The sequence below is a fragment of the Aptenodytes patagonicus genome, chromosome 26, assembly GCF_965638725.1.
Source record: "Aptenodytes patagonicus chromosome 26, bAptPat1.pri.cur, whole genome shotgun sequence".
NCBI classification, from domain to species: Eukaryota; Metazoa; Chordata; class Aves; order Sphenisciformes; family Spheniscidae; genus Aptenodytes; species Aptenodytes patagonicus.
In genome coordinates, this window is record NC_134974.1 from 2,643,984 (window position 1) to 2,893,318 (window position 249,335).

At 53.1% G+C, this 249,335-nt stretch overlaps 13 protein-coding genes across 40 annotated transcripts in view; 5 read left to right on the forward strand and 8 right to left on the reverse strand.

Annotated features, from left to right (window-relative positions):
• ZNF687 (zinc finger protein 687) overlaps positions 1-25,095 on the forward strand; it is a 30,719-nt gene extending 5,624 nt beyond the window's left edge. The window contains exons 1-11 of one of the 4 annotated variants that reach the window (XM_076359788.1): positions 2,158-2,329; positions 4,292-4,496; positions 5,921-6,021; positions 14,310-16,576; positions 18,742-18,920; positions 19,499-19,675; positions 20,220-20,382; positions 20,672-20,968; positions 21,359-21,471; positions 21,822-21,963; positions 22,538-25,095. In XM_076359788.1, the coding sequence (XP_076215903.1) occupies positions 4,369-4,496; positions 5,921-6,021; positions 14,310-16,576; positions 18,742-18,920; positions 19,499-19,675; positions 20,220-20,382; positions 20,672-20,968; positions 21,359-21,471; positions 21,822-21,963; positions 22,538-23,011 (4,041 nt within the window). In that variant the 5' untranslated portion in view covers positions 2,158-2,329; positions 4,292-4,368 and the 3' untranslated portion in view covers positions 23,012-25,095. Of the gene's footprint in view, positions 1-2,157; positions 2,330-3,364; positions 3,594-4,291; positions 4,497-5,920; positions 6,022-14,309; positions 16,577-18,741; positions 18,921-19,498; positions 19,676-20,219; positions 20,383-20,671; positions 20,969-21,358; positions 21,472-21,821; positions 21,964-22,537 lie in introns of those variants that run through there. The other 3 variants (XM_076359787.1, XM_076359790.1, XM_076359789.1) reach the window with 3 other exon arrangements.
• Positions 25,096-26,611: 1,516 nt separating this feature from the next.
• Positions 26,612-54,880, reverse strand: PI4KB (phosphatidylinositol 4-kinase beta). Of its 7 annotated transcripts, XM_076360214.1 has the most exons (13): positions 54,831-54,880; positions 54,289-54,404; positions 47,030-47,999; positions 36,715-36,759; positions 32,130-32,357; positions 31,433-31,660; positions 31,122-31,231; positions 30,621-30,725; positions 29,198-29,321; positions 28,844-29,109; positions 28,555-28,687; positions 28,111-28,231; positions 26,612-27,402 (listed from the first exon to the last, which is right to left on the reverse strand). In XM_076360214.1, exons 3-13 carry the CDS (start codon positions 47,969-47,971, stop codon positions 27,221-27,223), a joined length of 2,484 nt encoding a protein of 827 aa, XP_076216329.1. In that variant the 5' UTR covers positions 47,972-47,999; positions 54,289-54,404; positions 54,831-54,880; the 3' UTR covers positions 26,612-27,220. The 7 variants fall into 7 exon arrangements, with proteins under 7 accessions (XP_076216329.1, XP_076216331.1, XP_076216332.1 ...); XM_076360216.1 differs by lacking the exons at positions 54,289-54,404; positions 54,831-54,880 and adding an exon at positions 53,884-54,254; XM_076360217.1 differs by lacking the exons at positions 54,289-54,404; positions 54,831-54,880 and adding an exon at positions 52,168-52,248.
• A 550-nt stretch (positions 54,881-55,430) lies between these two features.
• Positions 55,431-61,071, reverse strand: RFX5 (regulatory factor X5). 2 transcript variants are annotated; one of them, XM_076360062.1, is made up of 10 exons: positions 60,902-61,071; positions 59,747-59,877; positions 59,048-59,081; positions 58,527-58,609; positions 58,225-58,350; positions 57,884-58,000; positions 57,393-57,474; positions 56,913-57,117; positions 56,627-56,724; positions 55,431-56,502 (listed from the first exon to the last, which is right to left on the reverse strand). In XM_076360062.1, exons 2-10 carry the CDS (start codon positions 59,863-59,865, stop codon positions 55,504-55,506), a joined length of 1,863 nt encoding a protein of 620 aa, XP_076216177.1. In that variant the 5' UTR covers positions 59,866-59,877; positions 60,902-61,071; the 3' UTR covers positions 55,431-55,503. The 2 variants fall into 2 exon arrangements, with proteins under 2 accessions (XP_076216177.1, XP_076216176.1); XM_076360061.1 differs by having other exon boundaries at positions 56,913-57,120.
• A 668-nt stretch (positions 61,072-61,739) lies between these two features.
• On the reverse strand, positions 61,740-69,960 carry LOC143171209 (methanethiol oxidase-like). The gene is made up of 12 exons (XM_076360021.1): positions 69,738-69,960; positions 68,265-68,318; positions 66,141-66,253; positions 65,614-65,799; positions 64,871-64,991; positions 64,467-64,649; positions 63,713-63,891; positions 63,065-63,143; positions 62,842-62,963; positions 62,632-62,724; positions 62,231-62,349; positions 61,740-62,054 (listed from the first exon to the last, which is right to left on the reverse strand). Exons 1-12 carry the CDS (start codon positions 69,802-69,804, stop codon positions 61,892-61,894), a joined length of 1,479 nt encoding a protein of 492 aa, XP_076216136.1. The 5' UTR covers positions 69,805-69,960; the 3' UTR covers positions 61,740-61,891.
• A 1,194-nt stretch (positions 69,961-71,154) lies between these two features.
• On the reverse strand, positions 71,155-79,964 carry LOC143171207 (methanethiol oxidase-like). 3 transcript variants are annotated; one of them, XM_076360018.1, is made up of 12 exons: positions 79,791-79,854; positions 79,067-79,120; positions 78,406-78,518; positions 77,369-77,554; positions 76,734-76,854; positions 76,278-76,460; positions 75,785-75,963; positions 75,273-75,351; positions 74,837-74,958; positions 74,644-74,736; positions 74,273-74,391; positions 71,155-71,413 (listed from the first exon to the last, which is right to left on the reverse strand). In XM_076360018.1, exons 1-12 carry the CDS (start codon positions 79,792-79,794, stop codon positions 71,374-71,376), a joined length of 1,293 nt encoding a protein of 430 aa, XP_076216133.1. In that variant the 5' UTR covers positions 79,795-79,854; the 3' UTR covers positions 71,155-71,373. The 3 variants fall into 3 exon arrangements, with proteins under 3 accessions (XP_076216133.1, XP_076216134.1, XP_076216132.1); XM_076360019.1 differs by lacking the exon at positions 71,155-71,413 and adding an exon at positions 72,779-73,627 and having other exon boundaries at positions 79,067-79,116; positions 79,791-79,964; XM_076360017.1 differs by lacking the exon at positions 71,155-71,413 and adding an exon at positions 72,779-73,627.
• Positions 79,965-87,595: 7,631 nt separating this feature from the next.
• LOC143171177 (methanethiol oxidase-like) lies at positions 87,596-96,517 on the reverse strand. Of its 4 annotated transcripts, none has more exons than XM_076359965.1 (12): positions 96,344-96,407; positions 95,620-95,673; positions 94,924-95,036; positions 93,598-93,783; positions 92,979-93,099; positions 92,706-92,888; positions 92,213-92,391; positions 91,701-91,779; positions 91,265-91,386; positions 91,072-91,164; positions 90,701-90,819; positions 87,596-87,841 (listed from the first exon to the last, which is right to left on the reverse strand). In XM_076359965.1, exons 1-12 carry the CDS (start codon positions 96,345-96,347, stop codon positions 87,802-87,804), a joined length of 1,293 nt encoding a protein of 430 aa, XP_076216080.1. In that variant the 5' UTR covers positions 96,348-96,407; the 3' UTR covers positions 87,596-87,801. The 4 variants fall into 4 exon arrangements, with proteins under 4 accessions (XP_076216080.1, XP_076216083.1, XP_076216079.1 ...); XM_076359968.1 differs by lacking the exon at positions 87,596-87,841 and adding an exon at positions 89,207-90,055 and having other exon boundaries at positions 95,620-95,669; positions 96,344-96,517; XM_076359964.1 differs by lacking the exon at positions 87,596-87,841 and adding an exon at positions 89,207-90,055.
• Positions 96,518-102,192: 5,675 nt separating this feature from the next.
• Positions 102,193-126,118, reverse strand: LOC143171179 (methanethiol oxidase-like). 2 transcript variants are annotated; one of them, XM_076359974.1, is made up of 14 exons: positions 126,071-126,118; positions 125,249-125,288; positions 123,264-123,309; positions 113,055-113,108; positions 111,863-111,975; positions 109,995-110,180; positions 108,293-108,413; positions 107,028-107,210; positions 106,754-106,932; positions 105,640-105,718; positions 105,022-105,143; positions 104,762-104,854; positions 103,603-103,721; positions 102,193-102,956 (listed from the first exon to the last, which is right to left on the reverse strand). In XM_076359974.1, the coding sequence occupies exons 4-14, from the start codon at positions 113,059-113,061 to the stop codon at positions 102,794-102,796; spliced, it is 1,365 nt and encodes a 454-aa protein (XP_076216089.1). In that variant the 5' UTR covers positions 113,062-113,108; positions 123,264-123,309; positions 125,249-125,288; positions 126,071-126,118; the 3' UTR covers positions 102,193-102,793. The 2 variants fall into 2 exon arrangements, with proteins under 2 accessions (XP_076216089.1, XP_076216088.1); XM_076359973.1 differs by lacking the exons at positions 123,264-123,309; positions 125,249-125,288; positions 126,071-126,118 and adding an exon at positions 118,375-118,473.
• Positions 126,119-129,585: 3,467 nt separating this feature from the next.
• POGZ (pogo transposable element derived with ZNF domain) lies at positions 129,586-169,992 on the forward strand. 4 transcript variants are annotated; one of them, XM_076359970.1, is made up of 18 exons: positions 129,586-129,641; positions 141,011-141,135; positions 154,445-154,620; positions 155,368-155,476; positions 157,026-157,319; positions 158,112-158,318; positions 159,108-159,217; positions 159,640-159,974; positions 160,669-160,823; positions 161,364-161,464; positions 162,391-162,537; positions 163,507-163,641; positions 164,173-164,345; positions 164,894-165,034; positions 165,673-165,732; positions 166,077-166,189; positions 166,984-167,008; positions 167,148-169,992. In XM_076359970.1, the coding sequence occupies exons 2-18, from the start codon at positions 141,012-141,014 to the stop codon at positions 168,718-168,720; spliced, it is 3,978 nt and encodes a 1,325-aa protein (XP_076216085.1). In that variant the 5' UTR covers positions 129,586-129,641; position 141,011; the 3' UTR covers positions 168,721-169,992. The 4 variants fall into 4 exon arrangements, with proteins under 4 accessions (XP_076216085.1, XP_076216084.1, XP_076216086.1 ...); XM_076359969.1 differs by lacking the exon at positions 129,586-129,641 and adding an exon at positions 129,793-130,031; XM_076359971.1 differs by lacking the exon at positions 129,586-129,641 and adding an exon at positions 129,793-130,031 and having other exon boundaries at positions 163,510-163,641.
• A 1,972-nt stretch (positions 169,993-171,964) lies between these two features.
• Positions 171,965-174,938, reverse strand: PSMB4 (proteasome 20S subunit beta 4). Its single transcript, XM_076360210.1, has 7 exons — positions 174,794-174,938; positions 174,262-174,468; positions 173,676-173,822; positions 173,414-173,495; positions 173,199-173,315; positions 172,580-172,668; positions 171,965-172,103 (listed from the first exon to the last, which is right to left on the reverse strand). The coding sequence occupies exons 1-7, from the start codon at positions 174,916-174,918 to the stop codon at positions 172,091-172,093; spliced, it is 780 nt and encodes a 259-aa protein (XP_076216325.1). The 5' UTR covers positions 174,919-174,938; the 3' UTR covers positions 171,965-172,090.
• A 551-nt stretch (positions 174,939-175,489) lies between these two features.
• CGN (cingulin) lies at positions 175,490-191,806 on the forward strand. 4 transcript variants are annotated; one of them, XM_076360207.1, is made up of 21 exons: positions 175,490-175,525; positions 181,419-182,467; positions 182,639-182,739; positions 182,987-183,056; positions 183,276-183,371; positions 183,682-183,833; positions 184,155-184,296; positions 184,380-184,592; positions 184,966-185,114; positions 185,394-185,535; positions 185,614-185,814; positions 186,062-186,268; positions 186,352-186,609; positions 187,110-187,280; positions 187,391-187,552; positions 188,090-188,179; positions 189,446-189,529; positions 190,495-190,613; positions 190,707-190,815; positions 190,939-191,102; positions 191,178-191,806. In XM_076360207.1, exons 2-21 carry the CDS (start codon positions 181,442-181,444, stop codon positions 191,317-191,319), a joined length of 3,798 nt encoding a protein of 1,265 aa, XP_076216322.1. In that variant the 5' UTR covers positions 175,490-175,525; positions 181,419-181,441; the 3' UTR covers positions 191,320-191,806. The 4 variants fall into 4 exon arrangements, with proteins under 4 accessions (XP_076216322.1, XP_076216320.1, XP_076216318.1 ...); XM_076360205.1 differs by lacking the exon at positions 175,490-175,525 and adding an exon at positions 175,546-175,574; XM_076360203.1 differs by lacking the exon at positions 175,490-175,525 and adding an exon at positions 178,115-178,147.
• Positions 191,807-193,491: 1,685 nt separating this feature from the next.
• On the forward strand, positions 193,492-208,028 carry TUFT1 (tuftelin 1). 4 transcript variants are annotated; one of them, XM_076359949.1, is made up of 13 exons: positions 193,492-193,551; positions 197,957-198,031; positions 198,313-198,417; positions 198,854-198,940; positions 200,807-200,887; positions 201,246-201,317; positions 201,937-202,050; positions 203,581-203,709; positions 204,481-204,575; positions 205,209-205,314; positions 205,874-205,957; positions 206,769-206,869; positions 207,224-208,028. In XM_076359949.1, the coding sequence occupies exons 1-13, from the start codon at positions 193,492-193,494 to the stop codon at positions 207,276-207,278; spliced, it is 1,164 nt and encodes a 387-aa protein (XP_076216064.1). In that variant the 3' UTR covers positions 207,279-208,028. The 4 variants fall into 4 exon arrangements, with proteins under 4 accessions (XP_076216064.1, XP_076216065.1, XP_076216066.1 ...); XM_076359950.1 differs by lacking the exon at positions 193,492-193,551 and adding an exon at positions 197,059-197,117; XM_076359951.1 differs by lacking the exons at positions 193,492-193,551; positions 200,807-200,887 and adding an exon at positions 197,059-197,117.
• Positions 208,029-209,314: 1,286 nt separating this feature from the next.
• Positions 209,315-243,209, forward strand: SNX27 (sorting nexin 27). 3 transcript variants are annotated; one of them, XM_076359893.1, is made up of 13 exons: positions 209,315-209,598; positions 222,178-222,409; positions 225,544-225,736; positions 227,042-227,106; positions 227,967-228,071; positions 229,129-229,207; positions 231,292-231,455; positions 232,690-232,779; positions 235,177-235,326; positions 235,689-235,817; positions 236,075-236,134; positions 238,054-238,116; positions 242,735-243,209. In XM_076359893.1, the coding sequence occupies exons 1-13, from the start codon at positions 209,315-209,317 to the stop codon at positions 242,780-242,782; spliced, it is 1,662 nt and encodes a 553-aa protein (XP_076216008.1). In that variant the 3' UTR covers positions 242,783-243,209. The 3 variants fall into 3 exon arrangements, with proteins under 3 accessions (XP_076216008.1, XP_076216010.1, XP_076216009.1); XM_076359895.1 differs by lacking the exon at positions 242,735-243,209 and adding an exon at positions 239,856-241,471; XM_076359894.1 differs by lacking the exon at positions 238,054-238,116.
• A 3,149-nt stretch (positions 243,210-246,358) lies between these two features.
• On the reverse strand, positions 246,359-249,039 carry CELF3 (CUGBP Elav-like family member 3). The gene is given in 8 exon segments (XM_076359716.1): positions 246,359-246,615; positions 246,744-246,876; positions 247,117-247,260; positions 247,625-247,679; positions 247,682-247,722; positions 248,579-248,644; positions 248,730-248,879; positions 248,991-249,039. Coding segments are annotated over 7 exon segments (633 nt in total). The 3' UTR covers positions 246,359-246,615; positions 246,744-246,748.
• Between the last annotated feature and the right edge of the window lie 296 nt (positions 249,040-249,335).

Genomic DNA, 249,335 nt, shown 5'->3' on the forward strand with positions numbered 1-249,335 from the left:
GGAGTGCGACCTGTTTAGATGTTAATGCGGAGGGACGGCTGAGCGGAGCACAATGGAACACAAAACATGCGCATAATGGCTGAAGTTTTAATCCCCTGCTGCCGCCTGGAGCAGGGAAAACAATGCCGAGGGTTTCAAATGGCCCATCGAGTGCCCTGGCAGAGTATTATTTTCTACCTGGTACCCCCAGGGAGCCTTTTCATGTGCTAGAAGCAAAGAAAAAAGGAAAGGGGGAAGGAAGGACAGACAGACAGACAGAGCCCTTTCCAAGGCACGTCAGCAGCAGGGCACAGGCTGCGCTTGGGGCAAGGCGGCTTGCCTCCCCGAGAGGCAGTAGATTTCATTGGGAAAAATTAATAATTAAACTCTTGGAGCGCCTTAAAGTGACCGTTCTGTCCCCACCTGTCAGTGAGCTGATAGCCAGGCTTGGCGAGAGCCGCCGAGCATCCCACCGTGCCACCTTCTCCTTGTGTGTTATCCGTGCCGTGTGCCGCAAAAGCCTCTGGATGCGGGATGAACCGGGTCTGTTCGGGTTTCTGGCCGCGCTGCTCTCTGAGAACACGCCGGTTATCCGCCGGCTGCTGCGGCAGAGCAGGTCCAGTGGCTGAGATCTTGGCAGGAGAGAGGGGACCTGCCGCAGCGGACCCTGCGGAAACGATCTAAGCAGGACATCTTTGGCCTCAGAAGGGCGTGATCAGAGAGGGACAGAGGAGCTAAGCGTGGAGAGGTACCCTGCCCAGAGCTCAGTGAAGACGGAGGAACAGGCTATGAGGAGGAGAATATCTCAGAGCAGCCCCCATGCCAAGGGGGTGTTTTATTCCAGCAGAAGGTGATTTTGTGCGGCTGGAGGTGTTGGAGAGAATGGACTGGAAGTGAATAGCCAGCGGGTCGGCTGTGAGCGTCGGCTGTCCAAGCAGAGCCCATGCTCATGTTTGGAGGCCGCAATACCTGCCTGGCTTCTTCCCTCAAAACCAGTACTGCCGGGCCATTCTTTCCCACCTTGATAACAGCTGCTGGGAATATATATCCAGGCGTGCTGGGATCGATTGAAATCAAATCCAGATTGAATCACGCCACCCCTTTTGTCCTCTTGGCCTTGAGATGGGACATGCCAGGAAGCATGGCTGCGGGCCGTTCCGTACAGACCAGCCCTCGTGGGACAGGTTATCGGATCGTCGCCCGCAGGAGCCATTTTGGCAGCAGTGTTTGCCGTTATTTTGGGTATCCAAGCATGTTCATGTTCAATAAATGACCAAAAAAAAAAAAGCGTGAAGTGCTGGAGCAAACTCTGCCGGGATCATGTCGTCGTCGTCTCTTTTCTTTCCTTTAAATCCTGCAGCCACGGCTGCTTTTGGTTCCAGCCTTTGCAGCTGGAACTGCACAGGGGTGCTGCGAAAGCTGCTCTGGGCGTCCCAAAACACCCCCTGACCCCAAAGCCTGGGCGGGGGCCACGTCTGCCAGGGGCACGTCCGTTGCTCGAGCACGTGGCGCCTGTGCCTTGAGAGCAGACAAACCCTGCCCTCCCGACATGGCCAGTGTCATTTGCTGCTTAACATGGGGAGAGACGAAACCCCAGGGAGGGGGCGGCCGTCACGCACCGAGCACAAGGGTGTTTCTCGGTGCAGACTTTGTTCCCGGAGATGCCAAGCGTCTGGATTTTGTACCGGTAGCATTTTGCTGTGCCGAGGCCTTACTTTGCTCAAGCCCCCGCCAGCCGCTCCTCCAGCATCGTTTCCCCTTCTGAGCGTGTGCTAAAAATGTTTCTTTTGGGGGTGTTCCTTTCCTTGTTTGGTCTGAACCAGGAGGTGCGAGCTCTTTTTTGGAAAGCCTGAAGCAAACGTCTCTTCCCCTGCGCTCTCGGTAAATCAAGCGGAGCTGGGCATTCGGGAGAAAGCGATACTGTTGGCTAGCAATAACCCTGGAAAACAGCTGAACAAAGAGTTGGACGTGGCAGGTGGAGGCCCTGCTGGGCAGGAGGATGGCCCAGACTGTGCGAGAAATGAGATGGAAGTTTGCTCCCGAGCGAGGAATGGGCCTTGCACCTCTCTGCAATCCGGCAGGATCTGCTGATGCCTCTGTGCCGCCGGCCGGGTGAAGGGAAGGGCTGACATGGAAGGACCCGGAGCGCCCGTTCCTGCTCTGTTGGGTGGCTTCGGTTAGCTCTGGGTTTCTAAACGGGGGACAACTGGTCTTTAGACCTCCCTTACGTGCTCTTTTCCCGCGTGCTTTGAGCCTAGCACCCGTCAGAGGGTTTCTCCTTAGGTCCGAGTGGACGTCGGGCTGCAGACAGCAGCTTCCCTGCTGGAAAAAGGGAAGTTGAACTCCCAAGGTCGGGAACCTCAGGTCTGTGTGTGTGTTTCCCTCTGAGCAGGAGGAGCGTGTGGGATTTGGCATGGAGATGACGGCTTATGAAACAACCCAGACACTGCCTGGCTTTGTCGTGAGCTTACCTCCTCAATGCCTGCTTCTAACCGAGCTGTTGAAGCTTCAACAGCCCTGTTAAGGTGAAGAAAGGGGGGACCGGTCAGCTTGGGCCTCTGGATGCTTCTGGGGTTTGACTCAGACCTTTCCCCCTTTGCGAGATCTTGAAGAATCCTAAAACCGGAGACCCGCACCTTTTGCCTTACTCCATCCTTCGGAGGAGCTGGAGGGATGGTCTGCGCTCCCCCATCAGATGATATTTTCTCTCTCTAACATCTCTCCCGTGTGGTTCTTGATGGGTTTCAAAGCTCCGCAGCGTCCCTGGGGTGCCCTGATCTTACAAATGGTGAAGCGCAGGGATTCTCGCTCCCTCTTCCCCTGCATGGCGGATCCAAGTCTGGCCAAGCTCAGGGGACCGCAGAGGCTGCTGCTTCAGCAAATGCAGACCCCTCTCTGTCCCAGAGCTCCCTGGAAAGGGCCAGGACACATGCCTGGAGATGGGGAAGAGCCTCTCCAGGAATATCAAGGATTTTGCTTTGGGTTTCAAGTGGAGAGGAGGATGCAAACGCTGCCGGGGAGGCTGAGAAACCTGGTTTGATGTCGGCAGGGGCTGGGCACCAGGTAGTCGCTGCTGCTTCTTGGCAGCCCCCGTCTCTCCCGCACCCTGCCCTGCCCATGCGGATGGCAGCAGCGGGGAGGCCGAGCTGTGGAGTTTCTGGATCCCGGCGCTGGCAGATGGCAGGGGAAGGGGGGGCCGCTCCGGCCATCAGCCGCTGCGCTGGGGGGCAAGGCGGCGGGGAGGGACCCCTCCGGCTCGCGTTGCCGCCGCCTGCAGAGCCGCCAGCGGTTGCTGTTAGACCACCACCGTACCCAGAGCCGCCCTCCCGAAGTGCCAGGGGGGAGAGGAGTTTGGTGCTGGGTTATTTTATTTATTTCTCTCTTTTTTTTTCCCTCCGAACCTCCCCTCCCACTGCAGCCGTCCCCGCTGAGCCCTGACCTTATGATGTCATGCTGGGAGTAGGACGTGTTGCTGCTTCTTGTTTAACCAGCCTGCCTTTCTATCTTTTTCCCCCTGTCCTACCCGTGAAACCTGAGACCACTCTCTGTCTCTCCCCCCCTTTTTTCCCTCTTTTCCTCCCTCTCCGCTCCATCCAGAAGCTCCTTCCCATCAGGTCAGTACCGGGCTCGGGTCCCTGGCACAGCGGCTGCCTCTCTGGAAACGCAATGGGGACGGCATTTGCAAATTGTGCCGCTAAAGGCTTGCTAGATAAGCAAATTCTTAGGAGATCAGGAGGCAGAGAGAGAAATCTCGTGTGCTGGCAAGGGGTTGGGTGCTGTGATTTGGAAATAGGCTGTGCGGGTTTGGACTACGATTACGGAGCAAGTGGATGCGAGTGGGAGCAGGGGCTTGTCACTGAGGTGATGGCCGGGGGCACTTTGTGGATCGCTTGAGGTGTAGATGCCGCATGGGAAGCGGCAGAAAAGCGTTTGGGGTCGCGGAGGAGCGCGGGACAAGTGCGAGGGACGGGCACGAGCAGGGGCTGCCGGATGCAGAAATCCCGTTAAGGCTCCGTGAGGGCTGGGGACGTGGGGGTGCCGGTTCCCTGCACGGTCTGTTCCCCAAATTGCTTTGCTGCCCTTGGTGCTTCTCCTCTGCCTGCTTCCTTCATCCCGAAAAGGGGGAGGTATTATTTCCTCCCTGATAAGGAGGAGAAAAGGGGGCGTGGGAGATTTAATTCCATGTCCATGGATCCAAAGATTTTAATTTTGGATCCACGGACATGGAATTAAATAAAGTCTTTTAATGTGCAAGAGCCGTTCTTAATGTTAACCTTTGTTTCTCTTCTGACTTGTGTTATCTCTTCCGAAGCTTGGCTGAATCCCTTCTGCCTTTTATATTAGCAAAACTAATTATGGTTCTGGAAAGTAGCGAGGGGAGGCTAATGAATGTTGAAGTTGGAGAATCTGTCTGGCAGCGTGCTAGATACCAGAAGGTGGTTCCCAGAGCAGCCGGCCCAGAAGGGGCCTACGCAGAAGCGAAGAAAGCGGAGAGGGGAAGGATGTAGCTCCAACAGGTACGGGGTTTCAGCGGGGTGGGATCCACTGGTGGCAGAATGAGTCCTGATGTGATGGGAGATGGTCCTGGGACGGGTGCTGGTCCGGCTCCGTTGGAGTGGCGTTCACATCCACCCCGTGCCTCAGTTTCCTCACATGTAGCAGGGAGCAGGGGCTAAACCCCAACTTCGTCAGGAGTGTGAGCTCGTTAGGATGTTACCCGTACGCCAGATCTCGCTTAAGAGGGAAAAGCTGTTCGGAGATGGAGAGAAAAACAAAGTCCTCTTGCAGGTTCAGTGTACAGTTTTCTGCTGGGTTGACAGCAGCGCAGCCCGTGTTTTCCAAGCAAGCAATCCTGCTGGGTGATTCCTAAGTAGCTTGCTGTCAGACTAATAATATCTCTTAAAATCCTTTCATCTCTGAAATTTTGTTTACTTTTTGGCCTCAATTTGGACAGTAAAATGACACTGTTCTGTGTCACTTGAAAAATATCAAGTTGGTTTCAGCATCTTACTGGGGGAAAGAGCTCTGTCTGGCTGCTTTCAGGAAATTTTCCTTTTTGGAAATACCCTGTTTGGAGCAGGGCACTGTGTGTTGCAGGGAGAAACTTAAATTACACCATTTAAACAAACCCCACTCATTTTAAAGTGGCTTTCTCCTACAAAGCCATGGCTGCTGTACCAACTCCTGCAAAACTTGTCAAAACCACACGTCTAGTCCCAAAACAAAGGAAAGCTGCGCGTTTATCTCGCACGATATCTGGGCAGCGGCTCTGCTCCCGGCTGGCTGCGCTTTCTTTGACGAGTTGCAGGGCTGCCGGGAAGGCAAGGCAAGGCAAGGCTGCTGCGCTGCCGCTTTATCCGCGCCGGGGCAGATGCCACCGATCCCGTCCCTCCCTGGCACCAGCTGCGAGCTGCATCAACCATTAATGTGGCTGTTTCGTGGGAGCGTGGCGGCGGGAGGAGCTGCCCCTGGAGAGAAGGGAAGGGAAACAGATGAACACTGGCCGCTGTGTAAATAACCGAGAGCGGGGCTACCGTGGGCTTTTCTTTCCTCCTCTCCACCAGTTGCCAGTAACAGGGGGCTGGGGAGGATTTGGAGAGTGAAGGGAGGCACTGAAATGGAGAAAAGCTGCACCAGGTGCTACGAGTTTGTTGCTCGGGGAATTTGCCCCTGTCCTCCCCCCCGCCCCCCCGAGGTCCTCTGAAGATTGTCTGCGAGGTCTCCACCAGGGAGTGAGATTGTATAACTCCCAGTGCTCGTTTGGCTCATTAAAAACAGTTGTTCTCACCGGTGACGTCTCCTCTGTACAAAGGCTGGGGCTTTTTAGCAAGGGATCGGTTTTAAAATAGCTCCAAGAGCCCCGGGAGGACAAGAGAGGCAGCGATCCGCTTGTCTCCCTGCCGGCCAGGTGAACCTGTCCTTATTATTTTGTGTTTTGCAGATACCCACGGCGGAGATTTGTTTTTCTCCAGGGTTCCCTGGGTGCTGGCGGCCCAAGGGAGGCCACCGGCTCGAGGCCTGGGAGCAGCGGCACGGGGACAGGTTTGTCAAAGGTTTCCTCTGTGCCTCGGAAGCTAATCCCGCCTGTCACGTGGTGCCGGGAGCACAGCCGTTCCCGCTGGCCTCGGACGCGGCGGCAGCAGGCAGGGCAGCAGGCAGGGCCGCAGGCCCCCCGTGCGCGTGTATGCGGGAGGGTGGCGTGGGGCGGGGGGGGTTAAACCTGGCTTAACTTTGTTCCAAAGTCTGGTTTTGGAGGGTGATTTTTCTTGTTTTGGTGCAAACTCGCTGGTGGGCAGCAAGTCCCCGCAAGGGTCAGGAAGGGAAACAGGAAAAGCAGCTTTTAAAAATAGCAAGCCCTTGAAATAGTCCCAGCGTTTGGCCTCTTTTGTCTGAACCGCTCCGGCTGCTCCGGAGTGGCCCCCGCTCATCCCGCCGGCCAGTGGGCCAGGCTCAGCGGCAGGCAGCCGGGGGCCCGGTACTTCCACAGGCAGTGCCCGCCACTCCCGGGCCAAAAACATGTGGTGGGAAGCCCTTCGGGTGCTCTTGGCGTCGAGGGTGAGCGTGCAGTCCTCCGTGCCCCTGCCAAACCCAGGGCTGAGAGGCGTTTCGGAGCCCCTTGCTTGCGAGGGCTGGCTGGCGCAGGCTTCGATCGGGAAATGGATCTCAGAAACCGTGTGAGCATTTTAAGGGCTGCGTGGTGGGCACAGCCGGATGGTTTGCAAGGGCAGGATCCTTTGGATATGTTTTAACATGACCCGGTACGGGACCAGTGTAGGAATGTGGTGTGGAGGCGGAGAATTGCTTCTGATTTGGTGTACAGAGGAGGAGGTGGAGTGGCGATGGGTGAGCGGTCATTTGAGCTCAGGCGTGAGCGGAGCGGGGACGTTTGGGGGGTTTTAAGCAGGAGGAGTCTGGGGAAAGGAAAGCAGCATCGACTCCACGTGCCCTGTGGCCAGCTTTGGTGTCGGCGTCCTTCTGAAACAGGGCACCCCCCCTCCTAATGAGCAAATAAGCTTGATTGCTGGAGAGGAGATTTTTAACAACATTTTATTTTTTTGTGATAGACTAAATAAGCAAACGAGCCATGAAAATAACAGTTGTGTTTCAGCAGTTACTCATCGTCTTATTTTAGCAGTGAGCCTCACTAACTTCTGGGGGGCTTGCAGTGGTTCCCCTCAACCAGACCGATTCAGGGTCTGCGTCTCGGCGGTGCTGTGGTGGAGCTGGGGCCGGCGTAAGCTCCGGGCCAGCTTTTCTGCATGGGTTTGTCTGGGCCTCACCTGTGACAATCTCTCTCTGGTGGGGGATAATCTGCTGGTGGGAAACAGCCGGGCTCTTGCGCTGCTGGATTTGGGTTGCTCCAGACCTGGAGCTGCACATCTGTGGACTCGGACCTGGAAAGTGGAATCTCCTCTTCCTCGTGGTTGTTCTTCCAAAGCTTGTGGATTTTTATTGTCTTTGCTCTGCTGTGGAGGGCAGCAACCCAAGACCTGCCTCTTGCCCAGCCTCCTGCTCTTCTGAAAGGCAGAAACCTGAACCTGGCAGCAGAGCATTAGCAGAACTGCTTCCTCTTCCTGCCAGGGACCAGCTAAAACACGTCCCCGCCGCGTCTCAGCCAGACACCGTTACATCCCAGGTATCTGCGCTTGTTTAATAAGCGTGCTGGGCTGCTGACTGCAGTCCCCGCACCCAGTTTATGTCCCGCGTAGGATCGGACAGCGGTGACACAACTGACCCCGGAGCAAAGCTGTGCTGTGAGAGCTGTATCCTCCCTGTGCATCCCGAGCCTGGGCGGCCACGCTGGATGCTGGGGATGGTTTTGTGAACAGCAGAGTATCGCGAAACTACCTCCTTCTGCCTGAAACTGAAAGCCTGGTGATTGTTGGTGTGATTTGCTTTTGCTAGGGGTTTTTTGTGTGTATATTCATTATGCAAATAACGGGCTGTGGCTGCCCTGCTTTTCAGCTCTAGGCCCGTCTCTCCAGCCTTGTGCTTTGCTGGAAGAAGGGCTGGTTTTAGCATAGTGTTGATGATTTCAGTTCAAAACCCCGTGTAACCTTGGGGTGACTTATAGAGAGGTAACGTCTGGTATTCCTGACCTTAGGAGTCACCTACCGAAAGGCTACGGCTCGCAGGCACGAGCCGGTTGGGTCGGCAGCGTGGTTGGGGTGGGAAGGGGATGGTTGGGGTGGAAAGGGGACGCCAGTAACTCCGTGGTTTTGGACTCGGCAGCCTGCGCCGACTTCCTTCTCTGGCCAGGGATTTGGGTTACCCAGCTCAGCCTCCGTGCTGATCCCCGTGGCGTGTCCTGCTCCTGAGGCCAGCTACGAGGCATGGCCCTCGTCTGTACACTGCACAGAGGTGCACGGCCCTGCCTTGTGTTTTCCATCAGGGTAACCATCTCTGTGGGGTGTTTCTCGGGGTGATCCTGTGCCCCATGTGCTTTGATGTGGTTTTGGTAGTAGGCAGGATCACAGAGTGGGGACTTTCAGATGTGGAGTCTGCTGGCCTCTAATTTAGAGCCGGGGCTGTGATGTTCAGGGCAGGCTGGCAAACAAGTTTGGCAACCTTCTGCTCCGCAGCTCTACCTCATCAAATCCAGAGGGGATTTGGGGATCTTTTCCACAGGTGGGTTTGGATCTCTGACTCTTTCTCTCCCCCGTGCCGTGGTTTCCCAAGCTGTGAAGCCAGGGGACCGGTGACCACCATGCTGACGGACGACCAGACTGGCTCTGAGCCGCGCGACCACGGACGGGTCCTGCCAGTGCTTCGGAAGGCAGCCTTTGTGCGGAGGGCTTGTACACGGTGGGATGCCGTTGTCCCCATCAGAGAGCTGTTTCCTTGTGAAGCTGGTGATTGTTGTAAACTCTTCTTTTTCTGTGAGGCAAGATAGTTAACACCACTTAGCCAGTAAGGTTAAAAATACCCTTCCCTTCCCTCCCTCGTTGGCTTTGTTTCGCCTAAGAAAAATAGTTCTTTTGCCTAAGAAAATAGTTGTGTTTTGAGCTACCAAAATAACTCTCCATGTCAGCCTGGTAGAGTTCAAGGTGGAGCTGGGCTCTTCCCATCTCTGCTGTCTCCTTTTTGACAGGAGTTACTGACTCAAGACCATGACTCTCCTCTTCCATCAGAAGGGGCTGAATGAGAGATCTTAGACTTGGGATTTCTAAGAAGAACAAAAAAAACCCCTTCTGGGGCAGAGACCTTCCCGTTAACACCAAACAAGGAGAAATACTCATGTAATCAATCCTGTGCAGGGACTCCTGCAAGGAGGAGCCTCCCTTTCCATGGGAAGCCGTCACTTGAAGAGCATCTCTGAGAGCATGGAAGCAATGAACGGTTCGTAAATGACTTCATTCCTGCCTTAAAGCTGTGACCTTTTAAAAAAGAGACAGAGGATCCAGAATCGGTTTTGCTTTTAAAAGGAGAGATGCTAAAGGGAGGGCGTGGTTGGCCAAGACAAAGGTAGGGTGTTTAAAGGCAAGAAAGGCCAGAACCTTTTTAGTGAAGGGCTGGGAGGGAAGTAATCGAAGGAAACAATTAAAAAGATCAGTGGGGTATATTTAAAACCCATCTGTGAGCCCAGAGAAATCAGGTGCTGTGGATTCATTCTTTCCTCTCCCCATCGGAGACCCTGATAAAAATGAATTAAGGGTTTACGGCAGAGCAGGTCTTGAGCACAAAATAAAAGTAATAAGCCAGGCTGAGCACTGGGCTGGTCCTTTGTGGCATTAGCACACGAGAGCGCTCCGTTTCCCTTAATCAATGGTGAGAGGAGCCAGTGGTGGTGCAAGCCAGCACTTCGGAGATGGGAGCGACCTCTTTGTGCCCGGAGCCGGGCCGCCGCGTGCAGTCCTGCCTCTGCCAGTGTCTCCGGGCTCTGCTCAACCCAGCGGAGGTTCACCGTCTTACTGGTGTTCACTCGTGTGTCCTCCTGTCCAGGAGAGAAGCTCTTGTTGGCAGCGCTGTGTTTGTAGCCCTAGTCTCTGTTTGCTCAGGGAGGTATGGTGGGGGATATATGCCTTGCAGGAGGTGCTGGGGGTGCAGCAAGGCTGGCTCCTCCAGGTCGCTTGTGAGCCATCCCCCGGCATGGGGAAAAGCAGTATCGAGCCTGGAGATGGATCTGTCGTCATCCCCAACCTTCAGGCTCTGCTCAGCTCGCTGACCCAAAGCCACTTTGAGGACGGAGCTGGCACTCCTTCCCTCCGCGCTGGATAGAGGAGGATTTCCCTTGTGTCGCCTCTTTTCTTCTTGGGAATCTTTTCCGATGTAGCAACCTGCTTCTCTCTGCTTTACTGTAAATATTTGTATCCTGCTAAACGGTGATTAGAAGAGTCATTTGAAAAACAAATGTCCTTGTGTCACGCTGTTCTCGGCAGAGATCCTGTGCTGAAGAACCAGATGGCAGCGCTGGAAGAGGAGCGTAGCGTTTGGTATCTGCCCCCACCACAGTATTTTAAAGCCTGGTGCTTTTCCTTCTGGTCCTCTCACCGACGGCTGAAGTCCTGCATCGCCTGGAGGAGCACATGATGAAAACCGGTTTTAGAAAGCGGGGTGAACTTGTTGAAATCTCCCAGAAATGAGTCTGCTTCCCCAAAGCCGGTGCTGGAAGGAGATGTGTAGTGGCACAGACCAGTGGCCTGCTGGGCAGAGCAAGGTCTGGGGGGGCACATGCAGGCAGTCATGGCAACCGGCAGCAAAGGCTAATTTTTCTTTTTGGGATCTAGATTATCAGCCCTTCTGTAGGGACAGTCTCTTCCCCCCTAAACACAGGCACCTTTTGACTTCATCCCGAAGTGGAATAGGACATTCAGTTAAAAAACCCCACATGTTTATGGGGAGATAAAGCAGCGCAATCCCACTTGTGCTCTTTGAGACCTTATTCCTGTGTATTTCAACCTCACAAAGATGATCTTCCCGTTGCTAACGGAATCGCCTCCGCTGCCTGGCTGGTGGGGCCTGTGCCGTAGCATCCTCCGCGTCCCTGGGGCCGACTGCTCTGCTCTCACGGGAACATCCCTGGCTAGAAGGTGGCTCTGCTGTTTGCCTCGGTGGTTTTCCATTTCGAGGCATGGATGCCTTCCTCCGAGGCCGCCCTTTTCTTGTCTCCCAGTGGCTTGTTCCAACGTCAAGTCCTTTGTGCTTTTGCAAGCAAGAAATACTACTCTTGCCACGCAGAGCTGCCTTTTCCGTGCCGTCTTCCCCTTCGGCTTTAGTGGAGATTTCAGTGCCAGCAAGCACTTGCCCTGTTAACTTCTTCCCCCGCAATGCTGCGACGGGATCTGTGGGTCAGCAGACGGGGCTGCTTGGGCATCACAGAAACGATGCCAGTAGAAAGTCGCCCACTTGCATTTTAAATGTCAGCGTCGTTCTGGAGCAGCAGATTCCTTGGTGGCCCACAGACCCCACGCTGCACCCGGCAGAGATCCCCTTGGGGTGACCTACGGTGAGAGTTAAAAATAAAGCTAGACTAAGCCTCCTTACTAAGCTGTCTGTCGGGAAAACCACCAGAGTCTTTATAGACCCGCTAAGCCTGAGAATAGCTGAATTGGGTGTATGAGGGGGTTTGCCAGGTACAAAAAAAAGACCAAGCCACGTGTGAGAGCAGTCCCGAGACTGTTTCTGAACTCCGTTTGGCCTCCGCACTGCTTTGTCACCAGGTACTCGTGTTGGAGAGGGTGAAGGCTGGTCGGGAGACTTCCAACTGCACAAGGTAGTAGGTAGCTTTTGCGTCGGACACAAGTGGAGCGGAGCTGTGATCGCTGCTGCTCGCCTCCAGGAAGACCCAGGCCGGGTGGGAGCTGCTGCTTCCCTGAGGCCAGATGCTGACATGGAGGTGGTGGGCACCAGCTCTGCTCGTTTCCTCCATCCACCTCCGGTTTGGGAAAGGAAGCGCTGCGGGATGGAGCTCTTTGCCATGGGAGTGTGTCTGGCCCTCCGTGTACACCGTGGGGTCTCCAAAATGGAGATCGCCATGGAGGCTCAGAGGAGCTCTTCCAAGAATACAGCCCTTCCCCTGAGCAGCACCAGTGTGCAAGGAATGCTTTCCTGGCCTGCGACACGGTGCCCTCTCCCAGGGACACTGCGCGCTGCCAGGCTGTGACCAGCGGGAAGCTGGAGCATCACGTCGAGGTGAGATGAAGGGCCTAAACGCTGAACCGGCTGCACGAGGTTGTGCAGGGGCGAGGGTGAACGTGTTGTGGCCTCCCAAGGCATGAGGCTCATACAGGGACGTGTCTGAGGAGAGACACTGCTCCGGCAAGGGGAAAGCTGGTCTGCGTTCATCCCCGATTAGATAGGAGAGATCGCCAGGAAACCAGCTTCGTTAGTGCTGCTGCCTGTTTGGCCAACGCCAAGATGCCAAGAATCCATCCATCCATCCCCCCATCCATCCCACTCCTCACAAATAAGTGGACAGGACTGAGGAGATTATTAAATCTTTACTAAAGGAATATATATCGCAGCAGTGTGTTTGCGGGGACTCTGAACAACTCCCCTCCCCAGCAACGGGTAGGACAAGGGGACGGATGCTGCAACCCAAAGATGTGACAGCTGAAGGTGCCTCTAATGTGCTGCCGGTCGGGGGGATGCTCTGGCTAATCTGTTGAGACAAACGCTGCAGGTTTTCCGCCTGTCGGTGGTTTGGCAGGTTTCAGAGCAGTGACTTGTTTCTGGCATAAATCGTGGCAAGGTCGAGGGCTTCCAGCACTGGGTTGTGGGGGCTGTCGGTCCCCCGGCTGCCGGCCACGCAGGCTAAACTTCTCCATTGGTGTCGATGGGTTTTAATTGAACCAAGCTCCCCGGGAGGGAATCCCTCCCTTTTGCAAAAAGCAGATTTACGCACGGTACGTGTTGTCCTCGTCCAGTCTGCTGCAGCACGGGGCTGCCGGTGGATTTTGCCGTGGCCGTTGGAGCAGCCCTGCTGCCTGTCCTTCCCGCTGCCGGCGGCTGCTACCCCACCGCAGGGACAGCCAGACAGGCTGTGAATCTCCTCGGAGCGGTTGGACCAGGCTGTGAGCTGCGGCCATTTCCCTGACGCGTAAGCTGTGCTGTCTGAGGATCGGATTCGTGTCCTGCCGTGCCGCCCCTGCAGCGGGGAGGCAGGGCGAGGGCAGGGTGGTGGCAGGCGGGCAGTGAGTGCTCCAGCGGCCTTGGCTTAATCTGCGGCAGCTGAGAAGCAGCGCTGAGAGCTGGGGGAAGAGGCGACTGCCAGGGCTGGCTCTCCGCGGGGCTGCAGGGTCTTTGCATTTACCCCTCACAGCCTCCGAGATAAACGTTTCTCCTCTTTTTTTTTTTTTTTTTTTTTGCTTTTGCTGGTTGATGTTAGGAGTAACCATCCACCCTCCATGCTAAGAGCAGAAAGCCCGAGGGCAGCGTACCCCAATACCATTCCCAAGATGCCCTGTCCCCTCCCGGCGGATCTGCTCCCCCCGGACAGACAGGCGTCCAGCTGCTCTCCAGCACATGGGGCGTCCCCCGTCTTACTGCCTAGCGGGATCCTTTGCCTGGTTATCCTTATAAATTAGAGTCTTTCCTGCTGTCTAAGCCACATCCCCTGGCTGCAGCTTAATCCTGGGATTTCTTACCCAGCCTGCAGCGACAGGAGGAACATTATTCCCTTTGTCTCTGCTGCAGCCATGTTTTGAAACCTGTTGCCATGTCTCCCCTCAGCCTCCCCTATTTCTTTATCCTTTGCTCCACAGCCCGTGTGTTTGAGGTCTGTTATCTGAGTCTTCTTGTTACCGTCTGGACACCTTCCTCGTGAGCCGTGTCCTCGTGGGGCTGGCCTTGGGACAGTCTTGGTGCCGCAGGGGGAAGGACGGTTCCTGCGTTGTATCGGGTGCCCCTGATGGCGTGTTCCCCTTGCGAGGCGTTTGCTCTTTCTGCAGCTCTCTGGTCCTGACTCACGTCTGCCTGGTGATTCATTGGAACCCGCCGATCCTCTGCGGCGGAGCTGTTGCCCTTCCTCAGTTTGTATGTACATGGGGAATCACTCTGACCTTGGGGCAGTGCTCTCCTTGCCAGGCTGCATCCCACGGTCTCAGACGTCTCTCCCAGGACGCTGGGATCCTTCTGAACTTTCTTCTGTCCTGGCTGGGGATCAAAAAATGATATGCAAACAAACAAAGCGAAAAAGGCTGAGAAGTGTTGTGATTTGCCCAAGGGGTGCGAGGCTGGGGTTCAAAGAGAAGGCGGCACAGGGATTTTGTGCTTAGCGTGGGGCTCAGGAGAAGCAAGTTCCCATCTGTTTCTCTGCTACGTGTCTCTGATGGCTTCGTCTGCGTGCCCGGGTCACGGTGCTAATGCTCCTTCTCCTTGCTCTGTTGCAGACTCTGCCATATTCCCCACCATGGGTGACATGAAAACTCCAGATTTCGATGACCTTCTGGCAGCTTTCGATATTCCTGACATTGACACGAACGAGGCCATCCATTCTGGCCATGAGGAAGCTGACGCTCACATCAAGCAAGTCCCCGGGGAGCCGGGACCCCCTGACCACGTCCTCCCCCACACGGACATCACCGCTGTCAGCGTGATCGTGAAGAACACTGTCTGCCCCGAGCAGCTCGATGCCCTGGACGGGCGCAGTAAAGATGGGCACGTCATTGGGCCCCGCTTGCTGCAGAATGGCTTTGGGGCCACCGAGATGCCCAGGTCCCCCACCTCCAGGTCTGTGGAAGCTGTGGCATCCTCCAACGGGGAGTGTTGGGTGAAAGAAAAAGGCCCCAAACCCCTGGATATCTTCTCCCATTTTAGCCCCGATCCCAATGAAGATAATGCTGCCAACCTGATTGACAGACCCCGGGAGTGTAAGCCGAAAGAGAAATCCCTCGCCGTGCCCTCCCTCTCCCCGTCTCCCACCCCGTCGCTGGACTGCAAAGAGCCCATGGGAGAGAGCACGGAGAACCTGCCCCCAGCTTTCCCACAGTCCTTCGAAACAAGCCAGGCAGGGGGTGCAAATGGGTCCCCTCCTACCATCCCCTGCATCAAAAAAGAGGAGTCTGACTCGGAGGAGGTGGGCCGCGAAGCCAGCCCAAAGGGTTTGGCTGCAGCCTTGGGTGACAGTCCCTTGGATCACCTGAAATCGGTCACCGTTCGCTACTCCACGGATGATTCTCCCATCACGTCCTGGCCCGGTTCTGACCCAAACCTTGACAGCAGCACCAGCAACCTTCCTGAAGTGAAACGCTCTCCTGCCAGCCCCCGGGAGCCGTTCTTCAAGCCTTCCTCGCCGGTGGTACAAAGCCCCAGACTCCCCACTTCTCCAAAGCAGCTGGACAGCATCACCCTCAAGGAAGAGCATGAAGTTCTGGAGAAGTCGATGGGAAGTCCGCAGAGTGTGTCCAGCGCTGAGGAAGAGGAGGAGGAAGAAGACAACAACAATGATTCCCCTTCTTCGAATTCCTCGCGGCCCCTGAAGGTGCGGATTAAAACCATCAAAACATCTTGTGGCAGCATCACCCGGACAGTGACCAGGGTCTCATCAGATTCAGAGCCGGGCTCCACCAAGGGGCCGGCTGAGCACAGCTCTCAGGAGACCTCTCTTGAGGGTGCTGGCTTCTCAGCATCAGCAGAGAAAGAGGAAGGGATCGCGCTGGAGGTGCCCAAGGAGAAAATGGAGCTCTCCAGCCCCTTGAAAACCATCGAGGGGCCAAAAATCGTCAGTGTTCAGCTTGGCAATGGCACCAAGCTCAAAGGGACTGTCCTGCCCGTCTCCACCATCCAGAACGCCAGCAGCGCCATGCTGATCGCTGCCAGCGTGGCTCAGCAAAAATCCGTGGTGCTGCCGGCAAAGACAAGTAAAGCCGTGGCCAAGAACATCATCAATCTGGTGCCACAGACCCTGCCCAAAGCCGACACCAGGACCAACATCAGCACCGTGACACAGACCACCACCATCACCACCACGGCCAACCAGAAAGTCAACGGCACCACAGTTGTGATGGTGCAGCCGCAGAAGCCTTCCCCTACCATCGCGGGCACAGTCATTTCCAGGAGCCAGTCCAGCCTCGTGGAAGCCTTTAATAAGATCCTCAACAGTAAAAACCTCTTGCCAACGTACAAACCCAACCTGAATCCTCCAGCCGACGCGAGCCTCACCCTGCCTCCCTTCGGTTACCGCTGCCTGGAGTGCGGGGACTCCTTCGCCCTGGAGAAGAGCTTGGCTCGCCACTACGACCGGCGAAGCATGCGCATTGAGGTAACCTGCAACCACTGCACCAAACGCCTCGTCTTCTTCAACAAGTGCAGTTTGCTCCTGCACGCCCGGGAGCACAAGGACAAAGGCCTGGTGATGCAGTGCTCCCATTTGGTCATGAGGCCGATCGCTTTGGATCAAATGATCGGACAGCCGGACATCACCCCCCTGGTCTCAGTGACCTCCTTCCCCGCTAGCAAAGTGACTGGCGTGGCTCAGGATGCCTTGGCCACGGCCAACGGGGCTCAGGACCTCCCCATCCTGCCTCTGAGCAACAGCTCGGAGCAGACCAACTACAGCTGCTTCAGGTGCCTGGAGTGCAAAGAGCAATGCAAAGACAAAGCCGGGCTGGCCGCGCATTTCCAGCAGGCAGTGACCACGGGGACGACCAGCAGCACGGTACGTAGGTGGGAGGGCAGTGGGAGTTGGACGTTAGAGCCACAGCAAACCATCCCTGGGGACGCGGGACAGAAGTGGAGGACTCTCTAAATGCGATCTGGGCAGCGCCTGTCTGTGCATGCCCGATTCCTCCCGATGTAAAACTCATGCAGGAAGGAAAACGTGAGCCAGGGTTTGGTTCATGCCCACAAGGCACTGGGTGGAGGGAAGGGAGGCTGTTGTCGGTTGTCGGCTGGTGATAAAGCTGCCCCATGGGTGCAGGAGCCAGGGTGCGGCAGGGAGGGAAGAGCGGGTCCCCGAGTGTCGGTGCCCTGCGTGCTGGCATCCACTGCGGGACGTAGCCGCCCCTGCGGAGCCATGTTAGAGCCGTGGGCACTGCTTCCTCTTTCGCCGGCTTGAAGCACAAATGGAGTCTGGAGAAAGCAGGGTGTGTGTTGGTTTGGGGTTTTTTTCCCCCTCTTCGAGAGCCAACCTGGAGATCCTGGGTGCTTCCTGCTGCTGCCAACACATCCTGGTTTGTTAGGGCAGGCAGCACCCAGCAAACACACAGGATGAACGCTGCCAAGGGATGACCTTTAAAAGGCCAGGAGGGAAAACGGGTCCATAAAGGAGCCCTGTCCTCCCTGTGGCATGTCTTCACCTTTCCCTTTGTCCAGAGACATTCAGGCTCCCCCCCCCCGGCCCCGGCTTCCTTTGCAGAGAAGGAATTTGCTGCTTCCTGGTAACTCTGTTTACTTTGAAGCTGCTGCTGTAGCCAGGACGCTGTTCAGATGCAGATATTACGGCCCTGCCGCTACAGAGGAGGGCTGCTTTCTGTTTGAAGGTCATCAGGAGCGCAGAGATTCACGTGCTTATATGGATTGTCCCGAGGAGCTTTCTTTTGACAGGAGAGGATTTCTTACTCCCATCCCCTCTCCTAGCCTTGGTGTCGATGGAGGGTTTGGGACGCGGTGAAGGTGGGATATCCACACTGGTGCTGCGGCAGGAGCAGTGGGAGGGCACAAAGAAGAGGAGATCAGGGACAGGCGAGCTGGGGGAAATCGTCCTTATCTCCCCGCAGGCACCTGCTGCCTGTGAATGCGGCAGCGTATTTCTGGCTCAGAGAGAGCCCATCTGCGGGGAGCGCTTGAGCTTGGAAATTCAACGTGAAGTTGCTGGCAGGGCAAAACCTGTTAACAGCCTTCACCTAGCCAGAGTAGCTTTGTCCCCGTACCCAGCAGACGGACTCCTCCCTAAACCAACACTGCCTACAAACGGCTTTTTTCTCCTTTAAAAATGAGAGACCCAGAGGCTTTCCTCAGCACAGCAAGGGATGGGGATGGCTGAAGCCATAAGCCTCCATAATCCTCTTCCTCACCTGCCACCTTTCATCCTCTCTCCCTTCCCGACGTGCCCCTTGTCCCTGCTCCATCTCCCGGGCTGTCTTTAGCTGCTGTTCCCTGTCCGATCCCTCACTCCCTCCTGTTGCCCCACTGCCAAAATCACCCTTGGGTCTCTCTTGGCAGCGCTTTGGACCCCACTCTGGGTACTGGCAGTGAGGGGAGCCCGAGGACAGCTTGCTGCGCGTGGCATCTGCCTGGGGGCTGCTCCTTTCCTTCCTCGCCCACCTTTGCTCTGGTAATCACGTCTTTCAGGGCAGTTCCTACTGGAAGCCCTGTCCTGTTTCCTCGAGTCCTTGTCAGCTTCTCCCCTCGACATAGAATCATAGAATCATTGAGGTTGGAAAAGACCTCTAAGATCATCGAGACATCCCCATGTCTGTGTCCTGGCGTGGAGTTGGAAGTAGTTTCGAAACAGTTTTGGCAGCTGGTTTGAATACACCCCTACTCCCTCCAGTAAAACTCCCTCGCCGAGCGGCTGGTCCCCAGCTAACCCTTGGCACGCGCTGCATCTGGGACCCATCTGTGATGAAAAGCCTGGAAAAGGCATCTTGTCTGCATGCGAAACACCCTCAACAATTACCCAGCAAGCTGGCGCAAGCAGATTATCTCCTGAAACATGCCCTGCAGAGTCCCGGCACTTCTCTTCCCCCGGCGGCACGTGGATCGGGGCTGCTTTGGCTGTTGCAGGTTGTTAGCCCGTCCATCTGCGGAAAAGGCTTAAAAGCCCTTTTGTACACGTGGGTATGTGCCAGGCTGAACCTCTCGATGCTCTTCTCCCCCCAGGTTTGTACAACGTGTCCCATGATCATGTCCAATCGCTGCAGCTTTAACGCCCATCAGCGGATGCACAAAAACCGACCGCCCCATGTCTGCCCCGAGTGTGGAGGGAATTTCCTCCTGGCGAACTTCGAGACCCACCTGAAGGAGGCCTGCCTGCACTTCTCCCGCAGAGTGGGGTACAGGTAGGGCACCGCGGCCAGAGCTCGGGCCAGAGGGACCTGGGGGGGACGCCCAGGACCAAAGGGGAGAGTCCCAAGTCCGCGGTGGGTTTCCATTTTGCAGATGGGGCAGGAATCCACATTCCTTCTCCCCACCGGTGTTGGGTGCAGGGCTGAGGGTGAACCCCTCACTCTACCCCTTCTCTGGTTCTCACCCCTTTAACCCCGGGGGAATTGTCCTCTTCCTGGGACCTCCTGGCCACTGTTTTGACCTCAGTCATGGCTGGCAGCATCAGACCCCCCCAGTCTCTCCCTGCTCCTTCTGATGAGCTGCCTGAGCCCTGGATCCACCAGCGCTGGGCGGGACTGATTACTCCAAACTGGAGTCCTCCCAGAGCCCAGAACTGGTTTGGATCCTGGTGTCTGTTGGGGCAGGGGCTCTTCCCGAGTCCCGTGGTCAGACAGGGAGCAGGCGTGGGCCCTCGTGCTCCGGTTTCTCTTTGCTGTTAGTGCTTGGTCTGCACCAGTCTCTGTGGCACGGCTGAGCTCCCCTGTGCCGTTTGTCCCCTACCCCTTGCCTCCCGCTCTCCTCCGCTCTCCAGGTGTCCCAGCTGCGCTGTGGTCTTCGGCGGGGTCAACTCCATCAAGTCCCACATCCAGACCTCCCACTGCGAGGTGTTCCACAAGTGCCCCATCTGCCCCATGGCGTTCAAGTCAGCCCCCAGCGCCCACGCGCACGTCTACACGCAGCACCCCGGCTTCAGTAACCAGCAGTCCAAGTAAGTGTTCCCTGTGAGCTGACGTCCCGGCAGATCTCGCCAGAAGAGATCACTCCTAACAAACGATAGGACGAGAGGAAACGGCCTCAAGTTGCGCCAGGGGAGGTTTAGATTGGATATTAGGAAAAATTTCTTCACCGAAAGGCTTGTCAAGCATTGGAACAGGCTGCCCAGGGAAGCGGTGGAGTCACCATCCCTGGGGGTATTGAAAAGACGTGTGGACGTGGCGGTTAGGGACATGGTTTAGTGGTGGATTTGGCAGTGTTAGGTTTACAGTTGGACTCGATGACCTTAAAGGTCTTTTCCACACTAAATTATTCTGTGATTCTAAGAACTGGGAGCATCCTCGGTGGGTGGGACGTTGGGGGAAGAGCTCAGCACCAGCATGGGGAGCTGCATCCATCTCCTTTTTACTTTCCCATCCCTTGGCGTGGGTCAGACTGCGCCCAGGGCTGCTCTCAACCCTCTTGCCAAAGGGTTTTTTCCAAGATTCTCTTGATCCAAAGCCAGGCTGTGCCAACAGTGCTGTTTTTTCCTCCGACAGAATGATTTACAAGTGTGCAATGTGCGACACGGTCTTCACCCACAAGCCCCTGCTCTCCTCCCATTTCGACCAGCATCTGCTCAACCAGCGGGTCAGTGTCTTCAAGTGTCCGGACTGCCCACTGCTCTTCGCCCAGAAGCGCACCATGCTGGAGCACCTCAAGGTAGTGCTGTGGCCGGGCTCGGCGCTCTTTGCACAACCCGTTGCTATTAGTATTTGAGAACTGTCCTTCACTAGGGGCTGGATTAGGGCTGTCAGTTCATCACTGACGCAGCAGGGCCCTGAGATCTGGTTCCCTTGTCCCCCACACCCCTGTCCCAAAGGCTGAGGAGCTGCAGGTCTGTGCAGGCTGGGGCCTGGGGGTGGGCAGGCTTGCTTTCTAGCCTGCTGCAGTGCTGGGGGGAAAACTCCAGCCCCAGACAGCTGCCAACACCCTTGTCTTTGCTTTCCAGAACACCCATCAGCCCCAGAAGCCCAAGGAAGACCTGGCAAAGAAGGCGGCCGTCCTGCTCACGCCGAAGCAGGAGCCTGTCGAAACCCCCGTGTCCAAGATCTCGGAGGAGTCGTCGTCCTCCACGGAGGAGGATGAGCCCCCCAGCTCCCCGGAGCTGCGCAAGACCAAGCGAAGCCGCTTCCAGCGCAAGACGGTCAACAAGTCGAAGGGCAGCGGGTGGACGTGCGGTGTTTGCCACTCCTGGTTCCCGGAACGTGACGAATACGTCTCCCACATGAAGAAGGACCACGGCAAGGTGAGGAGAAAGTTGGGGGCTCCAGCTCCGGCTCTGCTGAGCACTTGGGAATGTGGGCAGGGAATGTTTATGGTACAGAGCAGCGGGGCAGGACACCCGGGTTCCTTGCTGGGCCGGGAGCATGTTCTGCTGCAGTCTGGACATTACTTCTCCCCCCAGTACAAACTCGGTCAGGGTTGAGGTTTCGGGGAGCAGGGACGTCACCTATTCTGGTGAACAGCAAAGACCAGATACTCGTTATCCAAATGTGCAGCCGTGGGATGGGCAAGGAGAGGAAATCTGAGGCAGCGCCGAGTTCCCACGTCCCGCTTCTCCACGCAAGTGGGGAGCCCCGCTCTCCGGCCTCTTGGCTGCCCGTGCGGTACCCACCTGCCTCTTTGTTTCTTGCAGTCGGTGAAGAAGTTCCCGTGCCACCTGTGCGAGCGTTCATTCTGCTCCGCTCCCAGCCTCCGGAGACACGTGCGAGTGAATCACGAAGGGATCAAGCGCGTCTATCCCTGCCGGTACCCACAGCACCTTCTTCTGGCTTTGGCTGAGAAAAGGGGTCTGGTTTAATAGGGGTGACTCTGGTTTCCTTCAGTCAAGCTGTTGTGGGGAGCATAAAGCTACAGATGGTTGAAGCATGATGGGGATTGAACAAGTGTCTTGGAAGTAGGAGGGAGAGGAGGTACCGGGAAGGACTCCGGGGTTTTATACCCTCTGGAGGAATGTGGATAAGCACGTTTGTGGTTAGAGTCGGGGGTCAGGATGCCAGAGCTAAGCTTTCCCAGGGGAGCCAGGGCTGGAGCAGGCCTGGGGCTCAGCTCCTCGCTGCGGAGCATCGCTTCATCGCCTCCCTGCTCTGGCCCTGCAGGTACTGCACAGAGGGCAAACGGACCTTCAGCAGCCGGCTCATCCTGGAGAAACACATCCAGGTGCGACACGGGATCAAGGTGACCGACCAGGCGAAGAGCCAGGAGGTCGTTATCGCCCGGATAGGGACCGGCACCACGCAGGTACGAGGTCTCTGTGGTCTCTCGGGGTGCTCGCAAAGGGCTGGGGCCTTGCGGAGGTTTTGGGCGGGGTTGAAGGCATCGCCGTGAGCCCTGATCCTGGTTTGCTCTTGCCTCCACACGTCCTGCAGTGCTTGGGACCGGCAGCTCCCTCCCACTGTGAGGCCCAGCGCCTGCTGGGTGGGTGCGGGCCCCATCTGGGCACAGCTTGCTCGGCTCCCGCCTCTCCCTGCCAGCATGGCAGGGGTTGAACTTGGCTGGCTCAGCCTCTCGCTGTGTGCTGGGAGAAAATGCAAAACATCCCCTCTTGCTTAGAGCTTGCTTAGGAGCTGCCCCAGGCTGCGAGGGGCGAAGGCGCCTGACGCGAGGGGTACAGGCAAGTCAAAGGCCGTTGTGGGAGCCCCTTGGCCAGGGTCACCGGCAGGGGCACAGCTCTTGGGGCCGGCCAAGGCCCGTTGGGCCTTTATCTGAGCAAATACCTGTAGGAGCCTGTTGGGAAATCCCCGAGGAGGCTGGGTTATGCCAGGAGCTGCTCAAATCGGGCACCCATTAAAGCTTATCTGAACCGTTCCCGTAGGTGTCCAGTCGGAAGCGGAAGCTGTCCTCGGACGAGGGCGACTCGTGCAGCGAGGAGCCTGACAGCACCACCCCTCCCTCCAAAAACCCCAAGGGCGACCGCAAGGCCCCATTCCGGTGCCGAAAATGTGGTTACCTCGCCAGCAGCTCAGCCGACTTCCAGGAACACATCCCCCAGCACCGGACTGATGAGAGCTCCCACCAGTGCCGGGAGTGCGGGCTCTGCTTCACCTCCCAGGTCTCCCTCAACCGCCACCGCTTCATCACCCACAAGAAGAAGAAGGGAGCGAGCGAGATGGAGGAGCCGGGGCCCCGGAGCCCCCTGGAAGGAGGCGCCCAGCACGTGGCCGACGGCAAGCTCTCCTGCAAGGTGTGCGGCCGGTGCTTTGACAGTCAGCTCAACCTCAAGACGCACTTCCGCACCCACGGCATGGCCTTCATCCGTGCCAGGCAGAACGCGAGCCCCGAAAACTAGGGCCCCGGCAGAGGGGGAACGAGACATGTATATAATCAGCACAGAGCTCTCTGCGACGGAGGCTGCTGGCGCCCACCTGGGCTCCCCCTTCCTCCCTCCCTCCTCCTGGGGCAGCGTTTCGACATGGGCTCGGATAAAGGAGCCGTGAAGAGAGACGAGAGCCTGGCTTGCACGATCCGGCCTGACTTCATGTGCCCGGCTCGCTGATCAGCTCGGCCGGCATCCCCCCTGGGCCGGGGGGCTCAGCCCACCCTGGTTTGTGGGCAAGAGCTGGGGGAAGGCAGGATTTTGGCTGCCTTACCGCACAGGAGATGAAGGGCAGAGTCCAGACTTGCTGCCCTGCTCTCGGCGAGACCAAACGGTTTGTTCACTGTTCGCTGTTGTGTCCTCATGCGGGGACATGACCCGCCCCACAGCCACTCGTGACTGCGGGGAGGGACAGTGGCCTTCCTCCCGTGGGGATGAGGATGGGAGAATGGCATCTCCCACCCCGGGGCCAGTGTTGGCAATCCTGAGTCACAGGCTCTTCTTTTACACCGCGGGTCTCCTCCCGGCCGCTCTGTCCGGGGCGCGCCGTGCTGGAAGGGAAGCCCGGCCAAGGCAGCGACAGCCCTCGGGGAGCGCTGGAGCTGGGCAGGACCTGGGGACCAGGGGAGACTTCTCCATCGCAGGACAGAGACGTCTGTGCTGACAATAATGTCACAGCAAAATCCACCTTTTTTTTTTTTTTTCTTCTTTCCTTTTTGAATGTTGCTTATTTTGTATTTCGCCGGGAGCCGTGTGGAGAAGCCGATTCCAGACTCACGGCTGGTCTCCATCGTTGCAGAGAGACGCCCCAGCCCCTCCTTGGCTCCGCTCACCTGCCAGATGCGCGAGGTCCCTCTTCGCCATCACTTGCACTAACTCGAGGCGGCGCTGGCCTTCAGACGCTCGTTGCTTCGTGCCCTGGGACGGCCGCGCTCGGGGCCCCGGCTGGCAGCCTTCCCCGGGAGGAGGAGGAGGAGATTTTCGTTCGGCAGCAGAAAAACAGAATCCAAAAAAAGGCCTCTGGGCGAGATCAGCGTGAGCCCGGTGGCACCGTCACCCCCCCCCCCCGGCACCATGAAGCTGCACCGAGTGTTTGCCGGCGCTGCAGCAAGGGGGGGGTCTCCCCACACCCTGACCAGGATCCGTGCCAGCCGCTCTCCGGCTGAAGGGGCCGGGAGGAGGGAAGGCCGCTGCCGAATCCTGTTACAGACTGAAACACTGACGGTGAGTCTTGGGGGGCTTTTCCCAGGGGCGCTGCCGTCACCCACTGCCGCCCCCCCCTTTCCTGCCCGGCCCCAGGGGCCGAGGGCTCTGCTACTGCCTGGCCTGCAGACGGGCTCGGCTTTACCGGCTGCTCCTCTTCCTCGGCAAGCCCCTTCGCGGGTGCAGAGCGGCTCCCGGCGTGGCTCAGGACCGCGGGGCCGGAGCGGGCTCCCCCTCGGCCACTGTGAACCACTTCCCTGCGCACACGCGTGTGCGAGAGCTCGGCCCCGGCACAGCGGGGTCTCGCCTGCGCGGGGCTGTCACCGCGTCCCCCCCATTACCTTTGGGGAAGGAGAAAAAAACAGCCGGAAAAGAAACTTTCTACTTGTTCTGTTCGTTTAGCGCCTGTGCTTGGGGTAGGGTGTTTGTGTGAGTAATTATTTCAGTAACTTAACTTTGGGCTCCTTCTTATTTCCTTGTGAATAACCTCTAACACGCTGTGTAAAGTTGTATCATACACTAAAAGTGACAAAAAAAAAAAACCAACCTACTGTTGTGATTTTGGGTTTTTGTTTTGTTTTTGTTTTGTTTTTCTTCTTATTTTCTGGGGTGGGGAAAGCTGGTTTGCTGGGGTTGGGGTTTGGTTTCTTTTTTTCCCTTTTTTTTTCTCCTTTTTTTTAAGTGCAGGGGGGCAATCCTCCCCCTCGCTGCAGGTGGATTCAGCTGAACGGCACACGTGGAGGCGGGGGGGAGCTTTTAAAATAAAAGGAGAAAAAATAAAAGCGACCAGCGGTTCCCACAGCCCCTGGGCCAGGTCACCCCGCGGCGCTGAGCCTCCCCGCCGCCTCCCCCAACCTTCGCCTCCCCGACCCCCCCCCCCCCCCCAGCTGTATCGCGTGGGGCTGTGAACGTGTAAATGATGTTTAATAATAGAGAAGAACCTAAAGTTTCTACGAGTTTTAGAGGAAGGAAACAAAACTGCTTTGTAATCTTGGTTTTCAAGCACTTCAGTGCCTTTAGATCGACTTCTGTTCAAGCGGGCGGGGGGCGTCTGTACACTTGTTTTTAGGGGTTGTGATTATGCTACATTAAAACTACGGGCACTGCAAGAGGCTCTCAGGTATCCTTTATTCTTGTAGTAATAATGCAATTAAACTTTTAGTGGTTTAACCCCTGCTGTGCCCTGTCTTGCTTACCTGGCCCCACGTGTGTCCCGGGAGGGGTCCTGTGTCCCCCCCCCATCACAGCGGTGTTGATCCTGCCCCAAAAGGGGGGTGGGAAGGGGCTGACTGCCCCCCCCCCCCCGCTTCCCCAGAGAGGCCTTAGGGCTGCTCTGAGCCCTCCCCTGCTGCAAAGCTGGGGGGGCACCCCCAAACAAGGTCTGTGATTGCCTGTGACCACGGTTTTAGGGTGCCCTTGGCATGGGGACACACCCACTCCGTCCCTGATTAAGCCCCCCCCCCCCCCCAGCTGGTTCCTGGCCATGGGCAGCCAGCATTTTAAAATAGAATTTTTGTTTTTTAATGCTAAATAATCAACATGACAAATAATTAGTGCTAAACAAAGAGACCGAGGACACCCGGGGTTACAGGCTGGCGCGCTGGGCGCGGGGAGGCACCAGGAGCTACAGCCACGGAGGGGACAATGGAGGGGACAACGCTGGTGGGGCGTCACCATCTGACCAGCAGGACGGGCTGAGATTTGGGGGGGGGGGGGGGAACGACACACGGACGGGACATGGGGGTGCAGAGGGAGGGGTGTCGCTGCTCTTAAAGCAAAGAAAAGGGCTGGGGTGTGGGGGGTGGGGGTGTGGGTGTGCCGGGGCTCCCCTGGAGCCCACGTGCCTGGGGGGAGAGGGGGATTAAAAACTTTTGGGCTGCCATTTTTCCCTTCCTCCGGGGCTGGCAGCGCTGGCTCTGCGCCCTCCCACAGCTGCATCTGCCGCAGGAGAGGAAGGGGGGACCAAGCTCCTTCCTGCCCTCCGGTCCCATCCCCGGAGCTTCTCCTGGTCAAACCCACCCCAGGGCTCCACGGGAGGGGAAACCGCCCCCGCCAGCCCAGCCGCAGCCGCCCGGCCTGTGCCCGACGTTCAAGGCAAGGAAAAGCAGCCAGAAATTATTGCAAAAGGCGGGGGCGGGAGGGGGGAGCGTCACAGTCCCAAATTCCTGGAACAGAGTCAGGAAAGAAAAAAAAAAAAGAAAAAAAGGGTGCTCGACGTCCCCGGTGGGCACCAGCCTCGAGGAAACCCAACCTTGACACCGGCCGTGGGTGCTGCGGGATGGTGCTGGAGCCGTGACCTACGCTGGGTGGGACAAGGGGAATTTCAGGTTTCATTAAAAGGGGGCAGCGGGGGGGGGTGTGTGTGTGCACGAAACAAAGAAAGGGGCCGAGGGTGGGAGGTGAGTAACACTGAGGCTGCGGTGGGGGAACATGCAGGGAAGGGGCCGTCAGGGGTCACCTCCGCTGCGTTCAAGTGGTACCAGCAGAAGGCTCAAGTCACAGCAGACGCCGAAGGGTGGGGGGCCAGGCCCGTTCCCCCCCAGGGTCCTAAACATTTCATGAGATTGTGGGAGAGTTCACAGGACACCAACGGGGCGTAATACTGATGGGTGGAAGAGGCGGCAGCGCGGGGGGCGAGCGCTACCCCCCCCCGGTCCCGAGGCCCTTTGCTGGCTTTTGCCTGGCCACCACCGGACCCCGCGCTCACACGGCAGCAAGCTCAGTTACCGCATGATCCGTTTCGCTTTGATTTTTCACGACTGGGGTTTTGTTTTTCTTTTTCCTGCTTCGACTGCTTGGTTTTTCCTTGTTTCATTTTGTCGAGGAGTCTTGGCAAAAAGCAGCCCTGGGAAGATGCTGAGACTCGGCCTCCTTTTTACCATCAAGGACCAAGACTTCTTCCCCGGGGGCAAAGCTCGGGCCTGGGCCGGGCGCAGCGGCGGGCACGGAGCCGTTCTGGGAGAGGGAGGCCCGTGGCCATCACATGATGCCGTTGGTGAGGTACTGGAAGCCATCATAGAGCTTGGTGGTGATGGAGCGCATGCTGCCGTCCACCATCTGCTCGATGAGCAGCTGCAGCTGCTCCTCCGTCATGTTCATGTGGAACCGCTCCTTCAGGTTGCGGATGGTGGACGAGCCGTGGAAACAGGGGAGCTGCGACCCTGCAGGATGGGAGAAACAGGGTTTGGTACAGGGGGACTGGGGCGAGCGCAGCCCCCCAAGGGCTCAGTGGTCTCCACCCAGCTTGTCGCTGGCTCCGAGGCTGGTTTGTGGCACGGGGATTCCCCCGGCGCTGCCAGGCGGTGTCAGGGTTAGTCAGGACCGGCCGCCACAGAGGACGCCGCCGCATTTACGGCCTGTTCACACACTGAGGGAACGGCCACCCCCTTCCCTTGGGTGTGTTTTAGGCTTCCCCGGGGCACAACGATGCTCAGCCATCGCCACAGGCACGTTTCTGCTCTCTTCCTGCTCCGCGGTGCAGCCCAAGTACCCCCACACCCTGCGAGATCCGAGGCAAAGGAGGGCCAGACCCCAGGGCCGGGGGACGCTCCCTCTCCCCCCCAGGAGACACTCACCCTGCTCAGACCCACGCAGTGCTCAAACCTCCGACACAGCCGGGCAGACGCAGGGCACCCCTCGGCCTCACAGGATCCAGCGTCCAACCCCTTTCCCTGGGCCAGGAGCTCCCCGTGCAGACCCCAGTTCCTAGCAGGGCGGCCCTGAGCCTCTCCTGATACGAGGCTTCTCCAGCCGCTCTCCAAACCCCACAAGCTTTCCTCCACGCACCGAGGCTCAGCGAGCCATTTCTGGGCGATGCTCTGCAGCCCGGACCCACACGCGGCGCCTCTGGGGCCTCTGGCTCCCCTCACCTTGCTGCATGATCTCCACGATCTGCACAACTTTATCCATGTGCTTCCGGGCAGCGATGAGCCCCTGCAGCATTAGCATCTTGTAGTAGTTGAACATGTCCCCGTCCAGCCCGCCCATCACCTGGAAGGGAGAGGCTGTGTGGGTGGAGGGCAGCGGATCAAGAAACTTTAGGCCAACAGCGTGCCCTGAGCAGAGGGACTGTCAACACGAGGGGCACGATGGCATTTTTAGGGAATTTCACTTCTCTGAGTGAACCCACACTGCAAACAGAGCACCTCCAGCTTTCAGCTCATCAGCTGGATCCCAAGAGCAGCTCGGCTGAGGCTGCAGAGCTGGCCAAGAACCGCCACGGGGGTCAACCCAGCTGCCAAGGGTTCGACTGTGCCACCCGACGCTGTGGGATCTCCCCTCACCCCTCGCCGTCACGTCCCCCCCTCACTCACATCCACAAATTCCGTGGTGAGTTTGAAGGCAGATGTCTCAAAGCCAAGATTCCTGGGGGAGCTAGAGAGGATGAACCCAAAATCGATGTGGATTATGTGTCCATCCGCATCCAGCAAGATGTTGCCGTTGTGCCTGTGCGGGAGAGGGGAAACTTGCCGTTAAACTTTGCAAGCGCGTGCACGGCCCCGGGAGCAGCAGCACTCTCTGCTCCCAGGATTTCCCTGCTGTATCCGGGGACAAAATGACGAATCCCGGTAGAAGACACAGCAATACAGCGCGGGGACTTGCCTGTCCTTGACCTGCAGTAGGTAGCACACCAGGCAGTAACCGGCACAGCTCTGCACGAAATTCCTCTGGGCCGTCAGGAAGGATTCGGTATTGTAATTGCCATGTTCTTGCAGGAAATAATCCAGCAGCGAAAGCAGGGATTGCTTCTTGATTTGGTGGATGGACACAGCATTCACGACTGGCTCAATCATGCCGCTGTCGGCGGAGATGACGAGGATTTTGTATGGCTTGATCCAGAGCGGGACACGCTCCTGTTCCCAGATGGACTGTGGGAGAGAGCGAGAAAAATCCCTCAGGATCCAGGGCGGCCCCACACGGCCGCAGCCCCCATGGGCAGCCCCTCTCCCGTCTCACCTGCAGCTGCTTGAGGACCTGGAAGGCGAGCAGCTCCTGCCGGAGGTCGTCCCCGCACTTGACGATGACAGAAAGGAGGCGCCAGGAGGGCAGGTGGCCGTAGGGGGACCCTTCCCGGATCCTCCTGCAGGGAATGGGCAAGGTTGAGAGCGTAAGGCAAGGGAGGGTGGGCAGCGAGTCAGCCCGGAGGGCTGCGATCAAGGGTTGGGGGTTGTGCTGGTTTTGGCTGGGGTAGAGTTAAATTTTCCTCGCAGTAGCTGGTATGGGGCTGTGTTTGGGGTTTGTGCTGGGAACAGTGTTGGTAACACAGGGATGTTTTCGTTACTGCTGAGCAGGGCTTACACACAGTCAAGGCCTTTTCTGCTTCTCACCCCACCCCACCAGCGAGCAGGCTGGGGGGGGGCACAAGAATTTGGGAGGGGGCACAGCTGACCCCAACTGACCCAAGGGATATCCCACACCATATGGCATCATGCTCAGCACATAAAGCTGGGGGAAGGAGGAGGAAAGGGGGGGACGTTGGGAGTGATGGCGTTTGTCTTCCCAAGTCACCGTTAGGCGTGACGGAGCCCTGCTGTCCTGGGGATGGCTGAACACCTGCCTGCCCATGGGAAGGAGCGAATGAATTCCTTGTTTTGCTTTGCTTGTGTGCGCGGCTTTTGCTTCACCTGTTAAACTGTCTTTATCTCAACCCACGAGTTTTCTCACTTTTACCCTTCCGATTCTCTCCCCCATCCCAGCGGGGGGGAGTGAGCGAGCGGCTGGGTGGGGCCTAGTTGCCAGCCGGGGTTAAACCACGACAGGGGGCAAGGAAAGCCTCTGGAAATGCTCAATTGGGACTGCAGCAGAATGAGCTCCAGGGCCCAGGACTGCAAGAACCGCACACCAAGCCCCCACCAAACTACGGTGCAGATCTTACCTGAGCCACAAGCCATCTCCAAGAACAGCAGAGGGGAATTAACTGTCCCTGAATCCTCCAGCCCCTCCATCAGAACAACGTGGACAAGACTACCCCCAAATTTATAGAGCCCAGAGGGCTCTCCCTCTTGCTCAAGGAGAAATTTGGGGGTTGGACATACAACTCTCAGAGCAGGAACACGAATGAGTTTATTTTGGGACAGGCCAAACTCTTCTGACGTAAAAGATGCCTATAAATACCTGGTAAAGCCCCTCAAAGCCTAACCCAAGAGCAGCAAATCTGCCGTGGATTTTCTCCCTCCTCTGGCACACCCACTGCTCGCTGCCCTCCGCCTCCCCGTGTCCCGAGTGAACACACCCACCCTGGGGATGAGCAGGGCCTAAAGTCGAGGCCACGGTTATTTACCGGGCAAATCACGGAGCGACTTCCTTGGATTTCCGAGACATACAAAGTCCCTGCAGTGCTGAGACCAACCCAGCACACGCGTGCCCCTTCCAGCCTTACCTGACTTTCTCCTGCCAGGGCTCCTTCAGGGCGACAGCGGACGGGTCCTCGGGGTCCCTCTTGAAGGAGGTGGGGGTGTGCGCCAGCTGCTCCGAGAGCCGCCGCCTGCAAGACAGAGCCGTTAAGCAGCGAAACCCCTTGTTGAGGGGGAAAGTAGCATCAGCACGCACGCCCAGAGCCTCTTCGATCCAAAGCACTTTACAAAGCTCGTGGATTCACCCCAAACCAGGGCCACATCCACTGCTTCGCCAGCAGGAAAGATGCCAGCGGCTGAGCAGGGGGAGGCTGTACCAGCCCAGAGAGTCTCTTACAGGCCTCTGTTTAGGGCTCTCATAAACCTCCACTGCCCACAGTTTGCACAGCCCCTCCTTAACCCGTGCAGATGGTTTTTCTCTGGGAATCTAGCACAGAAATTTCGCACCCTGCCCTTTTTACATCTGAACTCATAACCCCCCCCCAACAAAGCCGCTGCCTGGGCTGCTCTCGCCAGGCCAGTCTCACCTGATATCTCCAGCAGCGATGAACACAGGCTCCCTGCTCTCCTGGCTGGTGATGCTGTCCACAGAGAACTGGGAGATGTTGTCACAGCTGTTGGTGTGAATCTCCGGCAGCTGGGAAGGGAAAGGTGCGAGAGGTGGGATGTAGCAGCTGCTGAAACGCAATTCCCACTCATCTTTTATCCCAGGCAGGAGCTGGGATGGCACTGACGCCTGGAAGGGCCTTCCCGTCCTGCGATGCCGCTGCGCCGGATCCCGGCAGCATCTCGCAGCACCAGCAAGGGACAAACCCTGCCTGGCACCCCCCGGCCTCACCTCCACCTGCAGCTCCACAATATCGTCCACAGACCAAGCCTCGTCGTCGTTGTCGTAGTTGGGGACGGTGGTGAAGCTGCTGGTCCTCTGCTCGTGCGTGATCCCGCACTCGGGAAGGTTCTCGGCCGAGCGCGTGCTCCGGATGCGGTTCTCGGGGATCCGAGCGGGCACATTCGCTGTGTCGAAATTGTCACATTCAAGTACTTCAACGTAGATTAAATAGGGAGCCTGGGGGAAGCAAAACCAAACGTTAGCGGGGCACGGTAGCTGCACGTGCCAGGCAGATACAGGAGGCAGCCTGATGCTCTTTGCTCTTGCAGGGCGTATGCTTTTTCTTTTTGGCATATGGCTTTTGGGGGGCAAAGCCGTGCTTTTCAGTAGATGTGGAACAGCCCCCCAGGGCAGGGCTGGACCTCCCAGAGACCCCTACAGCACACGTTTCAGGGGATGGTTACTCTCGGGGGTATGTCTTCCCCTCCCAGCTGCCCACACAGACCTCTCTCCCCATTGCTCCCAGCCCTGGAAGCAGTAACACAACCCTCTGCGCCGCATGGCAGCAGCCAGGCTGCAAGGAGGGACCCCGCTCCGATGCCCCGAGCACATTTATTTCACTCAACACCCAAACGGGGGCCGTGCCAAGGACAAAAACCTGCCTTTCAAGGCAGGTTTCAAGGCAAAACTGCTCGGCTGCTCGTACCTTGTCCTTGGAGTTGAGGACGACTGCCTGGGTGTGGGGCACCCGCACCACGTGATGGTCGAAGCCAGCCGTCGGGAGCCAGGCGCGTGCCGGCAGCTTGTGGTTCAGCAGCGACAGCTCCGAAATGAGCCGTTGGGTCTTCTGCTCTTTGGTCGGCAAGGTGGCCAGGCGCTTCCCGATGGCGATCAGGGATTTGATGAATTCTCTCTCGGGAGCAAGTCTGACAGGCTAAAAAAGGTTTAGGGAAGAAGGGTGGAGGGAGAGCGTTATAAAGGCAGCAGGTTGATAACACATCGGCAGTTTTGCAACCAGGCTCCGCAGTCTAAAAGGATAAACTCCAGATGGAGAAAGCAGCTCTTCCCATCCCACCCTCTTCCCCACTCTCGGATGATGCTCCCGTGACCGGAGAGCCGGGCTCATCATCCGGAAGCAGAGCAGGGCACGATCAAAGCACTTTTTCCCCTCCCGCTGTGCTGTCCAGAAATCCTCCTCCCCAAAACTCCGGAGCCGACATCCCCACCAGAAGCTCGCGGATCCCCAGGGCCGCGGCGGCCAGGAGCCCGCAGCCAGCAGAGGGAGCGTGAATCAGCCTCGTCCCCGGCTCGGCGCTCATTTTTCTGTCGTATCCTCACCCCGAAGCCTCGATTGTGGCTCAACAACCCGACCATTTTGCAAAGATCAAACTGCGATTCAGGAAGCCCCTTGGACCCAGGAGCTCCCCCCCGCACCCTGTGGCTTAAGCCGATCTCTCTGTTTGACTTTTTCAAGCTTTTAGATCAGAACAACAAACGATTGCGGCTGATTTTGCCATTTAAGATGCAGAATTAAACTTGCAAAGTGTTCACTGTACAATCATGCTGGAAATGCACATGCAAAAAGCTACGGAGCGTGAGAAAAGGAAGCAAAGAAAAACATCGGAGAGCCGGGAACGGCTGCACAGCAAAATAAAGGGATGATAAAAGGAGAAGGATCAGTCTGGTGGTTCCCTTTTGGGAAAGGGCAGGGGGGAATCGTTTGTATCTGTAGTCCACGTCAAAAATCCTTCCAAAAATCCTTCCTGTCCTTTCCTCCACTCTGCTCTCCTGCCCACCTTGCTAGCAAGCGCAGCAGAGGCGTCCTCAGGACAGGAGGAAGCATTTGCACGCATCTAACCCAGCGATATCGCTTTCACCTACCAGGCAAAGGATAAATATTTAAAACCCTGCACCAGCTGATGCTCCATTCCCCGATGGGTTGGAAAGGACCTGGTCCTGGCCGGACCCTGCTCTGCCTCGGCTCCTGCCACCCAGCCCACCCTGTGCCCCAACGCTTCCTTGACCTCCGGGACTGTTTTGCTCGATTGCATTTAATCCAATTTCTGCAAAAAGCCGAACGATATTCAAAGGATGCTCTGCTTCTTCCGATGCCTCTTCCGTCGAACCCCGATGGCTGCGATGTCCCTGCTCCTCCAAGGACCTTCTGCTCTCTGGTCGAGGCAGGTTTCCAGGTTTGGCACGTAGTTGATATTGTCACCAAAATAGCCTTGTTCCCTCTCGCCCACTCTGAGGTCTCTGTGCAAAAAATGCCTGGGAATTTGGGATGGTGCCCAGGCGAGAAGGTGCCCACGTGCAGGAGCAGACCACGAGCAAAGTCCTCCTGGTTCAGACATGTATCGATCTGTGTATCACAAGCATAGGCAGTTTTTAAACCCCTTCTTCTCCAGGGATCCCAAAGCATCTCCTGAAGCATCTTCTCCCTGTTTCGCAGCGAGTGGAGCGAAGCCATGCCGACCTCGGGAGCGCCCTGCCACCTCCATGACTCGTTCTGCACCTCCGATGTTCATGCTCTGGTTGAACACCTTCAGGTCTCGGCTCCTCCAGCCAGAAACACGAGGCTGGGAAATGTCCTCCCCATCCCGTCCTGCTCCAAAGGCATCCCACCGAGTGCTGCTCCGGTCTTCGGCGTTATCAGGGGACTCAGCACGGGAAGTTTTGCATCCTGTTATGGAGAAGCAGCTTCAGAAAATGGCATCAGCTGAACCGGGGCCGTCCCTGGCCTGAGCCATCGCAGGAAACGCTGTCTCCAGCCTGCCCGAAGAGCTGCAGAAAGCCTGTCACGCCGAAGCTGGGCTGCGGAGAGCTGCTTTTGCCCTGGCTCATTAATATCACGGTCCTGAAGCCAAGCGAAGAGAGGGAGGATGGGAGATGCTCTTCCCTCATCCGACCACCCGAAGGATCCTTCTGTTGCTCTGAGCCAACATAAATATTTACTTTCTACCATTTACTTTCTACTACAGCAAAACATTTCACTGGCGGCGCTTTGAAAAAAAAATATTCCTGCTCTTAAATTAGGCAGGGCTTTGTGTTTGTTTTTTGCCAGGACACACTCCAGGAGCATCTCTCTCCCCACGTGAGTTCAAACTGCTTCGCAGGACCGGGCAGGGACGACGACACAGATCCATTCCTGGCTACAGGACCGGCAGAGGAGGGAGACCCAGCTTCGGAGCAGTGCCGGAGGCATCACGACGCAGGGAAGGGGCAAGGCTGGTCCAGCTCTGCACAGCCATCACGCCTGGGTGGTTTTGCCTGGGTGAGGTCTAAGCATCTCAAAAAACAGGGGGGGTTAATTTGGAATGCTTTCCAGCCTCAGCTGCCAAAGTGTTTTCCGCTGTTCTACCTACCTTTACCCTGACGTCCCACCTCTCCTCCGCTCAAACCACCACAATTTGTCATTTCAGAGCTTTATACAGCAAAATCGTGGCCACCCCCCATTTCTGCTGCCCACGGTCACTCACTCCACGGGAGCGAGAACCACCTGATCTACTCAGAGTTGGAAACTACTCAGCAGTGCGGAGCAGAGCTGCTACCCGGTCCCTTTAGCTTAGCTGCCTGCCATGAGGATTTCAGCATCAGCGCTGATAAATGATACCTGCCATGATTTATAAATGCTGTGACCGTTCAGCTCGGTGCAGGTGCCTGCAAGCAGGTTTATAAATTTGGCATAAATGCTTGCAAAGAGCCCCAGCTGCTGCAATAACCATCTGCCCTGGATAAACAACCTGGGTCTGCAAAGCCTGGAGGAAAGGTCTCCTGCCCCAGGGGAGAGGAACGGGCGCTCGCTACCACCCAGCCCCGGGTGACGGCGAGATGGGTGGCACGGTCGAGGTGAATGAGGTGATGGCAACAACCACCGCCGCAGCCGGAGGACTGCGAGGGCGCTCCTGTGATGCCCTGGGACGGAGGAGCCTGCAAGCGCTCTACCGAGGCCAAGCCTCAAAAAGCCACTGAAGGAAGAGACGTCGCTGCCTTTGCTTGGCCGGGAGGAGCAGGAGGGGGAAAAAATAAAGCAACTTACCTAAATTTGGGTGGGTAAACTGGGACTCAGAGCCCGGTGCCCTACCTCCCACTCAACCGCCAGCACCCACGGCTGCCTGAGCATCCTACCGTCCCTCGCAGCCCTTAAAAACAGTGGAGTTGGAGGAGATTTCTAAAAAATAAAAGGAGGAGTCTGCATCGGGGTGTGCTCAGGGGTACAAGCCTTGTGCCCTGTGTCTGTACATGACCACAGAGTCAACGCTCCTGCCTGCACCGTGCCACGTGTAAAAGGTGTGAAAATTGTCCCTCTGAAGGCACAGAAGGACGGGAGCTGGGTACGCGTCAAATAACGCTTTATAAAGGCTAAAAAGGCTGGAGTTCCCCATATAAACCCCGTCCTGGAGGATGGGGGCTACGCAAGGCACCGCTGCCCGGGTAGGCGGTTTTGATCATGGACTACATATTCAACGTGTGGAAGCCCACTGGGAATCCCAGACGGAGAACACACACCCACTGGCAGGAAAATGACACAGATGAGGAAGATGCTATTGATTAAAAATAAAAAATAATGAAAAAGGCCCATTTTGAAAGAAAAACGCTCTATTAGGGAAACGCTGGGTTTTGATTGAAAGTTGAACACACAGAAGGGGGAAAAATAATGATTCGTGGAAAAAGCAAATTAAATCCCATCTGGCAGAGAACTTTTAAGTAAAATTCAAGGAAACAGCATTTCCTCTTTCATCTGCGGACACCGCCACGCAAAGGTCAGCGACTGCTCAGACCGATATCTGCAGCATCAGCCAAGTCCCTCCCCTGCCTCCGCCGTTCGTTGGCGGTACGAGGGTTTCTCTCTCCCTCGCTCCCTTTTTTTTTGGGGGGGGGTGGTGAAATGAGCACCCAGGGCACCCCCCAGCCCCCCGGGGCTTTCTGCTTTTTTTTTTTAGCCAAACCGGTGCAAGCGAATTTGCCCAAAGCTCCGTTTCCGCCGGCGTTTCGCTGAACAAGCAGGAAACGTTCAGACGAAGCTGGCACCGCCGCAACCCCGGCTGCTGCGGCACGAGGGGCGACCGACGCGGTGCTGGCGGCGGGGGTGGGGGGGGGTGGGGGGAATGCTGGCTTTGCCCCCACCCGGGGCTCAAGCGGTGCAGACATTGTGGGGGACGGCTGGGGACCAGAGCTGCTTGCGGTGCATCGCCGGGTGCCGGGGTTTAGTGTTTTCGTGGCAGAGAGGAAATGCTGCTGTCGCGGGGAAGGCAGGCAGCCCGGGCGCAGGAACGAAACGGGCCACTTACGGGAGACAATGACTTATCGAGACTTTCCGTACTTGAGGAGAGCTCCTGGGAAATGGAGGAAAGGGGGTTTGTTGGCGGTTTTAGGTGGTGGTGTTTGTTTAAAAGGAGAGAGAGGAAGGAGGGAGAAGGGGAGAAAAAGCAATAGTTTAGCTCCAGGTTCATAACGATCACTTTTCATTTAATTTTTTTTTTTTCCCCCACCCCATCACAATTTTGCTGCCTTTTACTCTCGGATAGGAAGCAGCACCTAAACTGGCACGTGATGCTTCCAGAGTAACGCGACAACAATTTCACGGATCTAAACCGGAGCCTCCGCCGGCCAAGGCCACTTGTGGTGGTACCAAACAGGGAGCAGGGCTCACGGCTCATCGGCAGGTCCTATCGCTACATGCCCATAAAACCCCCATAGATTTTCCCCATTTACATCCTTTAAAATAGTCTTCTACCCCAGAAGTGTAACTAAGGTTTCAGCTCTGACTTTCTTGGCTCAAATCAGCTGCAGAGACGGGAGCTGCTATGGCAGGCAGGGATGCTCATGATGATCCCTGCCACGGTTACCCCAACTCTGCCCTGACACCAGCCTCTCTCCATCAACAAAAACACTTTATTTTTCTCCCCGGGCTCTTAATTTAGCCTGTAATTTCAGCAGATAAAATTAACCCCATAGAAACTCTCCTAAAGATTAAAAAATCTGACAATTAAACTATTTTCATGATCAAGTTGATGAGTCAGTATTAATCGGCGGAGGAGCACAAGCCATCGACCACGTTTCCCTGCAGCCACCGAAAGCCACCCTGTGCATCCACCCTAACAGCGATTTCCATCTCTAGCCCGACCGTTCCACAATTTCTGCAGCACCGCACTTACAGCCCATAAATCCATTATTTTCATGCACAAAGAGATAATAATGGAGCTTCGCACCCTTGAGACTGGTGTGTGATACGTTTTAAAATTCACTTCCCAAAAAGAAACAAACAGGTCTGGATTTAGTATGTTAATTACAGGGATACGCTAACTCCACCAGGCTTAGTCTCACCATAAAAAATAACAGTGTTTAAATTAATCGCTTCCGCGTGACCACATAAAAACCCTAACAGTGCCGAGACCCTGCAAGGCTCACCAAGAAAAAAATATCTGGAGCCCGGAGGCTGCTACGGGCTCACGTCGCTGCCTTCTTCCCAGGCACCAGACTCATTCCTGGATCTTAAATCAAGATATTTTAGGATCAGAGTTTCCCCTGTTTTGTTGTAAATAAAAAATCTCTAACCAGGAGATCAGCAACGGGAGCAGGCTGTAGGACGGTACCATCGGGAGGTAAGCTGAAAAGCTTTTAAAAACACCATCTTGCCACATTTGCTCGCAGGCAGAACAAGAGTTGTCACCTCTAAAACACGTCTACCGGAGATGCTTTGCCCAGTTCAACTCCCATTATAATAAACACGATTTTAGAAGTTCCTCTTCTCGTAGCATCCATACGTCCTCTGCCGTAAAGCAAATCTCACGGATGATTTGGGCTGCTCCTCCTCCAGCTCCTGCAACCACAACCCCAGTGTGTGCCGAGCCAAGTCACGGCTGGACCCTGTCCCCAGTACATTTTCAAGCAGAGCCTATTCCGCTAAAGCCGTGCCAGTTTGCAATGATTGAGGATAGAGTTTTCAAATTCCTCTCGGATTTAGGAATAGCGCAACCCACACTCCCAATTTTCATTTGAAAGTCTTAATTCCCCCAACTTTCGAGGTCACACAACCTGTCCAGCACAGGAGCACACCCTCTCCTTCGCCGTGCACAGCCTCTGCTCCCCGACGTCTTCACACGTGGCGCCTGCGATGCAATTAGGACTTCGATCCCGCTAGACACGTTTAAAAATTGGTTTACCAACTTTATCAAAAAATGCCAGCATCACGACCGTTGACTACAGGAGCCTCGCGCTGACGCAACACTGGTTTGCACCATCACACAGAAAATGAGTCAGAGCTGGCTCCGGGGGGGGGGGGGGGGGGGGGGGGGGGGGGCAAGGCAAGTTCCGCCAAGGTTCAGCTCCGGCTCTGTCATTAAGCCGCTCCCTGGAGTGAGCATGGATGAGAATTTAGCTTTTTAACCTCCTCTGTGGGAAGGCTCTGGTGTCTGCTGCAGCTCAGATCACCTGCTCGCCACGCCGGGTGCGAGCAACAAAACCTGCTTGCAGCACGAGGCCCGGATCCAGAGAACAGGAATAACGAACTTTGAGGGGGAATTTTTGTTTTGCTTAGCGTCTAACCCTCTGGCATAATCTCAGCAGCTCCGGACATGTTCAGAGCCAGTTCCTCCCCACCTGCCTGTGCTTCCAGCAATGTCATTTCACGGGCAGCTTCACTCCCCAACTTCGAAGGACAGCGAGCTGCAGGGGCAGGTAAAGCTGGGGCAGAGCTTGGCCTAAACCCACCTGCTTCACCCAAAGAACACGGCTGCAGAAGGACCCACTGCAGCCCCCCAGGGACTCAGTCATTCCCTACTCCCCTCGTTCATCGCAGCACGGCTCTGTCCCGGGACACAGCAGGGCAGCTGGACCCACTGGCCACCCAAGGAAAGACATTTTGGGGGTCTCTATTCAATATCTGATGATTTCCCCAGCGAGGTCAGGTAGTTTTACGGCAGACAGCCAGCAAACTGTAATAAAAAAGTGCAATAGGGAACACAGCTTGTTGTGTGAACAGACCTAGCAAAGTTTGGGTTCCTCCAGATGCATCCTACATCCCTCAAACCTTCCTCCCCCTGCAACAGCTCCAGCCATCCCAAAGCTTCCTGCGACACCTTGACACCTCGCATGTCCCCTCGCCGGGGACCTGCTTCAGTGTGTGGCACACTGGCTGGCATCAGCAAGGACCAAAAACCTCTGCAAAGCAGGCGATTCGGCAAAATGTAAAGAAACTCGGTACGTTTCTGGCTTCTCCTTGCTGGGGCATTTGGTTGACGCTTCAAAAAGTTCCTGCCGGAGGAGACAAGGATCGCACAAGACTCATTTCCCCGGGAAACCGGGCTGGAGGAAGGAGCGGGAAAATGAACCGCATTCAAAGGGTGCCAGCAGCACGACTCCTCTCCCTTGCAAACTCGACATATGGATGAGCCATTTGTCAAGCGCAGGCGAGTTTCCAGATCTGTCACTCGGGAAACAAGAAGCCTTGAAAGTTTAATACCCTGGTCTCAGCTGAAATGTCGGTGCAAAGCGGTGTTTACGGTCAGCTGTGGCCGTCGCCAGCTCTCTCCCCTTTACCCATCACTTCACCCTGCGCTCGGCACAAGGCTCATCCACAGCCACCATCTCTGCAGGGTTGGCTTTGGGGTTTTAAGGCTAAAATCCTTGGTCTTTCTTAAGATGTAGGAACATTCAGCACAAGTTTCTACCCAGTAAACACATACCGTCATACCGATAAAAATAACTTCATCTCTCTTTGTAAAGCGCTTGACAGTGAGCTCGGCACGCCTTGGCCCCAACATCGCTTTCGCTTCCACAAATCCTTCGCAGAAGGACTTTCCTACCTGTTATAAAACTAAAACAGATATTGATGGCAGTGTTTTATATCTTAAAAAACAATTTAAAATCAAGACAGCTCTTGAGAAGCAAACGCCTCACCAACACTGCTTGTATTATGAGGAAATGTAGAGGTTTTAGCTAAAAGACATCAAACCAGGATGCCCGGAGGAGTCGGACTTTGCAGCTTGAGTGACTGCTGTCACCGTGGTCAAGCAGAATCCTGGCAGGCAGAGGGATGCCCTACCAAATCCAAAGGGACGATGCAGAAGAGATGCAAAGCCTCCCAACTCGGACCTGTCCGTGGGACCGCGGCGCACCCGGCAGCGCCGCCCTCGCAGCAATGTGCCATGACAGCATCAAAAGTGATTCTCCGGTAGCCACGCTGCTCTTATCACAGCGGGGAAACAAGCTCTACCAGAAAAAGCACCTTTGCCAGCGTTGCTGAAGGTGCTATTCCAGAGGTAAAAGGCCAACGCTCCTCCACACCCCACATGGCAAAGGCAGGGCAGGAACGTGGGCTAAAAAGTTAAAAGGCCAGGGTCGGCCGTGTTGGGCAACCTGGAATAAAAAGCAGCTTTCAAATCCAGAAGTCGCCTGCGCGCGCACATGCTCTGCTAAGTGAATCCGTGCAGAAACACAGATGTAAACAGATTTGCATATAAACCCCCGCTGCCGTTTCTCAAGATAATGCTGATGCTGCTGTTAAAAAAAAAAAAAAATAAAACCCCACACCGTGGGCAGCGCTCACGTCGCGTGAAAGCTTTGCTCTTCCTCCACCATCCACCCACACGCAATGGCCCCGAGTTAACAGCGAGGAGCTGGCATTTAAGAAGCTGCAGTTTCCAGCACTCCCTTCCCGGCAGCCAGCCTAGATTCTTAACTGATTATTCAATTAGCAGTTTTCTAATTAAAATTTTTTTACTTGACTAGTGGAACCAGTTCAGCCAAACATTTCTGTTCACACGGAGATGCAAGTCTGCCTGGCTCTCCTCACTATCAGCCTGGCTCCGAGCAGGTGCTGGGTTCAAGCTCGCAGCTAAAGCAAGCCATTCACATTTAAAAATAGCTGGTTTCAATCCAGTTGGTCAAAAAAATAAAAAAAAGCAGCTGTTTTTCCCTCCCTGCTCTGCGTATTTTGAACCTTGATCTTAGCTCGTGAAGGGATCTGAGAGATGAACCACCCCTCTCCAAGCAGTCAGCACGATTTATTCTTCCCACCTCCGAGGCTTCGGGAGTTAAAATGCTGGTGGGAGGCAAAGGGGGGCACAAGGAGCATCCTCCCTGTTTCATCCAGGTACAGGCTCTCAGCTATAAACTTTGGTGCATCTGCCCTAATATTAAAATTACTTAAGCTTCAGGACTCGTCATCATGGTTCTGGATTTCTCAGCACCACCAGCACTGCACCCTGCCACGCTGGCAGGGACGCCGGGGTCAAATCGTGGAGCACGGCTCGCAGGGAGATAAAGGGCCGAGTATCGGTGACTGGTGCAAACCCCAGCTTGCCAGACGGGAAAACTGGGGAGTGAAAAGAGCTCACATCCAGCCTCGGCTTTAACTCGGAGTCGTGGGGTTTCATCTTTGAAAAGCGTTTTCCAAAAGCAACAGCCCTATGAGAAACGCGAAGGGGTGCAGCAGAGCAGCAGTGCATCCCGGGCACGTTCATCCCCCAAAATGCCAATTCAGCCAAGCCCCGGCTCGGCTCGCGGGGCGCAGACCCCAGGGGGGTCCTCATCCATCCCTAGAGAGGTGGGGGAGACAAGAGCAGGGAACCGGGGAGTGGTTAAGGTGCTGCCGCCGCCGCCGCCGCTCAGCGCCTGCCAAGGAGGAACCGAGGCAAAGGCATTTGCATGCTGCAAAGGCAGCACAACCTGTTTGTGCAACAAATCCCCCGGTGCGGGTGCTGGCGAGAACTCACTGCACCTTTACAGCAAATCCTGTTGGGTTTACGGAGGAGGCGTCATTAAAAACAACCGCCCCAAAGCCAGCAAGGCTTGAGTTGAGTAGAGCTAGGTAAAGTGAAGGCGATCAGGCAGCAAGATGACTTTTTCTGCTCCAAGTTCAGCTCTCCCTCACCCCAACAGGTATCTCTAGGTCAGCTTGAGATGTTTCTGGTAGCTTGGCCCAGCCACGAATGGTTTTACTGAAGTTTAAGCAGCTGCTCTGCCCTGGGTGAGGTTTTGCTTCCAGGTTGCTGCCTGCAGCCCTGCCAAAACCCTGGGGAGCCGGACACGATGTCCCACCCACCCATGGCCAGCTTCCACCAGCCACCCAGCCCAACTCCTCCATGTTTCTGCCCAGCGCAACCGACTTAACAGCGCTATGGCGCGACCGAAGGCACCGGCAGGACTGGCTCATGCCGCAGACAGCGAGGGACCCATCTTGCAGGTTTAACATTTAAACAGGCAAGAAAGAAGTAAAGCATCCCATTGCGCAGCGCTGGGACGGCAACCTGCCCCCACGTCTGCAGCATGGGGATCCCGGCCATGGTCTGTCCATCTTCTCGCATCCCAGCGGACGGCGCAGCCAAAGACACCCAACTACGACATCTCAGACCATCTCCTGCAATGAAACACTTATCAGTGCTCCCCCGGTTTCCAGCACCAGCATCAGGTTACAGCAAGTTCCTCCCCTCCGGGTCTCAAGTTGCTCAGGTGGAAAATTCAATACGGAGCAGCCCCAGCACATTTAATCTGCCCTTTGTCTGTAAACGGATCGGAGAACGGGACACACCTGGACTCCAGCAAAATACAACCACCACCCTGGAAACCAGGGCTGGAAGAAAGGCTGAGTCCATCCACCTCGAACCGGAGGGAGGCAAGACGACATGAGTTTCGAGCTTGTGGCTTTTCCTTTGCATGCCTTTGTATTAATTGAAAAGTAACAAATGCAAAATAAATTTATACCATTAGAACCGTATCATGGAATTATGTTACAGATGCATAACCCACAGCACGAACGGCACTTGAAATAAAACCTCTCCTGCCCGTTATTATGGTGGTTATGCAGCATGAAGCCACAACTGGAACATAAAGACCTTAGCGGGAAGAATTATTCTCTAGAAACGAAGTGCCACGGCTGCAGGTGATCACGGGGGAAAGGACAGATTCGTCCCAGGGGTGACTACTGACTTTGCTAAGAGCTGTCCGTCCCCCCCCGGCTCTAAAACCAACACAGACTTTTTTTCTTAAGTAGCGTTAATACCTGCTTTGGGTCTGACCCAGCTAATCCGGGACCTGCAGGTAACGGAGGCCCTCGCAGAGGACCAGCAGCAAAGGAGAGGCACCTTTAAGAGCCTAGAAACAGGGAGGACCTGGCGCCGCGCTTCAAGGAAGATGTGAAACAACAGGCAAAGGTCCAGAGGAGAAATAAAAACCTAGAGGTCTAGAATAGGCGACCTACGGGAAATGTAGAAGAGGCCAGAATTGTTCAGTGGAGAGAAGACTGATGGGAAAATAACCCAGCCAGACACAGACGGATGCTGCAGAGAAGGGAATATGGTGCCACCACCTCCTTGGTAGAGCTAAAAAGCAGCTTCAGGCTCCAGTAATGAAGGGGAGACGAAGCCTGGATGTGGGAAACCCTCACTGGGAAAAAGCCTGGATGTAAGCCCTGCAGCAGGCTGCAAAGCCTCCGGCATGGGCAGAGTTTGCAGGACACTTCCACAAGTCTTTCAGGGACGGGTGCGACATACCTGCCTTCTCTGTACCTCTCCTTTCCCCGCACCTCTTGTCTCCAGCCCTGGCCTCTACGGCTTGTATTTCAGATCTACGCCCACCTGCAAAGGCACTAGCCCAACGCTTCAGCTTTTCCTCCCTACAGCTCTTCCAGGCAGAGTTTTTTCCATTTCTCCTGCTCTTCAACAGCCTCCCATCACAGATCAGAAACAGCCAACTTCTCCACAAAGCCTCTTCTCCATCCTCTGCTCCTCTCCTCCTCCGGGCCCGTCCCCCCGGGCCCGGCTGATTTGACTCCATCTGCAGCAGACAACGAATCATCCATGTTCATACACCAGCTCTACGTTTGCAGCACACAGAAACGCTGCGTTAGCAATACAGGACAGCTGAAGAAATGTCATGTTTTACCCTTGGCTGGGTTGGATCTGGCTTTTTTTTTTTTTTTTTTTTTTTTTTTAAGATTGGAAGGAGAGACACACAGCTGAACACTGGATGAGTTTGCAGGCTGAGGCCCACACAAGACCAGACGTTGCAGGCAGCGCTCGGTAAGGAGATTCAGGCCTTGCAGCCTTCCTTAATCTGGACAAACGACTTCTTGGTTTTACATTCGAGTTTTGCAATTTTTTGCAAAGAAACAGAAGTTTCTCGGGAGGCGCAGCAGAAGCAGATTCCCGACACACGGCTCGATGGTGTGGACACTGGCAGCAGAGACACAGCAGCATAAAGGGAATAAAGTAACTCCCAGATGAGCACACATGAGATTTTTATTGCTGTAAAATCTCTAGTTTAAGAAAGTTTGGGGAACAAGCTAAGGGCTGGTCCCAGCACAAGACAATTCAGACATCTGCTGGTTTCCTGGACCAAGGGAAAATTAACTTGTATAAAGTAGCTTAAAGCAGCTTAAAGTAGTGAATTCCAGAATTTGCTGGAATTTACGCTGGACCTGCCCGGCCCCACCACCACCTGGCCAACTCCAGGGATTGCTGCTTTCAAATACGAGGCAATAACATCGAGTGCTTCAAATAATACAGGTCCAGGAAGCTGCTGGGGATATTCGGAGGCCGGGAAAGTTCTTACAGCACCTCGAGTATCCCTATTGCTGTGCACTGTTTAAACAGCTTGCCCCGCCTCCGGAACAAAATACGTTTAAAACATTGCCAAGAGAAACTCTTCGCTGCGCTGCTTTCATCTACCATTTATGTAAAGCTTCGGTTTCCATTATTCAAGCAGCTGCAGCCAACGTGAGCAGAGAGACCTCGTTGCGTCCTGCTCTCCATCAGCCGGTTGTTTTCCACCGAGCAGCTGATGGGCAGAGACATGAAAGATTCATCTACCCATCGGCAAATGCCACGACCCCGGCTCGCAGCTGGGGTTTCACCCAAGAACGGTGAGAGGCAGGACAGGGTGGTTTTACCTTGAAACCAGACCGGACGACTGCCGCTTCACGCCTCCGAAACCTCCTTCAACTCCTTATCCAAAGGAGCCTTCCCCAAGTCTGGCAGACAGGCAGGAGACCACGCAGACCCTTCCAACGATTTACAACCCAGCGTGGAGCCAAGGGAAAGGGGGAATCTCAGGCAGGAAAGCCAAGAAATACTCCACCGTTACGAAAACAGTCACGAGATCTCGAATGTCTAGACGGAGCTGCGGGGAAGTTGGCTTTCAAGGTCTCATCCACACGAGGCACAGGGATGACCCAGAAAAGGAGCTGCGTGGAGGCTGGCTGATCTGCCCGGGTGCCGGGTGAACGGCTGCCGAAGCCCCACCGGGACCGAACCTTTGGTACTGTGGTTTTACAAGCCATCCCCGCTGGAGAGGTGAACCACCTCCCCGGGGGAGTATTTCAACTTCTTGAGTTCTGGAAGAGGCATTGCTTTTCTCCAATTTGGTTAGCACTGCTCATAAAATTTGCATTTAGCATCAGCTCACCTCCTCCGTTCTCCTCTCCCGCCCGGCATCCCCATCTCAGGCTGCATTTCTCACCATCTCAGGCTGATGCTCGTGCTAAAAACCATCAGCCCTTCAAAACAAAGCAGCAAAATAAAAAATTTCCATTTCCAGCTCTTTTCCCTCCAGCCTTGTGTCCTCACTACCAAGGATGCTGCTCATCCCTTTTGCTCTGTGTCAGCAGATGTGTGAAATGAATAATCTGCATTTTCTTTGGGAGAAATCCCACTCAAGCAAAAACACTCACTCTCCAGCGAGCGCGCACAGAGTCTTGCAGCGTGCACCGATACAGCAGCTCAGCACCAAAGCAACTTTGCGCCGATAACTTTTTGACACTTAAAAATAAACGCCGCAAAGCTCACGGGAGCTATTTGGGTTTGGAAGATGGGTAACACGCATATGCCCGAGCTCACCTATTTAATTGCCATTTGCTTTGGCATTAGACCGCATTAGCGCCCAACCCTGGAAACCGGAATCGTCCCCTCCGCGCAGCCCAGTCCCCCCAGCAGGGAAAGCCTGGCTTTCCACTGTCTTGGAGCTGCAGAAAGAAGGCAAAAATCCAAAGGAGAGCTCGGCACAGGGCAGCAGCCACGGACAAACCCCACAGCTGCAGCTCTCGGCCCTACAGCCAGAAGGGTGTGTGCACCAGAGGCTCATTTTGGCCAGGGCACCGGGACGGCGGAGCTGATGGGTTTACCTGCTCTCCTCCTGCTCCCAGCTCTCGGCTGCCCAAGGCCTTTTCTACCTGCAAATAAACCTCATCGTTGCTAAATCTGAACAAGTCGGGACAAGGAGGAAATCAGATTTCCAACAGCGATCAGACGGCTGCAGATTGCAAAACAGAGACACCGGCCGAGTTGCCCAAATCGTGTGGGAATTCAGCAGTGTAGGAAGTGACCCAGTCCTCCTGACCCAGCTTTCTGCCTTACCTTGAATCCATCTAATGTCTTCCCCTCACACCAAGAAAACTCCCCCTCTGGAGCCCCAGCACCCTTGAGTGTGACCCACCAGTGTGTGTCAGTTTGCTTAGAGACACAGGAATCAAAACTCATTTGCAGCAACTAGGATAAAAAAAACCTCTGCAGTAAAGGAGGAGCTATGAGATGAGAACCAACCGCACGAGCATGGCCCTGGGGGCATCCCTTCCCAGGCAGGCTGAGCCTTGGAGAGCCCCAACGTTACCTCTTCCTCGCTCTCGACTTTGGGATTGCTGGCTGTGCGCTTCAGATTGCTGCTCAGGCTGATGGTAACGGTGGCGTCCGACTTGGACCTCTGGTGAGTCCTTTTGGAAGGAGACAGCCCCGTATCGGGCGCTGGGCTCAGAGACGGCAGCTCCCTCTTCTTGTAAGCTGGCTTCAACTCGTCCGAGAGGATGAGTTTCCGCAGCTTGGTCCCGCGGGAGTGTCGCTGAGTGGAGATGTGCATGTCCGAGGAGTAGGCACCCAGCAGCAGGGCACACTGCAGGGAGAAGTTGATGCTCTGCCGGCAGCGGTGCACGATGTAGGGCTTGATCGCATCTCCCACGTCCTCGTCCATGTGAATGTACATATTCAGCAGCTGTGGCAGGTAGAAGTCCACTTCTTCGTTCCTAAAGCAGAACAACCTATTCCCAATGTAAGCCTGCACACCAGGTTCCTTTGAATTGTACAAGTATGAAATGGCCATGGAGATATCAAAGAGTTTGGATTCAAAGAGCCGGAGGAGCCAGGACTGCTTAGCAGAGTTATTCTTCTGCCGCTTCCGGGCGGTTTTCACCGTGTTGGCCATGGTCTCGTCCTCCTCCTGGATCTTAGAGGCCATGCTGGGTGGATCGTCCAAGCACTTGATTTCACAGCCCTCCCCGATGTCTCCATTGGCCAAATCCACCGCGGTCCGTGGGGTGCACTCTGCCTCGCTGCCATCAGCCGGTTTTGTTAAGTTGTCGGAAGAGACGCCATGCATCAGCTTGACCTTCTCCAGGACCTCTTCGCAGGCTTTCTTCGCCACCTCGGGGTCGATGACCGCCAGCTCCCCGACACCTTCCGTGATGACGCTGAGAGACGTCCCGCCATTCCCTTGGGGCGCTGAGCCGGGCGCCTGGTCCAAGCCTGTCCCTCGGGCTGGGTCTACAACAGAGTCTCCCATAGCAGTGGCGGGTCTGCACACTTCAAAGCTGAAAAGAAAAGAAGACAAAAAAAAGAGTCAGGGACACAATCTGCAGAGGAGACCTGCTTCCAGCCTGAAGGTGGGAAAATAGGAATCCATGGTGGGATACACCTCAAGGGAAACCGAGAGCTGAGCTGAGGTTTGGTGCAAACCTTTTCAAAAAGCCTTTGTCTAGAGAGGGAAGGTGCCCCAAGCCAACGCACGCAATGCAAGTCGGCCCAGAGCAACGCCGAGCTGCTCACGTTGGGTTTTAAAGGTCTTCTTGGTGTCCCTTCCACTCAGACTTGAAAGAGAGCTGTGAGCATCTATCAGCCATTACACAAAATTTCCCTGTTACCATGACGATAAAAAAAATTGAGCAAGCCAAAAAGAGAAGGAGAGGGGAAGAAAAAAAAATAACCAGGTTGCTTTATGCTCTCCACCCTAAAGGCATTCTGCAACGCTTGGGATTAGAGGGCCACAGGCTGGGTGGACCCAGTGGCTCTGCTTCTTGCTAGAGAAGATGAAGTTTATCCCCCGTGCTCAGCTTTTGCTCATTTAACCTCCCTCCAGGACGGAGGGCGACAGCGGTACGCGGCGCTTTGATGGTGAAATCCCCTGCTGGTGCCGGGCGATGGGCGAGCAGAGAGCCGGCGCAAGAACCGTGTTTGTTGCAACAAGGTCCCTGTTTTCAAAGTCCAGACACCAATGCCCAGATTATGCATCCTCGCCAATGATTAGCACTTAATTACGTTTTAAAAATAAGATAAATGAGGGATTGAACACACTTCCCGGTTTCCCATCTCGATAAAAAGAGCAGCAGTGCATCTCTACGGATAACCAGCAAGAATAAAGAAGGCCAGCGCCAAGTGAAATCGTCCTCTAAAAATAAAATAAGGCACTCTATTCAATCTAACATCATTACTGCGGCTCTGACTGCTTCCCTTTATTGCTTATATGCTACAACAAGACAGCTCGTGATCAGCAGAAGGGCACAATGCCTTTTACAAATGTTAAGCACTGCAAGCAGATTGCCAATTCCCTCCTGCTTTTCACGTCCAGCACGGTGGAAAAAATTACTGTCTTTGGAAAAGAAGTTCACTGAACCATTTTCTGCCTGTCTGTTCCCCCAACGACCCCCAGCCCCTGTTTTGACCACAGAAGCTGCACCGGCGGGTTCTTGCAACGAGATATTTCCCAGCTAATTTAATGACCTTGTTTTAGCTGTTTATTTTTACAAGCGATTACAGCTCCCGACGCCGGAGAAAAGGGCGAGGAAACCCACGGCGTTTCTTTCTAAATATTCCAAGCGAGTAAAAACGAGGTCAGTGTATCCAGATGCGAGTGCCGCTTCCCAGAGACCGGTTTCCTCCTCTTGTTTTCAAAGCACTTAAGCTCTAACTACGAGGTGAAAAAAGCTTGACCAAAGTTCAGCAGTCTGAAGCGATATGAATAGCATCTTTCACCCCGTCCGCACGGCAGCAACACACAACGTTTTCCTCTGTGCTTGCCATTCCCTTTGGTACAAATCCCGCATGCTTCAAATATTTGTGGTCATTAGATCCTAAAGACCCTGCAAGCTGAAGGAAGTTGTTTTTCCTTCTTAGTGAGCCCAGCCTTGCCCCACGAAAGCCCAGACAATCTAATTTTTAAATTAACACCATGCCGGCAAAAAGGACATCCTTCGGCGTAACTCGGCAAGGCGGGATTTGAAGAGGCACGGAGCGGAGCCGGGTCCAAGGAAGAGTCGCCCAGAGCTTTGCTCGTGCCAGCACTTCTGGGGTCCTTCAAACGTTCGCATCAAGACAACTGGGATGACAAGCTGATTAAAATATAAAAAAAATTCAGCGGTGGCATCTTCCGGAGTCCCAAACACGGCTCCATGGCCACACGCCGGGTGCAGAAGTACCTGCGATCCCGGGCGGCTCGGTCGCCCGCAGAGGGCTTTCCCAGCCCCGACTGGTTTATCCGATGCAGGGAAATGCTTTTGACATCCTCCTTGCCAGGCTGCAGAGGGAGAAAAAGTGTGTAGGATCTCGTTAAACCTCCCTCCCCGTAAACACGGGGCACGCAGGAGAAGCCTGGTGCAGCATGACGGCACATGCTGAAATTCTGGACATTAAACCGCCTTCACGTCCGCGGGAGAGGCTGGATCCGACCTGACCTCCTCACGCAAGGTATCCCGATGACTCCGAGGCGCCCGCGTCGCACGGCGCACTCATCGTGAGCAGAGCCACTCCCGCGGCCAGCCCGAACTCCCTGATCCTTTTGCCACCTTCAGCCGGCCGGCCAGGCCCGTAAGGGCCCTGCGTGCCAGCTCTGCACCGGAGAGGAGATAGCCAGTCAGAGCTCGCAACTGCTGAGTGGGTTAAACTTGGATTAAGGAACTGCGCAAGATAAATCCACCCACGGGCCTGCAGGGTTACCTCTGCACCGCAGGCACAGCTTTGAAATCCGTGCATTGCTTTTTTTTTTTTTTTTTAATTCTCATTGCTCTCTTTTATGCTTTTCAGCCTCCCCCCCGGACACTTACACAGCCGCCGCCTTCAGTGACATCCCGGCGATGGGGCCGTTCAGAGCCCGCCAAGGACACGTCTCCGCTCCTAGCGCTCCCTAAAATCCCAGCGAGGGAATTCACTCCCCGCCTCCTGCACCTCTCCGCATTTTTCCGTGATTCACATCACCATTTGTTAAACATATCACAACGTACTATTTACCTCTCGAGGCTCAGCATAACTCCCCTATTCCAAATCGCTGGTCTCAACAGGGATAAAAACCCCATCAGCTGCACACAATGAAGCAATCCAGTCTGGAAAACAGGCTGAGCTGAATTCATGTGGTTCATCCTCCACCCACAGCCATAACGGGCCAAGTTTCTCTCTGGTGGAATGGCCCTGAAGTCGGTGATTAAATACGAAATACAGGGAAGCCCCTATTAGCACAGAAACTACCGATGAAGCAGCCGCGTGTCGGTGCAGCGATTCGAGAGCACAGTTCCTTCAGGGAGGGACAAAAGCAGAGGGAGATCTACGGGAACAGAGCTGTGGCTTCACAGGAAAAAAAAAGAAAAGTCTCGCTCCTGCCTGACTTGAATAAGAAATATTAGCCCTGGCAAACAACCAGGGGGGACAGGATGAAGCCTCACCAAGACATCTGGTCTCTATTACGCTGCATTACTTTTTGTTTTGCTCAGCACTGACGGCCTTCGACATCTTGCTGCGCCTTCGGGAAGGCCACAGGAGTTGGGATGGGGGCAGAAAACATCACAGCAGCACTGGAGGCCGGAGGAGGACGCACTGTCAGTGCCCCTCACTACGCTAAGGGGAGAGCCCTCGGACCCGCTGCAAACAGAGTGACTCAGTGCAACTTATTAGGTGATAGCTTAGAGGTTGGGGAAACTGAGGCACAAAGGGACTGTGACTGACTCAGCTCACGTGGGGGAGACGGGCAGCGTGCACCATTGAAGCGAGGACAAATAATTCTTCCTGGGGGACGCTGCGCCCTCTTTCAATTCCGAAATCCCCTTCCAGGAGAGACTCGGCACCGACAGAGACGGGCTCCCACCCGTTTTTCACACTTGCCTGAAGCAGATTCAACCTCTGCACAGCACACGGGTCTCACTCCGCTTCAAAAAAACCAAAATGCCAGGTTCCAGACATCCCCCAAGGACAAACTCTGCCCGTAAACCTACCCTACTGCACAAGGGCACTGCTGTGGGACTTTTCTCTCACGGAGCAGCACCGCTTCCCTCCCAAAGGATGCACACCACGGAGCAAATAGCAGAGGAAAAGCAAAAAAAGGTGACTTTTCAGTGAAAAGGGCAACAGGAGGTCCTGAGCCAGAGACTGAGCGATCGCTGGCACCACAGACAGGACAGGCTCCTCCATCCAATGCAACTTCCCTGCGTCAGGCCTTGGGATGGAGCAGCCTTTGAGAGCCTTTCCTTGGGACACAGAACAAGTGCAGGACAAGTGCAGCTCCTCTCAGCTGAATTGGTGCCTCAAACCAGTACGTCAAAGCCCCGACACACCAGACCAGCAGTTTTCTTAACAAAGCAGCAGGTTATGAGCGACACTCTGCTGGAAGAAACAGCTGGAAGCAACCACCATGGGCGGCCCGAGCTCGCTCACAGCTTAGCTCCGCACCACGCAGCTCCTAAAACCCATCCCGGTCCCCAGCACAGCGGCGGGGCTCACCGGCTCGGTGACAGCACGGCACCGCTTGGCTCCTCTGGTGGGATGGGACGCTGGAGGCTCTGCTCCGGTTCGGCCTCGTCGGGATGCTCGCACTGGAAGGACTCCGCGTCCCGGTGCCAAGTTGTGTTCAGCCAAGCCTGTGTGTCTGAAACAGCAACAACCCTGGGGCTCGCACAAGCAGAGCAATGACTCGCCCTTAAATTTGGAATAAAATAAAAGCCACACTGCAAGAAACGCAGCAGGAGAATGACAAAATACACCGCACATTCAAGAACGGCTCCCAGCGCTCCTCAGCCTCTTGGCTCTGTAAGGGCGAGACGCCTTTAACTCCCTACTCTGAACATTCATGCACAGCAAACTATTTATAATTTGTCTTTGTGGCATCTTTCCTAGGAAGTCGTTCTGCCTCCCCCGCTGCGGAGCAACGGTCCCCGGGCTGCAGAGGGGACCAAGGCGCAGGGAGGAGGGAAAGCCGCAGTCTGCCAGCCCCAGAACCGCACCACCAGCGCTTCCTTCGTTCCTTCCTCCTCCACAAATGATACAGCCCCACGGGAAGGAGTTAAATCCAGAGATTTACTTATAAATTAACTTCCCCATTAAAAAAAAAAAAAAAAACAACAAACTGTGGGAGTGCTCTCTCTCACCTCTGAGAAGTGCCCCAGCCCTTTGGAAAAGGCGGCTTTTGCTGCAACAGGCGTCGCTTCGGCGACAAAGCCCTTCGCAAACCCACTCCACGCATACCACAGCGGTGGCTCATCCGACACGTTACTCACACAAACACGTCCAACCTTTTGTCCTCTTCCGTCGCACCTCTCTGCCCCTGACGAGCATTAATTACGGTCCCTGAGCAAGCAAGGACAAACCCTTCCATCCCAGCAACCTGTTTCCGAGCACACCAAAGCCTTAAGCAAGCCGTGCTGGCACAGACACCATGGGAAGTTTCCTCCTCCCAGTGATCACAAGGTACTTTGAGCCTGAACGTTCCCACACTCATTTATATATGTAAATTCACTATTTCAAGTTGCTGTTGTTACCCACGGTCATGTCTGAGCCTTCATCTAAAGCGTGACTTGAAATAAGCTGTCTAGATGAGACTTAAAATGGAAGGAGAAAAGGCAGGAGCCCACATCCCCGGCTCGGACTCCAAGAGCAGCTCTTCCACTGCCGATCCAAGCACGGACCCCGAACCGCGCGATGACACATCAGCTGTGATTTAAGGAGCACACGACCGTGGCACAGACTGAAATCCCCTTCGGATTGCCAAGCAAGAAGTCAGAGACTATCATCTCTACCGAGCAGAGACTGCAGGTTGAGCCCCAGGCCTGGGGCTGACTCTGCAGGAGCAGATCCCTCGGCATTCACGCGAGCCGAGGGCAGCCTCCGACACGGCCGCCGGTTTGCACAGAGCGCGATGAAGTCCCCAAGGGGAGCTCAAAACCTCAGAGGCGCTGACAAGCCTCTGCTCTTCCAGCCAGCGCCGAGAGCAGGATGGCAGCAGGAGCGGGCGAAAGAGCTGGAAACCAGCGTTTCCACCCAGATCTGTACCCAGTTACTTCCCCAGGCTGCTTCTCAAAGTTTCACCACAGGTTACAGAGAAGTAGGGGACAGCAAAGGGACTGATTAAATATTATTATTATTATTATTCACCATGCCTAAAGTTACTATCAACTTGAAGCAGAAGTTTCAGGGGGAAAAAAGCATCGACAGATTACTAACCCACGGCAAACACGCGTATCTTGACGAACCGCTGCTCAGCAGCCCACCAGCCGAGCGCGTTGCATAACATCTCCGGTCTTTAAGTAGATATTTTAGGCAATTACAAAGCGCGAGGGGCAGCAGATGGCTCCCGGGGGGGTTGGCAAAGCCTAGTCAGAAATGGCAGTCTAACGGCACGGAGAAAATCAGCTGAAAAAGTCTCTTAACAGGTCCTTGCGACACGTATCCAGCCGGCCTACGCCACGAGCCCAGCTGCACCCCTGCGGGGGGGGGGGACGGGGACGTGCTTTCGGGCCAGCACCGAAGCCAGAGAGGTCGGTGTCCTCCCCGCCGGCGCGGCGGGATTTAGGGCAGGCGGCTGGCGGAGGTCCCTGGAAGGGTAAGGATAAGGATAAGCAGCGGTACCTGGTGCAATCCCATCCCGCACGGCCGCGCCTCCGGTCCGGGATGCCGACGCACGGGGCAGCGCAGGCGGCTCATCCTGGGCAGCGGCTCCGCGGGGCTCCGGGGACGATCGGCTGCTGCCGGGGGAGGGAGGGGGGAAGAAAAAAAAAAAAAGGGGAAACAGATTATTTTCCTGGGCGACGAAGCGCTCCCGGCCCGCAAAGCCCCGGCCGCCGGGCCGCCGCCGGTGCTGGCGAGCCCGGGGAAGGCGGCGGAGGCCCCGGACAGCCCCGCTCTGACCCTGCTCAGCCCCAGGGGCCCGGCCCGGGAGGAGGAGGCGGAGGCGGCGGCGGCTGCCCGGGAAGGGGCGTGGGCCGGGACGGGCGACCGGCCTCCCGGAGAGGCCGCAAAACCGACCCGAGAGACCCCCGGCCCCCTCCCCGCGGTGACGGTGCCGCCGCGGCCCGGGCCGGGGGGACAGGGCGGGGGCCCGGGGGAGGCCGCGGGGGTCCAGGGGAGGCCGCGGGGGACCCAGTGCCTCCCGGCGCGGGGGCGGCGCTCACCTGCGCGGGGCCGGAGCGGAGCGGAGCGGGTCGGAGCGGCGGGGGCAGGCGCAGGCCCCGGCGGCCCGGGCTGCCCGCGGCGCCGCCTGACGGGGCTGAGGGGGCGGGCGGGCCTGGCCGCCGGCGAGCGCCCCCTGCCGGCCCGGCGGCACCGGCGCGGCGGAGGGGGCGGGGCCGCGGGGCGGGGCGGGGCCGCGGGGCGGGGCGGGAGCCGGCGGGTTCCGCGGCCGCGGGGTTGGCGAGAACCGGCGTTTTTTCGTTGAAAATCGCCTCTGCCGCCACAGCCACCCCCGGGGGCGGCGCGGGCCGGGAGCGGAGATCCCCGCGCCGGGCCCGCCGCCGCCTACGCCCCCGGCGGGGAAACTGAGGCACGGCTCCGCCCACGCCCCCCACGGGCCCGTGTCCCCTCCCCACGCCCCCCCCCGGCTGGAGGCCGCGCCACCCGCGGCTGCCCCCACCCCAAGCCGGAGCTGGACCGACCCAGGGCGCCCGTGCCCCCCCCCCCCCCCCCATGGCGGGGCCCCACGCCCACGCGGGGCAGCCGGAGCCCCAGCGCTGCCCCCGACCCGCTGCGGGCCACAGACAGGACAGACGGACGGACAGAGTGCTTGGTTTTTAATGACGGGGCGCAGGGCAGGGGGCAGGCCGGGTGGGGGGGGCCGGGGCGCAGCCCCTAAGTGCCAGGGTGGGCGCAGAGCCCTGCCCGCCCCGGCGAGCCCCCCCGGGACGCGGGGACACGGGGGGACGCGTCCAAGTGCTGGGAGGCGGCAGCAGCAGGGCCGGTCCCTGCCTGCGTCTGTCCATGGCACTGCGTGGGGGGGTCCCCCCCGTCCTGGGGGGAGCAGGAGCCCCTCACAGCCCCGGTGTCACCCAGGGGGGACCCGGCCTCGCCCGGGCTCCACTGTGCCGCTTCCTCCTCCGGTGCCAGCTCGCGGCCGTCGGCGACCTTGGCGCCGGTCCTGCCGTCATGGATGACGCTGACCTGGGTGGGCAGGGAGCCCCCGGCCGGGCTGTCCCCGAGGGGGCTGGTGGCACTGCCACTGCCAGGCGAGCCACCGCCATCGGCACCCGGAGCCGCCCCGCGGCGAAGCTCCGCCGCCTCCCCTGGGGACCCTGCGCCCCCTTCCTCCGGCCTCTTCCGCGGCCGCCCGCGTCTCCGCTTCTGTGGGGTGGCATCGCCGGCCGGCTCCGGGGGACGCTTGGTGGCTTTGGGGCGCTGCGAGTCCAGGGGGCCAGGACCCTCGCCGCCCCCCGTGCTCCGGGGGTTGGCGGGGCTCTCGGCCGCGGGGACGCCCACGCCGGGCAGCAGCACGTTGAGGACGGGGACGGCGGCTTGCTGGCTCAGCAGCCCCGCCGCCCCGTTGGCCCCCGGGGCCAGCCCCAGGGGCAGGGAGGGGGAGGCTGTGCCCACCGGCAGTGGCAGGGCCACCTTGACCGTGCCCCCCAGGGGGGCGGACGTGATTTTGGGTGCCAGGACAGGAGGGGAGGAGCGAATGGCCGTGGCACCGGGCGCCATCGGTCGCTCCCCTGGTGGGATACGGGGCAGGAGCAGGGGCAGGCGGGCGACCAGGGCGTTCACCTGGGGGCTGCTGGCCGCCTTGGGGGGCTCCGGGGGCTTCTTCTTCTCAGGCCGTGTCAGGACGGGGGGCTTGGGGCCACTCTCCTTCTTGATCTGCAGGCAGAGAGAGGTGTTGGGACGTCATGGTGGAGCTGGGCTGCTTCCCCGAGCGTGCCCCCCCATGCTGAGTGGGGAACCTGGCGTCCTGGCTCTCCACCCAGCTCCAGCACGGCCTCACCTGCCCCTGGCTCCCGTCGCTGCTCTCGGAGGTGTCCAGGCCATTCTTCTTTGCCATCGATGGGGTCCGACTCTCACGGTGGATCTTCTCCGTGCTCTCTGTGGGTGCACAGAAGGCGATGGAGCAGGGACAAGCCTCTGGCCCCTCTGCGCTCCCCCATGCCATGGGCAGCTGGAAGGGGACACTGCATCCCGGGGGGACCCCACCTCCCAAACCGCCTGTGCCCTTTGGGGGTCCGAGTGAGCCCGACGGGGGGTGAGTGGGGCCGGGGCTCCACACCACCCACCTGAGACCACCATGGCCATGACCAGGTCGGCGCGGGCCGAGCGGGAGCTGATGATGTGCTGCTGGATGAGGAACTGGGCCACCTCCACGATGTTGTTGAAGGAGCGTTTGAGGATCTTCTCAGCCCAGTCGCAGGTCAGGGCACAGGCCGCCTCCATCACCTCGCTGTTGTAGGACTGCACCAGGTCCGTCAGCTCCGACTGCTGCTGCTGGGACAAGCCGTGACCCCCCACGGCACGGGACAGGACACCCCGGATGTGAACGGGGCCTGATCCAGACACCCTGGCAGGTCACAAGCCTGCACGGGCAGGCAGGTCCTCATCCACCCTTGGGGAGGCTCACGGGACAGAGCAGAACCTGCTCGCAGAGAGGGCATCCCTCCACCCCCTGCCTTTTGTTAGATCTATCGAGCGAGGAGGTTCGTTACCCTGCCAAAACAGGGCCAGCGAAACCCAACCCACGGAGGCAGCAGGGGACTTACGGTCTCCATCACTTTGAGGTCCAGGCTGGGCAGGGGCGGCAGGCTGACCACCGTCTTCCTCCGGATCCCGCTGTAGCAGTACGTTTGGCAGGGTTAAGGTTTTTCGCTGTCACACGAACGCGGCCGTGACAGGTTACAACTCAAAGGGATGCAGCTGCGGGGCTCGTGATGGGCTTGTCCTGGAGGTGTGACGGCAGCCGGCCCCACGCCGAGACGGGCTGCCCCCTTCTCGGCGTGCCCCCTGCCCGCCATGAGCAACCCCAGGCTGCCCCGCGTGTACGGCAAGGACAGGACAACTCCAAGCCCCTCTCAGACAACCGAGCTGAACCTTCAGGAGCCGAAAAACCAGGAACCAGACCCTCTCAGAAACTACAAAATACCACCTCGTGCACAGACTTATAGACGGGAAAACCTGGACAAGCAGCAGCTGTCGCCACCAGTCCAGCCAGCTCCCCGGGCTTCCCTGGCCAGCCAGGCACGCTGAAGGATATTTTGACTGTCCTCGGCCTCCCAGCCTTCGGGCTTTGATGTTTGGGAAGATCTCCCGGATGATCTTGCCGAAATTGGCGGTGCTCAGAGGGCGATAGCAGAGGTTATCACAGTATCGCCTGTCGGGGAGAGCTGCAGGTTAAAGCCGTCGAGCCCTTCTCGCTGCCCTCCGGACGCACCCCGCTGACGTGGCTTGTTTCAAGAGCCCAAGGTTAGGCAGGGCCATTCCCCAAAAAACTCAGGCGCTTGCTGCCCTCTGAACCGACCTCCCCACCGGGCTTTTCTGGACAAGCCCGGCGCCGGGGAGAGACACTCCTTGCACCAGGCCGGCCCCTGCGCTCACTTGTAGGCGTCGTAGACGTCCTGCTTGGGCAGGCAGGTGTCCGTGTGCTCTTCCAGGTGGTTCCGGATCCAGTTGCACGCGTGCATGTACTCGGCCGTGCTCAGCGAGCTCAGGTCCAGGCTACCGCTACTCCCGTGGGAGCCCGAGACAAACATTTAATTAGTGGAGAAGTGGCACAAGCAGGACAGGAGAAGGCAGAGCGTGGCAATCTCCCTCCTGGCCTCTTGCGATCTGCGTCCCCCACCACCATCCTGACAGCCCCTGCTCTCCCGGACACGGCGCTGGCTCGCTCCGGCACCCACCTCTTCTCCCCCAGGCTCGGCCCCGACGGCAGCTGGAGGTAGAGGTAGAGCTTGTCGTTGTCTGAAAACTTCTGGACATCTTGCTACGGTCAAAGGGTCCACAGGGAGGGGGAGAACGGACCAGAGACAAAGAAAGGTTAAGGATCCAAAATAAGGAAGAGCTGGTGCAGGCAGCGCTCTCGTTACCCTCTTAATGGCAGTAATTGATGGGGCGTTGAAACCGGAGCAGCTTTGTCAGCATGAACACAGCCTGCGCGCGAGGGAACTGGGCAAACGAAGTCACAGGAACTGCCCCTCGAGGGGACTGGAAAGGGTTGTCCCACACAGGGCTGGGGGAGTGGGTGCCACCCCCTGGGCAGAGTGATCAGGGGTTTCTCGGGGCTAATCCCCGCAGCCAGATCCTGACCCTGAATGGGAAATGGGATCAGGCAAAACCCAGGGTTCAGTTTAGCTAGGAGAGGAGAGAGGCGGAGACGCGTCGCTCCCTCACCCTCAGCACAACCTGCCGCAGAGGCACTCACCAGGATGGAGTCGACTTTGCTCTGCACGGATTTGCTGTGTGGGACAGAGACAAAAGGCGTTAGCGCAGAGCAGGACGACACCGCAGCACCCAGGGCACTCCTCAACCTGCCCAGCTCTCTGCCACAGCCGCTGCCCGGGGCCTCCGAAGACAGCACTGTCCCTGGGCCCTCCCAGGCCCTACACGTGCACCCCGGGGTGAGCAGCAATGCCAAGATGGGGACACCGGAGCACCAAGAGCCGAAGGCTGGCTGCACCCATGGGTCAGCGCAGCCCATTCTCCCCGTGCTCCGGGTTTCCCTGCGCACCCACAACCCAGCTCTAGAGCTGCGTGCTCTACCCTAACCCCAGGGAGAGCAGAGCAGGCGTAAAACTACATCCCACGGGGTCACAGCAGACAAAACTGCGCCACCGTGAATCCCCGAGTTGATTTTGCACCCAAAACGGGCAGCAAGCTGCTGGCAGCGCAGCGCGGGGCTGCGCTCTGTGTGCAGCACCTCGCACGGGACCAAGCAGGGCACGCCTGAGGCCATGCCACTCTGCAGCGCCAGCGCCAACGCAAGAAGCTGCAAGGCACCGCAACGCTTGTCCCTTCGGTCCCTGGGGCTGCAAATTAATCAACCTTATTAAATTAGCCCACATTTGGTAACGCTCAGATTAACTGGAAGAGCTGCCCGGGGAAAAGCGAGCGCTGCCCTTACGAGATGGTGCTCTTCAGCTCCTGCAGCAGCGTGCTCGACTCGGTTGTGCCGCCCCGGGAGCTGCTGGGTGACAAACTTCCCTTTTTGGTGGCTCGGGCGCTCAGCTCTTCGTCAGCCATGACATTTGGTTCCTGTTGGGAGGCGAAAACCGAAAATTCAACCGAAAAAAAGGGAAGAAAACCCCTTCAGAGTCATAAAGTCCCCACTGGGCACCTGCAGGGCTGACCTCTGGCCACCTGCCCCCAGGCTGGGCTCGGGGAGGGAGGCAGGGCACAGTGGGGTGGCCGTGGGGCCCAGTGCAGCCCGAAACTCGCCCGCCCTCAGCCCCTGTCCGTCCTGGTCTGAAGACGAGCCCCGGCTCTGCGGGCCGAGCTCCATCAGCGCAGCGGGTGAGGGGAGGGCTGGGTCGTCAGTGGGACACGAGCCACCAGTGGACGTGGAAATGGCCCCAGCGGTCCCAGGAGGGGCGTCTCCAGCAGCAGAGACCACGACCGGCTCCGGGTACCCCATTCCTGGCAGGGGACAGGGATGCTGGGGGGCACCGCAGAGCGGCCCTGGCCCAGCATGCCCAGGAGGGGACCAGAAGGGCAGGTCCCCGCAGGCCTGGTGTGCCCCAGGCTGGGGATGCTGATGGGGACCATGACAGTCCCATGGGGCCTGGGGCACGGATGCAAGTCCCCAGGGGCGTGGGGACAGGAAAACAGGGATGATGGGGGGCACCAGGAGGGCAGGTCCCCAGGGTGATGGGGACATGGGGCACCAGGAGGGCAGGTCCTCAGGGTCATGGGGACATGGGGCAGCTGGAGGGCAGGTCCTCAGGGTCATGGGGACATGGGGCAGCTGGAGGGCAGGTCCTCAGGGTGATGGGGACATGAGGCACCAGGAGGGCCGAAGTCCCGAGGGACACGGACACCAGGAGGGCAGGTCCCCCGGGACAGGGACACCAGCAGGGCAGGTCGACGTGGGACGGGCCGTGACAGCGCAGCCCCACCGGTGCCAGCTGCCGGGGAGGGGACGGGGGACAGCGACAGCCACGTCCCGGGCCGGGGAGCACCGGGCCAGGCCCGGCGGGGCTGGGGTCGCACCGGACCGGACCGCCCCCCTCCCCCCAGCCCTGCAGCCCGGCGGGCCCGAGGCGCCCCGACCCGCACCCACCTGCGGGCGGCTACAGCCGGGGCGCGGCCCGCCTCATGCCGGTCCGGTCCGGTCCGGTCCGGTCCGGTTCGGTCCCCGCCACGTGCCGCTGCCCCGCGCGCAACAGGAACCGAAAGTGCTGCGCCCCACCGGGACGCGCCCGCGGGCCCCGCCGGATGCTTTTTTCTGATTGGCTGCGGCGCCACCAGTCTGCCCGGATACTGCGCTCTCCTTTAATGCGATTGGCCGCTCTGGCTTTCCTACCCGGATACAAGCGGGGCCGGTCTCCTGAGCGGCCGCGCGCGAGCTGAAGTCTGCCTAGTAACAGGCTTCCGATTGGTGGGGCGGGAGGAGGCAGCACGAGTGTAAACGAGCCTGTGCGCGTGCAGTGCGTGTGCGTGCAACGTGCGTGCACGCAACGGGTGTGCGGCGTGCGCTCGGCCTGCACGCGGTGTGCGTGTGCCCGTGCGTGCGTGTGCCCGCGCAGCGCCTGGACGCGCGCACGCGGCGTGCACTTGCAGGGTGTGCAAAAACCAACGACGTGTTCACGTGCCCCGCGGGCGCCCGCACGGTTCGTGCACAGCGTGCGTGTAAGCGTGCATGGCACGCGCGTGCAGTACGGGTGCGCGTGCGCTGGGCAGGGCCCGCGTGCGATGCACGCGCGCGGCGTGTGCGCAGCCGGCGTTTGTGCGGGCAGTGCCCGTGCGAGCCGGAGACTGCCGGGCCCGGCAGCACAAGGGGCGCCTTAGGAAAACCCCGTCTCTTAAGGGGTTGGCGGTGTCGTGTCCCTGGTTTGGTCACACATCGGTTTTGCGGCTCCTGAAAACGGTTCAAAAACAAGATTCGAGGCGAGGAGAGCTGCTGCTGCGGAGGACGACAACCTCCCGCTTCTATTTAAGCAAGCGCGGGATGCACGGGTCACCGGCGGTTTGCTGAGTGTGTGAACCCCCCGAAGCCCTCGTGCACTGGGATTTTGGGGCGTGGAGAGGCTTTGGGGGCGGCAGAAGGTGGCTAAACCCAAATATCGGAGGTGCAGTCCCCACCGGGGTAGCGGATCTCGTGCGCCAGGCAGGGCCCGTCGGGCTCCTTCCCAAAATCCACCAGGAAGCTCTCGTTGACTGTCAGGCCGCCCTGCTCCGTGTCCACGTCCAGCTGCAGCATGACGGAGCCGTCCCTGCGGAGGGGTGAGAGCAGGGAGGCTGGGGGGAGCCAGATGCCCCAACCGCCCTGTGGGGGAGGACCCGCCCCTGCCTCCAAGGAGCTGCCAAAATTCGGTCCCCGAGCTGCGGGGTCCGTGCCTCCCGCCTGACGAGCTCATACAATCATTCTCACTTATCGAAGTTTTCTTACTTGATGAGGTCGGGGTAGAACTGCCTGTCCCAGGCACTGTAGAGGGACGTGGTGACATACAGCCTCTTCCCGTCCAAGCTGAGCTGGATCATCTGGGGCCCCCCCGGCACCTTCTTCCCCTGGGAGCAGGCGGAGGAGCAGATGTGCTGCTGGAGGGTGCCAGACCGGGGGACTCCTCCACCTCACCCAGACCGGCGGTGCAGGCTGCCATGTCCATCCCACGGGATGCGGTGGAGCAGAACCGCAAGGACCCAGCTCCCCAGCCTTGCCACCGCTGCCCAGCATGCTCCGTGGCAGAGCCGTCACCATCCACCCCCCCCCAGCATCGCTCAAGGCGGAGGTGGGACTGAGCAGATGGTGGGGGCGATGCCGTGGGATTTTGGGGAGCCGGCCGAGCTCACCTTGATGAAAAATGGGTCTGGCTGGCTCTGCAGCTCTTCGTCCCTGCACACGGTCACGGGTCCTCCCTTGGTGATGCTGCCACCCACAAAGACCTGCAAGAGACCAAAGGTCTGGGTGACCGAGACAGCGAGGATGGGGCTGATCCCAGCCGTACCCAAGAGATAGAGGAAAAGCGTCGGGATGTGACCGGGAGCCTGCTGCTGCCTCACCTGCCCCACCAGCTTGGGCTTGCGGGTGTCGGAGATGTCGTACTGGCGAATGTCTCCGTGCAGCCAGTTGCTGAAGTAGAGGAACCTGTCGTCCAGCGAGATGAGGATGTCGGTGATGAAGCCTTGGGGAGGGTACGACAGAGCTGCACAAACAGGCGGCAGCACCGGCAGCGCCCGGGGAAGCCGGGGAGCACCTCGGCACCCAGCCTGGGGGTGCACTGACCTGGCATGTCCGGGAGGAGCCATCCCTCCACCTTCTTGCTGGGGACTTGGATCACCTTCTCGGCCGCCCAGTCTCCTTGCTGCAGGAGGTGCGGGACAGAGCACAGCCCCAGGGGGCTCAGCGTGCGTGGCAGAGGCAGGATAAGACCCAATGCCGGGGCAGATGCTGCGTGCGCGCGTCCACCACCTCTAGTCTCGAGGGCTGTAGCTCAGCTACTTTGCCAGCCATCTCTGGCTTTGCAGAGATGTCTAATTTTCCAGCTAGATTAGCTGGTTTGGTGAAAGATTTTCTCTCTCCTCACCCAGTTCGTCATTACGCACAACAACAGACACTGAGAAGAATATTGCTTGGGCTGTTGTAAATCCACAACAAAGGTAAAAATAAATCTCCTTTAAATTAAATCATTTCAGCCTAAACTGCTGCCAGTCAGAACAAGTCCTCTGGTGAGATTACCCCCAGCCAGCTCATGTTCTGGGTGCAGAGAGGTGGCTGCACAGCACGGGGAGGCGGGTGCGTGCATCGGCAGGGACCAGAGTCGGGCTGGGAGGACGGCGGGGGATGTGGGAAGCGGGATGCTGCGCAGAGTCGTGGGGCTCAGTCAACCAAGGGGCAGCACCCCTTTTCCACTAACCCTGGGGGAGCACGTACCTCGGTCTTGTAGAAGCGGTGGATGGCGCTGCTGATGGTGCAGCCCACGTAGCCCTCGGCAGCGGCGGGGTTGTGGAGGAAGCGGATCTCCAGGGGGGCCGCGTCCTCGCCCACGTCGATAGCCTGGACGTAGGTGTGAGTGGTCCAGTCCCACACATTGATGCAGCGTCCGTAGCGCCCTGGGAGGGAGAGTTAGAGGGGATGCTGCGAGGCGCAGGGTCTCAAGGAGATGTGCTGTGGGTTCGGGTGAGTCCTCAGCCCCTTTAGCTCCCCGCAGGGACAACCCCATGGTATCTGCACCAGCACACGCCGGTTGCTTTGGACCTTGGCAAAAGCCACGGGAAGGTGCCCAGCATCCAACAGGGACCATCTCGCTAGGACGGGGCTGGGAAGGGCAGTGTAACCTTTTTGGAGGAGCTGGGCTGAGATGGAGCTTCATCCTTCATCCCTACAGCCGAAATCCAACCCCACGTACAGCTCAACAGCAGAATTTATGGACTGTCTTGGGTTGAACTTCTGGTGCTTGCAACTGAAGTGTCTTTACAGTAAATGGGCTGGGCTTGTCTTTTTTAAATCCATGGGATCTCTAGGAATTGGTGTGAAATTCATTTTGCAAGCAAACTGTCTTGGACAATTTTATCTACATCCATTAGATGCCAGCTCTCACTAGCAACAGAAGAGGGTTGAAATTTGGCCTTCTTGCAGTCCTGCTCAGCATCTCTCTCCCCAAGTATTTAAACAACAGTGTTCTCACCTTTCTTCAGATCATTTGGGTCAAACCCATATCCCAGGCATTTTGGGATTCCCCATTCAGTGCTGATCAGGACGTTATGGCGTGGCTGGTACCAGAAGTCATAACCCATTGGAGGGATCTTGTCCCCTTTCTCCCAGTTCCCCTTGATCTCGAAGGTCTCTCCGTCCAGCAGAATAAAGCCGCCTGATGCAGAAACGAAACCACATCGGTAGTGAGGAAATCACCCAGATTAACAGTTTACGTGTTATAAAACAAGCAGCGACAGACAGATCAACCCGTTGCAGACCAGGCTGCTGAACGGGCTGGGAGTCCTGGATGAAGTCTCCAGGACAGCTCTGGATGTGAGGACTGTTCCTCCTGTCCCAGCACCCTCTCCCTGGAAGACTGGGGGGGACTTGGGGTACCTTTCCCGCTGCCAGCTGGGTCTCCCAGGGTGCTGATCATGATTTCACCACTGCCCAGGCAGTGGGAGGTGTGGGGGTAGCCCAGGTCACACTTCCAGAAGACGTCCTCCGAGTTGACAACCTGCCGGGGAGTTCACAGGCACCGTCACGTCCTCCGTGCCGGGCTGACCCAGGTTGAGAAGGGTGTTGGCTGCTGCGCTGAATGCAGGTTCACAAGCCTGGTGTTACCTGTGGCGCGGCCTGCCTGACCTCAAGATGGGACTTGCCGGACAGCCAGAGGGGCTGAGCATGTGAGCTGGGGCAGAGCGTGCACGGTCCTGCATCCCCAGGCATGCCGGCACACAGGGCGGCTGCTGCGCTCACCCTGAGAAGCTGGCTGAGGCCACCAGCGAGGCCCTTGCACACCCAGGCATGGGGCAAACTGCAGGCAGGTGCCCGGGGCTCCTTCGGAGACACACGCCGCAGGCGAGACATGGACTGTAAACCCGACAGGCAGTGCTGTGCCTGGCACCCGGCGTGCCCTGGTCCCCTCCTGCACAGAGCTAGATGGAGAACTCAGTATTTGCACATCACCAGAAGAACAACCACCTTCCACAGCCTTCCCGTGCTGTCATCCAGACAGCAGGGTCCTGCTAAGCTCATAGATGTACCCCAAAGGCTCTTTGCCAAGCTATTCCCGCAGCCAGAAGCCACGATCCCAGACCTTTAGCCTTTAACGTGTATTGGCACCACCTCCAAGGTACCTTGAAAAGCCTGGGAGCTCGCAGGTCGGTTCCCACGTCCACCACATAGATGCGGGAGGAGATGAAGCTGGGGAGGATCAGGCGGTTCCGCTTCTTGGTGGCGTCTCCGAAGCAGCTGCTGCAGGTGTTCCACCCCGAGTGGTGCAGCTCGTCCCCCAGGTTGGGCATGGGCAGGCGGTGGATCACCTGCAAAGTCCCAGCCTTGCTTACACTGGTCTGTCCTCTGCCAAGTGCAGGATCACAGGCAGACCGGGGAGCTCAGTGCATTGCAGACCCCACCATAGGGTCAGGATGCCTCAAGCGAGCCTCACCCTGCAGAGGGGAGCGATGGTGCACAGGGGCTCCTAAGGATGGGGTGTGAAGCGGATTTTACATTACATTTCATAAGCACAGGGAGGCTCAGGGGCTTGGGAAGAAGCGGACAGGCATCAGCCTTTGGTACTGAGCCAGCAGCTTTGGGGCACGTGAAGGACAAGCACTGAGCTGTTTCCCAGGCCAGTTTAGTACCGAGATAAAGCGTTTGGTACCTGGCAATAGTGCGGAGATTTGGGGTTGACATCCACAGTGGCCAGAAAGTCAGGTTTCTCTATCCCAGTGTTCCTGTAGATGCAGGGCACATACACAATCTCCTCCCGGGGACCTTTCAAGACAGAAACACTGCGTGAGCATCAGCAGAAACCACCTTTGACAGAATAAAAACCTTGCAGGAGTCTCTGGTCAGCCTAGATCTCCCTCCCGGGGAGCCGGTGTGTTCCCCCATATGTATGGGGCGGTTGGATCTCCATCTCTCTGCTGTACCAGAGGCACTAGGCAGGACTCTGTTTGGAGGGGGCTTCCCTGCGGGGGTTTGGGCTTATTTATATCCCTTGCCCTGGGAAGGGATCTCTGGACCTCAGAGTCCCTAAGGAAGTCCACAGCTTTGGGATCACCCCATGCCTGCGAGGACATGGCAGCCCCTCCCCAATCCTACCAATCACGCGAATCAAAACACATTGCGTCTCATTTCCATCACATCTGCACAGGAGAAGCCTTAAAAACACGAGAAGTGCTTGCCAGACTGAAGCCAAAGGCAGAAAGGCCCCCAGGCCCCTGTGCCGTCCGATAGCCCTACCGAGCAGTGAAAATCTACCGTGACGAGGTGGTGCAAGAGCTCCCTGCCTGCAGGGCATCCCGCTGGGAAAGGGAGAAGGGCTCTGCCCCAGGGATGTCCTTGCAGCAACAGGTCTGCCATGCTCCCTGCTCCCCAAAGAGGAGCTGCTGCCCTGGTGCACGCACTGCTCCTGATAGGAAGTGTGATCGGCTTTGCCGGGAAATGGCTTTGCCCTGGGACCTGAGCAATGCCCAGCCCTCAAGCAAGGGCATTCAGACCCCACGGAGTCTCCTTGTCACTGCGGAGGTGGTACTCACTCTCGTTTGTGTCAGGATAAAGCACTGCCAAAGCCAGGGCTAGTGGGGAAGAACTGGTTTAGGAAATGCTGAGGAAGAGAGAGTGGTGGGAAACGGAGACAGAGAGGTGATTTGGGACCTTTGGAGTTGATCCAAAACAGGTAATAGCTGGCTTTGCAACATGGTGCCTTTATAAACCTTTATACAGTGGTGCCTGTGTCAGTCTTGGGTTTGAGAGCAGTTGCTGAACGCCGAGGTATCCCATCCCTGCAGCTGCAGTGGCACCAAAAGTCAGGGTATGGGACGCAGGCACAGAGCTCATACACCGCCCGAGGTATCCGAAGGACACCGAGGAGCTTCTCACCACCTGCTCGGGAGCCTGACCTGCCAGATGTCTGCATGGAAGAGCTTTTTGGGTGCCAGTTACTCGGCACCACTGAAGCAACCAGATAGTCCCCAAGGGAACTTGCCAGAGTAGCAGAGTCAATGGGATTTGTGCTATTTGCTATTAATTTAAACCACTGTCCCCCCCTGCCAACACGCGGGGATGTTTTAAAGACTCATCTCTTCCTTGTTTTCTTGGTTCAAAGACGTTTCAGGGATAGGAATCACAGATCATGAGCAAGGTCCAAAGCTCTCTAAGGTTTCAGGGATGTGTTTGCTAAGCCCTAGAGAAGAGGATTAAGGGAGGGATAGCCCGAGATGATGCATTCATCAGTCTCTTCACATCAAAGCACCAGTGTTTCGGCAATACAGCAGGAAGGATTCCCTGGCAAAGCATCCAGACATGTAAGGAAGCAGCCCGTGAGGCTCGTTTTTATACAAGGAGGTTTTGTCATGTTGTGATCCCAGCCATCAGGAGCAGAGTGCAATGAAAAATCAGGATGGTCCCCTCTCCCTTCCCAGGTTTAGCTCCAGTGATGGTGTCGTGGGGGTATAGCAATACAATTGCCTCTGAGAAACTTAAAAATCCCATTTGGTTTTGCACAAGGAAGCCACAGGTGACTTTGCTGCAGGCTATGACCCATCCCAAGCCATCACGAAACCTAAAAAGGTTTGTTCTGACACCAAGCTGTCATTATGCAATTGATGTTTGGCCTCAGGACAGGCCAGAAGCGAAACCATCGCTTCCCTAACGCGTGCTGGGAGCCTCCTCAGAGAATGGAGTTAATTGATAATGCCCACTTGAAAGCATTGTTTTAATCTTCACCTAAATCACAGAGAGTGCAGGGCTCTTCCCTGCCTGCCCTGGATTTCAGACTTGCCTTTCATTGCATCCAGAGGCGAGGCGAAGCCAGGACCACACGCTCCACACTTTTCTGCATTGAGAAGAATAGAAACACAGAAATTAGACAACAGCGAGTTCTTTTAATCCCCTTTTAACGAAGGAACTGCTCGCTGGAGTGGCTGTGCATGCTCCCACTCTATGGCAATGTCCGAGGCAAACCAGGATGCCCACGTGCATCCAAACGACCCCCAGAAAGGTTTGGGTCTCTGGGCAGCCAAAAAGGCCAGTGATATATTCCTAGGGCAGAAAGGTACAAGGCTCAGAGCCGTCTCTCCACTTTGCCTCCCATCGTGTCCCTGTGGCGGGGAGGAAGGGTTGCTCACCACGTGTAGGGGCAATGCCAGGCTTGCACGGCCTCAAGGCAATGCTGAGAACTCTGCGGTTCTTCTGCGAGGAGGAGGAGGAGGGGAGGCAGCAAGGAAGAAAGGCAGTATGGCTGGGCTGCTGCACCGGGGGCAGAGGGAGGGGAGAGGATTCTCCCTAGAGCCGAGTGGGGAGAGAGCATCCCCTCGCTGCAGGGTGAGGAGCGGGATGAGCTGAGCCTGGTCTGCGGCTTCTCCTGACCCTTTTTGGGATGGCTGCACTTTACTGTGCCTTGGTTTGGGAGCATTAATGCAAAGCTTTCGCATAGAAAGCTGTTTCCACCCAAGGCAGTCAGTGCTCGCGGCATCAGCCTCCCTGCCAGCCCCTAGCACCATTCTGGGAATCCCCATCACGCTGCTGAGGGTCTCCGGGGCACTTTGAACCCTGCCAGCCTCGTTCTCTTTATAACCGCTGAGAAAATTGTCCTTAATGCAGTTGAACGAGAGCTTGTTAGAGAACAACAACCACCACTGAAAGAACACCTCTTCCCTATTTACGATGGCAAGCCTGAGGACAGGGAGGAAAACTCCCAGCTAAATTGTATGACTCAACTTTGCTGTGTAAGCTCCTTATTTGTTTTTATTCTTACTGTTGTATCACTCGTGTCCCAGCTCCTCCAGGGAAACACTCCTACCTGAAGCACTGAGAAACCACCCATCCAGCCTGCTTCTCCCTTCTCCTTAGATTAGTCCTGCAAAAACAGCCCCATCAAAGCCAGACTTTGCACTGAGGACTCCCTGCCTTGGTATATCTGACTATAGCAAGCATAGCCTGTACAAGTTGCAGATGAATAAATGAGAGAACAGTTAGAAGGCTTTTAATCATCAGTCCACCTAAACTTTTCCTGGCACTTTTAGTAGCTTGAGAAAAGAAACCCTTTCCTGGCCAGACAAAACACCACATTCATCCCCATGTTTCTTTTTACTTTGTTTTCTGGGTGTCACAGTAACAAAACCACGAGACCCAGCTCCAAACGAGTTTAGGAGGACTCTGGAGCAGAGCCCATGGCCAGAAGGCAGCAAGCCACCAACAGTGCCAAGCCTTCTCCTCTGGAGAGCAAGCTGCAGTCAACGGAGAGATCTCTTACCTGTGCTGGAGGCTGGGCTGGATCTCACCTGCTGCTGAGCAGCGGAAGGAGATGATCCTGCCTGCATTCCGCCTGCTAGGAGCAAGTCAAGAGAGAAGGTGCAGCTCTGCGGGGGTTCAAATATATAGGGAGCAGGACGGGGAGAAGGAGGGTTTGGAAAAAGGACACCAAGGGGAGGATCCACACACCTCGGGGTGTGGGAGGTACCAGGGCAGCCTTTAGCATCTTACAGCACTGGAAACATGCAGGGAAGCTATTTCAGTACTACCAGAGCCTCCTCCCCTCCCAGAGCGGTAGGGGACGTGGCTGTGGCTGCACTGCATAGCGCACACATTCTCGCACACTGGAAACACAAGGGCTTTTAGCCACGAAGGGAAAGCAGGCTGGTCCTCTCCTCCGATTCCTTGCTAGAAGCAACGTTTTGCAGCAGCATGGGGCTGACAGGGTGCCCCTGATGAGAGACAAGCAAGCACTGCATTCCCAACCACAGAAATATTGAGGTTGCAGATGTTAATCACAAGTGAAAATGAAAAGCGAGGACTGGGTTTCTTTTAATTGCAGGATGAGTGTTTACTGTGGGATGTTAATTTGCTGGCTGGGAGGAGGCAGAAGCAATGTAACAGTGTTCCCCATGACACATCTGACTTACTCAGTGTCTGCTGCTGCTTCTGGCTGCAAAGCTGGGCGTCAGCTCGCTTGGCTCGTAAGGGCCATGCAGTGGATGCGCAGCCTTCACAGGCACATCTTTGCTGGCAGGTTGCTGCCTTGTCCTCTCCAGTGCTCACCCCAGAGGTAGACTCTGAAACCAGCAAGCTCAAACAGTCATTCACTCTGCCATCAGAGGCTCTCAGCCCATTGCATCTGCTAGCAAGAAGACCGATGGCCTTGGCTCAATCTCTCCCCCCCATTTCCAGCTTGGGCTCATCTGTTTGTATCTGATGCTCAACACCATGCTATGGAGCGCACTGCAGATCCACACCGCGGCGGTCAGCACATCCCCCTGTGTCCCACCTTGCCTCTGACCAAAGAAATCTTCTCCAGGAGGCCCCAGGGCTTAAATGCAAAGGACAAGGCATGTATAAGCAGCAGCCCGGCTTCATCTGGACCTCACATGCACCTTCCAGTCATCCTCCATAGAAATGTCTCCACTGCAGTTCAGCAAGATTGCTGTAAGAGTGTTACTTCCCTTAGGGAAGAGGGGTGATGCCAGCGGTGTCTGTCCTCATGGTCTAGGAGATCTGTTGGAAGCTGCGAAGGACTTGATGGGTGCTGGCACCAGGGAGAAACCTATCTTCCAAATAACCACTAGAGGGAACAGGCGAAGCATCCAACTGCAGCCAGCCCAATTCACCGCCTCCCCAGGTGAGGCACATTCAGCCGCTGCAGATGCACCACGTTCCACGTTCCTCAGGATAACTCATGCACGAGGGTGAGGAAAGGCCCACGCTCCCCGAAACATGGGAGTCAGGACCCAAAGACCTGGGAACAGGCCTTGGAGGGGATGAAGGAGTTTGCTCGTACCAGCAGAAATACGTCCACATCCATCCAACTTGGGCAGAGCATGGCCTGATGGTGGAACGAGGAGCTGGGTCACCCCTGCCGCGTTGTCTGTTGCTCTTCGTGGCTCAGCTGCAGCTCAAAGCCCGGGCTGAGTCCTCGCCTTGCCGTGTGACCACCTGCAGGTCAGAGAGGGTGCTCAGTTGAGAGCGTAAGGGACAGCAGACTCTCTGATCAAACCCGTAAACACGGCCATGAGGTAAGGGAGCTCTTCCCTCCACTGATGTGGATGGTGCCCGGCCCCATCACGAGGAGGGGTTTCCAGGGCGGATTCAGCTCAGCTACCTCCAGCCATCTGGACCGCACGCTGGCATGGGGATGTCTGCTGGCCAGACTCTCCCTCCAGCCAGCGGAGAGGAGGAGGCACCTCTAGTGAGGTACGTGCCTTGTAGGGTCTGAAGGTAGGTGAGATGAGGCTCATTCAAAAGCCACCGCAACAGCAGGGACATCCCCTGAGAAGGCCCTCAAACAAGGCAAAAGCTGGAGGATCAGAAGGGGCTGTCACACGCAAGTGATCGTGACGCTGAACAGCAGCACCCCAGGGTGCTCAAGAGAGCTGGAGCAACATGCGTGCCCGTGAGCAGGGTGAGGAAGTAAATGAAGTTGTGTTCCTCCAAGGTAAATCCATAAAGGGCTAAAACTTAGAAGGATCCTCTTTATATCCTAATTTTTGCAGCCTCCAAACTCATTACGGTTTTGGCTGCAAATTGTACCCTCGTGAAGATGCTCAAGGCAAACGGGACTAATGGGACGATGTGTGGGTGTGCAGCGGGGTTTTGGAGGCCGGTGGTTGCCCTCCTGTGTAGCAAACAGGCTTACATTGGGCGAGTGGGATTTGGCATCCTACGCAGCACGTGATAAGCAGGAGAACAACCTACAACTCCAGCGAGTACATCTTGCGAAAGAGGACAGCCTATGGAGAATTCTGAAGGGACTAAGGACATTTTGCCAACACCGTATTAACTGTATGCAGAGTACTTTGGGTGAAAACCCTGACTTGACTCTGCCTCAACTGTGTTAAGACTACGCCGTCCATGGGAACCGATCAAGCTGAAACCGATATTCTCACCAGCAGCAAGCAAACCGCTTAACAAACGCACGGGATTGCACTGGAGCGTCTACTAAGTGTGTTCTTGCAGCCCTTCACGTATCTTAAAGTAAGCCCTACTAAAACCAAATGGTTGGTTTGGGGGATGACAACACTACATTGCTTTGACAAGGTACGTTTGTTTGGGGCAGAAAAAGAACAAATGGTTGCCGCGCTTCCCTATAAAAGCCGTGCCTGCAAGAATGCACACAAAAAAAAGAACGAGCAAAGACAATTTCTACCAGAAACTTCCCAGAAGACTAACAGGCGCTCTGGCACAATCAGTGTCCTGTCTTAGGGGTTTTCAAAACCCTGATCTTATCACTGACCCCTGCTGGCGTTTGTTTTCCCCTGAAATAAATCTGAAAGGCTTCAGTAAGACACGTGAAGATCTAGCTGATGCAAAGAACAATTTTATTCTTGTTTAAAGCAGAACATAAGAGCAAACCAGTGTCGGGAAACAGGCACTTCTTTTCAAAATAAAGCACTTCATACTCCTTCAGCTGTGACGCGTACCGACCCAAGCACGTGAGAAGGGAGCCAAGAGGGCTCTCGTGCCAGGGGAAGACTATCCAGGAACGACCCGGCTGAAGAACAGTAACTCAGGCGAACTGGGCACTTCACTTTCTTTTGCCTTAGTTTTCAAGGGTGAACAAGCGCTGAATCGTAACTGAGAGTTCAACACCTTGCTACCGGCCCCGGTACTAGACAGCAATAGCTAACAGGCCGGGGACATCAAGGCAGGCGTCCGACAGGCCTGTAGCAATGAAGCGAGGCACGGTGGGTATGCAGGTATCTGCCCAAAGGCACTGTGCGTACTGCACATCTCTGCATTTGAGCAACTGTCCTGGGCTCTGCTCTGCGAACCACGCCCAGGGGTTGCTTTGCACTGAAAACATGCCATGTGTCCACTGGTCTGCCTGAACCAAACCCTCGCAAAAAGGCAGAGCTTCCGTAGCTCAGGTTAGCAGAAATCAAGACTCCAGCAATGAACGGGGACCCCCAAACCCAATTACCCTACGCTCTTTCTTAATGGCTGCACTACAGAAGAGAGAGAGAAGAAGGGAGTCTTCCACATGGCGCCTAGGCCAAGATGTCGGAGGTGGAATCCCCACTACGGAAGTGGATGTCATGGGCAAGGCAAGGCCCATTGGGTTCCTTTCCAAAATCCACCAGGAAGTTCTTGTTCACGGTCAGGCCTCCTTTCTCAGTGTCCACGTCGATCTGCAGCATGACCGAGCCTTCCCTGCGAGGGGACAAGAGCGCAGCTATTACAGACAAGCAAACCACGGTCCTGCTCAAGAGATCCTGCTCTTCAGCCTCCTGTTCCGTATCGAGGAAGAGGCTTTCTCCTGAACATCTTGTCTTCTACCGGGAGAAGGGAGCAGAGGCCCAGTTTCAGTAGCGGCATACACCAGCGCTCACATTTTTTTCCTGAATTCTCAATGGACGCGAGTAAACCGCTAGGCATGATGCGATAGGCAGGCTGGAGCTTGCCTTTGTGTTGGAGGTCATCGTCTGCTTTGCTACATCAAAACATCTCTGGTGGATACACTGGGAGATGCTGTGGCAGAGACGTGGCCTGGCTCTCAGAGATCCACAGATGGATTCACTCCACCTTTCAGACTGAAACACTTGGGCTCTCCCAAGCAAAACCCTGGCACTGCCGCTCCGCACAGGCAGCAGCCGCACCTCGCCCAGCCAGAGACGCTTGTGAGTCAACTGCATGTGAAATTCAACGTGAGGAAGCTGCGGGGACGATGTTAGGAAAAGCTGTCCCTCTGCAATCACAAACGCGCCCTTGTAGCCCCCCAGATGAGGCGCCTTTCCCCTCTCTAACAGAGCGCCCATCCAAAGAGGCCCCTTTCCTTTCCTCCCACATGTTTCTTACTTGACCACGGTCGGGTAGAACTGCTTGTCCCACGTGCTGTAGAAGGAGTTGGTGACGTACAGCCTCTTGCCATCCAGGCTGAGCTGCAGTTTACTAGGGCCGCCGTACACTCTCTTGCACTGAAGGCACAACAGACAGCAGTGGTGTTACTGGCTTCTTTCGTTCAGCAGCCAAGCACAAGCAGGGGCAGGGGAGCAGAGCAGAGCAGAGCAGAGCGGCTGCCTCCCCTTCTAACACAGGCAAGCTACCAGGTGCTGCAGACACACGGGCCACTGCAACGGGGCCCCACCCCAGAAACCCTGGGCAGAGAACTAGCAGAGCAGAGCCCAAGTCCAAAGGACACCAGAGGGCAAAGAGGACGCAGAACTCACCTTGATCACCAAGGGCTCCGGCTGGCACTTCAGCTCTTCGTCTCTACACACAGTCACGGGTCCGCCTCTGAGGATACTGCCTCCCACAAACACCTGGAAGCCAGGCAGCGGGAGACATGTTGCCTTGTCATCCAACCACCACCAGATACCGCTAGGGAGCCCAACAGTGCAAGCCCTTCTGCTCCTGCCTTACCTGTCCCACCAGCCTGGGCTTGCAGGTTTTGGAGAGCTCGTATTGGCGGATGTCTCCGTGCAGCCAGTTGCTGAGATACAGGTACTTGTCATCCGTTGAGATGATGAGGTCGACTGTGAAGGCTAGGGCACAGAAACAAAGAGCTCTAGAGAAGGCAGCAGCAACAGAAAACGTGCCTTGCTTCGAGCCCCAGCTCGCATCTCTCCCTGCCATGCTGTACGTCGTGCCTCCAGCACAGGAGACCTGCCCAAGTGCACAGGCTCCAGCCGGGGCAGCAGTGTCTTCCTGGGGGTGTGCGCAGCCCCTCAGCCCCTCCGACAAGCCTTCCGCCGTGTTTACGCAGCAAGGCTTTGAGGGTCAGCGAGTGGCCTTTGCCAAGCTGCACAACACAAAGCTCCGGGAGGAAAAAGGAAACACCACCTCAGGGCACACGAACCTGGCATCTTGGGCATAATCCATCCCGTCACGTCCTTGGCCGGTATCCGAATCACCTCTTCTACTGCCCAGTTGTCTCTCTGTACAAGAAACACAGGCACCGCTCCAGGAGCGCTCCTGGCTGCTCAGGCAAGAGCGCTCCCCTGCCCTCACACACTTGCACAGCTAGGCAAAGCTGCCTGAGGAAGGCTACCACTGCACCCAGCTACTACGAGCAGACACCAGTAAGGGCAGCATCGTCTGATACCAACAGCGAGGCTGGGCCTCATCGCTCCAATTAATCCCCCAGTTGTTCAGCCAAGAAGTCCCAATTGGTCACGATGGGCTTTTACACTCAGTGGAAGAACAGACTCCTCTCATTCTAGCACACACGTCCAAAGCAGGGTCTGGATACCGCCCTCTCCACACGCCTCCTTCTTTCTCTCTGCTACCCCAAATTTCTTCTGCGCGTTTCTCCATCACCCTCTAGCTCACCATGGCCGGGTCTCCCGTGGCTGCTGGCAGAATACTTGCCTCGCACTTGTAGAAGCGGTAGACGATGCCACTCAGGGCACAGCTGACGTATCCCTCAGCAGCATCGGGGTTGTGGAGGAATTTAACACTCAGGGGCAAAGAGTCCTCCCCCAGGTCAAAGCACTGGGTGAGGGTGCGGCAGGACAAGTTCCACACGTTCAGGCGGCGCCCAAAGACCCCTGAGGAAAAGGAAAACCAAGTCAGGAGAGAGGGGGCTACCCATGGAGACTCACCCCTCCCCAAATGCTCACAGACACCAACGGCCATGGCACCGTCCAGCCAGAATTAGCAGAGAAACTGCCGTGATTTAGGGAGCAGCGGGAAAAGACAGGGGCCAGCCTCTCTTAAGGACAGACGCTGCACGCCCTGTAGCAGTGCCTGTAAAATCGGCCGTTTGGGGAGAAATCTTCCTGTCCCCTCTCTCTGACCGCATCGACACCCTCCCACCACCTCGGGCAGTTCTGGCTCAGCGCTTGCATCCGTATTGCCTCACCTTTCTTCAAGTCGTCGGGATTAAATCCACGTCCCGCACGTTTTGGGACTAATCCAGCAGAGCTGATCAGAACATTGTGGCGTGGCTGGTACCAGAAGTCGTATCCAGTGGGGGGGGCCTCACACTCGTTTTCCCAGTTCCCCTTCAGCTCAAAGGTCTCTCCATCCAGCACAATAAATCCACCTGTGATACAAAAAGGGGATGCACAACAAATCACATACTCCACGTCTAAATAGGTATCGTGCTTTGTGCATTAGCCTAGCTTAAACAGCCAAGATCTTCAAAATACTTGAGATACTTAGCTGCAAAGACTCTACAGCTCTTTGCTAGGTAAAGAGATGTGTTTATAGATTCCTATACGTGCTAAGCAGAAGTTTTGAGGACCAAAAATGATCCCAACTTAATATTCACTTTAGTGAATATTTTAGTGAATATTTTAGTGAAAGGCCAAGTTACCTTTTCCATTGCCAGCTGGATCTCCCATGTTGGCAATCAGAATATCACCATTAGGCAGGCTATGAACTACACTGAGGTATCCCTTGTTGCAGTTCCAGAAGACATCCACTGGCTCAATCATCTGAAAAAAGTTGACACACACACACACACACACACACTTCAGTGTCCGACTGCTCAGCTCATTTCACACCCCCTGGCAGAGCCTTTGGCCATCGCAGACTTCTGAAAATCTCTGACGGTTGCGGGAGCTTTCTTCCCAAGAACCCACACTTGCTAGGGCCCGCTCCTCCTTGGAGAGGAGCACAGAAGCTTCTGAGCTCCCCTCCGCACAGACAACAAGAATGCAGCAACACCTAACTCATAACAGCTTGTCTGTCCACCTCCCTATTTGGGTGGGGGCAGGCATGGGGTTTCCGTTCTCTGAACGAAACACGTACAGAGAAAGGAACGCAATGATGAGCGGAGCCTTCCCTGGTCTGAAGAGGAGAGAGCTGAGAGGGAAACGTGACCCAGCTCTCTAAAATCAGGGTGGAAGAGAAGATGAAGAGAGAACCCTTCTTCCCTGGGTATTATTCCAGAAGCACCAGTTCCCAACTCCTTCCCAGAAACTTGTCTTTGAATCACCTCAGGCATACCTTACACAGCTTGGGAGCCCGGCACTGTGAACCCACATCCACCACGTAAATGCGGGAAGAAATCAAGCAGGGAAGAATCAGCTTGTTCCTTTTCGTTGTGATATTGTCAAAGCAGGTGCAGCCAGCGCTCCACCCCGAGGAATGCAGCTCGTCTTTGAGGTTGGGCATGGGCAGGCGGTGGATCACCTAGGCAGTCAAGGTAGAGTTAGGGTTCACTCAGGGAGGCACAGAGAAATGGGGACCCTAATGCTGGCAGATACTTCTGTCTTTGTAGCCTCCATTTGACTGTAGCTGGGACTGCCTCTAGAGACTTAGGGAGGAGAATGCTGCTCCTTGCACTGGCCACTGCTCTTTGTTAGGATACTGTGTGCAGCTGAGAAATGCGGAGATTCTTTCAAGAATTCCTCACCCCATGCCACTAAAATTCAGAAAATCATGTATGTGAAGAAATGATGATTATCAACTTGACAAAACTGGTGCATTGCTCTGCAAACTCCTCCTAAGAATGGAGTTCAAAATGTGTTAAAAACTTTCAGAAGTCTATATTGGCTTTAAAGTCCATTTTCTTCTAAGCTCTTGTAGTAATGGACTAATCAGGTCATATATACACCCCTGATGTAGATAACCTGTCTTTGCAGCCTTGAGAGACAGGTAAATGCCGATTTCCCATTTAGGATGACAGCAAGCAGGTTGGTACAGTGCACAACAGAACATCTCTGACACTGCAGCACAACAGAAACATGCTGAACTCTGCAAAAATGCTGGATACCCTAAACCACCTGGGTCACTAGAGGCCATTTTCCATGCTGAGCAGCCACTGAGAGGGTGATTCAGAGCATGTGCTCAAAAGCTCACTAGCAGCACCAAGATGCTCTGGAAGCGAGTCAGAGCCGACTTGTCCCAGGACACAAAAAAAAAGATGATTCAACTACAGCCAAGCACACAGGGGACAGTGGAAAAGAGTAAATGTCATGGATCTGACACACAGAGACAGGCTAGTCATCAGCCCAGTAAAAACACAGTCAAGACACAGGTACCTGGGAATAATATGGAGATCTGGGGTTGAGATCGATGGTGGCCAGGAAGTCAGGCTGGTCGATGCATGTTTCCCTGTAGGTACAGGTCACGTAGGCAACCTCCTCTCTAGGAGCTGGGTATATAGAAAGCTTGTGTTAAAACATGCCATGAACCAGCCAGAAAGGAAAAGAAAAGCTTCAAGAGACTCTCAGATAGGACTGAACTTATTTTTCTGGATGCTACGACCTTCCTACAGGCAGTTGAGCTAGGTGATCGTTGTAGGTCCCTTCCAGCTGGAACTATTCTATTCCATTCCATCCCATTCCATTCTATGCTATTCCATTCCATCCCATTCCATGCCATTCCATTCCATGCCATTCCATTCCATGCCATTCCATGCCATTCCATTCTATTCTATGCTATTCCATTCCATTCCATCCCATCCCATTCCATGCCATTCCATTCCATTCCTTTCCTCCTTGCTCGCTGGCAACTGTCCAACCCTGGCTCCATTACTGACCCAGAGGTAAGAAAACAAGAAAAGTGGATCTCCATATAGTTACAGTTTTCTCCCTTTGGGGGAAGGGACTCCGCATACACAGTTAATTAATGGTGGTCTCCACAAACACGGAGCTCCTTCCCAAGTACCCCCCACTCCAAAACACGCTCAAGAGGACTTGCCTTTCAAAACATCCGGGCAGATGGGGTAGTCGTAGCACTGAAGCCTGCATCTGTCTGATTTGAGAAGAAGAGAAGAATAAAATGAGAAACGTCCACATCTTTAAAAGGTGCCTGTGCAGAAGACTCTGTCCCACCCGATGGACCTTCTCCCACCCCAGCTGTCAACGGCCACCTCTGAGACCAGCAGCTACTTTTGTTATGGCAGTAAAAACTCTCAGATCCAGGAGAGGAATTCTCCCCTGAAGAAGAGACACTGAGGATATCACAGACCAAACCACTGCTCCGTTCCCTTTTGCATCCTCTGAGCCCCAGTGGAGGAGAGCGAGCCTACACTGAGAACCATGTCAGTATCGAAGGTCTAGCCTGGAAAATAACCCTGGTTTCTTGTCTCCCTGACGATTCCCCAGCAGAAGGGGAGGCTCCCCTCACCACGGATGCTGCAGCCACATGGAAGTAGCTTTTCAAGGCAAAAAGATCCCCCAGAAGCAGATCGGTAGCGAGACAAAGGAAACCTTTGGTACCAGTCAGACAAAACGCCAAACTTCGGTCCCACCTCTCCCCTTCCTGCAGCGCTGACAGAACAAACCTACCAGTCCCCAAGGGGGACTCGGTGTCAAGGTGGGATGCCTGCAGCCTCCAGGCAGTGGCTGGAGCCAGATCCAGGGTGGACCTACAAGCCTTGGAGCTGCTGTGGGCTGCGGGGAGGCTGCAGAGTATCTCTCACCCATGCTGAAGGCCGCCTGGTTCACTCTCCTCAGGAGCAGAGGTGCTGGAACTGGAGGTGCAGCTTGCTGTCTGCCTCGCCGGAGCGGGTTGTGTTGTGCCAAGGCTGCTCCGAGGGGGCCTTATATACAAGGCAAAGGGGTGGGGGGAGAAAGCAAGCTGCCAAGGGAGGAGCCATCGCTCCTAAGCGTTTGGGAGGTGCCAGACCAGCGCCGTGGCTTGTTTCCGCCTTGCTAACCACCAATCTAGAGGAAAAATCTGCTGGTCCATGCAGGTCTTTTTCCTAAATGCAACCTCCCGTATCTGATCCTGGGGCTCTGCTGATTTCCACCAGGACTTCTTCGGCTCTGGAGGCCTCCACGTCCCAGCCGAGACACAAGCTAATTAAAGCCATCCCCCGTACCCAGGTTCCTGCCATACAAATGTGCAGTGGCTGCAAATTCCACACGAGGGATGAGAAGTCCAGCTAGATAATTGGCCCCACCAGCAGCCTCCTGGAAATTACAAGGTTTGAACATACGGAGGCCACCAAAGGCACCTCTGAAATCTGGACCCTGACAGAAGGCACGTCTCTGTCTGAGGGCTGAGCTGAAGACATGGGCTCGCGGCGTCAGCTCAGCAAGCCAGGTCCAGAGGTGCCTCTACCCAGAAAGAAGACTTTCGGAGCTCCTAAGGACTGCAAACTGGGATAAGTGCCCACAAGAGGAGGGAGGGGGCTCCAACAGTACCCAAATCAGATGAGGAGCTGCCGACACCTCCCAAACAGCTAGAAAAGACATCAGGCTAGAAATGGGTGCCTCAGGAAATACAATCCGTGCCCTTGTTGATGCAGCACTTGCAAGGTCAAGACATGCCTGCTGCCTCTCACGTTTGTATCTCCACGTGGGAAGACAGTCAACCTGTGGAAAAGAGGAACCTTTAGGATTCGGGGCGACTCAGCACAGTGAAACACTGCCTGAGCAGCAGCTACTTACTCTCCCCACCAGTCTGCCCAATGAACACCCAAAGCCCCATGGCAGGCACTAACACCGCAAAGTGCCTGGCACCGGTGCGGTCAAATTACACGCCAACTAGACTAAACTGTCACAAAACACCCACGGGAACAGCAGAGATCTCTGTTAAAGGGAATGAGGCGTTGGATAGAAGAATTTTGGAAAGAAGGGTCCCCTCCCGAGATCACCACGGGCCTGGCTGCCACCAGCTGCCAAACTAAAGCAGGAAGAAAACACCAAGTGCCGTGGAACGTGAACAAGTATCGTATCTTGTGGAAGAACTCCTCCATCAGTGGGCAAATTACACGGGATAAGTAATTGCTCCATGTAGGAACGCAGAAACATCTGACAGCGCCATTAAAGAAGCCCTCGGGAGATCTCTATCAGAAGAGAGGACAGCTTAGCCCATCTCACTAGGGCTGTAATTAAATGGCTTCCAGAACAGCACTTTAAACATATGACAGGCAAACACAGGAGCAGCCAAACACTTGGTCTTTTCTGTAAGCGAGGAGCATCAAACTGCTGCAATTGGAAGAACTCGTGATTTGTTTAGCAGAAATCCATCTTGGCAGTTTCAGTGCAAAGGGCAAAGGCAGCCGGGAGAGGGATCATTACCCACCACAGCCGGACACATCCATGCCACCAGTCGATGTATGGTTATTACTGACAAGCTGCATCCCAGGTACATCATGGTTCTCTATAAGGAAAGGAGAAGGTGTGAAAATAATATCATGGACGAAAGGAGAAAGCATGCAAAGAAATGGCTCAAAGCCTTATCTTACTGACTATGAAAGAAGTTGAGATCCTGGGCAAGAGTAACCACACGGAAAGAAATTCTATCCTCATATCAAATCAGACACGTAATGGAGGCACTTTTGGATGGCTTTTCCACAGCATTAGAGCACCCCATTTAACTGAGCACGGTATCCACCTAGGACCTGGAAGACCCCAACAGAGGAACCTTTCCTGGATGTCAGAAAAACTAGCAAGCACAAGGAGGAAAGGATGCAAAGGATGCCAGAAGAAAGAGGCATCAAAGAGCTATGCTGCACAGGGGTAGTTCAGCTGCATCAGGGCAAACTAGATTAAGGCACTGGACTCCACGTTGGACTTCAGGGGGTAAGTGTAATACCAGGTTTAATGTGTACAGGATGTCACCATCTCCAAATGGTGAGGAGACTCAATGAAAGACCACTGCATATCCACACTGGACAAAACAAAGACTGACAGGCCAATGCCATAAGACCCAGACTGCTGAACGTTGGCTGTCTTTCCCCCCTCGTGGCTATATGAATGTTAAACACTTCTACTTCAGCTGTGTGAAGCCAGCAGCACTCTGAAGGTGAAGGACACAGTGATGCCTCCCAGGGCTGTGCAGGGCTTTCTAAGCATAGCAGGATATTGCTAGATTTCTCCTTCTGGATTAAGAACAGTCATGGCCCTTTCACAGTAATCTCAAAGGAGTTTATTTTACAGACATGTGCTTCTGAACAGGACTTGTGGCACTGCTTTTGCAGGAGTTTGCACATCCCAGTCTTCACCAGCAAACTCCTACTGCAGAGAGATGTGGAAGTAGCTGGTATAACCTTTTCTGTAAAACGCAGCACAGAGACTTTCAGTATTGCTTGCCTGGGACAGCTTTCAGCCTGGGTCTGCCTGTTGCAGCACCTGTAGCCTGTCAACGCTCTGGTTCATCACACCTCAACCCACACACGTTCACAACATGCTATAAGTTTGAGGACCACACTTGTGCGAGTGGAAGTAAAGAATCTGTCTCCATCTCCAGTTCTCAGAGGCAAACCCTTTCATGTCTCCTAAGGGCAGCAAGCTTGTCCTGGGGGCACAAAGAGGTGCCAGCGTTGGGAACCAACCTGGCATCCGATCATCACCAGGCAGATTTTGAGAGCTGACACCTCGAGAATCAGAAGGAAGCCCTCAGTCCAGGAGCAGCTCCATAGCCGGAGCTAGCTGTCCTCCTCAGAGCAACTCAAAACAGACTTTCCCTCTTCTCCCCTTGACTGCACGGAGCTCACCACTGCTCTCCCATGCTGCTCTGAGCTGGGCAGGAACGGCCCATCTTTCTCCAATCAAAACCAAAAGAGAGGTTCAGGCACTGTACCTGACGTGCTGCCGTCCTTGTTTGCCCGGCTGGCAGGAAGCACAACCAGGCCCAAGGACGCGCGAGAAGCCCCTGCTCCATCAGAAGCAATTTCAGGTGCTCAGCTGATGCTTCTTTGCATGCTTCTGCTGTCATGATGTGCATGTCTCACTGCATCTTCTTCTTGCACCTGCACGCCTGCTAATTAAAAAGTTCATTAGTCTTCCGCTCATTAACAAAGTTTGCTGGTCATCCTCTTTGGCTTTCCTTGGTGACGTCTTTGGCATCCCTCACAAAACCAAGCTGTGGGGTGTAGAGTTTTCTAATTAAAACTGATAGTAGGAAGGATAAGAGCAGGCTCAGCAACACCAACAAGCAAGCAAGCGATGGTTAGCGGAGAACTCAATCAGCGTGGTCTGCTCTTGGCCTAAGTAAAGCTCCCTGTGGCAGGCAGAGATGGGAAGCCATGACATGGAAAAGCAATCGGGGCTTCGCTGGACAGCCCACACTGAGGTGGCAACTACTCCCCTCCTCCCGACCACCTCTTCCAACCCTGATAGGGAAGAGCATGCTATAATTTGGATAATGGGCAAGACTAGGTGATGCAATCTGGTGCAGACCGGCACCGCACACTAAATGTGCTGGGAGAAGACCTTGCTTCACCAAGAACACCAAGTCTGCTCTGAACACCCAAGGATGAACCCCCCTGACCATGGGAGCAGTCTCCAACCTTCCCCCGCTTCTCCAGGGACGACGTTCTCTCCCTTCCCACCTCACCCTGCCATAAAACCCTGGAGGTGTCCCAGGCTAAGTGCTGCTCATCGTCTTGCATTCTTAAATCCCCCTTTCCCATACAAGCAGTCGATGGCAGGTGGCACAGCTCACTGCACATTGGCGGTGGCAAGACACAAACGGCTCTGGGGGCGGCAGAGGAGAAGAGCCCACCGGAGGCACGTGAGACAGAAAGACAGAGTGCTCAAGACTTTGGGACAAGTGGTAATGCAAACAGCCAGAAGGGCGGGGGCACATTTAAGACAAAAGGCAAATGTTGTTAGAAGCAGGCAGACTACGCAAAGCTCGGATCCACCACCCTGGCTCTCTTGATCACCTCACCGAGCAGGGACAAACCAAATGTCCCAGGGCTACAGGACTCACACCTGGTACACGCGGTGCCCTTCGGCACATCACTTCAGCAACAGTACCATGTACAGGCTACAAGGTTTGCTGGAGGGATCATCAGCGTAGCACAGCTACACTTCTTCTCCCTCAAGGCACCTCTCTGCCTTTTTTCCACTACTGTTTCAGCCTCCCCTTCCCCTCCAAAGGAGCGGTTTGCTGTTGGAGCAGGAGTCACAGGGGAGGGGGCAGAAAGGTCTGGCCAGAAGCACGGCAGCAGTGGGATCACCCCTCCCCACTACAGCCCACAGCTACGACCGGACAAACCCATCCGAAACCCACATCCTTAGGTTGTGATTTCAGGCACCATGTAATGAGACGTGACTCCGGGCTGCCACTGAAGGGCCCTGCCATGTGCAGCCACAGGGAGACGGACGGTGAGCCACTTTTTTGGCAGCGCAGTTTTCTGCCGGATCAGCTCCTTCAACCGACTCCTCCCACAACCGCACGATCGCTCCATCTGGCACAAGAGGAGTGGCAGCACCACGCAGCTGGGGAGGACGGACGAGCAGGACCTGCTTTTTCTCCTCTTCCATGCCTCTGCCTGAAGACAGGCACTAGCACTTTTCCTTAAAAGTCCCTACGAACACTGCAAATCAGACTCCAAGCTTGTAACAAATGAAAACAAGAACGGCTGACTTTTCTCCACTGATGGAGAAGGAAATTGTTACAGAGAAATTGTCTGAGCAGCCAGGGATCAGGTTAGGAATGGTAAAGCCCTGATAGAATTAAATCTGGCCAGGGACGTCAAGGGCAACAAGAAAAGATTCTATAGGTACGTCAGGGATAAAAGGAAGATGAGGGAAAATGTGGGCCCTCTCCAGAACGAAACGGGAGACCTGGTTACCCGGGACATGGAGAAGGCGGAGGTACTCAAGGACTTTTTTGCCTCGGTCTTCACCAGCAAGTGCTCGAGCCTCACCGCCCAAGCCGCAGAAGGCAAAGGCGGGGACTGGGAGGATGAAGAGCCGCCCACTGTGGGAGAACATCAGGTTCAAGACCACCTAAGATCACCTGAAGGTGCACAAGTCCATGGGACCTGATGAGATCCATCCGCAGGTCCTGAAGGAACTGGTGGATGAAGTTGCTAAGCCACTATCCATCGTATTTGAGAAGTCGTGGCAGTCCAGTGAAGTTCCCACTGACTGGAAAAGGGGCAAGATAACCCCCATTTTTAAAAAGGGAAAAAAGGAAGACCCAGGGAACCACAGGCCAGTCAGTCTCACCTCTGTGCCTGGGAAGATCATGGAACAGATCCTCCTGGAAGCTATGCTAAGGCACATGGAGGACAGGGAGGTGATTCGAGACAGCCAGCATGGCTTCACCAAGGGCAAGTCCTGCCTGACCAACCTAGTGGCCTTCTATGATGGAGTGACTACAGCAGTGGACACGGGAAGGCCTACAGGTGTCGCCTGTCTGGACCTCTGTAAGGCCTTTGACACGGTCCCCCACAACATCCTTCTCTCTAAACTGGAGAGGTATGGATTTGATGGGTGGACTGTCCGGTGGGTGCGGAATTGGTTAGATGGTCGCATCCAGAGGGTAGTGGTCAACGGCTCAATGTCCAGATGGAGATTGGTGACGAGCGGCATCCCGCAGGGGTCCATATTGGGACCAGTACTGTTTAATATCTTCATCAGTGACATAGACAGTGGGATCGAGTGCACCCTCAGCAAGTTTGCAGATGACACCAAGCTGAGTAGTGCGGTCGACACACCAGGACAGGATGCCATCCAGAGGGACCTGGACAAGCTTGAGAAGTGGGCCCGTGTGAACCTCATGAGGTTCAACAAGGCCAAGTGCAGGGTCCTGCACCTGGGTCAGGGCAACCCCCGGTATCAAGAGAGGCTGGGGGATGAAGGGGTGGAGAGCAGCCCTGCCGAGAAGGACTTGGGGGTACTGGTGGGTGAAAAGCTGGACATGAGCCAGCAATGTGCGCTTGCAGCCCAGAAGGCCAACCGTATCCTGGGCTGCATCCAAAGCAGCGTGGCCAGCAGGGCGAGGGAGGGGATTCTGCCCCTCTGCTCTGCTCTGGTGAGACCCCCCCTGGGGCACTGCGTCCAGCTCTGGAGCCCTCAGCATAAGAAAGACACAGACCTGTGGGAGCGGGTCCAGAAGAGGGCCACAAAAATGATCAGGGGGATGGAACACGTCTGCTATGGAGAAAGGCTGAGAGAGTTGGGGTTGTTCAGCCTAGAGGAGAGAAGGCTTCGGGGAGACCTTCTTGCAGCCTGTCAGTACTTAAAGGGGGCTTCTAAAAAAGATGGCAGCAAACTTTTTAGCAGGGCCTGTTGCAACAGGACAAGGGGGAATGGCTTTAAACTAAAGGGGGGGTCGATTTAGACTAGATCTAAGGAAGAAATTTTTTACGCTGAGGGTGGTGAAATACTGGCACAGGTTGCCCAGAGAGGTGGTGGATGCCCCATCCCTGGAAACATTCCAGGTCAGGTTGGACGGGGCTCTGAGCGACCTGATCTAGTTGAAGATGTCCCTGCCCACGGCAGGGGGGTTGGACTAGATGACCTTTAGAGGTCCCTTCCAACCCAAATTATTCTATGATTCTATGAAACGCAAACCAGGAATGCATATGCTGAGCAGTTTAACTAAACGTTTCAGGTTGCACTCCAAGGACTCATTTACACTTCTCTGTACGAGTTTCTGGTCAGTCTCTATTCAGCCTACTATGAATGTGAAGGCAGAACATGTATCAGTGGTTTGTTCATCTATTACAGAAGACAGTATTTTTATCTATGGTAAAACAACCTAATAAATACCCTTTTCCTCCCTCTGCAATAGCCATGATTCCTCTGCAAAATACTTTAAGATACAGCCAGAAAGTTACATTTGCATCCTCATCTCCCTGGCAACGTCCCTTAAAGAAAACAAAGGTCACATTCACACTCTGTGCAATTTCCACTTGTTCAGGTTCTAAACGCTGAAATGAGCAAATGCTACAAAAGCACAGCAAAAACCATTCAGGAGGGTTACGAGATCTCAATATTCATCTGCTGCATCCTGCAGACTAGAGGGGAGGAGATCCAATGTGTGGGTCTTCTGCTGCTAAGAGTTGAATATAGCCTGGGATTATTTCTTGCCTCTGCTGCTATCTGGAAGGGGAGGGAAAATTGAAGGTCCATCTGAAAAGAAGACCCAGGGCAGAATGGAGCACTCAAAACAGCTGCACTGTCAACATGGTTTTTCAGGACACTAGTTTCCAGTCCTATAGCTACAAGCCTCATCTCAATTTGGTGCATTAATGAGTAGTGCAGCCCAACGATGCCCTCAGCTACTCATGAAACGCCATCCTCCCACCAAGCTTCTACCCCAGAACAAAGCTCTTTTGGGGAGCTGTTGGAAACTGCGAAGGACTTGACAGATGCTGGCACCAGGGAGAAGCCTATCTTCCAAATAACCACTAGAGGGAACAGACGAAGCATCCAACTTCAGCCAGCCCAATTCACCGCCTCCCCAGGTGAGGCACATTCAGCCGCTGCAGATGCACCACGTTCCACGTTCCTCAGGATAACTCATGCACGAGGGTGAGGAAAGGCCCACGCTCCCCGAAACATGGGAGTCAGGACCCAAAGACCTGGGAACAGGCCTTGGAGGGGATGAAGGAGTTTGCTCGTACCAGCAGAAATACGTCCACATCCATCCAACTTGGGCAGAGCATGGCCTGATGGTGGAACGAGGAGCTGGGTCACCCCTGCCGCGTTGTCTGTTGCTCTTCGTGGCTCAGCTGCAGCTCAAAGCCCGGGCTGAGTCCTCGCCTTGCCGTGTGACCACCTGCAGGTCAGAGAGGGTGCTCAGTTGAGAGCGTAAGGGACAGCAGACTCTCTGATCAAACCCGTAAACACGGCCATGAGGTAAGGGAGCTCTTCCCTCCACTGATGTGGATGGTGCCCGGCCCCATCACGAGGAGGGGTTTCCAGGGCAGATTCAGCTCAGCTACCTCCAGCCATCTGGACCGCATGCTGGCATGGGGATGTCTGCTGGCCAGACTCTCCCTCCAGCCAGCGGAGAGGAGGAGGCACCTCTAGTGAGGTACGTGCCTTGTAGGGTCTGAAGGTAGGTGAGATGAGGCTCATTCAAAAGCCACCGCAACAGCAGGGACGTCCCCTGAGAAGGCCCTCAAACAAGGCAAAAGCTGGAGGATCAGAAGGGGCTGTCACACGCAAGTGATCGTGACGCTGAACAGCAGCACCCCAGGGTGCTCAAGAGAGCTGGAGCAACATGCGTGCCCGTGAGCAGGGTGAGGAAGTAAATGAAGTTGTGTTCCTCCAAGGTAAATCCATAAAGGGCTAAAACTTAGAAGGATCCTCTTTATATCCTAATTTTTGCAGCCTCCAAACTCATTACGGTTTTGGCTGCAAATTGTACCCTCGTGAAGATGCTCAAGGCAAACGGGACTAATGGGACGATGTGTGGGTGTGCAGCGGGGTTTTGGAGGCCGGTGGTTGCCCTCCTGTGTAGCAAACAGGCTTACATTGGGCGAGTGGGATTTGGCATCCTACGCAGCACGTGATAAGCAGGAGAACAACCTACAACTCCAGCGAGTACATCTTGCGAAAGAGGACAGCCTATGGAGAATTCTGAAGGGACTAAGGACATTTTGCCAACACCGTATTAACTGTATGCAGAGTACTTTGGGTGAAAACCCTGACTTGACTCTGCCTCAACTGTGTTAAGACTACGCCGTCCATGGGAACCGATCAAGCTGAAACCGATATTCTCACCAGCAGCAAGCAAACCGCTTAACAAACGCACGGGATTGCACTGGAGCGTCTACTAAGTGTGTTCTTGCAGCCCTTCACGTATCTTAAAGTAAGCCCTACTAAAACCAAATGGTTGGTTTGGGGGATGACAACACTACATTGCTTTGACAAGGTACGTTCGTTTGGGGCAGAAAAAGAACAAATGGTTGCCGCGCTTCCCTATAAAAGCTGTGCCTGCAAGAATGCACACAAAAAAAAGAACGAGCAAAGACAATTTCTACCAGAAACTTCCCAGAAGACTAACAGGCGCTCTGGCACAATCAGTGTCCTGTCTTAGGGGTTTTCAAAACCCTGATCTTATCACTGACCCCTGCTGGCATTTGTTTTCCCCTGAAATAAATCTGAAAGGCTTCAGTAAGACACGTGAAGATCTAGCTGATGCAAAGAACAATTTTATTCTTGTTTAAAGCAGAACATAAGAGCAAACCAGTGTCGGGAAACAGGCACTTCTTTTCAAAATAAAGCACTTCATACTCCTTCAGCTGTGACGCGTACCGACCCAAGCACGTGAGAAGGGAGCCAAGAGGGCTCTCGTGCCAGGGGAAGACTATCCAGGAACGACCCGGCTGAAGAACAGTAACTCAGGCGAACTGGGCACTTCACTTTCTTTTGCCTTAGTTTTCAAGGGTGAACAAGCGCTGAATCGTAACTGAGAGTTCAACACCTTGCTACCGGCCCCGGTACTAGACAGCAATAGCTAACAGGCCGGGGACATCAAGGCAGGTGTCCGACAGGCCTGTAGCAATGAAGCGAGGCACGGTGGGTATGCAGGTATCTGCCCAAAGGCACTGTGCGTACTGCACATCTCTGCATTTGAGCAACTGTCCTGGGCTCTGCTCTGCGAACCACGCCCAGGGGTTGCTTTGCACTGAAAACATGCCATGTGTCCACTGGTCTGCCTGAACCAAACCCTCGCAAAAAGGCAGAGCTTCCGTAGCTCAGGTTAGCAGAAATCAAGACTCCAGCAATGAACGGGGACCCCCAAACCCAATTACCCTACGCTCTTTCTTAATGGCTGCACTACAGAAGAGAGAGAGAAGAAGGGAGTCTTCCACATGGCGCCTAGGCCAAGATGTCGGAGGTGGAATCCCCACTACGGAAGTGGATGTCATGGGCAAGGCAAGGCCCATTGGGTTCCTTTCCAAAATCCACCAGGAAGTTCTTGTTCACGGTCAGGCCTCCTTTCTCAGTGTCCACGTCGATCTGCAGCATGACCGAGCCTTCCCTGCGAGGGGACAAGAGCGCAGCTATTACAGACAAGCAAACCACGGTCCTGCTCAAGAGATCCTGCTCTTCAGCCTCCTGTTCCGTATCGAGGAAGAGGCTTTCTCCTGAACATCTTGTCTTCTACCGGGAGAAGGGAGCAGAGGCCCAGTTTCAGTAGCGGCATACACCAGCGCTCACATTTTTTTCCTGAATTCTCAATGGACGCGAGTAAACCGCTAGGCATGATGCGATAGGCAGGCTGGAGCTTGCCTTTGTGTTGGAGGTCATCGTCTGCTTTGCTACATCAAAACATCTCTGGTGGATACACTGGGAGATGCTGTGGCAGAGACGTGGCCTGGCTCTCAGAGATCCACAGATGGATTCACTCCACCTTTCAGACTGAAACACTTGGGCTCTCCCAAGCAAAACCCTGGCACTGCCGCTCCGCACAGGCAGCAGCCGCACCTCGCCCAGCCAGAGACGCTTGTGAGTCAACTGCATGTGAAATTCAACGTGAGGAAGCTGCGGGGACGATGTTAGGAAAAGCTGTCCCTCTGCAATCACAAACGCGTCCTTGTAGCCCCCCAGATGAGGCGCCTTTCCCCTCTCTAACAGAGCGCCCATCCAAAGAGGCCCCTTTCCTTTCCTCCCACATGTTTCTTACTTGACCACGGTCGGGTAGAACTGCTTGTCCCACGTGCTGTAGAAGGAGTTGGTGACGTACAGCCTCTTGCCATCCAGGCTGAGCTGCAGTTTACTAGGGCCGCCGTACACTCTCTTGCACTGAAGGCACAACAGACAGCAGTGGTGTTACTGGCTTCTTTCGTTCAGCAGCCAAGCACAAGCAGGGGCAGGGGAGCAGAGCAGAGCAGAGCAGAGCGGCTGCCTCCCCTTCTAACACAGGCAAGCTACCAGGTGCTGCAGACACACGGGCCACTGCAACGGGGCCCCACCCCAGAAACCCTGGGCAGAGAACTAGCAGAGCAGAGCCCAAGTCCAAAGGACACCAGAGGGCAAAGAGGACGCAGAACTCACCTTGATCACCAAGGGCTCCGGCTGGCACTTCAGCTCTTCGTCTCTACACACAGTCACGGGTCCGCCTCTGAGGATACTGCCTCCCACAAACACCTGGAAGCCAGGCAGCGGGAGACATGTTGCCTTGTCATCCAACCACCACCAGATACCGCTAGGGAGCCCAACAGTGCAAGCCCTTCTGCTCCTGCCTTACCTGTCCCACCAGCCTGGGCTTGCAGGTTTTGGAGAGCTCGTATTGGCGGATGTCTCCGTGCAGCCAGTTGCTGAGATACAGGTACTTGTCATCCGTTGAGATGATGAGGTCGACTGTGAAGGCTAGGGCACAGAAACAAAGAGCTCTAGAGAAGGCAGCAGCAACAGAAAACGTGCCTTGCTTCGAGCCCCAGCTCGCATCTCTCCCTGCCATGCTGTACGTCGTGCCTCCAGCACAGGAGACCTGCCCAAGTGCACAGGCTCCAGCCGGGGCAGCAGTGTCTTCCTGGGGGTGTGCGCAGCCCCTCAGCCCCTCCGACAAGCCTTCCGCCGTGTTTACGCAGCAAGGCTTTGAGGGTCAGCGAGTGGCCTTTGCCAAGCTGCACAACACAAAGCTCCGGGAGGAAAAAGGAAACACCACCTCAGGGCACACGAACCTGGCATCTTGGGCATAATCCATCCCGTCACGTCCTTGGCCGGTATCCGAATCACCTCTTCTACTGCCCAGTTGTCTCTCTGTACAAGAAACACAGGCACCGCTCCAGGAGCGCTCCTGGCTGCTCAGGCAAGAGCGCTCCCCTGCCCTCACACACTTGCACAGCTAGGCAAAGCTGCCTGAGGAAGGCTACCACTGCACCCAGCTACTACGAGCAGACACCAGTAAGGGCAGCATCGTCTGATACCAACAGCGAGGCTGGGCATCATCGCTCCAATTAATCCCCCAGTTGTTCAGCCAAGAAGTCCCAATTGGTCACGATGGGCTTTTACACTCAGTGGAAGAACAGACTCCTCTCATTCTAGCACACACGTCCAAAGCAGGGTCTGGATACCGCCCTCTCCACACGCCTCCTTCTTTCTCTCTGCTACCCCAAATTTCTTCTGCGCGTTTCTCCATCACCCTCTAGCTCACCATGGCCGGGTCTCCCGTGGCTGCTGGCAGAATACTTGCCTCGCACTTGTAGAAGCGGTAGACGATGCCACTCAGGGCACAGCTGACGTATCCCTCAGCAGCATCGGGGTTGTGGAGGAATTTAACACTCAGGGGCAAAGAGTCCTCCCCCAGGTCAAAGCACTGGGTGAGGGTGCGGCAGGACAAGTTCCACACGTTCAGGCGGCGCCCAAAGACCCCTGAGGAAAAGGAAAACCAAGTCAGGAGAGAGGGGGCTACCCATGGAGACTCACCCCTCCCCAAATGCTCACAGACACCAACGGCCATGGTACCGTCCAGCCAGAATTAGCAGAGAGACTGCCGTGATTTAGGGAGCAGCGGGAAAAGACAGGGGCCAGCCTCTCTTAAGGACAGACGCTGCACGCCCTGTAGCAGTGCCTGTAAAATCGGCCGTTTGGGGAGAAATCTTCCTGTCCCCTCTCTCTGACCGCATCGACACCCTCCCACCACCTCGGGCAGTTCTGGCTCAGCGCTTGCATCCGTATTGCCTCACCTTTCTTCAAGTCGTCGGGATTAAATCCACGTCCCGCACGTTTTGGGACTAATCCGGCAGAGCTGATCAGAACATTGTGGCGTGGCTGGTACCAGAAGTCGTATCCAGTGGGGGGGGCCTCACACTCGTTTTCCCAGTTCCCCTTCAGCTCAAAGGTCTCTCCATCCAGCACAATAAATCCACCTGTGATACAAAAAGGGGATGCACAACAAATCACATACTCCACTTCCAAACCAGTGAGATTGTTCATGGAGTTATTGCATGGCAAAGTACCTTTTCCATTGCCAGCTGGATCTCCCATGTTGGCAATCAGAATATCACCATTGGGCAAGCTGCGAGGTACACTGAGGTATCCCTTGTTGCACTTCCAGAAGACATCCACTGGATCAATCATCTGAAAAATGTTGACACACACTTCAGTGTCCGACTGCTCAGCTCATTTCACACCCCCTGGCAGAGCCTTTGGCCATCGCAGACTTCTGAAAATCTCTGATGGTTGCGGGAGCTTTCTTCCCAAGAACCCACACTTGCTAGGGCCTGCTCCTCCTTGGAGGGGAGCACAGAAGCTTCTGAGCTCCCCTCTGCACAGACAACAAGAATGCAGCAACACCTAACTCATAACAGCTTGTCTGTCCACCTCCCTATTTGGGTGGGGGCAGGCATGGGGTTTCCGTTCTCTGAACGAAACACGTACAGAGAAAGGAACGCAATGATGAGCGGAGCCTTCCCTGGTCTGAAGAGGAGAGAGCCGAGAGGGAAACGTGACCCAGCTCTCTAAAATCAGGGTGGAAGAGAAGATGAAGAGAGAACCCTTCTTCCCTGGGTATTATTCCAGAAGCACCAGTTCCCAACTCCTTCCCAGAAACTTGTCTTTGAATCACCTCAGGCATACCTTACACAGCTTGGGAGCCCGGCACTGTGAACCCACATCCACCACGTAAATGCGGGAAGAAATCAAGCAGGGAAGAATCAGCTTGTTCCTTTTCGTTGTGATATTGTCAAAGCAGGTGCAGCCAGCGCTCCACCCCGAGGAATGCAGCTCGTCTTTGAGGTTGGGCATGGGCAGGCGGTGGATCACCTAGGCAGTCAAGGTAGAGTTAGGGTTCACTCAGGGAGGCACAGAGAAATGGGGACCCTAATGCTGGCAGATACTTCTGTCTTTGTAGCCTCCATTTGACTGTAGCTGGGACTGCCTCTAGAGACTTAGGGAGGAGAATGCTGCTCCTTGCACTGGCCACTGCTCTTTGTTAGGATACTGTGTGCAGCTGAGAAATGCGGAGATTCTTTCAAGAATTCCTCACCCCATGCCACTAAAATTCAGAAAATCATGTATGTGAAGAAATGATGATTATCAACTTGACAAAACTGGTGCATTGCTCTGCAAACTCCTCCTAAGAATGGAGTTCAAAATGTGTTAAAAACTTTCAGAAGTCTATATTGGCTTTAAAGTCCATTTTCTTCTAAGCTCTTGTAGTAATGGACTAATCAGGTCATATATACACCCCTGATGTAGATAACCTGTCTTTGCAGCCTTGAGAGACAGGTAAATGCCGATTTCCCATTTAGGATGACAGCAGGCAGGTTGGTACAGTGCACAACAGAACATCTCTGACACTGCAGCACAACAGAAACATGCTGAACTCTGCAAAAATGCTGGATACCCTAAACCACCTGGGTCACTAGAGGCCATTTTCCATGCTGAGCAGCCACTGAGAGGGTGATTCAGAGCATGTGCTCAAAAGCTCACTAGCAGCACCAAGATGCTCTGGAAGCGAGTTGGGAAGTGAGTCACAGCCGACTTGTCCCCAGAACACAGAGATGGAGATGATTCAACTAGAGCCAGGCATACTGAGGACAGTGGAAAGAGCAGGAAGGTGAGATTTCCTAGCAGACAACATCCCTATCTCGCGCATAACACCAGTGGAGAAGCAAGAAGTAAACCTGCCATGACAAAACTTACAAGGTGTTTCCCAGACAGGTCTTGGCAGGACATGAAGAGGCAGGAGGCAAGAGTCAAGCCAGGGTGGATGAGACAGAAAGATGCAGGAAGACAAGAAGGTGCAAGGCATAAACAGAAAGCCTGCATGACAGAGTGGCTATCAAGCAATCTGATTTTCCCCAGCAAAAAAGAGTAAATGTCCTGAATCTGGGGCACTATGAAGCATAGAACCAGCAGCTAGTCATCAGCCCAGTAAAAACACAGTCAAGACACAGGTACCTGGGAATAATATGGAGATCTGGGGTTGAGATCGATGGTGGCCAGGAAGTCAGGCTGGTCGATGCATGTTTCCCTGTAGGTACAGGTCACGTAGGCAACCTCCTCTCTAGGAGCTGGGTATATAGAAAGCTTGTGTTAAAACATGCCATGAACCAGCCAGAAAGGAAAAGAAAAGCTTCAAGAGACTCTCAGATAGGACTGAACTTATTTTTCTGGATGCTACGACCTTCCTACAGGCAGTTGAGCTAGGTGATCGTTGTAGGTCCCTTCCAGCTGGAACTATTCTATTCCATTCCATCCCATTCCATTCTATGCTATTCCATTCCATCCCATTCCATTCCATTCCATGCCATTCCATCCCATTCCATTCTATTCCATCCCATCCCATTCTATTCCATCCCATCCCATGCCATTCCATCCCATCTCATCCCATTCCATGCCATTCCATGCCATTCCATTCTATTCTATGCTATTCCATTCTATTCCTTTCCTCCTTGCTCGCTGGCAACTGTCCAACCCTGGCTCCATTACTGACCCAGAGGTAAGAAAACAAGAAAAGTGGATCTCCATATAGTTACAGTTTTCTCCCTTTGGGGGAAGGGACTCCGCATACACAGTTAATTAATGGTGGTCTCCACAAACACGGAGCTCCTTCCCAAGTACCCCCCACTCCAAAACACGCTCAAGAGGACTTGCCTTTCAAAACATCCGGGCAGATGGGGTAGTCGTAGCACTGAAGCCTGCATCTGTCTGATTTGAGAAGAAGAGAAGAATAAAATGAGAAACGTCCACATCTTTAAAAGGTGCCTGTGCAGAAGACTCTGTCCCACCCGATGGACCTTCTCCCACCCCAGCTGTCAACGGCCACCTCTGAGACCAGCAGCTACTTTTGTTATGGCAGTAAAAACTCTCAGATCCAGGAGAGGAATTCTCCCCTGAAGAAGAGACACTGAGGATATCACAGACCAAACCACTGCTCCGTTCCCTTTTGCATCCTCTGAGCCCCAGTGGAGGAGAGCGAGCCTACACTGAGAACCATGTCAGTATCGAAGGTCTAGCCTGGAAAATAACCCTGGTTTCTTGTCTCCCTGACGATTCCCCAGCAGAAGGGGAGGCTCCCCTCACCACGGATGCTGCAGCCACATGGAAGCAGCTTTTCAAGGCAAAAAGATCCCCCAGAAGCAGATCGGTAGCGAGACAAAGGAAACCTTTGGTACCAGTCAGACAAAACGCCAAACTTCGGTCCCACCTCTCCCCTTCCTGCAGCGCTGACAGAACAAACCTACCAGTCCCCAAGGGGGACTCGGTGTCAAGGTGGGATGCCTGCAGCCTCCAGGCAGTGGCTGGAGCCAGATCCAGGGTGGACCTACAAGCCTTGGAGCTGCTGTGGGCTGCGGGGAGGCTGCAGAGTATCTCTCACCCATGCTGAAGGCCGCCTGGTTCACTCTCCTCAGGAGCAGAGGTGCTGGAACTGGAGGTGCAGCTTGCTGTCTGCCTCGCCGGAGCGGGTTGTGTTGTGCCAAGGCTGCTCCGAGGGGGCCTTATATACAAGGCAAAGGGGTGGGGGGAGAAAGCAAGCTGCCAAGGGAGGAGCCATCGCTCCTAAGCGTTTGGGAGGTGCCAGACCAGCGCCGTGGCTTGTTTCCGCCTTGCTAACCACCAATCTAGAGGAAAAATCTGCTGGTCCATGCAGGTCTTTTTCCTAAATGCAACCTCCCGTATCTGATCCTGGGGCTCTGCTGATTTCCACCAGGACTTCTTCGGCTCTGGAGGCCTCCACGTCCCAGCCGAGACACAAGCTAATTAAAGCCATCCCCCGTACCCAGGTTCCTGCCATACAAATGTGCAGTGGCTGCAAATTCCACACGAGGGATGAGAAGTCCAGCTAGATAATTGGCCCCACCAGCAGCCTCCTGGAAATTACAAGGTTTGAACATACGGAGGCCACCAAAGGCACCTCTGAAATCTGGACCCTGACAGAAGGCACGTCTCTGTCTGAGGGCTGAGCTGAAGACATGGGCTCGCGGCGTCAGCTCAGCAAGCCAGGTCCAGAGGTGCCTCTACCCAGAAAGAAGACTTTCGGAGCTCCTAAGGACTGCAAACTGGGATAAGTGCCCACAAGAGGAGGGAGGGGGCTCCAACAGTACCCAAATCAGATGAGGAGCTGCCGACACCTCCCAAACAGCTAGAAAAGACATCAGGCTAGAAATGGGTGCCTCAGGAAATACAATCCGTGCCCTTGTTGATGCAGCACTTGCAAGGTCAAGACATGCCTGCTGCCTCTCACGTTTGTATCTCCACGTGGGAAGACAGTCAACCTGTGGAAAAGAGGAACCTTTAGGATTCGGGGCGACTCAGCACAGTGAAACACTGCCTGAGCAGCAGCTACTTACTCTCCCCACCAGTCTGCCCAATGAACACCCAAAGCCCCATGGCAGGCACTAACACCGCAAAGTGCCTGGCACCGGTGCGGTCAAATTACACGCCAACTAGACTAAACTGTCACAAAACACCCACGGGAACAGCAGAGATCTCTGTTAAAGGGAATGAGGCGTTGGATAGAAGAATTTTGGAAAGAAGGGTCCCCTCCCGAGATCACCACGGGCCTGGCTGCCACCAGCTGCCAAACTAAAGCAGGAAGAAAACACCAAGTGCCGTGGAACGTGAACAAGTATCGTATCTTGTGGAAGAACTCCTCCATCAGTGGGCAAATTACACGGGATAAGTAATTGCTCCATGTAGGAACGCAGAAACATCTGACAGCGCCATTAAAGAAGCCCTCGGGAGATCTCTATCAGAAGAGAGGACAGCTTAGCCCATCTCACTAGGGCTGTAATTAATGGGTCTCTGGTTCCAGAACAGCACTTTAAATGTTTGACAGGTGGACATGGGAGCAGCCCAGCACCTGGCACCAGTGCCCAGATATAAGCAATTTCTCAAAAAATTAGTGCACTACCCAGAGGCAGGTGGGCCCAGCTTGCCAAATACTTTGCTTCAGGCAGTAGAAAAGGAAAAAATGTCTTTTTCATGCAGGCTCGTTCTCAATCCTTCCACAAAGAGTGGAAATTTCAATTTCCAGGCTGGCAGGATGGATTGCCAAAACACGTGCTCCAGGCATTGTGGACCAGAGGATGGTGCCCACTGAAGGACACTCAGGCCTGATGGGAGGATGCAGCCGCAGCTCTGGTCCAGCAGCTGAGAAAGGCAAAAGACAGAGCAGAACTCAGCACGCAGTAGCATGAGCTGAGCTGGGGGCCAAAGGGCTGAAAGGCCAGCAGGGATCTGGGGAAATGAGGGGCTGGCTGGCATTTCCCTAACGTGACAGAAGGAAGCCCTCAGTCCAGGAGCAGCTCCATAGCCGGAGCTAGCTGTCCTCCTCAGAGCAACTCAAAACAGACTTTCCCTCTTCTCCCCTTGACTGCACGGAGCTCACCACTGCTCTCCCATGCTGCTCTGAGCTGGGCAGGAACGGCCCATCTTTCTCCAATCAAAACCAAAAGAGAGGTTCAGGCACTGTACCTGACGTGCTGCCGTCCTTGTTTGCCCGGCTGGCAGGAAGCACAACCAGGCCCAAGGACGCGCGAGAAGCCCCTGCTCCATCAGAAGCAATTTCAGGTGCTCAGCTGATGCTTCTTTGCATGCTTCTGCTGTCATGATGTGCATGTCTCACTGCATCTTCTTCTTGCACCTGCACGCCTGCTAATTAAAAAGTTCATTAGTCTTCCGCTCATTAACAAAGTTTGCTGGTCATCCTCTTTGGCTTTCCTTGGTGACGTCTTTGGCATCCCTCACAAAACCAAGCTGTGGGGTGTAGAGTTTTCTAATTAAAACTGATAGTAGGAAGGATAAGAGCAGGCTCAGCAACACCAACAAGCAAGCAAGCGATGGTTAGCGGAGAACACAATCAGCGTGGTCTGCTCTCGGCCTAAGTAAAGCTCCCTGTGGCAGGCAGAGATGTGAAGCCATGACATGGAAAAGCAATCGGGGCTTCGCTGGACAGCCCACACTGAGGTGGCAACTACTCCCCTCCTCCCGACCACCTCTTCCAACCCTGATAGGGAAGAGCATGCTATAATTTGGATAATGGGCAAGACTAGGTGATGCAATCTGGTGCAGACCGGCACCGCACACTAAATGTGCTGGGAGAAGACCTTGCTTCACCAAGAACACCAAGTCTGCCACTGAAGGGCCCTGCCATGTGCAGCCACAGGGAGACGGACGGTGAGCCACTTTTTTGGCAGCACAGTTTTCTGCCGGATCAGCTCCTTCAACCGACTCCTCCCACAACCGCACGATCGCTCCATCTGGCACAAGAGGAGTGGCAGCACCACGCAGCTGGGGAGGACGGACGAGCAGGACCTGCTTTTTCTCCTCTTCCATGCCTCTGCCTGAAGACAGGCACTAGCACTTTTCCTTAAAAGTCCCTACGAGCACTGCAAATCAGACTCCAAGCTTATAACAAATGAAAACAAGAACGGCTGACTTTTCTCCACTGATGGAGAAGGAAATTGCAGGAATGCATATGCTGAGCAGCATATGCATATGCTGAGCAGTTTAACTAAACATTTCAGGTTCCACTCCAAGGACTCATTTACACTTCTCTGTATGTAACAAGGCACTTCCTTACACTCTTACTCCTAAAAATAGGTGGTCAGTCTTCATCAGAGAAGTAGAGAGCTCAAGGTAGCAGACCAAAAAATACGTTTTTTTTAATGGTGACTCTCATCACAACTGCTCCGGCTTCACTTAAGCAGAAACTGTTCTCCATTCTATAACTTTCCCAGCTAATAACTGGGATATAATATATCTTGCTGTCCTCCCCCACTTGTTGAAAATACTACAAATAGACTCTCTTTCTGGTATAAACACATCTACTTGTCCTGGATATGACCTGGCAGCCGAAATATAAATGAAACTGCAACCTCAAATTAAAAATGAATGAGTGAAAACTAGGAAAGAGTTACTTATGAAGGAATAAGCAAGCTGCACTATGCCCTCCTGTGGCCATCTGGAATATCATCTACTTAGTTCCAAAAATTGAAGTCATGCTGATGCACTCGGAGGCAGTTTGGAAGTACCATGGATTGCAGAAGGTTAGGTCACGTTCACTGGCTTCTTCACATTCTTACCTACTTCCCAGTAGATCATGATTTCAACAAACAGTATCAAATAGTATGTGCAGACCCAGAGCTTTGTGTGCTTGTGAGTAAGGATGGATTTTGGCTAGTGGGTGAAACCTCTACACTACTACTGAATGAATATGTGAGTATCTTTTTTTGACCCACCAGATATCTGGACCTGCTCTGCATTCGCCAACTTATTTTGTTTCACTGCATGTGTTTCTTCCACTTTGACAAGCATGAGAGAGACCATGGTCAGTCATGAGGGTAAGGTTTCATACCACCTTCAGAGATTCTCCAAAAAGCAGGCATTTGACTAATGTCTGAAATTCTGGGGTCCATTTCCAATGGCCTCTGACTGACTGTGGGTATTTACCATGACAGCGTCCCCTCAGAAACTTCCAATGAAGCCAATGAAGGTGTTGTCAATACAGTCAGGTGAGTCCATGGTAAAGCTCATCCTGCAATAAGGTAGACCCAGACAGGAACACATACTAAAAGCAGAATCTCTACTACGGACATGGATTCCATAAGCATGGCAAGACCCATTGGTTTCCTCTCAGAATCAGGAGAAACTCTCTACTCACAGCTTACCTTTTTCAGTACCCAGATTAGCAGGTGTTCAGAAAAATGAAATATTTTAATTCAAGAGAGTCCCACGCTTTGCTTTTCTCTTCCTTCTCTAAGCACCTTTTTACATTTAATATTTGCCTTTTATGAGGAATAGAAGCAATCCACACTTCAGTAGTTGTACACGCTTGTATGCAGGGGCATTTCCAACTGGGATTTCAGGATGGGACCCAGACTGGAGCGCTCACTGTAGCTGGAATGAGAAACCTCAGTCACCTTGCAATACGCTGATGGACTGAGAAGAGACCTGAGGGCCACCCTCACTAGCAAGTTTGTGATCTGTGGAAAATCACAACCTAAGATTGCTAGTAGAGTGAGAGAAACTCCTAGATGTACTTCTGTACTGCATGAAGACAGGCTGCAGTCTGCCCTCACGTGGCCAAGTGGAAGATCATGCACCTTTTCCAATTTAAAACGCTCAGTTGTATAGGAAATAGGTGTGAAAAAAATACAGGCTCCAGTAGTATTGGTTAGTAGCAAATGACTTCCTAACAAATCAATGACTTTCCTGGACAACATGAGATTATTTAGACACTGAGCACTCACTGTACCCACTCAGCATGGACTATTAGCAGCATTTACACGGGTTAGCAGTGTATACTCCATTCTTGAAACCAGTCCCTTCGCAAGGCAAACAATGGGTCCTTGCAGCAAGATGGTTTAAACACCACCCATTTCTAACAAGAAGCTGCTGAAAATGGGCTTTTACATCAGACACAGGTGGCTACAATGCCATGTCAGTTAGAAAGCTTTCTGGCTTTACAAGGTCCTAACAGAACTGCTTGTTGCGGGTTTCAAAGAGGGGCAGCAGTCCAGCTGCCCTATGTTAAAAACACAAAACTGAACTCTCAAAGCCTGCTTCCAAATATGTTAGGCAAGACAGTAAGCAGCTGTGTACAGAATGAAGTCTTGATTATAAAGATCTGTCAGCTAGATGAGGATTTTGCCGTGGAAGCACAGTAAAAGTTGGAAAAAAACCCAGCCAAAAGGCTCCAGCGGGCAGTCCCATTAACACACTGCTCCTCCGACGCTGCTGATGTGATTCCAGCGTTACAACTGGCAATGCTAAAGCTCGGCAGGAAACGGCAGAGGCTGGCAATGGACACAGATGGGAAAGCAACAGATCTAGAGAGGCAGAAAAGAGAATCAGACCCAAGAAAGAGCTTCGGGAAGATGCATCAGGAACTGGCAAGAGAAGAAAGGGTGGAGTTGTGAGTGCTTGTCTGTTCAAGAAGTCGCGAGACACCTGAAAGACACCTGTAAGACACCTGCTGCTAGCATCGTCTGGCTTTGGCACAGTGTGCAGAAAAGTTTTTTGCAGTTTTCTCCAGTCTTAGAAAATGGAAGAGAATCTTTGCTTGCAATAATGGGAACAAAGGTGGCTTCAGCGAAAATAAATACCTCACCAAAGAATTTTTAGACAAATGACACTGTTACTTTCTGAAATGACCTTACATTTAGGTTCTTTGAAATAGAAAATGCTGACATGCTAAAAAGAAAAAAAATGTGCTGCTCCACCTGACTTGAAGAACAATTTTATTGTTGATTTTTTATAACACATAGGCACAAATGTTAAAATATAACCCAGCTCCGGAAACATGTGGCTTCATATTAGATAAGCATGATTTTTATGCTGTGTCTGCTGTAAAGCATTGATTACTTTATGAGCAAATTAAGCTTTGCAGGGACAGGACACTCTTGCTCTGGGGCAAGCCCATGGAATGTATCCTTCTTATGGAGTTATTCAGGAACAGCTTCTCCATCAGCAAACAGTGGCAAGACAAAGTGGCACCGGACAACGCAAACAGTCCTTAAAAGACTGGTGACCTCGGCCTTGAAACCTACAGTCAACAGTGATTACACAGGACCTTATGAAAGGGGAAGGAGTGGAGAAAATGAGATGTATATCATGTTTCAGCGATTCACTTGGCTGCCTCAGAATGAGAAGAAAGTGGAGCTTCTGTGGCTCACCCTAATGGAAGTCTAAATTTAGATAGCGGACAAAGTTCCAGCTGAACCGATTCACCTATACAAAAGGGAAGTGGAGGGTAGGGAGGAGAGAGAGGGAGAAAGAGAAAAAAAGACATAAAGCAAAAAAAGAAAACAGCACCATACTACAATTATATCCAGATATCAGAGGTACTGTCTCCACCAGGGTAACGAATCTCATGAGCTAGGACAGGCCCATCAGGTTCCTTCCCAAAATCCACTACGAAGTTTTTATTCACTTTCAATCCACCTCTTTCAGTATCCACATCAATCTGCAGCATAACAGAGCCTTCCCTGAAAAAGGGACAAGAAAACAGATATTGGGAAAAGGATTCATATTTGTTGCTCTTCTCTTCCATATTTGGGCAGGATTTGTCTTCATTTAATATAAAATGGAAAAAAACCCAGATTTAAACTGGGGCTTAGCAGGTCTCAAAAGTGAGTTACATCACCTCAGTGAAACCTGCAACCTCAAATTAGCAATGAATGACTGAAAATTAATAGCTGTTGTTGCTTATGAAGGAATAGGCAAGCTGCACTATGCCCTCCTGTGGCCATCTGGAAGATCATCGTCTCCTTTCTTTAATTCCAAAAAATAGAAAGTCATGCTGATACACTCAAAGGCGGTGCGGAAGTACTACGGATTCCAGGAGGCTAGGTCATGTTCACTGGTTTCTTCCCATTCTCATCTACTTCCAAATAGATCATGATTTCAACAAATAGTGTGCACAGACCCCAACTTTTGTGTGCCTGTTGAGCAGGGGTGGATTCTGGCTAGTGGGTGAAACATCTCTAGGTTGGTAGGCTGTGTGCAAAAAGTTACTGGATTCAGTCTCCCTGTGTGGGGAGTATACCAGCTGGTATATGCATATCACTATTTAAGAAAGAAATCTTGAACATGGGCTTGTACAGTCATCCTTTTTTACCAAAGTTTTCTTACTTGACAAGATCTGGGTAGAACTGCTTGTCCCATGCACTGTAGAGAGAGCTGCTGACATACAATCTCTTCCCATCCAAGCTAAGCTGAATCATCTGAGGTCCACCTGGCACCCTCTTCCCCTAAAATTATAATAGAGAACAAGGTGCTCAAGAAAGCTGCCATGGAGGTTGAACAGAAGAAATGCAACAGCAAGGACAAACAAAACAGCACGGCAGTTCTGCTACTCAGAGGACCATCCAGCACTCTGAAATCCTTGACACAAGAGCACCAAATCCCCTGTTTTGGAGCGAGAACAGTTTTTATTGGGAGTCTTACTCCTTATTAACGGGGAGCCTCGAAGCCAATCCAGATGAGTTCCACTTAATTCACAGAACTAGTAATGTAAGAAAGTAAGGGCTGAAGGGTTCGGGTTGCTGTACTTGGATGGAAGTGTCAAAAATCAAGAGATGGGTCGCGTAACACAGTTGCGAATAAGAACTTGTCTATACTGCAGCTCGGTCACAATCTGCACTATGAAGAAAAGGAGTATGTGGAACTTCCTCAGACTGCCTTCAATGGCCAACAGATCTTAGCCGTGACCATATTCAGTTAACAGATCTTAGCCATGACCATATTCAGTTCTTGCACATCCCATGAGACTTTCCATGGATAGCTGCCTTGACAGTGATAATATTAATGCACATTGATAATGACCAGAGACAATTAATGCTCTTTCATTTTTCTATCACGATGCCAGATGCCATCGAACTCTTTACACACACACAGACGCACACAGACACACCCACCACTGCAGAATGAGCTGGTTTAGTGCTTCAACCATCAGTTGTTGAAAGATTATCAGAAGCAATGATGGCAGTGTGATGAATGCACACTGCATTAGCTTTAAATTAGCTAGCTAACAACTGCAGGGAAGATGTAATTACACAGGTTTCAGTACAGTTGAACAGCTTGTCCAATTCCACCAGGGACCCAGAACACTTACCAGGATTTACTAGCTCCAGTCCATGCTGAAATGTGAGACCTGCCCAGGCTGTAAGCCAAGATATAAACTAGCTCAGGTATGGCTTTATATGTTGTACATTTGTCTGAGGTGTAGCGCTATTTCAAAATGGATTACAATTAGCAGAGCACTGACAACGTGCATGTTAGGAAAACTTACTTTGATCACAAATGGCTCTGGCTGACACTGCAATTCCTTGTCTTCCACTACAGTTACAGGCCCACCTTTTGTGATACTGCCTCCCAGAAACACCTGTAACCAAGGGAATGTGTGAGAACAGGCATCGGCTATCAAACGAACATGAAAGCAATATAGTGACAATTCTCAAGCAAAAGTAAATTGTCATTTTCTCCTTTTAAAAAAGAGGAAATAAGACTCTACTGTCCTTGTACACGACAGCTTTTCTGATGCTGGCTTACCTGTCCCACCAGCTTGGGCTTGCGGGTGTTGGAGATATCGTACTGGCGGATGTCTCCATGCAGCCAGTTGCTGAAATACAGGAACCTGTCATCCAGCGAGATGAGGATATCAGTAATAAGACCTTCAAGAAAATATTCAGTAGCAAAGTCAGGAAACGGACAGGACCAGCAACAAACAAGACCACAAGCCTATTATCTTTCAAAATTCTATTCATAGTAGCCTCAGAAAAACAGGTTAAGATATGGGTTGAACAAACACAATCACCCTTGGAAACCCAGTGCCTACTCAAAGGCAGTTCAGGCTCTACCAGCATCCCCAGGACCATTCCTGAACACTGTGAGCTCGTGCTGAAAGACCCAAACTCCAAGTATTTTTCTAGAGAAACTGACCTCGAGCATTAGGCAGTGTGGGAGCAGAGGTTTGACAATCTCCTGCTTGGTGGCTCATAAGCAAGGCTAATTTGGTTACATCAGAAGTGTTACACAAAGAACCCAAACAGAAATTTAGTATTTTACAAGTGTTTGTCATTTAAGGATAAGATTTTGCAAAAAGCTACACTGTACCAGGGAACTGAAGAGGACACACCCCATTTCTTTTCCAAACATGCTCACACTAACCAGGCATGTCAGGGAGAAGCCATCCTTGCACCTTCTTGCTGGGTACTTCAATCACCTTCTCCGCTGCCCAGTCTCCTTTCTGCAGAAGGTACAGGAGAGAACACAGCATTTATTGCCTTGATGTTAGCCAAGAGGGCTCAGCTATGCATGACAGAGGGAGGAGAAGCAAATAGTGCTATTTATTTAACAGGTCCTGTACGGAGGTGATATGCACACTGCAAATAAGTGTTACCAAGGGGTGAGGATGGTAACTACACTGCCAGTGAGAATGTTAATGATTAAACTATGCAACAACATCTCAGACAGACTGCTGCAACAGTAGCAGAACTAAAGACTGCTAATCTCCTACAGTTTGGTGTCCTGTCTGTCTCCAGCTCGCCCTCTAAAATGCCAACAGCTCTACTCCCTTGTCCGTGACACCATCACTTTCCCTCCCTCCTCTACCTTCAGGTCTTCCCTATGCATCCAAATACTGGCTGAGCAGCAGGCAGCACACATTGACACTGGTGACAAGTTTCACATGTTCTGATTAGCTGTCCAACTGATACATGTTTGTTGACCAGCTTGCAGGCCAGAAAGCAAGCTGTTGAGCTAATGCTGCAGCTATTTCCTCAGTGCAAGTGTTCATTAGATTGACTCGCATTCAAGTCATCACTAATGTTCTATCATTGGCAAGACCTTCCCCTCTTTGAGACTCTCACAATTCATTAGCTGTGATTAAAATGATCAACAAGTTATTGTGGAGGGCAGGGGAGTTGGAAGTGGCGCTGACAGACCAGCGCTACGACCTCTTAAGCTTTGCCTCCTTTCAGGATCAGGCTGCTGAAGACTTGCATGCTGGACATCAGCAACACGGCTGCAGAGGTCCCCAAAATGCCCACCAACCACAATTGCTCAAAGATGAGGGACTACAGAGTAGCTTCAGAAAGCCATGGCATTGGCTTGTACGCATGCAGGTTTGCTCTCTGACACAATGTTATAGCTTGGCTAGAATTAGATTGGAATTAGGAGCCCTATTTTTTTAATCAGAATTCTACTATTTCCTAAGTGATTGGTGGATTTTTGAAACAACCAGGTTTGAGCTTCTATGTTTGCCATGGCTTTCATTACTTACCTCTGTCTTGTAGAGCCGATGCACTGCACTACTCAGAGCACACCCAACAAACCCCTCTGCAGCATCCGGATTGTGGAGGAATCGAATTTCCAAAGGTATGGAGCCCTTCCCCAAGTCAATTGCCTGAATGTAGGTGTGAGTGCTCCAGTCCCACACATTAATGCGGCGGCCATAATGCCCTAATAGATCAGGTCAGCCAAAAATAAGTACAGAAGATATTAGTTTAACGAAGAATCACTTTTACTTTTGAGAGTTTAAACAAATGCTCCCTCACCTCTCTCTACATCAGCTGGCTTAAACCCATCTGCCAAGACTTTTGGGGCTCCCCATTCGGTGCTCATCAGGACATTGTGTCGTGGCTGATACCAGAAGTCATAACCCAGGGGGGGTACCTTTTCCCCATTCTCCCAATTTCCTTTCACTTCAAAGGTCTCTCCGTCCAGCAAAATAAAGCCACCTGATATAAAACCCAAAGAAAATTGTTTGAAGACATTCACACAAATTCACAGCTTTATATAAATAATATATTAATATTTAAATGTCTATTTTCTAAACATGCTGTAAAATGCAACTCTGTGCTTAAGGACAATTTTGTGATTCCGTTGGTATTGCTTTTGTGGACTAAAGCAAATGAAAGCTGGATTTTTAAAGAACTTCATCATATTATAATGCATTTTTTAAGCTCCAGTTGGTTCTATTTCTACTCAAGTCACTCCAATAAATCAGTTAGCCTCCTAGAGTACATTTCAATTAAGAGATATCTTAGAGAAGATCCTGGAGGAGTCACCTCTGTTATTCTTTGCTTGCCACCAATACCCTTGAATTACGTACATAATATGCATCTATTCAAGGACATGTTTGCCCACAATCCAGAAGAGAAAAACCCTGTGAAAAGGAGCAGGGTTCACCACTTATCACCTGAAGTACATTTCTCCTAATAGCTAGTATTTCCCTTTAGATGTCAGGTAGTTTACATCTGACTAGGTAACAAAATTTATACACAAGAATCCTTCAAAATTTTTAAATGGGAAATGCAACCTAGAATAGCTTGAAAGGCTTAATTTTCATTAGACAATGAGACAAAGACAATTTAGGTTGGCAACAGAATCTTTCAAGTCCCAGTCACAAATACTGAGCTGATACAGATTATGTTCAAAAGCAATTCTTCCTTGCTCTATGCTGAAGGGGCCCAAGTGGAATGTTAATGGGTTTCTTGCTCGCATTATAACCACTAGAGTTGGTCGTCTTGAGTAATGTATTTGAAAGAGAGAGAGAGAGACATGGAAGCGGAACTCATCAACAGTCCCACAGAGGTTCCTCCACATCAGGTCTGAATTGCTGTGGCAGAACAATGTCCATACAGCTCACCTGGTAACTGAAGTATTTATTCTACAGTTACATAAACAACCGCTGGAATGGTTATGTGCACAAAAGAACTGCAAGCTCTTAACAATGCATCTGGCTTTGCAGCCTGTACTTTGGGGGTGTGATACTTCTATACCGCGTATACTTTTCTAGAGTAATGAAGGGGATTAATACCTTTTCCGTTGCCAGAAGGGTCTCCCAAACAGCTGATTAAGATTTCACCACTGCCCAGACAGTGAGAGGTGTGAGGATTAGCCACGTTACCCTTCCAGAACAACTCCACTGGCTCAACAATCTAAAATGAGTATACACAGTCAGTCACCTTCACCAAGATCACTACAGAATACCCGCTCCACCTCTAAGAGTTCAAGTTTCAGAGAGAGAGGAAGGAGTGGGAATGGCTATATGTGAAGGGGATTGTTTTCTTTGCTACTTTGTTTTTTGAGTACCTGCCACCTCCCGCTTTCCACTCTGCCCAGTAATACAGTACCATCCACGACATTTATTTGTTCTTCTCAAAAATATAAACAGCAAGAGTTGCATGGTTAGAATCAGTCCAATTCCTGCATCAGTGAGACACTGACATCTGCGTTTGTTTTAATTAGTATCAGTGGCAGAAACACCACTTGTGTGCATTCAGCCATCAGCTCTCACTGGAGTAGTAGCAGTTCAGAGGGGAAAAAAAAGAAATCTTTGAGGCTTGCCAGAGACTCAGTTTGAAATAAAATTCACTGTACAAGAAGAGACCTTTGGGGGTTTTTCCACTGCATTAATAGTTAAAGGCTGGCAAGGTTCTAAAGAACTCAAAACTGAAAGACTATGAATGAGAGTCTTTGCAGGCAGGTGGGGTGGGACAAAAGACCACTTAAAAGTTTCCTTACGTTCCACATTATGACCCATCTTCAAAATATGTTTTTGATCACTAAATTTGCCTCTGCCAAACCTGGAACTTTGTACTGAAGTTTCACACGTTGCTGTAGGATTCATCTGACCAAGTATAGACGCTGACAGCATATATATTTGTATCTAAGCTAATCCTCTATGCTTACTTTATCGTCAGTGAAAAGAAACAAACACTCTTAAGACACAATTCCTTTACCTTAAAACAGTTTTCTAAACTAGGTTAGACAAATCTGACTCCAGCAATGCCTATTTCTCTTTCACTGACTGTAAAGAGAATCTAAACAGTTAGACATGGAAAAGTGTTAAGTCTATATCCGAACCTGTATCTATGCCAATATCTGTATCTCTGCCAAATGAATTCTATTGCAGTGGAAGTTTTATTTTGGGAAAATTTTGATTGTTTCCATGAACAAGAGATTTCAAAAAAAGTTCATTTCCCCATATTAAAACATTTTCTTAATTTTTTCTTTTAAAAAATCTACATATCACATGTTTAGGAACCAAGGATTACAAATGAAGGAGGAGGTGTCCTTTACAGAAGAGATCTGGTTTTGCTCACTGAAAATCCAATCAAATTTGAACTCATCTCTGAAAAACATACAATCTACATATGCTCGGCTGAATGTGTCAGGTAGGAGTTTGCCTCGTGATCTTGCAGTCAAAAACAGTAATACAGTGTGCAACTACTTCGACTGAAATTCATATTGCAGAGGCAGGTTGAATTCTGGAACTTCCTAATTTTTGAGTGTTTGACACCACATTTACTCGTATTTCTTTAGTGCAAGATTTTTGTGTGTAGTTTATCAATAAATTGTAGGAGTTTCAAAACTCCCACAAGTTCCTAATATTTGACAAAAGCTTCCATAACTGTTCTGACTCCCCTATTCTAATTTGAAGTTGGAATCCATAAAATCACTGTCTCTTGGTCAAAATATAAGAAAAAAAAACCCAGCTTAAAGTCATCTAAATATACCTTATGGATCCTAGGAGCTCGCAAGTCTGTTCCCACATCCACCACATAAATGCGAGAAGAGATCAGGCTAGGTAGAATCAGACGATTTCTTCTCTTTGTGGCATCCCCAAAGCAGCTGCTACAGGCATTCCACCCTGAATGATGGAGCTCATCCTTAAGATTTGGCATGGGCAGGCGATGGATCACCTACAAAGTCAGAGACAGATTTAAGATTCAGTCTGGTATAGTTTTTCCCCTAGGCAAAGAAATGGGTCTTTATGTCAAAGCATAAATTAATAAAGAGCAGAAGGAAACTGCTATTTGTTATTCAGGAAGCAGATTCAGCCTGAGATATGCAGAGCTGAAGCTGTAAAGTGGGAGAAGAAAGTTGGACATCATGATTGCACAGCGTTTGTTAAATGTTGTATGCTATTAAATTAATCCAAATCTTTAAAAGACTCTATTTAATTACGGAGACATGCAATAATGATATGGAAAAAACCAACAGAAAAAAACATCACTTGTCCATGTGCTGCAAGTCTCTGACTTTACAAGATTTACCTGATTACAACTGGGTCTGACTGTAGCAAACTGACATGTTAATTTGCACTCTTGCTTCTGATTTTTACTTTTCCGCTGTATAACTAAGAAAAGTTGAAAGATTACAGCTAAGTTTTGTCAAAGTTTTAGGAGATTTGTTTCCTCCACTCCTCCGCAATAAAACCCTAAGCAGTAGCTCTAAAAAAAAAGAATTATGAAAATATTGTCAAATCAGATTCGCCACTCCTTAAACACATGGAGATCAGAGTCCAAAGTACCTTCAGTAATTTGAGTCATACAAGCACTGCATGTTTAAATGCAGTTCAGTGTACACTATCTGCAGTAACAAACTGAGCAGCTTAAGAACAGTCTTACCAGTATTTTGGATGTGGTTTATTGGTAGCTACCTACTGTCCTGGTTTCGGCTGGGATAGCTAATTTTCCTCCTAGTAGCTGGTACAGTGCTGTGTTTTGGATTTAGCATGAGAATAATGTTGACAACACGCTGATTTTTCAGTTGTTGCTAAGCAGTGTTTATACTAAGTCAAGGACTTTTCAGCTTCCCGTGCTTTGCCAGTGAGGAGGCTGGAGGGGCACAAGAAGCTGGGAGGGGGCACAGCCAGGACAGCTGACCCAAACTGGCCAAAGGGCTATTCCATACCATACGACATCATGCTCAGTATATAAACCGGGAGAAGTTGGCCGGGGGACAGCGACCGCTGCCTGGGGACTGGCTGGGCAGCGGTCAGCAGGTGGTGAGCAACTACGTTGTGCATCGCTTATTTTGTATATTCTTCTATTGTTGTTATTATTATTACTATTTTACTTTATTTTAATTATTAAACTGTTCTTATCTCAACCCACAAGTTTTCTCACTTTTACTCTTCCAGGGCGGGGGGGAGTGAGCGAGCAGCTGTGTGGTGCTCAGTTGCTGGCTGAGGTTAAACCACGACACCTACCCACAGCTTTCCATTTATGAAGTAAATGGATTAGATTTATAATGCCTAATGTGCAGAATTTCCCAGGGTATCAGACATCCTACATTATAAACGCTGTCTACACTACTGACACATCCCGAGGAAATATCACCTTCTAGAGCTTAATACTCATGCTCAGTATAAATCAGTAATGGTGTTACAAAAAGAACTATTAAAATACTAAGTAAAAAAATGCTCTGAAAGTGTCTTGAGACTAACAAGATAAATGTTAGCTTTCAGTAACCTAGTAAGAAAAACAGCAGAGGATTTGATTGGTTCTCAACACAAATATCTACTTGAAAATGATTATGCGAACCCAAATATTCGCCACCCTAGAAAACGGAGCACCGGAGCCATTCTACACACAGGTACCTGGCAATAGTGCGGAGATTTGGGGTCAACATCCACAGTGGCCAGGTAGTCAGGTTTCTCTATCCCAGTGTTTCTGTAGATACAAGGCAGGTACACAATCTCCTCCCGGGGACCTTTCAAGGCAGAAGTCTTGTTTAATACATCAAAAGAAACTGTTTTTACAAAAAGCTGTGGTTAACTTTAATAGACTCTTCTCTGGATTTAATCTCTCTGTCTGTAAATTGTGATTCTTCCTAGGAAGCTGAACCTCAGTATTTCCATTTTATGGAGAAACACTAGTAGTACATAGTTTGAGCAGCCAGAAATCGCCAGGAGAAAATGCTTATTCAGCTGTGGGGCCTTTCCACTCCCTCGCCCTCCTAATGTAAGAGGCCCTGGGGATGCAATTATTTTCCTGAAAAAGGACAGTACTGGAGACCACCTTCCCACCTGCAAGGCCGTGCCAAGCCTCTCCTTTCCCCAGTTACACAAGTGATTGACTCCCTGCTGCCAGGGCCCAGATTTCAGTCTACCTATGCCAAAAGCCTACTTATTACAATCTATAAAATTGAGGCTTTTAAAATGTATCGAAGGACTCACGGGGAAGTTCTGACACTATTAAAAGCTACAGCAAAAGTCCTCAAGGGCTTTAGCGAGGTTCAGGATTTAGCCAGACACTGCTGGGAAGAACAGAACATAACTTTTGTACAGCTACAAGTGGATGGGAAGCTTCACACAGTATACCCTACAGTCCTTTCTCCTATTTTCTCCTTCTTCTGTCCTAGACAGTCACTTGTTTTTATGAGAGAGTCTGAGGGCAGTCTATAAAGGTCTCCATCCAAAAACACAATGAAACTTTTTTTTTTTTTTAGATTAAAGACTTGCCCCCAATATTCTTAAAGCAAAGCTCTATTTTGCAGCATAGAAAAACAGAACAGTTTGCCGAGTGTTAGCATCCTATAGCCACGCATACATCTAAACCCAGACCCACTTTGTTTTAGTGCTATGATTTAGTGAACTTATGGTAACAGAGCTTGCATGCTTTGCCCAGAGTTGGGTGCAAAATGAAGTAAAATCTCTTCTGATATTTAAAGTCTCCTTGGCCTTGCTAATTAACAAGCCACTCTGGAAGGCATCTACCTAGTCTTCACCTAATTTGGAAACAATTCCTTTACTGAAGGCCTGGATTTAGAAAAGTTGTTACAGTACTTGCCTTTCATGGCATCCAGAGGAGTTGCATATCCTGGACCACATGCTCCGCATTTTGCTGATTGAAGAAAAAAAAAAAAGAAGTTCTTTTAATCTCCAAATTATTTTAAAGCATATCTCTAAGAGGGCATTGGCTTTGCATTCAGAGATTGACAAATCTTAGATCCAATTTCTACATTGCCAAACACCTGTAAGTCTCGCTGACTCCAGTCAGTGCTGAGGTTACTTGAGTTTCTGAAAATATACACAATATGACACTCCACACTCAAAAATAATGGGAAATTTGGGGCTTCATTTCAAGGAGTTCAGCCTCACAATTTTAAAGCACATTCATATATGACAAGGGTCTGGGATTTAAGAAAATTGTGTTAAATGTTTTACAGAGAGCTGCTGAATCACTGCCAGATGAGTAAGTAGACAGATTGCCCAATTTGAACAACCCATTTTATTATTACTGGAAAGCCTCCAGTCTTTCTCTGCATATAAATGCTGAAGAAGTGGTTATTTTTAAGGATTTACAGCCTGGGTAAGAGGCAATACTGCAGGTGACCAGAAAGGACAGGAGGAAGGGGAATTATCAACCATGGCACCTTCTATTAAAAACTCAGCTCCCCACCTCTGCTCTCACGCCACCATTAGAGCTGCCAGAAACTGTCCTTGAACCGGCATTCCTCATTCACCACTTCCAGCACGGCAACTACATCACAAATCAGACAACTTAGTGGGGAAACTGTAGTTTTACGAAGCTAGAAAGGGAATCTAAATGTCCTCCGGAAAAGAGAACCCCACAAAAGCAGAAGGAGCATGTCTGGTTCAAGGCTGGGCTCTGCGTTAGGAGGAACATGTCATTTTATAGGGGCAGAAGACTGAGAAGCAATGCTCTTCTGCGCCGAGAGTCAAAACCAACCCATGCATCTGGGTGTCTCTATGCACAAACCCTCAACATTTCAACGGAGAATGGGAACTGCAGCAATTGTTATCTACAGCTTCTCTATCTGGAAAGTGATGTGTTCACTTCCAAAAAGATAGGACTGCTATATTAGGATTTTCCAGAGTTAAGAGCTTGAGCCTCAGTAAGCATAAAGCACTGCTCACTACTAACACGTAATACTTCTTAAGCGTTTCAGCTTGCTTCTAAAAAGTTTCTTACCTCCCTTTGTATCAGTTTGGATCTCAATCAACATCTAAGTAAAAACTATATTAAAACAGCTTCGTACACAGCGATTTCTACTCTAACACAGTCAACAGAACATATACGCTCAGATTTGCATCAATAAATTGTTGGCTAGAACTAAGAAAATATTACCCTGAAATATTGCTTCAAGGGGCAGTTACAACAAGTTGCAGGTTTATAGGCTTAACTGACGCACACAAATCTCTTCTAGTCACGGAGCTGCAGGCCTGCTGAACACAATGCAGGAAGCTTCTGCTCTATTCCTAAACGGAACTAGCATATAATCAGCTGTTTAAAACACAAAAATATAGAAGTGCTGTGCAGCAGGATGCCAACGTATTTTTTCAATATGGCATGAAGTGAAATGCATGTTGACAGAAGCAAAAACATAGTATAGTTGCCTCCCTCCGTTACCTCAAGTATCCGTAATAAAAATAAGCAAACCAGCTAATTATTTGCCATTCTCTGATATTTAAAAAGAGAAGTTGATAGCAACAGTTTTTTTCAGAATGCCATAGATCTAAGATTTCAAATCCAGAGGTAGCGACAGCTCCAGTGCCCATTTAAGTATGGAGCCTTCTTTGGAAGGCAAAATGTTTCAAGCAATTTGCTCACTGCACGTGGAGGCTCATAACTTTAAAAACTGGATCTTCTCAAAAAGAGTGATTTAGTACTTTAGATTTAATTTCACAGTCTTTGTGAAATATTTTTATCTGGAAACACAAAATATAAAGTTTGCTTTGTTCCATTTATGTCTAAGCTGTAATTTAAACTTTATTCCAATTTTCTCAATCACCTAAATTAGCAGGAACTCAGTATGCATTAGACCACAGCTTAATTAGCATTGCAAATGCGGTTTTCTGCAGATTACTTTGAGAAAAAGATTATTTGTGCCAAATTGTTTTCCAGAGAAAACATACAGCAAGATGATGAACGTTTTCCCTTCCTTCTTCTCATGCACATTTTTCTCTCCTTTCCCTCTGATCTTGTTCAAACACTCTTTTATTCTGAACGATTGTATCTAACTGCCTGAAGATATCTGTGGATGATGCAAGCCCTTCCGTGTTACACGATGCCAAGCTCATTTGTGAATACAAAATAAGGTTTTTGTCATGAAACTGTGATTTGCACCATCTTGTAGCAACTTGTTAACAATAATATTTACATTGCTATGTTAATAATCCATGGTTAAACACATTAATATTACTTGTTGCGTTCCAGATCCTCCATTAACCTGGCAGCTGACCAAGTGTTTTGAATACCAGGAAGTGGGACGCTATATCACATACGTGTGGTTTGCAACCTCCAGAGAGGACAAAAGCATTGAGATTTTCTTGCTGCAATTGTATGTTACACCTTTACAGGCAAATTCTCTCACAGTAGCTTTCCATCCACAAAGTCCACCTTCCTTGCCTCTCTAAATCAAAGAACGTTTCTCTACCGCCAATGGCTCACACGTGAATTTAACAGGAAGAACATACGCATTTAGCTTTAACTGCTTCATTGTACAATTTTCCTTTTTTCACAAATGAAGTTACAATAAGCCAAATTCCTCCTTACTCCTATGCAGTTATTTGTATATAAAGCTGATAAAAATCTCACAGTTCCCTTTGTTACCGTTGTCTACAGCAATTCTCTCCTGTGGAGAGCAAAGGGAACTGGGGAGTCCAGTCTAGTTTCCTTTTGCTTTGTATTTTTTCATGTCTTTCCATCTGTTCTGTTCCGCTTTTTGGAGAACAGGAGGGACAGTAAACCAAAGGCAACTGTCCAATCCTTCGTGAGCCACCAACAATGATCCACAGGCCACTCTGGAAAACTCCATACAAATCAACAGCAAGGTTGGGGGATATTTTGCTACGCTTACAACAGCTGAAAATATGTAAGCTGTAATTTCCCACATAAAGCATAATGAGGGACTCCCTGCAGCTTTTCATCCACTCAGTAAGTTTTAGACAAAAAGGAGGCAGTTCTCAATGTCATAAATGTTAAAAGTGCTTCTCTGACGGTGGAAAAGACACCGCACTCTTTTGGGTGGCAGTGAAGAATAAAAACTTTTCATTTCCCTCATTTTTGGGGGCACCAAGTCGTACCACAGTGCCAAGTAAAATCGCATACTGTGCAAGGTCAAAGAGTGACGACTGGATCTGTCAGTCCAGTAGTCACAGCGTAGAGGAACGGTCCAGGCACCTCTGGGTTCGTTTGTCCCTGTTACTGGGTGAGCCAAGTCACCGTGTTGCTCTGCATCTCTGAATACAAGCGCTTCCTCTCCGCCTTTTCAAGGGCTGTAAAGTCTTCAGAGGTGCTGAGCTCCTCAGGGCAAAGAAATAACGGGAAATACAGATCATCCCAAAGGACAAGAAATACCACAAAACATTATAAAAGCAAGATTTAGGAGATTGTTTTATGAAAAACTTCTGAAAGTAGCTATTTTTAAAAAAAATAAAAGGCCAATCCATTTATACTTACCTAATCAGTGTGTTAAAAGTTTTGATGTGATATGCAAAGCCTCTGAAGAAGCTGCAGCATGAGCAAACTATACTCAGATTAACCTGGAGTCACTAGTAGTCTGGTTAATGAGGTTTATAGATTTACAACAATGGGTAATAGCATTGTAAACAAATATCCCACCTGATAAAGCGCAATTTCATAATACATTTGGTAACTATTAACACAAGAAAGAGGTATTCTTTGATAGTTTGGGTTTAACAGCGTGAAATAAAGGAAAGGAGCAGGAAAGACTTTGTCTTTTCATATGCACTGTTTTATGGCAGCAGAGTTCTTCAGCTCACTTAAGACAACAACCTGTGAAGGTGCCCAAGACTCTTTACTCTATAGAGGGAGTTTAGGACAAATGTGGCAATAAATTAGGCACCTCTGTTGAGAGCTTAAAGTTAGGTGGAATAAATCTGGGCTAAACTGGCCTTTTTGCAGAGCCTGAGTAAACAGAAAGTCCTCTGAAGTTAAGGTGTATGCATGGGTTAAACACTGACATATTAAAAAATGAAGGTAGGCAAATCTGGTTTATGGTATGATTGTGCTAAACTGCTGAAATGAACACACAAATGGGAAAAAATAAATCAGTGTATCAGCTGTGCTATATACACAACAAGACACAGGCTTTACAGAACAACAGAGACAAAAGCAGCACATTCTTTCTGGTAGACAAGTCTTTTTCCAAGTAACAAATTATGCACGCAGACTTTAATGATCTGTTAAATTTTTGAAGAGCAGTCCAAGACTTGATCTTCTACGCTGCCAAGAGCATACTTTTCCAAACCTTGTGACCAATCTATCACCATCATGCTACTTTAAGCTTTAAGGTGCAGTATTTAACTGACTCTTTATACACTGCCTAGCGACTTCTTACAGACTGCCGCAACCATTTAGACAAAACTGTCATTATCACAGGTTACCAACTGAAACTTACAGTTTGTTAGAAAGCAAAGCAAAACAAATGTAATTGCACTACTAGTACTTACAAAAGCACAAAAAGGTAAACATTCACCCTAGGCAGATAAACCAGAGGAGACACTTCTGCTGAGTCAGAATCATTGTTTTTGTTTGTGTAGTAAGGGCTTTTTTTTAACTAAGATCTACAATCTTACCCCATTTTGTGAAATCACAATGTAAGTGTCCCCCTTGCAAATTATACAATAATATATTCACATGCAAAAAACCTTCCATCTATTTTAGTCCCCTCTCTCCATTTTCCTGTCCATGTATCCAAACATGAAAGTCCATAAAACTTACATCGTCTATCACAAAAATAGAAGGAAAAAGTTAAATTCTGGTCCTCAGTTTCCCGACAATCTTCCTATGAGTCATTCACGTTCACAGTCAACCAGAGTAGCAAGTCCAAATGCTTATTTCAGTTTCTAAATGCTGAGGTACTAAAAGAGACATTTAATGGTAGCATAAAAGGCATTTACTGATGCATTAAGGCTACTTATTTAAAACCATGGGGGGGGTCCATAGCTTAAAGAAGTAAACCTTTTAATAGTCGGAGGAAATGCTGAGCTCCAGCCCCGCGTCTCTCCTTACCAGTCCACCATGCTAACGAACCCCCTGGCCCCTGCTTACAAGTTTCACAGTGCAGAATTGTAGCCAAAAGCAGCAGATCCCGGCTGGATCCACAGGCTGGATCTCTTACCCATGTCGGATCAGACACCCAGGGCCGCTGGGTGCGTGCAAGAGGAAGCACAGCTGCCTGGACTGGATTCTTGTGAAGCAAAAGCTGTTCGGAGAGGGTCATATATACAAGAGTGAAGGGGCGGGCAGGACTAGGGAGAGAAACTGCCAAGGGGAGGATCCAGTGCAGCTGGGAGTGCGGGAGGACGGGGACAGAAATTCAGCTTCTGCTTGCCAGGAAAGAGCCAGGGAAGCTTTCAAAGCTCTGCTTGAGCCCACGTCCTCTGCTGCACCCGGCTCTGACGCTGCTGCACTTTCCACCTGCTCCTGTTTGTATTCCAGATACGCTCATGTGGGTATTTTGTACCCAAGTAACCACCCTCACGCAGAGAGAGCCTGCATGCTTTCTAACAGCAAAGGGGGAAACAGTTGTGCTTTAAAACTCTTGATTTTGGGCAATGTTTCATGTTCTCCAGGAGTCAGTGCATGCCAGACCGGATCACAGCTCTCAACTGTGTCTGGTTTGGCAGGCAGCAACGTTTTTAACATTTCATGGCCCTTCAATCCCTTAAACAAGGCAGCTACAAAAAGACAACTTGCCTGCTGAAAACTTCACAGAATTACTTCTTAAAGAAGATTCTTTCAAGATTGACAGCTGCCCCGGAGCATTGGAAAATCTGGATTTCACTCTTTATTCCATCTGGGGATTCTGCTGAACTGTCCCTAATAAGAATTAGTCTATTATTTCCCATTGATTTTTTAAAGGACAGTACTTTTTCCTAGGCAACATTACCTCTGTCATTTCCAAAACATTCTCAAGAAAGGATACTGCATTTTACAGCCCTGTCCCACTTCTTCTCTGCCTTTTACATAAGCCACCAGTAACAGCAGAAAAACTAAATGGTGCTGAAACACTAGAACTATTTAAGCAATTCCCTCCATTAAGCCAAGAGAGTGTCAGGGAGAGATGATAAACAACCTATAACTAACCATTTATTTAGATTTATTTAGTGAACTGAGCCTTTTTTTCCTGATCACGAATTAGACAAATGCTGTCTGTTAACTTGTTTACCGCTTCAGACTGCTAGCTAAATAGTTTGTGCAAACAAATTATTGCTCAAAAATGCTTTTTTCTAAATTTTGTTTTCAATACTCCACAGCTGTAGTTAGGTATTTGAACTGTGTGATGGGCCATCCCAGCCATGTCTCTCTCATTTGATGGGCTTTCTTCTGCTAACTGATTCAAAAAAAGATAATTTCGGGGAAAAAAAAGGTATTTTTATTATTTTTGCCCACAAATCCTTAGTGTCCGTTGGACTGTTCAACTTTCATTAAGAGTTCCTTGCATATCTATCACTCCTTCGGGTCTTTTCCTCCTCAGATACAGCCTTGTCTGTCCAACAGTTCCTTCCCTTCTTAACTTTTCATTTTAAAACACTACTTTACTACACATAAGCTTGATTCAGTGGTTTTTTAAGCAGCTATTAAAAATGTGAGTAATTTATTTCATAAACTTGAGAGACTATGTCCTCAGGAGGCACCATGAAACGCTAACTGAAGATCCACCTCGAGGAATCAGGCCTGCCTCTTCAGACCAGTGTGCTCCTGAAGAACCCCACTGACGCTACAGGGACTCCAAGGATGAACAGGAGTTCACAAACATCACTTCAATTACAAGATCTACGACCTGGATTTTAGGTGGAGTGGGTGGGAATTTAGTCATTCTCAGCAATGACCTACTTCTGCTTCCATCAAAATCGCCAGGAATTTTAGCTCTCGAGGTCAGCACGAGGACAGTCAGGCCAGCTCCACACATCCACTGAAGTCCCGTGCAAGGAGCAACGCTGCAGGAGAGCAGCGGAAGCACATCATACAAACAACACTAAAACATGCAAACTGATCAGGCAATAGTTTACTTCTGTTTAAATTATCTGAACCAATAGGGAACGCGTTATTGCTCAGGATGAAAACCACATTATATTAAATCATTAGTGCTCTTGGCTCACATCTCATGCCGCTGTGGAGGCAGTGGGATCCGCCGCACAGCTCGGGGTGCGTCTATCACAAACACAAAACCAGAGAAAGGCCAAAATGAGTTCGTACACAGCCGGGGGCTTTGGAACAGCCTCGGGGGCAGCCTGAAGCAGGAAAGTTGCAGAAAAGGCGCTCAAGATTAAACCAAGTGCGTGCCAATGGGTGCGGTCAGGAACAGCCTGGTGAAAATGTTACAAACAGCTCGAGAGATAAAACCCATTGAGTGAAACGGGACTGTGTTAAAAACAAACCCACACGAGCAGCCACAAATACTTTCATCTAGTCCTTCACAGGCTAACCTACACCGCACCACCTTTCTCGTTTCTATACAGCTCTTACCACCGTCACCCCCCACGTTGCAGCTCAGACTCCTGCTACACTTCTGGCAAGCGCAGGTCCGAGTTTTGCATCCTGCATCTAGAAATTAATCTCATTGAAGTGTCTTCATCGAGATTCACAAACATAATTTATCAAAGTAGAATAGTTTTTATCAACACATCGACATGCCTTGTCTTGAGAGACGGTTATAATATATCATTACATTTATAGCAGCACCAAAAACATGTCTAGGTAGGGCCAAACACACTTGTTTCTGGCCCATACCTTTTAATGGCGCCCAAACTCCAAATTATGCTTGAGATGAAACAATCTGATGAGATGGTTTATCTAGTCCGTTGTTTCACATGCCCAAGATTCCCCCAAAGCCTCGCTCCTCCGTTCTGCGTGCCATTCATTAAGTGCTGCACGGGACAGAGAACTCTGTTTTCTTCTCAAAGCAAGCCTGGGAACACGGGACTACACAACACCTGTCCCATCCCGACTTTTCATTACATTTTCATTACATTTCACGAGGAATATGGAATGAGTCCAGGTATTAAGGCCAGGATTTCAAATGCTCTTACTTTTATTCTTCTTTCTGAGATTTTGTATAGTTCATTCTCAGCTGATGCAGCATGGTGCATGTCCTCATATTTTGACGTGCTGTTTTTCAGATGTTTGATTCAGATTCTTCCAAGGTGGATATAATGTGAAAATTCTTTATTTTCAATCTTTAGGTTCTACACTGGATCTATCAACAATTACGCCAATTCTTTCAATTACAAGTAGAATGGAAAAATAAACTGCAAGCTCTCTAGTTTAACTGATGACCTGTATATTATATATGCATAGTATGTGCACTATTGGGTCCCTCGTCTTTTATTGAGAGTCCTTGCATAAAAGCACCGTAAAAAGAATGAATTATAATTATTAACCACTATAAACTGGATTGGGCATATATCAGAAAGTTCATATAAAATGACATGAAATAGCTACAGTCCGAGTTAGAAACGATTTCTTTCCCTCTCTGCCCTGGACAAGTTTCAAGCTGGCCGTCTGTCAGCCTTTCTGTCTACCTTACTACTGACAACTTTTTGAACTCAGTAACGTGTTTACAGAATTAAACAACCAAAAGTTGTGTGTTTTGTTTGTATAATTCATCCTGCAATCACACAAAGTGCAAAACCCCTTCAGGACTAGGATCAGGACCTTTACATTGCACTCATATTTTCATTCTCATCATATAACTAATACAAAAAGCATCTCTCCTCCCTCTCCAAACATCTCAGTCCTCTCTCCAAAACAAGAATACGAGAACAAAAACCTAAATGTCGTTGTCAAGGAGTACAGCAACTAAGAATTCTCTGTTGTGCGTTTGGCTTGGTAGACAGTTTAAGACCAAGGTTTTATCCTTTTAATGTTTATGAAAACATTGTGTCAATTTTAATGAATCTTTACAAAACAGGCAAAATCTTGCAAACCTCAGGCAGAAACGTCATAGAGAATGTTGCTTGAGTAAAGACTATTGCATTTAGATGAGCAATGTTATTTCTTTCTTGATTGTGCAGAAAGTATTAAAGCAAAGGAAAAAAGAAAAGAAATCCAAACAAATGCAACCTAAAAACAAAACCCCAAAACAAAAAGCCCGGCAAAACAGAGCAATCCACTGGAGACAGATTCATTCACCTCTAAAGAGGATGGGAAAGAAAATAACCCACACATGACAAGCAAGAGTCAGATCACCCAACGGACAGCTGGGAAAACCTTCAGACACCACAAAGATGAGGGCAGAATAAGACCCAGTGAAGAATTAAGATCAGGAAAAAATATTAAGAGGCCATTGTGTTTGCAAAGTCAAGCATTCATTAATAAAAGCTACAGTTAAGGGTGTCAATATAAATTAAATTCAATCCCCTTTTATGCTGATATAAATTAAATTCAGTTGCCTTTTAAATGTGCATTGTAAATCCTGTACTGTGAAATAACTCACCATTATTTTTTCATAAGATACACACCTAATTCAATTCATGACTAGTTAATACATTTTAACCATTAATATTTAGTGCATAACCCCAAGGTTATAAAAAAAAAACCCCAACACATTCCAACCAAACACAAAATGCAATTTTTTTAAATTGCTGTATATGAACCCTGCCATACGAGTATTCTATAAATACTATTAAATTTAGCTGCGCAATACCCACTGCGTTAGGTGGCATCATTTAGTTTATTTGACAATTGCTAACTTGAGAGGAGAATCATAGCTCCATTGACCAAAGCCAATTACTAAATTTCAATAGCCACTTTAAAAAAAGCATAAGCATTTAGCTTATTTATAACAACATATGCAGCTCACTCGTCCCTTCTGCAAATTTGGCTGCAGATGTTTTATGCTGAGCACCCAAAAATGAAAACTACCCAGTTACTGGCCCAATCTGTAGTTTAAGCGACTCATCCACAACAACTTTGGAGTCAATGGAGACACTAGAACTTATTTTTGAGAATTAATAGAGGATAAATTAGGTTGCAGAAGACAAAAAAGAATCAATCGCAGCCTACCTTCAAAAGAAGAAACCGGGAAATACACACCATTCGTCTTCACTCCCTGGAAAATTGTTCAACAAATTGTTAGAACCTTAGAATAACTTGGAGAGAACTAGCCTAATTATCAAGAACAAATCACAGCACACCAGTTTCTTTCTATGATAAGAGAAGACTTCGATCAAAAGGGGAGAAGTAGAAGAGAACATGTATCTTGGTTAGAGTGAGAAGTTTGACGTTGTGCCTCACAGCTTTCTCCTAACTAAACACATAGCTTATCTAAAACAACTGTAAGTTTGGTGTAAAAATATCTACAAAACTATAAAATCAAAAAAATAGCTATGTAATGATTCACTGACAAATCGGAAGGACGTTTCCACTGTCGCCCTGTAGAAGTCTACTATGGATCCATATTAACAAGTAATTTCAGCACCATATCACATGTGAAACAGAGAACAGGCACATTAAATCTACAAACAATAGCAAAGTAGGAGTATCAAGTATTATGGATTATGGGATTATGGAAGAGAAGGGATTACAAAAAAATGGAGACATTTGGAAGCGGAGGGGTGTTTCTCCTGAAATAATACCATCGTTATCAGAATTAGCCTGGAAGCTAGAAATGTCTAATGCATTTTAAAGTTTTCAGAATTCCTTCTCAGTTTATTTATCTGGATATTTGTTCCCAATCTTATGTGGATTCAGAGGCAGGCTGAAAAGCATTAGTGTGAATTTGTCTTAAAACAGCATGGAAGCAGGTCTGGACGCATTAACTGATAGCAAGTTGGCAGAGTGATCACCTGCAACACAAATGTTGACAGCCTTCTTTGAACTTCATTGATATTTGCAAACCACATTATTGTTCTTTAATTGTTATATAAAATACTACATCTATACAGCAATTCCATTGGCAACCAGAGTTAACTATCTACACATGTAATAATAAATGATGCTCTTGACAACTTTCAAATTCTATCACAAATCTTACAATAGAGATTTCTGTTAAATCCCGCAGTCATGCTATCTGAAGGAATCACAGTTTTTCTTCTTAAGAGGCAATATGCTGAGCCTCATGTTTATGGAGAGCCCACGGCTTGAAGCTGAAACAAGTACAAAACCCCACACATTTATTATTTTTAATAATTTCGTAATGTTTAAAGAAATTGCATAATCTTGGAGAGCCCGATCTTTTACTTCAAGGTTGATAATAATGAAATGACAACAACCAGATGTTTAGAGAAACTGCAAAGGGAAATCTCAGCTGGGACTTGACAAGACAAACAAAATCAATGATTAAAAAGACAGACATTTTTATAGCCACAACAGCTTCCTGCAGAGAAACATCTTGATCCTGGGCCAAATCCCAGAGTCCTGTAGGCTGGAGGCCTCTAACTCTGTTTTTATTAAGACCTCCCTTGAGTAGGTTTCCTCCGCAGTGGTAGGTTATTTGCCTAAGTAATTAGCTCATATTTAGTAGATAATATTGTCATTCTTTCAGGACTAGTATTATTAGCTGTCAGTAAAAAATTGCCATGTCTTAGCAGCTTTTTAAGGAAAGGAATCCCGCTCCTTATTTGTACCTTTGTTGCTCAATTAGGCTCTCTCAAGAATAAAGGAGAGACCTGTATTAGCTGAGGAGCTGGACCGTAATGCGCTTTAGTATCCCTTCTAATGCTTGGTGTCCTTTAAAAATAAATGTTCTGAGGTTTGATCTACCTCAGTATTTACCCCTGTTACACAAATACGCATTCAAAGAAGAGCCTGTAATTGTGATCTACGTTCTTGGCCAAACGGGTCCAAAACTTCGTTATGAACTATAAGGATATCCTTTGTTCAGAGGGCTGTTTGTTTTCAAAGGGGAGTATCTTTACAAATATAACTCCAAGTGCATACCTCCAACAGTTTATCAAGTCCCCTAGGACCTCATACTGTAATAGCTCATTTAAGTAAAAAAGTTAAAAAAAAAAAAAAGACTTAGAGAACAAACAAAATGTACTCCTTACCTCTCTGCAACATATTAAAACAGCTCGGCAGATTTTTACCCTAAAAACAGAAATGTAAGGGGGTTTTAATGATTTTTAGCAATCTTTTCAAAGACACAAGTGGTGACTGAGGCTTACGCATTTGGTAGCTACATGGTTTAAAACAGCTTAAGTAACTCCCGGTCACCCATTCCTATCCTTACACTATCCACTAGGTTGTACAGAAACAGCAGTGGGCAGGGAAAGACATTTCCTACACATTTAGTTAGTAGTTTTGGAGAGAAGGGAGAAATTTACAGCTATAAACTAATGAAAATTCGTGCTCTATGTTACACCTTGTAATTGTAAATGAGTTACAACGTATTTGAGAATTAAATTGAGCATGGAACCAATTAATAAGCATCCTCAGGCATCACAGTGACCCATTTGTGCAAAGTATTAAGGAAAAACATTTAATGGAGGATTCCCCAAATCCAGTCTTTTGAGGTAAAACAACACATTTGATTTCTGCTTCATGAGCAGGTTGGGAAAAGCATTTTAGGAAGAGCTAGAGACATTTACTTCAATGTTTGTTTGAAAAAATGAAAAACAAAGTTCAAAACTTTGCATGTCAGTTAAAATGTAGAACATGTGGATGTTTTAAACATTCAGATCTAAAGAATACCAGGTAACGTTACATTTATCACAAACAATATAAACTGAACCGAAGTATCAATTCAGTGGGATAAATGAAATGAAGAGACAGTTCTGTAATCAAAAGGAAACAGGGAAATGTCCTGTACTTAAAGCGATAAATGAATATAATAAAGAAACTGGAAAAAATCAGGGAAAACGTCACTTAACTGTAGTAATCTTGGGTATTTTGGGCAGCCAGCACACCTCGCTGCGTAAGCGTCTGCCTACCTTGATACACCTGACTCAGCCAAATCTGCCACAGAAAAAAAAGACGTTACATATATACTTTCATTTTCAGATCATTAGTGGCATTCTCAAAGCTTATTCCATTCAAACACATTCTAGTGGAAATTTCTGCTCCCTCAAAATCTTCATTTGTTTTTCTGGCCAGCCCCACGCTGTTTTTTGAATATACTTAAGAACTGGAAGAAGTCTACTACATCTTGTTCCACTTTCAGAGCTGAAGTACATCCTTCCAAGGATTTTTCAGTTATTCTAAAACCACGTGTTGAAACTTTTTCACTTTTTGCTGCAGGTGGTTCCAATCTTAGACCCTGGCAAAAAACCTTACATGGCAAGCGTCCAAAACGCTGGCGACCAGCAAAGCAAAATCCCCTATTCCAACTTACTATCTTCGGAGCACGTAATTTATCAATTGAGTTTTCCTACGTCAAATTTTTTACTAAAACCTACATGAGATTAGGAAAACGTTTTAGGGTTCGTCCAGTTGAGATGCACAGCTGGACCTGCTTGACCGTCGTGCTCAGATTGGTTCGTGCGTGCTGATCTCAACGTGGCTTGTTTTTCTCGGGTGAATGAGCCCTGAGGAAAATCGCATTTTGATGCCTTCGCGGGTATTTGCCTTCTTTCTTCTTCGAGATTTGTTAGTTTCCTGCTTCTTTCAGCCACAGAACATCAGTGCAAACACCTGTAGTTCAACAGATCTCCTAGAGTCACCCAAATGCACCTACAGCTGGTATATGCTAGATGAAACACAGAAGTCCACCTGTGTGTTGTGTTTTAAAACATACATATTTCACAATTATTTTATATACCTAAAGAAATGGGAATTTTCTTTTTGGAGCGAGAATATCAGACTCGTGAATTTAGGCATTTCAATAGCAACTAAAAATTTCTCATTCTACCGCGCTCCCCAAATAGAGGGTTTTCCTTCCGTCCCAGCTGGACGTGGCAAAAATGAAGAGTAACTCACCAATGGTGATGCGATTCAAAACAGCTGCGTTCTCCCTGTCATTAATTTCATTTGAATTTGGTATATGCAGAACATAACACTGGACAAAGACAAAACCAGCCTGGTGAATTTTTATGGTTTTTCTTTTTTTAACTTTGCTTTTTACATTAGGTGTCAGAAACGTTGCATTTGCAAGGAAGGAAGAAATCGAGTTTGGGATTAGCAGTTGGTAATTTTTTCAGCGGTGAACACAATCATTAGTCATCAGTCAGTAGTCTAAAACTTTGTTGGTAAATCCTTGCTGCTGTCGACATCTGAATTCCATTTACAAACTCAATTTTTTCCCATCGCTAGCCATGCCAGTGCGGCTGGCTGTTTTCCCCTTCATTTAAGGAAAAAAACACTTTTTATTCATAGCTTCTGCTTCCAGATTATATTTTTTGAAAAAGCAAGTGAAAATTGCTATTATTGTATTAAATAATTAAATAATACTTCATCTAAGGCAGAGGCTGCGAAGCGCCATGAGGAATACAAATGCATAACTAGCAACAATGATGTTTGTTATTATTAGCAGTGGCATAACCACAGAAGAGAATGCGGCCCTTTGTATTGCGTATGTATATGATTTATAGGTGACAGACAGGCAGTTAAATGAAAACACTTCCCTCCAGCATGAGGTGAAGTAGCCTGGTGCATTGTGTAAACCAGGAAGAATGACTGGTAACTCATGAAGACCATCAGAAGAAAATTAATGTGCTTGTTTAATGAACCACAGAATAATAAATCACGCTCTAGCAACACAGGTATCACCGCAAGGGGGTCCATTTGGGAAGCACGCTACTTACCAAATTCATAAGCGTGTTTTAAGATAAATAAATAGAACAACATTTCAAAGTATGCTGAAGATATAAATGTTAACAGAGCTATAAAATATATACTTATTGTTAAATACGTTAACTATTAATAAAAAACAAGCATTATCCATTTTAACCTTACTATCTTCAGTATTCAGTCGGTACTGTGTGCAGTTAAAAGCTGTATGTTCCATCATTGCTAAATTATTCACAATAAGAAGTTAGTTATTAAAGATATAATCACAATACTCAGTTCATTATTAAAGATATAAACCATCTGAATTTATGCTAGGGAGAAACATAGTCAGTGATGATAAGTTGGCTTGACAGCGCAGGAAACTCCGATGGCGCCGATCCAGAAATGTACTTAAGCAAATGCACAATTTTAAGCATTTATGTAGTTGCTTTGATTGTATTTGGATCGTTTACATACATGAAGTTAGATATAGCCTTAAGTATTCACTTAAGCGAAGCCCTCACACCTAGGCAGGCAGCTCCTGGTATTGGTCTGTACTGCCGCGTCCACTCGCCTCCGTCCCGACTTCCAGGAAACCTCCACAGAAGCTGTGGACACATTTATGGCAATTTAATCCTTAGCCTCCCCCTTGAAGCTATCCCCAAGGGATGAAACCTGCGCCAACTTCCGATGTAATTACGAGTCTCATAGAAGGAACGTAAAACGTAAAGATAAGGAACAGTTTCATCAGAAAGGCCTCTTAACAATTTTTGGACCTCAGAAGTCTCTTCCACCACTAAGTGTATCTTGTTTGGAGACGCAGCCACCAAAAATATGTTTGAATCACAGCAATGGCTATCGAACACGTCACTTTTTATGGATGATGGGTTTCAGTCCCGTAACCACATCCACAGCTCTCCTCACCTTCCCCAAGAAAACTAAAGGCTACTAGGCAAAGGTGGCAGGCTTGACCCTTGACAACACTGCTAGCCACCAAAACAATCTTGAGGTTAAAAGAACAAGACCTAATTACAACATCAGTAACCTAATTATCGCTACACCCACAGACGCTAGCATTGGATCCTGGCCGTGCTGCCAACCTATGGCGCCTGGTAGGTCTAAGACGCAATGATTGCTACCAAAGGCGGCAAATTCCAGAGGTGCAGCTAAAGCCAACGCCTGCCACAGGCGGGCGATTTTGGCTGGAGACCTCCTACGCTAAGGCCGACCACCTCCTAGCTCGGTAATGGCGAGGGGAGCTGGATTCCTCTCCAACAGCCCCCCACGGCCCTGGCAGGCAGGCCAAGCCTCGCTGCGGGACAGCTCTGACCGGAGGCGAGCGCGGGCGGCCGGGCGCCTCCCGGGGCGGAGTGCGGCGAGGCGGGCGCCCCCTCAGAGCCCGCCTGAGGAGATGGCGGCGAGGCGCCGTGGGGCCTTGAGGCAGCGCTAGGCCTCGAACGGGGCCTGGGGAGGAGGGGGGGGGAGCCCGGCCGCGGGTCCCCCCCCCCTCCCGCAGCCTCCCCCCGGGGCCCCGCAGCCCCCCGGGGCGGCCGCCGCCGGGGGGGAGGGCGGGGGGCGCGCACCCACCCCTCATCATTTGTGCTTCAGACAAACTTCGTCAGGGCCTGGGTCCGGGCTGCGCCGGCCTCCCGGTGACGTCACCGCGCCGCGCGCCAATCCCCGCACCGCCCTGCGGCCCAGAAGGAAATTACGTCACCGTATCCCTCCGCCGGCCAGGTCCCCTTTTTTTGTGTGTGTGTGTGTATGTGTGTGTGTGTGTCTGCGGGCGCTTCGCGCGTGTATCAGCCCGCCGGGCGCTCTTTTTTTCCCTCTCTCTCTTCTGGCGGGGGGGCGCGGGGTGGGGGGGGGGACACACGCAAAGCACGGAGCCGCCCCCCGCGAGAACGTACAGAGGGAGAGCAGAAAAAGAGATAGTTCCTCCTCCTCTTCCTCCTCCTCCTCAGCATCACGCTCGGGGTTCCCGGGGGCTCATGCCACCTGCCCTCCCCTGCCGGTCGCCTCGCCCGGGGAGCGGCGGAGCGCGGGGGGGGCGCGCGCGCGGGGCCCTTTAAGAGCGAGCGGCCGCGGCTGAGGCGGCGGCGGGAGAACGCGGCGGCGGCGAGGAAGGTGAGGTGCTGCGAGCCCGTTATGCGGGGGGGCGCTGGCGGGGGGGTGGGTGGGTGGGGGCGCGCGTGGGGAGTGGGTGCCGCGCGCGGGCGGCGGTTAGTGACCGTTGGAACCGGTTCGAACCGCCCGGGTCTGGGGGAGAAGGGGGGGGTTGGGGGGGGGTGGCGGCCGGGCCAGAGCGCGCCGTACACAAAGCGGCAGCAGCGGCGGCGGCGGCGGCGGGAGGAGGGAGGGAGGGCTCGGGGCTGCCGAGGCGGGGGACGGGGAGGAGCCGCCGCGACGGCTCCCGCTGGGCGGCGGAATGCCGCCCGCCCGCCGCCCGGCCGGGCTCTGAGGGGAGGCGGAGGGATCCGCGCACACCCCCCTCCGACGGCGTGGGGGGGGGGCGGTGAAGCGGCACCGGCAGCTCCCTCCGCCCCCACTCTCCCCCCCACCCCGCCGCCGCCGCCGCTGGGGACGCCGCACAAAACACCCCGGCGCCGAGCGGGACCTTCCCCCGCCACTCGCGGGGTCGCCATTCCCCGGGGGATGGGGCGGCCGCCTCCTCCCCGTCTTGCCTCCCCCTCCTCTTTTTCCCATGGCTGGCGCTGGGTGGGCGGCCATGTTGGGCACGGGGATTATTTTTCTCTCTCTTTCTTAGCCGCCACAATACGCTGAGGGTGGGTTTTGCTTTACTTCTCTGGAGAAATGTCCTTTCTGCCCCTTTTTAAGGGAAGTTAACGGTGGGGGGAGTCTCTGCTCACCCCTTCAGAGGGTGAGAGCCCCCTCCTCGGCCTGCGTGTTCTCCACCTTCACAGAGCGGTTCCCCCTCTCCATTGCCGCCTTGTCTGAGGCCGAGGGGAGCTGGGCCTGCCAGCCTGCCCCTCTCCTCAGCAGCTTCCCTTGGGCGGTGGGGTCTGCCTGCCCTGCCGCTTGCTTCTCCCTTCGGTGTCATCCTCTGGTGACAAGAGAGGTCTCACCACCTCGGCGCTGGGCTCCCTGCCCACAGCCCTGGTGGAAGGGGCTCTTCCCAAGCACATCCGAGTAGGTGTAGAGGGGAAAATGTTCTTTCTATTTGTTTCCCTGAGCTTGCAGGCCCTCTCCCTATGCTTCCTCGCCTGCTCCGTCCCCTTACACTAACAAGAAATTACAGATTGCTCGCTGCCCTTGGCCAGCGCTTTCTCCCCGGTAAGCAGCGTGCCCCTGACATATCTGCTCGCCTGCCCCGTGGCTGGGTCAGGAATTCAGTTTAGTGGGTCCTTCTGGAGAAGGACTGGGCTCACTGGAAGACCTGTGCAGAATACCCCATGGCTGATTCTTCCAGCTACAGATATTAAAAATTGGATGTTTGGTATCATCGAGACGTTTGCCCAGCCCTCGCTGTGGTCCTGCTCTTCTTGGTATCTGGGGAACCCAGGCTGCTGCATTAGGGCATCCTCGCTCTCTGCTTCTTCCCCTTGGCTAGGATGCGACATAAAGCATGTGTGGAGATGAAGGAGAGGCATGAAGCCTGCTGCCCAACACCCTTGCAGAAAACACGCAACACATGACAACACACACAGCTTTATTTTTATTAACTTGGCAGCAGTTGCAGCTGTCGCCAAGACATACCAAATGGGGCAGGAGTGAGTGATCGGAAATGGGGGTAGAGGATAGGGGGGGATCTGTTGCTTCTTTTAGGAAATACTTTGCAAGGATATACGAATTATGCATCTTCCCTACTCTGGTTTTCCGTGTATACTGTCTCATAGCTTCAGGTTGCTGCAGTTGTTAATTTTTACCCTTGAACGTGAAGCCAGGCTTACTGTGTGCACGCTCTCTTTTCAGTCATGTAATTATTAGCGTGCGTAAGGCTGTCCTACAGGGCTGCCTGCCCAGGGAGCTTGCTCTCTCTTGCCGCGTTAAGCTCTGGCTGGGTGCGTGGTTCTGCAAATGTTACTTACAGTTGGTCTTGTGTTTGTGGATATATACGGTTATGTTTTTTGTGTGCACCATCCCCACAGCTGCTTAGATACTGTCAGAGAACCTCCAACTGTCTTCGTGCAAGTAGACCCGCATCCACATTGACATGAGTGGCGTGCTCCATACTGTCTCCTCACAAAAGAGCCCGTTGCAGAAACATTAGCTACAGACACGCTCTTGGACTCTAGAAGTTTCACTGTACTCTACAGTGAGTAGTCCCATGCTCACAAAATAGGCCAAAAGTGTTAAGCCAGTCTGTAGAGACAAATAATCAGAAAGCGGTTTGTTTTCATCACTCTGCAGTTCAAACTTTAAGGCAGATAACAATCGTTATAATTGAGTGTGTAATAATACATTTTAATTAGTAGGCATCACACACTTCAAAGCCTTTAATAAAACGTATAGGACTCTAAATGATAGCATTCATAGGAAATGTAATATGCCTTTTGAAACTGTTTCAGTACCCAGCAAAGTCAAGTCAACCACATCAGTCAACAGAAAGTAAATTTACCTTGGCCTGAAGGATGTAACTGTTGAACTCTGGCATTCAACTTGCGCTGTGCCTTTCACCTCCCCTCTTCTGTCAGAGGTGTTGCTCATGATGAATAGCCATATAAACAGTAATGAAAACATCATCCAATATGTATTTTCATCGCTTAGATTATATCAGTTTTAGGCTGTGCCAGTTAGTCATTAAAAGCCACTGAAGAGCATTATCTTTTTTCCGGGGCAGGGATTGCAGCGTGTCTTGACAGCAGAAACCTTTATCGTAGGATTCATTTGCATTTAATGTAACCTCGTCAGGTTTCTAGGGTCTTAAAAAGTTAAGATGTGTTCCTTGCCGTTAAGTACACATTATTGAAAGTAAGCGACAAAATAAGTAACAAGACAGCAATTCTGTTGAGGCTGCGTGTTCACCAAGGGGAGACATAATGGAGAGAAGAAGTGGCCGTTCAGAAGGAGAACTTGGACAAGAGAAGTTGATTTATGCATTAGTTTCTGTCCTAAAGCGTGCATTGAATCATCTCCTCAAGCTTATTTGTAGGTCTCTTAAAGACAGACCCTCAATCTTACATTTTAGATTTTCTTTTCTGGACTGACAGGAAGGGAGGAGGTTGTTTTACAGTTAGGGGAAAGGATTGGGGTATTGATAGCAGTATAACCATGCTGCAATTAAATCTTCAATAGCAAATCTAGACCGGCATAAAAACTGACAAACCTTTGGCAAGAAGGATGAAGAAAGTTTATACGCTTGATGCTAAAAATGTAGTCTTCTGGGATGTAGTTTGTGCACAACCTACCTCCGCCTTTCATTGCAGGGTAGAGCAGCCGCATTCCCTCGTTTCAGTGCAGTCGGTAGGATGCAGTTTGCCCTGGGTGTATTTCTTCCTTCCCCGTAAGCCTGATTGCCAGCCCACATCTTCTCTCTAGGAGCTGTTGCAGAGATTCCCTGTGCGGATACCTTGCAGGGACTTGCTCTTTGTCCTGGGGCTTCTTTGTGCCAGCTCTGTCCCAAACTGCTGTGCTGCCAGGTGTGGCGTCGGGGAATGAGATGGAAGCTCTGTGCGAGAACTTGCAGGAGTCACCTTTGTGCTAAAATTCGTTAGTCATAGACTTTTGGAAGATGCAGGGCCCGTCTTTAAAGTTCATAACCTATTTCCTCAGCTTTCATTCAGTCCTTCATCACTAATAGTCAGCTGTGAGCATGGGTTCCCCGTGGGAGTCAGTTGGGACTTTTTTCTTTAAAAAAAGAAAAACCCCACTAGCACGTTAATGCTATGTGCTAATACTTGGATTGGTTCTCACTGCATATTCACTTGGTTTTTTACATTGTAAATTCACACGAAGATGCATATTCTCTTTTGAAAATGTGAATAAAGCTTTAAATTAGGATTTGTGAAGGCTTTGGTATCTTTTAAGATTGGGATATCTGTTATTGAAAATGACTGAATCTGCTACCCATTTTGTGATGGTCAGAGCGTAAATGTATTTGCACCCGGAGTTCATTCCTATCCAGAGACAGGCAATACAAGCAGCTCAAGGGGAGTGAGAGGTAGGAGCGGAGGTTCCTGGGGCCTTCACCGCTCTGTCAAAACTTCCCGCATTTGATCCGCGCATGGCCGATGAATTCTTCCCTGTTTTTCCGTCAGTAATACGTGGCTATATTCGTACCTCCGTAGGTAACGTTGTGTTGGAGGGGAGGGCGTTGTGAAATTCTGGGTAATTGTCTCTGTCCCTCTGGGATAATAGTCTCTATCCCTCCTCTTTGTTTGTCTTCAAACAAAATTCAGCTTTTTGCTTTACCAAGTCACCTATATCATGGAGTACGTATTTATTTCTGACCTGCTAGTATGCCCGTAAGGCTGATTGTGTTGTAGATGATTTCACCCAGTAGGCAGAAATTGGGCCACCAGCGGTGCCCTGACAAGTACTGATTTATTTATACTTTTTTTTTAATTAAAAGCCTTAGAAAGTGAAGCTTGTATAGGAAGAGTAGTGCATCCCACCATCTGAATTTTGAAGAACACTGTGAACGAGTCATTAATTTGAAGTCCTTTTTAAAACGAAGTGTGTGTATATACAGCATATGTATGTCATAACTTGTTTGCTTTGTGTCAAATAATATCAAGCTGTGAATAAAACTGTAAATATATAACCACACATCTTTTAGAGATCACTTCAATGGGACACAGCTGCCTTATTCTGCAGCTGTCATGTAAAACCTGCTATCCACAGGTGCTTTAGGTAATAGAAAACACTTGGGACCTGATTCTCTCCGCTTGCATCACTCTAAGTCAGTGAATTTACTGAGTTAAAACTTGCATTGTGGTAGCCGAGTCCTTTGTTTGCCACCTCATTATTTAGGTGGAGAAACTGGACTAAGTGTTTATTTTGTTTATTGAGATGGTTTTGAAGACTGAAAGTGCCAGCGATCTTTTAAACCAAAGTACAATGTCTTGTCCTTCCTACCTGTTCAGTCATTTTCTCTTGAGAAAATAATGGCGGTCTGTAGGGATTATATCTGATCTCTTTCTAACTATGTGAAAGTGGTTCATTGATAAATAAATGCAATTGGATCTTAGATTCCAAATTTCAGTTGGAATTACAAGGGAGAATATTTTATTTTCTTTTTGCAGTGAGGCATAGGCGAAAAGAGAAGGATTTCTCCTTTTCTCATGAGGGTAATCTGTCTAGTTGTATGCAAATAAAAAATCTTTATTGTTTGATTTCCCCTGGTAATGGTGATCACGTTGATCAGAGGATGTAATCAGGTGGCCAGCCTTTTAATACAAGAGTTTAATGGCTGTTGGCTTTTTGCCCCTGTATGGCAACAATGAGTATGAACCACATCAGCTGACAAAAAATAAAGGGTCTATGTGTTGCAGTTGGGCCAGTTATTTGTGTAAGGCTAATAGATACTGGCTCTTTCCCTGAAGGTCTTCTCCCATTTTCCAACTAAAGGGGAGAGAAAATACCTTTCAGTCTGAAAGGCTTTATTTCTTGCAGTGTGTCTAGAACACTTTGTAATTTTTTTTTTGTAAATTTTTTTGGCATCCATATTTTTCAACCAAGCATCTGCCAACTATGTGCTGAAAAGCTAAATGTAGAGTATTTATCATTTGGATTAATCATTTTATTGAGCAAAGGCTTCTTGCATACAAAAATATTCAAGATCAAAGCTTTGAAAAACAAAGCTGTTACATTATAGAAGAGAGGAGACATTTTCTTAGTTCATTTGATATGAACAGATGAAATACTATGCGCATAATGTAAGTTAGTGTCAAAAGAAGCTTGTAACTACAGTCTCTTTAGCATTTTGTCTTTGCATCTTTTGAATAATTATGAGGTGTTGAATAATTTTTTTTTTTTTTTTTTTTACAATGTGTGCAAAGACTTCCTCTGTAGTTCTAACCTTCCTGGACAGACGTATGTGCATGCTTTAATTATTAGACCAGGTTATTTATCCTGACTATTTATAGACTGCCCATCACTATAGCATTAAGGCGCTGTTACTTGTCTGGCATGGAGTAATATGATTCCAGACAAATAGTTACTGTTGTAAGCGTCACCGGTTTTGCCAGCGAAGAGAAGCTTTGTCCTAGAAGCTTCACGGAGGATTTTTTTCTAGATGTTTCTGTGAAGGATGAATATTGAAAATCATAAATATGTAGTTGTTGATCAGTTGTAATGGCTATCCATTCAAGATCTTAGTCTATATCTCATATGAGATTTTGCTTGTTTTTACTAAGATCTTGTAATTATAAAAAAGTTTATGTTAATAGGCAGAGAAAATGATATTTAAGGCTCCTTGATTCTTGCTTTCCCCTGCTAAGCAGTTCTCTAGCATAAACTTGTATTTCAGAGCTTCGTTTCTTGGAACCTATTTTCTTGCCATTTGTCATTCAGAAATTATTTTTGTCGGGGTTTTCTTGTCCCCTTTTTTTTTTTTTTGAACAGAACAGGAGGAAGTTTGTGTTGAGTGATGTGAACAAGGGCTGGGCATCTTGAGTTTTATTTCTGGCTAAGCCACTCACTGCTAGTAGAATCTTTGGCAGGTCGCTAATTTCACTGAACTCTGTTTCCCGCCTTTGAGATAAGGTTAATAAAATTTTTTTACACTGCAGGTTTTACGTAAATGAAGATGCTAGTAATGCCTTTGAAGCATGCAGGTGATGGGTGCTATGGAGAATGTGAGCTTTTTCATGCTTAATGTAATACACTTGGCTAATTGTATATTAGGATTATTACAATACTCTTTTTTTAAATATACTAATGTAACTTTATTTGACAAGAGACTTGATTTTTTTTTTTAAAATCAGTTGGCTTTTTTTCTCATTGATTACAAGATGTTTTACTAAGACTAGTTTTAGGCATATGTTTCTGTGAAAAGTTTAATGGACACATTTAAACAACTACTGCTTTATACAGTATTTATGAGCAGGAATTTGGATGTGTTAAGTTGGGGTTATTTGGTTTATGTGCTATATTTATTAATAATGTTTTGTGTAATCAGCAAGATGAAGAGAGTTAACTGTTACAGGAGTATTTAATTGCTTCCTAAGCAATAAAAGCCTCGGTGTCAACAATTAAAGTATACTTGCTGTTTTGTAGTAGTGCAGAAATATCTGGTAATACATGTTTACTTCATGAATTACACAATACTGTAGAAAAATGGAGCCTCAAATGTCCCCAGCAAGACATTTAATCCACCCTGCCTCCCTTACAGTATATATACCTTCTCTTACAGATCTGTCTGTTCCCAGGGGCATCCAGAACTGGAAATGTCATGAGTTCCCTCGGCAGCCTGTTGCAGTGCTTCATCTTTATTCCTAGAAGGTTTTTTGGTGTCTAAGTTGGAATCTTCTGTTCTTCAATTTGAGCCCTTCATTTCTTGTTTCCATCACAGATGTGGAGAACAGACCGCTTCCTTCCACTTTGCAATAATAGCCTTTTATATATCTGAAGATTATTGTGCTTCAGTAATCTCCTCTATAGATGGCACAACTCCAGGTCATTCCATCTTTTCTTGAAGATCACATTTTCTAGCTCTCTTCTGGACTCTGTAGTTGGTTTAGGTCTGTTTCAGTGTTGCGCTCCAGGCAGTGTTACAGCATGCAAAGCACAGCCTCCTCATTTTGCATGAGGAACCATTAAAAGTCCCCTTGCTTGCTGGTAACTTGCTAGTGGATGCACTGGCCGACTTGGCAAGCCTGAGCTGTTACTGGGTTTTTCTCATCTCAAAGCACATGCTGGGAAGGTGTGATAACAGCGAGGAGATGTGCTTGCATCTCTGGACAGAATACCAGAGCAGAGCGCTTGGGGGACAGCTGGAAGAGGCAAGGTCATTTAAAGCTCCTGGAAGTGTACTTTTTAGGCTAAAAGTTGACTGAGAAGGACTTGAAATGGTGAGAAAAGAAACTCTCTCTTGTTCTACCTGTGTCCAGAGAAACAGGATTCTTTATACTTCCCTTGTAAAATCACAGTACTAGATAATATTTCTCTACCAGGAGTTTTTCTTGATAGCTGAACGAGCCCACGAACACCCTCAATTTGAGCAATCTATTTGGGTCCCCCCAAGCCCTCTTAAAAGACTAAAAGAGGTAGTCTTGGTAGGAGTGAGTTATTTGTCAGTTGGCTTGGACTTTGGGGGCCCTTTGTCTTTTAAAGGCCTTCGTAAAGGAAGGGCAGATCCAATTTCATAGGGATCAAAAGTGAAATTATACAGAAATGTTTTCATTTATTATTTAAGATTCTGCACTGTAAATACACAAAATTGTGAGGCATCGGGATAGCTATATTAAATAAATATTTCAAGTTGGCAGTACGTGTGAATAGGCATAAACCAGTTTAGTTAAAAGTGCTGCTGCTCTGTATTCTCGTAGGAGTAATGGCAGGACTAGTCGTTCAGAGTTGTGTGCAGGATCGGACAAATGACTTTTACTTTTTTTATTGATATGAATGTGGTGGAAGTGGGGAACAAAGGAGGATCAGCTACTGAACATGAGTGGTGCGATGGGCTTCCTTTAAATATCATTCTTTATGTTATTCTTAAAATGAATATTGCTGTGCTTCAAAAGCATAATTGGGAAGTGAGAATTATGTGTATTAGTATAACCAAGTGTAAAACTAAAATGAGTATTTCTTGGTAAAAACACCATCATGTGACTACAGCATCGCAGTATAAGCTCTGTGAATGCTTTTTAGACAAATACAACACAGAAAAATGAGAGTCTGAGAGGCTGCCCGTATCTAGGGGAAAACAATGGTGTGTGTGGCTTCAAAAAAACTGCTGGCAATTTGAATTTGGCAAACAATAACATGTTTTTAGGAATATATTTTTTTTTTTCTTTTTTGAGGCTTACCTGGTTAAGACAGTTACTTCAACATTTGTCAAAATTTTGTTTTGGCTTCATGTCATGTTGCAGGAAATTCCTGATCATGCTTTTGCATTTTACGGCTAGTGTGGCACAATATAAATAAAAATTACAGTGTTAGGACAAGAAGGGTAGATGTAGCTTAATGATATGACTTACAATTTAATTGCTCTGTGGTTACTTAATCCAGCTTATATTTTAAAGCTACGTCTCGTCTAGTTTTTCAACAGTGAGCTAATAAATGTTACTCTCTGTTTAAGCCTTCTGGTCATCACTGTTTTCTGTGGCTATTGAGAACACAGATTGTCTGCACATGAGTGGGATTATTTTCTTGCTTGTCCCCTATTATAAGCTGTTTGTTTTGGCCAGTTTGTCTCAGAACATTTCTCATCAGATTTTTATGGCAGTAAAGATGACAAAATGCAATCATAACGGTCTCTTTGGCCACCAAAATGTAATCAAGAAGAGCAAAGTCCCTTCTAGACATCTTGATTCCCATCTACTTACAGTACAGAACTGCCACTTGTTCTGCTCGCCAGCCTTTCTAGTGGTTGATAGTAGAGGGGAAAGAATCGATTCTTTTTTACTGTAGCCCAGGTGGGGAAACGAGGAAATTCAGTTTTTGTGGTGTCTTATTTCCTATAATAAAATGCAATTGAGCTTCTAGAATTAGTCATATTGGTTTAAGACTCCTAAATGTATTATTAAGGAGAATTAAAATTTTGCGTAAGCGTCATTTTATAAGTGAAGTTTAGAAACAACCAAATTCTGAAACAATGCAAAACTGGGTCTGGGAGAAAGCTCCTTTCAGCAGCTTGGCTTAATGGCTTGTAAGTTGTCAAAGTGATTGGAAATGTGTGTCTATTGATTAGATCTCAGTAATAGTAGTGAAAATCAGCTTTTTGAAGACCTTTGGTGGCAACTCTTCCCACCTTCCCAGAAGAGAGATCCTGTAGGACACTTGAGACTGTTGATAATTGTGAATCATCTTGGTTTTAATTCTGGCTTGATGGTCTGAATGTTTAATTGAACTCTTAACTTTAAACACATACAGATTTATACATCATTGAGGTCTAGATTAGATGCAGTCCCAGGAGAAAATACTTGACTGTCACTGTAGGCAGATCCATAAAAACTTGTGTTCCGTGTGCAGCAGTGCTCAGAAAAGCAAACAAAGTGGGAAGATATGTAAATAGTGGAGCAAAAAGTAACACTGCAAATTATAATGTTCTAAGGTCGTTATATTAGCAGTGATGTACCCCCTGCTTATGTGCTTATATGCCTTTGTTTCTGCTGCCCTGTCTCACAAAGACGTAGCCAAGATAGAAGTTTAAGAGATTGGTGGCAAGAACAAGAAAGACTTATTCGTGAGGAGAGACGAACAGGCTGGAATTGTCTGTTGTGTCTTTCCTCTAAATAAATATGGTAATGGTTATACCCAGTAACGAGTGGTGCGGAAAAGGTAAATTAGGTGCTTTACTCCGGAGACCAAGAGAATGTTCGTTTGAGTTGAAAGACAATAACTACAGATCTAATTGCAGAAAATCCCTTTACTTTTTTTTTTCTTTGAACTAGTTCATAATTGTCTGTCACATCTTCCTTGTAGCAGGGAATTAGGAGCTGGGGCTGGGGGAGCGTGCAGGGGTTTGGGTCCATGCGGGTTTGATTGGAGGGGCCGGCTGAGGTTAGCTGAGGACTGTTTGCACGTTTGTGCGTGCATTTTTTACTCATTTAAGCTTGGATATTCAATCTCTGTCATGTGTGTTGGCAGTAATCCTAGAATATTCAAAACCACGAACAGAACAAAAAGCATGATTCTTCCTTCTTTCAGTCAGTTACTAATTTATTTAAAGGTACTGGGGTTTTGGGGCGGTGACTTCTGATTTCAAAGCTGTTAGGTTGGTTTTCTTATGCAGGAGAGGCAAAACCACTGCAATTTTAAGTCAAAACCAAGGGCTTTCAGCACCAGCTTCACAGAATTATCTGAAAAGGAAACACAGCCTATTAAAGTAGGATGTGGAGTCAATTTTTTTTTCTTTGGAATACTAGGAAATAAAAACACTGTTCATATTTCTGGCATTAGAATTTTTCTTATAATGAAACTTTTGCTGCCCAACAAAACACAGCTTTCCAATAAAGCTTTCTCTTCTTTTCACTTTGCAGGATGGCGGACACGGACCTTTTTATGGAATGTGAGGAGGAAGAGCTGGAACCATGGCAGAAAATCAGTGACGTGATTGAAGATTCTGTTGTTGAGGATTATAATTCAGTTGATAAAACTGCTACGGGTAATTAACTATTTTAGTCTAGAATTATTCCTGTTACTGGTGTTAAAGGGAAATGGCAGTGATTGGTTACATCCTATCCAGTAAGTAGTCTTACTTGATAGCTAAAAAAACTGTTAATGAGTCATGTAACCAATTTCAATTTCTCTATTTGTGAACAGAACTTTTGAGTGCTGGCTAGAGCTGACGTGATGGTGGTGCTGGACGAGGCCAGGTGTCCTGTGAATAAGTAGTTTAGGAGGCAGGAAACAGCTTTTTTTTCCTCTGTGCAAGAGAAGTAAGATTTTTGCAGGTGTTGGAAAGGGTGGCCTGTTCAAAAAATAAGAAGGGAACTTTAGCTAAGTTATTCATGTTCTACAGCCAAAGTAGTAGTTTCTTAAAAGTAGATAGTTGATAATTTGCATAGAAGATGATGCTTTTTCTTTTATGAAGTGTATGTATCAGCATTCAGTGGTGAGTAACACTTGATCCTTCTAGCAGTTTTGAAATGACTGAGCAAGTCGGGTATTCAATTGGTGAATTGTATTTCCTGTGACTTAACTTACATAGTCAAACTAGTGAGAATAAAACTAGTTTATTATTATTACCTATTTAACCCATGATTTGATATAATCAGTTTCAGTTGGGTTTTTTTGGTTTGGTTTGCGGGTGGGTTTTTTTTGCCTGTTCTCCGCAAATGGAAAGATGTGTAACTCTGAACAGAGTTTGCATTTAATGTGCAGGTCAGAGTATGTTGTTATTCACTAGTTGTCTCAAATAATGAGAAATTTGGACTCAAAAAGAGCAGTAATTGCCAGATGGGAGGCTTTTATGTGTTTCAGATGCTATATAATCATTCAGTTTGTAATGGAACCCTAAGTAAGTAAAGATACAAGGATGGTATGTTCTGGTTGTTGATTTCAGTTGGTATCAACACAGTGAGTTGGGCCATAGGTATATGCGCAATGCTATACAAATCAAACCTTAATGATGAGCATTTCACAATTTGGGAGTAAATGAAACATGACTATATGTTGTGGTTTAACCCGGCAGGCAGCTAAACACCACGCAGCCGTTCGCTCACTCCCCTCCACCCAGCAGGATGGGGGAGAGAACTGGGGGGGGGGGGGGGGGGGGGGGGGGGAGTAAAATTTGTGGGTTGAGATAAAGACAGTTTAATAGGACTGAAAAGGAAGGGGAAATAATAATGATGATGATAAAAGAATATACAAAGCAAGTGATGCACAATGCAGTTGCTCACCACCTGCTGACCGATGCCCAGCCAGTCCCCAAGCAGTGGTTGCTGCCCCCCGGCCAACTTCTCCCGGTTTATATACTGAGCATGATGTCGTATGGTATGGAATAGCCCTTTGGCCAGTTTGGGTCAGCTGTCCTGGCTGTGCCCCCTCCCAGCTTCTTGTGCATCTCTTCGCTGGCAGAGTATGGGAAGTTGAAAAGTCCTTGACTAGTATAAACATGGCTTAGCAACAACTGAAACATCAGTGTGTTATCACATTGTTCTCATGCTAAATCCAAAACACAGCACTACACCAGCTACTAGGAGGAAAATTAACTCTATCCCAGCCAAAACCAGGACACTATAATAAGAAAATCCTTTATTCACTGTCCTTTTGGTTCTTGCCACACACTTGAGTCTGGTGCGTGGAAAAAAGAATTCTTACCCCAGTTATGTGTGTGGGTGAAGTAGACTGGCATATTTAAGTTAGGCTTTTGTTCAGCCATTTCAGTTACCTTTTTCTTGGTCAAGATCAAGCCAAGCATCAGCTTAATAGCTGGAATAGAGATGGGTCTATGTCTTGTCGTAGGCTAGTGATAACTAGCGATGATGATTCAACATCTCGCATTTCTGACTGCTGTGATCCTAAACTCTGATCCTAGTGTGAAGTGCTGTGGGAGCATTCTTGGTAGTCAGTGCTGCTAACTCCTTGGCAGCAGCTGTTCCACACAACTTGTGGTTAACACAAGGTGTTTGTGGAAGTATTCAACACTCAGGGCTTTGGAAGGCTTGTTGATAATTGAAGGCGAGTAGAATGAGGCTGTCTCTGCTTAGGGAAGGGTATGCTTCTACTTGCTGACTGCTGTCGCCTGCTGTCTCTGGCCTTCCTACCAGGGAAGGTTTAGAAGGAGCTTACTTTGAATAGTATTTAGAGATGTCAAGGTAGGAGGGTGTTTGGAAGGACAAAGTGATTCAGTCATAGATGTGTTGGAATGGACATAAAACTAACAGTGGTCTTGAGTAAGTTGAATTTCTCTTGCTTGTGCCGTTTGATAGAAAATACAGAACTAAAGAAGCTGGAAGGGGAGTATGGACTATTGTACAAAGCTGAAAATTTTACTTAGTGTGATAGTATGGCAGTACAGCCAAGCAGCGTGCTAGTATGGTGTCTCTACAAACAAATTGTGCTTTCTCTATTTTTTCTAAATACAATTATGCCATTCCTTTCTAGCAGTTTCAGTGAGTCTGCAGCCCGTTTCTGCCCCTCTGCCAGCTGTTGCCCATGCATCCATAGGTGCTAATCTCTGTGCAGCCACGTCAGTCGGTAGCAGTGGGGCTCAGAACAGTGACAGTGCTAAGAAGACACTAGTGACAATATTTGTGAACAACAGTGGTAAGCAGAAATGCCTTCAGCATTTAGAACAGTTTGGGGTCCAGAGGGGAAATGTGAGGCTCGCTTGCAGTCACACTGTCATGTGCTGTGAGCACGTGAGATTTCACAGGCTGAACAGGGAGGTGTCAGGGCAGAATTCGGATGGGAGTTGTGCTAAAACCTGCAGGGACTACGGGGAGCAGCAGCTGGTTTTCTTTGACTCGAGAGTGAATCCAGTGTCCTTACACATTAGTGGAAATTACCGTTGGTAGTATTACCCTCCAGGTAAGATATAAAATGAAGGTCCTGACTACTCAGGGTCACCCTGTTGCATCATGATGTGTCTTGCAGGAGTAGATGTGTTAAATTGGTGTGTTGGCCAAATTCCAAGGTGAATAATTCTGGGGTTTTTTTTGCTATTAAACGGTTGTCGTGCTTCATTTCAGAGATAGCTTAATGTCGTGGTTTAACCTCAGTCGGCAACTGAGCACCACACAGCTGCTCGCTCACTCCCCCCCTGCCCTGGCGGGATGGGGGAGAGAATTGGAAGAGTAAAAGTGAGAAACTCATGGGTTGAGATAAAAACAGTTTAGTAATTTAAATAGAATAAAATCCTAAGAAGAAGAATATACAAAGCAAGTGATGCACAATGCAATTGCTCACCACCCACTGACCGATGCCCAGCCAGTCCCCGAGCAGCGGCCCCCCCGGCCAGCTTTCCCCCAGTTTATGTACTGAGCATGACGTCCCATGGTATGGAATGTCCCTTTGGCCAGTTTGGGTCAGCTGTCCTGGCTGTGCCCCCTCCCAGCTTCTTGTGCACCTCCAGCCTTCTCAGTCGGTAGAGCATGGGAAGCTGAAAAGTCCTTGACTAGTGTAAGCACTGCTCAGCAACAACTAAAACATGGGTGCCTTATCAACATTATTCTCATGCTAAATCCAAAACACAGCATTGTACCAGCTACTAGGAAGGAAATTAACTCTATCCCAGCCGAAACCAGGACACTTAAGCAATCTCTCTGCATAACTTAATATACTGAAATATAAAGTGGGGTTAGGATTCTTTGGGATTAAGGAGCTGTAAAAAAACTCACCTAAAAGTCTTCACATCGTTGTAAAGTTTGATCAGACACACAAGTAATGAGGAAGGTTCTATACATTACTTGAAACACATCTTTGGGAGTGTCTTAAAAGTGTCTTGAACTCCAAATGTATTAGATATCACTACATAATAGAGTTGTGATGAACATTCCGTAGCTTTACTAATAAAAGTAAATTGTTCTAAATCAATTAAAAGAAATTAATAAAGGCTTGGTGATACCACTGTGCTATAATTAGATTAACGGTAAAAACAAAAAGAAAAATGAGCGTGGCTACTGGAAAAAAAAATCTGCTAATAGCAATATATAAGTAAAATATTTGTATATTCTGTGACAAGTTCAAATATGCCTCCATAGAATCTGATATCCAAATGACTCCCGGATCCCATAAAACCAGTGGGATTTGTACAGGAATCTAATTTGGATAGACCTTTGTCACATCATAAATTTGAAAGGATTGTGCAGAATTGCAACAATCTGAGAAACTTTCTTTGTTCCTTTTATTTGTTTGTTTGTTTGTCTCAAAAATAAGGGTCATGGTAAGCTCTGGAAACTAATCCAGAGCTCCATCATCTGACTTGGAAATGTAGTGAGGAAGGTTGAAAAAGAAAACAAACCGTGATGGTTTTGTCTTCCTTTCTCAGTCCCTTATTGCGTGGTCTGATTACGCCCAGCATCCTCTCTGGGCTGCGAGAGCGTTGGAGGTTTAGGAAGATTGCTGCGTGCTGCTGCTATAGGCTAGCTAGAAATATTTTTTAGTATGTGTGGTACAGTTTGGAGGTACACGAGACAGATTTCCTAATGGCTTAGTTCCTTGCAGGCTTTGGAGAAACCTTTCCCTGAAAAGCCAGTATTATGTTTCTAGACATGAATCACTCTAATCTGTACTAGAGGAGTGAAGTCATAGGCATAGCTACCTATGATTGTCGTCTTTTATATGCTTATTCTTTTGTTCTGGTTTGCAAACAGAATTAGTGGTAGCTATTGGGGAACTAACCCTTTCGGATTTTACTCCATACATTAAAAACTGAAGGCAGGTAGGGATGCTACTTGCTGTGACTCCATCTATCACTTTCCGTAGTCGTTTTTCTTTTGTGTATCTCTCATAGTATGTCATCTAATCATAAATTACTGCTGTGGAAGTGATGTGAGCGGTGAGTGCAGTTTGCTGGGCTGCCTGCTCACGCAAGAATTGCCCTGCCAGATGTGCCGTTGGCACCTTGTACCACTGCAGGAACCACGCTGGGTTTGCCCTCTTCTCATGCTGCGGTATTGCACGTTGGGATCTCCTTCTGCCCCACAGTGCAAGTCTGCATGTTAAGGAGGGTTTGTAGAATTCTTAAGTAATGTTTAATCAGAGAACTGTTCTTAGACTGCTGAAAAAATCTGAAAATCTCCGAGGTGTGTGTTGGTCTGCTTTGGAAGAGAGGAGGGGGGGAAACGGCCTTTACAGCCGCAAACTTACTTTCCAAATAGGCAGAATTTATGACTTGGCAGCTTGGTCAGCTCTGTTAGCATTGTCGAAACAAAGTATTCACCATCACGGTTAGGGCTGTATGTTTCGGGGTAAGCTTGATGATGTGGGTTATGTTTGTGTTTTTCTGATCTGCTGGGATGGAAATAAACTCTGTATGGGCGTCAGGAACATGCTGTTGGTAGTGCTGTGTGTTCCTGGTCACTGTCACGTGGCCTTTCTCCTTCATTGAGTGGTAGACTTTTAAATGCTTTGGGATGGATGCTGTTAGGTGAAAAAAAAAAAATACAGAAACATGCTTGGTTTTGCATATCTCCAGAGCACTTCATTTTTTATGGTGGAGTAAATTCTCCTCTTGATTGCATTCGTGCAGCAGAGGATAGCTTGGCCCATTAACTTCAGGACCAATACAGACAAAATTCTTCAGCCTACAGCATGGCCTTTTCTTTCCCGAGTATTGTATTTGTCTAGTCACTGCCAGCTCGTATGACATGACTTTGACTTCCAGGGGAATCCTTTTTGGCTTGATGCCAGTGAGGATTTTGAGTGGCAAAGTGCCACAGGGACATCTGTCACCTCTTCAGTCCCTGCAGTCTCTGCTGGCCCAGTAACTGAGGGTCACATCCCAGTTTAAGTTGTGACTATGTGGAACGCTCACGAAATGAGCCATGTCTGGAGTCATCCCAGCTTTCAGCAATCTGTTTTTTACGCTCATGGCTGTCATCTTGCATTTTGTTTTACATTAATTAAAAAGACTTACAAGCTAGGGCTGAAAAAGACCCACTAAATCTATCCATTCTCCCAGTGTAAGGTTTTGTTGGATTTTGTTTTGGGTGTTTGGGGTTTTTTTTTTTTTCCCCTCTAGGATGTAATTCACTTATGAGCAAGCCTGGAGACCTAAAATTTATCCTCTTAAATAACAGCATCCATGTTGGTAATATCTAACTTTCAAAATCATTACGTTAACAAACACGTGCTTGAATTTCTTGCGAGGTTGTCGTGGTTTAACCTCAGTCAGCAACTGAGCACCACGCAGCCGCTCGCTCACTCCCCCCCCCCCGGTGGGATGGGGGAGAGAATTGGAAGAGCACAAGTGAGAAAAACTCGTGGGTTGAGATAAAAACAGTTTAATAATTGAAATAAAATTATAATAATAATATAATAATACACAAAGCAAGTGATGCACAGTACAATTGCTCACCACCTGCCGACCGATGCCCAGCCAGTCCCCAAGCAGTACCCCCCCCGGCCAGCTTTCCCCAGTTTATGTGCTGAGCATGATGTCCCATGGTATGGAATGTCCCTTTGGCCAGTTTGGCTGTGCCCCCTCCCAGCTTCTTGTGCACCTCCAGCCTTCTCAGTCGGTAGAGCATGGGAAGCTGAAAAGTCCTTGGCTAGTGTAAGCATTACCTAGCAACAACTAAAACATCGGTGCCTTATCAACTTTGTTCTCATGCTAAATCCAAAACACAGCACTGTACCAGCTACTAGGAAGGAAATTAACTCTATCCCTGCCGAAACCAGGACAGAGGTGTATTGTAGTTCTTAATGTTGATGTACACAAACCACAAGTTCTCCTTTGAATGAACAGAGCAGAAGTGCGTACAGGACTGGGTAGAGATGACCCCGTGTCCAAAACTCAAGAAACAGGATTTCCAAACTGAAAATGGAAATATCTTTTAGTTTATCTTTTTCCATCTTTCTGCTGGATCCAGATTTTTCCCTGCAGATTAGTTTTAAAATGTCTCAAATTACTGGGACATAAAAGGAAAAATTACTGAAAGCTAAATATATTTGAAGTGACGCTCGGCCTAATTTTTTTCTTTCCTTAATTTCCTTTGATTGTTTTTAGCTATACCTGTATCCCACTCAAACAAGTTCTTTCTTATATTATGTGTACATGCATAGCTAGCTGGTATAACATATATGTCTGTCCGTTTCCACAGACTCCTCGTATCCAAAAAAGCACTGTTGTTGTTGACAGGAAAATGAGGTGGGTGCCATGCAGCACATCAGCCTGACAGCTTGACTCCTTTTTAATAATTCCACCATCAGATAAAAATATAACTTACATTCCTATAATTCTTTTCACCACAAGAATTGCTTTTTGTCCTGAAAATAGAGAAACTATAGAAGAAAATACTGCACTCATATTTAATATGCAGCAAATGCGTAACAGTGTATGGTTAAGTCAGGTTAGGGTGGGAAGTGAGAAAACTTAGTCTAGTTTAAATTACTGCCTGCATCAGTGTGACAGGACGCTTGCAGTGCATGCTTACTCTGCATACTGCCCTGTGATCCCTCTCTCCCTTAAACTGTATGTAACATTTAGTATAACTTTTCTCCCTTACACTTGTTGACAAAAATTACATGTTTGCTTACATCAAGCTCAGCTAGCCTGTCATCTAGGGAGTGGTGTTATGGCAGAAGCTTCTCTTAGCTTTGCTCCCTGTGCTTACCATATCTTGAAGGATATATCTTGGAGCAGTGCTTGACCTGCCATGCTTTCTGGAAATGGATTCAGAGAGCACAGGAGCCACCTGAAGTTGCTTCTCCTAAGAATGATGGAAGGCTCCTTGAGACACCTACAAGTGTCTGTCCCCAGGCCCCAGTAATCCCTTATTTCTCGGAGTGCCCTGGTGAGCTGACTCCACTTGATGCCCACATCACCTGCCATTAAAGCCTTAACGGTGTGGCCCTATGTTGATCCTTTTTGCCCCTCAGTTAACAGTGCTGGCTACTGAGAGCCATTCATTGGAGAACAAAGTCATCAAGGAATTGAGTCATCCTGGGCTTATTAGTCCACCCTTCATTTGGCTGAGAGGACCTTTATTGATGCCCAGGTGTTGAATTCAAAGTCTGCGTGTATGGTAACCTCTAAATCATGACGTGCTGACACCAGTCCTAACCATTTATCGCTGATTTTGATGGGGATTGTGTCAGTGGCAGGAGCCTTGGCACCGATGGCCTCCTTAGCAATGGTGTGGTCTGCTCTACCTTTGAGGTCCCTGTCTCTGCACTTCAGTTGTTCGTGGTGTAGAGTAACTTATTGATGGGCTCAGCACTAGCGTTCTTCTCTAGGAAGGTCATGCTGTTGTGAAGTGCAGATCACCTGTATGGGGTTTCTGGAGTATCAGATTAAAGAGGCTTTGTCAGTCCAACCTCTCCTGTGAACACGCAGGGCACATTCGACAAGAGTGGCTTCTCCTTTAGAGGAGAGCATCTCTGCTGTGCTTAGCTGAGAGAGAGGATAAAGAAACTCCTCTTCCACATGTCTACATTCTGCCTTCCTGGTAACATACTGGAAGTCAAGGAGGAGTTCAAGAAGTGTAGGAGGAGGCCTAGGATTCGCAAGGATCATTGGACTAAATGAGCTGTTCAGGAGGCTTGCTTCATCAACTGGCATTTAGGTCTAAATCACCCTCCTCCAAGAAGCAAATTAAACCCATTTCCAACGAGCTACTTGGAAAATCATACACTTGAGAGGCAGGAGGAGAAGAGAGAAGAACGTAATTTGTTCTTTCCCAGCAGCTGATTTCTGCCATGGTCTCCTCATTCTCCCTAGATGAAGTAGTGAATCTATGCACATCTGTCTTGGCCGGTGAGTTTAAAGTGCTCCAGGACCTGTGGAAACCTTACAAACCTCCTTGGAAACAATCTAAGAGAAGTACTGCACGCTCTTGGACATGCCACTACAGAAGGCTTGTCATTCTCAATTATGAAAGTCTGCCAAAGCCTGAAAAAAAAAAAAAAAAAAAAAAAATTTGGGCATACAACTGTGTCCATCGTGGCCACATTGAAAAGAACCTGCAGTTTCTGGTAAGGAATTAGAGTATTTATATATGCTTCTGCTATTGTTTTGTCTAGTAATGATAGCATTTCAGGAGGGAGCAACATGGCAGGGACCTGCCAAGTCCACACTGAGAGGAAAGAGTCAAAATCGTTGGACTGATTTGACCAGGTCATCTTTGTCAGCTGGTCTCTGCTTTAAAATGGACTTAAACCCAAAGTCATCTTTTGTTTGTTAAACTAGTAGAAGTCTTCCCAGGTTATTTGTAAACTCCAAAAGAGTGCCAGAAGGAGCTGGAAACCTGACTGTCACACTCTGCTTGAGGTTGCACGGTGGCCTGTGTACTAACCATGAGGTCATCATAGCTTCAGTCTTCAGGATTTCTCATGGAAGTTCGAGTGGCAATGTAAGACCTTTCATTTGCAGTCACAAACTTTCAGCGTTTGGCAAGGTCTCCACTCCTTGAAAGATTTGGGGATGACTGTGTGCTCCTTGTCAGCCAAGTAAGATCCTCGAGACACTGAGGAGAAGAAAATGATCTGCTGATGCTCTGGATTTGGGCCTTCATCGGATACTAGGTGGGATGTAAATGTTCAGAACCTGATAAACTATCCAAAGATTCTTTTTTTTTTTTTCTTCTTCCTCAACTGCTCTGTCTCTTCTCTTTGATAATCACCTTACTTTCAGGAGTATTGTGAAGGGATTACCTCTCTTTTTTTTTTTTTTTTTTTTTAAGATTGCAAGTCCAGTCTGTTTGTCTCTAGTTTTCATTCACTCCTTCCATCTTTTTCATATCCCTCTTCAGAGACCTTGCTTTGTAAAACAGCAAAGGCTGGAAGCATGTCCTCTTTTTCAGTTGGGATTGGAGGCAGCATGCACAGAGTTCAGACAGTAGTGGGTTCGTGCTCATTGTTTTTGATCCTAAAGAAGAAAGTGGTCAAAGGTAGGCTGCTAGCCTTCATGACATCTCAGCATCTCCATCCTCTGCCTTGGTTTGAGGTTATGCTTGCTGATTGATGCGCCTTTTTTTTTTCCCTCTCTCTCCCTTCTTCGTGCTCCGGCAGTGGGAACTTTTCCAGCAGTCCCCCCGCCGGCTAAGGTGCTTGAAAAAGTGAGGCAAGGTGCAGTGTGGGCCAGGCAGTTGTGTGGCTTGGATCTGAACCTTGTGATGTAGTCTTCCGTTACCCTACTGTTTCTGCCTAGTATAATCTTCATGAAAACATTTGGATCATATACCCTGAGGATTGCCAGCCAGGCAGCATCCAGACTGGCAGTGTAAAGCATCTTCCATTAAAAGAAGCTGTTTTGGCTGTGGGTCAGAACATTTTGGCATGCAGCAAGTCTTTTCCTGGATTTACACAGTTACATAGGAAACACTTGCTGTTCGGGTAGAGCAACCCTTTCCTCTAACATCAGCAGTTTCAGTAATGTTGGGCCATCTTGTAGCCCTGAAACAGCCTGGATATTCTGTCAGTCTCGTGTCATATTGTGCTGCAGATCTACGGTGGGAAGATTCCTGTGGGGCTTCCTGTATCACGGCTCCCTCTGCTGATTTGGAAGCCCTTTGTCCTCAAGGCATGGATTATAGTAATAGCGGGATTGAGTATAAACACAAATACATGAATGAGCTAAACTTTGCGAGGAAGAATGGTATAGAGGAAGAAGGAATTGAAGCCCAAATAAGTATCCTGCTCATTTTCTGGAGTTGAGTTTGAAATGTTTGTGGCCTAATTTATTTTGTTTTTAAATGGTTTTCCCCTCCCCCATGATATTTAGAAAAGGTAATGCATTTTATATGTGCAGATCACTTGCTGTTGGAAGTTCCTTGCTGTCTGATAGACCTGGCCATATGTCACCTGTAATAGGCATTTGGGAGATGAAGGTGTAGTGATCACCAGAGTAAAAAGTAAATTTTTTGCTAAACTGCCTAATGGGATAAGATTCATTTTTTTCCAGATGATAGTCAACAGCCTCAGGTACCAAAACACCCCTCTCTTTGATGGTCCCTTGCTCCCATCATATTTCCATTGTTTACAGTGCAAGAGTCAGGCGTGTACAGACATCGCCTCGTTTCCTGCATAGCTTTGATTTGTTCCCTGACCATCATCCCCGCTGTGCGCAAAGTGAGGCGGATTTCTGTGGAAAAGACAATGTCTGGCCGTGAGTTAAAGTTTGCGTTGTGAGAGGGTGTATGAAAACTGCAGTAGCCGACCTTTACGGTTACTTCTTAGCTTGATCCACAGCATGGGCTTGAGCTAACGCGATGCGTGGGAACAGAGAATTGTGTCCATCCTCCAGTAGACTGGCCACTGAAGGGGACTGACGTCAACAGTGTTTGGCTGAGCATCATTAGTGTTTGTCAGTAGCAAAGGCTTGTTCTGTGTTTTCTGAACCAGTACCTCGGTCATTGTAGACCACTTAATCCCATCTTTCACTAGCATGTTTCTTCACAGCCTCCTCCCTCATCTTTTCTTCTCTTCCTTTTAATTCCTTACTCATCTCTCGGGTGCCAGCGAACATTGGCAGTAGATGGGAGACTCTTCTGATCTTTGTTTTGGTGTGACGTTGGCCCCCAAGTTGCCAGAAGCAATTGGGCAATATTCCTGGGTTTGACTTTCCTCATTCTGTGCAAATATTGCAAGTCTGTTCTGGTTGGCAAGTAAGAGCTTGTGGAACAGAGAGCACACGTGGGACAAATGGGATCTTGACTGAAGGACACAGCCAACTGCGAGAAAGTGTTTGCTGGGCTGCTGCAAGCTGAGATGACCAGAAGCTGATTAATGTTACCTACCCCTGTGGATTTTCCTGGGGGTAGTCGGAGATCACGGATGGCCCTTGGGCAACTGTGCAGAAGAAAATGTTACAAGAAAAAAAGACACCAGAAGAAGCAAAGTTTGCTTTTCTTTAATGACTGAACAATTCTAGTTGTTGCAGCCTACCACCAAAAAAAAAAATCATCGAGGCAGACCTCCATCAGAAACCTTGATCTGCGCAGTTAGCGGTTCACAAAGCAATAGGATACCTTTTTCATCTGCAGGTAATGGAAAGCATTAGGTAACTCTAGGAGTGGTCATGGGATGTTAGCAGTCAAAACTTCACAAGATGATGTGCACCTGAGGACAGAACCTCATGGTGGAGTTATTGGGCAGCTGTATCTATAAGCAGCAAGTCTGTAGTAGACATATACAGTGAAAATCCATTAGGGAAATCCCTCTGGGCGCGATGGTGGGTAACACCAGTGTTAGAGCTCCCTGACAGGTACGTCGGCACAATTGCAAGCAATCAAGTTACTGCTGCTTACTGTAAAGTGTAAGTTATTGTCAAACAAACAAATACTAAATAAAACCCATTAGTATAAAACATCATGAAGACGTTTTAAGCTGAGTGGTTTTACTTCCAAATGAAGTCGGTTAGGAGCACCCGCACAGACAGACAGTGGGTCTCAGCTAGCATGTGGTATCTTGCTAAGCTGCAGTAACCTGGTTGTTTGTAATTACATGAACATACTCTCATACCAAAGAACTTGTGTGAAATATTTTTCATGTATTGTGTGATATTAAGGATATCAGCAGCTGTCTTCCCCATCGTTAACTTTTTTCAAGCAGGATGTTTCACTCCTGAATCAAGAGAATAAGCACTTTGAACCGTTACAAGATATTCTTATGACGCAGACTGCATGCACATCATGACTTCACTGTGATCCAGATGTTTTCAATCTCTTTCCTTTTTTTTTTTTTCTCCTTCTTTTGTTAAAGTTGAAGTTTGTCTGCCACTTTGAAGGTTCAGTCCTATAGTCCTCTTTCTACCCGAGGATGCTGAAGATAATTTTAGGTTACTTCAGAATTCTTGTGACCTCCTGGTCCTGGTTAGTTGAAGCCCTCAGCAGACTCTGGTGCTCCCGACAGCTTGTGATTGTCGATGCTGTTCAGAAACTTCTAGTGCAGCTCTACCTCTGGTACACGTCCTATGCCAGGGGTTGTAGTGGTTCAGCATAAGTTTTCCCAGTATCTGCCAGCAGGTGAATTTTTACTTCATGAGACTAGAAAAAAATATTTTCTTTAGCTGCTGTGGCTGTGTTCAAAGAGCACGCAGGAGCCAGAATAATCACTCTCTGAGGTTGCTCAAGGCTCAGGGATTTGAACACCTAGTTCCTAGGCAGCTTGGAAAACCCTAGTCTAAATATGAATATTAAAACAATATATAGAAGGGTTGGAGGGCTTTCCAGAGCATGCTTTAAAAGTAAGCTTGTGAAACTCATTCAAATTCTGAAGACTAAAATTGCCAACTGAGTGTGTGTGAGAAGCAGCAGTCTCTTTACCTGACAAATGTGACTTCTGCTATATTTCTGTTTTTCTTCTAGCTGGCAATCCTCTTGTTCAGCAAAGTGGACAGCCGCTAATCCTTACCCAGAACCCGACCTCAGGTCTGGGCACAATGGTAACTCAGCCAGTGTTACGACCTGTACAGATCATGCAGAATGCCAATCATGTCACAAATTCTCCAGTGACCAGCCAGCCCATCTTCATAACAACCCAGGTGAGTGCCCTTCCAGCCAGGCTGAGACAGGAGATCTGGTGCACTCATCCGTGGAAGACTGTTCTCTGTTAGATAATCAGATGCCTGTTTCAGTTTTTCTTGTGCACTTTAGTGGATGTTACACTTGAGCTGAAATCTGTTGGGTTTTTGGTTTTTAATTTATGTAGATTTAGAAATAGCTTTGTCTGGAAATAGCTTGTGTTCCTAGTCATTTTGCAGTTGAATCTCACTTGAGAAAATTGGCCGTGTTCCATACCTCAGCAGGTCCTGTGGAGCCAGCACAGGTCTGATGGGACTTCACGCTGGCTCTCACTCGTAGCCTTACCAGTAGGGCCTGACTCCCTGCTGTAGGTGGGTCTGTCTGCTCTGTGTGAATTTGACCTTGCTGAATACTTAACTACTTTTGTTTTATTTTCCTGGGAAATGTGCAGGTAACTTTTTTTTTTTTTAAAATGTCCACTGGCTTCTTTGAGCATTTGCTAAGACCTGGGAGAAGATTTCTGTAGGTGCTTAGGGAAGGAGCGCTTGAGAGTGGAGGCTGTATATCAGAATGTTGTAGATTATAAGGAATGTGGCCCTACTGTTGGGTGAGGTGCTGGCCAAGAACTATGGCCTCATAGTTCAATTGATCTATAGATAGTACTGTGGGGTGGGGGTTTATTTGTTCAGTTGATGTTTAGGGTAGAAAGCTCATATTGAAAGTACTTCAGATATGCTCAGTATGGTAACGGTATTGTTTGATGGCAGGGATTTCCTGTGAGGAATGTGCGGCCTGTACAAAACACAATGAACCAAGTTGGAATTGTTCTGAATGTACAGCAAGGTCAAACAGTTAGACCCATCACCCTTGTCCCAGGTAAGGACTGAAACAAGCCAAAGCCACTGTCATGTTCCTTTTTAGAGTACCAAGGGTTAAAAAAAACAAACAAAAAAAATTATATTTGAAATCTGTATTTCACCTTGTTGTGGTTTAACCTGGCAGGCAGCTAAACACCACGCAGCCGTTCGCTCACTGCCCCCCAGTGGGATGGGGGAGAGAATCGGGGGGGGGGAGTAAAACTTGTGGGTTGAGATGAAGACAATTTAATAGGACAGAAAAGGAAGGGGAAATAATAATAATAATAATAATGATAATGATAAAAGAATATACAAAATAAGTGATACACAATGCAGTTGCTTACCACCTGCTGACTGATGCCCAGCCAGTTCCCGAGCAGCGGCCATGCCCCCCCCCCCCCCCCCCAGCCAACTCCCCCTGGGTTTTTTTGTTCTGCATGATGCTGTATGGTATGGAATATCCCTTTGGCCAGTTTGGGTCAGCTGTCCTGGCTGTGCCCCCTCCCAGCTTCTTGTGCATCTCTAGCCTCCTCGCTGGCAGAGCATGGGAAGCTGAAAAGTCCTTGACTTAGTATAAACACTGCTTAGCAACAACTGAAACATCGGTGTGTTATCACATTATTCTCATGCTAAATCCAAAACACAGCACTACACCAGCTGCTAGGAAGAAAATTAACTGTATCCCAGCCAAAACCAGGACGCACCTGCATATCTAGTAGCTGTAAAGAGGGGGAGGTTCAGTTCTGTAGTAGGTGAGATTTGTCCCTATTTGTGGCTCTAATTCTGCTAGTCAGTTTGCAGCAGAGAGTAGGCCCTTTGATCGTAGTAACAAACCACTTTGCAGAGTAGGGGACTTCCAGCTGGAAGGAATATCTGCCTCTCAGAGCCCCATATAATCTAGCTTCTTCAAAAAGCCTCCTCAGTTAACTTAATTCCAAAGTCCCAGCCCATGACCACCCCTCTTCCTTCTTTTCAAGATCTCCCCATGCCATGCTAGTGCTGGGTAACTGCCTGGAAACCAAGCCTCACCCTGAGGATGATTTTTCTAACGCTCATTTCTGCTACCGGATCCTGTCATGCACCATCAGAAAGCCTAAGAACTCATGTGTCACCGGACACCTGCCTTATAACAAAGCAACCATGCTAGTGATGAGTCACCTTTCACTCTCCCCAGAACGAACCTCCAAAGCCTCGTATCGCAAACTAATTTGCAACTGTAGGATCACCCTTGTCCTGCCATAAGAAGTCTTCCATGAGTTTCCATTGAGCCTAGTGACTAGGACTGTGAACCCCATAAAGTCGGCAGGATTTATGCTCGTAAGCTACTTGAGCCTTTTGGAAAATTCCACCTAAAAAAAGTTGTAAATACAGTCTTCACTCTGTCGTGTTCAGTTTTAGTCTGCTTGGGAAGTGAAATTAAGGTGTTTGAACTCTTAAAACTTCCACTGAAATTACTGGGAATTTTGGGAGCTCAGCAGTGTTGGAAAATAGGTTGCACTCGGTTATTACTGTGCAAGGAATGGAATTCGATTACTTGATCTACCTTGTTTGTTCACTTGTTTTTGAAGCCCCAGGTACCCAGTTTGTAAAACCAACAGTTGGAGTTCCTCAGGTGTTCTCTCAAATGGCCCAGGTGAGACCAGGTACAACCATGCCGGTCCGACCCACCACCAACACTTTCACTACGGTCATTCCGGCCACGCTTACCATCAGGAGCACTGTACCACAGTCCCAGGCACAACAGCAAAGTAAGTCCACTCCCAGCACCTCCACAACTCCTACTGCAACGCAACCAACAACACTTGGACAGTTAACTGTGCAGCAGCCAGGGCAGTCCAGTCAAGCTACTAACCCCAAATTAGGTAAGACTTGCCATGGAAAAGCAAGGGGACTCGAGTGTATAACACTGTCTATAATTTGATCTTCAAACATACGGCGTAGCAGCTAAAAGACAGAAGTTGAGTCAGAACTCCTGGGTTCTATTTTTGCCTCTGTCACTGACTCACGCTTCGTTTCTTACCAACCTGGAAAATGAGGATAATCCTGCCATCATGTCCAGTTTGGTTTGAGAACTAGTTAAATTTTGTGTTGTAGAATGTTCTGAGACCATCAGTTAGAAGTCCCCAAAAGTGAAAAATACTATTTGTTAATCACTTGTATTTTGTAAAGTTAAATAGATGATGAACACAAGCAGAAACTAACCATGTTGCTCTTTTTTTTTTTTTTTGAATGTTGGATGAATTCATGAGTGAAATGATTGCTCAAGAATAGTGACAAACCATTTAAAAAGGAAGAAAAAGACTTCTTCACACAGCAAGTAGTCAGGTTATTTTTAGCTTTAAGCGGCCGTAATCATATACAGCTGCATTTAGAAAAGAAATACAAATAATTTTTGTGACCATCAGTATCCTGTTTAGTTCATCGTGGGACTTGGCTCATATCTTGGAGTGTGATCTGGAAGGTTAGGGAAATTTACTTTCCCAGTCTTGCCAGCCTTCGCATTACTGGACAGGATAATTGATGGCTTAGTCATCTTTGGAGACTCAAGGTAGAAGAGCAAGAACAAGGCATACTAGATGGGGGCAGGATTCACACAGTGGATCAGATCTTACTGATTCCTTATTAGTGTTCTTGTATTACCGTTCCCTTGGCAGTGAGTATTGCAAGCTTTGTGACTGTAAAGAGACCTGGAGTGACTGGTGAGAACAGCAATGAGGTTGCTAAGCTAGTGAATACCCTGAACACCATTCCTTCGTTAGGACAGAGCCCTGGCCCGCTGGTGGTTTCCAACAGCAGCCCTGTGCATGGTTCCCAGAGATCTAGTGTTTCAGAGTCGTCGTCATCGTCGTCATCATTAAAAGGTATGGTCTATAGCAGCTATCTTAACTTGATTGATTCTACTGAGAATTCAGAAGTTTTATTTTCTGGAGTAAAAAAGTGCTAGCCTGTAACTACTGAGATTTCATAACAGGGATAAACACTTGAAAAGCTCTGCTATTAATTTCTTCATCTCTTTCTGTACATTTTTATCCAGTGATTATATTTTGTTTGTGGATATTTGCTTGCATACACTATTTTGCATTCAAAATTATTGGTGTGCATGCTGCCATCTTGAGAATACACACACCTGAAATACTCTACACAAGGAGGCAAAAGGATAAAATCTTTGCTTCTCTTCTTCCAAAAAAGCACCTTCCTAAGGTGTTTGGGAGTCCAAAAGTTGATTTAAGGTACATTTCATGTCATCTGTATTCTGAGTTTCTTGCTACAGCTGGATGTGAAGATGAGGCATTTTAGTCTGATGGAAAACCAAAGCAAACAAATGATTAAAGAAACCAAACAAACGATTAAAGAAAAAGGGGAGATGAGTTGAGCTGACCTTTTTTCCTTTTTTTAAAATTTTTTTTATTTATGAAGTCTGATTTTGAGACACTGCTATTCTTATTCTAGCTACTGGGGGGTATGTTTTGTCATACAGATTGTCAGAAGTTTGCATACTTTTGCCTTTTTTCATGCCTCTTCCAGTCTAGTTCGTAGTTAAAAGTACAGCTCTTGAAACGGAAGTATTTCAGTATGCCAAAAAGGTTGCCTGGATTTAAGATGAAGTGTAAGGATTCTATTTTTCTTGTTTTGTGTTTTTCCTGTTACAGTCAGTTCATCTCCTATTCCCACATTTGATTTGCAAGATGGTGGCAGGAAGGTCTGCCCAAGATGTGATGCTCAGTTTCGAGTCACTGAAGCTTTAAGAGGACATATGTGTGTAAGTAACCATTCTAAGATGAGCAGTTAATGCTTGTGATTGTGGAGAGCAAAGAATAGTTCTCCCTAGATCAGGGACTTCTGTGAAAGGGAAGAATATGACTGGGAGAAAGTGAGAGGCAAAGGAGACGCCGTTGGAAGACCTTCCACAGCATCCCTCACTGGAAGTAGGCAGGACCTCAGTTTTATGTCCTGTTGGTGCCAGGAGATGCATTTATTTTCTAATCTTACATATCAGTAAACAATCAAAACAGAAAATCAGATATTTGACTCTGCATTACTCTTTCCTCAAGAGTTTCCTAGAGTTCCTCTGTCTTTTCTTAGTACTGGTTAGTCTTTGTCTGTTTAATAGTATATATAGTTCTTCCTAGATACAGTTTAATGTGCGGGGTTTTTTTGTGTTGGTTGTTTTTTTCCTTTTAGTACTGCTGCCCTGAAATGGTTGAATTCCTCAAGAAGAGAAAATCTCTAGAATCTGAACCAAATATTCAATCTGCAAAACCTTCATCTCCAGAAAAAACTACAGCTGTTGCTTCACCACCCTCTTCTACTCCTATCCCTGCCCTGTCCCCACCTGCTAAAGCTCCAGAGCCAAGTGAAAACGTAGTTGACTCATCCCAAAGTAAGCTCATTATGTTAGTAGATGATTTCTACTACGGCAGAGATGGTGGCAAAGTGAGCCAGCTACTGAACTTCCCCAAGGTTCCAACTTCCTTCAGGTGTCCACACTGCACCAAGAGGCTAAAGAACAACATACGGTAAGACGAATGCAATGTGCCTCAAGAACAGCGTACAGTGTTCTGAATACCTCTGATCTGCAGAAGTAAAAATGAGTTGTAAGCATCAGTCTCTCCGACCCTACAGCTTTCCCATATTGTAGCTTAAGACCAGAACTGAAGCACAAAAGGGAGAGATTTGCCCATCGTGACACAGTTCAGTCAGGGTGAAAGTTGTAAGAAGACTGCGTGGTTAGAATAATTGCATTTATATTCTTCAGCAGAGAAGTCTCGTTTGCTCATTGCTAGATAATAGGAAATAATTCTTCTTGAAGAACTGCTCTTCTTATCTTTATTTCAATGCTTTTTCAACAGAGGGAGAAAATATTCTTATGAAATAGTGTATTCGTCTGAGCCAGCCACTATGTTGTTCTATTGTGATAAGTTGAAGTGTTTTGTCATCATCAGTGGAATGCTTGGTTTGGGTCAGAAGCGCTCAAAAGCAAGTAGTACAGCCTCTGTACTGCAAAATCTGTTCTCTCACTTCCCCTAGGCTTAGGGAGCGGGAGGTTGCCAGATAGAAGGAGGTTTTGCTTGCTTTTGATGGGAAGAGCAAGAAGGAGACATCTTAATGCTGTTAAAAAAAACTTCTGGTGTAGCGGTCATGATGCTTTCAGGGTTACAGGTGCTAAACATTTGCATTTCTGTTCACACACTTTCTCTTCACCTCCATAAGGTTTATGAATCACATGAAGCACCACGTTGAACTGGATCAGCAGAATGGAGAGGTAGATGTCCACACCATCTGTCAGCATTGTTACAGGCAGTTCTCCACTCCGTTTCAGCTACAGTGCCACTTAGAGAATGTCCACAGTCCCTATGAGTCAACAAGTAAGTTGATTTGCTGTTGTCGTTTGTTTAGGTTTAAGAGGGTTTCTATCTTTTATTAGCTGCAAATCCATTGAGAAAGGAGTGTCTGTTCTGCCTTGCCCCTTGGTGCCTTGGTTTTGTAGGCCAGCAGAAAAATCCATCTAAATTACGTTTCTGCAAACTTACTGTCAAAAGTATTTTAAAGATCAAGTTCAGTAGTAATGTCATGGTAGAATCTAATTTTTACCAGTAGGTTGACATCAGATTTAAAATCACTTGCAGTTTCCTTGTTAGGACGCCTTCCTACTTGTTGTACCCACCATTTTGTTTAAGAGAATTTTTGCTGCCTTTTGGAAACCTCTCAGAATATATTTCATCATCTACCCAATTAAAAGAGTTGAGAGCTAGTTTTTGGGTGGGTTTGGGGGTTTTTTTTGTTAGGTTGGTTGGTTTTCTTTTGTTTTAAGCTGTTACACTACCAGTTACAAGTTTCTTTGGTATGTTTTAACATGGGGGGTTTTTTGTCCCCCAGCTGTTACCTGCTTTTCCTTTCTTTTGCAGCAAAGTGCAAGATTTGCGAATGGGCATTCGAGAGTGAGCCAATGTTCCTACAGCACATGAAGGACACTCACAAGCCTGGGGAGATGCCCTATGTTTGTCAGGTATTAAAAGCGGTTTAGGGGCTGGACTTCATAAATGCATACTAGAGAATAAGAGGAAATCTGGCACTTTTCAGCAAAGTGAAAAAACTTTTGGTGTAGCGTTCATAATGCTTGGCTCACAGGGGTCCAAAACAGACTTGGGCCATGCAACAGTGCTGTGGAGCCCATTGCGTTTTTTTCCAGGTGTGGACTTAGAGAAGTCCAGTGGCTATTAGGGCAGCATGAGTAGCTGAATATTTGCCACCGGTTCCCAGCACTCTGAAGCTGGATCAGCTTGATAAGACGTTTGTTTAGTCCCAGTGGCATTCAGAGCCTAATTTTTTTTTTCCTCCCAGGGCCTGCAGGCAAATTGCTGTGCCATAAAGAGAAGTTGTCACTCTGGAGCAGATGAGATTATGTTGCTTGTGTGATACCTTTTCTTGACACTCTGTTGCCATGAGATTTGTGCTTGCATCGATTCTGAACGTGTCATCTCCACCCAGAGGTCCTAACACTGTCCCTCCAAAAAGAAAAAACAGAGAAGAACCTTCTAAAATATGTTATGTTAAAACAGATTATGTTCCAAATTCTGCATTTTACATAGACCCTGAAGAAACTGCTCTTTAATATATTCCAACTGCTTTGCATTGACTGTCTCTCCCTTTTTTTCCTTTTTTTCTTGGAACTGGAGCTTGAATTGTCAGTACTTTCTTTTATACAAGTAGTTCAAATCTGTTCCTCCAAACTACTCTGAATACACACTGCTTGATTTAGTATCTTACAGTTGGAATAAGCTAGCAGGTTCTTTAGGACCTGGTTCCTAAACTCCACTGATAAGTATCTTTGGGGATCTGGGCGTTGCTGCTAAGATCTCCATGTTGCAATGGTGGATGTGAGATAGGTTCCTATGTTATTTCACTGTTAATTGTTTCCGTCCACTCCTATAGGTCTGTCAGTATCGTTCATCGCTCTATTCTGAAGTGGATAGCCATTTCCGAATGATCCACGAAGACACACGGCACCTGCTCTGTCCTTACTGTCTCAAAGTCTTTAAGAACGGCAATGCTTTCCAACAGCACTTCATGAGGCACCAGGTACTATGTCAGGGCTGTAGTCTCTTTTTGTTCAAGGCGGTTCCCTCTCCACAGAGATTCAGTGGGTAGTAAGCATGTGATTAGTTGAGCATTTGCTTGGAATAAAAACAGAAAGAAAGAAAACTTGGTTGAAAGAGGGGGCTTAGTAGATGCTGTATTCACTCCAAAACAAAAGCAATTTGCATGCTGTCGTTCCAGACCTTTCATAGGGATTGTGCTGAAGAGAAGAGGCATTGCTCCTTTGGGAGTAGCGCAGATTGTTGTCACTTAGCAGAAAAAAGCATGTTTTGCTGGTCTGTGTTTGCTTCGTGTGATGATTAACCAACAGTGGGCTCTATGTTCATTTGGGTTTTAAATTTTTCTATCTCCAGGTAATAAATAAGTAAATAATACTGTATGCACACAAGTGAATGTAATTTTCGTAGCTCGGTGTTCTGTTTCCATATATGTTGGCTGTATTGACAACATATTTTATGTGGGTGTAGCTGAAGTGTACTTTCAGAATATAGAAATGTAGCACTCTTACCAAGTGCCCAAATTGATTTGCCCCTGAAGTCCTTCGCTGACTCCCATAAGAGGCAGAGGCAAGGCAACTTCTGAAGGAATGTTGCCCCACGCACTGCTCTGTTAGTGTGCCTTACTTTGGCTTAAACAAGCTAGGTCAGACTTGTTCCATGGTACTTCCAGGTCTGGTGTCTCTGCAGAGCCTGATGACTTTAATTGAAAAAACCCAAAACAAACAAAAAATTTAAAACCAAAACACCCAAGATATGGGGCTTGGCGGGGAGGGACTTTCAGATACTAAAGAAAAAAGGGGATGCCTTTGGTTTCGAAGAGGGGAAGAGTGGTTGGTTTTACGGGGGGTTGTTTGGGTTTTTTCCTTCTGCTTTTTCTTTTAAACAAAAAACCCTGCTGTGTTGTGACTTCTGTTTCTCTAAAATGAAATAATTTCATTTGTGTTTGCTTTAGAAGAAGAGTGTTTATCATTGCAACAAGTGTAGACTCCAGTTCCTATTTGCCAAGGATAAAATTGAACACAAGCTGCAGCACCACAAAACTTTCCGAAAGCCCAAACAATTAGAAGGATTGAAACCTGGAACCAAGGTAAGAAATCCAAGTTAACAGCAGGCCTCTGTCCTCTGTTTCCTCAGGAAATGCCTGTAGCGCCTGTATTGGTGTGTATTTATTAAGCACTGCAAAACTGATGTTTGCTTCATCTGCATCGCTTGAACCACACTCACTGGGACAGAAAAACACTTTGTATTCCGTCCGTGTTGTGTGTGTGTGTTTAGTTAATCAGATACTTCATAGAAACAGTAAGTGAGGGAGAGGAGGTGAAAGTGGCATGCCAAAGGTTAAGCTCTCCTAACTGAGGTGTCTACAAGTGAAGGTATCTGAACTAGCTGTCTGGACGCCCTCTGTAGTCGTTAGGGACAAACAGGCACTTCTGGGGCTCGAGTCGTGTGTCCTCTTTTAGGCTACTGCTGCCCTGGGTTGGACGAATCATGTCCTAGGAGCACCTCTTTATTCTCTGCGAAGAGTCTGAAAGACTGCTCCAAACAGAGGAGTCTGAATTTGGATAGATCACTTCTGCCCTTGTGTTTTAGGAGGTATGGGTGTATCTGTTTTCTGCAGGTTACAATCAGGGCATCTAGAGGACAGCCACGGACAGTGCCAATATCTTCAAATGACATGCCGCAGGGCACTGGACAGGAAACCACTCCGCTGTCATCTTCTACCGATCCCCAGCCCATCTTCCTGTACCCGCCTGTCCAGAGGAACGTCCAGAAGAGAGCGGTCAAAAAAATGTCAGAACGTTTTGCTAAATTTCAAATTAAAAAAGATTTTAAAGGAAATGTAGTTAGCTTTTTAATGCCACAGTGATGGGTAATACGATCCTCGGCACTGGACAGCTCTGTCTTACCAGTTGCCAAGGAAACTTTATGCCAGGAGAATCTAGCTTCCCACAAAACCAGGATTAAGTCATGTTATGAAAGCCCTTAAGGTGAAACTGCGAAATACAGAATTAGCTAGGCGCTTTTGTAGAAACAATGGAATTTCATCAGCATAAGGGCTTTCTGCCCATCCTGTGTCCTGCTGCCTTGTCTTCGCTATTTTTTTAATTCTTCTTTTTATTTATTGCCCACTCTTAAATTGTATACTCCTGACTACAACAAACGGGAAATGTTTAGCCGGGCACCGAGGCACCCTAGGAAGCTAGGGCACAAGATGAGACTACTTTGACTGCAGGCTTCTGAAAGTTTACGTGTCGTTAAATTCTTCTCTGTCCTGATGATTGTTACAACTCCAGAGATACCTGTTCAGACACTAATGAAAATATCCCTCTTATCTTCAGGAGTGTCCTGGGGAGGCAGACTTGTCTGGAGTGCAGCTTCGAAATCCCCGACTTCCCAAACCACTTTCCCACCTATGTGCACTGTTCGCTATGTCGCTACAGCACTTGCTGCTCCAGAGCTTATGCCAACCACATGATCAAGTATGTGTGATTCTTTGAACACTGTAGTAGAAATTCCTCCTGCCTGAATGCAGTAGCACCTCTCTCTCTGTCTGCGCTGTAAGAAAGGGGTATCGGGAAATTCCAGTTCACTGCAGTGGTTGGTAAGACACTGGACATGTATTCTGTATCAGCACAGACGTGGGTGGTGGCTTTCAAATGAGATGAGAAAACTGAGCGCAAGAGCTGAGATGCATTCCAAACTATCAGTATTGTAGCTAATGACATGTGCACTGCATGCTGCTGCAGAAAACTCTCATTTTTCAGTGCTCCTAGGATTTCTTGCAAAATTCTGAGATTTAATAATTTAAAAATTTTAAAAAGGAAAAACAAACTGTGCCATGCTTCTACAAGCCTGTGGTCTGTATGGGACCGTGGATAGACCACAGAACAGGATGGTAGAAGAGTTACACCAAAATCTGGGCATTTTTAAATGTTATTGTACAGGGTTTTTTTATTTGGACACACAGTTTTCATTTCCTTGAATACAACACTGGCAGACAAAATATTACTAAACTCGGGATTGGGTCTGTCTTTGTAAACGTGCTGTATTTTGCATGGTTTTATAGCTCTTTAAATACCCAGAATAATTCTGACACTTAAACTCTTTTGTCTTACAGCAACCATGTTCCTCGGAAGAGTCCAAAATACTTGGCTTTGTTTAAAAACTATACTGCCTGGTAATGGAAAACTCGTCATCTTATTTTAATCACCTGGGAATCTAATGTGCATTCACTTTCTGATCTTCCAGTTCTGTTCTTTCATGATCTGCTTCTGAAGAAGCTCTGTTTATTTTTTTTGCCACACAGGAAAATATGTTGAATTAATGGCAATATGTTGAGACTCCCATTGCCTTCCAGTGGGAGTTAATGTTTTGGGGCGGGGGCACTGCCTGTATGCACTGGAGGGTGACGGGTTTTTTTTCTAATTGTTAGTGAGAGGGTGTACATATTTTCATATCTGATGCTGATACTAAGCTCACTTCTCTCTTTTTTTTTTTTTTCTCCCCCCCCCCCCCTTCCAGTGGTGTAAAGCTGTCCTGTTCCTCTTGTCTCTTTGTAACATCTGAGGGTGATGCAATGGCCAAACATCTGGTCTTCAATCCATCACACGAGTTTAGTAACATTATTTTCCGAGGTAAGAGTTTGAAAAGGAGCAGAAAAGTTGCAAAAAACTAAAGCAGGACATAATACATCAGTTCATAGACTCCAGGTCAAATACATCTTTGTTTAGCATTGGGCTGAGCACTTACCGAGTCCTGAGTTCTAATAAAATGTAGTGTTAGGGACCTTCTGTAACTGCCTGAATGAGGCTTCATTGTTATGGAGATTGGAGAGTTAAGCTTTAAGTGAGGCTGCTGTGCCTGGAGCTCAGCTGTGTCACTGGTAACTGCTGTTCTCATGAGATCTTCCCAGGGAGAGACAATGCCGAGGGCTTCAGCGAGTTCCTCTGTTCCTCTGAGACATCATTGTACCTCCATGACACCAGGAGGCCTTAGGCAGCTGCTGGTGCTGGGGTTTGAATAGAGCCTAAAAGTGGCGTTCCAGCCATTTGCTGTGAATTACTGCAACTTGCAAAACTTACGGCCATTGCCTGCAAGGATCTGGCCAAAGCTGAGCTTTCCTAACCAAACTCCTGTTCTTATTTCAAACGGATGTGGGGTTTTTGCTGTTTGTCTCTAACGATGGCTGATGAGTGCGGCTCTGCCCCTTTCAGCGGTCTTCACTTGTTAGTTTGGGTGTGGGAGGAGGTTGGGGCTTGGACGGATGGATGAGCATTAGCTGTTCCTACAGCATATTGGGATGCTTCAGACTAACAGACACCAGAGGGATGCTGATCCCCCTCTCTGTAAGAGAACTTGTTTGTTTGCACTGACTTCGTGTTTGTTTGCTAAGCTACAAATGTTTTTGTTGTTTTGTTTGTCTTAACAGGGCCTACTTGGATATCACATTCCAGGTAAACTGTTTGTAAACTCTTATCTGCCATCATCTGTTTCAGTTTGTGGGGTTGGCTTTTTTTTCCCCTGTTTGTTTGTTTTCCCTCAGCAGCTTTATTTTCTCGGTTTTAAGAAGGTCCTCTGTTCTCTCCCTTCAAGGCACATTCAGCCCCAGGACAAAAGCATGAAGAATACATGTCCTACCTATTCCCCAAGTAAAGCTGCTACTGTGAAAACAAAGTCTATGTTACCTGCGAAAGATGACCTGGAGCCTGAACTGGCACCAGCAGTCTACAACAGACCTGTGGTCTGCCAGGAAGAAGAGTGCTTAAATATTGATGCTCAAGAAGATGAGCAGCCAACAAAGGAGCCGGAGCCTGCAAGCAAAAAGGAGCAGCTGTCGGTAAAAAAGCTGCGAGTTGTACTGTTTGCTTTGTGCTGCAACACTGAACAGGCTGCAGAGCACTTCCGAAATCCTCAGAGGCGGATCAAGCGCTGGCTACGAAGGTTTCAAGCTTTCCAAGAAGAGAACTTGGCGTCCCTGTCAGAGGGCAAGTACCTCAGCTTAGAGGCTGAAGAGAAACTAGCCGAATGGGTCCTCACACAGAGAGAGCAGCAGCTGCCTGTGAATGAGGAGACTCTCTTCCAGAAAGCCACCAAGATTGGCCGATCCCTTGAAGGTGGCTTCAAGATCTCCTATGAGTGGGCAGTGAGGTTCATGCTACGGCACAACCTCAGCACGCATACTCGAAGGGCAGTGGCTCACCCTCTCCCCAAAGACGTAGAGGACAACGCCAGTTGCTTCATCGAGTTTGTGCAGCGGCAAATCCACACTCAAGACCTGCCTCTCTCCATGATCGCGGCCATCGACGAAATCTCTCTCTTCCTCGACGTGGAGGTGCTGAGCAGCGATGACAGGAAGGAGAACGCTTTGCAGACGGTGGGAACCGGGGAGCCCTGGTGCGACGTTGTCCTCACGATCCTCGCCGACGGAAGTGTTCTCCCAACGCTGGTCTTCTACAGGGGTCACGTACAGCAGCCCGCCAATGTGCCAGAATCTATCATGTTGGAGGCAAAGGAGAACGGATACAGCGACGACGAAGTCATGGAGTTGTGGTCGTCCAGAGTGTGGCAGAAGCACACGGAGTGTCAGAACAGCAAGGGCATGCTCGTGCTGGATTGTCACCGAACACACCTCTCGGAAGAAGTACTGTCCTTGCTGAGTGCGTCCAGCACTCTGCCGGCTGTTGTCCCTGCTGGCTGCAGCTCCAAAATCCAACCTCTAGATGTTTGTATAAAAAGGACTGTGAAAAATTTCTTGCATAAAAAGTGGAAAGAGCAAGCCAAGGAAATGGCGGACTCCACGTGCGACTCGGACATTCTTCTGCAGCTGGTGTTATGCTGGCTGGCAGAGGTCCTGGAGGTCATTAGTGACTCTCCCGAACTCGTGCAGCAGTCCTTCCTGGTGGCCAGCGTGCTGCCCGGTCCGGACGGCACAGCCAACTCGCCCACGCGCAACGCCGACATGCAGGAGGAGCTGATTGCCTCTCTGGAGGAGCAGCTGAAGCTGAACGATGAGCAGCAGGAGGAGGCGGCGGCTGAGGTCCAGGATCGGACCCAAGCCGAGGAATCTGCAGACCCAGAAATCCTCCATCAGCTCTTCGAAGGGGAAAGTGAGACTGAGTCGTTCTATGGCTTTGAAGATGCTGACTTGGATCTGATGGAAATCTGAGCACTGATCTGCGAATCGTGATCCAGAAAGGGTTATTTTTTAAATAAATGTTGGATGAGACCATTACACTTCCCTGTGGATTTGTGGGTTTAGGAAACTCGTAGGCGATCACTCAGATAAATAGCCATTTATGCTGTTCATTTATAAGTTTTGTGCTTTTTTAAAAGAAAAATCACTGTGTTGGTATTTTCTGAAAATATATTGTGGGTGAATATTTTTGCGTTTTCTTTACCTCACTGTATCATAGTTTTCTGTTTTTATTGTGCAGAAATGTTTTGAATTATACATTGTCAATGTGACCATTTCTAAAGAAAGGAAAAAAAATATGTAGCTAATGAACCAGTATATAAATCTTTTTGGTTGTCTTAACACAGATTTTTTTTTTTTTAACACTTGACCCAGAGATTTAGGTTTCTGTGGAAAATTTAGATATGAGTTACTGCTTTAATGTGTGAACCTTCTATAATTGGCCATTAAGATTGGGTTTGGTTTGGTTTTTTTGTTTTTTGTTTTTGTTTTTTTTTTCCTTTTTAAAAAGAAGAGTAACTATTTTGCTTGTGAATTTGGACGCGGGGTAAAAAACACAAGCGACAGCATTTTGCCTGTTCAATGCCAGCAACGCTTCTTGGGAGCCACGACACTTTGAACTGGGGTTGAACTGAGATCCACAGTCAGGGAGTCAGGGGCAGTGCTGACCCAAACCTCTCGGTTTCCCGTTGACTTTTGACACGGTGCGGTGGTTCCTCCCCTCCACCCGGGAAACCACCCGGCACCCACCTTGCTCCAAAGAATTACTGACAGAGGGTACATGGTGGAAGAGGAAAGTCAAGCCTGTCTTGATCTTCCTGTACAGTAGATGGGAGTTAAGACTGTACGGACCATTAAACGTCGACCTTTTAACTACTAGTAGTTGATAAACCTGCTTTAACCAGTGGCATCAGACACTACGTTCCTTAGAATTAGAAATCTGATTTAATGAAACAAACTGTGACGTGCACAAAAAGAAGACGTTTGTTTTTATTTTTCACTGCCAGCTTAAATTTTTCTACAATTTGCATGTTTGAGGGTTTTTTAATTGTATGTATTATGGTATAAACGGAAAGCATTTTGACATACGGAATTCAGAAGCACCTGCACCTTTCTGTTTCCATAGAGGTTTTGTGAACCTTCCCTATTACCTAAGGAAAGCAGGAGGCAGCATGTGCAGACCTGTAAATGGTTCATCTTTAAAATGTACATAAGTGGAACATTTAATAAAACCAGGGAAATGGATTTATAAACATGTGTTTTTATTATGAAGAACTATTTAATTCTCGTGATACCGTAATGCTTAATACGAAGTGCATAATGAACTCCTCCGCGCCGAGCCGCGTCTCGGAGCTGTGCCCGGGTCGCAGGCTGGGTTCCCTCTCCGTACCCGGAGTCGTTTAGCATGTCCTGAAGAAACCCAGCGATGGGATAGTGATTAAACGTGTTTACATGTCATTAACACCTGAGGCAGAGTTCTGTCCGATTTGCATTTCTGCAACCCCTCCCTGCCCTTCAACTACACGGTAGGTTCGATGGAACAGCCTACTCTCCCCAGTGAGATTTTCTTTTTTTTTTTTTTTTAAATGAAAGTCTGAAAAATCATTAATAAAATACTCTCCTGAATAAGTATTTTTACTGTTGTTTATCTCGGGTAGTAGTAAATACCACTCGTAATACTATTTATGAATTTATTTTGTGTAAGGCTAAGAAATGCCCAGTTCAGCCCCATCTGGAGTACACGTAACACCATTTTGTTACTGTCCTGTAGCCAGCTGGGGTTGTGACAGAGCTGCAGCGTCTCTAGCTGCTTGCAGGGAGCTGAAGGACGATCGCCTTTCATTTTCGGAGGCCTTATACCCCAGTATATTTGCTGCCGGTAGGCAGAGCAATAGGAATTTAAATAGGGAGATCTTAATTATTCTCATCTGGGTGATTAGAGAAAACTGAAGAAACTGAAATCGACACACGCACGCCCTCCATTTTCCCCCTCTGTGCTTTCAACTGGGGCATTTAATAGGTGCCGAGAGCTGCAGGATAACCAAAACGTAGGTGGTGGTTGTGAGGCTACGTGAAGTGACCTGGCGTGCAGCACCTCGGGGGCGACGCTGCGGTGTGTCCTAGAGCTACCCCAGCGGCCGGAGCGCTGGGGCTGGAGCAGCCGCTGCAGCAGGCGGACGCTCGTGGCCTGACAGGAGAGCAGCGCGGGAACCGGCGGCCGGCTGAATTTGAGACCTGGGTTCGGAAATGCTGCTCCACCCTCCCGGTTTCACCACCACCTTGTCCGGCCCGTGGCGATGCCTGGCGGACCTGCTCCGCGTCTCGGTCCGACGGACTGAGGGAGCACCGTGGTGCTCCCGTTCCTGACGCCCGAGAGACCCATCGCTCTCAACCGAGGCAGGAGGATCCACATTTTTTCCGTTAAGCGTGTACGGTTCACAAATACTTTATTTATTTTTCAAACAGAAAACATCTTAAAGATGTGCTTTCCTTCTGTCCGCAGGTGGCTTTTAAAGGTTGACTGAGGCTTTTTACCCGTCCAGAATTCTTGGTTGTCTGGATTACAAGCGATTGCAGCAGGAGAAGCGTGGTACGTGCCGCGCCTAAGTCCAGGTTGCCGGCACACCCCCCAGGACGACGGCGTGCTCCCAATCACAGACGTCGCAGTTCAGTAGGTTTTTCTGTCGTTAGGGCAAATCTTAAAGTGACGCGTATTTAAGATTTAGCAAAGAGGTACCAGCCAAGACGCGTGCTAATCCTAGAGCCCCACGGGTAAACGTTCCAGCTGCTGCTCGTGAGTCGTCTTACACAGCAATACAGACCTGCAGCTCGGAAACCTTTACTAAAATGGAGGCGTGGAGAAAGCAAACATCGTCACGGTCATCTCCAGCAGAGAGAGACCGTGGGTGCTAGTTAGGGGGAGGTGGGGAGCACCTTGACCCCGTTCATACACACACACGCTCGATCCCTGTCTGACAGAGGGACTGGAAGGCAGATACGGGAGGAGGACGGTGTATTTACACCTTTAACGTAAATTAAAAACTACCGAAACCCCAGTCAAGAAAACAACAAAAGCAACTTTTTGTTGCTGCCCTTCTCCAGCAAAAGTAGGGACTTGCAGCTGTTGGTAACCGTCGCCACCTGAAACGAGGAGGCTTCTTGAAGTAAATATTTCTGGAGCATCCCACAAACCCAGTCCCAACCCAAACACACAGGCTTGTCTTAACAGGTTTATTTCATTTCCAAAACAAGTCAGATCAGAGCTTCAAAAGGAGTAACGGATTTACAGCGTATATAAAGGGTGATAACGTGGGCACGACAGCCTGGAGCAGCTCTGCGGAGATCATTCAAAGCCACTGCAAGAAGATATTTTGATAAGGTCAGGATACAACACAACCTGGATGCGGTCAACATCTGCGCTAACGAAATCACCATCTTCGCTTTTATCAGGTGCTGCCTGTCGGCGACATCTGTTCTGAGGAAGCGCAAAGGCAGCAAAGCGGACGGTACATCAACAAAAAGCTTTCCCGCTCCTGAAGGAGCTCGCGCTAACGCCTTCAGGCCTCGGCTGTAAAGGAGAGCGGAGCCCAGAGCTGCCTCCCGGCGCGCGGGGAGCCAGTGCTTCCTCCTGCTGGCCACAACCGCTCTCCCACATTCAAGAACCTGGCTGCAGCGGGGGATCAAGGAGACTCCTACTGAAGCACGCGGCAGGGACGTTACCCTGCAACGGCTGCGCATCACCCAGCCTTTATTAACCACTTTATTTTGTGCCTTCGGGCTTTGCCGACTCGCAGGCTAAGAGCTCAGAGTGTGTGTAATCCGTGGGCATTACCTGACAAGGTGCGCTATGTCCCAGTTGGCTTCCAGGGTCAGGGGTCCCTCCACCTCCACGCCTTTCTCCGTTGCAATAGCTACTTCGTACTGAGGAGAGAAAACATTGACAGTTGTCAGTAAAGCCCCACTTCCACGCTTGAACGTAAGGTGGGCCCTGTGAAAGCTCCAATCAGGAGGAGTCAGTAGTAACAGCTGCCCTTTAACCAACTTCGTTTTAACGTGGCTTTGCGTTCAGTAATGTTTTTACTTTTTGCTCGGTGGGCAAGTTGAGGCAGTAGTAGTAAATAGAAACACTTCCAAAGCTAAAAGGTCGCAGCCTCTGGATGCTACAACCGCAGTGATGGGAGAAGCATCATCAGATCTAAGAAAACACCAGAGATGAGCATCGCTCAGAGTCAAACAGCTCTTCTGAGGCTGCAGGACACAAGGGGAGACTGGCGCTGGAGGACAGCTTTGCTAACGGGATCCCTTAACGCACCCCACCTCTGCCAACTCGGGAGTCGCTGCAAGGTTTCCCCGAGATCGGGGACAGAAGATGGCCTGGGGTGAAGACTGGAGCATCAGCCTGAGGCGCGCAGCAGCTCTCCAGCCAAGGCACGCCAGAGCTGGGCACCTACCCTGTTGAATGATCGAGCGTCTCTGTAATACAGAATTTTCATGCAACGCTCAATCAAGTCACGGGCCTCCTCCTTCGTCAGGCTGGCTTTCTTCTCCAAGACTTCTCTCATCAACGGCTGGGGAAAAAAAAAAAAATAAAATAAAGCCAATAGCTTGACAGCTCAGTCACCCGGCGCTGAGGTCGCTTTAGCAGCCGAGCAAGAGCGTGCTCTACCTGAGCTAGGTACGCTCCGTAACCCGTAGCGAGCGTAGGGGCTTCGTAGGCCACGCCGAGCATGTCCACGTAACCTAGGAAGCTGAAGGGACAGATCCGTGAGCACGGCGGCTGCACAGGCAGGGCTGTGGCGGGGAGGGACTCGGCTTTTGAGCGGCCACACCCAGCCAGAGACCTCTCTGAATCCCGTGGCGTGAGAAGCAGCCCCAGGGAGGGACGCGCAGTAACCACCACACGCTCCACGTCGCTCGTCCTCGCTCACCTCTCGCCATTGTAGTAGCCTCCGATGACAACGGTGTTCCAGAGCGGATTTATCTTGGACCTCCGGTTATACATGACCCTTGTCAGCCAGGAATGAATGGCTTTCGGGCTGTAACTGTGACCATCTCCCAACAGCTCCTCGTCGATTCTAATTTAGGTAGAAATTTCACCCAACTAAGAAAAGGCGGAAACCACCCGGGTGAGAGGGCAGCAGCCCACCTCTGGCTGCACCACCAGCAGGACAGAGCACCCTCCCGCAGACGCCCCGCAGGCTGTTTTGGAACAAGGCCTTACAAGAGGTGAATCAGCCACAGGCCACAAAGAATAACTGAAACTGGCTCTCCACAGCGCTCAGCAGAGAGTTTGGAAACAGACGCTTGTACCAAAGGGACCGTCAAACGACAAGGGGGATTTCAGCTCAGTTTCGTCCCTGCTCAGTGAATGCATTTAATTACGTTTCAGTCCTTTGAGGACTGGGAAGAGAGAGCAGCGCAGCACGAACCGCAGCGCGGTCAGGGCTTGCCCGGCCTGAGCCAGAGCTGCCAGGGAGGCAGCCGCGGCAGCCCCCGCGGGACAGGAGAACTTACACCATCTGGTCAATGATCTGCTTGAGGTACTGGAAGTCGGCGTAGTCGCCGGACGCCCCCAGCATGGTGGTGTCGTTCACCTTCAGGAGCCTGGAGATGCTGCGGAAGCGGGCGAGGGAGCCGTAGGAGCCCATCATGTCTGCAGCGATGATCACCCCCCCGTCGAACTTCACTCCCAGCACCGAGGTGCCCGTCACCATCGGGCTCCTGAAGACCCAAACGTCAGCGCTGCCCCGGCACCAGCGAGGCCCCGGTCTCCCCCAGGGCCTTTGGCCTCCAACACCGCCCGGCCCCTGCCCCCCCCAGCCCCATTTCCTCCCCCCCCCCCCCCAGCCCCCTCTGCTCCCCCCGCGCTGCTCCCCCCAGTTTCTCCGGTCACCCCAGTTTTCCCGTCCCGGACCCCAGGCCCCCTCCCCTGCACCCCCAGCCCCTCCGCTCCCTTCCGCCTCCCCAGACCCCACTTCAGGCCCCCCCCATCCCCAGGGCTCCCAGCGCCCGCATCCCCGGTCCCCTCAGCCCCTCCCGCACTCACAGCGTCCGGGTGAAGGGCAGGACGCCGGCGGCGGGGCCGGGCCCGCCGGGAACGTACGTCTGCCCCGGGGCCGGGCCCCCGGCCCAGAACGGCGGCGGCGGCGCCCGCGCTCCCCCGACCTCCATCTTAGTCACGGTGCGGCCCGCGCTGCGCAGGCGCGACGGAAGAGCGGCCGCTCCCGGCCGCCGTAGGCCGAGGCGGGGCGGCACGGCGCCACCCTGGGCGTGGCCAGAAGCAGCCGGGAAGGGGGGGGGGGGGGGAGAGACGACCGGGCGCCATCTTGTGCGTGGCGGAACTCTCCTGCGTGGGCTGCGGGTCGCCCCTCGGTGCCCGGGACCGGAGGCCTCGCCCCCGCCCCGCGCCCCGCTGCAGGCCCGGGGGCCCTTCCGCTGTCCCTGAAGGATCGGGGACCGCAGAGGCCCCTCGGGGGGACGGGAGGGCCTGCGGCCGTCCCCGCCACGCCGCGTCCCGGGGGGCGGGCAGGCAGGGACGGGCGGGGCGGTCGTCCCACTGACGCCCCCTCCGCTGCTACCGACGCAGCTCCCTCCCCAAGATGGCGGCGCGCCGCTGGCGGCGGCGGCGGCTGCATCACGTGACCGCCCTCCCGGGGCGGGACGCTAGTCGGAGGGGGCGAGGCTAAGGGCGTGGCGGAGCGGGTCTGTCCCCGCCCCGGGGCGGGGCCTGGCGCGGCGCGGTCCAACGGGCGGCCCCGGGGGCGGGGCCTGGGCGAAGGTAACAGGTTGCGGTGGGCAGCGGCGGGGAGCGGAGCCGGCGGCGGGCGGTGAGTGCGGGGCGGCGGCGGCGGCTCTGCCCGGGGGTCCTGCCCCGCGGTCCTGCCCCGCGGCAGCGCCTGGGGCCGCCGTCCCGGGAGGGTGTCCTGCCCCGCGGCAGCGCCTGCCGGGGCCGGGGTCGGGGTCGCAGGGGCCGCCGTCCCGGGAGGGTGTCCTGCCTCACGGCAGCGCCTGCCGGGGCCGGGGTCGCAGGGGCCGCCGTCCCGGGAGGGTGTCTTGCCCCATGGCAGCGCCTGCAGGGGCCGGGGCCGCCGTCCCGGGAGGGTGTCCTGCCCCACGGCAGCGCCTGCCGGGGCCGGGTCTGTAGGTGTTGACCTTCCCGGGGTGTGCCCTGCCCTATAGCAGAGCATATAGGGGCTGGCGCTATAGGGGCTGTTATGTCCGGTGTGTGCCCTGCCCCATGGCAAAGCCAATAGGGGCTGGGGCTGTAGGCGTTGTCCTTTCTGGAGTGTGCCCTGCCCTATGGCAGAGCCTATAGGAGTTGGGGCCGTCGGGGCTGCCCTTCCTGGGGCACGCCCTGCCCTACGGTGGAGCCTATAGGGGCTGGGCCTGTAGGGGCTTTCCTTTGTGGGGTGAACCTTGCCATATAGAAGATCCTATAGGGGCTGGCTCTGTGGGGGCCCTTGTCCTTGGCGCGTGCTCCACCCTATAGCAGTCCCCATAGGGGTTCTTCTCCCCAGGGTGTGACCTGCCCTATAGCAGATCCTATAGGGAGCCGCCAGGCTGCTCCCCCGGTGGGGGACCTGGGTTGTCCCTGTTCTACCGGCTCCCCTCCATCTATAGGGGATCTGCTGTCCCCTATAGCCCCTGCGGGAGCTGCCTTTACCTGCCCCCTTATTCCATAAGGGATCTGCGTTCCCCTATGGAAGTTGTGTCCGCAGGTGCTCTTCTCCTTTGAGGAGAGATCCCATACAGGGACTCTATAGCATCCCTCTATAGGGGTGCTGGGCAACGGCCGCCGCCGTTGCTGCTTCTCCTCGTTGGGACGGAGTTCATCAACCCCTGCCTTGTCTCACCCGGAGCCCTGAGTTGCAGGAGGGCGAGTTACACCCCGGAGGGGGGGAAAAGCCTTTTGGACCCGGCGGGTTGGCAGGAAACTTCACACCGGTGCGGAAGCGATTGCGGCTGCTGCAGGCCGGGGCCCTGCCCCTCCGTAACGCGGCGCCTCCTGAAACTTTAACGCGTGGAGCTGCCCTACTTCGCCGGGCTCCCGGGGTGGTATTTTTAGCAGCCTGTTTAAATAAGAAAGAAAAATCTAGGGCTTGGGGTCTCGTCCCTGCTGCCATCTGACTTATCCGCTGCCTCGAGACTTCGTTGCGTCTCGAGGTCCCCGATGTGCGGGTCTCGCTAACCCCGTCCCCGTCCTCTGCCCGCTGTTGCAAGCTTTTGTTTGGGAGGGTGTTTGCGGCTTGCTCCGGGCTGGCTTTCCTCTCCCACCACCCCGACCAGTCAAGCTGGTTTGGAGTCGGGCTGGGTTTCCATCCCTGTAGACAAGGTGCCGTTCGCCCGACGGAGCCCCTCGCCCGCTGCGTCGTGGCTCCGGTACTCGCAGCCTCTCCCCTCAGCATCTTCTTTTTTGGGGGTGGGAGCTGCAGCATCGCCTCGGAGGGCGCTGCCCCGGGGACGGAGGCTTTGCCACACCATTTAGCGTGATCTCTGTGCGTTTGCTCGCTGGGTGTTGTGTTCATGCTGCCCGGGGGATCGCAACGATGGGGGCGGGAGACGGGGGTCCCCGCTTCGGGGTGAAACCAGAGCATCCGAACCCTGCAGCTCTGGAGACCTGCTGGCGTGTGCGGGTCCACGTTATGCCCCCGGGGCTCTTCCTCGCTCCCTGCCGGTATCCCCCGGGAAATATTTATCCCCACGAGCATGTGGATCAAAATAATTCTGGTTTTAAAGGCATGACTTGCTTGGAAAGTAGTAAACCGATCTGATCGGTGCCACGGTAAACACCTTACGGCGTGACTATGGAGAGCGCGGTTTGGTTACGGGACTGACCCTACGGCGTTGGGGCGCGGGGTCCCGCAGGAGGGAACGGGGCTTTCGGTTTCCGTAACGGGGCCCTGGGAGGGGCAGGGAACGGGATTTTCCAGTATCTGGGTTGATGATTAACCTGAGGGCTCTGCCTGCGGCTGGGTTGGGACGGGAAGGAATTCGGTTCTTATCAGCTCCCGTGGGAGCCCAGGGGACATCGTCTGGGGGGGGCGACCCTTATCGCCCGTGGACATCCCTCTTCCAGCCCCCGGCAAGATGCCGGCCAGCGTCGTGATGAGCCCGTCCCTGTTGCGTGACGCAGCCGCAGGTGCCCTGGGTTCGGGTTCCTCCGACCTGGCCGGCAGCGCACGGTTCATGCACTCGGCCGTGGATTTATCGGGGTTTTGGGCTCCGGAGTTTGCGGGAGAGCAGGAATAGCCAGTCTCTGCCGGTGTCGGCGTGGGCTGCCCCGGTGACGGGCAGGGCGCAGGCACGGCGTGTGCTGCCTGCACCTGAAATCAACCCCGGACTTTGTCCCCGAGCAAAACCAGGGCTGTGTACAAACACGGTTGAGCAAGCAGCCTTGCAGGTGAGCAAAGCTTTGGGGAAACCCTCGGTGGAAATAGCCTAAACCGTGCCGGGAGCCAAAAAACAGGTAATGGGGGAGAAATGCCGAGTTTGTGCATCGCTGCTAGCCCCTTCCCCGCGATGTCGGTCTGGACACGAAGTGCTTTGGGATAATCCGACAGCTTTTGCTCGCCGTGCTCGGGGGGTGCAGCAGCTGCATGACCCAACCTGCTCGGTTCGGACCGAGGTGGCTCGGAGATGGGCTCCAGCTTCACCGCAGAACGGTGCTGGCTCCTCACCGGAGTCCCGGCGTGCAGCCGACAGCGGTCAAATTACCTGGCTGACCTTGATGGAGGAGGATCAGCCCGGCCTGGCAGGCATCACCTTTCCCATCCAGGTGTTTTTGGTGCTGGATGGGAGCGGGGAGCCAGGGCGAGCCGCGGCGGCACAGAGCCCCACTCGGCGTAGGAGCCTTTTCCAGCACCGCCTGCAAATTGCAAAACAACTTTCTGGGTTAACGTCGTCGGCACAAAGGACTTATTGTGCCGCCGATCTGGGCAAGCGGAGCTGGCCGCCCGCCATCCCCTGTGCTGCCGGCCGGCAGCGTGATGCTGGAGGTGCGTGACTGCCAGCAAGAGACCTCTCCTGCCGGTTCGCTGCCTGCCTGCTCCTGCCAGCTCCGCTCTTGCCTTGACCGGGCGCAGGACCCCCACCGCTCGGTGCCGCCGGCGCTGCCAGCCCGACCCGGGGCAGGGTTAAGGTGTGTTGGCGCACAACGCACGCCCCGGGGACGATAACCAGCCTGTTTTTAGCCCCAATTCGCCATCCCTCCTGCTTCCAGGCTCCTTCCCTGCGGTTTCCAGTGAAATCCCCTCCTGGGGCTGTGTTTCCAGCCCGGGGCTGGGTGTTGCTCTCCCACACAGGAATGCGATCCGGCTCCAGCCCTTTATCTGTGAGCTGGAGCCCTTCCAGGAGGAGGGAGGCATTCCTGGGAGATTACCGGCCAGACCTGGCTCACCTGCTTCCTCCCGGCTCCCAAAATGCCCGGCCGGTGCCGCCGGAGCCCCCCAAAGCCGGGAGCGAAGCCGTGCATCTCAAGCCAGTGCTCCCTTGGAAAGAGCAAATCCTCCTCTCCACAGTCCGGTCCTGTGCCGGCTGGGTTTGAGCCCAGCGACATCCCTAACCGCATCCGACCCCTGCGGTTATCCGCCACCTGGTTCTCACTTGTGCCAGGGCGGGGGCGGGCGGTGGGGCAGAGCCGCGTCCTTTGCCGGCGGTAGTGATTCTGGCACAGCCAGCGCTTTGCTCGGCGAGCCCCTGTCCCGCTGGCAATGCCATGGGAGGATGCCGTGATGGCGTGCTGCCCCTCGCCACCCATCCAAAGGTCTTCCCAAGGCGGGTGCTGCGCCCAGGGCTCGCAGTTCCCACCCCGATAGCAGCGGGGGCTGAGCCCTCTCCCTGCCCGGGCTGTGCCTCGTCACTGGCTGCACTTTGGACAGTGGCAGCCGTGGAAAATTCTGAATTTTGCTGCCGAAGCTGGTTCCCTCTCCTCGGTTTGCCTCTGCAGGTTGGTGGCTGTCCTGCTCCTCCCAGACCCCCCCCCTCCGTCCCCGCGGCTTGGAGGGGATGCCGTGGCGCCCGGAGGGATGGGATTGATGGGATTTGCTTTAGGAGCTCTCACTGTGGGCGCTGGGCTCAGGCTGTATTTATAGAGGCTGATGTCTTGTTGCTGATCTCGTTAGCTGTATGCCGTGCAGGGATAACGAGCTCACGAGACGGGGGCTCTTCTCCCGTCCCCTGCGCCGGCTCCTGGGGTCCTTCGCCTGCAAAATAAATAGCCGGTCCCTTGCCCGCTGCTGCCTGCAGCTCCTGGTTGCTGCCCTCGCTGCTGGGTCCGGGGAGGGATGTAGGAGACCCGAAGGGCTTGTTGTGACTCCGGCAAAACGGAGGAGCCGCAGGAGCTGCCCCTGCCGAGTTTGGCCGGGGGACGGGAGCAGACGGCGGCGGTGGGGAGCTGGCAGGGCCAGGGGAAGCAAACGGCTCGTCCTTCCTGGCACTGCCCAGCGGGGTCTGCACGGCACCTGCTGCTGCCTCCGGCCCACCCTGCTGCTCCGGGCCCGGCATCTCCGGTGCCTTCCGCCTCTCTGCAGAAAGCTGGGTCTCGTGGCAGCGGGGCTCCGGCTCCAGCTTCTTCCCCGGGGTGGGCACAGGAGGAGACGTGGGCTCGGGGTTGACATGAGAACGTGGGAGAGCCCAGCTGCGCCGGGCATCCCGCTGCTCCATCTGCACCCGTGCTCCATCCCTGCCTGCTCCCCGCTCCAGGCTGGGGCAGTTTTGGGGGCGATGGCCAGACCTGAGCTGAAAGCACGGGGTTTGGGGTTTGCTTTTTTGTTTTCCTCCACGCACAGGATGTGTTTAAGCATCCCCCTGCCTGGATCGGGGTCCCCTCGCGTCCCGGGGTCTCCCTGGGCCACCCTCTGGGGAACACAGGTGCAAGCTGAGCGCTCGGCACCTCGCATCGCTCCCGGCATCCACTTTATTTACAGCAGAGAAAGGAGCTGCTGCTGCTGCTCCCCGTGCTCGGGGGGTGTGTGTGAAAACACGATGCCGCGGGGCCCAGGGGCTGATGTGAGGCTTTTCATCACTTAAACCCCCCAGGTGCCTATAGGGGAGCTCGCCCCCTCCCCATGTCGTCCGCTCCTGCCGGTCTCCTGCTGGCCGGCATCGCCCTGGGTGCCGCCGGGACCGAGGGGGAGGGTTACGTCACGCTGTTCCCAATATGTCACTGCTCATATCTGTCCCCTTCCCACGGGACCTGGGCGGCTGCCCCGGCCGCGGGGACGGCGGGCACTGGGGGGTGATGCTGAGGGACGCTGGAGCTCCAGCTGCAGCGAGGCTGCGGCGTTCTGCAGGCGTCTGGGAGGCAGCGGGAGCAGAGCCTGGCTGCGGAGCCTGGCCGGGATCTCTGCCTCCCCTCCGCATCCCCGGGGTCCTGCCGCCAAGGGCAAGCGGCAGGAGACACGGTGAGGGTCCGGCCGCCGATGCGGGGCCGCCGCAAAACCCCCAAAAATGGGGGTTTTGCTCTCCCTGCCCTCCCCAGTGTTTCCCCGGGAGCAGCCGGGCGATGCCGGTGCCGGCACAGCAAGCCTGGTCCCCGTCCTGTCCTGGGGACGCTGCAGCGCTGGCACCGGCTGTCTGCCGGCACCCGTCCTCACGGGAAAGCGCTGCTGGACCCTCACCGAGTGCCGTCTCCGATCCGAGGATGACTCTGCCCCCTCTCTCCGCCCCCCCAGGACCGTGGTGCTGAGCCCCGGGGATGGAGTGGCCAGCGAACGCGGCAATGGCGGAGAAGCAGAGCCCTGTGGACTACGGCGTCCAGATCCGCTTCATCAACGACCTGCAGGAGCCCCGGAGACCCCCCAAGGCGCGGGGCAAGCCCGGCTCCTACGGGGTGGCAGTGCGGGTGCAGGGCATCGCCGGGCAGCCCTTCGTCGTCCTCAACAGCGGCGAGAAGGGCAGCGACTCCTTCGGGGTGCAGATCAAGAGCGAGGGCTCCTACCCGAACCCCCCCACCGGCCCCCAGCCCTCCGGCTCTGTCAGCTCCGACTCAGACCTGCCAGAAAACCCCTACACCGGGCGGCAGCCCCAGCACGGCTCGTCCTACAGCACCTCGGATGAGGAGGCGAGCGGCGTTTCGGCGACCTCCCGGCACAAGCCCAAACCTCCGCCGGGCAAGCAGCCGCTCCAGGAGGAGCTGCGGAGGACGCAGTCCCACGGGGATCTGCTCAGCGCCGCCGCGGAGGAGCCTTTTGCTGCCGGCGCTCCCCAGGCCAGCGGCAGCCGGCGGCACTGGGCTGTGGCCGGCAGCAAAAGCAGCAGCATGTTGAACATCGCACCGGAGCGGAGCAAAGCCTCCGGCTCGAGGGCCATGGCCAAGGACCCCTCCTCGGACACGGAGGCTGCGGTGGACGCTGGCGGCAGCGACGTGGACACCAAACCCCTCTCCTCGGTGGATTCGCTCATCAGCAAATTCAACGGGAAGGTGCAGCAGCGAGGCCGGGCGGCCAGGAGGGGCCGGATCCCCTCGGAGGAGAGGAAACGATCGCAGAGCCTGGACAGCCGCATCTCCCACCGTGATGTGCCAGATGCCAGGGAGCTGAGCGGTGCCCAGCACCGGGTCGGCAGCGTTCGCCCCCAGCCCTCGGTGCCCACCGGCAGCCTGAGCCGCCCGAGCGGAGCCGGAGGGATGGAGGACAGGGGGACGAGGAGCCAACGGGCGAACCGGGGCATGGAGGAGCCCACGACTGAGCGGCTGCAGAGCAAAGCTCAGGCAGAGCTGCAGGTACCGGGGGACCGGATCCTGCTGGGATCACAAGGGTCATGAGCTCCTTAACCAAGGGGAGCACCGGCACCGAGGCGAGCACCAGCGTCCTCTGGAGCAGCAGGACCTGCGGGGCGGTGGGGGGGACTCGTGTCCTTGCCGGAGCTGAGCTTTTTTTATCCCTCACGGCAGCTCAAATCCACCCCGGACCTGCTGCGGGACCAGCAGGAGGTCGCCCAGCCCAGCAGCAGTGAGCACCCCAAGGAGCTCATCTACGGCATCCTGAAGGAGGGGTGAGCCCCCCGAAGCCCCCCCGAGAGCCCCCGTTGCTCCCTGCCCCTTTCCCGAAGCGCCGGTGGCTGCGGCTGGGATTCTGCGGGGTGGTTTGGGAGCGGGGATGCCCCTGTAGCCAGCTGGTGCTCAGGATTTTGGGGGAGCAAGCGGCAAAGCGCTGAGAGCGTTCCCAAACCCCGGGCTCAGCCGTCCCCCGGCTCTGTCCCCACTGCCCCCAAACGCTTCCCCCGGCTCTGACACCTGCAGGAGCAGCGAGAGTGAAATCTCCCTGAAGAGGAAAACTGCCCGGCTGCTGGAGAAGATGCAGGAGCTGGCAGTGAGTCGGGGCCTTCCCGTTGCTGCTCCCTGCTTGAGGGGGGAGACCGGTCCCCAAGCCCCCCTGGGGGCTCCTGCCTTCCCGGCACCGTGTCCCGGCATGCCGGGGACGGGACCCCAGTGGCACGTGGCTGCCAGGTGGTGCGACGGACCGAGCTGTGGCCCCCGGGGGGGTTGCGGTGCCCCGAACCCACCGAGTGAGCCTGGGGGGTCTCTCCAGGTACCTGCCAAGGACACGGCGTGTTCCCAGCCCCAGCACAGAGAGCTGGCCAGGAAGGTGGAGGAGCTGCAGGACAAGCTCGACAAGGAGACCAAGGTGAAGCCAGGCAGAAGGTTAGGGGGTCTCGGGGGGACGTGGGATCGCAGTTTATATCCCTGGCAGGGGGGGAAGCGCAATGGGTCCCTGCTCTGAGCCCCCTTCACTTGGGCTTGGGTGCAAGACTGAATTTTCTCCTGGTCTGTTTTACACCCCGCTGGGGTGTCTCAGGGATGCTGGGGGTGCAGACATCCTTCCCGTCCCCGCCGGAGGCAGGGGGGATGCTGGGGAGGGGGACAGGGAGCATCGCTGCAGTCGCTGGCCGCTCTGCCCCCAGGAGGGGACGTAACCGGTGTCCCCTCTCCTGCAGCTCCGCCAGAAGCTGGAGCTGACCAGGGAGCCGGGGAGGAGCGGCTCTGCTCGGGCCCTGGAAGCTCGGCTGCGGGAGGCCGAAGGGGAGAGCCAGCATCTGCGGGGGGCCCTGGAGAAGAAAACCCAGGAGCTGCAGAGAAGTTTGCAAGAGTAAGAGCTGGTCCCGGGGGCTGCGGCCGTGCTGCCGAGCACGCCAGGGTTGGGGACATTTTGTCCGTCCCCGGTGTGGGGATGCTGATGGAGGGTGGTGGGGGCATTTGGAGATGCAAAGAGGGCTGGTGGAGCGCAGGGTGGGTGGCTGTCGCCCCGCTGTCCCCATCCCCTTTGCTGTGCCGGGACGAGCCACCCACCGGTGCGGATGCTCGTGGGTGGGTGCTGCAGCCCCAGCCCTTCGGGGTGCAGATGTGGCCGGGGTCTCGAGGGGAGAGCAGGTCCCTGCCAGGCTGTGAAGGGCCCCATGCTGCCCTCCAGGCTGAGCGAGGTGAAAACAGCCAAGGAGCAGGCGGAGACCCGGCTAGGCGACTGCGAGGAGCAGCTGCTGGCGATGCACCGAGAGCTCGACCGCCTGCGCAAGGGCTCCGGCGCGTCCCCGGACGGCGAAGCTTTGTACAAGGTACGGTGACGGTTGCACCGGAGCGTGAGCATCTCCCCCGTGCTGCTTCGCTGCCACTGAGCCCAGCTATCCCCTTCTCCCAGGAGCTGCTGGAGACCAGGGAGGAGCTGGAGGAGGCCCTGAGCTCCAAACAGCGGCAGGAGGAGCAGCTGCGGCTGCGGGAGCGGGAGCTGACGGCGCTGAAGGGAGCCCTCAAGGAGGAGGTGGCCAGCCACGACAAGGAGCTCGACCGTGTCCGGCAGCAGTACCAAAACGACATGGATCAGCTGCGGCGCAGCATGGAGGACATCTCGCAGGTCTGGCCGTGAGGAGGGCTGCTGGGGAGGGACGGGGAACGGGGTCTTGCTGGCTGTGGTTGGGGAGGGTCTTTGCTTGGAGTTGGCGTCCTTGAATTCCTCTTTTTAAATGGTCCTGAGCTGGAAATGGGGTTTGTGTCCTGCCCCAAACTCACCCCATTGGAGCACCCGTCTGCCCCGGCTCTCGCCGCCCCGGGGCGGAGATGCTGGGGAGTGAGCGGAGCCTGTTTGCGGAGGTGTGGGGGCTCCCCGGTCCCCTGCGTGGGTTCTCTGGGCTGGTTCGGGGGGCATTAACTGGGGCAGGACCTCAGCATTGTTGGAGCATCCCGTGAGGATGCCGCTCTGCGGGCGAGCGCTCAACGCTTCGATCCAGGATCAGGCCAACCTGGAATCGGAGAGGCAGAAGATCAGCACCGTGGTGAGGAACCTGCAGCGGGAGCTGGAAGAGAGCACGGAGGAGACGGGGCACTGGCGGGACATGTTCCAGAAGAACAAGGACGAGCTCCGTAACACCAAGCAGGAGTAAGTGCCGGGGCTGTGGCTGAGCCAGAGGCATGAGCAGCTTCTGGGGGAGGTCCAGCTGCTCGTGACCATCCAGCATCTTTCCTCCAAACCCCGTTAAAATGGGTCGGGAGCTGGGATGGGGCTGGTTCTCCTCCTCCTCCACCCCTGGGCACGTGGGGAGGAAGGCAGTGGCCGAGCTGGGTGCCGCTCTCCAGGCACGCTGGGACCTGGGAACGGGGGTGTGGGACAGGAGGACACAGGGATGGGTTTGGGTGGCCTCATCCTGTCCCTCTCCAGGCTGCTGCAGGTGAAGCTGGAGCGGGAGGAGTTTGAGGAGGAGCTGCGGGAGCTGCGGGAGCGCTTCGCGGCCGCCCGGGAGGAGGCGGACCAGGCGCGGAGCAGCGCGCTGGATCCCGGCGAGCTGGAGTCACTCAGGAAGGTGGGTGACGAGGGAGGAGGCGCACGCAGCGCTGGGGACCACACCAAGGGTCCCTGACCACTGTCCCCTCCATCCCAGGAGCTGCGGCAGGCACGGGAGGCGCAGCGGGAGCTGGCGGCGGAGAAGCAGAGCCAGGAGGAGCTGCTGCAGCAGCGGGAGCGGGAGCTGGCGGCGCTGAAGGGCACCATGCGGGAGGAGGCGTCCAGCCACGACGGGGAGCTGGAGCGGTACCGCAGAGACCTACAGCAGCTCCAGGAGGAGCGGGATGAGGCCACCAAGGTGAGCACTGGAGAAAGGGGTTTGCCCCCACCCAGCCACGAGCCGAGGAGCGATCCACACTGTGGGCTGCCCTCGCACCTTCCCGCGAGCCCCAAATTTCGCAGCCATGGGGCGATGCGGCAAACCCACAGCCCTGGATCCGCCCGCCGTGGGCTCCTCCCAATGGATGCAAGTCCAAATTGCTGCCCAAGACACCCCAGCTCTGCAGCTGGTCCCGGGTCCATCCCGTGCCGTGGCTGCGTTGCAGGCAAAGGCATCCCTGGAGCGCGCACGGGAGGCGTCGGAGCAGACGAGGAAGACGGTGGAGTCCAGCCTGCGGGAGCTGCAGGAGCAGAACGACAACCTGAGGAGGAAGGTCCTCGGGATGGAGACGCAGCTGAAAGAGTATGAGCGCTTGGGCGAGAACTGGGAGGGCTCCCAGGCACGGCTCAAGGAGAAGGTCACCAAACTGGAGGTACCGGGGCTGTGGCCGTTTCCGAGCTGCCCTGAGCTGTTCCCCTGCCATGGGAAGGAGTTTGAAGAGCTCCCTCCTTGCAGGCAGAGCGCAGGCAGATGGAGGAGTCGCTGGGCGAAGCCACGGAGCGGGAACAGGAGCTGCTGATGGCCAAGCGGTCGCTGGAGACCCGCCTGGAGGAGGCGCAGCGGAGCCTGGCCCGGCTGACGCAGGAGCACCAGGAGCTGAGCACGTCGTACCAGGACGAGCAGCGGCAGAAGGAGCAGCTCAAGCGCGCCAAGAGTGAGCTGGAGGAGCAGAAGCGCCTGCTCGATCGCACCACGGAGAAGCTGAACAAAGAGGTTGGAGCGCCCGGGTGCCTCCGGGGCCGCTTGCACCCCCGGGACCCCCGTCCCATGGGGCATCGTGTGCCACGACACCCGGTCTCTGTGCCACGGGATGGGGATCTCCGAGATGCCCTCGCTGGGTTAGGGGATCCGGGACTTTGGGCATGGATCTGGTTTCCCTGCGGAGCCAGTTGGGACCGCTCCTTCCCCCATGTCCTGGGAGACTCCATAAAATCACGCTGTCCCCGGGGATCAGCATCCCCAGGGCCATGTTGTCCCCTACCCTTCCCCAAGCAGCTCCTGCAAGAGCCTGGTGCCTGCTCAGAGTCTGGGGTCATCCAGGCTGCTCCGGCAGGGCTTGCACCCCTCGCCGTGATGCTCCTGAGCCCACGGGGCAGAAACGTTCCCCCCAGCCCCATGCCCATGGGTATCTTCTCCCACCTCGAGTCCCATCAGCTCAGGACAGGGTGCATAGGCTGGTCCCCGGCTCCTGAGCTGTCCCCGCTCTGCCGCAGCTGGAGCAGATGACGGAGGAGTCGCACAGCTCGCTGGCCGTGCTGAAGTCGCAGCTGGAGGAGTTCAAGGAGAAGTCGCGGAAGGAGATCACAGACTCACAAAAACAAGCCAAGGATCGGGGCGCCGAGGTAGAAAAGATGCAGTTCAGCATGGGACGGCTGCAGGACGAGGTACGGCGAGGGCTGGCGGGTTGTGGGTCCCCACACTGTCCTCTCTGTCCCTCTATGGGGAGCCTGGGGACACGTCTCACGTGGGGACACCTTTCCCCTCGGTGCCACAGGTCGCCCGGCTGAAGCAAGCGCTGCAGGACAGCCAGGCAGAGCGGGAGAGCGCGCTGCTGGATAAGGAGGTGCTGCTCCAGCGCCTGCACAACCTCGAGCAAGAGATGGAGACCAAGAAACGCTCCCAGGACGATCGTTCGCGGCACGTCAAGGCGCTGGAGGTGGGGAGCGCTGCGCGGCGCCCCAAAACCGCTCGTCCCGTTCCTGCAGTGCTGTTTGCTAACAGCAAGGGGCAGAGCTCGCCCAGCCATCCTCCATCCCACAGCTGCTGCGAGAGAGGAGTTACGCAGCCTGGCAGCGCTGGGGGGGGTGTGCGCTATTGCTAATATTTATTAACTGCCAGTGCAGCGGCTTTGTTTCGGCTCTGTCCGGCATTGCCCTGCAGCTCAGCTTGCCGCAAGCTGTTGCTTTGCGGGTTATTCTCCCCTGACGGGGTGGTGGGTGCACGGGGGTCCGCACAGCGTCAAGCTGCCGTGTCTCGCATCCAAGCACCTCCCTTCTCCTGCCTCCCGGGCTGTGTCGGAGCCTCCCAGGCCGGTTGGGTTTTGCTGAGCTGGAAGCGTTGTCGGAGCAAAGCCCCTTCCTCCAGCATCCCAGCTCGCTGGCCCCGGCTGGCCTGAGCCCCTCCTGCCGCCTGTCCCCCTGCCCATGGGGACCCCAAGGCCCATCATGACCCTTCTGGTCCCGTCTCCCTGCAGGAAAAGTCCAAGCACCTGGAGGTGGAGCTGGATGAGGAGAGGACCACAGTGGAGCTGCTGACGGAGAGGGTCAACCGGAGCAGAGACCAGGTAGGGCAGGCGGTACCACCCCGAACCCGGCTGGTGCCGTGGCAGAGCCCCCCCAGCTCCGGCAAAATAGCGCTGGATAACTCGGGTCCTCGGGTACAACTGGTCACCGGAGTTAAAACCCCATTAATGAGTTGTTAGCGAGCAGCCCGGAGCCCTCCGTCACTCTAAACACAATTGAGATGACGGTGTCTGAAAAGCTGGTTCGGGCGCGAACGGAAATTATACAAGCTTGGCACAAAAAAAAAAAAAAAAAAGAAATACCCTGAAATTACAGGGTGAGGTTTGTGTTTGTGCAGGAAGTTGGGGCTTAAATTACGCCGGTCTCCAGGCTCTCCCCTCCCTCTTAACCCACCTGCTTATTACCTTCAAAGCCGGAGCTGGTGTTTGAGCTCTGCGAGCGGGCGGGAGCTGCCTGCCGAGCCTCCCGGGATCCGGCGACGCTGGGTTTTACCGGGATCCCGGGATCGGCAGCTCCTCCGCTTTATAGCCCGTCTCCCTCCTGCCCCACCGGGATCCAGCCTGGGGCTTGGAAAGGGGATTCCCACCCCTCGAGCTACGGCGAGCCGGTAAAATGGGTGGTTTTCCCATTTTTCCATCTGGGAAACGGGCACATCCCAGGGGAGACTTTTTCCACGAATCCTGGATGTGCCTGAAGCACAGGAGCTGCAGAGCAGGGATGTGCATGAAACCACAGCTGGGTTCGCCTCAGAAGCGGCCGTACCAGCTTTTGGGGCTGCTTGAATAAAATTCAAGCAATTTTTTTATATAAACTCCAATTTCCTTCGCTTTAAAACAACGCACACAGCTGCATATTTCACCTTGGTCAACCTGAAAGAGGTCCCTGGGGTGGTTCTGGTTTTGCTCCGTCGGTGGATCAAACCCATTCCTGCCCCCCGGCACGTCCGCGCCACTGTGCCCCGCGGTGCCGGGCAGAGCTGGGAGCGCAGCCGGGTCCCCAAATCCCAGTCCAACCAGTTTAAACCCTCCAGTGGAAAATTGCAGCCCTCGGCTCTGGGCTGCTCGCCAGAACGGCGGTAACTAATTTAGGAAGGAACCAAAATCCTCTCTTTGGGGGTTTTTGGTGTCACCGATACCGGCTGTGTGCCGTGGGACGGCCACCGTGCGGCTGTTGGGTGCACTGAGTCCACCCGCGCTCTGCGGCACCGGCGTCATGGGAAGAAATTGCGGTGGCCCCAATCTCTCACTGAGTGAACGCGGCAGCGAAGGACGCGGCAAAACCAACCCGTGCCGTGTCCTTGTCCCCAGATCGACCAGCTGCGGGCAGAGCTGCTGCAGGAACGCTCCAGCCGGCAGGACCTGGAGTGTGACAAGGTCTCGCTGGAGAGGCAGGTGAGGCTGAGCCGCGGAGGGGCCGGATCCAGCCCGCAGCCGTGGGGACAGCCGGAGGGCAGCTGGACCCCTTGTCCCGTGAGGGATGCAGGGCAAAGCGTCTCAGTGCGGCCCCCGCTCCTCTCTAGAGCATCCCTGGGAGAGGGACCGTGTTCCCAAGGAGCTTTTCCTGCTGTAAACCGTTCCCCCTCCTCCTCCCTGCTCTGGATACGGCCCGGCCCGTCCTCCCCGTGCCCCATCCCTGGCCAGAGCATCCTTGGAGCTGTCTAGCATCTCCCCGGGGTGGCATTCCCATAGGTTGCCGCCTTTCCTCACAGCTCCTCGCCAGCCTGCCCGGGCTTGCACTCCAAACCCTTCGTTACCTAACCCCGAGCTGGCTCTTAACGAGGTGGATCAATGGGAAATAAGCTCCCCGAGCTGTTCTTGTTCCCCGTGCGGAATTGCCGCTGCCAAGAAAAACATGGGGCTCCTACTGCTGATGGTGCGGGGCCCGGCCCGGCCCGGCGGCGGCTGCCATCGTTACCACTGCCCGGTTGACGAGGCCGGGGCGATGCCACTGTGCGGGATGGGGAGAGGAGCTGGTTTTTGTGGTGCTTTCAGGGATTTTTTTTTTTTTTTTGGCCAACGAGGGTGTTTAAGAGCAGAAATCGGGGAGCTGAGGGGAGACGAGCATCACGGAGCTGGCGGGGGCTCTTGCACCCGGTGGTCCCCGGTACATCACTGTCCCCTCCGGTCTCACCTCATGCCCCGGCTGGTGCCAGCGCGGCTAATTGCCGTTATATAACCCGGCTCGTTACGTCTCCTCCTTGGGAAAGGGTTTCTGGGCCCTGACTCACTGCCGGGATTTACATAAGCGAGGCTCTGAACCTTTCCCACCCGGGCTGGGAGCCCTGCAGGGGGTGACGGGGATGGCTTTGGGGTTGGGTTTGGTTTGGTTTTGTTCTGTTTTGTTTTCCTCCCTGTAGAACAAGGAGCTGAAGAGCCGCCTGGCCAGCTCGGAGGGGCTGCAGAAACCCAGCAGCAACGTCTCGCAGCTGGAGGCGCGGGTGGAGGAGCTGCAGGACAAGCTGCAGGCGGAGGAGAGGTACCGGCCATGGAGACCCTCGCCTCGGGGGGGGTGCCTTCGCCCTCGCCAGCTGCCAGCCTGGCTTGCCCACGACCCATTGCTTCACCACAGGGAGAAGAGCGTCTTGCTGTCCTCCAACCGCAAGCTGGAGAGGAAGGTGAAGGAGCTGACCATCCAGATCGATGACGAGCGGCAGCACGTCAGCGACCAGAAGGACCAGGTGGGTGGCAGACGGGAGCCCTCAGGGATGCCGAGCGGCTTTGGGACCCGCCTAAGGGACCCTTGGGTGCTTGCCCCGCACCAGCCATCCTAATCCCATGGGAATTGCCCTGTCTCCCCGCAGCTGAGCCTGCGGGTGAAGGCCCTGAAGCGTCAAGTGGATGAGGCGGAGGAGGAGATCGAGCGGCTGGAGGGCGCCCGCAAGAAAGCGCAGCGGGAGCTGGAGGAGCAGCACGAGCTCAACGAGCAGCTGCAGAACCGCATCAAGGCGCTGGAGAAGGAGGCTTGGTAGGGAACGCCGGGCTGGAGGGGGGTCCCAGCCCCGTCCCTGCGCAAGGGCTGACCCCTCTTCTCCATCCCCAGGCGTAAAGCCGCCCGCTCGGCTGCCGATTCCTCCCTGCAAGACGACCAGCTCAGCTCGGACGAGGAGTTCGACAGCGCCTACGGGCCCTCCTCCATCGCCTCGCTGCTCAACGAGGCCAACCTCCAGACCAGCTCCTGCTGACGCCCGCCCGCGCTGCCCCGGCTGCTCCATCCCGGAGCGGGGCCGCATCCCGAGAGCCGGGCCAAGGGACTGGCCACGGATGCAGCTGCTCGATGCAAAAACTCTTCTAATACCAACGACATGAAGGAAGGTGCTGCTCAAAAAGTAGTGGGATGGGGAACGCCCCCCCCACCGGACGCTGTCTCGCCTCTTCGTCTTCATACGGGTCTCAGGGTGTGTTTGCACCGTGGCTTTTCGCCCCGGGGGGAGCTGCTCACCATGGCCCCCTTGGTGACCGGGTCCCACCGGGACACCATGGCCCTGGGGACCAAGATACAGCCCCAGGGGATCAGGCTCCCATGGGGGCAGCCAGAAAGCAGGGCCGGAGGGGCTGGGGGCACCCGCGGCTCTGGCCACCCTGGTTTATTTTTATATGCAACTGCCCTTCGTCCCCCCGCTGCCCTTTTCCCTCTCCAAGTGCTATTTTAAATAAAATTGAGCATTTTAACGCCTGCGGCTCGTCCTCCATCCAGGGCCGGAGGGATGTTGCAGGCTCCGGCACGTCAGGCTGTGTGGTACCAGACTCCTGCCCGGCTAGGGGAACACAGCTCCTTCCCCGCTCTGCTGGATCTGGCCTGGAGATAAATCCTCGTTATCACTAATTAACGGGGATGGGAGCCTTGCCAACTGCTAATTAGCGCCATTGCGTTGATTGGCAGGTGGTTACCACAGTTCCCCTCCGTGGCCTCGAGCGGGGCCCAGCTGGCTCCATCCCCAAGCCAGCGCGGGGCTGGGACGGTGCCCAGGGAGCTGGCCAGCACCATCCCTGCTGCCTCAGTTTCCCCTCCCGTGCCCCGGTGACGTTTAACCGTGATGGAGCCAGCGGGGATGGACGCGGTGATGACACCAAGGACACCCCTGTCCCCTCTCCGGTCAGTACTGGCCACGTCTCTGCGTCACCCCTGCCCAGGGCCGTGCCAGGCTCAGCGTGCCAGGCACCTGGCCCCGCACCCACGGCGTCCCCAGTGCGGCTAAACCAGGCCGGCACAACTGGTTCTGCCCTCAGCTCCTCCCGGACACGCGTGTCAGAGCTGAGGTCAACCACCGTCCCCACCCTGTGCCTCAGTTTCCCCAGCAGCTGCTCAGCCCGGCCAGGCGGCAGGGGCCCCACTGTGCCTCAGTTTCCCCTGAGGGCATTGCAGCGGTTGGTGGGGGGCTTGGGGGCCATGGGGTGCCCAGGGGGAGGAGGCACCGGCTCCCATGGCTGAGCGTGACCCAAGTTTGCTAGTCCCTGGCTTTGCCACCGGCAGCCAGCCCCGAGGGAGCGATGTCCTCCAGCCTGTAGAAAATCCCGCTGCCCCAACCCCTCCCCGGGACGGGGTGTCCCCACCCCGGGGCCGGACCATGACCTCGGCTCGGCCCCGGTGACCACACGGGGCTGGAGCGTGTCCCCAGCCAGCAGGGCTGGGGCTGGCGGAGAATCTGAGGCTGGCTGAGCTCATCACACTGGTATGTGGCAATTAGCTCCCGGCAGAGAGGAGGCAGCCGGCACGCCCAGGCCACCTGTTGTGGCACGGGGACACCCGCCCCGATAGTGCCCCGGTCCCCCGACCCCCCAGCACGGGCGAGGGGGCTGCGGCACCCACCGGGCTTGACCCCGGTGTGCGGCCGGTGACCCCATGGCTCTGGGTGGGGGCACCCCCGGCACCTCCTGCCAGGCTGGGCCGGCACACCGGGGCCAAACATCCCCCAGGCACGGGGGGGGGGGGACACAGGCCCTGGCATGGTTTGGGGCAGCATGGCAGGGTTTGGCTTGGCACGGCTCGGCACTGCTGGGCAGGCCCTGGCTTGATTTGGCAGGGCTTGGCGAGGGTTGGGTGGGGCTCGGCAGGGCTTGTTGTGGCTTGGCGCGGCCTTGGCACGGCCTTGGCACGGCTCTGGCACGGCCTTGGCACGGCTCCGGCACGGCTCACGCCGGCTGGGCACGGCGCGGCACGCCAAGGGTGCCGTGGGCGTGGTCAAGGCGGAGGGGCGTGGTCAAATCGGAGGGGCGCGGTCAAATTGGAGGGGCGTGGTCGCCTCGGAGGCGGGTCTAACGGGAGTGGGCGTGCCGGGGGGGGCGTGTCCCGCGGGCGGGGGCGTGGCCGTATAGAAGGGGCGGTGGCGGCGCGTCCCGGCAGTCGCGGCGGGGCCATGAACGGGCTGAAGGGCTGGTGCGCGGTGCTGGACGTGCGGCCCCACGGCGAGAGCCCGGTGAGCCGCGGCCCTCCGACCCCCCCGGTCCGCCCCTTTCCTTCTCCCGGCCCCTCTGGGAGGCGGGTGGTGCCCGCGGGGGTGCCCCGCTGGGGCGGGGGGGGGGGGGCGGTCCCGGGACGCGCCGTCGGTGGAGCGGGGCTGTGCCCACCCGCCGCCCGGCATCGCTGCACCGACCTGTCCCGCTGTGTCCGGGCTCGCCCGGCAGCCGTGGGGAGGTTCGGGGGTCTGCGGGGGCCATGCGGCCCCTCTCGGGCTCGGGGGTCCCCCTGCTGCTGGGGTCCGCGGCCGTCCCGTCCCCGGGACCTTCGCTGGGCCGGTCCACCGGGGCTCGGGTGAGCCCCGCTGGGGCAGGCGAGGACGGCGGAGCCCAGCGAGGGGTGCCCCGGTGTCGGCGTTGGGGTCCCACTGGTCCCCATCGCGCTTATGGGGGGCTCCCGGGAATCCCAGCCGTCGCACAGTTGTCGAGCTGTCCCTGAATAATGTGTTTTTTTGGGTGATGCACCCCTGGAGCAGCTCCCAGGGGCCACGGGGCTGTGGCGGCGGGAGCAGCCGGCAGCGAGTCTGTTCTGGCGCTTTCCTCCTTCGGTTACAGCAGGGCCTCGTGTTTTTCCCTTCGTTATCGTTGGGTTTTCCCCATTGCCGTCAGCAGCCGGGCCATCGCCGTGAGGACAGGCCCTGGGTGGGGCTGGCAGCGCCCCAAGGCCGGCCCTGCGCCGGCGTGGCGCCCCAATTTCCCCGCGAAGGGGGCGAAGCCGGCGGCGGTGCTCGGTGATTTGGCTTTTTGCTCAGGTTTTGGCAACCGGAGGGTTCCCCCGAAGGCGCCAGCAGAAGAACCGCGCCGGTGCTCAGCCGCCTTCCTCCATGCCGGCGGCCGCCCGGCTCCCCGGCCCGAGCCATGCCGGGTGACTCAGCTCTGAGTCTCCTTAGGAGAGTCCTAATTCCCCGCAGCTTTCCCGGCCTTATAAGGAGCGATTGCAGAGTTGGGCTCGTTTGGCTAATGGGTTATTACGGTGATAAGCGCCTCTGTAACGCCGGCGATCTCCAAATACCGGAGCTGTTTGCTGCTGATCCTTGGCGATACCCTCTGGGTCAGGTCAGGCCTGTTCTTATTTAACAGTCAGGACAGACGGACGGAGCGCCTTCCCCGTGGTTGCAAAACGCCGGCGTCGGGATCGCCGGCTGTGGGTCCTCGGATGGTGCCGCCTCTCTTCCACCCGGGATGCAATTGGGATTTGCGTGGTTCCCTCTTCCCCGGGAGCAGAGTCGGTGCCTCTCCCTCCAGCCAAGCTTTTCCCAAGTGGGTTTTTTTGGGCTGGATGATGAAAAACAGACCGAAAGATTTAAAATTGGCTTTGGCGTCCCTGAAAGCCCATCCTTAGTCGTCCTGGCCGATACTGCTCGCCCTCATTTCCAGGGGACCCGGCTCTTGCCGGGTGGTTGGACCCAAAGGGTCGCCGGGCGCTGGATGGGAGCACGGCCGTCCTGCCGAACAGCCTCCAACTGCTGGTGCTTCGCTGCAGCCGTCACCCAAACCTGGCCAAGCTCTCCCGATCGCGGTTAATTCCCAAGGCTGGTAGTAACAGCCGTAAACACGCGGTGCCGGGCTGGGGTAACCCTTGGGGTGCATGGTTGAGGCGTTAAGGAAACATTTTCTGTACGAGGTGGGGTTTTTTCCAAGCAGGAGACGAGTGCGAGGCAATCCATCTTCTCAGTGCCGGCCACATTGCAAAACCCTCCTGCCTTCCCCGGAAAACAACGGAGGGGGCCCGAAACCCGCTGCCCCCTCCGCTCCAGGGCTGTAAACAGGAGGCAGAGCAGATTTAACGCCAGCTAGGAGGTAAAGGAGTGGGGTAAGGGAGTCCCCACGGCTCTGCTCCTCCTGCCCCAGCCGAATTCGGCACCTCGGAGGGGCAGGTTGCCGTGTGCTGGCCACGGTGTCCCTTTGGGTTGCTCCAGCTTTACGTCGGAGGAGCTGCTTCTCCTGGAAACCGCCCCGGTGCCAGCAAGGAGCTGATGGAACTTTGGCTGCGGGACAGTAAGAGCAAAGCCCAAAAATAACCATGCAGGAGCATTGTTGGGGACTGGCGCGCCGGCGGCGCGTAGAGACGAGAGCCAAATTAAGTGCCTCTTCTCCTCTCCTCTGTCCACCCGGCCCCGACCAGGTGCAGCTCACCGCAGCCGAGGCTGCTGCAGACAAACAAGCTGGGCAGGGAGGGGTTTGCTTTAACCCGGCTGCGCCTTCCGCCTCCTGCACCTGCCTCGGCCTCCTTAAAAGCATTTGCCGCACCAAAAAAGCTGGTTTTCTCCTCCGGTGATCCAGAGAGCCTCGCTCAAACATCCATCTTGTGTCTCGCCATCCCTCTGTCTCCTCCGTGCTTCCCGGCATGGAGGAGGATGGAGACGGCGGAGCCTTCCCCCGCTGGCATTTGCATGGGTGGTTTCCTGGTTGTTTGACCCGAGGTTTGGTAGCGCCGGTGCCGGTTGGGAAGGCACCGGCTGCTCTTCGCTTCCTGCCGCAGCCGGTTTGTGTCGGCTCAATGGCGGGTTTATCCAGGAGCAGGTTTTTTTGGGGTCTGCTGGGACGGAAAGCGCCCGCGTGCCGACTCGGGGTAGTTTTGGCTGCGGGGATGGAAATGGGCCGGTGCTTGTTTCTTATCGCAGCAAATCTTCCCCGGGTGAGCGATTTCTTTGGCAGCGTCCCACCCTCACGCGGGCTTGACGGGACAGGGATGGCGAATGCGAGATCCTGGCGCTTGTAAACAAAGCTGCGAGTAAGGACGCGTGAAGGGACTGATGTGCTGCCGGCGGCTCTGCCGGGCTCGTGCCGTGCCGAGGCTGCTGCCCTGCTGTCACCAGCCGCTCCGTGCTTTTACCCCCGGCCTTTCCCTGCGTCCCGTTTGCTTTAGGCAGCACGAAGATGATGGACAATGCTTCGCGTGCAGGCACTGCCGTGAGCCATTTTCCCTGCCGTAAAACCCTGAGTGCTTCTTTCATCTTCCCAAATCCACGGAGCACGCTGCGTCCGGCTGCTCTTACGTTTTTCTGACCGAAGTTTCCAACTTCTCGGGTCTTTCAAGGAAAACATTCCTGGAGTAAAAGTTGCAGAGAAGTATCTGGTTAAATGATCAGTGCTGCTGAGTGCTAGCAGAGCCCGAGTGAAGTTTCTCTTGGATAATTGTCTTAACGGGGGAACGAAGGGGTCTGGCCACGTGTTTGAGATCCATAGGGGAGCTCCTCATTTCCCAGGGAGCCGGAGTTTGTGCGAGCAGCGTGTACAAAATATTTTGGAAACAAACAGATGGCTTGTCGAGACTTGGATGGCGAGGAGAGCGCTTGGAAGCGGGGAGGCAGAAATACCTTGACGTTGCTTTTGGAGAGCAGGAGGCTGACGTGGCCGAGGCGTGGCGAGGGGCGGGCGCCCAGCGCTGCGCGGGCACTACCCCGGCTCCGCGGTGCTGCCGCCCGAGAGCCCGCTGCCGTGGCCGTCGCACGCCGAGCAGCTCCCGCTTTCGGGTTCGCTTTTAATAAGGACCATGAGCGACGGCTGCCTGGGCGCTGGTGAGGTCTGTCTGGGATAGGGGGGTTGTGCTGTGCCGTGGGTGCGCAGTGACGGTGTCGAGCTGCGGACGGAGAGTGGGCAACCCCACTCTGGAGCGTTTCGGGTGTCCGTGTGCTGCTTTAGGGCTCTTTATACACTCCGGGCATCTCCTCAAAAGCTTGCTGAGCTTTGTACGGTGCTGGACACGGCTGAAACACCTCTTTGGTGGGTGGCACTGGTAGGAAGGCTTTGGGTGAGGAGTTTAAGCAGTGAAGGCAAACCGGGTCCTGGCTGGAGCCTCTGTGGATGCTTGTGGCCACGAGCCAGGGAGTGCCTGCTGGCTGCTGCCGAAATGGGCTCCGCTCGGCCGAGGCTGTGCCAGCAGATGACGGGCAGAGCCCTGGGGGCGTGTGGCCATCGCGGCAGGGCAGGGAAAAGGATGAATCTGGCAAGGTCCCGGCGCGTGAGCTGGGAACGGCTGCTTTCGCCCTTCTCCGGGGCTGCTACCGAATGCCGTGCGTCGGCCCCACCGTAGCCGATGAGGGCCATGACTCCTGGCAGAGGAGGGCATGCATGAAAATGAGCCTGGCAATCGCTTCTCCAGCCCGTCTGCATTACCTCAGCCTTGGCTGGGCCACGGCTCCTCCAAGCCCTGATGGGTTTGATAAATGCAGTTGTCGTGCGCTCACTATTACTCATTTTAATCCCAGCGTTACTTCGCAGGCTGCAGCTCAAACCGAGGAGGAAGGCAGCTTGTCCGCGCGTCTGCAGCGATGCTGACCTGGCTCTCGGCTCATACCTGGATAACCTCATAACCTTTTATAACCAGGGAGTTATAAAACTAAAACCCGCCTCTTGTTTTAGGAGAGCGTGAAGGTGCTGCGGCTGACTCTGCCGAATGACCTCCCGGGCGACAGGCGCGAGCAGCCGAAGCAGAAGGTAGGTCTCCCCCGCGGCTCGGTTTGGAGTTGAAAATACAAGTTTGTGAGTTAACTTAGGGAGGGGGGAACGGGCGTTTGGTGGAGGATCAGTCGCTTTATGCTTCGTGAACTAGAAAACTCACCGCCTGGTCTGTTAAACGTTTCGACGCCAGTTCCCGAGGCCGTGCTCGGCACCGCGTTCCTCTGCAAAAGTGCACAACGCTCATTTGACTGGAGCCGGGCGAACCGTTCCAGCCAGTCTCGCCTCTCTGAAAGCCCTGCTGCTTCTGTCTCTTGCAGCCAGTAGGAAAAGCCTTCGCGATGGTGGCCAACAGATCCAGCAACGGTCACTCCCTGGCCTCCGAATGCATCAAATCCAACGATGGCGATGAGGAGATCATCAAGGTACAGTCCCTGGCTCCCCGGCTTTGTTGCAAAGCAATCTTGTTTAATAATTGGGGCTGGGAAAAAAGGTTTGGTCTGAAGCTACACCAGCAGAAAGCTCCCCGGTGTAGCTCCTGATCGGGCGGGCAGGAGGCTTGGTGCAGTGCTGCTGGCTGGCAGCACCAGCTCGGTGGGCTTCCCCAGCGCTGGGGGGGATGCAGCGTGAACCTGGGACAGCTGCGGTGGGTCTGCGGGGTGGGGGTCACGCAGGAGGAGGAGCAGCTTCAAAAAAAGGCCGGGGAAGGTCAACTGCAAAGGGGAAACCTGTGGACGGCGTGTTTCGGGAAGCAGTGAGATCCGGTGTCCCGATCCCTGCGGAGCTGGGCTTGCTGCTGGCATTACTGGGCTGGCCGGAGTCAGGACGGTCTGACCTGCTGCCACCACCTCTCCTGGGCAGGTTTATCTCAAGGCACGGGCCGAGGGCAGCATGAACCACGAGGAGCACGTCAACCAGCTGAAAAGTGAAGTTCGTTACATTCAAGAGGTAGTTTACGTCCGCGGGGGGGCTCTGGCTTGCGTGCCGCTGCCTGAACTCGCGGGGGGCTTGCGGCAAGGGTCCGGGGCGCTCTGCTTCCCCCGGGGACGTCCCACGGGGTTTCATGCGAGCGGGCGGCGATGCCCGCGCCGGCTGTGGCACTCGAGCCCCGGCTGAGCCCCAACCACTACGGCAAACTGGCAGCGGAGCTGAACTCTCCAGTTTGCTGACTTGCCTGTACAGGGCAGTAGCCTAATCAAGTGCCATAAATTAATTCAGCCTGACTAATTGCTCTGCTATATGGACTGAATTTGAAGAGAATTGCGTGATGACTTTCCCCCAAGGCTGTCCCCTGCATGCCTGGGCGCGGCACAACCGGAGCCTCTTGTTAAAAGGCAGTTTCTTTGGTATGTCTCATCTCCCAAAGTAAACTGGATGATGAGGCTCTCGGAAGATTAACCCTTTCCTCTGCTCCTGGTGGGGATGTTATTTCTGGAGAGCTGGTTGCAAGGCACGGAAGCGGTTGCGTGCATGTTCTGGTCTGGGCAGCTTGGCCTTAAAAAAAAAAAAAAAAAAAAAGAGAAAAAGGGGGAAAAAAATATTTAAATTTGGGTTTGCTCTCATGGGGAGTTTCTGTGCTGGGTGCTGGCCCCAGGGAGCAGCGAGGGGCAGATCTGGCAGGGCGGCTTCCAGATCTTTTACGTCATCCTTCTGACTCCTCTGCCAAAACGCCTGTTTTTCCCGCCTGAAAGAAAACAGCCTGTTCCCGCTGCCTCCTGCCTGGCCCCCGCCTGCCCAGGGCTGCAGCGCTCCGGGGGTGTTGCTTACCCAGACCTTATCTCGCAGCCACCGGGATGCTGCAGTTTTTGTGCGTGATCCTCCCCACTCCTGGGGCTTCGACTTCAGCTCTTCTGATCTGAGCTTTCCCGTAGCTCTCCACAGCTCGGATGGAAACAGGAGTCAGGTTTTAAAAGGGCCTCTTAGCAATAGTTGAGTGGGGCTTAGACCTTGTCTGGCCACAAAGGCTGTACGTAGCCCTATCAGAATAGCTGAAGCAGCATAACCGTGCAGTACGACTTAATCCTGCATGTGAAAACCAGAGAATAAGCTAAACCAGTAAGTCACGGTGGCGGTACCAGTCTGTCCGCATCCAAGAGAAGTGCCCTGCGCTGGGTCATGGTGTAAAAACCCTGGGGATGTCTTTGATCCAGCTGGATCGCTGTCCCCGGGTTAAGGGCTCGATTGCTGACCCGAGAGCCGCACGTCGTGCTCTCGCCTTGTCCCCTGCCCTGCTGCTGCCTGCTCTCCAGCAAACTGCTTCGCCCCAGCGCCTCTGGCATCTAAAATCAAGGGGCAGGGATGAAGCCACGCTGTTAGTGCTTTGAGAAAGCTTTTCTTTGAAAAGCGTTGGGGCAGCGTTTGCTGTAAAAGCCTGTAAATCATTCCTCTGGCTCACTTGCTCTGACTAATTCGAATAGCTGCAAGTCAAGACTGTACTTGTCAGCGTCCTGCAGCGTGGCAGAGAGGGAGCTGGGGAACAGCAAGGGTCTTCTCAGCACTTCAAATGTGAAGTCAATGACTAATGCATGAAAAATGAGTAGCGTCTCCAGATTGTTGCTTTTTTTTTCCTCCCCCAATTTTTTTTTTCCCCCCATGATTGTGTGGCACAGCTGCCTCGCAAGGATCGTATCTGCCAGAGACGGTGCTGCTTGCAGGCAGGGCTGTAGTAAAACCAGGGGGTCAGGCTGGCAGAGAAGCCATCGATTGCGTATCGGCGCAGGGCATCGTAGCAGCCGCCGTGCCTTCGTTTGATTTCTGATTAGGCTGAGTGACACTGTCCATGCAGATCAAGCTAAATTGACTTGCCTTTGCCAGGCTAGAAGTTCTTTGAAGAAGCTGCGGGAAGACTTAAGTAGTAAACTTGAGAACAGACAAGGAGATAAACAGCATGCACAGGTAACGGGAGCATTTCTCGGGCATTAAATGACATTGACTTATTAAAAAGATGTCATCTTCGGGTCCGGAAAATGATAGAAGGGGCCTTAAAGATCAAGGCATTTGTGGTGAATGAAAGCCACCGTGGCACCATTTACAGGCAAAATTCGAAACCCGCGCAAGCACGTAACGAGGAGTCAGTAAGCAAAACGCATTGGCTGGCCAAATGCACTATTGCATGTTCGTTTGCAGAAAAAAACCTCGGTCTCGAGTTGCTGCGGTGCCCCAGAGCTAGCTGTCTGCATGCGACTGTGCTCTCGCGCAAGCGGCTGTGCCGGCTGGCGTTACATCCCTGTCCGTCTGTCCTTTGCTTACGTAGGTCATGCTGGAAAAGCAGAATGGGAGTTGGCTGTACCCCGAGAGCCTGCGTGCCGATTCCTGGGAGGACCAGGTATGGAGCTAAAGAGGGGGGATTTCAGCGCTGTGGAAAGAAATACCGGGTTTAGTTTGATAACTTGGTGACTTCAAACCTGTTCAGCACACGATCAGGCGCTCCTGCAGCAAACTCTAGTCTTTTTATCAGAGTCAGATCAGGAACGGAGTGCAGCTCTATTAGAGCAATAAAAACGTGCATAATGGGTTCTTAAATCTCTGCACACGAGAGCTTTTTTAGCAGAAGGGGTAACAGGAATCTTAAGCTGGTAAATATTTCTCCAGCTCTTCGTCTTTCCCCTGGCTGGGGCAGATGCTCTGGGCCGGGGTTTCGGGCTGGGTTGCTGTGGACCTGGTTCACGTTGCGGGGTTTCAGGTTGCCCAAGCGCAGATCAGGCTGGCATCCTGTAAACAGGGCTTGGAAGGCAACCAAAGGATACTGTGCGCGTTATCTGGAGGGCTGGAAGCTGTCTGTCCCTCCAGTGTGGGAGGTGAGGACAGGAGCGCCTTTCATTTTTTTTTTCAAGCTGAGAAGTGACGTTACCAGGCTTTGTCACCAACAGCGCTGCCCACATTGGGGCGGAGGGCTCCTTTGATACCTCCCGACTGCTCATCCTCTCCTGTTACCGTCTCCGCAGGAGGAGGACTGCTCAGGTGAAGACGTGGAAAAGATCCGACAGACGGCAAAGAGGCTGTTCACGAAGCTGCAGGAGGCTGAAAAGCGCCATCAGCTGGAAAAGAAAGCCTTTGAGGTGACTACGCTGCGCACTTCTCTGCTGGGAAAGTGTGATTTTTATTTTATTTTGGGTTTTTTTTCTTTTTGGAAGTCTGAGAAGCTGCATGGGCACGTGAGTTTGGGCTGCTGGAGGTGTCTGGCTTCTCCTTGCAGAGCGGCGGGCTCAGTGCGCGCTGTTAAAATACACCGGGGAGTCCGGACCTGGCCAAACCCCAGCAAACTGCCTCCCTGGTTGCCTAGACGAGTCTGAAGACATAAATGCTTTCCCAGTTAAAAAGCACATAAAATAAAAGCGGCAGCCAGGTTGGAAGGTGGTCCCCCCCAAGCTCTGCTGAGCCTTTCCGACCGTAGCCAGGCTCGGTGCGTGAGAGGGGTGTTTTCTGGGGAGTGGGGACGGCCGGGGTGTCCCAGTGGGTCGAGCGGAGACCAAGTCTGCGGTTCCCAGCCACGGTTGCTGGGCTGCTGCGGCCGTGCCGGCCGTTGTGGTCTCTCTTGGAGCTCAGCCTCTTCATCTGCGGGGCTGTTTGCTGTAGAGAAGGGCGAGCTGACCGGGAGGCACCCGGACCCATCGCACGGGTCTCCTCGCCTGCTGAGCGGTGCTGATGAAGCTGCCACATTCACTTTCCTCCCTTCGTCAGCCCTGGTGATTAATGGTCCCCTTCGGTGTGTTTTCTAGTGGCTGCTCGTGTCCCGGATGGGCTGGGCCTGACCGTGTCACCCCGCAGCTCCGAGCGCTGGTGGCAGCGGTGACGTCCCAGCTCGCATCCTGTCCCGCAGACCAAACTGGTCCCGGGAACCCTGGGGGGTTCCCCGCAGCGGGACGGGGGACAGCGTCCGCTGGGGAAGTGGGTTTGAGCGGCGACCGCTTCCTCCGGCACGGGGACGTCCACCTGCCCGCAGCGGTGGCACGTGCCCCGAGGACATCTGTCCTTGCGCGTAGGAAGTCGCGTGGTTTGGTGGCATTTTGGGGTCGTTGGGCAGCTGTGATGCTGACTGCGGGCTCTGAGCCGGGATGGAGATCCTGGGGATGGCAGGGATGGGTGTTTTGGCAGCCGTTGATCCTGCCAGCACTGTCCAGGTGTTCTCGGTGTGCCTTGTTGTCTGAGCCTGTTCTCCAGCTGTCGTGGGGACCCATGGGGACACCCTTGTCCCCTCTCGGCTCCTGAGCCGTTGGTGCAGGCGTGGGGCTGGCTGCCGAGGTCGGTTCCTCGGGCAGGTGGCCCGAGAGGAGCCTGCAAACAGCCCCAGAGCGCATGTGGCTGAGAACCAACATGTCTCTTGCGTTTGAGGAGCCTTTATTGCTATAGCATTTAAGCGCTCGCTCCTTTGAAGTGCTTTGAAGCCGGGGAGCTTTCTGAAGAACCTCTTCTCTCTGAAGCATGTCGGGCTGTTTGCTGAGACGCCCGGCTGCCTTCGGCAAAATCCGCCTGCCAAGGCTTCGAGCACCGGTGCGGCTTCAAACCATTGCTCGGGAGAAGGGCTCTGGTGGCTCGGGTGTCCGGGCACGTGAGGGTCAGGGGTAAAGGCATCTCCGTCTTGTTCGCAGAGGACGGTCTCGCAGTACCAGGAGGAAGCGGAACAGACAAGCTCTGCCCTGCGGAGAGCGGAGAAGAGCGTGGCGGAGAAGGAGGTGCAGGTGGATGAGCTGCAGAGACTCCTGGCAGGGATGGAGGAGGTACCGGCCCTGAAGCCACGGTGGGGCTGATGGGATTAGCGGAGCTGCCTGGTCCCGCTCTGCTGGGGGAGGAATGGGAAAGCCCGGTGGCGGTAAGTTCGGCAGTGCTCAGCGCAGACCCTGCAGCGGGTCTTGGACCGGCTGTAGGGTACCCACCGTACGGAGGGTTTGACTTCCAAACCAGGTTTAACCCAAAAGCGTCGGGCAAAGCCAGCTGCTGAGAACGGCTGAAAACCGACTGTTGCTGACTTAGACCTGCATTTCTCAGGTCTAGAAGATCTGGTCGGTCTGTGCAAACTCTTCCAGGTATCCTGGAAACGAGTGCACAGTCTAGACAGCCGCCCGGTTCTTCTTCTCATGGGGGCATTAACACAACCTCCAGCCTTGTTTATTTTTTTTTTTCCCGGCTGTGGTCTGCTCATAATAACATTAAGTCATAAATCTAACAGTGCAGTATGAGGATGAAGTGATCTGGGACTGCCTTCCCTGGCCCGACAGCAGGGAAGGAGATGGGTTGGTGCCTTGCCTGTAACCTAGGGGTAAAGGAGTGGGACGTCTGCTGTCGGTCATCTCTGCGGCTGCTCTTGTCTGTCTCTCTCTCGCATGTAAATTTAATGCTCGTGAAAACAACCCGCAGATTGAGCGGGGAGGCTGAGCTGAGCCTGCCTGGCTCCCTGGGTGTTTGTAGTTTGCTGCTGTGCAGCGGAGGCCAAGGAGCATGTGTTGCGACTTGTTTCCGTGCGTGTAACTCGGCCCCTCGCTCTGCCGCAGGAGCACAGGAGTTTGCTGCTGAAGATGAAAGAAGGCGAAGCAGAGCTGGCGAGGCTGCGAAGCGTGGAAGGTGACAAGCTCGCCGAACAAGACCGGTGAGGCTTGGCCTCCGGCTCGGCTGCCAGAGCAAGCCCACGCTGCTGGGTCGGGGTGTCAGCTCGCTGGGGCATGACTGCACATTCCTGTGAAGGGCGTGCTTGCTCTCTGGCTTGCAAAACAGCACCCTACTCCCAAGAGCTGACTAATCTCCAAATACCTCCCGCAGCTTTTCCCTGCTCCGAGAGATCCGGAGCTCTGGAGCTGGGCTGCCCGGAGACCTCTAGCGGCCCCGCTGCGGGCTGGGAGCTTGGGGCAGGTCCTGCCCTGCTTAGGGAGCCTCCGGAGCAGCCGATTCTCCCCGTAATGTTGGATTCGTTCCACCCAGCCAGTATCCTTGTGCTCCAGGGGCTAATTGGCAATGGCTTGTTTCTGGAAGGCCTTGTTTGTGGCCTGACTCTTCCTGATGTTCCTGAGTCCCTGCAGTCTGTGGTTGCTAGTCTTTGTGGCTCCTGCTTGAATGGGTTTTGTCTCTGCCTCTCCTTACCTCGTCTAGTCAAAGTATTTCAAGACCTGTGTGGCTGTAGAGGAGACCTGGCTGATAAAGGCTGCTCTGGGCATGGCTGGGTGGGTGCTCCCTTTCTGGGAAGCCATCCGATGGCTCCTGGACTCTTGTCCTCTCCTTTTCCCAGGTCAGCCCAGCTGGAGAAGGAGGTGGCCATGCTGCGGGAGAAGATACACCATCTGGACGACATGCTGAAAAGCCAGCAACGCAAAGTCCGCCAGATGATCGAGCAGGTGAGAGGAGCGGGGCTGGGCTGGGAGGGTGGATGGGGGAGAGCCTGGGAGGACTCGGAGGGGACTTAAAAAAAGAGAAAGGAGGGGGAAAAAAAAAAAAATTAAAAAAATCTCTTAAGCTGCTCAGAAGCAAAGAATTGCTGGTTTGTGGGGCTGAGTCCCTTTGCAAACCAAAGGGACACAAGTTCAAAGGCAGCCCAGAGCCCTGTCCTGCAGCGGGGACTGACCCCGGGGTGACAGCTCAAAGCCTGCGGCGCGACCTGCCCTGGGCCGGGGAAGGTAATAAAAGGAGTGTAAAAGGAGTGCTGTGCACCCAGCTTGGCCTGCTGAAAGAGTTACATCTCAAACTGTGTGAGCGGAGGCTCCTTCACCTGGGGATCAATTCTCTGACTTAATTTGAGGCTTTTTTGGATTGGTTTTTATGCAGACCTTGGCGTTAACGTTGTGGGTGTTAACAGGCAGAAGGGTGGCTGGCTAAGCTGCCCTCCTTCCTAGACGTTTCTCCAGCCCAGCTGTACACCAGAGGGATTTTCAGCGGCTGGGAACTTTTCTCTTACAGCTCCAGAACTCCAAAACGGTGATTCAGGCCAAAGATGCCGTGATCCAGGAGCTCAAGGAGAGAGTCGCTTACTTGGAGGCTGAGGTACGTCTTAGCGGGGCCGTTTCGGGGGGTGCACGGGGCGTGCTCCGAGCTCAGACCCTCTCGTTGAAACCTCCCAGTGCGACTGGCTTTGCGCGCCTGCGGGTCGTGGCTGGGCTCCCTCGCGGCGATGAGCTTTGCTCTAGGCAGAGCGGCCGGCAGCAAAGCCCTTCCCTGGCACTGACACCTGCTTCGCGTAGGAAAATGTGCCCTCCGCAGCCCCGAGGGCTGTGCTGGTTCCCCGAGCTGGTGTGATGGTTTCCAGTGCAGCCGGAGTTGCTGGAGCAGCTGTGAACTCAAGCCAAGTCCAAAATAATCTCATCAAGCACATTTCTCTGGCAGCAAAACCCTTCTTGCTTACAAAGCTGCAGCCGAGTGCGTGCGTGTCAGAAATTAAAACTGCATTCCAGCCTTTAGGATTGTAACAAGTGTCAAACCTCTCCTTTTTTGGAGGAAAAACTGCGCCTGCATTGGCACTTCTGGCGTTGTCTTCCCTCCTCAGTGACTTACTTTGCTAATTTCTGCATGGGGAGGGTGTGTGTGAGCACAGCCCGCCGTGAACCCGGGTGGAAAACAGATCCAGAGAGAGATCGTGTGCTGGTGGGTTTCTGTTGGGTGTTCGGCAGGTCTTACAAACCATCCCGGCTCTCCTTTGGCGAGCAGTCCTTATGTAGGGCTGGATTTCATTTCCCTCAAGAAAAAGCTGCCCCATTTCAAGAGATTATACTGGAGCATCCCTCGGCAGGCGATCTGCGTGCCCGCAGCCCGCCTGTCCCCAGCTCCCCATCGCTAACAGTGGCTCCGTCTCTTGCAGAACCTGGAGATGCATGACCGCATAGAGCACTTGATCGAGAAGCAAGTCAGCCGGGGCGGCCACAGCTCCAGAGTGCGCTCGAAGTCGGAGTACGTGAGCAGGTACGTGGGGAGCACGTACCCTCCAGCGATGGGGGGGAGCCTGCCTGGCCGCTCAGTGGCTTCATCTGCAGGTCCACGTCTTATCCGGGGCAGCAGGAGCTGCAGTCTGGGAGATGATGCTGGACTCGGGGAGGCTCTTCTGGAAGCACGCTGTATTTTTTTTTTCCTGTTTGTAGAGAGGTCTCCGTTCCCGCATCCCTCCTTCAGGGGAGTACAGGGGGGCAGAGGTCCCTCCTGCGGGCGGTTTTGGGGGGAGCCATCACCGACCAGGGCTGGGGCAGGACCTCTCCCACAGGTTTTCCCCTCAAACCCCACCCAGTTCGTCTGTCTGAACTAATCCTTTCTTTCTTGCAGCAAAAGGCTGACGGGCCCCAAGCCGCTGCCTCTCATTCGAGTAGTGGAAACATGAGTTTCGAGGGCCGGTCCGAGCCGAAGACTCTCCCCTTGTTATCGTTGACTGGATTTCCCTGCTTGACTGCCGCCCTCTGGCCTCTGTGCCCCCGGAGTCTCCCCGGAGCTGTCGGCGGAGGGCTGTGCCCCGGAGAACTGTGGCAGCCGAGGACAGACGTAGCCGGGGCGGTCCTGGCAGAGGAAGGAGGTTTGCGAAGCGTCCACATTGCTGTCCCCACTGGGTCCCAAGGTCACACGGATGCCAGTTTGGAGGCCGGGACCAGCCGGTCCCGGCGTGGACACGGTGGCTCTCTGGCCGGAGAGCCGGGCTCCCTTTCCCTGGTCAGTCCTGGGTTTGCCGGGGTTGCTCTGCGAGAGCAGCCTTTGCTTCTGAAGGGTCTCATCCAAACAGAGCCCCCCCTTCAGCTTGCAGCTTGCCAACATGGACTTGGGGTTTAACCTTTTTTGGTTTAAAAAAAAAAAAAAAAAAGTCACTCTTACAAAGAAGAAAAAAATCTTCCTGAAACCGAACTCCTTCCTACAACGAAGCCCAATGCGTGACAAGTTGGGAGCCTCCACCTCCGATCTCCAGCACATATCTGGCTGCTCCGGACTTGGCAAAGGCTCACGTGGCCAAAAAATCAGTGTATCACCATGCTTTTCCCAAGAGCGTAGAGAAATTGTACCCGACGTACGTGTAGTGTTTAAACCCAGAGGCTGTTTGGTTTGTTACCTGTATTTATTTCAATAAATTATTGGTGTCTTCCAATGATGTGGTGACGGGCATGATTGCCGCTGTCCACCTCCACGGGAGCACAGCTGAGGACTGCCTGTCCCATGTTTGAACTGGAAAATACCAACCAGCTTCCTCTGGGCTTGCCAGCTATTACCTGTCTTGTGTGCGCCCGTGCTCAGGAAAGGAGCCTGTGTACGTCTAGAGGAAAGTCGTTTGGCGTTTGTCCTGACCGTAGCGGTGAGGGAAATAATGTAAATACACCTCGCGACTGTTAATACAAAAATACACGTGCCTTAATCCCTCCGACTGTAGTCGATTGAATCGATGTGAACAGTGGACGTGTACTGGGATGGGGAGCGGAGTCGGTGTTTCGGGCTGCGCTGGCTGGGCTCCCCGCTTCTCAAGGTGGCTGCGTGCACCTTCTTTTCTCTTCTTTTTCTTGCCGATGCGTCTAACTCTGCCAGCCGTCCCCCTCCCCGTCCTGTGCTCCGTGGGAGCGAGCGGGTGCTCTGTCCAGTCCCTTCAGCACCGACTCCCGTGGGGGTGAATGCCGCGGGCTCGGCTGGCTGCTGCTGGATGGGAATTAAACGGTCCCCTCTAGCTGCCCTCCCCACACAGCCTGTCCCCAGCACCTGCGGGGGGGGGGAAGGCGGCCGGCCTCGGGTTGAGGCATGGCTCTCTGATCCCGAACCGGAGCTCCTCCGCCTCTGCCATCCCCGAGGCTTCGGAGAGCAGCCTTGCAGCAGCCCCCCTCGTGGGGCGTGAGCTGGGCACCGGGCCGGAGCCTGCGGCGTTGCGGTGCCTCCCCGGTGCTCCCGCTCCACACGGTGGCCTGTGCCACCCGCCTCCGTGGTGGCCGGGGCCCCTGCTGTGAGGGAAGGGGGGCCACAGAGAGCCTGGGCCCACTGTGGTGCACCTCCTCCCTGAGGACGGGGGTGTCCCCTCTGCTCCCCCAGGGCTGGGGTGCTAGAGGGGCCTGCGGACCCCCCGGCCCTGTGGTAAGGTCTCTCTGCCCCCTGTCGCCTTGTGAGGCCGCGTGACGTCACAGCAGTGACATCACGGCAGGGCGCCGCCGGGCACAGCGCCCCCCTCCCTCCCGTTGCCACGGCGACAGCGTCGGCGCGGCACTACAACTCCCAGAAGGCCTCGCTCCCGCCGCGCCGGACTACATTTCCCAGCGTCCTCCGCGCCTGGGTTGTGTGTGTGGGGGGGCGAGACTACATTTCCCGTCGTCCCCTTCAAGAGCGGGTGGGCGGCGCCCTACGGTGGCCGGCGCGGCGGCGGTCGCGTGACGGGCCGGCCGGGCGCTGCTCGCCAAGATGGCGGACGAGGAGGGCGAAGGGCTGCCGCGCTCGGCGGCGGCGCCGCACCGGAACGGCGGCGGTGAGGGGGCCCCGGCGGGGCCGGGCGGCCCCCGCGTAGTCCGTATTGTCAAGTCGGAGTCCGGCTACGGCTTCAACGTACGCGGTCAAGTGAGCGAGGGCGGCCAGCTACGGAGCATCAACGGCGAGCTCTACGCCCCGCTGCAGCATGTCAGCGCCGTGCTGGGCGGCGGGGCGGCCGACCGCGCCGGGGTGCGCAAGGGGGACCGCATCCTGGAGGTGTGAGTACGGGGGGGCCGCCGCCCCGCTGCCGCCCGCCCTTGCCCTGCCCTGCCCTGCCCGGCCCGGCCCGGCGTGGGGGGCTGCCCGCCCCCGCCCCGCCGCCGCCGCCGCCGCCCCCTCCGCTGCGGGAGGGCTGAGCCTCGGGGGGGGCTGTGGGGGGGCTTCCTCTCGCTGGGGGCTTGTGGGAGTCCTGGGGGGGGCTGAGCCTCGCCGGGGGATTGGGGCGTCTTTGGGGAGGGGGGGGGCTGAGCTTCTTTGGGGGAGTCGCGAGGAGGGGCTGAGCCTGGCTGGGGCTTGGAGGGGGTCTTACGGGAACCTAACGGGGGGCTAGGCCGGCTTCCTCTCGTTGGGGACGTGGGGGGGGGCTTATGGGGGTGGCTGGACCTCACTGGAGGCTTAGGGGGCTGGTTTTGTTCTCCTCTCACCCGGGGCTTTGGGGGGACCCCTGTCGGGGCGTGCCGCGGGGGACGTTCCTATGAGGAGCTGCGTTTGCCCAGATGTTTTGGGGGCCCCTGATGAGGGGGCTGGGTCTGGTCCCCTCTCACTGGGGGCTTTGGGGAGCCCTTACTGGAGGGGCTGGGACAGGTTCCTCTCACTGGGAGCCCTTAGGGGGTCTGGCCTCCCCTCACTGGGGGCTTTGGGGACCCCTTATGAGGAGGTTGGGCCAGCCTCTCATCCCCGGGGACCCCTTTATACAGAGAGGGGCGTGGACTGTCTTCATCCTCTCGTTGAGGGTTTTAGGGTACCTCTTTAAACAGGGAGTTGTGGGCCAGCATCTTCCTCCCTGAGGGATTTGGGGGACCCCTTCAGGGGCGGAGGGAAACAGTCTCCATCTCCTTGAAGGCGAGGCACTCATTTTTTTTTTTTAGTCAGTTCTTTAGAGGATCCCCTTCTTTGTGGGGTGTGTGGAAGGATTGAGGGTTGCAGCCTCAGGAAAGAGCCCCTCTGGGGGCAGGAGCCCCTCCCTTGGAGGGTGAATCTGGGGTTCCCTTCAGCAGCTCATCCCTGGGGAGATTCTCCCCCCACCTTTGGTTTTGGGGGCATCCCTTGGATTGGAGAGCAGAAAGGGCTCATAGGCAGCAGAAATATCTGTAGGAGCCATGTCCACGGATCTGCCTCCCCGCAGGGACCCTGGCCGGGAAGGGGCTGGTGGAAAGGGGTGGCCGCGGTGGGGGATTTGCCTGGGGAGGCACTGAGCTCCTGGAAAAAAGCTGTTCCTGGGAGAGATCCCTGGGAAGGAGGGGAAGTAGGTTAGGAGATGTGAAAGGAGGTGGCTGGAAGGAAGGGGGAGCTCATCCTGAGAGAGTCTGTGGGGGGAGAGCAGGGGGAAGGGCCCGTGGCTGGCAGAAACTGGTACTGGGCTGGGTGAGCTCACGGGTGCCCTCGCAGAGAGCTGGCGGGGCCCAGGACGAGGTGTGCGAGGCTGCAAACCCTCCTCCAGTGAGTGGGACCCTCGGTCTTCGACGTGGAGACCCTCCTGGGGAGGGCAGGGGGCTCCTTTGGGGCGAGGGAGGGGCGCTTTCTGGAGCTGGTGGCCTGCCTTCCCCCCCCCTCCCCCCCGACAGCCATGCGGCTTTGCAGAAGGCAGCAGAGGTGGAAATGCACGTTCAGGGATGGGACCGGCTGCTTGGTTTTTCTTCCTCTCGGTCACTGGGACCTCGGGTTGTCCAGGGCTGTGCGGTAGCTGTTTCTCGACAGCAAGTATTGTAACGTGAGCCCGAAGACATCTTTCCATGGGAGTGCTTCAGCTGTGTTGAAACCGATCTTCCCCCCCTGCCCCCCAGGAAAAAAAAATATCTTAAACTTTGAGCCCGTGTTTGTGGACTGACATCGGTTAAATCTCTTTGAGGGCTTTCTGTAGCCTCAGCCTGTCGAGGTGTATTTTTCTTAGCGTGTTCCCCTTCGTCTTGTGGTTCTTGGGGTTGGTTCTGCCCGTGCTGAGCCGTGCGATACCTCCTGATCCTTACATATTTGTACTTCATGCCGAGTTGGTTAAGTTCAATTACTTATTAATTACAGGGATTTCATAGCAGCAGGAATGCTTTGCTGCCAGTCTTTGCAGGCTGCAGTGTGTGAAGGACAACAGCATGTGTTTGGGCCCAGCAGAGAAGAGCTGTTCTGACTAGCCCGTGGCTAGAGAGCCGGCCGTGCCCTGCAGAAAGCTTGCTGTTGGGATTTGGCGCTCTCCCATGTGACCCAAATACTTTATGCTTTGATTTTTCTGTGCAGAAGAACCGTTCGGGGGGCGAATTCTGCACCTGGAGGATCTACTTGAGAGAACAGCCTTTATTGACCGAGGGGAAATATTTTGTATGCGTTGCAAGGTGCCGAGCTGAAATTCTCCCTTGTGCCCGCTGTGGGGAAACACTTAAAATGCTGTGTTTGAAATCAGAGGTAGGTTTTGAGGCCGGTGCTGGAATTGGGGTTTGGTCCCCGGTGTCTCAGCCGGCGCGAGGTGAGGAACCGACCTTTAGTCTGTCGCCGAACCACGCAGCTGCGTTTGAAAGAATTAAGACCTGTAGATAACGATGGTTAATGAGGGGGCACGAGGGGCGTTTGCTCGAGGCTCTCTGGACCCCTGGCTTCCCCCTCCCCGGGGCAGGGAGCAGCTGTGGTTGGAAGGATGGGGGATTCCTCTTGCTTTCTCCGCCACTTCTCCTCTCCTGGGAGAAGTCGCTTTTAATTCGCCCATGTATCTTCTTGTAGCACTGCCAGATTGGCTCTCGCCCTTTTCCAATATCGCCTATCGCTTTTGTTAACCTGGCTGCATAAATCAGCCCAAAAAATATTACGTGGTACCAGCCACGTTTTGGCGGCGTGAACGCCCCACGTCTCTTGGCACGCTCTGCCAAGAGGACGCTAATTCTCCCTGGGTCTGTTAAAATCCAACTCCTGCAAGTAAATCTTAGCAGGGTTGTGAGTTGGAGTAGAAAACAATAAAACACGGCTCCAAAAATAGCTCTGATTTCCCTTCCTTTCCACAGCAGCACCCTGCGCACAATGGTGGGGGTGGGGTTCCCCGGGAGGCACGGGGGCCCATCCGCTGCCGCCTCCCCGGCACGGCGATACCGGCGCCCCGTTTGCCTGCCCGCAGGGCCCGCGGCGGGTTCGGCAGTCGCGGTGAACTCGGGGGAAAGCCGAGCTGTGGGTCTGGAGCTGGGCAGCGGGGCTTCGGGAGGAACTGCCGGCCGCTCGGCACCTTTGCAGATCTCACGTCGTGTTTGAGTGCCGAAAGCACCTGCAGGTTAGGTGTTCTCTGAACAGGCTGTTTATTTCCGAGCGGGGATTTCTTTCCAACTCTGAGCAAACTGGCCTGGGAGAGTGTTTTTTGGAGCAAGAGCCTGAGAGACGAGATTCTTCCACTGCGCGGCCATGATGGAATCAACAACTGTGGCTGCTGCTGCGGAGTAATGGGATATTTAGCACGTAGTAACTTGTCTGTGGGGTCTGTCGCCCCATGTCTCTTCCTCAGCCCGCTCTGGGCGTGCGCGGTGCTGGAAGACCCAGAGACCTCCCGTCCCTGCACGGCCGAGGGCTCCGGCCGCGGTAACAGGAGTGCGGTTTTCCTCTGCGAGGTGGAGCGCAACCTGCTTCCCAGTCCTCATCCAAAACCAACGGATGTTTCGGGTGTTGTCTGAAGGGTTATTTAGAGTCCTGTCCGCACTGCAAAATCCTTTCTTGCCATCCTTCACTGCATCACGCTCCCGTATCTAGCATCTAGCTCAGACCTCTTGCTTTCGAAGGCTGGTTTTGCAACATAGCTATGGCGTGCTCTCTAATCTTCTTAGCTGGTTGTGTGTTTGTGGGTGTTGAGGGCATTGGGGACAGACAATGAAAGCTAATTTAGTTCTTGATTATCACCCTGAATGACAATCATAACTAATCTTGACAGGGAAGAAAATCTCACTAGCGTTTGCTCTGTTTGCAGGGAAGCTCGCTCAAAAATAATTGAGCAGATAAAGAAGGGATTTGTTCTCAGTGTTATTGAACTGTGTACGGTGGAAAACTGGTCCGATCGAGGTGTGATTGCGAGGGTAGGGGGATACCGTACCCCCGCCAGACCAGAGAATCGGTCTCCATCAGAGAAACGTCTGAAACGGTCGCAGCACCGGCTGCTTCAAGGGAAGGTGTCGTGCCCCTCGATACGGGTCTTGGTGGAATAACCCCCACCAGAGACGGCTTCTTCCTAACCCTCCTGGGGAGTGACTTGTGCCTGGTGTGCGGGGTACGAGGCGTTTCCCTCAGGAGGTTAAACTCCTTATCTCTTCTTGGTCTAACGTCTGATTTTTGTGTATCGACTTGGGACAGAAAAAGCTGGTTCTGCTTTGGAAAAGTCCGGAACGGTCTGTAAAAAGGAGGTGGCGGCTGTGTGCCCTGCTCACGCGCAGCATTTTGCTGCTCGCACAAAGGGCGCGTTGCCAGAAAATCGCCTTATGAAGTGGTCAGCGGGCTTTACCTTGGCCAAAGCCTTCAAGGGTGTCTCTTCCCTTGAGCTCAGACAGTTTAGGAAGTGGATTGAGTCAGTGCTGGAAGCTTTATCCTACACGCCTGGACGGCGAGAAGGAGGAAGGCGCGCTGGGGATGCACGGCCCCCTCGCTGCTTCAGAGGTGGGTTGTTGTTCTGCTGCGGTTGCAGCAGTAGGAACTCGCGAAACGTGTTGAGTTTGGCTTGCAGCCTGGTGAACCTAAAATCCCTCTAATCACCAGCTGATAGATGTCTTTCCTCCCCCCCACCTCCTAAACACACCGTCTTCCCGGTAGCGTTCCTGAACTCGCCCCAACCTTTCCAGGCTCCGTCCCTCGCTTTCCTGCGCACGTTTTTCGGAGCGTTTTACCGTGGGTCAGCATATCTCCCCCTCTTATGAGCAGGGCTGCTGAAGGGGGGGGGGGGGGGGAGTGGATTTGCCCGGTTAAGGCTGTAGATTAGAATTGGGAATAATTCGAGTCTCCTGATTGCGCCTTTCAGCCTGTGCTCGGTGTGCTCAATAAGGCTGGTGAAAAACGGCAAACGTATCTTTTCTTTCTTGAGAGATAACAGCAGTGGGTAAATGAAGAACCCTCGTGTGCTGGGTTTTCCATTAAGCGTACAATTAGATAAATGCAAGAGCCTTTTTATCTACCCTGGTTTAACACTTCTGCAGTATATTTAAACAGAACTCTGTATGTGCCTAGGAATGGGCACGATGACTGAAGCTGGAGGAATTTAAACCCGTTTCTGCTGCTTGCGCTCTCTGCTCCTGCTTTGTTCGGCTCACGATAACGAAGCAAATGGGTCAGTCCCCGCAGGCTCTCTGGAAGCGGCCGCTCCGCTCCTGATGGAGAAGAGCTGCTGGGGATGTGCTGGGCGTTGGTGCCCAGTGTGTTGCGGTGGCTTTTTTTGTGCCCATCGTCTCCCTTCCTTGCTCACCAGTCTGAGCACTGAGGAGGCGGCGGGGGGAGAGTTTCCTTTTACTGGGATTCAAACCTGTGCTTGCCAGATGCGAGCTGCAGACCGAAACGTCATTGGGAGGCCTCGTGAACACCCGTACTCCAGGCTGCTTGTTGGACTGGGATGCTGTTTCGAAGAGCTGGAGCGAGAGACCCTGCCGGGCTCTTCACTGGCATCTCTGGAGGAGCGTCTCATGACGGTGGTTTCAGCGTGTGGTCTGCAGAGTCCTCGGAGGCTCACTGATGTTGCTCGGAGCTCTGCGGAAGAGCACGGCTGGGAAACCAAAGCTGCTGTCACGGGCTTGAGCTTGGTCGTCAGCAGCTTGAACTGAGCCGGAGGAGAATCTGGGTCTACAAAAGGGACAGATAAAAATAATTTCTTTGATGTCGGTCAAAAAGGTTACGCTTAAAAGTCCAGTTCTGTGCTAGCACCGGGGCTTGCGGTCTAGCAGCCCTGTCCATCTCTGGTCTTCTCAGGGTGGTTTTGCTGATGGTTCAGGGAAGGAAAACCCAAGGAAGCCTTGACCTAGATCGTGTCTCCTATTGCTGGTGTAGAAGCTGATTGCAATTAACTGCTCCTGAGTTTCCAGGGTGGATTTGGTACAGGTTTGCTTTCCGAAGTGTCCAAAATGTTGTTCCTTTTTCAGCAAGTCTAATAGCTCAGTACGTGTTTGCTTTTCAGTAATATTTAGTTTTTAACCTTCTGAAATGTTAGCCGCCTTTGTCGTCTTTCAGGGTGTTTCAGAAGTGTTAATTTGCAAGGAATCGTTGCGCTCGTGATTGGAGCGGGTGAACGGCAGTCGCACTGTTTGCCAGAGCAATGCATGTAAATATGCACAGGGACGTTAAATCTTCCTTAAAATGTTGTAAGAGGCTTCTGTGAAAATGGTAATTATCCCAACCTTCTTCTGGTCTCTCCCACATCAGAGAAATAGGAAAGGTCACTGGAATTGCGCTTGTTGGTGTTGTCTTGGGGTTTTTTAATCTGGAATGATATGGGATGGGGTCTGGATTGCTTAGCTGTAAAAGAGGAAGGCTGGCTTCCCTTCTTTTGGGCGATTAGAAATGGGGAAATACTGCTTCGGCCTCAGCTGAAGAGCCCTGGGATGGGTCAGTTTGAGGAAGGCTTGCGCCGACGGCCGTCTGGCTTTGGGGACTGAGCAGTTTGGGGCTGGAGCCGGGGAAACACGCTGCCTGTCGGGGAAACCGTTTAGCTTGAATGGTCTCGGGTGTATCATGCAACTGAGAAACTTAACGCTCCTCTGGGATAAAGCTGCAAGGAGCAGGGTCTGTTGAAGCTGCTGGGGATCGGTCGGGCGAATACATCGCTCTCCCGAGGAGTGGTGGAGGGGAGCCGGCACCGTCGAAGCAGCTGCCCCTTTGCGCCCCATAAGACGTTGTCGGTGGCGTCGCGTGGAGCTGTTTCGGTGTTTGGCATTAGTTGGATTTGAGAAGGGAGAGGGATGAAGACGATGAAGCGCCTGTTTCTGCAGCTGCTACAGCAGGCCTGGAGAAGCTGTCCCGCACTGCTGTGTCCAGTAAGCTCATTAGCTGTTCATCTTTATTTCCAGAGCCTCTCCCGAGGAGGCTGCTGATCCCTGTGGTGACTGCCCTTGTCGCTGGATCTCATCTTCAGCGCCCTTCTTCCTTCATCAGTTCTTCTCAGAGCAGAGAGTGCTCTGTCACCGCTGCTGTTGTCTCAGCACCGTGCTTAAAATCTCTCCCGCAGCTGAATATTGGTGAGAACAGGGTGTGTTACAGGGGAAGCAGGAGTGCAGGGAGCTTCTTGGTTATGTGTTGAATTTTGTGGGCTTAACGTACAGCCCTGGACGGAGCTGGAGCCAGGTGTGTTTTGAGCCAAGCGTCAGGAGCTGGAAGATGCAAAGCGCGGGGAGATGGGGACTTGGCAGACCGTCCCCATTAAGAGACAGGCGACACGTGAAGTTGTGGTGCGACTAGCTGCTGCCAGTCGTACTTTTTGAGGCCACATCTACACGGCAAGGCTCTTGCCAGCCTGGTTCTGTCACACTGGGGTGGGAGAGCGGTGCGATGCCAGACGGGTACAGCTGTGCTCGTTTTACGCAGGTTTTGCTGGTCTTGCCTTGACCGCAGAGCTGGGCTTTGACTTGTGCTTTGCCGTGGTGGCCCTGCTGGTAGCGTGGGACGGCTGAAGGTGCTCAACTGCTAAAAAGCAAAGCCTTAAAGATGACTTGAGTAGTTTCTGGGGTGTTTTTCCTTGGACGGTTTGTCGGCTTGGTCAGTACTTTGCCTGAACAACGCACAAAGGCAGGCTGTGGTCTTAATCTCCAGGAAGCTTATTGCAGGCTTTCTTGAGGTAAATTTCCTTGTCATCTCTTGACAGACAGATAGTTGGGAAATTTTAAGAAGTCTTTGCAGAAAATGAGTCATTTGGTGTACAAATGGGAGAAGTGAAATGCTATTCTCTGTGTCTTGGGGATCTTGATCGTTAGCGTCAGCATGATGGGGAATTTTGCTTTGTTGAACGCATGCTTTGTCCTCAGGGTCTCCCGGTGTTTGCCAGCAGTTCCTGTTCTTGCCGAGAACACTTGCTGAGAGGTGTTCCCGGGTTCAAACGCAGCTGGTGTGAGACATTTTCTGCACCGTGCTGGCGGAGAGAGCAGGTTTCGGGGAGCGAGTGGGGTGCTTCAGCAGCTCATCTTCCTTCCAGCCAGGGGACCGTGCCAGCCCGCAGCTGCTGCTCACCGTCTTTAGCCTAGTCCTTTGGAAATTCAGTCTCGAAGAGGCTTTTAAATTCATTATGGTGAACAAACACCGGTCTGCTCTGCCCCCCAGCATGTATTTTTTGCATCAGGAGCTTGCCGAACCACAGGCTGAAGATCTTTTGTTAAGCATAACCTGCTGTAACTCCCAGAGCTTGGCTTCTCCCGTAGCACCAGGCAAGCCCCGACGGGCGAGTGCCGAGGCTGGCAGTGCCTGATCTCGCCCCACGCCTGCCAGGGTTTCTGCCCTCGCAGCGGTGTCAGCGGGCAGCAAAGCGTGCCACTGCCTCGGGTCACAGTCCGGAGTCTCAGCCCAGGCCTGCCTTGGCAGGCGTCTTCGCCGGCGTGCTGGACTGTGGACTGTGGCACGGGTGTGTGTTCCCTCTGCTGCGGGGAGACGATCGCCGACAGAAACGTGGTAACGAGTGCTTTGGGGTTATGTTGTCTTCAGCTCAGCCAACGTGAGCCCTTAGTCATGGCGAGTATCGAGCTAGACTGACCGTAACCAGCACCAGGAGGGGAACAGCTTCTTTCCAGCTCCCTGGGGGAAGGCGAGAGCGTTTGGGAGCCCCTTTGCAGCCCTGTTTAGGCAGGGATGCCCCTGCCAGCGGGACAGTGTGCAAAGGCTCCGCATTGCCCAGTCCAACAGCACACTGAACAGCTCCAGCATCGCTTCTACCCACCAACTTCAGAGCTTTCCTGCGGTAACCTTCCTGCGAGGCAGCTTGCATCCCCGGCGAGGCGAAGAGGAAGCCGGGCATTGAGGGAAGGAGACTCGCACACTGTTCTGCAGCGGAAGGTGACAGAACCTCGTGCTCCTGGTTTAACCACATCCATGTTTGGTGGTGGACAGCTGAGAGAAGTGATTTGTCGGAGGAAGTTGCTCTTTGAGTGCTGCTGAAGTCTTGCAGACCTGACCAGGGGTTGCACGTGCCTGGCTGCGGTCTCCATCCTGCAGCGGTTTGCTCCACCATCAGCAGAGTTCTCCTCTATTTCCCGTCCCGTGCAGAGGAGAGCCGTGTGCCGTCTGCGGTACCTCCTTTGTGGAGGGAAGGATTCGTTGGATCTGGTCGTCATCTGCCGCTGTTGTATCTGGACGTCCTTTCCGTAAGGTACGGAGAGACCCAGCCCTGCGGTCAGCTCAGCAGCCCTCACCTGGGACCATGCATATCCCCTGGGAGGGTAAAGGTAATGCCTGGATCTTTTTTCCAACTCCAAATGGAGGCAGAAGCTTGAGGAGCAAAGTACCCGAGTGTCCCGTTGTCTTGGGAAAAGTGCATTTGTCTCTCGGATGCCGCAGGTCCGTGGCCGCGTAAACGGCGCGTCGTCCAGCTGTGCTCCTCTTCGCCTTGCCAGCTGCCCCTGGTTTGCCTGTGTCGTATGATTTACCGTTCCCTTTCTTCGTCAGCTTGTCGATGATGATTCCAGCCTGAGTTGCTATGGTGACTTTATTGCAAAGGTGTGAGTCCTCCGGCCCCGTGTGCCTGTGGTACTCGCTGCTCCTTCCTGCTGCTCGGCACAGCGGAGGGGCGAGCAGGGCTGCTATTAAAGCAGCCGCTGATCTTAGAAGGAAACCTGCTGGGAGCGATGGCGAGCCGGCAGTGGGTGTTACCGTTTTTTTGTGAATGAAATGATGCATTGCAGTCTTATTGTCGGGAGTCCCAGGTCCTGTCCTTGCCCCCTCCCAGGGTTTGGTGTCGGCTCGGGGAGGAAATGGGTGGCAGCAGAAGTCACCAGGGGCTGAGGAGGGTGTGGGAGAGGAAGAGGAGGAAGCCGGCGGCGTATTTGTTCTCGGTCTGCTGGCAGAAGGGAATGCGTGGTGTCTTTGATGGGAAGTGGAGCTGAAGACCTCGTTGCAGTCTAGCTGGGGCTGAGTAACTAAAAACCAGCCTTGACTTTTGCAGACTAAGCAGCGCGTCCTGCGGTCTGGGTCATCCAAAAGCCCCTGCTGCCAGCTGGAGGGGGCTCTGCCTGTCGCCGGCTGGAGGTGGGCTCGAGGTCGAGTGTGGGACGGTGACTAAACTCCCCTGTCTTCGTCCTTCTCTCTTCAGGGCAGGACTGGGACACGCAGAGGAGAGTCATTGTGGCCTGCCGTCCCTCCTGGTGTGGGCCAACGGCAGCCTTCTCCGCACGACTGGAGTCTGGCTTTTCACCCCCATCCACCAAAAATCATACTTGGGCAGCGGCGCTGTCGGACTTTGCGGACTGGGTTTATTCTAAGCGAGTGGAAGGGATCTGGGATAAGCGAGCAGCGTGTGAGCATCGGTCAGGTGGAACGAAGGCAAATGTCACTTTAATGTGACGATGTTGGTGGCTAACGGCTCGACTCGGTAACGAGGGCTGCCCTCTGCGACCGAATTTGCTGCTTTGGAGGCCACGCTCCTGCCCTGTGGAAGAGCTGGCCGGTGAGGAGGGGATTTTCCCTCTTCCTGAACTTAACGGCCTTGTTGCTGTAAAAGCTGTGTACAGCTCTTCGAGCGCTCTTATCACACAGAGCCCAGGGGCTGCATCCGAGGGTTGCTTCGTTATCCCTTCCCTGAAACAACACAGGAGCTCTAAGAGGGCTGATAACCGTGAGTAGTGTCCGAGCTGGGGGAAGCCTCCTTGTCCAGCTCCTGGCAAAGCACGAGCGCTGTCGCTGGCTCACAAGCACCGCTTCGGGCTTTTTTAGACTTGGTTCAGAGCCTGGGATCTCTCACCCAGATTTGTAAGTCGAGATCGGATCTTTCCAGGGCGATTCTTCTAAGTAAAAGTTCGATTAAAAAAATGATAGATGTGAAGCGGTAAGAGCTGTTCTTTCATTTGAGAGCGGGGGATTGAAAGCTAAATCCCATGCTTGATTTAAGGCAAGCTGGGATGGTTCTGTGACCAGCACTACGTCTTCAGCGGTGAGATGATGACAGCCTGTTCCCAGGCTCTCTGGGAAGGAGTAGCTGATTGCCAGAGGGAGTATTTGAGAGCCCTTTCTCTCCCTGCATGGCCAGGATTCGTGGCTGGGAAAGTGCAGGCTGCTTTCCTCTCGCACTCCTCTGAAGCATCAGGTAATGGCCGTAGCCAGCAGCACAGAATAAGGGCAACGCTGGGCTTTCTGGTGGAGAAATTCCTAGGAGTGAGCGAAGACAAATTGGCCTTGTGGCGTGGTTGCCGGTGTTGCTTCAGCAGCGGTGAGAAAATCCTTGGCTGGTTTGTTCCAGGCTCGTCCCAAGCAGCTGCTCGGGGAAGCAGAGGTGAAAGGGACCTGTCGTCTCCAATGATCTACAGGCTCTCCGGCAGCGTTGCGAGAGCGTGGCCAGGCTGACTGGTAGGGATGCAGTGGGTGAAGCTCTGCCTGTTCCTGTTTATACAGGGAATGTTTTGGATACCAAACTCTTCACAGAGACGCTTGTGATGACTGCAAGTTTATGGAGACTTGCTACTAAATTTAGCTCTTGTCAGGAGGAAGAACAGGCTTGTCCTTTTCCAGATTTGGAAGAGAACCTAACGGCTCTCTCTGCTTTGAAATCAAGTCATAGGTCCGGCATCTTTCCAGGCTGGCCAAGGTACGGTCCGTATCTTCTGGGCAAAGCAAGACCCAAGCAATGGTTAACTGAGCTCGCAGGGAGAAGAAGAATGTCAGGAATGCTTTAGAGGTGGCTTGGGTATGTCTTGGGTCTTCAGAGCTTCCATGGGGCTCCTGGAGGGCTTGGGGCATAACTGGGACGAGGTCTTGTGATCACGGGGCTGTCTGGGGCAAGGCAGAGCAGTTTGCCTAGAAGTAACTGAAGGGAACACGTGTCTCCTTTATGTTGCACCGAAGCAGATGTGCTCATGGGTGCTGTGTCTTTGGTGGATGGGAGCACCAGCTTCTGAAGTCGCTTACCTTTGCTCTCTGAGCCTCCTTGCCTGCTTTCTCATTCTTGTTCACCTGGAAGCTTCAATTCGGGTTTAGGGAAATTCACTCACGTTTTGGAGCTGTAGAGGATCAGGAGATGGGCTTTGCCCTAGCAGAATGGTATGTGTTAGGCATTCAGTGTTTTCTTCCCCAATTCTGTGGTCTCCTTGCATTTGCCTTTAGCTGACAGGAAAAGGCTCGCCTTCTGGGTACGAACGTGCCATGTCGTACCACTGAGACGGTAAAAACTGCAAAACCTGTTTTAAATATTCCAGGAGGTGCACGAGCCTTAAAGAAGTTTTAGTTGTGTCTGAAGTCATTAAACATAATTCAGTAACTAATAGCACGAGAAATCATCAATAGGAAGGATTAGTGAAGTTTAGACCAGAGTGAAACTGGCGCAACCAGAGCAGTTGAGGCTGGAGGGATTTTCGAGGGGAGCAGATATGCGATGGATCTCTGGGCGGGTCCTGGCGTGGTTTGAAGGCTCTGCAGTCACCTCGGCCTTGCTTATGGCTTTTCTGCTCTCTCTTTCGCAGGAATGGGGTGAATGTCGAAGGAGCAACACACAAGCAAGTGGTGGACCTGATTCGCGCAGGAGAGAAGGAGTTAATTCTGACGGTGTTGTCTGTGCCTCCCCACGAGGCAGATAATCTCGATCCGAGCGATGACTCTTTGGGGCAGTCGTTCTACGACTACACGGAAAAACAAGCTGTGCCCATCTCCATCCCCACGTACAAGCACGTGGAGCAAAACGGCGAGAAGTTTGTGGTTAGTATCAGCTTGGATGGTGTTTTCTGGAGATTGGATGCGACCGCACCCCGAGCTGGCGTGCTCCTTGCTGTTAGAGACAATTGGTGGCAGCGCGCTCTGTTTGTCTTCAGGATGAAGGCACATTAACTTATTATCGACTGTTTTTGACACTGTCTTATTTAGGCTTGCCCGTCCTCACTCTTACTGTGCTTGGTTATTCTTTTGCATTTCCTATGTGCTGGGAAGCTTTTTTATTAATGTATCTGGAATAGCTTGATCTCTTGTGAAGATTAAGTAGGAAGTTATTATTTTATTCATATAAGCTTTCGTATTTGTATCTCCTGTTTTACAGCAAGCGTTAAGGACATCTGTGGTAGATGTAAAAGCAAAGGGAGCAGATGTCTTGAAGCATAGCTTCCCATCTCCAGAATTTCTTTTCCCTTTAGGGAATGTCGGGGGAAATGGCTGTAAAAATCCTTTTTCCTTCGGGTTCCCTGCCTCTTCTGTTGCATTTATTGGGGAGGCTGGCAGTCATTTTCCTAGATACTGTGATCTGTCATCTAAGTACCTGACATGGGTGCATCCTCTGAGGCTCAAGGTTGATTCTGGCTCATCGGGGATGGCTGGCTGTGCCTGGTGAGGAAATGTTTGGAGAGGGACCCAAAACGGGTTGGACAAAGACACTCGTCTGCAGAACTATTTCTTCTTGCAACGTTTGGGGTGTATTTAACCTCCTCAATCGGCCTGGCCTTCCTTAGCTCTTCTGCTTCCTTGCCTGGTTGTGTGGCGTTCACAGTTTGCAAGCCGAGCATCTATCGCGATGGCCCCGTCCTCCAGCAGCCTGCGTCTCGCTGCTGGCCGCTGCTCTGAGCATGCCTCGGGTCTGCGCTGCAGCGAGGGTCAGCAGAGCCTGCGGCCGAACCCCAGCTGGCTCCGAGTTTCAATCAGGGACTGGTAGAGACAGAAGCATGCCACAAGGGCGGTATTCTTCCCCCTGCCAATAGCTGCGTATTGTTAGGAGCACAGTCCTACCCATGTCCAGACCACATTTTTCTTCTGCTCTGTGTGCTGTCTTCGTTCCTCCAGAGCCAGGGAACTGCGCGGCCATCAGTGGGGCTGGACGATGAGGTGGAGGGACTTGGGACGAGATGACGGGTATCGGGTGTTTTAGTTATGCTGCTGCTTTGACTCATGGCTGGAAGATTCGTGCCGTGCGCTGGCTCCCTTCACCCTCCCAGACTGGGAGGTAGGTTTGGCTGGAGCAGCCGCCCTCCGGACACGACTGCGTTGCAGTGTGAAGTGCTGGGAGACCGATGACAAACTGGCTCATCGCTTTTTCCTCTTCCAGCTGAGGACGGAGGCATTTTCCCCGAGGAAGACACAAGCCGGTGTCAGCGTTGCAGAAACAGCGTGTGTGTGAGAGGAAGGGTGGAGAGGGTTCAGCCACGCTCGGCTCGCTGTAAGAGTCAGGCTCCTGTGCAAAGCATGTCACTTCAACGTGTCACCCTGGCGTGTGCATCTCTGAAGGGGACAGATGAGATCCTTGTGGGTCCGCGGCCTCACGGGGAGTGTGTGCTATCCCTGCGCCCTGCTGTCCCAGCCCCGGCGGGATGCTGTCGGATCAGGTGTGCCGTATGGAGCAGGAGAAAAAGGGTCCTGGAAACCAGAGGTTCTTAAGCCCAGTGCAGGGGGGTCAAAGGGAGCCTCTTCACTGGACTGACAGTAGCTGCTGCTGTTCGGATCTAGCCCCATCCTGGCACCTTCTCTCGAGGTGATGCCGGAAGGGTTGAACGCATGCTTCTTTTTAAGGAAAAAGCTGTGGTTTTGTTGGAGCGCTTTCCCCTTGTGAAGGTTGTCAGGCAGGTATCTGGGGCGCAGACGTGGAGGGCGAGCGAGCTGGGACCGCTCTGGGCCCTTATCTGGGGAGCAGGTTGGGGTTTTGAGTCTTTCGAACCCTGCTGAAGCCGCCCTCGGTGTGTCGTCGGCACGTGCCTCTTGCTAGACTCCTCCTCTGTGCTCTGCCAGCCCTTTGGCTTCGGGAGGACGGTGGAGGGTGATGCTCTCCTCGAGAGGAAGGGTTGTGGTTGCAAACACTTCCCTTGTGCAACGTGAAAAAGCATGAACCTACTCTCTTCCCCGCTGCATCCCTTTCCTCGTGTGAAGCTAATTAAGGTAACGCTGCTGTTTGGGACCTCCTTATCACTGAGGGCGTATTAGCAATGCTTAGATAAGAGCTTGTTTAACTTGCCTGCGAGACTGAGCAGATTGGCTTTAAAAATGGAGGCGGCTGGTTAATGAAAGGGAAGAGAATTCCCTGAAGAGCATCGCAGTGCTGAGAAATGTCCTGCGACTGTAACTCTGCTCCGGGTTTCCCCTATTTGGGACCAGAGTCCTATTTCCTTAACGGTGTCCAGAATGAAACTGGAAGAGTGCACGCATAGCAAAGAAACTAGTTAATGCGGGGTGCTCCTAAAAGATACATAATGCTGCTTCTCCCCTGGGATCTGCCCCACGGTTGGTGCCTGACGGCTGCCAGGGGCTGTGTCCAGACGCAAACCAAGCCACCTGCTTGGTTTGGGACCTCTCTGTGTCTCGGGGAAAGTAGCCACGACCCTGAATCCAAAGCTCTGGGGCTTTGGCTGCAACGTGAGGCTCAATTCTGCAGCAGGCTGGAAATTCAGTAGTAGCTTCAAGTGCATCTGGAAGGCGACGAGGCTCTTGTTGCCAAAAACAACTGCGGTGTGGTCAGCGCGGTATTGCTGTGGCATCTGTCTGGTGGTGGCTTGGTGTACCTCAGGCACCCTCCTGTGTGCAGCTTGTGCAGGAGGTGATCCAGGTGAGCACCGTGACGGCTGCGTCGGGGCTCAGAGCCTTTTGTAAAGGGTTTGGGTGGTTTTCTTCTCCTCTTGGAGTAGGAAGGCACCTTGAACTCGTGCTGATCCTGCTGCTGTCAGATGGAGGTAGTAGCTGGGACATTCCTCAGCTCCAGGGATTGGCAGTGGCATATTTAACTATTCATACCAGTTTCTCATTCTAGTTCAAACCCTCCTAATTTAGTCTTGCGCTGCCTGTGGGTCCGGGCAGGCAGAGCTGTGCCGGTTTGGATTTGGAAAACTTTTCTCACCCCAGTGAGCCTCTTCTCCTCCCTGCAGGTCTACAATGTTTACATGGCGGGCCGCCAGCTCTGCTCAAAGCGGTACCGGGAGTTTGCCATCCTCCACCAGAACCTGAAACGGGAATTTGCCAACTTCACTTTTCCGCGTCTCCCGGGGAAGTGGCCATTCTCTTTGTCGGAGCAGCAGCTGGACGCCCGGCGGCGAGGGCTGGAGGAGTACCTGGAGAAAGGTACTGAGCTGGGAGGAGAGCCCAGGCAGCCGTACGCCGCCTTCTTCGCAGGCGGGGAAACAAATCCTCAGGGTACATCCTTCCACGGGTGGTCCAGAACTTCACGGGTATTTGTTTACCTGTGAGGGAAAGTAGCTGGATTGGATTTTACGGCTGAAGTGGTGAGAGGGAGCTCAGACTTGCCATGGCTTAATGATGCATGTGTTACCGGCTTGCAGCGCACTTCCAACAACAAATGTATAATTAGTTTTTTAACACACAACGAGTTTTTATTTGTAGTGTCATGTTGCTTGCCAGTACTCTTGGAGATGAGGGAGCACGGGGAGGAGGAAGAGGAGGGAAGCTTTGGAGCAGGGAGAAACTCGTGTTCAAGGCCGTTCTCATCAGGGGAGCTCAGCTCAACCTGAGCTTGCTCACGGCTGAATGCTTTGGTCCTTTTTAATCAAGAATTGTAGAGCCTGCAGCAGAAGTTTCCTTTAGGTTGAGTTCAGATGATGGGAATGTGGATGCAAAACCTTACCTCTGTTTCAGAGTGCCTGGCTAAAAGATCTGGCCCCACATTTTGCAGCGAAGAGGTTGTAGATGGGATTCGGGGCGCAATGACCCCTCGTTCCTGTGATGCTGTGTTATTTTCTTAGTTGCCTGGAAGCAGCTCAATTAATTTGTGTGAGTTAACAGCATCTTCCCTTACCCGGCACCTGGGAGCGAAGCCCCCTCTTCCCCTAAGATGGACGTGGGTCAGGTTTTCCCCGCCCTGCTCAGCCCTGCCTTGCCCGGCTCGTTCATCTTCATCCTCGGTTGCCAGCTGGCTGGAGGAAGGGGCAGGCTGGTTGCATCTTAGAGGCAACATGGTACAGTTCGGGTCCAAATTATTTGCTGAACTTGGCCTAAATAAATTCCCAAATAGTTTCAGTCCCTCTGGAATAACTTTTTTTTTAAGAGGCAAAAGTACTATTTATGAAGTTCTTGCCCACTTTTAAGTATAGTCTAAACCTCCTGTTGGCTGTGTGCCTGGGGCCTGGATTTCACCCATGGGGAATATCTCAGTGAGTTACTCAACACCTCTTGTTGCTTGCTATTGTAGGGGGTTCAGGCTGGATCAGTCTTCGTGCCAGGACACCTGATACAGCACGGAAAGCACTTGCTTTGAGAAGGGTTTTCTAGGCTGGAGATACCACCCTTGTTTCACGCCACCCGCAGAACAGACAGTTGTTGGTTTCCATGTCACTTTTTGGGCCGGTCCCGGGAGGGGAGGGCTCCCTCTTTCCCCGGGCACCCCACTAACCTGCACTCTCTGTCCTGCAGTGTGCTCGATACGCGTCATTGGGGAGAGCGACATCATGCAGGAGTTCCTGTCGGAGTCGGACGAGGTAGGCACGTAGGCGACAGCGCTGAAGCTCTGCCCTGACCTTCCTTGTTACAGAGGCCATAAATGCTTGGTAAAACTGGATCAGAGAGGAAGGACGTTCCCTGCCAAAGCCTCAGCTGGTTGAATAGAAAACCTCAGCTGGTTGAATAGAAAACCATGGCAAAAAATCAAGGCTGCAGTTTGCTGCCTGTCACTGCACATAGGAAACCTTTTCTCCATAGCGGCAGCTAAGAGCAGCTTTGCTGCCGCTCTCGGAGGCGTGCACAGAGCAGAACCAGCCACGAGGCCTCATTGCGTACCTTGGCTCCCTGGCAAGGGGAGACCCGGTAAAAAACCGCATTCACTGACTTTTCTGCTGGCTTCTGTGCTGGTGGCAGCCCAGGTAGCTTCGCATTTGTGAGCTGTTTGTATTCGTCAGCCTTTGGCCAGAAAGGCAGCAGGCACTCTGAATACCGGTCTGTCTGACTTGCTTCTCCTGAGACTTGAGTTGCAGGCAGCAGCAGTGAGTTGCTATTTGCCCTTCAACTGTTGCTCTTTTTCCAGCCTTTCCATGGTGCGTTTAAGTTGCCGTGTCCCAGAGCTTTCTCTCGCTCTTCGCTGGCAAACCCGTGAATGGAAAATCCTACCCCGTCGTGGTCTGAAGCGGTTTGCTCAGCTTCCTGTCTCGGAGCAGAGCTCGCATCTTCCTTCTTTCAGAATTTCCCTGGTGCAGGCTGGAATGGGATTCTTGAGGCTTGCAGAGCAGCTGGTCGTTAGAAGTGACCATTTTAATTAGCCAGTGGGAGGCAATAAATAGTCCATAGAGCTCGGGGCTCAGCTCGTGTGATGCTGATTTCTGTCTTATCTTCTTCCCTCCTCCAGAATTACAACGGCGTCTCGGACGTGGAGCTCCGAGTAGCATTACCAGATATAACAACAGTGACAGTCAGAGTCAAAAAGAACAGCACTACAGACCAGGTGTACCAGGTGAGCTGCTGGTTTTTTGCCTTGACTGGAAGATTAACATGTTTCGGACGTTAACCAAGACCCCGTGGGCGCCCACTTGCTCCTCTCGAGTGCAGGTGGGCATCGGTGACGCTGCTTTGCTCTAGCAGAGAGGACAGGGACGCTGGAGAACTCTAACCTCACGCCGTGCTGAAGCAGCGTTTTCGCTGGCAGGCTTGGCTGCAAGGACAGAGTCATCGCTGAATTAATTTTCACTGATAATATCTTAAAGCTGGCGGATGGCTCTAAGCACTAGGCAGATTGTGTGTTATGGCTTGCAGTGGCTGCAGCGGAGGAGTTGGATCCAAGAGCTGCCTGCAGCCAACACACAAGTCTCGCTGTGGCTGTGTGGCAGGACGGCAAGTTGAATATTAAGGGTAATGACCCTTTTGGGGAATCCTCTGGCCAGATGACAGGTTTGCGAGTGGCCGGAGGCCCAGTGCTTTAAGTGGAAAACTAAGGACAACTGACTTCAACCAGCACTGCTGGAGGAAAGGTGGAAGCTGTTGATGAATTAGGAGGAATAAGATGATGTGGGGGAGACCCTTTTTGAAAGGGGAAATAAAAGTGCTGCTGCAAGCGAGGGAGCCAGAGGGTTGCGAAAGAGCAGGCGTTTGGAACGCAGCCTATTGAACTTCACGTCGCCTCCGCCGAGGTCTGTGAGTGTTGGCTGTGGTACTAGCGTGCAGGACTGAAATGTTGTTGGAGGAAAACTCCTAGGGGAGGTGTGCGTGCCTCTTCTATTAGGAACCGAAGCTGGAGGCATCAGAAGAAAAGATGACCTAATTGTCAGCCATGGTGGCACTTAAAATCTAGAGCAGTTTACAGGAAGGTGAAAGCAGGACAGTCTAAGCCCTTGCTTAAGAAAACATCTGGTTTTACTGGAAGAGTAAAATTCAGGTTTTCTGTGGTAACTAACAGCTCGGGTTAGGGAATACTTGGGAATAACCTGTATGAAGCCAGCCTTGCCCCAGAGAGGGACAGGCAGCTACTGGCTCCTGTTTTTCTCACCCCGTTTTCCTGTTCCGTTGCTCTTTAGGCTGTGGCTGCAAAAGTCGGAATGGACAGTATTACCGCAAACTACTTTGCCTTGTTTGAAGTGATCAATCACTCCTTTGGTAAGTCTTTTAATCCCCTTGGTGCTGACGAGCAACTGAGGAGAAGGCTCTGCAGTGCTAGCACAGCCCAGTGGCACTCTCATTTAGGTCTTATCTCTGCTCGCAAAATCAGGAGCCCCCGGGAGGAATCGGGCAGGCTCTGATCATGAAGAGCCCGCAAAGTTTGGCTTTTTTTGCTGCCACTTGACTTTCCCTTTCTTAAGCAGTTCAAGGAGACGAGCTTTTTGTTAAACGGAGAGATGCATTTTACTTCAGTTCAAAGGGGCCAGCGAGCTTAGAAAAAGTGGGCAGCGTCACAGCAACGCAGCCGTCTCTGGAGGAGGGGGGCACCAGCAGTGGCTTGGGACGGATTTTTTCTTTTGCTGGAAAGGAAAGTGGATCGAGGGCACGCTCAGTCTGTACCCGTAGGTGTGGGTCGATGTCCGGGTCCTGGAGGGGATGTGCTGCAAGCTGCATCTTAGCTTCTCATCTCTCCTTCCGTGGTTAAATCCTGATGGTATTTGAGGCTTGACTGTGGGATTCTGGGGAACCATTTTGGCACTTAAGTAATTGCCGTCCTGCCAGCTTAGTGCGTGCAGGGGTCTCCTGGCTGCTGTTCAGATCCCTGGCCGCAGCAATCTCTGATTTCGCCCAGCTTCACGTTGGGTTCGTTGAAGCTGTAGAGAGGCCAAAATGTCGTGGTCACACCACAAAATGGGTGTAGTGGTTAGTTTGTGTTTTATTTTTTCCCTGTGCTGGGTTTTAAGCCAAATGCATTTCTCATTCCCAGCTGGGTACCTTCGTTTCTGGATTGTCATCTCTATATGCCTCAAACTCATCCTGTTGTTACGGCAAACTGTGCCTTGTAGGAAGAGATTTCTAGGGCTGTTCCTCATGCTCACAAGATTCTGGCTGAACAGCCGGGGCAATTCTTAGCTACTTCAAGTCCTCCTAAAATGACTCGTGTCACAGAACGGCCTAGGTTTGCATTCGGGTGCTGACCCTGGGGCAGCCGAGAACACCAGTCTCCTGTAAAACTGTTGGCATCGCGGAACTGCCTCTGCCACCAGGTTTGTGGTCACTTCTTGAGGGTTGCCGGGTGCTGGTGTGACAGAGCAGGACGCGGATATAGCGAGGGAAGACCAGGGCTGGAGGATCGACGTGCTTTGTGATTGCCGAGGCCAGGCAGGGCTGCGCGGGGAGCCTTGAGCGGGAATACCTGCTCTTGGGAGATGGGACGCTGCAGCGCGCTGGCACAGTCTCACGCAGGAAGCTTTTACGGTGCCAGACTCTGACTGGAGCTATTAATTCCTCGTTCCTGTGAGTGCTGCACTTCTCAAACTGCCCTGGAAAGTAAAAACTCCAGCTAACCTTTATGGTTTGTGCTTTCTGGACGCTCTCTGCGAACATCCGCATTTATTCCTGTCTGGATACACTCCATTTAATTTCTCTGGAAACCATAAGCTCCATCTGCAGTAAGATAGTGACCATATCCCTACCTGATGAAGAGGAGACATACTGGCACTCGCCTTTTTTCGTCCATCGTAGCTGGGTAAAGCAGATTTGAACACAGTAAATGTCTCGACAGGGGCTCACTGGTGGCCCAGCTGCTCCAGCTTGGCTGAGCAATGCAGCAGTCTTTGTCCGGGCTCTGGTGGCAGCCTGCCAGGACGGGGGGACCGTCTCCGGTCCCCCCACGCTGTGGGGACACTGCGTAGGTCCAGGGCACTGTGATCCTAAGGCTTAGGCAGGGTGGACCTCCCTGTGCGTAGCAGGGGATGAAGTCAGGCTGTTGTGCTGATGCTTGAGAGCCGCGCTGAGCTCTCCCGACGGCCGAGAGGAGTTCAGTCTCACGCAGATTCCTGCCTGGGCACCAGAGGACCAGCGTGGTCCGACGCTATGGAAGCAGGTATTGAAAAAAGCTGGATTCGGTCAGGGAGGAGAAGAAAGGGCCTTGGAGCAGAGCTGGGGTCCTGATCCCAGCTGGCTCAGCTAAAGGGCATCGCCGATGTTGACTTGTACGGCAGCCAGGCTGGGGTCACAGACGACGCTGCTGACGCTGCGTGGGGCTGTGTGCTTACCTCCATGTCTTGTGCTTTTTCCAGTGCGCAAACTAGCACCCAACGAATTCCCCCACAAACTCTACGTGCAGAACTACACCTCGGCGGTGCCGGGAACGTGCCTGACCATCCGAAAATGGCTCTTCACTACAGAGGAGGAGGTTCTTCTCAATGACAACGACCTGGCAGTCACCTACTTCTTCCATCAGGTAGGTGCCTGAGAGCTGTAATTTTTTACTGGAGGCAAGGCAACACAAGTGCCCGGCTCCCAGCACTGCTCCAAACACCACTATCCTTTGGCGTACTGGCAACGGAGTGTGAAATTGAGGGCCAGTCCTGCTTGGGTAACTTCACGGAGTAGCAGTCCATGGTTGGGTGAATTGGCAGTACTGTGGTGAACTTGTGGCCAAGGCACAACCGGACTGGGAGGCAGGGCTTCCACCACGCTTATTGCGGGGAAGTTGCCTTCCCAGAGCGAGCTAAAAGGATCCTGGGAGGCTGCGCTCCTTGGGTCAGGTATGTTTTCCTCAATTCTGTGTGTTGTCAGTAAAGATGTCTGTGACCAGCTGGGGAACAGACTTCTCCCTGTTCACCCTAAGGAAAGGGGGCATTCCTGCCTGTGATTTCACTTTATGCAGATTCTCTGGGATGAAGTGAGTCCGAGAAGAGCCGTGCTCTCCCATTGCCTGTATAAAACCAGTCTAGGATGACCAGCTCAGAGGTAGATAACTGCAGAGTTCAGGAATATGAATCCTGCTCTGTCTCAACCGCCAAAAATGCTGTCCCAACGTTCTCTGAACTGGGCCTGTACCAGCCTCTGCTACAAATAGAAATAAAAATAGCAGTTGTCAAATTCTTTGATCTCCTAGACTGGCTCTTTGCTGGCTGGCGGTTTGACAAGCCGCTTTGTGACAGGGGCAGGAGTTCTTGCTGGAGCGCGCAGCTGAGGAGTGGAAGTAAGGGGCCGTGTACCTGATCAATCCTGAACGAAAAACACATTTTCATGCCAACACTCCAGCAGCACAGTAGGTAAAAGCCAGCACTGCTCTGCTGGAGACGGCTGTGTCTGGAGTGGAAGGGTTGTACCAGCCTGTCCTTGCCTGTGGCTGAAGGCAAAAGCAAGACTCCAGGTACCAGCATTTCCAGATCCATCCCCTTGTGCCAGGGGACGTTCTTCCAAAGTCCTCCTAGACGCCTAGGCATCTGCTCGCTCCCCAAGGCAGTCAGAGGCTCATGGCAGGCATTGGCGAGTGCGAAGAACCACCCCTCTGAGCCTGGCCATCCCTCTGCCTCTCTGGGTACCCTGGTCACCTTCTGGGGCTGTGAATTTGGGAGGCTGTTCAAAGCAGCCTCGGGGCCAGCCAGGGAAGGCAAAGCATTGTGACTCAGTGAAGAGATCCTCTAGTCTGACCTCCTGGGTTTCCTTTCCCTTTTTCTGTTTAGGCTGTTGATGATGTCAAGAAAGGCTACATCAAAGCAGAGGAGAAGTCCTACCAGTTACAGAAGCTGTGTGAGCAGAGAAAGATGGTCATGGTGAGTTATCCTACCTGTCCCGTTTGCTTTCCTTCCTGTTTGCAATGCTGCGTCTGGAAAGGAGCCACTGGCACAGGTTGCCCAGAGAAGCTGTGGATGCCCCGTCACTGGAAGTGTTCAAGGTCAGGCTGGACGGGGCTTTGAGCAACCTGATCTAGTGAAAGATGTCCCTGCCCAGGGCAGCGGGGTTGGACTGGATGATCTTCAAAGTTCCCTTCAAACCCAAACCATTCTGTGCACGCAGCCTTGAAAAACACATCTTTCTTGGAAAGCAATAACCATGGAGAGCTGTCGGGGTGTGGGCTTAGCACAGGAGGGATTGGCAGGCACGCAGGAATGCCAGGCGCAGGGCTGGGCCGTGCCCGAGGGTCGGCCGCTGCACGAACCAAAACCAAATGTGCCTGGCACGTTTGAACAGCAGCTTGTCCTTGGCAAGATCACCCATTGACTCGGCTCCAAACAAGGCAGCGATAAAACCTTGTGGGTTATTGCCGGTGTTGAAAGGTGAGGTGCTTAACGTGTGGTGTAGCAATCCTTCACCTGCAGCCCTTCAGGGACGGCTGTTTCTTCCTAGTAATTGAGAGGCAAAGGTCTCTTTCTGCCTCAGACTGCCTCTGAGATGGTGGTGCTGGACTAGCCGAGGGAGGGGAGGGTCCTGGCCCGCTCGTAATGCGAGTTGCTGCCCCCTCTGTGCCTTAGTTTCATTTTTTGGTTTTTTTGGGTTTTTTTTTGTCTGGCAGAAGTCTTCCCGGATTGCAAACCCTGTGTCAGAGCTCGCTGTCTGGTCAGGGATTTTCTGTCTCTTATCACTTCGTCCAAGCAAATGCCTGGGGGCTTGGTATGACTCGATGAGCCTGCCTGGCTTGGACGTGGGGGAGTGAAGGGGATGCCCTGAGCTCATCTGCCAGACGCAAGCTTGCCTTGAAGATCAAACAGCAGAAGAATCTGACTTGTAAATAACTTCCTGGGTTGCTCGGGGCTGCTGGTACCGAGAGAACGCAGGCTGCCCTTTCCCTGGCTCGCTGCGCCCCGCCTGCGTTCCCGTGGCCAGCTTGGCCACTCTCGAAGAGCAATGGCCTTGGGAATCCCCTTCTCCGCCTTGGCTGGTCTTGGTCGGGCCTCTCCTCAAAGCCCGTTTGACTGCGGTAGTTCTCGGAGGTCCCTGCTGGGGGACCGCCTTGGGGTGGACCCCGGAAGGGTCACCCGAAATGCTAAGCCACGGAGGTTAATTATTGACTAATGATAAGGATCAGTAAATAGACGCTTCCTCCTGTGGGTTGTCTCATGGATCTTTTGTTTCTGCTTGGATCGCTGGCTTTCTAACGACCAAAGAGAGATCTGAATCTTTGGAAAGAGTATATCCCAGTATATACGTGTGTGTGTGTGTGTGTATATATATATATACAGAGAGACATACACACACCAGGTGCGGTAGGGCCCTGGTCTAGCAGGAGGTCAAGAAGACAATGTCTGTGTCCCAAAAAGCCTATGAAGTCAAAGTACTTCATCCTCTACCTCCCCCCGTGTTATTCAGGGTCCTGCCTGGAGCGCAATGCTTGAGAATTTGGCCCCTTCCTCCGGTCTGGATGTGGCTTGTTCCTTGGTTAAAAAGTCACTTCAGTCTTCGTTGTAGTTCTGCCCTGCGTAAACCTTTCTCGTGCAACGAGCGGTTGCAGGGCTCTGGAGCACCGGCCCCTGGAGAAGCTCCTGGCTTCTCCCATGTCCCGAGCCGTGACGGTGAGCTCCCAGCGCTTCTCCAGTGTCCTCACAGTGCTGCTTTGTCTGGGCTCACTCCGAAAGAAAAATAGCCAAAATACCTCTTTGGACCTTTTCATGAGTTGTAGCATTTGCATCAAAGGACTCTGAGAAACCCAGATCCCACATCTGCCCGACAGCCTCTTTTTTCTGGTCTCATCTTCAGCCTGTAACGAACCGGAGCATGGCTCTAGCGAGAGCGGTGCTTTCGGTCCCGGGGCTGCTTTAGCTGTTTGCTCAGATCCATACCCTTCCCGGGGGAGCATGGTCGCGCTGATCAGTGACTCCGGCTGCATCAGCTCTCCTGGAAAGGGCTTTAGGTGTTCGAGGCCGCAAGGAGCTCTGTGCACGTCTGTACCTGGATGGATCCACGTTTTGGGGAGGGGAATTGGGTAGCTGGTAGTGTGGTAGAATTGGTGTGCTAGGGGTAGCATTCCCCTAGCACAGCCCTGCTGCCTCTGGGTTTTCGGTTTCCTTTGGAGGGGATCCAGCCTCCCTGGGCTGGGGTAAAGCCAGGGGTATCCAAAGGGGCGATTAGCACTAGGACATGCGAGAGGTGGAGGTGATGTGAGAAGCGGGAGGATGCAGGGGTCCCCTTCCCTTTGTCCGAGCAAGCTAACGCCGGCGGCTTTCTCTCCGCAGTATTTAAACATGCTACGGACGTGCGAGGGTTACAACGAGATCATCTTCCCCCATTGCTCCTGTGACTCTCGGCGGAAGGGACATGTGATCACAGCCATCAGCATTAAGCACTTTAAACTCCACGCCTGCACAGAGGAGGGCCAGCTGGAGGTAAGGGTGTTTCTGCCGTTGCGAGGTCCCGGGGAGCCGGGCTCAGCCCCTGGACTCTACCTCGGCTTTGCCCCAGCACCGTGTCCCCCAAGCTCTGGGGCTCAGGACTGCTGCTGAGAGGCCTCCGAAGGGATTTTGGCAGTGGTTGGGAACGCAGGGGTTTATCTGGCTGCTCTTTGGGTGTTAGCATGTGTTTCCACTGCTGCTTCCTCGGCTCATACCTGTCTTTGCAGCAAGGCTGTCGGAGGCATCCTCATTTCCCCCTTCGCATGGCTTCACTTTTGCCACCTCATCTGCCTTAAACCTCCCCTTCCTCGCAGTCTGCTGGGCTCTGGCCTCACCTGGGTTTCGTCTTCCTTCAGAACCAGGTAATAGCATTCGAATGGGACGAAATGCAGCGGTGGGACACGGACGAAGAGGGAATGGCGTTTTGTTTTGAATACGCACGAGGAGAGAAGAAACCCCGATGGGTTAAAATCTTCACCCCCTACGTAAGTACCCCTGTTCTTTGCAGATTTGCTACGGAAAAGCCCAGAGCCTGCTTGTTTTCCCTCTAGAAGCTGGAGGAGCACCCTGTGCTCCAGCTTTTGGGGCGGGAGGTGATGCAGGGGCCAGTGGCCACCAGGAGGAGCCCGCAGCACGGGGAGCTCTGGGCTGGCAACCGGTGCCAGACTCCCTCCGGCTGGAAGCCAGGACGGCTGTCTGGGGCTGCCTGCTGCTCTGAGAGATGCCTGCTTTCTCTTTGCAGTTCAACTACATGCACGAGTGCTTTGAACGGGTTTTCTGCGAGCTCAAGTGGAGGAAGGAGGTAAGAACCTGTAACTGCAGGGAAACGGCTTCACCTTTTACAGGAGGCTTTTAGTGGCAAGCGTTTCTGCCTGGTCCTCAACAGCAGCTTGTACAGGGAGTAATCGGACGCTTAGAGGAGCGATACCAGGTCTCCAGAGAGCACGGGGGTAGACCGGATGGCTTTCAAAGTCCTGGGCTCTGTAGGTAGAGGGTGTTTCATGTTGCAGCTGGAGCAAGGAGCTCCCGGTGCTGGGAAAGCCTCACGCAGGCGTGACTGACCAGGATAGCCAGTTCCCAGGCTGTGCGACTGTGGCTGGTCACTCCCCGGTATCTGCTGTCGAATGCAGATGGCAAAACGTCTGTCCTCCGGAGAGATTATGCAGGTTGCTGAATTATTCAGAAAGGGTTGTGAGAGCCTCTGGCGAAAAGCTGCTGAGAAGTACAGGGAGGTTTGGGGTGGTTTTTCTTCTGAATACCAGCCTGAGGTGCCTGCTCAGCCTTCTCCTGTCGAAGCTGCGCTTAGACCTGGCTCTGAGCCCCGGCTGGGGAGATGCAGACGGGCCAGCCAGCTCGCCCTGCCGCCTTCATCCCTGCTGCTGTGCTGCTGTCCTCTCCTCCCACTTGAGGGAGACATTTTATCACCTTGCATCCATCTGCTGCTCCTCCTTGGGGTTGCCCCACATCTGTTGTTCCCCAGGGACTGCTCCCATCAGCTTCGCTTGCGGGGAGGAGGCAGAGAGCAGCTAGAAAAGCCGCGTGCAGTCAGCTCGCTCGGCCGGCCACGGGGTGCTCTGGCCTGGGTTCGCCCTGCGCGCGGCTACCGAATCGTCATCCCGTGCCTCTGCTGCCCCAGAGATGTTGCTCTCCCTCGCGGGGTCAGAGATAAGCAACTGTTGGAGGTTGGATCCTCTCTTCTTGCCCTTGATCTGATCGGTGCTGTTGGCATCAGCCCTCCAGTTTCCGCTGGTGGCTTGTTTCTGCCAGGTGATGGATTTGGGTATCTAAAACAAGGCTTGAATGTGGCAAGTCTGAAATGGTGATCCAAGAAAAATCTGCCCTGCAGCTGCCTGTTCCTAAATGGGAATGATGCCTCCCTCTTTCCTTACCTGGAAGTTTCCTGCCTGCCGGGCGTTGGCCCGCAGCAGGGATGTTGGTGCTCATCCTCGGCGTGGCTGGGATCCAGGGTTGGCACCGTGCTGGGTGTGGGAGACATGTTGGAGACATGCAGAGAGCGCAGGGTCTGGACCATGGCAGCCGTGCTCACTGGAGGATGTAACAGCGGGACGGAGGAGTATAAACCTGGAAGAGTTTTCCAGGAAATAAGAAAATGGGATTCTTGGCTTGCCTTAGCTTGAAGGGTGGAAGCTGAACCTCCCACAAGTGACAAGAGACCTGCAGGCAGGCAGGAGCGAGGAGACCTCCTGGTGCTGGGCTGTGCTCCAGAGTCTGCGGAGTCCCAGATCCAGCCCTTTTCTCCGGTGGACGATTGCAGGAGCAGCGGTCAGGAGCTCCCCCGGAGCCCGGATCCACTTTGTCCCGGCCCTGAGCCTTGTAGGAGAGAGGCTGAGAGGCTCGATAGCGTGTGGTTACACAGTTCGGCTTCGTAAAGCACCCAGCACTCCCCGTGCACCATGTGCAGAGCCGAGGAACTTGGCTCTGGGGTTTGTGTCCCAGCCGGAGGTGACATCTCTGTCTTTGTGGCTCTCATTTTGTTTCATGAAGTAGAAGCTGCCCGAGTGGGTTGCCTGGCTTATTCTCTGAATCCCAGCTCCTCTGTAGCTCCCCGTGTCCGACATCCGTAGAACACCCCGGATCCCGTCCCGATGCTCTCCCAGCTGCTCCAACACCAGCTGTTCAGTCTCCTCCCGCCCCCGCCCCCCCCTCCCGCCCCGGCTCTGCGTTTTATTTATACCCTTTTTATTTTTTTCCCTTGTAAAGGTGGAGGAGGAAGCAACAGACAAGGATAACAAGAACTGCAGTAAAGACAATATGTGCAGCAAGGTAATTGGGCTGAAAACAAACAGCATCTGTGCTCTCTGAGCCAGTCTGGCTGCTCTGCTGCGGATGTAGTGTCTCTCCTGCTTCTCTGCTCCAGTTCCTGTTAGCGTAGGACAGTGTCCTTTCGTAGTGGCTTCTCCTTGGAGGGAACCCGCAAAGTAAAATACCCTACCGCTGCTTTTCATGGGATAGAGATGACTTTGCGCTTAAAGGCCTCTTTCCTGACGGTAGAAACACGTGGTCCCGACTTGCCCGTCTCCTGGACTCTGCCAATCTTTGGATGACCCGGAATATGACGCTGCAGCTGATGGCTGAGATCCAAGCCGCGGCTCCCTTCGCCTCCCTGGAGGAGAGGGAAAGGGCGCAGTTGTTAAGGGGACAAACGTTTTGGCTCTGCGCTTCTTTTAAAGGACCAAAGACTTGATCCTGCAAGCCGCAGGCTAGTGGCGTGTGGTTTTTCTCTTTTGTTGTTCTGCAGTGGTGGAGCAAAGACCTTTAGGGATTGACAAATGCCGTTCGCGGCGCTGCTTTAATAGCAGGGAGCAAAAACACTTGTCTTGTAGCACCTTCTAAATGCGCCTCTCTCCTCCTGCTGCTCTCTGCCCGGCCATTTTCGCATTCAGCCCGGACAGGATTTAAAGCTAAACACTTTAAATTGCTTCAAGATGCACCAGGAAGCATCTGTGAATGTTGCCTGCCTGTCTCTAGGATATCCCCTTGTAGGCTTTTATCCCAGCACCTTTGCCGTAGCGTACGCATCGACAAGGCTTGCAGAGAGTCATCTAACGCTGTAATGCCCTGGCGTGGTGGTGTGTGCCAGGAGCTGCAGCCTCTGCAGATGCCTCTCTGCAAGCCGGAGGCTCGTAGCATCCTCCGCGGGGATGCAGACGTGCCGTTCTGCCGCCGTGGACCCAGCGCTTTGCCGTACTCCCACCTCAAATTTTTACTTCTTTGCTCAGGCATCGGAAATCGCTGCAGGTTATTTAACTTGTAAGAGAGAAAGCGCAGTTGTGTGTAGTGAGGCTGAAAGTTGTTAACCCCAGCGGTACTGGTAGGTGCTTCTCTCGGGTAGGAGTTGTGTTGTGTTGGCTAGAAAGCGCTGGACATCAAAGAGGGCAAGAGCCGCTGTCTGACTGAACAGAAAGCTGTAGCAGACTGTGTGGGATGTGTCACCCGTTCAGGAAAGAGCCGTGAAACGCGGGGGTGTGGGAGCCTCCCGCCCTGTGTAATACTTCCTCTGCCAAACAGATCCTGCACGATAACGCTCCCCGCGATCGCGCTGGGGTAAACCCTCTAGTCCCAAAACACCGAGCGTGTGCTGCATGGGGCGTATTTGAGGAAGAACAGGCAAAGGCTTTCTGTGCGCAGTCATGCGTGTGTTCTTGTATTGCCCCTTCAAACTTAAAAGCAGGTGTTTGATGTCTTCTCTACAAAGCCTGGAGACACAGAGAGGGATTCGCTCGTGCCGTTCGCAGGTGAACGGGGCGGCTCTGCAGAAACAGCCGCAGCTCGCCTTAGCCGTGCTGGGGCTCTGCTCCCCTTCCCCTCGCTCAGGGCGAGCCCCCAGGAAGGGACTGAGGATTGTCTGGCTCTGGAGGTTAAACGGCCTCGTTCGGCAGTGGGCTGGAGCCGGGGAGCTGGTGGGTGAGTCGGGAGAGCTGGGGGGGCAATGGAAGAGCTGTGCCCGGAGCTGCTGGCTCCCAGGGACTGCTTAAAAGTTGTCCCTTGCTTATCCCCAGCAGCAAGTGAACCGGTTTCCCTCCAGGGAGGAGGGGAAGGCGGCGGTCAGGGCGGCAGACCTCCCTGGGAGGATTTGTTGCAGTCGGCACAGCCGTGCCACGGAGCGAGCTGCGAAACCAGACTCTGGGCTTCGCGCCGCAGCCGTTGAATGCAGCAAAAGCTGCAAGGAGCAGCCTCTGCCGTCGCGTCTCCCCTCCCCAGGCCCCACACCTCGCTGCAGCCCCAGCACCCATCGAGCCACGGGGAGCCATGGGAGCCGAGCGGCCACGGCTCGTGTGCCAGCCCGGCTCGCGCGGGCGCAGGAACCGGCTGTGGGTTGCGCTGGGCTCGGTTCTGCTTCCTGCCGGGGCCGCTGCTCGAGGGCTCGTCAAGGAGCGGCTCGCAGCGCTTGCTGAGCATCGCCTCTTCCCCGCAGCCCGTGACGTCTCTTCCTGGGGCCACGATAATGGATCTGGAAATGGAGACCAGGGGAATTGCTTTTCCTTCCCTCTTAAATCGGTTGTTCCTCAGTACTAAACATCCCATTACTTCCCTGCCAGGGAAATAGATTTTTCTCCCATTCAGTTTTATACGTGTCTGCATGATTTCACTTGGTATAACGAGAGAAGCCCTTGGCTGCAGCTCCTGGGTGGTGTCTCCCCCGGGGTGCGCTCCGTGGATCACTGCCGCAGCTCCCACCACCCCCAAAACTCCCTTCGGGGCACGGTGCTGCCTGTTCCTACCGATCCCATCACCAGCGCTAGGGGAGGGAAGGTTGATTCCAGATCAGGAGTATTTCTGACCAGTCGCTTGGCAATTTTCTCTTCCCAGCGTAAAATAAAAAGATTGATGGAATTTGGCAGATACTTTACAGATATATTTAGTGCTCTGTAAACTGCTGACTTGCCTCCCAAACCGCAGATGCTGGCTGATAACGCTGGGTGCGCTCAGGAAGAACAGGTTTGAGGCTTAGCCGATCTGCCGTCTCGCCGAGAAATAAAAGCCCAGCTCTTTGTTGGACCCTTGTGGTCCCCGCTGCTCGGGCCGGGCACTTAGGGGACGTGGTGGCCCTGTTGTGTCCCTTCTCAGGAGGGGGCTGAGGTGCGCACAGCTCCGTGGAGGATGAGGCTGGCTTGCTGCAGGTGACAAGCTCCGTTTGGGGATGTCGGGGTGGCTCAGACCTTGTAGGTGAGGTCGTGGGAGGGAGATGGTGCCGTGGGATGGAGGGCAGTCACAGGTGTCCCCCGTGACCAAGCCGGGGCAGGAGGGGACATGGGGAAACAGCTCCATCCTCCTTTCACGACAGCGGAGCTGCTGCTCGGAGTGGGTTAGCTCTTGCAAGCGTAATTTGGGTTATTTGCAGCCTCTGGCCCTTTTCTAGAGGGAGGGATGCTTGTGGGGCCGGGAGAGAATGGGGCTTCCTGGGGGGATCCGTCCAATTCCCAGGGCTGCTCCTGGCCTCCTTCCTGCCCTCCTTTAATCTCCTGCTCGAGCTTCAGCCGTGGGGCTGAGCCACTTTCCTGCGGGGCGTTATTTGCCTTCTCATCTGCGCCGGAGAGTAGCGGGGATGTGCTGGATCAAGGGCTCCCAGCAAGCGCCGTGGCTCTCCGGAGCAGCAAACCCCAGGCAGGAGGTCCCTGGTGCGTCTGAACCCTCCACTCGGGGGACTCCCCCCCCCCCCCCCCAAACGCGACGGGCATCCTCGTGCACAACGCATCCCCGCGGCATCCGCTGGGACCGCTCCGGTCCTGGCTGGATGAAGGTGTCGCTGGGAAGCCAGAGGATGGAGGGGGGCAGCCGGGAGGGTGGCCAGCACCCTGGTGTGATGCAGAGGTGGGCAGAGCAGGCTGGTTAGATCATCGTGGGGCTGCTCGGTGCTGAAGTGCCGAAGGGTAACGCCAGTGAAACCCCACGGGAGGATAGAAGTGGGGCTGACGGTGGGGATTTCTGCCCGGGGCGGGGGGGGGGGGGGTGTACTTCAGCAGCCCTGAAGCCGGCAGCGGAGATGGGGTCCTGCGCCGAGGACATGGGAGCACGCAGGTGGGATGCGTGGGATGCTGCAGGACCATCCCTCGCCCTCTGGGATCTTCTCCCATCTGGGATCAGAGCTGGCCCAGAGAAGGAGGGCAGCAAGATCATCCCGGCTCAGCTTGACCTGGCGGGTGGCTCCCCTGAGCCCAAAACCTGCTGCTCGGTCAGGGCCACAGCAAATCCCCGTCTAGGAATGGCTGCCTAAACCCCCTCTGCTCCCGTGAGACCTGGCTTTCCCCAGCTAAGGCATCCGCCCTGTGGGAGCCCTTAGCACAGGGACGACTCGCAGCCGTGCGTGCGGGGTAGATCCTCTCCCCTCCTGCCGTCCCGGTTAACAGCCGGGGGCTCGCAGCGGGCCGGGATGCAGCAGCGGGGAGTTAGAGCCCGGGGCGAGCACTGGGGACCCGAGCCGGGATGCAACGTGCATCGGTACTGGGAGGGCTCCTTGCTCCCGGAGCATCCCTTTGGGGGGAACTCTCGGAGACGTAGGATGTGGTTTGGCTGCGAGCCCCTTCCTGCGGGAGCTGGCTCCCTGCCCTGCCACCTCCCCAAGCCGGCTCGGGCGCAGCCCGGGGGTCGTTGCCGGTAGGGTCGAGGGCTGTCGGGGCGGAGAGGGGTTCGGGGGAGCTGCAGGTGGTTTGCCGGGAGGACGTTCGCCCTGCAGCGAGTCCCTTGCTTCGTGCGGTGTCCGTGCTGGGACCAGGAGCGGTCCCAGGCTCTCAGGCTTGGGCTGGGGACAGGCAGACCCCCCCGGGTCACCCCCCCGGTCCCTTCTGCGCTCACAGGGCTGCGGTGTAGCTTGGCAGGAGAGTCGAACCCAGCCCTGCCCGAGTGACATCGCGCTTTTAATGTCCTTTTTCTTCTCTTTCAGAATATCTTTCAGATGGTCAGGTCACAGCAGAGGGACGCGGCCACTTAGCCCCTCGTCACGGAAGAACGTAACCCCCCCCCCCTTCCCCAATTAACACTTAAAATTCTGTTATTGTATTAAAGCCCTTAAACTAAATATTATTAATAATAATACCATTTGTGAACTTCATGTTTATGGAATTAAGCAACTAGGATAAATGGCAGGCTCGGCCAAGAAAAGAGGGGAAAACAGTGTTGGATGGCAGAGGAACCGCCCGAGGGTGTTCTGTCTCTTCCTTCCGCTTGGGTCCTGTTCCAGAAGATGGACTGTGCTTTTATTTTTTACAACTGGAACTAGAAACGTCATCCGTTTGCACTGTTCAGACATATGTATGTATGTATGTAAAAAAACCAACCAAACAAACAAACAACCGCCCCTAAAAAGCTATATATACAAATACCGTGCACGTATATACATATATATATTTCTTTTAAAATTTCATATCGGTGGCAGTACCTTTTTTAAGCTTGCGTTTTTACACGCATCTCTCCTCCCAACCCATCGTCTTTTTTTTAAAAACTAACTTCAGAGAAAAAAAAAAAAACAGAAAAAAAAGGAGGAAAAACAAAAAAAAAAGAAGCAACGTTACAGGGAAATACCTCTCCTGGCACAAGGACCTCTACACGTTTACAAGCTCTTGACTTTCTTTTTTTTTTCTTCTTTTTTTTTTTTTTTTTCTTTTTTCCTGTGTTTCGGTTCGGTTCTGGGTATTTTCACGCGGACTTTGAGCGACTGTGGGGGACGTCCGGCTCCGGGAGCGAGGGGAGCCCAGCGGCGCGGCTGGCGTGGGAATCTTGCAGGTTCCAGGATCCCTCTCCTCGCTCCGGCACCCCGAGGCCGGGTGGCCGCCCGCTCCCCTCGCCGCCCCCGTGGGCCGGCAGATCTGGGCGGTGATCCGAGACCCTCGGGCTTTTCGGAGGAGAGCAGAGAGCACTTCCGAAAACCGGCCGGCTTCAGCCACGGCGGCGGGTGATCTGCCCGTGGCTCGGGTGGCCGAGCAGTGCCGAGGAGGAGAAATAAGGTAGAAAAGCTGCTTTCCCTGCTTTTGAGCTGGTTTCGGTATAGCTCCCCCAGGTAGCCTTGGGTTTGGGGTGGGTTTTGTGATATTTGGGAGATGCTGGTCCTGCTGCTTCCCCCCCCCCCAGCGAGGAACAAGACACAACTGTGGAGCTTGGGCGAGCACGGGTGAGCATCTCGGTAACGCTCGCGGCCCCCCGGGCACCGTGGGCGTGGGAGGGAGGCGATGCCGAGCGGAAAAGGCGTTAGCGCGGTGCTTTCCCCTTCCTGCCCGTCTTTCGGGAAGGGGTTTAATCTGCCCCTCGCCCCAGCGAGGACGGGTCCGTGGTGCCGGGACGCAGCCGGCGGAGGGGGCTCGGTGGGTCCCCGGTGGGAGCCTTTGGCTGCCATGACCCTGGCTGCGCTCCCTCTCCAGGGCTGCCCTGGGGCCATTAAGGGAAAAAAAAGCGATTTTAAAAACCCGGCGGGGGAGACACCGTCCGTCGTCCCCCCCCCGCCCCATTCCCCGTGTCGCCGATATTCCACGTGGGTTTTGGGTTAAATTCCCGGTCGGTGCGGGGGAATCCTACCGGTTCCTCGGCTCTCGGGCGGCTTTTGCAGCCGGGGGCTGCCGGGAGAGAGCAAAGGCGAGGGCCGTGAGCAGGGAATTAATTAGCCCAGCGCCGGAGTAATTGGATTTGCGCTCGGCCGTGTCTCTCGCCCTCCCGGGGCCGTTGTCCTCGGGAGCCCTGTGCCGCTGGAGGCCCGGGGGGGGGGGCGATGGGGGAGCGATTTGGGAAAGGTGTGGGGGGGACACCCCCCACCCCCCCCTCCCATCCTCTCCAGCCCCTGCGCCAGGGCTCATCAGTGGCACGAAAGGCGCGGGTCTCAGCAATAATCCCACCCTGTTCGAGTTGGAGCCGGTGAAACGTGTGTGTGTCCCCCCCACCCCGATTTCACTGCCATCCACATCCTCTTTAATTTATTTGAGAGAACTCTAATTGTCTTTTCACTGCAGTGTCTTGTATTTTTTATTTGTGAGTCAGAAATGTGAAAAAAAAAAAAGACAAAAAAAAAAAAAAACAAAAAACACAAAAAGAAAAAAAAAAAAAGTCCCCCCCTTGTCCCTCCCCCAGCTGCTCCCGGTGTTTCATTCCTCGGTCTCTAACCATGCCGGTTGTTTGGTAAAGTCACTTAGTGTAATTAATTGTAACATATTCTTTTAAATAAATTGATTTATTGATGAAACTACTGGGAACTGTGGCCGTGCTCCTTCCCCGCGGGCGCTGGGGCCGATCTTGCCCCGCTCCCTCCCGCCCCCACCCCTGGTACCGCTGGGGGGGGGTGGGGGGTGGGGGTGGGGGTGGGGGGATGCTTTAGAGTCTCCTTTAAGCTTTAATTTTTTTTAACTTATTTTATTTAGACAGAAAAAAAAAAAGAAAAAAAGAAAAAAAATTAAATTATCCAAAGTAACTGCAATAAATAGCAAATAAGTTAAGCGGCGGCATCTCAACCGCAGACGTCAACTCCCGGGGGTCTGCGTTCCCCCCCCCCCACGCTAACGGCCCCGCGCCCCCCACCCCATCCCACCCCCTAAATCAACTCAGCAGGTACCAAACCCCCCAAAAGGGGGGGAAAGAGAGAGAGACCCGGCCCCCGCGCCCCCCAACCACCTTATTTACAGCGGGGAGCGGCGGGTGTAAACGTGGGGCTGGGGGATGCCGGGGGGGGGGGGGGCACCGTCCCCCTTTGGGGGGTGCCGGGGGGGGGCACCATCCCCGTGGGGGGCAGCTGCGGGGCCGGACGGGGCCGGGCATGGCACCCTTTTGGCTGGTGGGTGCCCGGCGCCCCCCGGTTTTGGCCGTTGTGGGTCCAGGCAGAGCCGGAGACGTCGTGTCCGCCTGGCGCGTCCCCCTGTCCGTCCAGCTGCCAGTGGCGCATCCCCATTTCGGCTGCTCCGGGTCCCTGCGGCTCCCGGTGTGCTGATGCCGGCCGTGACCGTCTCCCAGATTTGGCTGTTTTGTGCCCGGCGTGTCCCGGCTTCGGCCACTCCGTGTCCATCCGGCACCCGTCGCGGCGTCGGCTCAGCCGCGCCGGCCACGTGCAGCACTGGGCACGGCACCGGGCGCATCACCGTGTCGGAGCATCCCCGTGTCGGAGCATCCCAATTTCGGCTGCTCTGTGTCCATACAGTGTCTGGCGCGCCCCGGCCATGGCTGTGCCGTGGGGGGGTGCATCCCCCCCACCCCCGGTACTGGTGCAGCTGCCAGTGGCCGTGGGTGAGGAGGGGGGAAACTGAGGCAGGTGGGGGGGGGGGGGGGGGGGGGGCGAAGCGGGGTGGCAGTGTGTGTCGGGGAGGGGGTCCCGCTGCGCCCTGGCACAGCCACCCAGGGGACCTGGGAGGGGGTGGCGGTGCCAGGGCCGGTACCCCCAACCGTGGGCGTGTCCCCCCCCTCGGCGGGACCCCCCCCCTCCCCGGCTTGGAGCTGGTTTTGGTCCTGTTTGGTGAGAAAAAAGCTCCAAGCAGGGTCCCCCTGGGGGGGGGGGGGCAGGGCCCTGCGGGGAGTGGGGGGGTCTTGGGGGGGTGGGTGCCCCCCCAGGGCAGATTGGACCCGGATGCTGGGGGGGTGCTGGCACCCAGGGCCCACCCAGCCCTGCCTGGACTGGGATGGACGAGGGGGTCCGGATCGGTCCTGGAGGGGGGGTCCATCCTTCCTGAGCATGTGGGGGTCTGTGTCCCCCCCCCAGCAGGACCGAGCCCCCTGCGGGCACCACTGGGTGGGTGTGGGGGGGGGCTGCTCTGCAATAGGGGGGCACCCAGGGGTGCTGCTCCAGAGCCTCCGGACCTGGGTCGGGGGGGGAGACACGGGAGGAACATTAAGTAGAGCTGGGGGGGCAGGTGGGGCTCCCAGCTGAGGGTGCCCCGGGTGGGGTGCTGGGGGGGGGGTTGCCGGGGGGGTCCCGGGGGGCTCACCGGGCTCAGTACGGCCGGTTGGCATCTTTGGGCCTCTTGAGCTGCACCTTGAGGCGCTTCATCCCAATCTGGAAGCCGTTCATGGCCTGGATGGCCGCCTGGGCGCTGGCCGGGTTGTCAAAGCTCACGAAGCCTGCGGGGACGGCGGGGACAGCGGGGACATCGGGGACGGTGGGGACGGGGGTGGCCACAACCCTCCCCTGCCTCTGCCCCACCGCCCTGGGGGGGGGGGTTCCGCCACGGGGCAAGGTGGCCCCCGCGGCATCTGGTGTGGTGTCCCCACGCCCCAGCCGTGGTGTCCCCGGCTGGGGTGTCCCCGTGCCCCAACCGTGGCGTCCCCATCCCCGCTGTCCCCAGGCGGCGGCGGCCCTACCGAAGCACTTGCTCTGGTTGGTGGCACGGTCCACGAAGACCTTGGCGGAGATGACGTTGCCGAAGGGCAGGAACATCTGCAGGATCTCGGTGTCGGCGAACTCCTGGGGCAGGTGGTAGATGAAGATGTTACAGCCCTCGGGGCCTGCGGAGGGAGCGGCGTCACAGCGGGCACGGGGGGCACCGGCCCCGCACCCCCAAACCCGGCCCCATGCACCTGTGGGCACCCCAAAACCCGGCCCCATGCACCCACGGGCACCCCAAAACCCTGCCTTGCACCCACAGCCCCATGGGCACCCTCAGTCCCAAACCCCCACCACCACCACCTCCCTGGTGGGACACTCCCAAACCCCGCGGGGGCACCCCAATAACCCCCATGGGGCATTCTGGCCCCCCCCAATGCCCCGGGGCATCCCACCCCTGCAGCATGGGGCACCCCAAGCCCAGCACCCTGGGGAGGGTCCCTTGCGGGGTGTGTGTGTGGGGGGGTGTCCCCGGGGTGTGCTCACCTTCGCGCTGCTGCTGCTGGGGGGGGGGCGGGGGGGCGAGCAGGGGCCCCGGGGGGCGAAGGCCGGGCTCACCAGCCCGTAGGCTGCCGGATAGGCGGCTGCGGGGGCGAGACGGGGTCAGTCCGGCACCGGGAGGGGACAGGCACCGCCCCCCCCCCCCCCACCCCAGCACCGCCTGGCCCAGCCCTTCCCAGTGCCCCCCAGAGCCGGGCAATGCCCCCCAGTATCTTCAAATGGCCCCCAGTGCCCTCCCAGCTCTTCATGGTGCCGCCCAAAGCCATGCAGTGCCCCCAGTGCCCCCCCCGTGCATACCCAGTACCCACTCCAGCCTTCCAGTGTCCCCCCCCCAAGCCCCAAGTGTCCCCCAAGGCCATGCAATAGTCCCCCACTGCGATCCCAGTGCCCCCCAGTACTAATCAATGCCCCTCCAGTGCCCCCCAGTCCCTCCCAGATGCCCCCAATGCCCCCCCAGTGCCTCCCAGATGCTCCCAGTACCCACCAGTGCCATCCAATGCCCCCCCCAGTACCCACCAGTGCCATGCAATGCCCCCCCAGTACCCTCCTAATACCCACCAGTGCCATGCAATGCCCCCCAGTCGCCCCCTCAGTGCCTCCCAGTGCCCCAGCGCCATGCAATGCCCCCCCAGTACCCTCCCAGTGCCCCCAGTGCCATGCAATGCCCCCCCAGTACCCTCCCAGCGCCATGCAATGCCCCCCCAGTACCCTCCCAGTGCCCCCAGCACCATGCAATGCCCCCCAGTACCCTCCCAGCGCCATGCAATGCCCCCCCAGTACCCTCCCAGTGCCCCCAGTGCCATGCAATGCCCCCCCAGTACCCTCCCAGTGCCCCCAGCGCCATGCAGTGCCCCCCCCAGCGCCTCCCGGCTGCCCTCCCAGTACCCACCAGTGCCATGCAATGCCCCCCCAGCTCCCCCCAGTGCCCCGGGGCCAGACCTGTGTAGTGCTGCATGCCGGCGTAGGCTTGCTGCAGGGGGTCCCCGGGGGCGGCGGGGCTCTGGGCTGGGGGCAGAGGGGGCCGTTAGGGGGGGGGCGTGGGGGGGTGGGGGCATGGGGGGTGGGGGTGGGGGGGCGGGCCGGCGGGCACCTGGGAAGGGGGGGACCCCGCCGGCGTAGACGGCCTCGGGGGCGGGGGGTCCCGCGGGCTGCGCCGGCACTGGGCTGTAGCCGTTGACACTCAGCGGGGCCGCGATGGCGGGCACCGGCGTGGCGGCCATGGCCGGCGGCGTGCTGGTTCCTGTGGGACACCTGCGTCACCCCCACGGTGGCACCTTCTCACCCTCCGTCCCCACGTGCCCCTGTCCCCCCCCCCACCTCCCCAGGTGGCCCCATCCCTCCGTGTCCCCACCCTTGGGGTCCCTAATCCAGGTGTCTCCAGCCTGTGGTGCCACCTCCATGTCTGCACCCCCAGTGCCACCCTCCTCCTGTCCCTGTCCCATCCCCGGGTGTCCCCGTTCCCTGGTGCCCCCGTAGCCCCATCCCTGGTGCCACCATCTCTGGTGCCCCTCATCTCCCACTGCCTCCCCGTGTTCCCATGTCCCCTCCCATCTCCCCTTGCTGCCCCTGTGTCCCCCCGCCGTGTCCCCACATCTCTGTTCCCATTGCCCCCATCCTGATGTCCCCATCCTCGGGTGCCTCATCTCCCAGCGCCACCCCGCCATGTCCCCCCATCCCTGGACATCCCTGATCTCCC

Excerpts from the sequence above, each read along its gene's own strand:
- PI4KB (XM_076360211.1), bottom strand. The coding sequence starts at position 50,074 with ATGTGCCGTCATGCTGCACCAGGCTTCTCCTGCGTGCCCCGTGTTTAC. Across the intron at positions 48,000-49,880 it reads CGAGCCGCCCGGGATCGCAG|CTTTGAAGTGTGCAGACCCG; the intron begins GTACTTCTGCAC and ends TTTTCTTTTCAG. Across the intron at positions 31,232-31,432 it reads TTGTGGAGCTGCAGGTGGAG|CTGCCGGAGATTCACACCAA; the intron begins GTGAGGCCGGGG and ends TTCCCTTCCCAG.
- RFX5 (XM_076360061.1), bottom strand. The coding sequence starts at position 59,865 with ATGGCTGACGAAGAGCTGAGCGCCCGAGCCACCAAAAAGGGAAGTTTG. Across the intron at positions 57,475-57,883 it reads GGAGGCCGAGGACAGTCAAA|GTACTGCTACAGCGGGATCC; the intron begins ATATCCTTCAGC and ends ACCCTGCCAAAC. Across the intron at positions 56,503-56,626 it reads GCGACGGGAGCCAGGGGCAG|ATCAAGAAGGAGAGTGGCCC; the intron begins GTGAGGCCGTGC and ends CTCTGCCTGCAG.
- LOC143171209 (XM_076360021.1), bottom strand. The coding sequence starts at position 69,804 with ATGCAGGCAGGATCATCTCCTTCCGCTGCTCAGCAGCAGGTGAGATCC. Across the intron at positions 63,144-63,712 it reads ACCGCTTCTACAAGACCGAG|CAAGGAGACTGGGCGGCCGA; the intron begins GTACGTGCTCCC and ends CACCTCCTGCAG. Across the intron at positions 62,725-62,841 it reads AGCCCAAGCTGGTGGGGCAG|GTCTTTGTGGGTGGCAGCAT; the intron begins GTGAGGCAGCAG and ends GGTCTCTTGCAG.
- LOC143171207 (XM_076360017.1), bottom strand. Across the intron at positions 75,964-76,277 it reads TCCCGACGACTTGAAGAAAG|GGGTCTTTGGGCGCCGCCTG; the intron begins GTGAGGCAATAC and ends CCTTTTCCTCAG. Across the intron at positions 74,392-74,643 it reads CGGAGCCCTTGGTGATCAAG|TGCAAGAGAGTGTACGGCGG; the intron begins GTGAGTTCTGCG and ends TTGTGCCTTCAG.
- LOC143171177 (XM_076359964.1), bottom strand. Across the intron at positions 91,165-91,264 it reads AGCCCAGGCTGGTGGGACAG|GTGTTTGTGGGAGGCAGTAT; the intron begins GTAAGGCAGGAG and ends CCTGGCTTCCAG. Across the intron at positions 90,820-91,071 it reads CGGAGCCCTTGGTGATCAAG|TGCAAGAGAGTGTACGGCGG; the intron begins GTGAGTTCTGCG and ends TTGTGCCTTCAG.
- LOC143171179 (XM_076359973.1), bottom strand. Across the intron at positions 107,211-108,292 it reads CCCTTCTGGCAACGGAAAAG|GTGGCTTTATTTTGCTGGAC; the intron begins GTATTAATCCCC and ends GTTTTATATCAG. Across the intron at positions 105,144-105,639 it reads GCTTCTCCCTGACATGCCTG|GTCTTATTACTGATATCCTC; the intron begins GTTAGTGTGAGC and ends ATTTTCTTGAAG.
- POGZ (XM_076359970.1), top strand. The coding sequence starts at position 141,012 with ATGGCGGACACGGACCTTTTTATGGAATGTGAGGAGGAAGAGCTGGAA. Across the intron at positions 141,136-154,444 it reads AGTTGATAAAACTGCTACGG|CTGGCAATCCTCTTGTTCAG; the intron begins GTAATTAACTAT and ends TTTTTCTTCTAG. Across the intron at positions 160,824-161,363 it reads CAGTCCCTATGAGTCAACAA|CAAAGTGCAAGATTTGCGAA; the intron begins GTAAGTTGATTT and ends TTTCTTTTGCAG.
- PSMB4 (XM_076360210.1), bottom strand. The coding sequence starts at position 174,918 with ATGGAGGTCGGGGGAGCGCGGGCGCCGCCGCCGCCGTTCTGGGCCGGG. Across the intron at positions 174,469-174,793 it reads CTGCCCTTCACCCGGACGCT|GAGCCCGATGGTGACGGGCA; the intron begins GTGAGTGCGGGA and ends TTGGGTCTTCAG. Across the intron at positions 172,669-173,198 it reads ACGCTCGATCATTCAACAGG|TACGAAGTAGCTATTGCAAC; the intron begins GTAGGTGCCCAG and ends TTCTCTCCTCAG.
- CGN (XM_076360207.1), top strand. The coding sequence starts at position 181,442 with ATGGAGTGGCCAGCGAACGCGGCAATGGCGGAGAAGCAGAGCCCTGTG. Across the intron at positions 186,269-186,351 it reads AGAAGGTCACCAAACTGGAG|GCAGAGCGCAGGCAGATGGA; the intron begins GTACCGGGGCTG and ends CCCTCCTTGCAG. Across the intron at positions 190,614-190,706 it reads AAGCTGCAGGCGGAGGAGAG|GGAGAAGAGCGTCTTGCTGT; the intron begins GTACCGGCCATG and ends GCTTCACCACAG.
- TUFT1 (XM_076359949.1), top strand. The coding sequence starts at position 193,492 with ATGAACGGGCTGAAGGGCTGGTGCGCGGTGCTGGACGTGCGGCCCCAC. Across the intron at positions 193,552-197,956 it reads GGCCCCACGGCGAGAGCCCG|GAGAGCGTGAAGGTGCTGCG; the intron begins GTGAGCCGCGGC and ends CTCTTGTTTTAG. Across the intron at positions 203,710-204,480 it reads TCCTGGCAGGGATGGAGGAG|GAGCACAGGAGTTTGCTGCT; the intron begins GTACCGGCCCTG and ends GCTCTGCCGCAG.
- SNX27 (XM_076359895.1), top strand. The coding sequence starts at position 209,315 with ATGGCGGACGAGGAGGGCGAAGGGCTGCCGCGCTCGGCGGCGGCGCCG. Across the intron at positions 209,599-222,177 it reads GGGGACCGCATCCTGGAGGT|GAATGGGGTGAATGTCGAAG; the intron begins GTGAGTACGGGG and ends TCTCTTTCGCAG. Across the intron at positions 225,737-227,041 it reads GGAGGAGTACCTGGAGAAAG|TGTGCTCGATACGCGTCATT; the intron begins GTACTGAGCTGG and ends TCTGTCCTGCAG.